At 44.6% G+C, this 217,051-nt stretch overlaps 3 protein-coding genes, 1 non-coding gene and 1 pseudogene across 10 annotated transcripts; 3 read left to right on the plus strand and 2 right to left on the minus strand.

Moving 5' to 3' along the window:
• The first annotated feature begins 2,418 nt into the window (after window positions 1–2,418).
• On the plus strand, window positions 2,419–42,723 carry IMMT (inner membrane mitochondrial protein). Of its 7 annotated transcripts, none has more exons than XM_027621351.2 (15): window positions 2,426–3,200; window positions 17,021–17,094; window positions 17,826–18,015; window positions 22,805–22,916; window positions 24,606–24,743; window positions 25,100–25,195; window positions 27,985–28,121; window positions 30,594–30,697; window positions 32,064–32,199; window positions 32,900–33,029; window positions 34,916–34,930; window positions 36,455–36,678; window positions 39,274–39,405; window positions 40,380–40,509; window positions 41,782–42,723. In XM_027621351.2, the coding sequence occupies exons 1-15, from the start codon at window positions 3,156–3,158 to the stop codon at window positions 42,393–42,395; spliced, it is 2,277 nt and encodes a 758-aa protein (XP_027477152.1). In that variant the 5' UTR covers window positions 2,426–3,155; the 3' UTR covers window positions 42,396–42,723. The 7 variants fall into 7 exon arrangements, with proteins under 7 accessions (XP_027477145.1, XP_027477152.1, XP_027477146.1 ...); XM_027621345.2 differs by having other exon boundaries at window positions 2,880–3,200; window positions 24,639–24,743; XM_027621344.2 differs by lacking the exon at window positions 34,916–34,930 and having other exon boundaries at window positions 2,419–3,200.
• A 649-nt stretch (window positions 42,724–43,372) lies between these two features.
• PTCD3 (pentatricopeptide repeat domain 3) lies at window positions 43,373–78,001 on the minus strand. Its single transcript, XM_027621352.2, has 25 exons — window positions 77,876–78,001; window positions 77,346–77,536; window positions 75,544–75,596; window positions 75,391–75,427; window positions 70,820–70,865; window positions 66,878–66,946; window positions 66,381–66,485; window positions 64,772–64,895; window positions 62,678–62,793; window positions 61,429–61,496; window positions 60,131–60,218; window positions 59,678–59,738; window positions 59,100–59,185; window positions 58,270–58,414; window positions 57,550–57,600; window positions 55,383–55,472; window positions 55,050–55,078; window positions 54,105–54,211; window positions 53,104–53,182; window positions 52,920–53,010; window positions 52,008–52,093; window positions 51,368–51,516; window positions 49,762–49,803; window positions 48,987–49,145; window positions 43,373–48,733 (listed from the first exon to the last, which is right to left on the minus strand). The coding sequence occupies exons 1-25, from the start codon at window positions 77,924–77,926 to the stop codon at window positions 48,655–48,657; spliced, it is 2,202 nt and encodes a 733-aa protein (XP_027477153.1). The 5' UTR covers window positions 77,927–78,001; the 3' UTR covers window positions 43,373–48,654.
• Window positions 50,204–50,341, minus strand: LOC113938838. The gene has a single exon (XR_003525037.1). It is a non-coding gene; the product is annotated as a small nucleolar RNA SNORD94 (small nucleolar RNA).
• Window positions 77,800–152,530, plus strand: POLR1A (RNA polymerase I subunit A). The gene is made up of 34 exons (XM_027621343.2): window positions 77,800–77,959; window positions 80,206–80,410; window positions 81,803–81,952; window positions 84,663–84,770; window positions 85,704–85,789; window positions 85,910–86,013; window positions 92,150–92,236; window positions 93,423–93,528; window positions 93,814–93,976; window positions 96,529–96,699; window positions 96,839–96,961; window positions 99,268–99,498; window positions 104,899–105,153; window positions 109,626–109,817; window positions 123,411–123,560; window positions 124,966–125,149; window positions 127,325–127,407; window positions 127,524–127,682; window positions 129,240–129,338; window positions 130,222–130,374; window positions 131,598–131,680; window positions 134,041–134,206; window positions 135,106–135,327; window positions 136,158–136,372; window positions 138,788–138,955; window positions 139,846–139,981; window positions 140,438–140,595; window positions 145,363–145,489; window positions 146,812–146,919; window positions 147,702–148,001; window positions 148,867–149,067; window positions 150,242–150,359; window positions 150,868–151,032; window positions 151,415–152,530. The coding sequence occupies exons 1-34, from the start codon at window positions 77,883–77,885 to the stop codon at window positions 151,513–151,515; spliced, it is 5,154 nt and encodes a 1,717-aa protein (XP_027477144.1). The 5' UTR covers window positions 77,800–77,882; the 3' UTR covers window positions 151,516–152,530.
• A 1,795-nt stretch (window positions 152,531–154,325) lies between these two features.
• Window positions 154,326–155,446, plus strand: LOC113938407 (annotated as a pseudogene).
• Window positions 155,447–217,051: the final 61,605 nt, after the last annotated feature.

Below are 217,051 nucleotides of genomic sequence, written 5' to 3' on the forward strand. Positions count from 1 at the left end.
GAATCTTAAAGAATGGGGAGGATTTTAACAAGGGCAAGGTCATTCTTGGCGGGAAGAACATGAAGAGCTAAGATGAGAAGAGAGGGAGCCAGGACAGAAAGATACAGGATTTATTTACAGCAGTGGTTCTCAAACCTTTTTTGGTCTTAGAACCTCTTTACACATTTAAAAACTGAGGACTCCAAAAAGCTTTTAATTATATTTCCAATTCCTGCTGTAACAAATTACCCCAAACTTAGTGGCTTAACACAACACAGATTATCTTACAGTTCTATAGGTCATAAGTCTAAAATGGGCTTCACAGGGTTAAAATCAAAATATCCAGGGTTGTGTTCCTTCTGGAGGGTCTAGGGGAGAATCTGTTTCCTTGCCTTTTCTAGCTTCTAGAGGCTGCCTGCGTTCCTTGGTTTGCGCCATCCATCTTTGAAGCCAGTAATCACATCCCTCCGACTTCTGCTTCCATTGTCACATATCCTTTTCTGACTGACTCTCCTGTCCCCGTCTGTTACTCATAAGGACCCTTGTCATGACATTGGGCCTATGCAGATAATCCAGGATAGTCTCCCCATCTCAAGAGTCTTAATCACATCTGCAAAGTTCCTTTATCATGTAAGTTAACATTCATAGGTTCCAGGGATTAGGAAAATGTGTATATGTTTGGGAATAATTATTCTGCCTACCGTACTAATTGATTTTAAAACAATTATTTTTATAAAAGATACTCATGAAAAATAACTATTGCAAGATTTAAAAAATTAGTGAGAAGAGTGTCATTTTATTAACCTTTTTTGCAAATCTCTTTAAGGTATGGTTTAATAGAAAGCTGGATTCTTTTTTTTTTAATTTTTTAAAGATTTTATTTATTTGACAGAGAGAGACACAGTGAGAGAGGGAACACAAGCAGGGGGAGTGGGAGAGGGAGAAGCAGGCTTCCCGCGGAGCAGGGAGCCCGATGCGGGGCTCGATCCCAGGACCCTGGGACCATGACCCAAGCCAAAAGGCAGATGCTTAACGACTGAGCCACCCAGGCACCCCAGAAAGCTGGATTCTTAATCCAGCTGGATTGAATTTGTTTATGCATTCAATCTGTTGTGATATCACTTGTCACCTAGCTTTTGGAAAAACACTACTGTAAGATTATGAGATAATGAGTGAAAACAGCAAATAGTATCTTAATATTATGAAGGTAGTTTTGATTTTATGGATCTTCTGAAAAGGTCTCAGACTCCCCCAGGGATCCCAGTTCACACTCTGAGAACCAACTGAGAATGTTAAATCCTTTAGTTCTTCTGGCTTTTGGGGTATGTAAATGGGTGATGAACTCTGACTACTATCATTGCTTTCTTCATCTCCCACCTAAGGTGGCCAAGTTGAGCCTTAAAAACATTCCCATATGCTGGAAAAGTACTGAGACATTTCATAAATGCTCTTTGAATTGGCAGTGGGAGTCACTGCACATTTTTGAACAGAGGAGTGATTTAAATTTGTGTGTTACTTTAGGGGAGTCCATTTAAAGCAAAAAAAAAGATTCATAATTTGCATGTGGAGGATGAAGATTAAGGATTTGGTTAAACGGGACATTAGGAGGGCGCCTGGGTGGCTCAGATGGTTAAGCGTCTGCCTTCGGCTCAGGTCATGATCCCAGAGTCCTGGGATCGAGTCCCGCATCAGGCTCCCTGCTCCTTGGGAGCCTTCTTCTCCCTCTGCCTCTCTCTCTCTCTCTCTGTCTCTCATGAATAAATAAATAAAATCTTTAAAAAAACAAAACAAAAAAAAACGGGACATTAGGAAACAACAGAAAATAATTTTGGAGTTTTGAGATCTGGAAGCTGGAGAAGTTGGTAATGATGTTCAGGCCCAAGATGTGGCTGGGCCACACATGGTTGGAGCAGACTGAAATTGCTTATTGGTATTGAGAGGCTAATGGCCAAGATGTTAGAAAAGTCATTACACTGGCATCACCCAGGTTAACAGCAGTAGGCAGGGGTGGGGTGGGGAGACTTCAATTTAATTGCTAAGTTACTTTAAAAAATGGGTGACTGCTCTGAAGGCTGTTAGGTGATGGTGATATGACACAGAGGGTAATGTAATTATTAAAGCACATTGAAAAGCACTGAACATATACAAACATAAGTATTTGATTTTAGTTAATTTTCAAATCCATTTCTCCATTTTACAAGTGGGATTAGTATCATACTGTAATACCACCATACTGTAAAAAACTGTAACTCTAGGAACACCATACTGTAATAAATTACCTAGGTAAGACCTGAAAATACTTTGCAAACACAACAGATATACACGTTATGTAGTTTCTTTGATGTTGTGACGGTGATAAAATCATTATTAGTACTAACAGTATTGAATACTGTGTTCAATATTTAACATGCTAAACCTTGGTTACAGACTCAGTGGAATACTTTGAACAGTTCTTCTGCACTGACCTCCTTAACTTCCAACCCATCCCACAGACTGCAGCCAAAATTATCTTTGTAAAATGAAAACGTGGTGGGAAAATCAGTGTGGTTTAATCTAGGAGTGGAATCGGTGGAATCTGAAGAATCTGGGTTTCTATTTCTGCTCTGCCATTTGTTAGATACGTGTACAACACACTCCGCACAAAGGTCTCTCCAGTGTCCGTTCACCCAGTCTCCCGTAATCAGGATGACTCTCTGAAGAAACGCTGTCAAATGAAAAAAACACGCAAACCAAGACACCATTGTTTACGTAACTTTCGCCAAATTGACTGCTTTCTACGAAATATCCAGCTGACATAGGCGGTTGAGATGGTCTCTTGCTTGAATTCTTCGAAGAATAACATCTGCTTTCTGCACTGATCAAAGCCCGAGTTTCACACTCCCCCGCACCCTCCCAGTTCACCTACTAACCCCTTCTTGGGGCTACAGACCGGAACTCCGAGAGCGACCCGGAAGGAGAAATCGCCTTTTCCGCCGAGGAAGAGCCCACCCTCTCCGAGCGGCCTGGGCGGGGTCGAGAAAGGGGGCTGCGCGTGCGCAGCGGCGTTGGTTGCCCTTCCGGTACGACCGGCGCGGAAAAGCTGTACGGACGCGGGCACCCACTCACGGACACTCTTCTATACTAGCACCGCCGCGGCAGCTCCCGCGTATACCGGCGGTGCCGTCCCCCCGGCCGAAATGCTGCGAGCCTGTCAGTTATCGGGTGTGACCGCCGCCGCCCAGGTGAGCGCGGGGGCGCCGGGAGAGAGCGCGTGGTGAGGCTGACTCCGGGCGACCAGCGGAAAATGGGAGAGGCTTTCGCTTTGTCTAGGCCCCGGGAGAGAGGCTTGTTTCAGGGCCGCCTTTAGCGTGAGAATCCTGGGCCGACCTTTGAAGCAGTTAACTGGAGAGTTTGCCCAAGAGATGACTTGAGGGTTATTGCTGAAGTGGGATGGGTGTGGAAAGAAGGTGGCGGGGAGGCGGGCGCAGGACGGTCGGCACGGCTTCGGGCACGTGTCATCCAATCAGCCCCGCGCTGCCCTAGTCAGGGACCAATCGTGGCCGCTGCCGCTCGGGTCGCCGGTTGGGCTCGTGATAGGTTTCGCGCAGCCAGTGGTTGAAGGTCGAGGGGAGAACTACAGTTCCCAGCAGGAAAAGCCTAGCTTTGGCTTGTTGCATCTTTAATAAGGAGGTGTTTGGACTGTTAGAGTCCGCATTTTAGGGGTCAAGGCTGTAATTAATCGGGAGGGACCTTTTTTTTTTTTTTTTGTAGCTGAGAGCGCCTCTGAGCTATTCTCACTCTAAACAAAAATGGGAGATTGTAGTTTATGGAGTAAAAGACTCTGAGGAAGGACAGGAGTCATGACCTTGTGCTCATTTCTGAGATTAGCTTGGGGATCTATCTCTTCAAGTGCTGGGACAACTGTGGCAGACATCCAAGAAGTCTATAGACACCCAGTGACTTTTATTTCTGCACGGTTATCAAACTAATTTTCTAAAATTGGAAATAAAAAATAAAACTATTTCCATTGCCTACAATTTTCAGAATATTGATATGTGGGAAAAATGTATTGTAAAACAGGTGCTGTGACTCAAGTAGTAATTGAACAAAATCCCTAGTCATAGTGAGTGAGAAATCATAAAAGTCAATTCTTTTTCCTTCAAGTTTGCTTGTCTCCCTACTTGTTGCCAGGATAGAAGCAACCGCTTCTATAGGCAAGTAGGGTCTGTATTAGTTCTTTATTGATGCATAAGAAATGTCGCAAATTTAGCAGCTTAAAACAACACCCATTTATTATCTTACACTTTCTGATTATGAATGGTCTGGATTCTTTGCTCGGTGCCACACAAGGTTGCAGTCAAGGTGTTGATGGGGGTATGGTTCTCATCTGAAGCTCAGAGTCCTCTTTCCAAGTTCATTTTGGCAGAATTCAGTCCCTTGCAGCTGAAGGACTGAAGTCCCTGTTTTCTTGCCTGCTCTCACCTAACTCTCTTAGAGGCTGCTTGAAGCGTCTTGCTCAGAGGCATTTCAGTAACATGGGTGTTTGCTTTCTTGTAGGCTACCAGGAGTTTGTCTCTGTGACTTCAGAAGTCTCTCTTAACTTTCCTGTTTCTGACCTGTAGACCATCGTGTAAAGGGCTTTAAGATTGGGCTGGGCCCACCTGGAGAACCTCCCTTTGATTAACTGAAAGTCAACTGATGAGTTACCTGAATTACACCTGCAAAATCCCTTTTGCCTTGCAGCCCTAATCATGGGCTTAATAGGGGGTGGAGATTGTGGGGGCCATTTTAGAATCCCTCCTAATATAGTACCCAAGTGGGACTAGAAGAATGGAGGAAGTAGAGCTGCCTTTCAGGGCAGAACTGTTGGTTTGTCTTTGGGGAGCCCTCATTTTATGGCACACTCTTGTTCTGCCGTCATGTTATGTCATGGTTGCGGCTGATGTGTCTCTTTGTCTTCCTTAAAGTCCAAAATTACTTTTTCCTTGTCTTTATTAAAATACTTTCTACTTACTGGGATCCCAATTAGGAAGTTGAAGAAAACAGATTAAAGCTTAATACTAAAATATGAACCCTTTTGTAACTTGCATCCACATTTTCTTATGGTCTCGAAATTGTGTTCTTGAAAAATTCATTGGTTTATTCTCCTCCTCAGTCATTCTTTAGCATTGGATATTGTTCCTTTGTGAAACACTTTTTGCCATTTTGGCTTTTCTTATGTAGTATCTAGGGGCCCATTTTACCCTTCATCTCTCTTCTTTCTCCTTTGTTGAATCTGCTTCTTCTTCTAGAAGAATATATCCAAATATATCCCCAAGGTCCTCTCTTCCCATCTCTCCCTTTTTATTTTAATTAAGACATTTTTTTTAGAGCAGTTTTAGCTTTGCAGCAAAATTGAGGGGAAGGTACAGAGTTGTCCCATATATCTCCTGCCCCCACACATGCATAGCTTCCCCCATTACCAGTATCCCCCATCAGAGTGGTACATTTATTACAATTGATAAACTTAAATGGGCATATCATAGTCACCCAAAGCCCATAGTTTACATTGGTGTTCACTTTTTGCCTTTCCGAAAGTCATATAGATGGAATCTTACAGTGTGTAGCCTGTCTTTCACTTGGTAATGTGCATTTAACTTTCTTCTGTGTCCCTTCATGGCTTGATAGCTCTTTTTTTTTTTTTTTTTTTTTTTTAAAGCATTTAATAGTATTCCATTGTCTGGATGTACCACAGTTTATCCGTTCACCTACTGAAGGATATCTTGGTTGCTTCCAAGTTTTAGCAATTATGAATAAAGCTGTTCTAAACATTCATGTGCAGGGTTTTGTGTTTACATAAGTTTCTAGCTCTTTTGGGTAAATACCAAGGTGCATGACTGCTGTATTATATGTTTAGTTTTGTAAGAAACTGCCAAAGTGTCTTTCAGAGTGGCTACCATTTTGCATTCCCAGCAGTGATGAATGGGAGTTCTTATTGTTCCACATTCTCATCAGCATTTGATGTTGTATTAGGGACTTTGGCAGTTCTAATAGATGTGTGGTGATACTGGATTGTTGTCCCATCTCTTTACATACTATTACTTGGGATTATATCAGTTCTCAGAACTTTAGTCCCTAAGCAGATGACTCTTTAGCTTCTTTTGGGCTTTGTACTCAAATCTTTTCCTTGTTTGATTTTGTCAACTTTATCCAGAACGTTCTGTCAAAATTCTTTTCACTCCATAAAACTTCATCTTCTTTAATGTTTTCCTGCTTTTATACTATTGCCCTTTTAGAGTCAGTTCTTTATGTAGTAGTTAATTAAATCTTTTTTTTTTAAGATTTTATTTATTTATTTGAGAGAGAGAGAATGAGAGATAGAGAGCACGAGAGGGAAGAGGGTCAGAGGGAGAAGCAGACTCCCCGCCGAGCAGGGAGCCCGATGCGGGACTCGATCCCGGGACTCCAGGATCATGACCTGAGCTGAAGGCAGTCGCTTCACCAACTGAGCCACCCAGGCGCCCAATTAAGTCTTTTATAAAAGCATACAGATCGCATCATGCCCTTCATTGACATCCCATCATGTTGAAGATAAAATACAAACTCTTGACCACACCCACCAGGCTCGTCATGATGTGCGCTTTGCCTGTTTCATTTTTCTAGTCTGCCTCATTCTGTTTCGGTATCTGTAGCACGTACCTCATTGCCTTGTCTTTCTGTTTTATTTTATTTTAATCTCATTGCCTTCTCATTTGCTGTTTCTTTTGCCCTGAAGTCTTCCCACACATCTTTGCTTAGCTCACTTACTTCATTCTAATATTTTCTCAAATAGCACCTTCCCTTCAGAGAGGCCTCCCCTATGTAACATAGACCTTTGACCAGTCTTTTCTTCCTTGCATTACTCTGAACTTACCCTTACCCTACTTTTACTTTGTAGCTCTTACCACTACCTGACATAATGTATATTTATTGTGGGTTTGCCACATTAAAATATAAGCTCCACAAAGGGACTGTGTCCATATTTTTTATTGCTCTCTTTCTAACACTGATCTTAGTAACTGACTCCCAATAGATGCTCAGTAAATGTGATGTGTTTGAATTAAAAAATAGATTATTTTCTCTTAATTTTTCTTAATATGCATAAGTGGATGTGATCTCCCTGATGGCCCCATCGGTTTCATTTTATTTTATTTTATCTTACTTAATTTTTTAGAGGGGGGGGGCAGAAGGAGAGGGAGAGAGAATCTTAAGCAGGCTCCATGCCCAGCAGGAGCCCGATCTCACAGCCCTGAGATCATGACCTGAACTGAAATCACAAGTCAGACGCTTACCCATTGAGCCACTCAGGCACCCCAAACCCCGTAGGTTTTAGAACCTCTGATGGTGTATTAGAGTTCTCCAGAGTAACAGAACCAATAGGATATGTAATAGATAAAAGGATTTGTTGTATGGAGTTGGCTTCCGCAGTTATGGAAGCTAGCAAGTCCAGTACCTGCAGTGGAGCTGGGGGGCTTGATATGCAGAGACCCAGGAGAACCTGTGGTGTGGTTTTAGTTTGAAGGCTGGTGACCTGGAGAGCTGATGTGCAGTTCCAGAATGAAAGCAGTCCTCTGAATTCCGCCTTGTTTGGGGAGGCTCATCTTTTTGTTCTAGTCAGGCCTTCAACTGATTGGATGAGGCTCACCCACATTGTTGAAGGCAATCTGCTTTATTCACAGTTTACTGATTTAAATGTTAATCTCCTCCAGAAACACCCTCCAAGTTGACATAAAATTAACTATCACAAATGGCATCTGCCTTATTCTTTATCTGGACTCATCATCCTTAAATTCCTTACATATGGATTTTCAACAGAAATGTTCTCTTTTGTGTCCTCTTTCTTTCCAGAAATGTGCCTCAGAACTCAAGTTCTTCCTCAGTTTATTTCCCAGACTTAACACCATTTGTCTTCTTAGTCCCAGTACTGCCTGCATCACCAGGTCCAACCTTTTTTGAGTTGGGCATTCGGTTTGGAGGGGTTGAGCTTTCAGCCCGGCCTTCTCCTAAGCTATAGATTTGGTAGTGGTCATCTGCATATGCAGAATCGTAACTGTTTATCACTTAAAATAAGAGAAAGAAGCATTGTTTCTGAGGGTTGACAAAGTCAGTTTGTTTATGGCTAAAGCTAGTTTAGGTTTGAATTCGTGCATGGACATTTTTAGTTGTCATCTTCTGGATTTTTTTTTTTCATTATGATTGTAAAACAGTATGTTATTCAGCAGTAATGCCTGCCAAGAATACATGGTAGAAAGTACGTTAGTATGTCATGCAGCTTGCTCTTTTCCTTTTTTTTTTTAAGATTTTATTTGTCAGAGAGAGAGAGAGCACAAGCAGGGAGAGCGGCAGGCAGAACGAGAAGGAGACTCGCTGATGAGCAAGGAGCTTGATGTGGGACTCAATCCTAGGACCCTAGGATCGTAACCTGAGCTGAAGGCAGACGCTTAACCGACTGACCCACCCAGGCGCCCCTTATTTCATTATTCTTATAAAATATTTTAAGTTACTGTAGAAAAAGTTGTCACATACTAATCTGCATTTCAAATGTAGAACTGGGCATTAACTTCTGGGTGTCTTTTGTTTGTGTGGGAGGAATCCTTATGACAAAACCCACCAAAACATCGGCAGTTATAGCTACTGGCAAAATCTAGAGGGGAAATCTGGAACCTCCAGATGGGGTTCATGTGAGGGGATTATTTATTATAGTTTCTTGTTTCCAGGTTGTAATGCTAGAATTTGATTTCTTTTTGTATGTTTACCTTCGTTTGGAGCTAAGGAATAGATAGATGGTTTGTGCAAGAATTTAATGTGGGAATTGTAGGTTTATCTTTTTTGTTTTTATTTTAATTTATTTATTTTAAAGATTTTATTGAGAGTGAGAGAGCGCAAGCAAAAGCACGAGCGGAGGGAGAGGAAGAGGCATAGGGAGAGGGACAGGCAGATTCCCCGCCCAGTAGGGAGCCTGACATGGGGCTCGATTCCGGGACCCAAGGATCATGACCTGAGCCGAAGGCAGGTGCTTAACTGACTGAGCCACCCAGGCACATCTCTCTCTCTCTCTCTTTTTTTATTTTTTTAAAGATTTTATTTATTTGAGAGAGAGAATGAGATAGAGCACGAGAGGGGGGAGAGTCGGAGAAGCACACTCCCCGCTGAGCAGGGAGCCCAATGCGGGACTCAATCCTAGGACTCCAGGATCATGACCTGAGCTGAAGCCAGTTGCTTAACCAACTGAGCCATGTTTCTGTAGGTTAGAAACAGTAATCCTAACCTTGTAACATTTGTTACAAGGTTATATGTCAAGGCAGATTGCTTTGAAACAGTATGGCTTTTCTTACCTGATAGGTTATTAATAAAAAGGAATTCCAGAACTAAGAAATGTGTTCAAGTAGGATATTTCATTTATATAAATAGATTAGCTTGGTGTTTAAGAAAGAGAGCTCTAGAGGCCGACTTAGATTTAATGGTTTCTTAGATATGACTCCAAAAGAAAGAAAAGATAAATTGAGTTTTATCAAAATTAAAAATTTTTGTTCACCAGAGAACACTGAAGTGAGTGAAAAGAATGGGAGAAAATATTTTCAAACCATATATCTGATAAGGATCTAGTATCCAGAATATGGAAAGAACTCCTACAGCTCAAGGACAAAAAAGACAACCCTAATAAAACATGGGCAAAGGATTTGAATAGACATCTATCCAAAGAAGATATGAAAAGATAGTAAACATCCATTGAATAAACATCCATTGGCATTAGGAAAATGGAAATCAGAACCACAATGAAATAGCCACTTCATACTCACTAGGAAGCCTGTAATAAAAACAGAAAATAAGTGGTGTTAGTGAGGATGTGGAGAAAATGGAGCCCTTATACATTGCTGGTGGGAATGTAAAATGATGCAGAGTCAAACATAGAATTACCATATGACCCTGCAGTTCCACGGCCCCCAAAATTGAAAACAGGTGTTCAGACAGAAACTTGCCGAGAAATATAGCACTATTTACAGTAGCCAAAAGATGGAGACAACCCACATTCCCATCAGGTGATGTCTGGATAAACAAAATATGGTATATCCATAGATGAAATACTCCAGTCAGCCCCCAAAGGAAAGTACATGATACATATATGACACATGCTACAACATGGATGGATCTTGACGCTTAAGCGTCTGCCTTCGGCTCAGGTCATGATCTTGGCATCCTAGGGATGGAGCCCCACATCGGGCTCCCTGCTCAGTGGAGATCCTGCTTCTCCTCTCCCTCTGCCTGCCGCTCCCCCTGCTTGTGCTCTCTTTCTCTGTCTCTGTCAAATAAAACATTAAAAAATTTGTATATATAAAATGGTTGATTTTTATAAGTGAATTTTACTACAGATAGGGGGAAAAAAACTTGACACCAGGTATTTGCAGATGGCCTGAAGTATAGAGACAAAGTTAGATTTGTGTGTGTGTGTGTGTGTGTGTATGTCTATTATATATGTATTTTATATGTATATGTAAAATTAAAATAACAATGATATGTTTTAAATTTGAAGTGGAGTCTGTTGGCCAAAGATGGGATAATTTTTTTTCAAAAGTGTTTAAATTCATGAGTTTATAAAGATACTGTTTTGGTTAGCTGTAGCTACATAAGCCACCTTGAGCTTGGGGTAGAAGAATAATTTATTGCTGCCTCGCTCAGTTTTGGGGTTGGCCTGGGCTCAGCTGGGCAGTTTCTGCTCAGTGTCCCTCATGAGGTTGTAGTCACACAGTGGCTAGGGATAGAGTCACCTCAAAGGCTTCCTCACTTTCGTGTCTGGCAGTTGATAGTGGCTGCAGCTGACACCTCAGTGGGGACTGTTGGCTAGAACCCCTGCATGTGGTGTCTTTGCAGATAGGATGTCTTAGATGCATATGTGGTCCCTGGGGTACGGCTCCATAAGCACTTTTCCTTTCAGTCTAATAACCTGTGAACTAAAGAGACAAGTCATCTGCTCCCCATATACCCATCATACAGTACAGTGTGACAGGCATTCTAGACACTCCCATTCAAAAAGGCAGGAAACAAGACCGCATGTAGCAGTCACTGTTCATGACATGTAAAATCTTGTTGGGTACATGTTGCTCATTTCTTAATTCTTACTGATTGGTAATGATTCTTCATAACTCTTGGTTCTACTCTGGGCTCTTGGTTTCGTCCCTTGAATTATCCTTCCTTTTCAAGAAAATATAGTTAACTTTGGTTTCCTGTGAATTTTATTGGGGTTTTCTCCATTAAATAAAAAAGCCACACCATGAATATCAAGGTAAGCCCTTTACCGTTTTGGACTCCTGTGAGCTGCTATAGAGTAAAACCCTTAAAATGCTTAGTAGCCCTGTTATTTAACAAAAAGACTATGGGAAGTACACCCTTAGGATCCCCAAGGGGCCTTTTCTCTGTGTGAAAAGATTCTGTAAGGAGCAACTGCTTAGAACTTTGAGGTCTTAAAGGATTTTTGCCAACTGGAGAGGCTGAGAATGAGAAAAAGTTTTATTTTTGAGCCTATAAAGTCCTGGCTCCTTAATATTTGCTTTAGATTGTGCTTGAAAACTAGATAGGTCTTTTGGTTTGTTTTGAAGCTCATTTTTACCCTTATATCCTGCTCAAAGAAAGTAGTTGGCACTTTTGAGCATTCTGCTTGGAACTCTGTTTAGCTAAATCCATCAGTTCATTCGGTACAGCTTCTATTTTTCTATTTTGTATGACTTACCACAGGTGACAGTTTTGACAAACTTCTGACACATAGCAAGGATCCCTTTTTTCTCTAGGTTTCCAAAAACACTTTTCTTACTTAAGCCCTTACCAACACTCTGTGGAGGCCATAATGCTTCTGTGAAGTCTCTTCAAGGCCCTTCCAACTTTCACCCTCCACCCCATGTGCTTTATGTTTTATTGCAGCCACCCTCACTTATAGCTACAAGTATCTGTTTGGTTATAGCTATATAGCAGATCACCCCAAACGTAGTGGTATTAAATAACAGCATTATTACTCATTATTGTATAGTAATAACATTCATCATATAGGTAAAACTTACATAAATGAAAATAACAGATTATCTCTTAGGTCTAAGGATTTCTGGGCTCATGCAGTTGCAAGGTTCTGGGAAACCAGGTGGGATGGGAAATGTAACAATTTTTAGAAAATACAATTTGTCACAATTAATAAATGAAAAAATCCACAATTGGTCATTATCAGAGGATGAGTGGATAAAAGGAGAAAAAGCACTGATCCTGCCTTGCCTATAGGAACTGTACTTTGGGTAACCAAACTGTAGAGGAGGGGAAATGTCTCTTTATAAGATACGTCAAATAATAAATGAAAAGTAATAGAATTACCATCTTCTCCAACTTCCGGTAAATTAATGGATCTAGACATTGTACACCAGTGCAACTGATAACATCATAAAAAGAGAGATAACCAGATATCGTGTGCCTTCTGATGAGAGAACACACCACCACCTAAAGTTTTGCCAGAGAGACTAAACCTGAGTTTGAGCAGGTGTCTGGATGTACCCCTGGTTTTCAGGGAATACAGAAGACAGGATCATGTTAAATTGCACCTTAAACAAAATCCAGCCTGTGGAAAATTCTACAGGTCAAGCAACGCAGGTTCTTCAACAAATTAATTATTGGAGGGAAAACGTATAGATTAAAAGAGACTTAGAAAATATCTTTTCTTTTTTTATAGGTAAAACTACAGTGTGGTGTCTATAGGGACTCATACTTGGGTGATAACCCCATAAAAAACTTTTTCGGACTTTTAAAACTACTTAGGATATTAAATGCTACGTAGAATATGAGAGTAGGCTAATGAATAGGATACTTAAAATTTTTTAAAATCAAGAGCCACTGGTTTAGATAAAAGCCCTGTATATTTGAGTCATGATACAATCCTCATTTCTACTTTTTTCTCATACAGAAGTAGGAAACTTTACTGCTATCAGATTTTGGCCATGAAAGATAACCTTTTTCCCCCCACGTTTATCCCTTCTTAAATCAGGGTGCATCTTTTTTTTTTTTTAAAGATTTTATTTATTTGAGAGAGAGCACGAGAGTAAGCATGGGGGGTGGGGTGGGGAAGGGCCTGACTCAGGGCTTGATCCCAGGACCCTGAGATCATGACCTGAGCCAAAGGCAGATGCTTAACTGACTGAGCCACCCTGGTGCCCCCAGAGTGCATCTTATAATTGATGGTGTGTTGTTTAATTGAAAGCATTTTGATAGCTCAGCTTTCAAAAGAAAAACAAAAAAGGAGTAGCCAGAAAAATTCTGAAAAAATAGTACTCAAAGAGAGGACAAGCCCTACCAGATTAAAAGCTAATTCTAAGATGCAGTGGTTAAAATATGGTAGTATTAGTGTAGATAAGTGGAATAAAATAGGAAATCTAAATGCATCAAGGCATTTGGTGTATTTTAAAGGTGACATTTCAAATCATTGGAAAAAATTGTTCAGTCTATAATTTAGGGACAACTGAATAGATATTTGGAAAAGAATAAGGTTGACTCTGTACCTTACACTAATTCCAAGGATTTATATATTTAAAAAAATGAAACTGTGATAGAAGAAACATGGAAGAATTATTTTATAATTCTGAGGGTGGCTTTCTAAGAATATGAGAAACACAGAAGCCATATGATTGACAGTTTTGACTACATAAAAATAATTTTTTGCATGATATAAACTACCATGAACAAATGTAAAAAGCAGATCACAAACTGGATGAAAACATTTGCGATTAGCAGACACGTGGCTAATTTCTCGTCATATATAACGAGAAAAGAATATGAAGAAGATCAGTCTTACTTAAAAGTGGTCAAAACAGAGAAAGACAAATACCATGATTTCACTTGTGTGTGGAATCTAAAAACCAAATGAATAAACAGCAGAGTCAGACCTATAAATACAGAGAATAAACTAAAGGGAGGAAGAGGGGAAAGGGCAAAGTAGGTGAAGGGGAGTGGGAGGTACAGGCTTCCAGTTATGGAATGAGTAAGTCATGGGAATAAAAAGTACAGTATAGGGAACATAGTCACTGATATTGTAATAGCGTTGTATGATGATAGATCGTAGCTACACTTGGGGTGAGTGTAGCATAACATAGAGTTGTTGAATCACCGTGTTATATACGTGAAACTAATATAACATTGTGTGTCACTTATACTCAAAAAAAAAAAGTGAAACTGGGTGTAAGGAAACATTCACTAAACAGTTTTATTAATTACCAGAGAGAGACAGAGCATGCACGCACAAGCAGGGGGAGCAGCAGGCTGAGGGAGAAGCAGGCTCTCCGCTGAGCAGGGAACCTGATGTGGGACTCGATTCCAGGACCCTGGGATCATGACCTGAGTGGAAAGCAGACGCTAACTGACTGAGCCACCCAGGCGTCCCTTTATTTTTTTTTTAGAAAAAAAGTTTATATGAACAGCAATAATAAATAAAAGTAAAGAAATAATAAAAGTGGTCAAAAGATGCATTCTGATCATTCATAGAAAAAGAAATAATGTCATAAATACATGAAAAGACATCAGTCATAATAAAGGAAATTGTGATTAAAACTGTACTGAACGTGTGTGTTCGGCAGGCTGTGAGAAAACATACTCATATTACTAGAAGACATTTTGACTACTTTGGCAGTATTTATCAACATTGCAAATTTTACTTTTAAGAATCGACCCAAAATAATGTATATTTCCCAGGCAGTGTTATTTATTATAACAAAAATTTAGACAGAATCTCACTGTCCATCAAAAGGGGGCTGGTTAAGTACATTAAATAACATCTATGCGGTGGAATAATGAATCTCCATAAAACCCACTGGGAAGAGTTCATTGACTGATACAGAAGGATCACAGATACATCTTGTTGAATGAACTTCACTTCAGAACTGGGTGTATATTATGGTATTTGTGTTAAGGGGGGCGTTTTGGGAATTCTCTCACAAAATATCTCTGGATATACAAGAAACCGATAGCATTGGTTGCTTATGGAGAGGGGATCTGAGTGGCTGGGGGACAGAAGTAGTGAAGGAGACCACTGTATGCAACTAAATCTTTTGAATTTTGATTTTAAAGTTTATGTTTTAATTTTCTGCATACTAAGAACTGTAAACTTACAGTCACATCAGATATATTCTGTCAAGGAGGGAAGAGGGTGAAGGTAAAAGAAACTAGAAGATGGAAAAAGAAACAGGTTAAAAAATAAATACTGTTGTGAAATAAGGTATTCTTGAGTTCTAGTGTTAATTTGGTTTTGTACTTCCCAGATTCAGTTTTCCACTATTCTGTTTGCCGCTTGATGTTCCAGGTAGCTAGTTATCCACTGTGAACAGTGTCTTAATTTTTGACTTGAATACTTCTTTGTACCTATGAAAGTATAGAATCTTAAGTACAACTTTAATCGTTTCCTCATAATTTCTAAGTCAACAAAATGGAGTTGTTGGCATATAAAAGTAGATGCACTTCTGTTTAAAATGTCATATAATCTGCTTTACAGAATGGTAGGAAAACATGCTTTTCTGTTAAATACAGTTGAAAGATGTTGAGAATTCTACACGTAAGATAATTGAAATGCTTTTAAAATACCAACTATAACTTCTTTACATGTTGTAAAACATCTAACTTGTTACTTTTTTCCCCTAACTGTGTTAAGACATTAATGTTTACCTTCAGGCTTAGAGCATAAATTGCAGCTGTAATTCTAGAGTAGTTTTATGTGGCCTATCAAGTTTCTTTGAATTTAAGATATTTCTAAAAGGAAATTTGTGTTTTTCTGATATTCTTTGAATGTAGTTTCATCAAGGAACCCAGAGAACGCATTTTCCCTCTTGCCTTGTTGCAGTTTGATTTTCTATTTGGTATAAGGAAAGGTGATATGGATGCAATAAATTTGAAATTTCAGATTGATTGCTATGAATGACTTTAAGTTTATCAAAACCTTCCCCAATAGTATTTCGATAGGTGTTCATTTATTTTATTTAAGGGATTCACATATTGTTAAGAAACATTTGCATTTATGTGCTTTACTTTGATTAAAATGAATTTTGGAATGTTGGTCTGATAATTTGCTTTTGAGTAAAGATAGACTAGTTACATGGACATAAGTATTTACTTGAGCATTTATAACGTTACAATTTTCTTAAAATTTTTGACTTCTAGGGGCGCCTGGGTGGCTCAGTCAGTTAAGTGTCTGCCTCCAGCTCAGGTCATGATCTCAGGATCCTAGGATGGAGCCCTGCGTTAGGCTCCCTGCTCAGCAGGGGGGGTCTGCTTCTCCCTCTTCCTCTGCCTCCTCCCCTTGCTCATGCTCTGTCTCTGTCTTTTTCAAATAAATGAACAAAATCTTAAAAAAACAAACAAAACTGACTTTTAGTTTAAGGCAAACCAAGATGAACTTTTATTTATTTATTTTTTTTGAAGATTTTATCCCAGGACAATGAGATCATGACCTGAGCTGAAGGCAGCCTCTTAACTGACTTAACCCCCTAGGTGCCCCCCCTAGACGAACTTTTAGATTTAAATGACTGCCGCTAGGAAATGACTGGCCCCATAGTTATCTTACAGATGGGAAATTTGATTTTCTAGATAAATTAAGCTAAGATTGGATCTCTCCTGAGTGGATTCATATCCATTCTACAATGCAGTGTTTTCTGTGGGTGATTTTTCAGATGTCTAAATTAAACTTAGTAAAAATAGGCATTTTATACTATTTTATTTTTTCTTGCTGATTAAAACATATGGCAAATTCCAGTCATAGCCAAGAAACAGTGTACATAACACTTAAAAGTGCTAATTGATCATAATCTAATAATCATTTTTTTAACCTTAAAAATAATCTTATATGAGCCTTGGGATGCTGGAAGCATCACTGTTGTTAAGGGTCAATAAGAATGTTTCATGGTTGATTTCTGAAAATAAAATAATTTTTTGTTTAGCAAAGACATGTAATAAAGATATTACATCAGAGTTACCACCCTAAAAGCTTTCCACATTCCTTCTGCATTGGTTGTGATGTTTTTTCCTTCCTCTCTAGAGTTGTCTCTGTGGGAAATTTGTCCTCCGTCCATTACGGCCATGCCGTAGATACTCTGCTTCAGGCGGTTCTAGGTATGTGGCGTGTCTCCCTGTAAACGGGCTTTTAATCATGTGTAAAGAGATGTGGGTGCGTCTGTTTGCCATGAATATGGAAATAGCTGCTTAAAATCTTTTTTGTTAAGGGGTACAAACACTGGAGCTTTGCTGTGAGAATTTGTAATGATGCTTCTTTTGGTTTTTTTGTCATTGGATGGCATCCGAGGTAGACAGCCTCCCTCCCCCATGTGCTGTCTTCCATTCTGTGGCTAATAGATTTATATCTGGAGCTCAGCATATTATAATTTTAAAAGTATTTGTTTTATCTGATATTTGTATTGTCTGTCTTTTGTAAAGAGTTTATTTTATTTACAGAAATGTTTTATTAAGGGGAGAGGAGCTTTAAAAGTTAGTGATACTTCTTTTTTTGGGTTCAGAGGAAATCTCTTGATTGTGAACATCTTGAATTTTTTTTAACATCTTGAATTTTAACTGTTACAGGGTAGATTACTTCATTCTTCCTACTCTAGATATTACTGTACTTATATAGTTATCCATAAGTAAATGTTACTTTCTATAGCAGACATGTTTTAAAGCAAATCAGGGAAAGGTGATGTGCAGCTATAGTAATAAACTTGGCTGCTGTGATCTGAATCAGCAGTAGAGGGGTAGAGGTTAAAGGTCTTTGAGACACTTACATTGGTCTAAGGGAGTAGGTTTGGGAGAACCAAGAAATATAAATGTGTTTCCTGTTTTCTTTCACTTAGGTTGTCCCCTGGTAAAATTGCTGGAGCTGGCCTTTTGTTTGTTGGTGGAGGTATTGGTGGCACTATCCTGTATGCCAAATGGGATTCCCATTTCCGGGAAAGTGTAGAGAAAACCATACCCTACTCAGACAAACTCTTTGAAATGGTTCTTGGTTCCCCACCTTATCCTGTTCCATTGCCAGAGAAGCCGGTAAGAGTTTTAAACAATATTTCAGTTTATCGTATGGAATACTTGTAAAAGCAGGTTGTTTTCATTCTGAAAATATCTTACGATTCAGTAGAACTTGCCAGATGTGTGTTTGCTAGTTTCCTTTAACATTAATTTGTAGAGTTGGATTTTTATCCCTTCTGAGTTAAGTGTTCTCATTTAGTACCCACTACATAGAAAATAATTGCATGGCACATGAGGGTAAATGGAAGAGGCTGCTTGGGCAGAGGTAACTGGTTGTCCTGTGGATAGAGGGTGGTTGTGACAGCCTACACTGGTGCAGCTATCAAGCTCTGACTTACAACACTAAAAACATAAACATAGAATGGTCATGACAGGGTGCCTGGGTGGCTCAGTGTGTTAAGCAGCTGCCTTCGGTTCAGGTCATGATCCTGGAGTCCCGGGATCGAGTCCTGAGTCGGGCTCCCTGCTCAGCAGGGAGTCTGCTTCTCCTTCTAACCCTCCTCCCTCTCAGGCTCTCTATCATTCTCTCTCTCTCAAATAAATAAATAAAAATCTTTAAAAAAGAATAGAAATAAAAAAAGTAGATATTAAAAAAAAAAAAAAGAATGGTCATGACACAGAACCCAAGGGGTTATAGTAATGTCTCTTTTTAGACCACAAGAGTCACAGAATTTTCAGCTACTTACTGATTGGTTGACAGGAATATCTTCTGGTATTTCTGGAACTTTGTACATATTCAGAGTTTGAACCTCCCCCTGCCCAGGCTTAAAATTTTTAAAAACATCTTAAATAATGGTTCATTCAAACAACCGCTTGAAAAAAAATTTACAAAAGAGATCATGGAGTTTTGCTCATTTGGTCTTGGGTATTTCTTTATGCTGTGAGGCTGGACATGGCTGATCAGTACTTTCTTAGAAATTGGGTGGACTTCTGTTCTCTAGTATCTAGCATAGTCTAGAGGTCAGTCCTATCACAACATTAATAATTGGAAAAGCAGGTGTCCTCTTGCACCTTCCCCTGACCCTGTCATGCTTTTTCAAAATAGTCTTCCACATCATTTATTCTTCCATATGAACTTTATAATGTCTGTGCTGGCCAAGAGAGACAGTTTTGCGGCTTCAGTAGTCAAGGAACAGAATTCTGTGGATTCATTCTAAAATCTTGGGTCTATTTTAACCTTCATGACCCAGGAGAAATAGCTGAGAGCAATTCTAGGAGTAAGGCTGAACAGTTGAGAGTAGTGTTCTTTTCTTGCTTGACATGACTTCAGGTGTCATTCTTTGTAGATTACTTGTGTTTCTCTCTCTCAGGAGTCATGGCCTCTTCTCATTCCACTTTAGCTATCCTTACATATTACATCTATTACATTTCCACTTGGATTACTTGGCAGGTCCATACTGCACCACCTCAAAAGTTACACTCTTCTTGATTTGCTTTTTTGTGTTAAAGGTAGTACTATGATGTCACATAGTTAGGTTAGAATTCTTAGGTTCATCTTCATAGTTGCCTATATTTTGTTAGCTATCATATCTTGTTTAATCTCTGATACTTATGTTTTTTCTTGCATTACAACTGTCATCCCATTTCTGACCTGTATCACTTCATATCCAAACTAGACCTGTTTCCCCCCCCCCTCCCCCGCCCAAGACTTTCCTCCCAGTCTCCACCCCGGAGATGTCTCCTCCTATCATAATCTAGGCCATCCTTATGTCAGTACCAGAGAATCTTCTAAAATAAGTGCTATCACATTTTTATGATATTTCATGTTATCATTTATTAGTAACTTTTATATATTTATCATTTGAAAGACAGAAGACCACAGAATGAAAAACTAGAGAGACTTTAGACATTGTTTCATGTTCTGAATAAGAAGAGTAAAGCCAGGAGTGGTTAAAAGTTAGCCTAGGAGCTAGCCATTTGTAAATAAATAAATAAAACTAGCTTTATTCTGTAGTTTATGGTTTTTGCTGGTTTTTAGGTTGACATTTAACACACTTGGCAGTCTGGCTCTTATTTACCTTTCCAACCTTATCTCTGAATGGTCCTGCACATAAATCCTTAGCTTCATGCCACTTTACCTTACAAATAAATCTTGTGCTTTCCATCATTTATTCAGCAAATGTCAATCAAGTGATTATTATATACCAGACACTGTTTCAAGGGCCGGTGTTAAAGCAGAGAGCTAAACAAAGGTCGCTTCCACTTGCACAACTTTTCCCTTGGGCTTGTACCCAGAGCGGCTTCCTTTCTTTTGCCTACTAATGTTCTCTTCAAGACCTACGTCCTTTACTGCATGCACCAAAGTGTTTTTCTCACCTCTGAATTACAGTAGCAGTTAGTGTTTTATTTTTTTAATTTTTACCATTTATTCATTCTCTACTCTTGCACATTGTTACCAACTTCTTGCTTTTAGAAGCTGTGTATTTTATTTCATGATAATCCTTTTGGTGCCAACATGATTATTTATGCATAGATAATAAATATTGAGAGAAGATAAACTTAAAATCTTTTTGATGGACATGGAATAAGACCTGCCTAAATGGAGACAAATATTATGTTCCTGGATAGGACTTAATATCATAAAAATGTCATTTTTCTCAAACATACACATTTCTCTCAAATTTCCCTTAAATTTGTATATATTTGACAGAAATGACAATTGTACACACACACACACACACACACCCACCCACCCACCCACCCACCCACCCACCCACACCCACCCACCCACCCATATACACATACACCTAATAAGAATTCTAATGGATTTTTTTAGACGTTGAAGAATTGGATAAGATGATTTTAAAATTCACATGAAAGGATAAATAATGTACTAAACTAGCCAAGAACATTTCAAAACAGTTTTGGGTTGGGGAGGGGTCAGAGGACACTTGCTTTTCCAGGTAATTGACTTTGTTATAGTCCTACTTTAATAGAACAATAAGGTTTTGACACAGGATTAGAAATTAGAGGAATAGAACAACTTAGTCTGGAAATAGGTCTTTTTATACACAGACATACATACACACACATTTATTGTGAGAATATGAGTTGCTAGAACTGTATGTGAAAGCGATCTGTTAATAGTTGCTAAAAATATATAACCTCTTTGACCCAGCATTTCTTCTTTTGGCAAACTATCCTACAGATACCACACTACAGTGCTTTTCAGTTACATGGACAAAGATTTTTTTTTTTAAATAAAGATTTTATTTATTTATTTGTCAGAGAGAGTGAGCAGGCGTACAAGCGGGGGAGCGGCAGGCAGAGGGAGAAGCAGGCTCCCAGCTGAGCAAAGAGCCTGATGAGGGACTCGATCCTAAGTCCCTGGGATCAGGACCTGAGCCGACGGCAGATGTTTACGGACTGAGCCATCCAGGCACCCTGGACAAGGATGTTTAACAACAAAAAAAGCAGGAAGCAGCTTGAATGTCCAAAAATAGGAGAGTAATTGACAAAATTCTAGGGTTGCAGATACATTAAGATATGCAATTAAATTAGGATGTTATGCAACTGAAAATAATTTCTTGACTTGGAAGAGAATGTCTGTGATAGATTAATAAATGAAAACAAAACCAAGAACTGAATTACATGATAATTTGTATAATATAACCCTATTTTGGTTTGTTTTAAAAAATGAAAAATTGTATATGTATATATACCTGAACTTATGCTCAAGGGTGGAAGGATAATTTCAGGCTATTGGCAGTGGCTACCAGCAAGTGCTGGAAGGGAAAAGAGTAAAGAGGCAAAATAAAACCATTAATATGTCTTGATATTATTTTGCTTGTTATAGTGAGCATGTATTTCATGATTTAAATGATAAAATTTTACTAAAAGAAAAGCACATATTTCTCATTTCTGGTAGTGACAAAGTTCAGAACTATATTGCATTTGAATAGTCTTTGAGATATCTGAATCCCATTGCCAAGTTCTGGCAAAAAATGGCACATCACAGGTGGTAAATGAAAATATTTCTTTTACTCAGTAATTTTCGCCAGCACATCATATGGTAGTCCTGTTAGTGAACAGGGTCTTAAACCTAAGGCAGATGGTAACTGAGAAAGAGAAAATTGGGCATTACAATAGGATTGTGTTTTCTCGTGTGCAGTTGCATGAATCTGGGAGATTAAAGAAACAAAAAAACCAACATTCAGTTTTACTCAGAGCCTCTGAAAATTGTATCTAACTGAATGTATGCACAAGGCAACAAAATTTGATTTAGAAAGCAGATGGAAATGGTCTGCTCAATGTTGCATATGTAAAAGAAACGGTGTTTAAAGGGAAGCCTCCAGGGGCGCCTGGTGGCTCAGTCATTAAGCGTCTGCCTTCGGCTCAGGTCTTGATCTCAGGATCCTGGGATCAAGCCCTGCATCGGGCTCCCTGCTCAGCAGGGAGCCTGCTTCTCCCTCTCAAACTCCCCCCCCCCACCGCCGTTTCTCCCTCTCCCACTCCCACCTGCTTGTGTTCCCTCTCTCACTGTATCTCTCTCTGTCAAATAAATAAATAAAAATCTTAAAAAGAAAAATAAAGGGAAGGCTCTGCTTCATGTAGTTTATTAGTTGCCCTAAGAGAAGCCTCTGTTACTATGAAAATTGGGCCAGTCATTTGGAATGAAGTTTTTGGGTTGCATTTTTCTAAAATGAAAACTTCTGTTACCTTACTGTGGTTAATAAGATATGTAATATTATGAAGTGTTAACTTAAAGCCTGATATGCTTGGATTTTGAAATAATACACGTTACTGTATGCTGCCTTAAAATAAAAAAAAAAAGTATTTGAAATGTTACATGTTTTTTATTTCCAAGATTCAGTCTGGTCCACTAAAAATCTCTAGTGTATCAGAGGTAATGAAGGAATCTAAACAGCCTGCCTCACAACTCCAAAAACAGAAGGGAGACACTCCAGCTTCAACAACAGGTACCTATACTTAGAATCAATTTTTAAAAATTGTAGGTAAATGAATTGTTTTAATGTATTTGTACCCAGGGTCAAGAGGGGGCCCCTACCCCATGAAGCACTCTTCTGGTCCTTCTCACCAGGGAAGGAGTGTTTACACCTATCATTTGACACTCATTTTAGGAGTTGAGTGGGATATGGAATTGGACTTTATTATGAATAGCTACTGAGTGAGGATAATGGCAAGAATTGTCTTGTCTACAACACCTTTTCTTTATATTTTTCTTCTCTGATTCCTAGCCTTTCTCTCTTCTTAGTGATCTAGCTGTGGTCTGGGGAATTTTTTTCCCCATTCATGATTTGCCAGTAATTCTATCCCAATTTACTGCACTTACCTACTCTAACCTGCTCAGTAAACATTTCAGCTTCTGTGTTTCTCCTTAAGTCACTTCTGTCCTTCTTGACTTTCTTTCATTCAGCAAATATTCACTGATTGTCTACTATGTGCCAAACATTCTTCTAGGCACTGGGGCTATAGCAGTGAAGAAAATAGTAAAAACAAACACAAACTATGCAAATATTTCTTAGTGGGATAAGGGGAGGAAGATTATATATAAATATATGTAAAGTGTATAGGATGTCAGAAGTGATGTGTTGGGGGGGAATATTGCAATTTGAAATGGAGTGGGTAAGGAAAGTCTCACCTGGAAAGTGTCATTTGAGCAAAGACTAGAAAGCAGTGAGGGATTAAGGCATGTATAAAAGGCTGGTGGGAGGAAAGCATCCCAAGCAGAGGGATTAGCTAGTGCTAAGGCTTGGTATATTTAACTAGTAAGGAGCACATGAAGCTGGAGTGGAAGAAGAAGAGTAGAAAATGAGATCGAGAGGAAGCAGGAAGCCTATTGTGGCAGCCTTTGGAGGCCATTATAAGCATTTTGCTTCATATTCTGAGTGGGTTGGGAAGGTGTTAGGAGGGTTCTGAGCCAAGGGAGTGATATCTGACTTTTAATAAGATCAGTTGCTATTGCGGAGAGTAGATAAAGGGACCAAGAGCAGAGCAGGGAGACCAGTTAATAGGCCTTGCAGTAATCCAGCTTCATCTCTTAAATGGGACTTTTAGTTTATTTAAATTTTCTTTTTCTCTATTATGTTGCTCTTTTTTTCTCCCCTGTTTTACCTCTAGAATTATTCAGTTTCTTTTCCAACACTTGTTTATCAGCTCTTGATTTTTTTCAGCCTTCCTTTCTTCTTTTGTGTTTAAAACTGTCATACTGTTCTTGCTCACAACTCTTCTTTCATCTCTACACTGTTCAAAGCAGTTAAAAAATATCTTTTGGTTACTTTGTTTTGTCTACCTTCTTCATTACAGGCCCCTTTTTCCTTTGTTACTACTTTTCCATGTTATGTAAATTTTATGCCTACTTCTCATATGTTAAGATTTAATGCCATTTAGTACTGTTACTAGAAGCCCTGCCTGAGAATGGTGGTGCTTAAAGTGTAAGAGATTCCTTTCTCTTGTGCATTTCCCACCATTGTCCATCTTGTGTGGGTTTGTGTCTGTGGGGGACAGGGCCATAGTCTGTTTGCATGTTTGAGTAGTGACAGTACATGCGTTTGTGTCGTGAAGTGGGTGTTAGTTGTAATAGATTCCTGTGTGCTTCTGTGTTAACCCAGGAAACTATAAATACCATGAGTAACATATATTTATAGGACCTACAGAGGCAGCTCAAATTATTTCTGCAGCAGGTGATGCACCGTCAGTCCCAGCCCCTGCGGTTCAGCATGAGGAATCTATAAAAACTGAGCACCCTGGAATTGGTGAAGGGCAACCCAAGCCTGCAGCTTCAGGTAGTTTATATTTGTGGTTTTATAAATGATTTGTTCATCAGAACTATTTAATGCCTAGGCAACCTCTAGACAGTCTGTAAGTACCCACTTATACTGGTTTTATTTCCAGACTTGCTTAGGGAATTTTTTAAAATTTCAGAGTCTGAGTAAATCTCTGAAAGCAAGAGGTTTAAGAGCTGATCCCTTATTTCTTCATGTTGGAATCATTGACTGATGATGTGGTTTTAGAATCCTAATGACAAAATGCCTTCAGTTGATAGAGCTGGCAGGTACAAACGATGGTGTTTTTGTATCCCTCTGAGCTATTGAAATTCTGTGCTGAAATTTGATTTCCTCTTATTTACTTATGCTGCAAGAGGAAGCATCCTCAACTTCTGTACGGGAGCGACCACCCGAAGAAGTTGCAGCTCGCCTTGCACAACAGGAAAAGCAAGAACAAGTTAAGATTGAGTGTATGTAAACCAGACGACTTCTGAAGCACTTTGGGTCATGTCCATCAGTTGCTGTCTTCTTCAGCCATCGGCACACGTTTCTCATCCATCAGCTAGTTTGGTTTCTTTAGTGGCATTTGTCTGTGTACCACCTTTATTTCATCATTTGTATTCTTTCCATTTAAACTTTTACCTGGGTAACAAAGGCTATTCTTAGTGTACAGTTGGAGAAAATTCCGAATAATACTTGTACTTAATCCATTTGTGTTTATTAGGGTTTGTGCTAAAGATTCTTTGTATTCTGTGGAACAGAAATTGTTTATGTTTTGGCAGCTTCCCTGAGAGTCTTTTAATTGCTCTGGTTTATTACCAGCTTCTGGACTCTCTCTAGTAGCCTCATTATCGGACATTGGTCACAGTGGAATGTTATACACATTGCCGGTTTCCAGCTAACTGAAGCATATTCCTTTTTAAGTTTCGATTTTATGTTAAACTTTTTGACGGTTTTAAAAAATGACACTAGATACCTAAAAATGTATTTTCTGGTCTTAAACAAGGTGCAGGGAGCATCATTTATTGTACTGGGCAGTATAGTGATGTCTCTGGAGGTAGGGGATATATAGCTTTTTCCTGGACTGAGAGCTGTTTGTTTTAAAGTCTTATGGCAGCTGTTTATAGTTGTTTGTTTCTCCCCATGTCTTATTTCTGCTTTTCTGTTTGTCTTGAGTGGTTCTTGTTTCCCTTCTAATGCTTTGGTTCTGCCCTACCCTGAGGAGGCAGGTTTGTTGAAATTATGTAAAGAGTAGAAGGGACAGAAGGAGTATAGGTGCAGGGCTTTAGTTTGGCTCCCTGGATTTTGTTTTTTGTTTTTTTTTTTATGTGTTCTTGTGAGTTTTGGCCATGGTTACAAATAATTGGGAATGTTGAGTATTCGACTTCTAAATAAGTGAAATATTTCTATATTTTTTTCCCACTTCCTAATTTTTCCTGAATTCTCTACTACAGCAAATCAAGATAATTTTTTATTCATATTTTTTTATTTTTCACTTTTCCCCTTTTATTATGTAGACACCTTGAAGTAAGTTGTACATTTAAGATTAGTGATGTCTGCTGTTTCATCATGCTCCCTTTTTTTTTGGTCCACTTCTTATCTTTCATTTTGGGTAAAGTGAAAATTGTAAGGATTTTGTCTGTCACCTCTTAGTTTTCTCCCAAGCTTTACTTTTAAAATGTGTGTGTTTGTAATTCTTGTCAAGAGTCAAAGCACCAGGGGCACCTGGTGGCTCAGTCGGTTAAGCATCTGCCTTTGGCTCAGGTCATGATCCCAGGGTCCTGGGATCAAGTCCCACATTGGACTCCCTGCTCAGCGGGAAGCCTGCTTCTCCCTCTACCCCTCCCCCCTGCTCGTGCTCTCTCTCTCTCTCTCTCTTACTCACTCTCTGCACACAGAATCAACAAGTGGAATTACATCAAACTAAAAAAGCTTTTGTACAGCAAAAGAAACAACTAACAAAACAAAAAGGCATCCTGTGGAATAGGCGAGACTATTTGCAAACCATATGTCTGATAAGGGGTTAATACCCAAAATATATATGGAACTCCTACAACTGAATAGCGGAAACAAAACAAAATAAGAAAGAAAGGGGGGGAAAGGAGGAATCAAAGTACAGTGAGTAGACCTGAAGAAGACTTGGAGCCTGTGGGCCACTGTGAAGTGATTTACTGTTCCCTGTGCTCTCATGTCTTCCCCACCCCGCCAACTCATGCATGTTCCCTCCCTGCCTCCTTTTCTCTTTGTACCCCTCTCTTCATATCCCCTGTGCCTTCAGGTGAACCTCAGTCTGACGCTCGTGGTGTGGTATTTTCTCATCATCAACTTTCTCCTTTTATCTCCGTTGCCCAGGTACTGCAGGTGGTTCAGAGGTTCCATTTGTTCATCTCTAGCTTATGCTTCTTTTGCTCAAAATCACCTTCTGTTTTTGTTTTACCAGCCAAACATATTTCCCTTTTTAAATCATCTGATATGCGATAAATTAGTCTTCTCACTGGCTTTCTTTCTTCAGATGACCATTTTGCCGTTTTAGTATTATGTCTGGAATCATCCCTTGCTTTATTTTTTTTTAAATTAGGTTTCTTTTTGATTCCTGAAGCAGCATATAGAAATATGATCTTAATAGGTTGTAGCCTCTTGCATCTTGAGATATGGCTGTTTCTTGAGTTCTCTTACGGAAAACACTGTCCCTTCCCAAACCACCTTTTCTTTTTTGTTGCCATGTTTCCTTATCTTTTTCTTCCTCTTGTCTGTCTGTTATCTCCTTATATCTTGGTGATATAAGTTGCTCTGAGTATCCCTTCATGCTGAGGAGATACTCTTTTTCCCTGTGGATCTGTACTATCATTTAAACTGAAAAATGCTGGTGGTTATACTGAATTTATAGCCTCTAGTAGCTAAAAGGGGCTGAACAGTGCCTTAAACTTTGTTCCTCCCATTTGAAGTATATGCTAGCCTTCTTTAAGCAATTTTTTGTCTTAAAAAAAAACCCAAAACACTTTCTATTTTAAAAAAAATTCAGTTGTATATAAAGGTAAAAATAGTATAATGAATCCCCATAGGTCTCTCCACCAGATTTAGTAATTACTAACATTTTACCATACTTTCCAATGAAACGGATTCTCTAAATCTGTGTGTTTTTGTTTTTTACATTTTTGAGGAAATGCAAAAGAAGACTCAGTAGGAGAAGAAGGGAAGTTTACATTAAAGTTATTTAAGAGGGAGGGATTTGTTATTTTAACTGTTCTGTGTATTTCAGCTGTAGCCAGGAGCTTAGAAGATGCTCTGAGCCAAACTGCTCACATCACTCAACAGGCCATTATAGCTCAGAATGCTGCGGTGCAGGCTGTCAATGCGCACTCCAACATCTTGAAAGCAGCCATGGACAATTCTGAGGTGAGCCAAAGAATGGATGGACATGTAGTACTTAAGACTGATTTCTTCTAGTATGGGCTTTCTCCCACTAAGTGAAGACTATCTAGAGTAACTTTTTAAAAAATATTTATTTATTTGAGAGAGAGCAAGCGAGAACACAGGCAGGGGGAACGACAAGCAGACTCCCCGCTGAGCAGGGAGCCAGATGCGGGGCTTGATCCCAGGCCCCTGGGATCACGACCTGAGCCAAAGGCAGACGCTTAACCAACTGAGCCACCCAGGCGCCCCTAGAGTAACTTTTTTTAAATAAACAAGGCAGGAAAAATCTTTGCATGTTGTTTTTAATGAGTTTATTACAGTGCTTTATCTCACAACAATACGGTACAAGAATGAGTTCCTATTTGCTTTCATATCTTAATAGTGCTTGAATATTATTTGCTTTTTTTGCTTTAAAATTGCCAACCATTTTTAATTTAATTTTTTAATTTTAAATTTTAATTTTTTTGCCAATCATTTTTTCAAATACACTTTTTACTTTAAGGTACTTTTAGATTGTCACACAGTTATAAGAAATAATACCATTTTCTCTTGATTTTGGCTCAGGTCATGATCTCAGGGTCATGAGATCCAGCATGGAGCCCCACATCTGGCTCTGAGCTGGGCATGGAGCTAGCCTGCTTAAGATTCTCCTTCTCCCTCTGCCCGTGCTCCCCGCCACCCCCCGCCCCACCTCTCACACACTCTCAAAAAAAAAAAAAAATAGAGATCCCATGTACCTCCAAATACCAGCTATTTTATTATTTTTATTTGTTTGTTTGTTGGGTGTGGAACCCAGCATATTCATGACCCTGAGATCAAGACGTAAGCTGAGATCAAGAGTCGGATGCTTAACTGACTGAACCACCCAGGTGCCCCAAAACCAGCTATTTTAAATGCTTGTGTTGATTATTTAACTTATATTGAGCACATAAGAGAATAAAGTAATTACACTGATTTAAAACTGTAATACTGGGACTTAAATTTTTTTTAATAATTACATTCAGTTATTCAGTGTATAAAAATATATCTAGACACCAAGTCGTTTAAAGAGTAAAAATAAATACATAAACTGTGAATCTCAGGGATCAGGATCTTGTGCCATAAGTAAAGTTACTTTGCCACTATAACTGTGTGCTTTTTACAGAATTTAAACACACTTCACATTGTTTTAGTCCTATACACATACATCACAAAAAAGTTAGAGCTCTGATGTAAACAGCTAGAAATTACAACCTTTAAAAAAAAAAACCAACTTAAAATTCTGGTTTATTCAGTGTCCAACAAAAAAATTTAAATTTCAGTCAGAGTTCAGTCAGGAAAGTGGAAACTACACGGAGAATACTTAATATTTTGGTTATACAGGTGTGGGAAGGCTGTAAGTTCTGGAGTATCAGGAATTTGGGTTCAAACCGAAATAGACCGGTATGTTTCAGAAGAGCACTGATTAGAAGCTTTAAATGTCAATGGTATTACTTTGGTGAAACGCTACGTAAGAGGGTATTTCCTCTTCGCAATGAATGCACAGTATGTAATGCATGCGGATTAGATAGTATGAAATCTATTAAAATCAAGATTTTACAACTAAAGGACATCTTACGGTAGTGGTTAACTAGATTAGGGGATATTAGCTGGTGTTATAAAATTATCAGAAACATGAATGAACACGTTTTGAAATGTTAAAAATGGATTCCAACTTGTGTAAAAAAAAAAAAACTGGTGGTGCACAAAGGCTCTTACAATAGATACAGAATTACTTTCTCAAAACAGTGTTTGGAAACCATTGGTCGTGGCTTGATAGTAGGGGAACCTAGTGTCTATTCTACAGAACAGCTTATCCTTGGACCTCTAAAGATTTTCAAAGAGGACTTTTGTGTGTGTGTATATATATATATAATTAACATTTTATAAAATTCAGCTCAAGGAGGGGGTGGATTTGACAATAGTTGATTTTTACCAGTTACAGAGGGTCATTTTTTAGGATAATGTTTTGTAAGGACTGTACAAATGTATAAACTTTCTACTTATTCTTAAACTGATTTTGGTAGACCTGTAATTAAGAGAAGTTTAAATATTGGTGCTTCATTAGCACCAATATTTCAAGAATAGTCAACAAACAATTGATAGTTATTGTTCTTATTAACCTTTTCTGCTTCATAATATCCTTTTGTGAATCTAATAAAAATATCATCTCTCCTTAGAAAATGCTGATATGCGCTAGAACACAGTCTTTTATAGTTTTGATGGTTGGTATTGAGGGGGTTGTTGATGGGGTTCATGGACTTCTTTGGTTCTAACCATGAACCTTAGATGAAGAGACCCTACTCTGAAGAAATGTCGTATATAAGTTTTTACCTTTGAATTTAATGCCCTTGTTTCTAAATTTAGCCACGTTGGTGTATCCTATGACTGTATTGGTGGTTATTCATGTTTGTGTAAGTAAAACCTTTTGTTTAGATTGCAGGTGAGAAGAAGTCGGCTCAGTGGCGCACAGTGGAGGGTGCATTGAAGGAACGCAGAAAGGCAGTCGATGAGGCTGCTGATGCCCTTCTTAAAGCCAAGTAATTACTCATGGACTTTAACAAGTAATTAGGGCCTCCTGGTGGCTTTCTTTGGGTTGGGTTTTTCTTTGTACTGTCAGTATGGAAAGAGGAGGCAGAGAAACCCTTCGCCTTCACCTCTACTTGATCTCTATTGGTGTCAGGACCACAGAGGTTTAAAAAGGAGGGAGGGAATAAAATATAATTAGGCCAAAGTAAATTTGGCAGAAACCTATATAAAGGATCTTGTATAAAAAGCCGTTTTTCTTTTAGGTGATGTATCTCGACAGATTTACTGAGGCTCTGCCATAATTTCAGGATTTTTCAGGGGTGGTTTGGGCAGTTTTATCAGAATTTTGAGAGTATGTTTGAGAGTATGTCTTTTTGTCTTAGCTATCAAAGTACCCAGTACCTCATCTAGTTTTATGCCACCCTGACCTTGATTCCTGGAATTTGGCTAAAACTAGGATCAAGCAAGCCAAGTATCAAATCAGCCTCTGATGATGGAAACCTACATGTGACTAAAGGGTCTCTTCAACCTCTCATTTTGGAATCACTGTCATTCAAAATTTTGGTGTCTTTTTTTTTTTTTTTTAAAGATTTTGTTTATTTGACAGAGAGACACAGCGAGAGAAGGAACACAAGCAGGGAGAGTGGGAGGGGGAGTAGCAGGCTTCCTGCGGACCGGGGACATTCGTGTCATTTTTAATAAAATATATTCATAGAGAAAGAGAAGTCTTCTAATTCAAGCCAGCATATCTTTTAGGAGATTTAAGACATTATGCTCACATCACTAAACCTTGAGTCGGGGCTCTTGAGTTCTGTTTTTTGTGGTGGGTAGGCCACAGTTCATCCAATTTGTGAAACATTCTGAATCATGAGGGCTCCTCGAGACCGAGCTATATTTGCTCAGTGAGCTCCTTGACTTCCTCCCTTGCTTCCGCCTTCTTTAAGCTCTCTCTCAGCTGAAGGGGAATCAGCCTAATCCATACAAAAGATGCCATTTATTGAGTGCACTCAATGGGACAGGCACTGTGCCAGGTACTTCTCTTTAATTACTTCTAATCCCCATACAAGGGTGAGCACCAAAGGAGAGGCTGATCTGGGAGTTGGATCCAGGTTTTCCTAGTTCTGAAGCCTGTGTATTTCCCTCTACACCATGCTCCTTCTCTGGTTCACGCTAGTAAATCTAGCTTCTGACCAAGCTGTTCTCAGTTGTTAGTAAGGAAAGCTTCTCTGCCTGTATTGTGAAAAGACACTGAGTAATTTTTTTCAAATTGTATTTTGTTCATAGACTCTTAACAGTTGTATGCTGTATTTACATCAAGCTCTGCTAAAGTTGATGAGGAAGAATACTAAATCTTTGTTTTGCTTTATTGGTTTCCAGAGAAGAGCTAGAGAAGATGAAGAGTGTAATTGAAAATGCAAAGAAAGAAGAGGTTCCTGGGGCCAAATCTCATATAACTGCCGCAGAGGGGAAACTTCACAACATGATAGTTGATCTGGATAATGTGGTCCAAAAGGTGCGTTTCTTAGGTCTTTTACAGCATTAAAAAAATTTTGTTTTTAAAATATTTATTTGAGAAACAGTGAAAGTGAGAGAAATCACAAATGGAGAGGGAGAAGCAAACTCGCCGTAGAGCAGAGAGCCCGATGCAGGGCTTGATTCCAGGACCCCAAGTTCATGACCTGAGCTGAAGGTAGACGCTAAACCGACTGAGCCACTCAGGCGGCCCGCATTTTGAAATTTATAAATACAATCCTTTAATCAAAGGATTTGAAGAATTCAGGAAAATAATAAGATTCCTTTCTTTCTCCCTTTTCCCCTGCAAAGAATAGAAGTTGTTAATTAATTTTAAAAACTTATCTTGGGCACAAAGTGGATAATCCATTATTGTCAATACTTTTTATAATAGGTAATATTTTTGGTCATGCCTCTTAAATGAAAATTTTAATTTTGTAGCAGATCTTCTGTCTGCACTAACGTAGTCTGTATGGGTAGTTTCCTGTGACCAGAGAAAGAGGGACACGGGCATAGTAAGATGGTAAAGGGCTTGTCTGAATTACAAGGCTTATATTCCTTTTTCTGAGCTTTAGCTTTCTCTCTATATATTATTTATGTATTCCCAGCCAACATATAAATACATGAATATAATTTCTTTTTTTTGGATGGTGATGGTAATTTCTGTTCACTTTAACCACATACCCCCTGTATTTGTTCAGGTCAAAGCAGCTCAGTCTGAGGCTAAGGTTGTATCTCAGTATCATGAACTGGTGGTCCAAGCCCGGGATGACTTTAAACGGGAACTGGACAGTATTACCCCAGAAGTCTTGCCAGGGTGGAAGGGGATGAGTAAGTACTACTGAAGTGTTGGTACTTTACTGTTTTTGTGTTTTAACAGCTGTTCGGCTAAACTTGCTTTAACTCCATTCATCGAATCCAAACACCTCTGGTATGCATATCTCATTTGGTGACAGTACAGTGTTTTCCACATTTTATTTCCGTCATAGCCATGATAGGTGACAGTGCTCCCATGGTTTTAGCTATGGTGGACACAAGTTCCAGCCAGTGTTTGATTCCAGAACCAGTGGTTCTCTTCACGTCTCTGCTACTCAGGAATAAAAAACTTTAAAATTATATAATTTTAACCTTAAATCTATTAGAATATTTTATATATATACATGTAAAATTATTCAAAGCCGTTGGTACTTTAAAAATATTTGTAATGAATTAAGGCACGCCTCAGGACTGCTCTGTGACAACATTATGGTTGAAAACGGCCTTGGTGAGAAGGAAATCATCTGTATGACTGTCTACTTGCAAATATCTCAGAATGCAGGGAACTTTGTTAACTTTGTTTTATACAGTGTAACTGCAGAGAATAGTCACATTTTCCTGAAGTGCTCTGAGAGTACTAACAGTCACATAAATTACCAGTCTTAATAAATTCAAAATACTCTTGAAATGCTGCTGTCTGTTAGAAGCTGAACATCAGGTAGGAACTGAACTGGTGTTCTAGGCCCCTGGGCTTCGGTCAGAATGTATATACTACCTGATCCAACTGGTTAACTCCTAGGTATGTGCTTAAGAAGACACACAGCTGCTCAAGGAGACTCATGAAAATATTCATAGCAGCCCTGTATTTGTAAGAGCAGAAAAATCAGAAACTGCTAAATGTGCCTCCCATGTGGCAGTATAAATGAATGAACCAAAACTACATCTCTTAAACATAAATGTTAAGAGAAAAAGTTGCAGAAGAATACGTAGAGTAGGATACCACTTACATGAAGCTTAAAAATAAGCAAAACAAAACAATGTGTTGTTTTAGGCTGTGTGTGTGTGTGTGTGTGTGTGTGTGTATATATATAAAATCTAAAAAAAAATGAATTGTAAACACTATATTTAGAGGTAGTGGTTACCACTGTAGCAGGGAGGGAGGGGGAGCCTTTAGGGGGAGCCTAGGAGGATGTTGCCAGGATGGGAAAATGAAGTGCAGGTTGTAGATTGTCATTATTACCAGGGGACAGTTCCTTTACTGCTATAGACTAGTATATATAGTCCTATTTATGTGCCTTGTTGAGGCTGACATCTCATTTTCTTCATCTTGCCAATTTTTCCTGCAACACTGGGACAGATTCCTGTTTTTTTGGTCTAATACCAGATTAAGTAGTTGACTTTTAGAGCCATTTGGTGTGAAAAATACCTGTCTTTGAACTTTTTGAATTCAAGGGTCATGCCCATGATGTTAAGCTCATGCTGAGAGGCAGGAGACTGGCTGTGGTTCCCCTTTCCTGTCACTGTGTCCTCAAGGTGGTGCTGCTTGTGATAGAATATTGATTTCTTAAGTATTTGAAATGTTGGAGAGGCCTGGTACTGAGAACAGAGTCCAGACTGGGACTTAGTGAAATACGCTAAGTAAGTTCTAATGGGGGGCAGGGGTTTCTGTGTAAAAACTAAGTTGATTGCTTTATCAAAAATACAGATGAGCTCCTGGAAACCAAAGCTACTTTTAATATGAATGACTCTCTTATTTTGTAAAATGTTAGCATTTACCTTGATTTATATTGCCTATGTCCTTTTACGTTTTAGGAAATAAACTCTGTTGTTTTGCTTATGCTTGTTCTACTACTGGTAGTAGAAAAAGTTTCTTGTTCCCCATTTCTTTTTGGATATTCCTATTTAGATTAATAATTGAAATATGTATGTTCTTTTTTTCAAACTCTTCTTTTTCTTTGTAGGTATTTCTGACCTGGGTGAGTAATTTTGTGTGTTTTAAATTTAAAGACTTTTTTTTTTTTTTAAAGATTTTATTTATCTGAGAGAGAGAATGAGAGAGAGCACGAGAGGGAAGAGGGTCAGAGGGAGAAGCTGAGCAGGGAGCCCGATGCGGGACTCGATCCCGGGACTCCAGGATCATGACCTAAGCCGAAGGCAGTCGCTTAACCAACTGAGCCACCCAGGCACCCTAAAGGCTTTTGTTTTGTGTCTTAAAATACTGAAGTCTTTTTATTTGCCTATGATTCTTATACTAAAGCATCTAAATAATTTATAACAGAATTACATTGCATGTGATAAATCTGATTCGGATGTTTTGGGCATCTAGGTGCTCTCAGGAACAAATGTTTCAGTGACTGGAAACCTGTAGATAGAGATACGTATATATTTTAAGCTTTCATTTTGTAAAATTTCAAACATTGAAAAGTAGGAGGAAACTATAATCTCATTGATCCATAACCCAACGTCAGCAATTGTCAACACATGGCTAGTTTTTGTCACTTATTTCCCCAGTTTATATTGAATCAGATTCCAAATATCATATATCCTTTTCAGTTGTAAATAATTTCCATATGTTTTTTAAAAAAACATAAATCACTCTATCCTTATCACACCTAAAACAATAATTCCTTAATGTCATCATATGTCTATTTAGTGTTAAGTTATCCCCAATCATTTTGTAGAAAGAGGTTTTTAGTTGTTTTATTTCAGTCAGTATCCAGAGGAGCTACACGTCTTGAATTTGGTCAGTAAGTCTCTTAATCCCCACTTTGTTTTTTGCTTCTCAGTTCTTTAATTGTGGAATTGAGTCATTTATCATGTAGTATTTCCCACACTCTGGATTTTGCTGTTAAAGCTATAATTCTTAACCTATAGTAATGTGTCAGAATACTTTTGGAATGTGAGATTTGAAAACAAAACACATGCTTAAGCCTAAATCAGAATCTTCTGGCGTGTGTATTTTAAAAAGTTTGACAAGTGATTCTAATGGACAGCTCTGGTTGCACATCATTGTCCTGGGTAACACCATCTGTTTAAGAAAAGGTATACAAACTCTTACTAGAGAAAAGTCAGAGAATCTGAATTTGAGATTTAACAGAAAAGAATATTAGGATGCCTTTTATGATGAATCACAGTTATGCATGAACGAAAATATAGAAGTGTATATATGTAAACTGTCTTTAGAGGCAAAATTAGAGTGAATTATAAAATCTATTTATATTTAGTTGAGATTGGAAGTAGTAATTGGGGTTCCTGGAAAAGAACTGATTATATACTTGAAGACCTACCTAAATTACTTCACTTGGGATTGAACATGCCTTAGTTGGACACAGGCTGTGAATTTCTCATGGCAGTGGAGAATCTAAATCTGCCTCAGAGGGTTAGCTACCCTTTGCTTTCTTTACAGCTGTTAAAATTACTATCACTTGAAGCAAGTACCTTGTAGATGTATAATTTTCGCTGGTGAAATCATTAACATTTTAATGTAATATTCTGTTTAGCTGACAAGCTGTCTACTGATGATCTGAACTCCCTGATTGCTCATGCACATCGCCGCATTGACCAGCTAAACAGAGAGCTAGCAGAACAGAAAGCCACAGAGAAGCAGCACATTGCACTAGCCTTGGAAAAACAAAAGCTAGAAGAAAAGCGGGCATTTGACTCTGCAGTGGCAAAAGCATTAGAACATCACAGAAGTGAGATACAGGCGGAACAGGACAGAAAGGTAGAGGAAATGAGAAATTTAATGTCAATCAACTTGAATAGCTGCTTCTAGAGATAATACCAACAGTCATTGACTTTAAAATATTAGATGTAAATTGTGCCGACCCACCATTGAATGGAGCTTTGGCCCTTGTTCTAGTCAGAATTTCTAGGGAAGGATTGTTGTAGCAGAGTTTCTTTATGTTGAGCAGATGCAGAAGTGAAAGAAATAATAAGCCCTTGGTATCCAAGATTATCTACTTTATCTTTTCCTGGTAGAGCCTCTGTCCCCTAAAGCAGTGCTGAAAAAAAAATCTCTGTTAGATTCTGAGTGTCTTTTTCTCTGCCAGTGTTTTGGTTAAGAATGGATGAGATCACTCTTTTAGTCTTCTGTCAGGGCACGTCATGTATTAAATAGGTATCTCCGGGATGATTTGGGCACCTGAGTACTTATCCTCCCTTAAGTGAGCACTGCCTCCTCTGTGAAGTTCTTTCTTCCCTAGGCTGTCAGGACACCACACTCTCCTGGCCTTTCTCCCACCTTGCTGGCCACTCATTTACCCCCTTCTTTGCTCAGCCTCCCAAATAGGAGCATGTACTGGCCTTGGTTCTGAAACCTTTTATCCATCTAAACTGTCTCTGAGTGCTCTTATTTAGACCTGTGACTTAGACGGTTAAATCCTGTCCATCACGGGGACATTTATGTTGCTGGCTCTGGCCTCTGCCTTGCCTTCAGGTTCCTCCTGTCCAGCTGCTGGCTTGGTGTTTCTAGCTGGCTTTTCAGTAGTAGTTTGAAACTCAGCTTGTCCAAAACAGATTTCTTGACTGTCCCCAACCTGTCTCCCAGCTGCTCAGCTTGTTTCTCTCTAAATCTTCCATCTACCCAGCGGCGCCTGGGTGGCTCAGTTGGTTAAGCGACTGCCTTCGGCTCAGGTCATGATCCTGGAGTCCCGGGATCGAGTCCCACATCAGGCTCCCTGCTCGGCAGGGAGTCTGCTTCTCCCTCTGACCCTCTTCCCTCTCGTGCTCTCTCTCTCATTCTCTCTCTCTCTCAAATAAATAAATAAAATCTTTAAAAAAAAAAAGAAATCATGCTTAGTTGTTCCTCTGTCAACTTTCACATCCATCCACTAACACATCCAAAGTAAATCCCAAGTTTGTCCATTTTCTCCAAGTCCAGATTATCATCATAACAGGTTCCCTGCTTTCTTTTTTTTTTATCCTTTTATTTTTAAGACTTATTTATTTATAAGGTGGGTATAGAGTGCAAGCTTGGGGAGGGGAAGAGGGAAAGAGAGCACAGAGCCCAAGGTGGGGCTTGACCCCAGGACCCTAAGATCATGACCTGAGCTGAAACCAAGAGTTGGCTGCGCAACCAGCTGTGCCCCCCAGGCGCCCCCAGGTTCCCTGTTTTCATAGCCATCTTTCTGTGTTTATTTACATGGCACTTGGTCCTCCTAAAACCATTCTGATCAGACACTAGGCTGCTGAACACCTTGCGCTGATGGCCCACTGCATTTAATATAAAATCCAAATTCTTAACCAATACCTTTTTAAAAGGCCTCTTGATCTCATTCCTGTTTGCTGTGAGCCAGACTTCCCTTAATTCCCTTATTGCCTGTATTTGCCAGGTGCCCTGGTTTTTTGTTTGGTTTCATACCTTCACTACTTATTCTGCTTTGGGGTGTTTGCTCTGCCTCGTACATTGTTAATGCTTCTTCTCTTTAAACCTTAGTTCTAAGCTTGGATGTCACCTCAGCAAGGCTTTTACTGTTCTTTCAATGCAGAGTCTCTGTAACTTTCTCTCACAGTCTGAGATGTCCGATTTATTTATTTACTGTCTGATCCCTCCATTGAATTGTACATGATACACATCCAAGCATATAGTAGGCACTGCCGGGCACAGGATTGGCACTTCATAAATACCTATGCATTGACTGAATGGGTTTATTCATTACTTCTGTTATTGCTGAGAAAAAGTAAGTTATGATATCCAGGTACTTAGTATTAAATAATTTGTAATGTGACCCATGGCTAATTGTTAGGCAAGATGTGATAGGCTTTTCGTATTTTTGGTTAGATCTGGGCTCTGTTGTGAATCTAAATTCACAGTTTCAGAGCAGTTTTCTTTGTTTAGAAAAAATTGTATAAAGTAACTGCCAGATAATTATTTTATATTTAATAATTCTTTACAGTAGGCATTATTATTCATAGATCACACAGATGGTTGTGGTGAAGCTGTGTTTGATCCCAGGTTGTAGTTCTTTTTTGCCATGAGTTGGGATTTGCTAATTGTCACAGGAGTGTGTGATTCAGGAAACGATAGTGTTCACCTTACATAAGATACAGCCTGGTGATATGGAGAAACCGAATTGGGGGCCAGAGAGACACCATTTGAAATCTGATTTTTGCCACAGCTGTGTGACCTTGTTTTTGAGTCACCTTCCAACGTTCAGCTTTCTGATGGATGTAAGAAAAGTTAGGAACGTGTCTACATGCGTGGCACTTCAGAGCGGCTCAGGACACGGAAGCTGCTATCATCCTTGCTGCTAGTCTTTCTCTTTTTCTAAAAGCAAATGTGGAGAATTGAGAACTAATCATTCCTGTGGTTTCACAGGTAGAGGAAGTCAGAGATGCCATGGAGAATGAAATGAGAACCCAGCTTCGCCGACAGGCTGCTGCCCACACTGATCACTTACGCGATGTCCTTAGGGTACAAGAGCAGGAACTGAAATACGAATTTGAACAGGTGAGGACCTGTGCGAGAGTATCAGAGGCCCTTCGGCCTCCCTTTCCCCTTTAAACGAACAGTCTCTCCTTTCCTTTTCATGTGCTCTGTATGTCATTCCCTCCGAGGGTATGGAAGCGTGGGCACCTAGCCTCGGTGCAGCGGGGCCTTTGTATATTTGTAACACTGCTGCCTTTTACAGAAAGATGTACCTATGTTGTTATTGATCATGTGTGTTTTGTATCTGTGTCCTAATTACTTGGAGCCTTCAAAGCTTTAGGGAGGGTTAGTACAGGGGGTTTCAGAAATGCAGATGATACTTGACCTGTGTAACTCCTGCTTTATCTCCACAAACTCCTATGGATTATGTGGTCCTGCTCAGATTTTTGTATCTGAGGAAACTTCCGAGAGAGATTAAGTTCGGAAATCACAGCAAGTTAGGGTAGCTTTAATCATAATTCGTTTCTATTCAGCAAGCCATTTATATTAACTTATTTTGTCTCACAAGAAGAGAATGAGGTTATCCACGTAAGGAGATCTTCCAGAAAATTGAATTTTATGCCAATATGAAAAGGTATTTTACTTTAAATTTATTTGATGGGTATTTTTCTGAGGAAAACATGAATATATAAGCTCTTGAATCAGGGATATTGAATACAGTTTAATCTATTGTGTTGGGGTGGCAGTACAGTTATTTTCTAAAGTTAGCATTTTCTCCTTTTGTAATAGCTTGCTTTCTTCTCCTCCTGGTCTGCTTTCTCTAATACTAGGTTCTGTCAGTAAATTTGTAGAAAATCACATACATCAGCTATGAGTTTTAGGAAATTTATGAGACCTTACACATAATGGAGGAGTTTCATGACAAATGTTTGGAGATTTTAAAGGCCCTCTTTGCTTGTGAGATGGCAGTTGCTGGAAGACTGTAGTGTCCCAATAAATGCCATGCATTGAAGTAGCACCACTCTTTTCTGGACACTGTTTATGTTTTATTTCAGGACCTGTCTGAGAAACTGGCTGAACAAGAGTTACAGTTCCGTCGGCTCAGTCAAGAGCAAGTTGACAACTTTACTCTGGATATAAACACTGCCTATGCCAGACTGAGAGGAATCGAACAGGCTGTTCAGAGTGAGCGCATGGGCCTCTTATAATTTTATTCAGTCCAACTTTTTTAGGATAATTTTTTGGTAGGACAGTGGGATACATGCATCAGCATTAGGGCATAAAGATGCTGAAGTCATGCTATTAAATTTTATTTCTGAGAAAATTAGCCCAGATTTGATACGTTTGGAACATAGAGCGTTTGTGAGAGGAAATTAAAAAGAATGTAAAATTAAATACTTGAAGGTTTACTCGGTGTGTGTAAAATTAAATACTTGAAGTTTTACTCGGTGTGTGATAGACTGGAGATCACCATTAACAAGGCAGGTAACCCAGTACACTTTGGTTATGTCTCATGTGTCCTGAGAGAAGCAAAAGGCCAGTATGTCCCCATGCTCGCCCTCTGGCTTTTGCCGACCTGTCTCCAGTCCTGGTTTGGAAGTGGTGGTTTGTTGGTTCCGCCCACCAGATGCACAGAGGTTATTCTGAGGCTTCTGTGTGCCACACTGAAGGGGAAATATCCTGACAGTAAGGATGTTGATAAAATGAGGTTTTTTTGGGGGGGTGTTCCAGAGCCTCTTTGTCAGATAAGTATAAAAATAAACTACTCATGAAATTCCAAGATCCAGTATTCCGTTAAGTTTACTTGAAGTGTGCCATTCCTTTGCAGGAAGTTTCTAATGGCATTAACAGAAGTCTTAAATGCCTAATTTAAGTATGTTTCTTTCTCAAATATTCTAAAATAAATACCTCTGAATTAGATACCATGTGTTGTCCTAGATGTGACAGAAAGAGGGTAAAAGAGACTCAGTTGTGCTTGTGCACATACATCTTTCCAGTTTTCTTCATGGTTTTACTAAAAACAAGTCCTCATCGGGGCACCTGGGTGGCTCAGTCAGTGGAGTGTCCGGCTCTTGATTTTAGCTCAGGTCATGATCTCACAGTCATGAGATCGAGCCCTGCGTTGGGCTCCGCACTGGGCGTGGAGCCTGCCCAGGATTCCCTCCCTCTGCCCCTGCCCCTCCCCTGCTCTCTCTCTTTAAAAAAAAAAAAGGGGGTGGGTTGCTCATCCTTAGGTTTGCCATAGTTGCCTCATGAAGAGGCCTGCTTCCTCAGAAAGAACACCCCAGAAATGGTGGTGGATGAGGTTGGAAGAGGCTCTCTCTGGCCCCGTCGTTCACACGTGTGGCTTTAGCCTGTTGAGGGTGCAGGGTGCATCAGATCTCTGGAGGTATGGAGAAGGACATATAGTCAGCTGGAGAGAAAAATGTTTTTCTTTGCCTTTCTTTTTCCTGCTAGGTCATGCAGTGGCTGAAGAGGAGGCGCGAAAAGCCCACCAGCTCTGGCTGTCGGTGGAGGCGCTCAAGTACAGCATGAAGACTGCATCTGCAGAGCTGCCCACTGTTCCACTGGGTAGTGCAGTCGAGGCCATCCGAGTCAGCTGTGCCGATAGTGAATTTGCCCAGGCTCTAACTGCAGCTATCCCTCCAGAGTCCCTGACCCGTGGGGTGTACAGTGAAGAGACCCTTAGAGCTCGTTTCTATGCTGTTCAAAAACTGGCCCGAAGGGTAGCAATGATTGATGAAACCAGAAATAGCTTATACCAATACTTCCTCTCCTACCTGCAGTCCTTGCTCTTATTCCCGCCTCAGCAACTGAAGCCACCCGCGGAGCTCAGCCCTGAGGATATAAACACTTTTAAATTACTGTCCTATGCTTCCTATTGCATTGAGCATGGTGATCTGGAGCTGGCAGCAAAGTTTGTCAATCAGCTGAAAGGGGAGTCCAGACGAGTGGCACAGGACTGGCTGAAGGAAGCCCGAATGACCCTAGAAACTAAACAGATAGTGGAGATCCTGACAGCGTACGCCAGCGCCGTAGGAATAGGAACCACTCAAGTGCAGCAAGAGTAAGGTCTAGGAAGAGTTTTGTAAAGTCATATTTTATGGGAAAGGGAATCAGCAGTGATACATGAAGGGTTTGCAACAGGGTTGCAGAATTGTCTAGAAAGGAGCAGGTTACAAGTACTGTTCTAAATGTTAACACCTGTTGCATTTATATTTCCACTTGCTGTCATGTCAGTGAACTCCAGGAGTATTTTCTTTGCAACTTGTGTAACATTTTCTGTTTTTCAGGTTTTACTGATCAGGCTTGTGAGCCAGTCAAAATAATGTTTGTGATCCCTGTGACTATTGATTTTTCCTTGGAGCAAACTGAATAAAACAAAAAGATGAAAACTGAGTAGCTTATCCCTTTTCAGAAAGTACCATTTCTAGTTTTGTTGTATGCGTAGACAATTTCCTTGAGAAGTGGCAGCAGCAGAGGTAGGAAATCCTGGGTACTGAGTTTCCAGGTCATGAATTGGGTTCCAGAAGTGCAAGGTCTGTTTTTGGCTTTGAAGGTTCTGGTGAACTGATTACTACTGGTCAAACTCAAGAGTGATGTACAAGGCACAACTGCCAAAATATTTATAATGGGAGATACAGCATTTCTAGTGATTAAAGGGCACTAGAAATAATAGTATCTGAAACTTTTAAAATTGCCACCGGAGGAAAAATTTATATTTTATATTGGGACCCAATATATACACACACCTGTGTGCATACTTGAAACAGTTTTTTCAAACCACTGCTAGCCCCTTTCTACTTGTGATGTACTGTTTTCTGGTCTGTTTCATTTAAAAAAAAAGTTTTCTTTACCCACAAATTAATTAAACAGCCCTCAAAACAGGTCACAGCTCTCAGTTCTGAAACACTGGTAATTGACCTTGCTCCTTTCTGGTACTTGGACTGAATCTCTTCATTGAAGTGGGGGTAGTGAGCCTGGAAACTTAATGGCATTGAATAATTTTGTGGTATATTTAAACTGGATTGCCATAAAACCCAGAGAACTTTTTTAGTTCGCGTCTCTGAAGGTTAGGACAATTGCGATATTGGGTAAACATTAACAAATTCCTTCGATTTTTTTTCTTATTCCATGAAAATACCATCAAATTTGTTTTCATAATTTTTAATTTTTTGTTGGGGTGTATGGGTTCACAAAGAGCCTGAGACACTTTTATTTGAGCAAAGTATCTGCAAATCCTGGAGGAGAGAGGAATTCTATTTTATATTTCTGCGGGTGTGTGCCAGACCCTAAATTTGGATTGTTACATTAAGTTTGCATGGCACTTGCCCTTTGATTTGGGGATCTTTTGGTCCTGTTTTGGCCTTGGTTGATATTGCTAATATTCCTTAATGTTCCTCCTGAGTAGATTCTTAAATCAACAAATATATGTGTCTCTGATGGAACACATGCTTTGTGTAATGTCCTTAATTTCTGCAGTTAGAAGTGTGCTATTTTTACCACAAGAAAATGAGACTATTCTAAATTCAGCCTTCCCCTTTGGAATGGTATGGAATTGCAAAATACATTAACTCGCAAAGCTACTTACCTGTTTGTCATGGTAAAGGTGCTTGTAATTTGTTTTACTTATGCAGCATGGGAAATACTACCAATTATAAGGAAATCTAAATTTCTCTAGGAGCTGGAAAATAAGTCTCATCAGATGTGATTATCTGAGCTCATAAGAGGCAAGCAATACTGAATGGTTTGTTTTACCTCAGTAAATCAAAATAATGAAGACCACTAGCCTTCAAGTTTTAGTAGTTCCATTAACAAACCTCCTTACCCCTGTTGCCTATTAGAAAATGGGATGATGTTGGAAGGGGACGCTTGGCCAGGCCTTGATTCTCTCTCCTCAGGCCTAGTAAGACTCCCATCTTCCTGAGATGTCACTCAGCAACGCTTCAAGTGAAAAGGGCCTTTACTTGAGTTGTCAGTTGTCCTTGAAGGCAAGGTGGAACCCAAAGGGGCAAGTTTGGGGGAAGATGGCTGTAACCTTGGACACTTAGAGCCAGGCAGCTTCACTTTACTTCAACTGTAGGTGGTAAGTTACATCTCTGCCACTTCTGACTTGATCGTGTGAAGCAAATCATTGTCTTGCTTTCATTGTCTCAATCTATTTGAGCCTTAAATTGGGTTACCTTACTGCCTCCCTCTTGAGTGCTGTAGGCAGTGTTCCTCAACATTTTAAACTCATGCCTCTAGATATAACATTAAAACTCTGATCTTTGCTTTAATGTTTCAGAAATCAATAATTAAAATGCAGTTTTAGACAGTCTTTTTAAAGGCACAAAGTCTTTCTATTCCTTAGTATTAACTTAAATCCTCTGCTCTTTCTTAACAGGTTCTGGATAAAAGCAGTCTCCAAGTCCCAAATGAGTTGTCCCACCAGTTTTAAAGTAACTTGCTTGAACTCAGTGCAGAAGAACAGATAATTTAACAAAAATGGGAAATAAAAAGGATTCAATATCAGGCAGATCACTCTTCATCAGGTCCGGTGGTAACCATTACCCCAAACCAAAGCTGAACAACTCCCCCTCCCCCCCCCCCCACTGCCCGCGCCTGTTTCCTTCCCCCTGAAGCATTCAGGGACCCTGAGGTCACCAGGAGAGTATAAAGAAGGGGTGAGGGTGGAAGAGCAAGAGGGTAACTGGCCACTCTGCCCTTATCCAAAACATGGGGAGGTCATGTTTCACTGGCTTGTGAGTTCACGCTAGCTGTAGGGACACTGCCTTGGGGTTTCCAGGAGAGGGGGTTTTAGAGGGATTAAGAGGCAAGAGCCAGCAAACGTGCCATTGTCGTAGGAACAAATTCCACTGGTATTGGTGGTAAAGGTTAGGTTTCCCCAGGAATAAATTCTCATAATCTTTATACTCTTGGACATTCTTAGTTTTCAGGAGTCTGAAATCCTGCGGAGCTCTAAATTATTCTTGGGCTTGATCCTCCAGTCCTGGATTCTCTCAGTCCATGACTGTGTGGATTGGATGGACAGCGTTTTGACAGGTTAGGCTCCTTCCTGGGCCAGGCTGGATGTTCCTTCCCTGTCCAGACCCTATGTATCTTACATTTCCATCATTCCATTAGCATGTTGCCTTTTATTAACCAAATCAAATACTTGTCTTTGGTAAATCACCACTCTGCTCTAAAGATCTGATCTAAATGACTCCGTACACTTGCCCTGACCAGCCTTGCTCCAGTGACCGCTGTCTCCAAGCATGTCCTATTTCAGTGTTTTTATTTTTATATAAAGATTTTATTGATTTGACAGAGACACAGCAAGAGAGGGAACATAAGCAGGGGGAGTGGGAGAGGGAGAAGCAAGCTTCGACCCTGGGATCGTGACCCGAGCCGAAGACAGATGCTTAATGACTGAGCCACCCAGGTGCCCCTATTTCAGTGTTTCTAAACTTTACCAGCAGAAAATAATTGATGTCATGACCAGATACACTTATACATGTGTATCTGTGTGCATATGTTAATGTATCACAGCTTTATTGCATGTGATGTATTTTGATTTGCTAATCCATTTCAGTATTCTAATCACCCCCAAAATTTTGTCTTAAATCCTTAAAGACAAACATCAGACAGTACATTTTATTGCTAGAGTCCTCAAATGTTCTTATGTACCTCGAACCTACTAGTACCTAATTTCCACACACTGGTGATCTGAGGCATATTGAACAAGTTTATTCACATGTAGCAGGCCTACTCCCTTGACCCTTCCCATTCCATGGGTCCTGACTCCACAGTTTGTTCCTCTGATGCTCTGGTTTCTCCTGTTCCTTTTTGGTAAGTTACTAAGAAATGGTTAAATTACCCTCATTTCCCAATTTCCAAAAGGCTATTTTTGGATTATTTTAACATGGTTGCTTTATACGCCATTAATGCGCCAAAGCTTTTCAAAACTTGATTCTGGCCTTAATTGGATCAATTCAGAACTCAAATCTTTCTCTTCATACCATTTTCTTTAAAATACTGAACTGATTTTAGGTTGTAAATGTAATATATATTTCCTATATAAATATCTGTGAAATGTTAAGACCTATTAAGAATGGTCTTAAAAATGAGTTCTAGTACATGACCGAGAAGCCACTCATTTTAGTAAATGCCTTTTAAGCCTGCAGTACTTGAGTTATATTAGAGACAGTTGTGAGGAAGAAGACAGCAAATTGAGGGGAGAGCCAGGGACCAAAAGCAAAAACTGATAAAACATCTTTTACTATTAGAGGCTAATATTTCATTAGTCAGTGAATAAACATTTAGCACTGAGAATGGAGGGGCACCTGGCTGGTTCAGTTGGAGCATGTGACTCAATCTCTGGGTTGTTAAAGTTTGAACCCCACATTGGGTGTAGAGGTTAAAAGTAAAATCTTTGGGTGCCTTGGTGGCTCAGTTGGTTAAGCTCCTGCCTTTCCGCTCAGGTTATGATCCTGGAGTCCTGGCATCAAGTCCCGCATCAAGCTCCCTGCTTTGCAGGGAGTCTGCTCCTCCCTCTGACCCTACCTCCTCTTGTGCTTGCTCTTGAGAGAATGGAGACCAATCCTAGAGGGCTAATTTTCTGAAACTTTGAAGCAGTTATTTGCCTAGACTTGGTATTTGCAGTAACTACAGCAGTTAAAACAAATGAACTACATTGAAATCCATTATAAATTTTCATGACATCAGCCCAGATGGGACTTTGTCCTATCAGCTCTGTAGCTGCCAAGCACTAAGGTGAGGGTTCAGTTGGGGCCTGAGAAGGGGAGAAGTATACCACATTTATAAGGACTGCAGTGAGTACTTGGCCAAGAGAGCAAGCATCTGTAGGAAAGACGGGAAGGAGCAGAGTGAACAGAAACTTCCAGGAAGCCAGGTTCTCCCTGGAAGTTGTAAACCAAGATCAAAGGCTAATCAACCTTAACTATCCTTTTGTTCATTTGCTTCGTTATGTCAGGGAATGATGCACATGAATGCTTAATAGCTCATTACTGTCATTTCCCTGCCCCCTTTGTCCTTTAATTAGAAATCTTAAACCGGCAATCTAGGAGAAAACATGAGCCAATACTTAGGTTTTTGAGGATATACGGCTGGGTCCAGGTCTAGAGAGAGAGGATAGAAAGCAGAACTGGAACAGATACATGTAACAGACAAGGGTACAAAATAGTAGCCCATCAGTGGCAGCCCTGGCAGGGTAAGGAGGAAGCTGTTCATCTGGGAGGGACTCATGGGGCCCCTCAGTAGATCCGGGACCAGGAATGAGCAAAGCAGCCTGTGGAAGCCCTGGTGAAGGGCAAGAATGCTCCTGTAAACTGCAGGTTCCTGCTCACTTCCAGTATGGTTTCATAGTGGTAAGAGAAATGCCAGTAGTAGTAGAGGTTCTTGACTAGCAGTCCTCGCTTTATTTTAAAAGATTTTATGTGATTGAGAGAGCACAAGTGAGCACACAGGCAGGAGAAGCAGGCTCCCCGTTGAGCAGGGAACGCGATGCAGGACTCGATCCCAGGATCCCGGGATCATGACCTGAGCTGAAGCAGCCGCTTAACTGAGCTGCCCAGGCGCCCAGCCGCCCTCACTTTAGACCACTTGTAGTAGACCGAGTACAACTAAAGGTGCTGGCACACAGAGGGGGAAGCAAGGGAGATGGGAGCACTTTCGTGCAAGTCCCAGGGCCTGGGTCGGGGGGCAGGGGGGAGACAAAGGCTGTGTGAAAGTAATGGGAATGCGTGTACAAATGCACCTTAACTACAGTGTTTATTTACAGCCTTCATTATCCCATTCGTGCAGCCCAAACACTATGCATCTTAGAAATGATTAAACAACAATGGCAAATTTCTCACCTCTAAAATATCCCTTAAATTGGGCTACTGATCCGGTATCAGTGGAGATGTATGTATTGCAAACCTCCTTTAGCCACCTTCTCGAAGACTGAGGAAGCACCAGCATCACAGCATCAGGCCACGAAGGCCAAGTCCCTGACGGGAGGACAAACCACACTGGACAGCAGTGTGAAGTCCGCTGAACAAACACTGCTCATGCGCAGAGCTTATGCCGAAGCCAGGAGCTGCATCCTCACCATGTGTGTCCACAGAAATGAAAATGGTAGTGCTGCTTCTGTTTAAATGGTCAACCCTGAATGGGTGGCTTAGGAAGTATCAAATTAGGAATTTAAATAGTCCATGCTGTACCTATTGTTCTTTGAAGTTCAAGTCTGAATTATTTTCTTCACAAGATGGTTGAACAGAGATGTCAGTTCTCAAGTTTAAGTACAACAGCTATGCTAGGCCACAGCTGCTCCTGATTCGCCCACTTTTATTTGCCTTCATTGCTGTCGCTGTCACTGCCGCTGTCGCTATCACTGGTCAGTGAGGTTAGGTTTCCCAGGGCTTCCCTGTAAGGAAAATAAACTAGAGGGTTACACTGCATTTTAGGCTTGGGGGAGGGGACTCTGCAGCTGCACTAAGCTCTAATGAAAAGGGAAGTTTCCAAGAGCCAAATCTATAGGCTCTGACATGTATGACAAATGAAATAAACAGCGATCGCATCCTGTTGTTTTGCAAGGAAAAAAGTTCAGGAGGAAGAAAGCTATAAACATTGAATGGGTAGATGGACAAATCGTCTGCTCCATCTGATGCAGGACTCACTTCTGTTCCTGGCTGATTACAAAGTCAGCCATCACTCTCTGGGTGAGGCCTTCGCAAACAGGCAAGCTGAAGGCACTTGCAAGCTTCACTATCTCAATGGCCTGGGCAGGGCTGTTGGATGCTTTTGCACTGTCCATAAACTCATTCAACAACTCATTTCTGTAAAAGAAAGGCAAAATGTCAACATTCCCCAACTAAACCCCTGAGCCCCCTCACAGATTTATAGGCAAAGTAAAACCTAGCATTCTATAAAGTTGAGTCATGAAATCCACAACAGTAGCTTTGGAGGTAAACTTACATGAAGACTTTTAAGATTTTAAAAGATTCATCAGAGAGAGAGGGGCAGCATGAGTGGGGGGAGGGGCAGAGGGAGAAGCTGACTTCCAATGAGAAGCCAGACATGAGGCTCCACCCCGGCACCCCAGGACCATGACCTGAGCCAAAGGCAGACACTTAACCAACTGAGCCACTCGGGCACTGCCACAAAGACTAAAGGGCCAAAGATACAATGAACATTGGTCCATTATGCCTTCATTAAGGATCTGTTGTTCAGTGTATGCCCAGTGTGTTGCAATCAACAAGCACAGATTAAAAACAGTGCTTGCTTCAAGATGCCCTAGATGGTGGAAGCAATTGTCCACTTGCTTGAGCAGAAGAATGCTCAATCACTGTGACTGAGGGTATGTGAAGAAATTCCAATCATCCCATGGTAAGAGTTAAGACCATGCAGCTAATTCCAAGATGTACCCAGGGAGGCTTTTTAACTTCAACTTACCCAGGGATCTTATTATGCTTCTTGAAAAGCCCCAACATTTTCCTGTTCAAGATGAGATATGAGAAAGATTACGAGTATAAACAGCACAGAAGGTGAGCAGATGATCACAGCTGTTCTCCCACTGCAAGTTCCTGAAGACACAGGTCTGTGAGCTGCACTGGCTCCCAGCCCTGTTCACATCTAAAGCACCTTGGGTGCTTCAACTCCCTCCTCCCAAACTACACAAATGTACATTTCAAGTTTCACAGGCAAGTCTGATTCGTTGCCAGTGTTGAGAATTACTGGGGGGCGTATATCCTCTTTTTGAGAATCACTTCGGTCCTCCCAGGGACAGAATGCACCCTGTGGGCAGCAGAAAGAGGGGGATGCAATAGAGTGCGATCTCTTTCCTCTCTTACGATCCCAGAATGGGATCAGTGTCCTAGAATTACACTGTGAAGAGCAGGCTCAGATTTAAGGCATGAGTCTCATGTAAGTGCTCACCAGCAGCCTGCCACATGCAAGACAAAGGTGAAACACAGACATTCAGCTCCCATGATTCAGCTGAGGTCCGTACCCCTGCGCCAATCATCACAGCCTGATTCGTAACAAGTGTGTGTCAACCTGAGTTCTGAGGGAACAAATTCGAGCATCAAAGGTCTGTCACTAGCAGTGTAGCAGGCCATGTGTGTGATTTACACTCCTAAGACCAGTTTAGGCAGCAAAGCCTTCATTCACCAGCTTTTCCTAAAGACAGTGAACAGCCACATTTTGGGCGGACAACCCTATGTTCAAGTTACTTTCTTGTGTTGAAAAAGCCATATACAAGTACCCCACTTACTGAACAAAAGCACCTAACGAGGACTACTCCTACAAAGTATTCTTTTGTTGTCTTCTCTGCTTTTGGAAAAAGGAATGCATGTAAAATGTCCATTCACAAACACTAAGAATTAGTATGTGAAGGAAGTGCTGATGAAAACACCTAACTGATAGGTATATGGTGACACAAACCAAAGATGGTTCTAGTCAAGGCCATTTTTATATTATTTTTATTTTTTAAATGTTATTTATTTGACAGAGACACACACGGAGGGAACACAAGCAGGGGGAGTGGGAGAGGGAGAAGCAGGCTCCCCGCCGAGCAGGGAGCCCGATGTGGGGCTCCATGATCCTGGGATCATGACCTGAGCCTAAGGCAGACGCTTAATGACTGAGCCACCCAGGCACCCCTAGTCAAGGCCATTTTTAAATGTCAGTTTCCAAGTGCACAGCCTGCACTTGAAATACTTGGATAAGCCAAATGCCCAAGGCATTTTCAAAAATAAGATTCTTTGATCATTCTATTTAAGTGGACAGGACAAGTGACTACTTGCCCATGGATACAGAAAACAGGCGAGAAATAGAGAATTAGCCCTTATTAAGCTATGTCCTCTCTTAAATACAATGTATATACTATACTCGTCTTCCAAAAGTTTCCTTTTCAGTTGGTATTTGCAGTCCCAGAGAAAACTCATTTTTCTGATTACACATCTAATAGTCAAATCAGAAAATTCTAGTGACCAGGGAAAATGTTCTCTGAGATCCAAGTACAAATGCTTCTAATTCACACTTGTGGTTTTGTACTCACCAGGCTTCCTGCATTCTCCCAGCCCTTAAAAAGAGGACAGCTATATAGTTCAGGCAGTTGGCTGGCCACTCAGGAGCAATCTGTCTGGCATCCTGGCTCTCGTAAGTGGATTTGATATCTGCAGCACAGTCAGCAAACGCCACCTGAAGCTGAGAGGCCCTGAAGAGTCAGCAGAACTGCCTAGCTGGTTTTAGGAGAATCTAAGTTCAGAAGACTCCACAAAAGTGGTGGCATTTTTGAGCTATGCATTTTACCATTTGAACCCATCACATGTATAGTACACAAGCAATAAAAAAGAACGTACCCCGCCCTGCTCTGGGGTCAATAATTTGAATATTGGCCACATCCTTCAAAAATACATTACGAGTTTTCTTTTTAGATGGGAATTTTTTCAAAAAGCTACTACTGTCAAGACAGTTTTGGACTGGAGGAATGAAAGTGACTTCAGAAATGGGATTCTGCTAATGGCTGGGTATGTTTAGATGCAGAATTTAAATCTAGGTTTAGGAAGAATTGTCCGTAACATCTCCCTAGATGAAACCAAGGAACTTACCCTTACAAGGTCCACAATGTTAGAGAACATACTGGTTAGTGCACACCTAATCCCTGTAACATAACTTGAATCTGGATATAACCCTACCTCTGGTGGGTGCTGATCCCTTGCCATGAGCATCAGAATCTCTTCTTTCAGGTCATTGCGGAAAATGTGACCATATTCTTTACTATCTTGAAACAGAAAAAGAACATAGAGGTGATCACTGTCATGTAAAACCAAAACTCTCCAGCTGACCTCTGTCCACTGTCACAGTTCTTGGTGGGTACAAGTCAGGTGCTGACACTATTCCAGGTCTCCAGGAAACCGGCAGGATAATTCACGGTAAGAATGGATGAAGGAGCGACAGAAGGCAGCAACCTGCTCCCGGTCAAGTGACTACTCTGGAGCAGCTACCAGCTCCATATGGCAAGACACTGTATTACAGCACCTCGTAATTGTCAACCATCTCTGATGTAATAATCACTAGAGCAATCTTGTGAAATAGGTCAGGGTTATGGTCTCAGTGTTCAGACATGGAAACTTGAAGCTGACAGAAAACTCAAGTTGTGATCACCATCACCTAGTAGCAGAGACACAGCATCTTCTGCAGCCAATTTTATACACAGAAATGCACAATCATGCCAATTTCTTAGAAACATACCACTGGTTAACAACTGAGTCACAATGATGCAGCAGGGTACAGATGAATAACAAAGGCTTTGTGAATGGAGACCTGAATTTTGATTTAGGGTGTGCCATGTAATTAGCACTGGTCTTCCCTTTGTCGTGTCACACAACAAATGCACACCTTTTCCTGTCACAAAGGAACTTATTTAGGTCACTTTCAATGCATTTTTACTCATGCAATATTATACGCAATGTGAGCCAGCAACCATAAAGCAGACCTTAACTAATATATTCAATTTAGTGAAAAAAATGGAAATTTCCATCCCTAACATTAATCAAAATGTAGGGCAATGGAGTGAGATGGGCCTGGACATACAAGCTGGAACCAACCTTTCCAAATTTGAGGAATCATTTCTAGCCGGTTGGCCACATCCAATGCTTGGAGAAGGTCTATCAAAGTTTGGGAATGAGGAAAGAATACCTGATTAAGAGAAATACGAATACATTTTTAAAGTATTAGTCAGCAAAGATACCCATAAGCATATCTACAATGAGAGGTTATGACTCATCTTACTGAGGGTATCAGGTCCTTGTACCACTGCAACGTGACATCAATTTGTTCCATTAGACAAAGCAAACTGAAGAACTTGGAACTGTAGTGGAGAGAAAAGGTAGGTTTAGTCTCAGATCCCAACAAGAGAATGATTAAATTACAGCACAGCTACAGGATATGCTACACAGAATTTAAAATCAATTTTGTAAGTTACAAACAATATCAAGTTACATGGGCCAATGCTTGACTCAGGAGGTGCTATGTTCTCTGGACTTCCCAATTAATAATCTTCTATCCTCAGCTGGCCATTCATGACTGCCTCCTCATGCTCTCAGCTCATGGTGAGCCAACAGTTGAGTATCACATCCATTTTAAAAGCATGCAATGTGAAGCAAGAATATGGGCACACAGAAGACAGTCATCACATGCCTATTAACAGGCTGCCTCAAGTTCCTGTTCTTATCTACCTGAAATCAAACTCATTTGAGGAGTCTCTTTGGGCTTTAAAAACAAGAGGCTGGGGCGCCTGGGTGTCTCGGTTAAGCGTCTTCCTTTGGCTTGGGTCATGATCTCAGGGTCCTGGGATTGAGCCACGCATTGGGCTCCCTGCTCACCGGGAAGCCTGCTGCTCTCCCTCCCTCTGCCCCTCCTCCACCCCTCTCTAATAAATAAAATCTTAAAAAAAAATTTAAAAAAAAAAGAGGCTGTGTTGAATTTGTTAGGGACCTACCCTACTATACATTCAAAAATATAAAATAGGGCCTAGAGAAAAAAGATATGTATATTTAAAGCATTACAAAGAAAAATAGTCTAAAAGATACAGAGCAGACATCTCAGTCTGGCAAATCAGTTTACCACTGCTTGAATTTCCAAGTGCTCAATTAACATGTACTGTAAGTTGGGGGCATGGTGCCTACAGAGGTGACACAGGAGGGCTACCAAGAGTCTCCCACTTAACAGAACTAATGGTTGTTTAAAGAAGCTCTAATAATGCAAAAGGATGTTATTTCCAACACACTTACTAATAGAAGTTACGCCGATGATCTGGTCCAATGAATTTCCAGTTGTCTCCAGTGTTTAAAAGGCCATGTACTTGATAAGCAAGTTCTAGATCTCTGAGAAATGAGCACTGAAAATTTGCAAACAGTAAGCATCACTCAGATTTATCAGCCAAACAGTGGCTCATTACATTAAAAAGAGTTACTTGTGGAAATATTCATGCTGATTCAATGTATTAGTGGTTGACAGCAAATGAGTTATAAGATTGAGGGGGGAAAAAAAAGGCAAACCTCAAGTTATGTGAAATTTAAAAGTAAAATGATTTTGATCTAGTGATTGTACCTTTAGAAATCAATCCTATAAAAACACTTGGTCAAAGACAGATGGAGTGCTCATTTCAGCATCACTATATTTGCAAAAAACCCCATGAACTAACTCTAAAACACACTCACAGAAGAGGTAAGTAAATTGTAGTCCCTCCCTATGAAATACTATATTGTGGTCAACAAACAAAATATAACGGAAATGTGTCTGGTTGTGTGTGTTTGAATACCTAGAGGAAAAAACATGCAAGGATACACACTGAACTTTCGGAAAGCAATTATCCTTAGGGAATAGGGTATGCTAATCCATCCTGAAACTGCCTAAAACTTCTGATCAACACAAAATGAAAAACCAAAATTCAAAACAACCATTATCAATTTAAAAAGTCAAAATTAGGTAAACATGAAATACTCTGAAATCTTATCTGAACAAAGGTGTGAAAAAAGAAAATGTGTACAATAAATAAAGGTAGGGATGCTATGTGAATTAATATAAAATTTAAGAGAAAAAAAATTTGGACCAAAGACATAAAAGAGAAAGTGAAAGAATCAGGGAAGACCCCCAACCCCGCATGAGTTACAGATGAATTTAAGTGGATAAAAGGAAAAAAGAAAAACAAAAGTTAAACAAGAAACAGTACTTACAGCTCTCATGGCTGACTGAAAAAACATATCTGAAAATCAAAGTTCACAAAGTCTTGGTTACAATGGATAAAATTTATTTTCAAGTGAGCAGCATTAATAAAAATCCTAAAAATAAAACTTAATAAAACTGTTAATGTGTAAGTTAAGCCTAAAGGAATAAAAACTCTAGGAGAGGAAGCATAGAGCAACGCTCCACACGTATTTTGGCTTCTTCAGAATAATCACCGTTAAGACAACTAAGCTAAATTAAACCCTGTCCTATCATAAGGTCTCCAATAACTGGCAATCAGGAAAGCAGGCTCTTTGTTGCACACAAGCAATTTCTATGCATACCGTCATCTGGGTCCTTTGGGGAAAATTTCTGTCCTGTTAATTCGTTCATAATGTCATAGATTATGAGGGATGATCCTTTTGAAGGGTTTTCTGCAGAACGAAAAAGCAATTAGGCTTTATAAGGAGTCCCATCTGTACCCCCACCAACCACACAGACCGCAGTTCAAGGGGCCACACCTCCCCTCCCCCTGCAGCAGACTGCCTGGCATACAGCCAGCAGAGCGTATGCTCGTTGAAGGAGCAGATGCACACACTACAGAGGGGAACTCTCCATATGATCTTGGACAGTTCCAGCTCTTTGTCTATGTGCTCCCAGCACACTTTCCCTTCCTCTTTTATCTTGTCTCAAGCTTGACTTTCACCGAAGTGGGAGACACACACAACCTCACCAAATCTGCATACTTAGAAAAACAAACTTTTTTTGCTAGTAATCATTTGTGTTACGTACAATCAGGATGAAAAGGCCAAGAAAAAACTGTAGAATTAATGGACTTAGGAAATCCTCTTAAAATCACACGAACTGAGTACTAATAGGTATAAAATGCACCTACACAATTCCCAACACATCACCTTATTCAAGCTGTTCCCTACGTTATCCTCACACAAGTGATAATGTAATATTAATGACAGTACAGATGTATTTCTACAATTTCCTCAAGCATGTTTCCATTTGCTGGCATTTCTAATCATTTTATTAATTACATAATAATTTACATTTTTCTTTCTTTCTTTAGGCTTTCTCCTTTGAGTAAATACCTTTAAGTTGTTACTGCAGGGAGCCAGTTTACCTACGTGTAAGGCAAACGGACACTTCTCCTCTGAGTCTGTCCCCATGTTCCCGAGTGTTACTTAGGAAGCAGGGCGCAACTGAACCGAAGTGATACGTGATGGTAGAGAAAAATGCAACAGACTTTGGGGTCAGAAACACTAGTTTCACTAAAATGTCGTCAAGGTTGAGTAAAATTTTAGAAGATAATTATTGTGGAAACTGTTTACCTGTTTTCAAGATAAAGTCTGTTACCTCTTCCCCCCACCGCCACTCTAATAAATAAAAATCCTCCCCATAGGTGAGGATGTGGATTTTGTAAAATTAGTCCACCAAAATAGAGATAATGAAGTTCTTCTGTTTTATATATATAAAGTCTACCACAAGAGAAAAGGACTGGAGCAGTCATTTCTGAACCCAGGGGTTCTTTCTCAGGTTGGGGCAAATGGCTAAAAACTGACAGACTAGGAGTGCCTACTGCATGCCTTCCAAGCAGAGACAAGACACTGGGCATAGTTCATTTCATCATTACGGCCCTACGGTATTCACTCAGGTAGGGCATCCAGTCCCTTCTGGCACAACTGGTAAATGACAGAGGTGAACTTTCAGCTCTGGTGTGCCTTGCTCTGGAGTCCGTTCAACAGAGCACAGCTCCTACAGGAAGTGGCTCACCTAAAGCAGGTGACAAATGGAGCCAAAAGGTTCTCCTACAAGGCTTCAAAATAAGGTCAAGGTTACTGTCCAACAAGTCCCTGTACAAATGGGAATGATCTCTTGCTGCGTCACTGCATACAGCAGCCGGCGGCCACACATGGGTACCCAGCACTAATTCGATGAACAAATCTTCAATGTCATTTAACTTTCATTAAAGAGGCATGTGTGCCTAATGGCTATTTGCCTGAAAAGCACAGCTCTGGAGGGGGGCAAAAGAACTCCAGACTAACATACCTTCTGACGATTTGTTTTTTTTTTTTAAAGTCCTTTTATTTTTAATTTTTTTAGATTTTTATTTATTTGAGAGCGAGAGAGACAGAGATAGTGAGAAGATAGCCTGAGCTGGGAGGAGAGGAGGAAGCAGGCTTCCCGCCGAGCAGGGAGCCCGATGCGGGGCTCGATCCCAGGACCCCGGGACCATGACCTGAGCCGAAGGCAGACACTTAACCGACTGAGCCACCCAGGCGCCCCACCTTCGGACCATTTGTAATTGTACACCAACCCTGTTAGTACCTTTAATGGCCCTGCCCCTTCCAGCTGGAATAACTTTTTGCTCAGGCTATAGGAATGTTAATTTGCATTCTCTATTCTTAAATCGTATGCAGTGAAAGAGGCCTGTAACAATCACATAAACATAAGAGAATGTGTCAGCTTTCTATATAAATTAATACATAACGTCGTACATACCATGGTGATAAAACAGCTGAATCATATAGTGGTATGTTGCAAGCGAGGGTTCTAAATTACCAGGTTGACAGAAAAAAATAAGAAATAAGTCAAACACAGCTGTCCAAAAATACAGTTTACTGAGGCACACTGAACTAAAAACACACTGACCTTGGTATTTAAGTAAAAGATGATACATTTCTATTCCTCTGAACAAAGACCTATCGTAGCTCATTTTAATTAATGTTAAGTGGAAAGGGATCGTAAACACTCTTAGAAAGCCTTGACATATCATTAGTAAATGTTACAGCTAATGCACTTGTACTGTAATTCTTCATTCAAGAACACTAAAGCATACTGAAGTGAACTGAGGCCCAAACAACCTTTAATTACAGGAAACTATACAACACAGTAGCACATTTAGGTTCAAATAGCTAATTATGCTAGCAAATGTCATGGGATTTAAAACTATTTAATTCTTAAGTGAACAGTTCTCCCAAAAATCCATAGAAAAGTACCTAAAATATTAAAAGAACATTGTAATTTGCTATAAAGAGCATGAAGATAAAGGAGCTCCCACCATTACTAAATACTTGTAATGAAGTGTGCCAAATGGTGGAATCGAAGTTCTCAATAGGTTATATAAACAAAAAGTTTACCATCTCTTTTCTCCCTGTCTGCATCTAAGACTTCTGGCCAGCACTGGCTCAGCCTCCAGGGAGGGACATGACACATACTCACCTATTCCGATGGCTTTCATTTCACGAAAGGTCTGTAAGGCTGGCAATCTTCCAAATACATGAAATCTCCGGAGGCATTTCAGAATGGTATTAAATGTCTGTAGATTTGGTTTCACCTTCTGTGCAGCCATTTGTTTTAGCAGCTCCTAGTTGAGTCAAAAGCGTAAGTCTCATTTATGCCTGGGTAGGTAATTTGTCCAATTAACTAACATTACACACTAAAAAAGAATTTGGCTCTCTGGCTGAGTCTAACATTACTAAATATATCCCTAATTTAAGAATTATCTATTAGCAGGACCAGTGACTTTGCCTTTTAGAGAAGTTACCCCATTCAGTCACCCCACCTCACTTGATCAAGGTGTCCCAACTGTCTTCGCCCCGCCTACTAAAGCAAAAGAACAGACTAGAATAAACTGGAGTGTTTTCCTGTAAAATGAGCAGCAGTATGGTATAAAGACGCATGAACCGTATGGTATAAAAACATAAAAACATTTCTATTCCTAAGTTATTTAAATCCAATGAATATAATTTTTCAAACTTACCTGATAAAAATGTTTCAGTTAATACACATTTTTGTAATTAAAAAACTATGATGAGAAATAAAGCAACTGAGGTCTTTCTGAACTCTGGGTCAGTTAACATTTCTTCTCACATGTCAGACACGGCTACTTAAAACTACAAGGTTGCTGGGAGGATGTAAACACAACCGCTGAGTGCCCAGCGTTGTTGTACCTGCCTTGAAAATGTGCAAAATATGCTCTCTCCACCCCCTTTATTTCTAGGAAAAGGTATTTTAGGCCCAGCACAAGATAAATGAGGGTTCCTCCTTACCAGTATATTATTCCATTTGTCCTCTAATTTCTTATTCACACTCAATGCTGTTGCTTCAATCAATGCGTTGAAGGTGTACACATCAGCTGTAAACAAAAAATCTGGGTTGAAGTTTAACCCCTAAATGCCTCAGTTTAAGGCAAAGAAGTAATACACATGTGGCTCCTAGCTCACTTACCATGTGCCCACAACACTAGACAATCACCCCCTGCTCTGGATCTCTCCTCCTGCTTCTATATATGCCAATGAACACCAATGCTACATGAAAAGGTAAAAACTGAGCTCGTAATTGAGGCAAGATCCAAATATTTTGCGGATTCAAAGATGTTACAGATTTTTTTTTTTTTAAGATTTATTTATTTGTCAGAGAGAGACAGAGATACCACAGCAGGGGGAGCGGCAGGCAGAAGGAGAAGCAGGCTCCCCGCTGAGCAGGGAGCCCGATGTGGGACTGGATCCCAGGACCCAGGATCATGACCTCAGCTGAAGGCAGATGCTCAACCAACTAAGCCACCCAGGCATCCCAGATATTACAGATTCTTAAGGAAAGAAAAGGAATTCTCCACAAACACACTTACCATGGAGTCTGTTGTTTAATAATTCAGTGTACAAGTTTAATGCCTGCACAGGAGCTCGGTGCTAGGACAGAGAAAGCATAAACATTAAGCAACCTCTAACATGTTGACTTAAGAAATACTTGCACATTGACTGTTTTAGGGTTTGAGAATACAGCAGTAAACAAAACAGACAAGGTCCTGGTTCTCATGAAGTTTATAATCCACTGCTGTGGAAATTTTGCCTCCCAGGTGACATGTGGTAATTCCTGGTGATATTTCTAGTTGTCACAACTGAGGGCTGGGGAGGATGTAGTACTGATGTGCAGGGGGTAGAGAACAGGGAGCTTCTAAACACTCTGTGTTGCACTGGAGAGCCCCTACGACAAATTATCTGGCCCAGCTGTCAATAATTCTGAGGGTGAAAAATCCTGATTTAGTGGAAATTAAAGATAAAAATAGAAAAATAAATGTTACCTTCACCATTCCCCGGATCATTGTGCAGTAGGAGTGTGAGTTTTTCTCTGGCATTAGAGCGAAGATTCTCTCAGCATTGTTTTTTGCCCTAGACACAGGAAGAGTAAATTAACCAGGGGAAACACAAAAAACCAATAGTTATCACAATCTTCTGTGAGTTCAAAATGTTCCAAGCACTGTGCCAAGCACTTCATACACACAATTCCTACCATCCAGACAGAGAGAGAGAGAGAGAGAGAGAGAGAGAGAGAGAGAGAGAGAGAGAGACATGGTTATCATTCTGAAAAATGGGAAAAACTGAGGCTCAAAAACCTCAAGTGGTCCGCATCTTGGCGGTTAAATGACAGAACCAGGACTGAAAATTTTTACAAAAAACATATACTCACAATACTAAACAAAAAGCAAAGTGTACAGAGGGTACACAGCGAAGTTTCCCTACCCTCTCTCAACCATATACAACTCCCCAGAGGCCACCATGAACAAGCAGTTTCTCCAGAATCTCTCTCTCGTATTCTAGCGTGTACGTGTCACACTCTGGTGCGTCGTCCTTCCTTCCTTCTTCCCTATCAACCAACCAACCAATCGATCAATCCATGTAACCATGTTATACAGACCATGCTGTATCTTGCTTCTGCCTCTTTACAGAGGTCTTGGAAATCAGAAGCAGGATTTGAGCCAGGATGGTATGCCAAAGTCCATGCTCTTAACCACTATGCGAAATTATTAAAATCTACTAAAGAAATTTAATGTTTGATTCTATTCATCACTTCAAAAGACTTCAGATATTAATGGTAGCTCTCCTCCAGATGTCCACGTGAAATCTCTCTTAACCATTTCTATTCAGTTAACTTAAATTCTGAAATGTTAGTTAAACATTACTCACCTTTTGTCTGGAAACACTGACTATTTCTGCTTGCTGGCCAGTAGCCTTAATTTAGAACAACATTCTAGTGTATGTGTATTCTTACATAAACAAAATTAGCCAATCTTTCACAACAGGAGGTACTTATTGCAGAGTAGCACTGATGAAACTACCTAAGAAACCAACATTATGTGAAGGTGACATGAAGTGAAATGGGGTGGGGGGGGCTATGAAGAATGAATCGTCAACCTTGTACTGCTGGTTGGAAGTAAAGATCTTATGGAACGAGCTCTAAATGCATATGAATACCAAGGTCACATTTGTATTGTATGCTAAAAACAAATTTTATTTTAGAAAACTTCAGGAGCACCTCTTCGGGAACATGCCAAGTGCCGTAAAAAACCATACTACAAGGTTCTAACGATGTGTAACATACCTCCATGTGACTCCAAACTGATGATCAGCCTTCTTAGATTTCTCATCATTTTCCTCTGCGGCCTCCTCCTGAAATGAACCATCAACAGAAATAAAACAAAAAAATGACAATGCAATGCATTTTCCTACTTAGAATACTTAAAATCCCAGAAAGGCAAAGGGAACTTCGGAAAAATAAAATACAGGCCCAACAGAAGGTGAAGAAAAAAACCCAGTAAGTGTTCATTTAAAAAACTGGTAATTTTTTCAGCATAAATCAGCTCACTGAGAGATGAAAAGTAAAGCTAGCACTTAAAACGAGAACTGACGGCCTGGAGATAGATGAAGCCAGTTCCCTGCATAGCCTCGCTCAGAGAGAGGAACTGGAAATCCAAACACAGCCTGGCCTGAGCTGGCTCTATCTAGCTTGATCCACACAGAAATAACGTATATGCCTATACATTTTAAAAGACTTAATTACTCTGTATGTAAATACTCCATATTTAGTGGAGCAAAATTAGACATAAACGGAAAAAAAGCACTTTTCATTTTTCCTCATGCATATGAAAATATTTCATAAAAATGAAATATTATTGTCTGCCTATCTTCTCACTTATCAATATATGGTGCATCTTTCCACAGCCAAATAGACCTACACTACACCATCACATTACCATAATCCAATGACATGCCACTGGACATCCAGTTTTCCACATTTTTGTAACTACGTGTATGAATATTATGAAAATGACATATATAATCTTTGTTCACATGACCTAAAGATGTCCTTGGGATCTTTCTCTAGAAATAAAACTCTTGGGTTGAGAAATTAAGATAGGACTCCCTATCTACAGGCCAGCCCTTGGCACAATACCTGCTCTATACCCCCAGCAGTGTGCTCACTCCTCTCTGTCCATGTTATGTATGCCTTTTTTGGGGGGGCTGGGGCCCTGGAGTCTTTCCCTGTTCCTTACACATCATATGGTCACTGTAAGTAACAACAAAAGAAGAATTTGCCTAAACATTTCTGGTCAAAGCTTTGCCTGCATGTGGTAGGCAAGGTCAAAATATTTTTAAGAAGGAAACCAGAATTAAAATAATTGTTTTAATCTTTCTTCCGCCAAACCACTTTTTATCAAAGCTACTATACCATATCACATCTCAGAACAAATCTCTACTCTCCTAACATATGGCATAAGAACCCGCCTTACGTTGAGATGGTTATTACTATCAAAAGAAATTTTAAAAAAATCACTGCCAAAATCCATTACCAACTCTTCTGATTTTTCACTTTTCTGAAAATGATAATCAGCTGGGGGCTCCTTGTCACCATAGTAACACAACAAATCCAAGAGACTATTACTTGTTTCCAAAGATATAGTGGTTCCTGTGGGTAGGAGAAAAAAAGGGAAAGAAACATTGAAACAGTAAAGAACTGAAGCTCACTGGATTAAAATTCACTTTTTCTACAAACTGTGGCTTTCGTGGCTCGTATTTAGTGTCACGCACCATTCTAAGAATGGATGAGTATGCACTCCACGTCAACTCGGAGGAACGCACACAGGGACAATCCCTATGAACCAGGGGGTCTGACAGGAAGGACTAAAGCACAAGACAATGCTGACCCCGTGCTCACTTATTTTACATACTCACGTCCCTAGAGAAACGATCTCAAGGTTTTAACTATTGTTTCCAAACTGAACACTCTGCAAATTACTGCCACTTAGTTCCCCTGGCCCAGTTCCATTTTTTAACAAATGCAAGCAGAACTATTCCACTTGGATCCAGGCCCTCACTGGAATCCTTGCCTAGAAATACTAGCATAAATGTCTTATTATAGTAGCTTTTAAAAAAGTGATACTCGGCGCCTGGGTGGCTCAGTCGGTTAAGCGACTGCCTTCAGCTCAGGTCATGATCCCGGTGTCCTGGGATCAAGCCCCACATCGGGCTCCCCCCGCTCTGCAGGGAACCTGCTTCTCCCTCTGCCTCTGCCTGCCACTCCCCCTGCTTGTGCTCTCTAATTAATAAAATCTCAAAAAAAAAAAGGTGATACTCAAAAACGTTATGTTCCCGTCTTGACACTAGGGAAAAAAGGAACAGGAAGTATTATTTTTCTAAAGAAAATATACTGATAATAAAAATGCCAATTGGGAAATTTAAAAGCTCATAAAAGAGCACGGCAGAGTGGAGAGAAGAGAGGCTATGGAGGGAAACTGGACTGGATGATCTTACTATCTCAGAACTGTGTATCCCTGGAAACTTACTTAATAACCAGCTTTCTTTATAAAATGATTATAAAACACAGAGCATAATAGAATTAAATTAAGTATGTGAAATGCCAAGCAAATTGTTTGGTACTTATTAGGGGCTTGTTAGTAAAACTTCCTCTAATCCCCCCCACGGCATAGTTGCTTGTTCTGTTACTCCGAGCTGTGGGTCTGACACGCCGTCTCTAGAACCGTTACTGAATGCCTGCATGTGCCTACAGCACAGGGTATGAAACTAAAGACCGGTCTGAGCACTAAGTACTTGAATGCAGTCTTAGCATTTACCATATTCAATGAGCAGAGGCAAAAGCCTCCCTAAATTATAATGTGCATCAGCAATTCATGTGTGTATCCAATGCCAGAGCAGACAACAAACCAAAATTCTCAAATCAAATACAGCTTTCTGTAAAGGTTTCTTGTGTTCGAGAATACACTGATTCAGTCCAGTTCCTATCTCTTCTGTGTTTGATTGCTTGTTATCCTAAGTCACTGAACAGCACTCTGGAGTCCACTAACTTACAATCCCGCTGCCTTTGATATCACTGCAGGTACATTCTTCCCCTGGTAGTGGACAAGCCATGCAGTTTAGATCTATTCCGCTAGAGGGTCATCCAGATCAAAGTCAGAGAGCCAGAGAATGAGAGACAGAAATTCTGAGAAATTAAGGGATTTTTTTCCAAGGCCACAGAGCTAATTAGTGTCAGAGTTAGAATCAGTATCCCAGTTCAGTTCAGTGCTCCTTCCTTTTTAAACATTCCTTTCTTGTCTATGTCTCCAAACATATTTAAAGAGTACAAGAAATCTGAATACAGTATGTACATGCCCAATGTTAAAAATGGAAGCCAAGGAAGAATGGCTCTATAATTTCTCTATCTGCTGCACAATACAGCCCAAGAGCACAGTAAACTAAGTTGCAACTCCATCTCACTGATTTCACTTATACTTTGAAAGGAGAGCTGAAGCAGAACTTGAAATACTATTAAATGTTAAAAGCATGAACACTGCATCAAGCAGAGATCCTTGTAACTTTTGCTCACAACCAGCAGGGTCACGTAACCACAGCCCACTTCCAAGCCCACGCTCCATGAACTGAGTCACCTGCTTGCAAGAGTTGATCAAACATGTCCACAGAAGCTTTGACTTTTTTGAGTTTGATTCTTTCCCTCAAGGCTGCTTCACTTATATCTTCAATCTGAGGTTCAAAGTACTCAGGCATTAAACACTAGGAAAAGAAAATGGCTAGTTACAACAAACAGGTAAAAGGGAGCAGGACTAAACTTTTATCACCAACACACCAAAATCAAACTTCACTGTCCCAATTCATTTTTCAAAACCAGGCACCAAGTGTAAATCTTCGTAGGGACTAGAACTTAAAAAAAAAAAAAAAAAAAAAAAAATCGAAGAACCCCTCTAGGATCCAAAACAAGATCAATTAGCTATCTCCTAGCTCAGGGAGAATTTAAAAGCACCCCAAAATAAATAAATATTTAATTCATATCCAAAGAATCCGGTTTCCAACTAACTTCCCCACCCTCAAGTTGAACTTTTCTCGTCCCCTGCCGAAAACTACCCTTTCTCCTTTCCTTCCAATCTTGTTTCAATGTGTCAAGAGTATACCTGGTTTGCAAAGGCAGAAACCTTTCAGTCCTGAAGCTTCTTTCACTCTAAAAACACTGACCATCACCAAGGTATGCTGATTTTACCTCACTCACTAGTTTATTTCAATACTTATTGAATGCCTTTTTCTGCCAGGCACAAAGCGAGGCATTGGAGGCACAGATCGAAGTCCTTCTCTACCTCCAGGGTTCTCCGCATCTAACAGAGAAAGCAAGGAAGGAAGGAATCATAGCACAGCGGGAATGTAAATGACGAGCTCTGGAAGGTGTGACAGTGCTGTCTGTCAGGGAGGCAGGGACCCATGGAAGGCGTCAAGCGGAAGTGAGCTCATTAGCACAGAAGAGTATAACTGCTAATTAAAAACATCCAAGGGCTCGAGGGCCATCACTGCTGCTGTCCCCACATGGGGCTCTGGCACTGTCACCTGCACAATCACACTGACCTCCTACTTTGTCACTGGGAGCTGCTGCTTGAGGAGGCTGTGCCTGGGTGCATGACTTTCAGGAAAAAAGGAGTCTGGGACACAAGCCTGAGGTTACTATCTCCACTAATAAAACCAGGAGGGCAGAGGTGCCTCTGTTCCGCTGGTCACTGTAACACCGGCACTGAGCACAATCGCTAACACGCAGCGTGCCGCACGACATTCACGCTTCATGACTACAGGACGCGGAGGTAGTTGGAAATACAATTTGGAGTTCAAAGCAAAAGGCAGAAGGGGTGACACACTCTAAAGAGAAACCAGGACACTGGACTATCAAAGTAGACGGATCTGGGCCAAGACCTCCACATTCAAGGGGTGGATAGAAAAGCTACTGAAGAAAACTGAAAAGAACAGTCACAGAGGTAAAGACCTAAGATTCTGGCATCACAGAAGCCGAATAGGGAAGACAGGATGAGGAGCAAATACAGACAGGAGTTGAAAAAAAAAAAAAAAAAAGTTACTAGTGTAAGCAAAGATAACCATACACATCAAAAGACTTCACCCAATACTGAGGACATTCAAGTGGCTACTGAAATATTAGCCATGAAAACGTGATTTAATTTACATATACGTAGTAATACCCGAAAAACCACTATTAGCTCTCCTTACCGGTATATGAGGTTCAGCTATGTCCTTCTGAAAGTACTTGGGATGGGAATTAATAATAAACTTTGCTGCATTCTCCCCAGACTTCTTTGCCAATAAAAATGAACGCTATATAAAGAAAAAGATTTAAACTAAGAGACAAAAATTGTACCCTCAGCAAGCCTCCCCCTCAAAGAATCCAACAATACATAGAAACCCAATTAGAAATTAAATTACACATCATTATATATCCACCTCTGCTACCAAGTGTGACATTTTAGGTCACATCTTATATACAGCTTGGGGTACATAAAACCAGTACACTGAAACCGAGTGGACTGCTCCAGTGTCAAAGAGCCCTACGTATTAAATCCCAAATCCCTTCCACAGCCAATCTCTAAAACTTTGAAACTGTTACCTTTTCAAAGGTTTTTACACCAAAGCTAAATTCTGTATGCGTGGTTGCACCCAAACAAGCAAGATAAAACATAACGCTAGAAAAACTACATAAGAACACTCACAGATTCCACAGAGGATGTTGGTATGAGGTAAGGGTCATCCTGAAATGCGTAAGGGGCAGCTGTGATGTCCTATGAAGACACAGAAATCTCTTTAGATTTTTCACTAAGATCTTGAGTTTTGATGACCAAAAACTCCGTAAAATAAGTTTTAATTACATATGTAACACATACAGAAATTTGTGTGTGTATAGTGAAAGAAACCCCAATACCTCTACCATACTCTCAGCTCTGTCATTACACACCAAGCAAACAATGGCTTAAACCCCCATGACTACTTCTTAAGATTTGAGGGTGCTACCAGGAACTACTGATTTTTTAAACGAAAAGATCCTCTGAATCAACTAGTATGGGCACCAGTGTCCTGCACTCCTTCAAAGCCTGGCCACTACCCACCCAAGAATCCCTCCTCCAAACGGAGGATACTGTTGTGCCCTCTGGGAAGGAGCAAACAGCAGCTTCTCCTGCGTCCTGTTGCCGGAGGTTCTATACATTTCTTCACACTGTTCGAAGAGGAGAACCCTGAACAAAACTCTTCAGTACCACTCACTGAAAACCCGCCCCGCAATTACTTTCTCTATTTCTCTCTTCTACTTTGGAACCGCCTTTCCTGGGCCTTCTGGGACCTTTGTTCCATAGGAAAAACTCACCCTATATCCAGAATTTCTCCTGACTGTCCCCTTCATGCCCTGTCTTACTTACTTGGACTCTCCAAGGGACAGCTTCCCTGCAGCTCTCAAGGGAAGGCTGCTCATACCTAAGGCCTGGAGGTAGGATTTTTTGGGGGGCGGGGGGGGGGTCTCAGCTTCCTGCTGCCACTTTCAAAACCCAGATCCCTTCATACTCATGGGAGGCTCATTTCACCCAGTCATGTCACTCTACTAAATGAGGCAGTCATGTAATGGTAAACCAGAGGTGGCAGTTCTAGGTTAGTTGCCCCGGACTACTCACTCCTTGATTACAAACTAGTGCCTGGCTCTGGTTCTGATCCTCTAAACCACCGACACCTGTTTAGGGCCTCTAGTCTTGGTGACATGCTGGACTTCTTTTAACTTACTAGACTTATTCTTCCTATTTATCTCCCAATTTCCCTCCCTCCACGATTTCCAAGTCCTCCACGGTCTGTGTGAAAAAATTCCACTCTGGCCCTGGAGCTCAGATGCCTCGAACCAAATGGATCCCCAAAGTGAACTTTCCTGAAGCTACTACCTGTCCTGTCTTCTCTCAGTGAATGGTACTGACCGCTCTGCAGTCCAACCTGTAGATCCTTCCATTCAACTGAGCTATCATCAGATCCAACCGACAATTCCTTAACTTCCCCTACCGACTCTACTGTCCCTTATCCCAACTGCCATGGCCATGGTTCAGTGTCTTCCTATTATTTATAGAGCACCTCCTATGTGCCAGGCATTTTTCTAGCTACAAGGGAGACAATAAGATCACCCCCTACCCCAATAAAGCTTACAGTCTAGTGGGGGGGGAACCTCCAGAAAGTAAAAATAAACAATATGTAGTGAATTAAAAACAGATAACTGCTATGCAGAAGAATGAAGTAGAAAAAGGGACAAGTAGCAGATCTACAACCTAAGTGGGATGGTCAGGGAAGGCCTCACTGAAAAAGTGACACTGAGGCAAGGAGCTAAGCAGGTGAGGGAGCAAGTAATGTGAGTATCCAGGCAGAACGAACAGCAAACCCTAGACCCTGAGGCAGTGGTGTGCCTGCTGGGAAACTGAGAATTAGCCAGGAGGCCCTCGAGGCTTGGGTAGGGCCCACGGGAAGACAGCAAGAGACGCTGTCAGAGAGATAATGTGGGGGTGGGGAGGATCATGGGAGGGCCTTAGGAGCCCTCATACGGACTTCAGTTTTTACCCCAATTATGACAAATGAGAGGCCACTTGAGTTCTCAGGAAGGAGTGACGTGATCCAGTATTTTACTGGGATCATTAGGGCTGCCTAACTGTGAGCAGTCTGCGGGGAGCTTGGGCAGTGAAGAGAGAGCTGTGATCAGTCCAGGGCAGTAAGAGATGATGATGATGACTTAGATGACCAAAGCCGTCGTGGTGATGATGACAAGAACTTAAAATCTGATAATGTGTAGAGTTACCAGGCTGGTGACTGCTGTCCTTAGAAAGGTCTGCTTGCAAGGCTTGTCCTTGGCTGGCACCTGGAAACCTGGATTTGGGAGGGTTCCCACCATCCCCAGTACTGATAAGATTGGCTCACTGTGACTAAACTGTTTGTACAAATGTGGCTTACAGTGAACTCCTGCCTTCCTTCTGAAAGTTTGGAATTCTGATATGTGGCCAGACACCAAAAAAACCTCTGGGTCCTGAGTTCCTAATGAGCTTTTGTGGCAGATGTTTCACACGTGCTGTCACAAGTTGGCTAGAGGAATTGAACGTGTCCTGTGTGACTCCACTGGGAAAGGACTCTTGGAAACTTGCACCTGGTTTCTTCTGGATTTCACTCCATGTGCCTTTTCCCTTGGTCGACTTTGCTTTGTATCCTTTTTCTATAATAAATCATAGCTGTAGGACTATATGCTGAGTCCTGGGAGTCCTCCTAGCCAATCACTGAACCAGGGGGTGGTCTTGGGACTCCATGCACATGTATCTTGAAGGAAGAAACAAAGGATTTAATGTGCAGCGTAAAAGAAAGACGAGGCACAGGTAACCCCTAGGGTTTTAACACGAGCAATCAGAATAATGGAGCTGCTGTTGAGGAGACGGCAAAGGTTTGGGTTTGGACATGTTAGTTTTAGGATCTTTACGCTACATTAAAGTTGAAAGGTTTCCCATCTCCACAGGACTGTCTTTTCTAAAATCTGGTTACTATACCACTGCTTAAAACTCTTCAGAGGACCTGAGTGCCCAGCGCAGCATTCATCATCTTGCCTATTTCTCATTTCCCCACCCTTCAAACCCTCCACTCCTACGCGCCAATGACGCGTTCCGTGCCTTTGTGCCTCTACGCACCGTGCCGCCTCTGCTAGGAATGCCCTTTCCCACCACAGTAGCCTTGCCGCTCACCTTCCTAGCAGCAATCCAATTATCAGCTCCTCTGGAAGTCCTTCCCCAGCCTGGGTTCCATACCCTCTTCTCAGTGCTCCTTTCTGCTCCCTCTCTAGGAACTGTGCAAGGGCTGAGTTTATTCTACATCCCGCACAGTGCCTGGTAAGCATCAGAAGGGTGCAATATGTGGTTACTGAATGAGTAAGTGACTAGACCTTGGATTTTAAGGGCCCAAACCTAGACAAATCAGACAACTGCACACGTAATTCTACAACTTCTTTGATTTGAAGGCCATTCTCATTAAAAAACTGGGTGTAGAGATTACTTAAAAGAAAAAAAAAGTTCCATTTCTGAGGCATTTACCAAGGTTTCAGTTTATCTCTCAGACTACAAACTGTTTTTGAATTGTCAACAGAGCAAGTTATTGACAAATATCTCACTAAAATGGTTGCAGTAATAATAAAATAGCCAGCATTTAAGGAGCATTTCTTTTGTGCTAGGCACTGCCCTAAATCCCTTAATTATGTACTAATTCTCACTATAACCTTGAAGTCTGATGCTATAATTAATCCCCACTTTATAGATAAACACACAGAAGCGTCAAGAGATAAAATAACTTTTTGATGCAGATCACAAAGCTAGTTGCTCAGCTATGAAACAAAACACTGGCTCCAAGACCCACATTCTTGCATCATTTACAGCATGGTAGATACAGTACTTCTCAAAGTTGGTCTACAGATCACTTGCATTACACTTCACACCCAAGCCAAAAAAAAAGAATTTGAAGATAAAAGACTTGCGCCTAAGTCAAGGACTTTCAGAGCCAGTTCCTTTAAAAGCTTAGTTTCCCCATTTGTCACATGAATGGACTGGATTAGATCATTTCTAAGAAACTTTCAAGACCCACAACAAAAACCTAAAATTCCTACTTACCCTATTCACTGTGGACGCAAGTGCTTGAAGAACAGCCACTTTATCCCTAAGAACAAGAACCACAAGTTGACCCATGTCAGGGATTTCCATACCCACAAAATGAACAAGTGATTCCACTCTCAGTATGGATTGGCCAAAAAAAAGTTCAGGTCTCAACTAAAGCCAGTTCTTTCTTCTCAAGATCACTAGAAAAACAAGCTAGAAAATGAGAGAACTGTCCTATTCTTTTGCCTAAAGGTGGATAGTACATGTTCCTGCTATACTTTGCCTACCCTCTCCGGCATTGTCCACCATACCATCTCCAAAGGGCCAGCGAGTCCCACTCCTAGCTCATAAAACTATCTACCCTGAATCTTACCTCGTCCTAGCCATTTTCCTACGCATTCTTTTTTTTAAGATTTTATTTTAAGATTTATTCTTAAATATCTCTATTTAAATGGGGCTCAAACTCAGGGGCCCCATTTTCCTATGCATTCTTATTGCACTTTCTGGGCTACTCTTGCTTCTTTTATCTAAAGTGGTGGCTTTTTTTTTTTTTAAGTGGTGGCTCTTAACTCAGCTATATATGAGAATAAATCAGAAGATGCACTCTGGACTCCCTGAATCAAATCCTCCAAGTTCCATGGAGAACTGTCACATTCTTACTGAACTCCTGGATGATTCTGCTGTACTCTCCTCATTCAGAACCTCTCAATTATATACCCTTTATAAAAATTTCAAACCAGCTGTCCACTGTGCTATGGGTGGAGACCCTCACTAACTACTGGAAAAAGAGATTTCACCGAACAGACAAACCAAGATAATTTGTTTACAAATATATTTTTATTCCTGTTACATTTTATGTGTTTCATTTCCAAAAGTGAAGTAAATTTAATAAACCAAAAGCATTTTTCTAAAAAAAAGCTTAACATAATATTTATAACATAAATCATTTCAAACAGACAAAACATACAGGAAATTTTGTATCAAGACTGAATAATTTCCTGATGTGTATAAAATCCACTGGGTTATCTATCCATTTTTAAAAATCACACTTATGTAATTCCATGGAGACAAAGACATCCTCTCATCTCTTAGCATTCCATAAAGTTTACATTAGCACGTATGTCTCATCAAGTCAACATATCCTCCTAACATACTGAACAAAGGACAGAAGAAAATTATGACATTCAGATTACTCACTAGTTCTCTTTTTAAAAAAGGGTTATTTTAAAAAGCAACCTCAATGGATACATTATCCCTAAAAAATAAATTAGAACATTACAGGTTATGGTGTCATCTTGTGAACCCCCCCCCCTTACTCTGGGTTTGGTATTTACTTAATTCTCTACACCCAATGTGGGGCTCAAACTTACAAGCCTGAGATCAAGAGTTGCATGCTCTACTGAGTGAGTCAGCCAGGCACCATAAGTTTGGTTTTTGTATTTCCAGAACTTTTAAAGTACTTTCTCTCTCTCTCTCTCTCACACACACACACACACACACACATACTGTCATTCTATACATTTGCTTATGTAAATTTGTATTATCCATGTTACTACACATAAATCTAATTAATTCCTTTAAATGATAACCACTTCTCATTATCCACTTATTTATCTATGGCCGTTTAGACTGTCTCAACTTATTATTATTCCCAAGTTATAAAAAACATGTCTCTGGGGCGCCTGGGTGGCTCAGTTGGTTAAGCCTTCGGCTCAGGTCATGATCCTGGAGTCCCGGGATCGAGTCCCACATCGGGCTTCCTGCTCAGCAGGGGGTCTGCTTCTCCCTCTGGCCCTCTTCCCTCTCGTGCTTTCTATCTCTTGTTCTCTCTCTCTCTCAAATAAATAAATAAAATCTTTAAAAAAAAAACAAAAAAACATGTCTCTGGATTTATGCAAGTGTTCCCCTAGAATAGCTAATCAATAAGGTATACACATTTTAAATTGATTTGGCAAACTTTCCTCCAAAGTATTAATCCAATTGAGTGCCCTATCAACACATATATCTGAGCATCCATTTCTCCACATCTTCTCGGTGCCAATCTAACAGTTTTTTTGTTTTGTTTTGTTTTTAAATGTGGGGCTTGAACTCATGACCCTGAGATCAAGAGTCAAATGTTTAACCAACTGAGTCACCCAGGTACCCCTCTAATAAGTTTTAGTATCTATTTCTTTTAGGACCCAGTTGCCTATGCATTGATTATAACTGGACTCCCTGTCATCCCTAAAATCACTATACAATTCAAATTAACCTGTTCACAACACTGCCTTTATCACATCACATTCATCTATGAAAACGCACAATGACCCTGTATAATTTGTTAAAGTCTTCTAAGTTACCTGAGTGATCTAGGAAATCACTCTTAAAAAGTGACACATATCTAAAATAAGGCCAACAACAATTTGTAGTCCTTACGGCTTCTTCCAGGTCTAAAAGCCTAAATTCCCGAGCAAAGAAATCATCACTTTCTCTGTAAGGAAACAAATAGTATTTTTTACTTTATAGGTCACAGAGACTCTGTTGTATGTTATGCCAGTATAGCATAAAGGTAGCCACAGACAACATTAGCAAATGAGGCTACACTCCAAAACAATTTTAGTTGACACTGAAATTTAAAATTCATGTAATTTTCACATGGTCATGAAAGTCTTTTCACTTTTTTCAAGTATAAAAAAATGTAAAAACCATTCTTGGTTCCTGGGCTATATAAATAAATGGGCCCCAGTTTACTGACCAATGCTCTATATCAAGCTACCTAATTCCCTTATTCTAACAGAGCATTTTTCACAGGATTGTCTGCTTGGCCTCTTCCTACGAGCAAATATGTCACGGTCATGTCCCACTCTACCTTACTGTTATCTGTTTCTGTAGGTCTCATACTTTAAGGGTTCACAAGAATACCTACAGGGATATGCATTTAAAAAAAAAATTCCCTGGTGATTCTGATTCCAACAAAATAACCTTACTCCTTTAAGGCACAAGTAAATTTCTACATTTTCAATAAAACTCCCCTTGATTAGTGTAATACAATTATTGATTATATCATATCCTGTGTGCCTCCAGCGACGTGTATAAAATTAGTACTTATGTAAGACGTAAAACATAAAATATGCATGTGACTCAACTATATCATAAACCGTCTGAGCACATCCTCCAAATTTTCCCTCTTTTGTATTCCATGTAGTACCTTCCTCAGGCACAGAGGCACAGTGGGTTAGTAAAGTGCTTTGGACATGAATGCCATTCAAGAAAGTGCATCATTTATAGATACAAATCAATTCTCCTGAACTCAATGTATACAGCTGACCCTTGAACAAGGGGTGCCAACCAACTCCCGTGCCTTTACAGAGTCAAAAATCCATGTGTTAACTTCTGACTCTTCCCAAACTTAATAGCCTGTTGACTGAAGGCTTTCTGATAACATGAACAATTAATGCATATTTTGTATGTTAAGTGTGTTACACGCTGTATTCTTATAAACAAAGTAAGCTAGAAAAAAAATTTTTTAAGAAAACCGTAAGGGGCGCCTGGGTGGCTCAGTCGTTAAGCATCTGCCTTCGGCTCAGGTCATGATCCCAGGGTCCTGGGATCGAGCCCCGCATCAGGCTCCCTGCTCGGCCAGAAGCCTGCTTCTCCCTCTCCCACTCCCCCTGCCTGTGTTCCCTCTCTCGCTGTGTCTCTCTCTGTCAAATAAATAAAATCTTAAAAAAATAAAATAAAACCATAAGAATACTGTACTGTATTTACTGAAAAACATAATGGACCCACGCAGTTCAAATCCATGTTATTCAAGGATCAACTGTAATTTATATAAAAAAAAAGTTATACCCCAGAACTTTAAAATAGTGATTTTCTGAGAGCTATGTGGAAGGCTCTATTCAAATGCTCCTTTATTCCTTTGAGCCTGGTGCTGTTGTTATACACGTTTTACTATGGGATAGATAGGTTAAGTAACTTGCCTATGAGTAGTGATTGCTGGTAATTTTATTTCCTTCTTGCATTTAGCCGCCCCCAATAGTTATTACTTCTGTAATTTAATAAAGTCTTTTTTTTTTAAATGAACTTGAGTCTTCAAGGTCTACTTGGAGAATACCTGGCTTTTTGAGGGTCATAAAATGCATTCAAAATCATTACTATAAAAATTCTGTGGAGAAGTTTCAGTTCTCCCATAGTCAACAAATGTTGAATAAGGCAATTTATTCAAAGATCTACCTAGTTAGCTGAAAAAGACTAAACTCTGTCCACACTATATTATTTTACTTTTTTAAAGACTGTAAGGATAACACTTCTGTCTGGTCTCTCAACCTGCTAAGAACTTCCTTAAATGAAAAAAAAAGTTATTCTAATAATGACGATCATTATTACTTAACTATTAACCAAAACTCAGTTCAGAAGATCTATGTAAATCTCATGCCCCGTTCACTCACTACTCTCCACCTTCCTCTTTATGTTCTTTTTCATCTCCCAAGTTTTTCTCCCATCAGCTATTTTGTCTCGAGGAATGCTCTCTATTTTTCTTCATGTCACTGCCTCCTTACCTACAAATGTTTTGCACTCAGTCACTTGAATGAACACTGAATACTCACCAAGTTTTCTTTTTTGGAATGACCACTTCTCCAATCCCTTAATTTGAAAAATAAAACAAAAGTAAATTGGTTTCCCAATACTACTACTACTACTACAAATAAGTGCGATTTGTTAACACAGAAACGGAATTATTTCAGTATATTTTTATATACCTGTTACGTTAGCTCCTTCAACCTTTGGGACGGTTGCACTTCCAGAATAAAATCTGCAAAAAATAAAAGCCCTAAAGTAATACTCATTAATGAGGTTTCCATTTCACCTCCACCTATGTGCATTTTGAACCCAAATTTTCCAATTGTCATGGATCAAAATAACTGAATGATTCATGTCAATGTACACTGAGAAGACATGGCCTGAACAGCAAGTTCAAAACCATTACAAAATAGATACAAGATACAGACACAATATGGTCAACATTTTTTAATCAATCTCATTAAATAAAATCAGGGAAAAAATTTCAATAGCCCTTGAACCACTGAAGTAGCTGATCTGAAATATAACGGACTTTCAACTTTGGTAATCTAAAATACTGAGGTCAAGAGGGACGACTTTATGGGCTCCTGATTTTATATGAATAACACCCTAATGATGATAAGAGTACCCCACTTAAAGCAATTATGATAAATTATTAAGCTAAGATCATCATGGGCTTTCATCCCACTTCATTCAACAATCAGGAACTTGCCAAATATGTACATCCTAATTTAAATTTCAAACTGCTGATATCATTTTTTATCCGAAATATAGAACCACTGACTCATGACTGAGTTTTAAAATGTTCTAGTAACACTAAGAAATACAGTCAAAATATCACACAGTCATGTGCACTATTATCTTGTGTATTCCTTTCCTACATGGCATTGGTACCATTCCTAAAATTGCCAGAATGTGATCAGATAGAAAATTCACTTCCTCTACTGGTATCTGGTCTCAAGCATCATTTGAAAACGATACTTTTCTGCTAAGGATCAATTTCAGAGAGGGATCAACTCTTTCAAATCACACTGTCTCTCCTGACATTATGATATAGTGACCACTGTCGTCCTGTGGGTAAATGCTGAGGGAGAGATGCTGCTGTCAGGCAAAGGAAATGAATAGAAAAATGTCAACAGTGGTGCTACCAGGAAAAGGATTGGGAGGGACAGCAGCATTAAGGCTTCTACAGTACTAGGTGGAGCATCTTCTCCTTTTTTGAGAAGTTGCATGAAGGTATTGCATATAAGACGTATATCTGAAGTTACACAGCTCACTTATTCCTCACCATTTTTTGGATGGTTATTACTAGCTGCAGTCTACAAAAGAGAAAATCTGTCTATTAATCAACTAAAAAAATGGCACAAACATCGAATCCAAAATTGGGGTTTTCCCAACTTTTCATTACAAATTACTGACTATTTCCACACCACCACTGTAATTAGTGGAAAAAAAATACATACTCTCAGGTGTGACAATCACAGCAATCCAAAGGCTGTGCTCAAATCTTTTAGACTTCCTTGTTTTTATGAAAACCTGGATAATTTCTTTGGCCAACCATCCCCACAACACGCAGCACACAGTGGCCCTCATAAACTGCCTTTAATTTGGGAAAATCTTCAGAGATCCCCGTTTGATAAAAATGAATAAGGGCGCATACTTTTCTATTTTTAAAACCTGGGGTTGCTACTAGCCACATTCACTAAAACGCAATCTCCACGAGAGCAGGATCCTAATCTTGCCGACAGTTCTTAATTCTAGGATAAGCCAACCACCCAATAAATAACGCCCTAACACATGAGTCTCAAGCCCCTTTTCCAGGACTCCAGCTCCGCATGTCGGGCTAACCACGCGGCTGCGAAATTGCGCAGGCGCATCCCACTCCATTGTACCTAGCTCCCCAGTTCTCAAGGAAAAGCTGACACAGAGGACGAAGTTGGCCAGGGGGGTCTTTCTCTTGGATTCTCCATGCGTCTCTTACCTGCAGCTGGGAGTCTGTCCACACGGACCTGCCCGCTGACCCCTTAAGGTCAGGCAAAGCTTGCAGCGGAACCGCAACCAAAGATTCGTCGCGACCGCCGCCATCTTTGGCTTCGTGTACCATGCTGGGAAAGCGTGACCTCGACCTTCAGGATCACCAAAAGAGGGGGCGGGGAATAGCTCGGCTATTGGCTGAGATGGAACAAGACAAAAGCGATCAAGAATTAGGTTAAAAAAAGCTCGTGGTTTGAAAGACTTTGTTACGGAAGTTAAGGGCTCAAAACGCCCCGTTTTCCTCGGAGAAATTTTCCGAAACTATTATTTTAGTGACTTATATGTCTTGAGCGAAAGTCATCAAATTACTTCCCCCCCCTTCAGTGGAAGTGGTCTCGTCCACGTAAATCTCAAACCAGCGAGCTTTCCTCGAGCGCAAGCGCATTTTAAATCACATGGTAGCTGCCTGCCTGAGGCTGAGTTAAGTTGCCGGTGGTGATTGGAACTTCTCTTTGGGTGTCAGAACTCGAAACTTACCTGGAGGATGTTGGGCTCAAAGAACATGCCCTGGCGGAGGCTGCAGGGCATTTCCTTCGGGATGTATTCGGCCGAAGAACTCAAGTAAGGAGTTGGTGGGAAGCATGCAGAGTCTGCATGTTGAGGTCGGCGCCGTAAACTACTGTTCCCAAAAGGTCTTGCGCTCAGTTTATCTTCTGAGTCAGTGGTTGTCTGGCGCGTGGCCTTTTGGGACTCGTAGTTCCAGAAACGTCTTGGGTTGGCGTGCACTGCTTAGAACCCAGGGGGGCTAGATTAGAATTTGAGTTGGGGAGGAGGTTCCCAGGTTGCAACTTTAGCTTCCATCAGTTTCTTTGGTAATTAACCAGCGTTTGTGGAGTTGTAACGTCTCTGATGTGGTTAATTAAAAACATAATTAGTCAAAATGGTTATCCTTAAGACTCATTGAAAGCGACGACTTTTCTTTGCTAGGACCCTTTATATTCTTTGCTTAGTTACTAAATCAAGGGGACTCTCTTAAGTCCTCATTTTGATCACCATAGCATTTGGCAGTCTTGACCACACCCTCGGAACTCTCTTTATTTGCAGGACCTTACTGTTTTCGGGTTCTTTTATTTGTGTGAGAAGGAGAGTGACATGGGTACAAGGTTTCTCTTAGTGGGGATGAAAATACTCTGTAAATAGACTGGTGATAATTGTACAACTCTAAATATGCTAAAAACCATTGAGTGTACACTTTAAAAGGATGAATTGTGTAATATGTGGGTTATATCTCAACAGAGCTGTTAAAGAATGTTTAAACCTTTAATGTGAAAAATAACAAAAGCCAAATTATAAACTGGGAAAAGTATTTGCCACCATTAATGTCCTCATGTGTGAGGAGCTCATATAGTACAGCAATGAAAACATTAAGATTTCAATTCAAAATAAGTAAAGGACTAAAACAACTTGAAAAAATATAATAAAAAATTAATGTGAGAGTGGAGTAGCATTTGTCCACCTGAAATTTGGAAAGATTTTTTTTTTTTAACAATTTTTTTTTTTTTTTTTTTTTTTAAGTAGGCTCCATGCCCAACGTGAGGCTCAAACTCACAGCCCTGAGATCAGCAGTCGCCTGCGCTACTGACTGAGCCAGCCACGAGCCCCTGGAAAGATTTTTAAGTGCTAAGATTCAGTGCTACTGAAGACAGGCAATCAATATTAGCCCACCTTTTCTAGAATGGAAAGTAGTAGAATATGTCAGGAGTTTCAAACATTTTGCACCCTTTGTTCAGGGATTCCACTCCACTGAGGAAATAATTACATTTTTAGGACATAGTTAAAGTTTGAAGTATCTTGTGCAAAAATCTTTATGCAGATAAGTTTCATAAGCTTATTTAAGATAGAGTTTAGTTAAATGAATTACTAATTGCCACATAATGAAAGATTTTATAACTCTTAAGGACTATGTTTCTGAAGAATTTTAGTGACATGAAAACACTCATTTAACGCTAAGTGAAAATAGATAAATGCAATGCTAGAAATACCAAATGATCCCAGCTGTGTTTCTAAAAATATTTCCAAAGAGATATGTCTATGAATGTTATCAGTTTTTTTTTCTAGGTTGTGAGATTTGGATAATTGTCTTTATTTCCAAAGTCAAAAAAAACTTAAAAAGCACATTTGGCATGAGTGTACTTTGGTAAAAGTAGTTAGGTGTCCTTTGGGAGCCCCCTTTAAACCAAACATAAAATATTGGGATGAAACTTCTAGTGAAAGAGGTTACACTTCTCAAAGTTTTGCATATTTGTGTTTAACTTCAATTTACTACTTCTGCACGCAGGGATTATTGGGTTATCTTTTCTTTATTGACCTATGTGGGCTTTGGAGTTAAGTGTGGTCCATGTCCTGCCTCTGTCCTCTCCCCATCCTGGCTGTGTTACCTGGATTAAATCACCTAACTGTTCTGACCCTCAGTTTCCTCCTCGGAAAAATGCATATAGTGATGCCCCTTTCAGAGGGTTAAAGTCAGACTAAATGCTGTTTGTAAAGCATGTAGCATGTGTAGGTACTTACCTTATTTGTAGGCAGTCTCCATTGTACTCAGTGCAAGATTTGCACTAAATCTGTCTTTAAATATTTTACCACTCTTACCTGTTAAGCATGTATTTATCCAGCAGCTGTTGTATGCAGGCTCTAAGTGTTGAGCTGCAGTGGTGAGCAAGGCATACACAGATTCTACACTCTGAAGCTGTCAGCATGTCTGAGGAAACAAACATGAAATCATCATTTAACCCCGAAGCACCAAAGAAGAAACATCCGAGAAGTTGGGTAACCTTAGTTTTCCCTTGGTCTTTCTTTTATCTCCTTAGGAAATTAAGCGTTAAGTCCATTACAAACCCTCGTTACCTGGACAGCCTGGGGAACCCGTCGGTGAACGGCCTGTACGATTTAGCTTTGGGCCCTGCGGATTCCAAAGAGGTGTGCTCCACCTGCGTGCAGGACTTCAACAACTGCTCTGGCCACCTGGGCCACATTGAGCTTCCGCTCACGGTGTACAACCCTCTCCTCTTTGATGTATGTTCTGCCCTGGGCTGCTCTGTCTGTGTGGGGTTTGGGGCTGCTGGTGGCATTTGTGAGTGCCACTACAGGTGTCCAAGTAGACATATTCTACTACCTTCCACTCTAGAAAAGGTGGGCTAATATTAATTGCCTGTCTTCACTAGCACTAGCTCTAGCCACAGAGTTAAAGTGCTCTCTACCATGAGATTTAAAACCTTGAGGAGCCAAATCCAATAAATCCAACTTGGCCTATAGCCCTAACTAAATGAATTTCAGTTTGATTCCAGTTGAGAAGAACCACAGCTTGGTTCTGTTCACAAGGGAAAAAGCATTGGAATGCATCCCCTACACCTGAGATTTCAGTGGCTTCGTGTCCTTCAGAAATCTGGGCAAAGCCTCCCTGACAATAGGACTTCTGGAGTAGTCCAAGCCTTCCCTGAGCTCTTCTAATGAATTTGTAGGCTTTTGCTTGGTTGCAAGAAGAGCAAAGCCCAGAAGGCCAGACAGTGAGCTAAGTATGAGGCTCCTGTCTAGAGTCCTACTTGTGTATTTTCAGCTTTTTCTGTCAGTTAACCTAGCCTCCAGGATTTGTTTTAAAACTCTACAGATGACAGTATTTGTGATTTTTTTTTTCTGTTAATCGTATTGAGAAAAGAATTGTCTTAAATACGGTATTTAGTTAAATACCAAATATTTAACTAAACTTAAGTTTGGTATATATTTAAATACTAAATATTTTGAATAATGTTTCATTTATCTATTTAAAGATTTTATTTTTAAGTGATCTTTACACCAAACATGGGCCTGGAACTCACAACCCCCAGATCAAGAGTCCCATGCTCCACTGACTGCGCCAGCCAGGTGCCCCTTAAATATTAAATATTTTAAATGAAATATGTAAATACTAAAACTAGTATCTGGTACTTAGTTAAATAAAATGAAAGTAGCTCCCTACCTCAGACCCAGAGTAAATTTCAACTTTTAAGGGATGAAAATGAAATGATAAGAAATATACAGGAATATTTATCTAGTTCATAGGGTCACAGAGGCCTTTCCAGGTATATCAGGGGAAGTGGAATTTTTTTTTTTTTTAAGATTTTATTTATTTAGAAAAAGTTTGTGCACACACATGAGCCTGGAGAGGGGCAGAGAGAAAGGAAGAGAATCTTGAGCAGGCTCCCCGCCGAGTACAGAGCCCCACGTGGGGCTGGATCCCATGACCCTGAGATCATAACCTGAGCCAAAATCAAGCGTTGGACATTTAACTGACTGAGCCACCCAGGTGCCCCAGAAGTGGAATTCTCGAATAAACTATCTACATAAAAACAAAAATCTTAAATACGTTGAAAATTACCTTGATTATTATGTCTCTTTCTAATTATCCTGCTTTTTCTTCCCTCTCTTCAGAAACTCTACCTGCTGCTCCGGGGCTCCTGTTTAAACTGTCACATGCTGACCTGCCCCCGGGCTGTGATTCACCTCTTAGTCTGCCAGCTGCGAGTTCTGGAAGTGGGTGCCCTACAAGCAGTCTACGAGCTTGAGAGAATTCTGAACAGGGTAGGTGGGTGGTGGCTGTCATGGAAATCAGGCGAGCCAAAGCAGTAGGAACAGACCTGTTTGTGTGTTGTCCCTAGACTTGTCATCCTAATAGTCACCAGAATGTTTGATCTTTACATCTTACAACTACGTACCAATAGCTAGGTGTGAAAACGTGAAGCCATAAGAGAAATTGAAGAAATGTTAGCGAAAACAACATTGAAATACCATTTTACCTATCAGTGAGTTTTTTTTCTGGACCTGGGAGCCAGTGGAGGCTTATGCATTGCTTTGGATAGTTACGTTTCTTTTGTCTGTTTTAATGCAGAAAATTGTTTTTCATGGTATTGACATTTTTTGAAAACTCAAAGCCAGTTGTCTTGTAGGACTTCTCACATTCAGGATTTGTCTGATTATTTCCTCACTAGATTCACATTTTGGTAGGAATACAGCCTGTACCATGTGAGATACATTGTACTGTGTCGTTTCAGGAGGCACATGCTGCCAGGTGGTTTTATTATTGGTAATGCTGAGTTTGATTCCTTGGATAAGATGGGGACCACCAGATCTATCATAGAGACATTTTTCTCTTTGCGATACAAAATTCCTTCAGATTTTCTGGTGCTAGTATTAAGTATCTTATGTAAAATTCATTTTCTGTTTGTAGATCAAAATATTAGTGGTTTTTGTGTATTGATTTTTGTCTGAAACAACCTAGCAAAAGTATCATTAATTCTAATGCTTTACCTATAGATTGTTGTTGATTTTCAACACAATCTTATCATCTGTGAATAATCGCAGTTTTGTTTCTTTCCAACCCTGAAATATGTTTTCTTTTACCTTATTTTGGTGGCTAGGATTTACGTTACCGTGTTGAAGAGGTAGCGGGCATCCTTGTCTTGTTTCTTGTCACAAGGGGAGTCTTTCACCTTTCCTTTTGACTTCCCTTTCCTGAATAATTTAGTCTTAAAGATATTAGGTGGACAGAGCAGATAGGATTCTACACAGAGGTGTAGCCTTAGGTGGGTTGTCAGAGCCCAAGCAAGAGGAGAAAGGCATGCAAGAGGAAAACATCGCTGCGTGTGTGGGCAACCCAGCATGGAATGTCAGAGCTCATAAAGGGTGAGGAAGGTGTTCATTTAGGGATAAGAGCTCAGCATAGGGGTTGAGTGCCCAAGTGAGAAAGTGCCCATGCTGGATGGCCCAGTGAGGGATGTGAGCATCCAAATAGGATGAGAAGGGGTTCCACAAGGAGGGTGGCCTAGAGTGGGGTGTGACCCCAAGTTGAGTGAGAGCGATCCGTGCATGGGAGAGGTGGCAGCAGTGATGGGAGAGGGGTTACATATAGGGAGGGGGATTGATCCAATAAGTACATATTTTAAGGATAAAGCAGGCCAGATTTCACACTATTAGAGAAGGGAGTTACAAATACATGAAAGAGAAAAGATCCAGAATTAATCCTATGGTGTTGGACTGGAATTAGAAGTTTGGTATGCACATGTAAGCATATGTGGTTTCCAGGGAACAGAGCCAGAAAATGAACCCAAAGTCAAATTCGTCAGAGAGAGGAGGATCTTCTTAGTGTAAATCCTATTTGTCTAGGTATTTTTCTGGTCCATTTCATGTAAAGTTTCAGATTTGTTGGCATAAAATTCATGATGCTTACCCTTACTAACTTAAAATTTTTTTTTGTAAAATATACACAGAAGTGTATTAATCCCATAGTCTAACAAATAGTTACAAAGTAACTGTCACCTATATGGTCACCTTCATTGTCAAGATATTGTCCAAGTCCCCAGAAACTCTGTCTCTTTCCCCTGTCCTTGTGTGTTTATTTCTGACTGGTGTTTAGGGTTTTTTTAACCATTGTACTTAGAAAATTCTCGGTAGGACCAATTTGAGGCGTAGGATGATACCGCCTTTCTCCAGAGAGGATTCCTATTTTTTCTGCCACGTACATGGTGGCCTGGGACCATTGTAGGCCTGGTTCAAAGCTGAGGGCTCCCTAGGCTGCCTGGGCATTTGGAATCCAGACTGCAGTTCTGTCAGGCCCAGTCTGGTTCCTAAGGGTGTAACCCTCTCAGTTCCCAGCTTCCTGTGTTTGTGGGATGGATAGGTGTCCTGGTAGAGTTCTGTCTTGAACTAACTCTGGGCTCTGATTTCCGTCTCCTTTATCATCTGAGGTCTTCGAAATGAAAAGTTCAAAAGGGGTGAGTTGGAAAATGCACCCAAAGTTAGGACTGCCATGTTGTGCAGCTCCAGGGAGCATCTTGGAAGTTGCAGTGCTTTCTGCAGGGGCGTGTAACTACACCGTGGGCTGCCCTGGAGCTGTACCATGCTGCAGCCCCGCGTCAGAGCAAACAGGGCCCCTGTGCTGTTTGACCTCCTAGTTTCCTGGCTCCCGTTCAGTTCCGTCTGCCTGTTCCTCACTGTCCTGTCAGCTTTTCGGAGCTTTAAATATTTTTTAGCATTGTATCCTATCTTGGTTCTTTGCAGCTTTAGGTTTGGTCTGAGTAACTTAGCTCACCATTATTGGAAGCAAGATGGTTTTGATTTTTTTTTTTTTTAACAGCAGTGTTGCCTCACTGTTTTGAAAATGCAACACAGCATGAGGTTTCCGTCTCTTCCCTTGAACTAAACCCTCCCTCCCTGGGATTGGCTGGCCCCCATAATGCTGCCAATCATATGCTTGCTTTACTTCGGAAGTATGGTTTTTCTCTTTGTTTTTCAGTTTCTAGAAGAAAATGCTGATCCTACTGCCTTCGAAATTCAGGAAGAGTTAGAACAGTACGCGGCCAAAATTGTACAGAACAATCTGTTGGGATCCCATGGTGCACACGTGAGTTATCCTGTCTCTTTTCTCGTAACATTTGGTTTTTAGCGTAATTATCACAGATCCCTGTACTCTGTCATTTGTGTATACTCTCGACTTCCCAAGGCACACCTGGGTTTGCATCCCAGTTCTGCCTCATAGTGGCCTGTGACATCACAAGTTACCTGCTGTCCCTGAGTTTCTGTGTCCTCTTCTTTAACACGTGCAGGACCGATGAGAGGAGTCAGTGAAGTTAGGTGGTGTAGGTGCCGCGTTCAGCAACATTGTTCGTCTCACTTTGAGAGTGGTGTCTGGGTCCTTTTCTTCTTTCTCTCTCCCAACTACCGTAAACCATTGCTACCTCCTCACCTCCCCACCCCCACAGCACTGGTACTCATCTTTCAAGTACTAATCTTAAAATCTAATTTACCTTCTGCTCAAGTTTCACACCTGAGATTCTGATTTCACTGGTCTGGGGTAGAGTCTGATGGAAGTTACAAAAGCTCCCAGGAAGGTTTCGTTTGCAGCCAGGCTCAGACCCGTTCCTGTAGCTTAACTGTGGATGGGCCTTTCTTAGGACCCTGAGGGCCATCCGAGGGAGGCGGCAGGGAAGGTATACTAGCTGCAACCGAGAGGTTTGTTTTAAATTAACTAGCATTTCTTGAGGACTTATTGTATTCCAAGCCCCCCCAACTGCATTCATGAGCTCTTAGTAACAGCTTGGTGAGGTAGTTATTCTCATTCTCATGTTATGGTTGAGGAAATTTAAGGCTTAAAGAAGTCACTTAGTAATTGGCAGAGTTTGGCTGTGTTGAGAGTTCTGTGGAGAATGTTATTTAAGGAAGAGGGTGGCTTCCTCTGGTTTTTTGTTTTTTTTTTTAAAGGTAAAAACTGTAAAGTGAGTATGTACTCCAGGGTCCTTCAAATGGTACTGCAAGGTTTTTTGCCCTTTCTCAACAGGTGAAAAATGTTTGTGAGAGCAGGAGCAAACTCATTGCTTACTTCTGGAAGGCACATATGACGGCCAAGCGGTGTCCCCACTGCAAGTGAGTATCAGGCTCTTGCCTCCCCCTTTCCCCAGAAGCCTCTGGCCAGTCACTCATGGCTGTTCCTCAATGCCTTGTTGAGGTTTTTCTCTCCTGAGTCACAATTGTTCTCACATGTAGGACCGGGCGGTCAGTTGTCCGAAAGGAGCACAACAGCAAGCTGACAGTCACGTACCCAGCCATGGTTCACAAGAAGGCTGACCAGAAGGACACAGAGCCCCTGGGTAAGCAGGCTGGGCCCTGGGAGGTCCATGGCCAACAGATATGCTTCGAACCTGGGGAATAGCTGGTCGTTATCACATTTCTCACCGGTGTGTTTGTTGTGGGCCAGCAGTGGGGCAGGGTCCAAGCCTGGGATGGTTGGAGGGGACCCTAGTGAGTGCCCAGCCCTGGCCTCTCATCTAGAACGGAGAGGCTGAGCTACATTATGAGGCAGTGCCCTGTGGGTTGAATGAGGTACATCTTGCCTCAGGCGGTCATTTTTCTGGAAGATTCTTGAGGAAGTTAAGAAATCTCCTTGGCAAATACTTAGAACCACTTTATTGTCGAATAAGTGTGGACTTATTTTGAAGTAAAGTGTAAAATGTAGGTGAGTTTTTTGTTTTGTTTTTTAAATTTATTAGAGAGAGAGCGAGTGCACGAGTGGGGGGGGAGGGGTAGAGGGAGAAGCAGACTCCACGCCGAACAGGGAGTCCGACGTGAGTCGAAGGCAGACACTTAACCAACTGAGCCACCCAGGCGCCCTGTAGGTGAGTTTTAAAGAAAAACTGTGAGCATTCAAAGAATGTCAGCACTTCCCACAGGCTGCTCCTGGCTGTCCACTCAGATTCCTGGAGTAGAGTGCCCCTACTCAGCTCTGCTCTGCCAGTGGGGTACTTGGGAAAAAATTTGTGAGACTTAGTACTTCTGTTTTTAAATCTTTCATTTATTTAAAAAATTTTTTATTTGACACACGTTACATTAGTTTCAGGTGTACAACACAGTGCTTTGATAAGTTTATATACTATGCTGTGCTCACCACAAGTGTAGCTCCCATCTGTCACCATACAACACTATCACAGTATCATTGACCATATTCCTTATGCTATGCCTTTTATTCCTGTGACTTACTCCATAACTGGAAGCCTGTATCTCCTTCACCCATTTTGCTCAACCCTCCACCCTTCTCCCCTTTGGCAACCATCAGTTTGTTCTCTGTACTTAATAGTTCTGATTGTACTTTTTGTTTATTCATTTTTTTTTAGGTTCCAGTTATGAATGGCATCATATGGTGTCTTTTTCAATCTGACTTATTTCACTAAGCATAATAATTTCTAGGTCCATCCATGTTATTGCAAGTGGCTCAATCTCATCCTTTTTATGGCTGTATAATGTTGTATTGTATATATATTCACTATATCTTCCTTACCTCTTGGTTTGTTGATGGACATTTAGGTTGCTTTCCTATCTTGGCTATTGTAAATAATGATGTGATAAACATAGGAGTGTGTATATCTTTTAAGTTAGTGTTTTCTTTTCCTTGCCCAAATACCCAGTAGTGGAATTGTAGGGTCATATGGTATTTTTATTTTTAATTTTTTAAGGAACCTCCACGCTATTTACCACAGTGACTATAATAATTTACATTCCCACCGACAGTGTATGAGGGTTTTTTTTTCTCCACATCCTTGCCAACACTTGCTATTTCTTGTCTTTGTGATACTAGTCATTCTGACAGGTGTAAGGGGATATCTCGTTGTGGTTTTGATTTGCATTTCCCTGATGATTTGTGATGTCCAGCGTCTTTTCATGTGTCTGTTGGTCATCTGTTGTCTTCTTTTTTATTTTTGTAGCCATAGGCTTGTTTAAATATGTTTTTTGTTTTTTCTTTTGAAGTGGTGAAGGTTAAATAAGATATTCCATATCAAGTAGAGACCAGTGCCTGCCATGTATAGTAGGTGCTTTGTAGATGTTAACTGTTGATTTTTTGTGATGCAGTCAGTGTGCCAGGATGGAAAAAGCATAACCTGGGAGTGACCCCTCACCCTGCTATTTATTCTGAGTGGCTTACAGAAGGTCCCTGGAATTTCGTTTTCAACTCCATATAGTGGCAATAACAAAACTTCTTGCCCAGAGTTGAGAAGATTTCATGAGTGAAAGTCCATAGCCTATTGTTACTAAACCTTATTCCAGAGCTCGAGAATATGGACTAGGCAGGGAAATAAGTTCTATTCCTAGTGATGCGTAATCTTTTACATTGAGGACCCTGGCAAGGCTTGGAGTTAATAACTATCTCAGTCCGGTTGGGCTGCCATAACAAAAATATCATAGAATGGATGATGTCTAAACAACAGACGTTTATTTTTCATGGTTCTTGAGGCTAGGAAGTCCAAGATTTTGGTGCTGGCAAATCTGATGTCCTTTGAGGGCCTGCTTCCTCACTGACAGCGATCTTCTCCCTGTAGCCCTCACATGGCAGAAAGGGGCAAGGGAGCTCTCTGGGGTCTTTTTATAAGGATCAGGGCACCAGTCCTGATCATGAGAGTTCTGCTCTCATGACCTAATCCCCACCCAAAGGTCCCACCTCCAATACCATCACATGGGGGGGGGTAGGATTTTAACACATGAAACTTGAGGGGACATAGACTCTCAGACCTTTTATTTTATTATTTTTTTTCATAGGTCAGACCTTTTACCTTAGACTAATTTTAGGCTTGCAGAAGAGTTGCAAAGATAGTACAGAGCGTTCTCATGTACTCTTTATTGATTGTCCCCTAATGTACCACCTCATCACCATGGTGTACTTGTCCAAACTAAGAAATTCACTTAGTACGCTACCGTTCAATGAACTACAGACTTTATTTGAATTTCTCCAGTTTTTCCAGCGATACCACACTGTTTAGAAAGCCTGTTTAATTTTGTTTAATGGTTAACGGTTAACCACAAAGGTGGATTTTCCTACACTTACCTACAAATAGCCCCTAAAACAATTTCAAGGTTGGGAATTGCTGCTTTATTTAGCTCTTAGTGCGCCTTAGAAAATGTTCATAGATTGAGAACAAAGATGGTCGGAATTCTAAAAGATAACTGTTTCTTTGGGGCCAATGTCTAGCAGTTAAGTAGCCTTCCACTGCCTTTGCCAAATGCATTCTTCTGAAGTAATCTTTTACTGCGGCTATGAGAGTATGATGGTGCCACCCAAAATTCTGTGCATTAGGAACAAGATGACTGTAGTCTTCAGTGGTTCCAGGATTGGGATTTTAGTATTTAGCAAACATTTACTTGTTGGGAACTCAGCCTCATGCCAATGACCATGCCTATGGCGAGCACAGTACCAAGGTGGAGACCACGTGGCCTCTGCTGTCTGAAGAGGCCGCAGGTGACACAGGTCAGTAACTCTGGGGAGCAGGTGATGTGTTCTCAGCAAGGGTCTGGCTGTGTTCCTAGCCAAAGGGAGCCAAGCAGTGAGGCCTGTGCCTCTGGTTGCTACATACTAGTGATCCTGCGAGGAGCACCATAAGCTTGTGACCTTCTGCAGATGCTCCAGAGTGCCCCTCAAGCCCCACAATGCACATCAGCATTTTAAAATGAGGATCCTTATAGCCAAGATACTCCACTGTGATCCAGCCTTCCCCAAGTTATTTGACCTCCCAACAGACCCCTTTGTCACATAGCAGCTCTAAAAGCCGAATGAAACCCACGTTAGGGATGTCCTGAAACCCCACCCAGGCAGAATCCATTTTTGCAGGTTGTACAAGTGTCTTGTTGAGGAGGGTGCAGCGCATGTGAGGAGGTGGCATCCCACAGGTTTCTTCTGACTAAAATCCTGTGATTGAACAACCCTAGTCTGTCTTCACAGTGAGGAAACTGCAGTGGGGCACTTCATGTACTGGCAGCTACTGGGACAGGAGCTGGGGAGTATTGCCAGATTCAACTGATCTTCCTCAGACCTTCAAACCTGTTATTTTAGTAGGAGAGGAAGTTCAGATCGTCATTTTCAGCAATGCCCACAAATTGTTTAGCTTAATGTTATCTTTGTTTTCCCACTGAATATACATAGCTTTCTGATGCTGTGATTATCCCTGAGGGTCAAAGCCTCTCTTCATTGCATACCCATGCTTCCTTGAGTTGCATTAACTGATTGAAATGTTTTGCTTTTGTAGGAATCAAAATTTTAAATGTGTAGACTCTTTGACCTAGCAATTCCACTTTTATGACTTTTCTAAGAATTAGACATACCCACACCACGGTATTATTTAAATAGTTTAAAATAGGAAATGACTTAAGTGCCTATCAATAGAGACTAGTTAAATTATGGTACATCTCTTAATTATTATCCAAGTTTCATATTTCTCTAGAATCTTGTGAGGATACATCCTCTGCAGATGGTAAACTTATTTGGAGAATTGGAGGTGGAATTTAAAGTTCGATTTTTTAAGTATAGAAAAAGGCAAAAGAGTGGGGTTTGGGATGCCTGGGTGGCTCAATCAGTTAAGCATCTGCCTTCAGCTCAGGTCATGATCCCAGGGTCCTGAGATCCGGCTCTGCATCAGGCTCCCTGCTCTGCAGGGAGTCTGCTTCTCTCTCTCCCTCTGCCTGCCTGCCCTGCTTGTGTGTGCGCACTCTCTCTCTCAAATAAAAAAATAAAAAAGAGTGGAGTTTGTAAGTATAGATTATTGTAGGATGTTTTGAACATGTATATTTGAGCCAGTGACTGTATTATCTGCTGTGTGCTAGACACTGTCAGGTGCTAGGAGCACAGACAAGACAAGAGTTTCTGTGCTGGTAAGTAATAAGGGAATATCGAATAATGCCTAATTTCAGTAAATGTATCCCAGAAGAGATTGATAGTTTTTTTGTTTTTGCTTTGTTTTTTTAAAAAGATTTTATTTATTTATTTGACAGAGAGAGATAGTAAGAGCAGGAACATAAGCAGGGGAAGTGGGAGAGGGAGAAGCAGGCTTCCCGCCGAGCAGGGAGCCCGATGCGGGGCTTGATCCCAGGACCCTGGGATCATGACCTGAGCCGAAGGCAGACACTTAACGACTGAGCCACCCAGGCGCCCAGAGATTGATAGTTTTGAAACTACAGGTTCACATTGCTTTTCTTTGTTAATCATATAAGTGCCTAGAGCCCTGTTTCCTGAGTGGCAACCCCAAGTTTGATTTTCTGATTTACTCTGGGTGTAGCTGATAGTGCCCCAGAGTGCTCTTGCTTAATCTAAGAAACCAAAATCAATGTACTCCTCACACACCTGCCTGATATTTATAAGAAGAAATTGATATACTTTTACCCATAAAAGTGTTCATACTCATTTATCTCTAATTTTGCTTCTGTGAATCTTTCTGATAAAGCCATGTACATAAAGTTTTTTGTTTTTTTTTTAATCATAGTGTAACTTATAACAGTAAGAAAATTAGGATCCACCCTGATGTCCAGTTTTTTTTTTTTAAAGATTTTATTTATTTATTTGACACAGAGAGAGAGAGAGAGAGAAAGAGAGAGTGAGCACAAGCAGGGGGAGTGGCAGGCAGAGGCAGAGGGAGAAGCAGGCTCCCCACAGAGAAGGGGGAGCCCGATGTGGGACTCGATCCCAGGACTCCGGGATCATAACCTGAGCCGAAGGCAGTTGTTTAACCAACTGAGCCACCCAGGCGCCCTGATGTCCAGTTTTAAGAGTATGGTCAGGTCACTAGGAAACATCCTCTCAGTGGGATATCACACAGTCATTAAAAATGTTGTGTGGCAACATACAGAAATGCTCACAAGATGACACTAAACGAGCAAAGCAGTGTACAGAGTAAACCCACACTTAAGATTACAGTTATCTTAGGGGCGCCCGGGTGGTGCAGTCAGTTGAGCATCACACTCTTGGTTTCAGCTCAGGTCGTGATCTCTGGGTCGTGAGATTGAGCCCCGCATTGGCTCTGCACTCAGCAGGGAGTCTACTTGGGATTCTTTCTCTCTCCTTCTCCTTCTCCTCCTCCCCTGTGCACACATGCACTCTCACTCTCCCTAAAAGCAATAAATAAATCTTAAAAAAAATTTTTTTTTAAATAATAATTAAAAAAAAAAAGATTATAGATACCGTATAAACCAAAGGACTGGAAAAAAAGTATGTAGTAGTGGTAATGGAATGATGTATGATTTATTTTTCTTTTGCTCTATTGGTTTTATGCAACAGTTATACTGTTTCCATTACTTTAGAAATTAGGTTAAGGGGGAAAAAAATCCAGAGCTGAGAATAAGCTGTCCTAGAGATTGATTTTTGTGGTCAAATTGCAGGCTTGGCAGGGTGGGGAGAACGCATTGATAAATCCCATTACAGGAGGAGTGCCTATTATTGATTTATTATGCTTTGATTCCCCCTCCCGGCTCTAGGAATTGAGGAAGCTCAGATGGGAAAACGAGGGTACCTAACACCTACCAGTGCCCAAGAACATCTTACTGCCCTTTGGAAGAATGAAGGTGCTGTACCAACCTAAAGAAATCGAAATGAGTCTCCGGGCTCATTTATCCTGCCTTCTTATTTTTATGTTTTCAAAGTTGTGATAATTACAGATCTCTCCTGAATTCAGTTCATAGGTTTGGGGCTGGCTTCAGGGTACATTGTCATCGATGCATTCTAGAGTAGGCAAGGACATGAACTTGACAGCTATTGTAACTAAACCTGGTCATTAAATGACAGCTGTGGGTGGGCCTCGCTTAATACAGTTTGACATCTTTCTAGAAGGAACAGTGTAATTCACCTTACTTTAAATGCCTGTTAATAACTTTTTCAGAGGATTCAAAGGGAATTCCTCCTGTGATTCAAAAAATGAACTCTTTTTTTTTTTTTTTTTTTTTTTTTAGGATTTTTCCACATGTTAATCCCCTACGAAAAGGAAAGTCTTCCATTCCTTTTGCGTGTATACAAAAGCTAGGCACTGTATTCAGGCCCTCATGTTGCCACCCTCAGAGAGTGCTCTTGTTCTGGAACACTGCATGCAGTTGCTGTGTAATGATAGGCACTTAAAAATGAAAATGCTGCTGAAGGGATAAGTGATGTCAGGGAAAAAAAAAGAGCACTCGAGATAGTGTGATCATTTCTGTGGCAGGCCCTAACACTTTTATTCATTCTCTCTGCAGCTTTAAGTTCATTGGAAACTTAAAATACAGCTTTGATCCACAAAAACGATGCCTTCTTGGTAACATCTATATGGAGGGTTTTTTGTTTTGTTTTATTTGTAAGAAGGCTAACTTTTTTTTTTATTGATTTTCTGTATTTCAGATACATTTTTTATAGATGCCAAAGCTGTGTGTGTGTGTGTGCACGTGCACACACGCTCGTGCATGTGTAAGTCTAATAGTCCAGGAGGGTAGTGAGAAACAAGAGGAGGTTTTCATTCCCCATCCTTGTCCATCTCAGCCCTCCAGCTGAGCACTGGGGGGTGCTGCGGCACTCGTCCTTAAACCACCGTCTCACCTGTGTGCAGGTTCTCAACACACAAAGGCTATTTTTTGTGTGTTTTTAGAAAGAAAAAATATGATTTTACTTTACTTATTGTTTTGTATTGTGTTTTTCTTTTTTGTCACCCAGTGGAATTTTTGTGGTCATTCATCCCTTTCCTCACACATAGATGTAAATGATCGTTTTGGCTTATTTCAAATGCAGGATTCTTTCTGAATTACCTTTTTTCGGGACTGGAAAATGTCGACATGGAGTCTAGATTTAATCCCAGTATGTTCTTTTTGGATTTCCTGGTGGTGCCACCCTCAAGGTAATGCCCTTTAATTAGCTTTATTTCGCCGAAAAAGGCTTATTGAGCGATGGAATAATGACCTCTGGGAGAGGCTTGAGGGCCTAGCACACTAAGAAGCAAAGCAGCTTTTCCACACCCAGGTTGCAGGTGGCTGGGAGTGTTCGTCCTGACTGCGGTAGGAATGTTGGCTGGTTTCCGAGTGTGGTGGGTTGTGAGTTGCTTATAGCAGGGTTGGGCAAGAGGTGAAGAATATGACCCTTCCCTCATGCTCAACGGTCCCTGATTCCATGTGTCCCCCTACAGGTATCGCCCTGTCAATCGGCTGGGGGACCAGATGTTTACCAATGGCCAGACGGTGAACTTGCAGGCTGTCATGAAGGACATGGTTCTGATCCGAAAACTTCTGGCATTGATGGCCCAGGAACAGGAGCTGCCATGTGAGGTGGCAGCACCTGCCAAGGATGAGGTCAGGGCTGCCTTGGAGCTGATGTCATCAGCCTGTCTGCTTAGTTCTAAGGCCTGCAGTGCAGATGCAGAACACTGGAGGTGCAGGGAGCTGCTGGTTGGGAATTCTGTACAGTTGTGTGCAGGCCATCATTTGGGGAAACCTAAGTAATGTTGGGGGAAAACATGATACGAGCATAGAAAGATCTAGGTCTTGCCCCAGTGACCTCTGCTGAGTTGCTTTGATTTTGTGGGCCCGTCTCCACTGTAAAATGTGTATGGTTGGTGGTAAGATTTTACATATAGGCTTTCTGGGCCGTCTGCCTTCACCGGCAGTGACTGGCAGCTCTAGAAAGAAGAGTCTGCTTCCTGTGGGCTCTAAGAATGTCCCTTTTGGGTTACAGTACCAGAGCCTGAGTCATCCAGCTTTGTTTTTGGCTCATTGAGACCTCTAGCATTGGGTTCAGGAGGGCACCATTGTCGATTCTAGGAATTTCCCAAAATAGGACTGTCATGTTTTAGGCCTCCGTTTCCTCATCAGTAGATGATAGCGTGGGATTCAGTTTTCCCGTTTCAGCCGACTTTCCGAGCTACTTCAGTGTGCCAGGTCTTCAGTGGGTATAAAGATGAATCAGGCACTCAGAGAAGTTGCTGAAATCACTGAGGTCCTTTCCAGCTTTGAGATGCTTCCTGGATGGAAGCAGGAAGGGCTGTGTCAGTGGATGGGGCTCCCGGGCTCCCTTCCAGCTGCTGGCAGCAGTTCGGCTGGGAGCCAGGCCCATCACTAGGTGGCGCCACGTCTGCCTGGCCACTTGCGCTGTGGGTTACCCGTACTCTGTCCTGCACTGTCTTCGGTTTCGCTGAAGTCTTCTGATCTGTCAGGGTAGTATGCTTTCAGAAACCTTCAGTCTAAGAGAAATATGCCATCTGCAGGCCCTGCTCCAGTTTGGCAGGAAGGCCATAGGATAGCCAGGACCCATGAGCAGGGCTGAGAACTTTTATTTTGATGCTCCTTGAAAATAGAGCAGCCATTTGTTAAAAAAAAAAAGAAAGAAAGAAAGAAAAACTAAGAGTCTGCAGAAATAAACAGTATCCTCTGATTCTTAAGGTCCTTGCTACCTGAAGTCACAGTGCCTTCTTTCTTTGTGATTAACAGGACCCATTCTTATTTCTTTCCCCATATGCTCCCCACATTCCATTCATATGGCAGCCCTCTCACAGGTCTCATTATAAGGGTAATCACATAGTCCTGAGCCAGGTAATGTTAGGCAGTGAGTTAGGTTGACAAGGCCCCTGTTGTCGTATAGGTGACGGTCTCTCCCTATGAGGCTCCCTCCGCGAGAGAGAAAATACATCTGGCCTCCCTATAAGTAAAGAAGACTCCTCTCTTTCTCAGGGTTGAGGACAAACCCGCTTCACTAATGGTTTTCATGGCATTCTTATTTACTAGATCTTCACCCCTCCCCCATACCTCTCCCAACACACTGACAGGTCTCTTCTCTCATCTCACACTGGGGGACATCTGTCTAGCTCCTGTGTCATAGCCAGGCAGATAGATGAGGCTAGTAGGTGGCCAGAGAGTGTCAATAGGTGGTGCTATAAGGCAAGTTAAGAGCCTGTCTCCTACGCAGGTAGGGAGAGAAGAGAAGGAGGCGGAGTCAGGGACAGAAATATTAAAAAGGATTGGTTAAATATTCCAGTGAGGCTTGGATTTCAGCCAGTCCCTTGACATTTCAATTGGGGACCAACATTTTAATTGATAACACAGAAAATAGTATGGCCAATGTTTTTCCCTTTGAGAAATTATTTTACTTGTATTTTCATAAGTGCTTTGGATTTTTTCCAAAACCATAAATAAAGGTAAAATTGCATGTGAGAATCAGTTATTTGGTGGGATAACAGCTTTATGAAGAGTATAATTGGGGGAAGAATTTCTAGGGTAGCATGAAGAATTAGATAGTAAGGGACTCAACAGCTGCTGCTAGCCGACCCTTCCATTACTTTCTGGGCTTACACGTTTCAATGAAATAAGCTACCATGTTGGAGAAGCCCACGAGACACAATTGCAGGTGGCCTCTGGGCGACTTGAGGCCTCCAGTCTAGCAGCCCTAGGGGAATTGCACCCTGCCAACAACCATGTGAGCTTAGAGATGGATTCTTCCCCAGTTGAACCTTCAGATGAGACCCTGGCTCGGGCTGACTCTATTACAGCCTAGGAGAGACTGAAGTAGAGAACCCAGTTGAGCTGTATGTACCCAGATTCTTGATTTATAGAAAGTGTGAGGTAGTAAATGTGTGTTGGTCTTTAAAAAAAAAGAAAAGAAAGAAACTTGAGTTCATTTTACTCTCAGAAAAAGGCTGGTAAACGTATAATGGGGCTGATGTTTTGTTGATACAAACTGAGAAGATTGATTTATTAGCACTTTTGCCACTGATCTGTCGCATTCAAAAGACATAAAAGTAGACTCCAGAGCTCATCATGTGTCGGAGCGAGAGGAAGAAAGAAAAATAAAACCAAACCTGACCTTTTGAGGTTTTTCCATCATGCCTGTTTTCTTGGTTGTGTCTTGCCAGGAAAAAGACTCTTCAGTTGTTCTGGACCGATCCTTTTTGAGTATGCTTCCAGGCCAGTCCCTCACAGACAAACTTTACAACATTTGGATTCGTCTTCAGAGCCATGTCAATATTGTGTTTGATAGTGAGATGGACAAATTAATGATGGAAAAGTACCCTGGCATTAGACAGGTGAGCAGGAAGTTTGATCCCTGTTGCTAGCTGAAGGGATTAAATAATAAGCGTACTTGTATTGAAACAAGAAATAATAAGTATATTTGACTTTTTTTCCCCTAATGATTGCTTTCTGTGGACTTTTTCCTGCATAAAGATCCTGGAGAAGAAGGATGGCTTATTCCGAAAACACATGATGGGCAAGCGAGTGGACTACGCGGCCCGTTCGGTCATCTGCCCAGATATGTACATTAACACCAACGAAATTGGAATTCCCATGGTGTGTGTGGAGGGGCCTCACCGGCTACTGTTGGGTGGCAGATGGGAACGTCCAGGGCTGGGGAGAAGGTGTACAACCGACTGTGGTGGCTTGGGTGGGGACAGCTTATGCTTCTTCCTGAACAAGCTGTTTGGAGGGGGCATGAGGCTGTGTGATGGAGTTGCTTTCACTCCTCGCCAAGTCTCCAAACACCTACCTACAAGGAAGACCCACTTGCTGGGCAAGCAGGGAGCCGACTGCAGGGCGTTCCACATCCCCGCCTGCATGTCTTCCCCCCTGCCTCTCAGAGCCTAGTCTAAACCTTCCTGGTCAAATTGAGCACATGACAGAGATGAGGAAGAGGGAAAAGGGGATTTGCGCCTCATGCACTTGCCTGGCATTAGGAGTCAGGAATGTGTACCCTTAGTTGCCAGACACAGGAAGGGAAGAGAGCACCCCCAGAGAGGGCTGTATGTGTGTCATCCATCCTCCCAGTTCCTCCGGGGTAAGCGGTTTGCCCCATCCACCCATTAGTGTTTCCTCTGGGAGCCGGCCTCCTCTCACTTCCCCACCTGTTCAAGTTGTGGTGCTCATTAGCAGCGCTTTAATCGGCTCCCTCCTTAATGGGCCTTGAGGTCAGTAATATGAAGATGGTTTAATTCCCTTTGTGGAGAGTCTCATTTTCTCATACGCTGCCCCCTCTGCTGCTCTCGGGGGAGTGCTGGTGATGAGCGCAGCTCAAGTGTTCTGATGGCCTCCTGCGTGCCCGCTGCCTCGTCCCTCTGGGGCACACTTGGCTCCCTGGGTAAGGGCACACGTGTCAGAGGACAGGAGTCAGAGAAAGCCTTAGTCCTGTGCCCACTGCCGCCTAGAACCATAGGTCTTTCCATCCAGAAGCTGGGCCAGGTGGCAGAGAAAGGCCTTGTGAAGCCCAGTGGTGACCGTCCTGAGTCGGAGGTCCTGGGAGGAGAGGCCCATTTACTGCTGTTCATTGCTGTTTCTGGACTGAAGGCCTGGGCTGTCCCGGTAGGCTTTGGCCTCACAATGCCTTAAAGCATCCCAGCTTTGGGAGGGACCTTTAATGCTGCCTCCTCTTTCTACCTTCAGGGGTCCTGGGCCTCCCTTTCTTGGATCTAGTTTCATTCCATAATGTCTGGTCCTAAGGAGGGACTCTGAAGTTACTCCTCTGCCTACCTCTAGCTTGTTCCAGGTCTCAGGGCCATGGTGGCTGGGCGGTGTTACTCACAGGATGGATGTGAGGAGCTGACTGTGTGAGAGACTACCTCTTGGTGCCTCATGGCACACACTTCGTGTAGAGCACCGTGGAGAGGTGTTATGGGAGCAGAGGTGCTAAAGTAGGTTTGGGGAGTAAGCTAGAGATTAGCAGTGAACCAGACAGACTAGAGTGTCCCCCGAGAAGCTTACATTCCAGTGGTGGAGACGAATAAACAAATACATAGGAGCATAAACACTCTTGTCAGGCAGTGGTCAGTGCATTGGCAAAAGTAGGGCAGGCGATGGGGAAAGGGAGTGCTGGCTGGGGTGGCAGGTAAGGCCTTCTGCAGTGTCATCCAAGCAGAGACCTGGACAAAGAACCTGGACAAAATCCAACCAGGTTCTTTACGTAAGACTCCTCAGAGACAGTGAAGAGTAGTGAAGTGCATTTGGAAGCATCAGAGGGTTTATGATATTCGGCAGCTTAGAAACTCACTTAACCAGGAAACTCGTTTTTCTTGGAATACCTTGCAGGTCTAGCGTTAAGTGGAACCCTGCATTTTCTTGTGTATCCGGAGACCAAATCGGTTTCATCTCAAGTGCCGCCTTGATCGTAGTGGCAGCCAAAACTGCCAGGTAGAGGCTCCGATGCCATGTCTGGGCTCGGGGCAGGGGCCACGATCACTTGGTGATGTCTGCGAGAGTGGAGAGGGCTGTGGTTGGTACTTGAGGGCAGGTATTTGCCCCCTCTCTCAACCTAGTGTCCCATTCTGTGTTCCCTCTGGGGAGTATGAATTGATTGGTGGGTGAGGAAATGATGAAGTTTTAGAATGAGTTACCAAAATTGTAATGTGTAAACTGCAACACTCCAGTTACTCTCTTCAGACAGAGTGCTAGGAAAGGAAGCCCATTCTCTGTTCCCTTGAGGCCTCAAGTCTAGAAAAATGGCTCTATGGAGAAGACAGGATGTTGCTTACTCCCTGAAGGACCTTTGTGGCAAAGATAGCACCTCCGTGTCTTGGGGAAGAAGTTGCACAGCCTATTGAGTCAGATTTTGAATCCGTATCATCTTTTCTGCCTACCCTGAGTTTTCATATTCATTCCATTTCCAGGTGTTTGCCACAAAACTGACCTACCCTCAGCCAGTCACCCCCTGGAATGTTCAGGAACTGAGGCAAGCAGTCATCAATGGCCCCAATGTGCACCCGGGAGCCTCCATGGTCATCAATGAGGATGGCAGCCGCACAGCGCTGAGTGCCGTCGACCTGACCCAGCGGGAAGCTGTAGCCAAACAGCTCCTGACACCAGCCACGGGGGCACCTAAGCCCCAGGGGACAAAAATTGTGAGTAGTGGGCCGATTTGATCAGGGGCTCCCCTGTGACTGCAAGTCATGAATGCTGACACAGGAATCTATGAGCTGTTCTGCCTCCCCAGGATGAAGATTCCCCCATATGTGGGTGTTCCTTAGGGGCTTCATGGTGCTTGCTTTACCTCCCAGCTGGAGCTGGAGTTCCTAGGATCTTGACCCCATGATTAAAGCTTCACTTGGCTGTTCCATGTCATCCAGCACAGTGTCGGGCACCCATCCAAGTCTTGAGAAATGCTCTCTAGTAATAACTCAGTTGTGGTCCTGGGGCAGGCAAATTTGCGGTCCTTACGCAGGGCGACTCAAAGGGTGGTCCTCACAGCACCATCAGCGGTAGCATCCCTAGAGCTTGTGAGAAATGCAGATTCACTCTCTCCTCCCCATCCCCCACCAAATGGATTAGAATCTCTGGGAATGGGGTCCAGGAATCTGTGTTTTAACAAGCGCTTTAGAGGATTTCTCTACATGCTGGCATTTGAGAGCTGCCCTGAAGGAAGGAAATGTCCCGTGTGATATATCTGTGATAACTGATAACCCATGGATTTCATCCTTTGCCTCGTTTTCTGGCGATTGCAGATGGCTGCCCATGGTACAGTGTTAAGGGATCCTAAGGCGTATCTGGGTTCCACTGGAAAGAGTACATGATTGATTAGCTGGGGGTGTGAAATCAGTGGGTGACCTCATTTGTGTCCTGTTAAAACTAGCCATTTATACTGGGGGGAGCATGACAGGTGACCGTTAGCCAGGCATTAGCGGCGGCTGTTGAGAGGGAATGGGTTTTTGTCTGGGTTTAGTTGGTGGGTGAGTGTGCAGCATCAGGGGCTGCTGAGTGCGTTCCCTCACCACGTCTCCTCTGCATGTTTGTTAGACCTCTCCTTGCGTTCTGACTCAGGCACGCCCAGTGGCCAATCAAGTTCCTCTTTCATAATGAGTTCGAACTCTACAGAGTCTCCCTTAGCCTTGAAGGAACTTCAGAGGAGGAACAGAAAGGGTTAGGGAAGCACTCTGGCCTGGTTATGGTACTGTTGGTTCTTCCCCACAGCGTGCCATCTCACTGCTTCTGTCTCGTGGCTTTGCCAAGGCAGAGCAGCAGCACGCTGCCCGTGTTCTGCTTCAGTGGTGGGAGACGCGGGCAGACAGATCAGGTCACCTGCTTTGTTCTTTTGCAGTGTGTTAAGTAAGGTTTACGATCAGGCTTACGGGATCATTCTGCCTTTCTCAACAGCCTGGTGTCTTGGTAGGAACTTTGTGAGAGATGCAGGAGAACTCAAGGCATAGGTCACATGACTTAGGGTGAAGCAAGACAAACATGAAGGAATCTTCATATTAACTCAGGCCAAACGTACCAAAGAGTCTCCCGGTCAGACAAGTCGAGAGGAGGGGAGCGTGGGGTCAGGCGGCATGGAGGACCTGCTGCTCCCTCCGCTGCCGCACTTTGCCGGCCACCGCAGACAAGGTCCCACTACTCTGGAGTTTATGGTGTGCTGGGGGCAGGGACTGCGTGGCCCACGGCTCAGTGGTGTGGCGGACACCGTAGGGAATTAGCAGTGGAGGCCTGTGGCCATGTGCTTGATGCTGAGGGGAATGTGCGTGGTGGGAGGGCAGGGAGGGTTTGGAGTCACCAGGAGGCAGGTGACAGCCAGCCTCAGGGCTGCAGGGAAGGGAAGGTTATGGCAGGGATGTTTCAGAGAGAGCGAGCCAGGAGAGACTTAGAGGGTCTGGGGGTCAGGGCTGTGGAAGACACAAGAGGTGAGAACGAAGCAGGAGAGTGGGGAGTGCCCTGGAAGGAGACGCGTGCGGCCCCTGTAAAGTGAGGTGATGGTGGGGAATCTAAAGGCCCATCTTCTATGAAGTGTGGGTGTGCGGGACTTAAATTAAGGGCCGTAGAGTTAGGAAATGAGATTTTCAGAGGGTTAAACTCTGAACACAAAGTACAATGGAGAGAAAATGGGGGACTCGTTGGGGCTGAAATGGCGGAGCAGGAGGAAGGCAGGGAGGACCGAGGAAGCTGAGGGAGGAGAGTGGGGGGCTGGGCCACCTCATTTGACGTCTGCATCTGTTTCCCACATGTGGTTGTGGGGCTCTTCCAGGTCAAAACCAGTCCCTGGGTATTGTCAGCTCTCCCAGGGGCCCTTGTTAGATGCTCATGAAGTTAAATGTGAAGTTTGAGAAGGGTGAGGAAACCACTGGAAGACGCATCTGATTCGTCCAAGAGAAGGTCACTTGTGACACAGGAGAGCAGTTTGAACAGTGGGAGGAGCCAGGTCCCGGAGCTCTCGTGAGGCAGCGGAGCCAGGGGCTAAGGGCGTTTGAAAGAAAAGCAGACGGGTACCGGTTTTCTGATGTGACTGGGATGTGAGCATGAGGCCAATGCACGGAGAGTTTCACATGGCCTTGTAGTTACGTCTGTAGGGTTGGAGGTGAGTGGAGGTTCAGGGCTTCGGAGAAGGAAGGTTGGCCTGCTGCCACGTAGCGCTCAGTTCCTGGGAAGTGACTGACGTGAGTTCCAAGCAGCGGCGAGGTTGAATGCGGTTGGCCTGGTCGCTGGTCTCCCAGCTTAAGTTCCAGTCCTGGGCACACTGTCCCTGCTTTCTCCTTCAGCTTCACCTCTCAGCTCACCCCCCACACTCCAGCTGGCCCTCGTTGGGGCCTTGCACGTGTGCACTTGCGTCCCCGCCTGCATCACTTTGCCCTCGCCTCGACTCCCTAGCCAGCTCTCGCTAGTCCTTCAGGTCTCAGCCAAGCCCTCATCCTCTAGGGCAGGGGTCTGTAAACTTTTCCAGCGGAGGGCCAGGCAGTAAATGTTTTAGGCTCTGCTGCAGCTGGTCAAGCCTCCCTCTGTAGTGTCAGAGTCGCCATGGGCAGCGCACAAGTGAACGGGCCTGGCCATGTTCCAGAAGACTGTTTACAAAAGCAGGTGTCCCACTTGTGTGCCGTAGTTTGCTGCTCTCGAAACTTGTGTGAGGTCTGCCCCCCATTGTGTTCCCACCACACCCTCAGCCTTCTCCCCCCGCCCTTGTTCTTGCTGCATTGTGTTGTCACCATGCGTGACAACATTCGCCCTACCTCCAGTTCCTAAATGCCATGAGGGTGCGGGCAGGCTCTTCTGCTCACCATTCTCTCCTCAGCTCCCAGTGTGGAGGTGCTCAGGAAACCCCTGTGGAGTAGATGGGTCCAGGCTGAGGTGCGGGAGGCTCTGAGCTCAGAGGGCCACATTAGACCTGATAATCCAGGGGCAGAGACAGGAAGGGACTTCAGGAAGGAAGAGCGGTTCTTACATCAGGACCTGGGGACTAAGGGTGATTATTTTTATTTTCCAAAATCTTAATAACATTATACACAGTGTTTATATAATCACATGTACATGTACTTCTGATTTATTTGTATTTTTAAAAGACTTTGGTTAATGTGTTGCATGTAGATCGGGACCGGCTCGAGGGCTGGGGGACATGAGCGGGAAGGAGAGAGCCGGGTCCCTGGAAGGACGCATCGCAGGTTAGGTGAGAAGGGAAGGGATGACTGACAGGACCCGTTTCCCCTGGGAGGTGTGAAACCTCTGTCCCTTCCTCTGGGCCTTGTAAATCAGGACGAGGTGGCCAGGACGACTGAGCCTCATTTCCCAGTGCAGCAGCCTGCCAGAAGCCACTCCTTGGCTCTGAGTGTGCCTCTCAAAACTCTGACTCGGGCACCGGGGCATGCTAATTTTCACTGCAGTATTTATTTAGGGACAAGAGAAAGGAAGGGCCTCAGGTTTGGGTTGGCAAGGGGAGCTCCCTGTGCTCCAGGGCTTCTGTTTGGATTGGCTGCTCCCTGTCAGACTGGCCTGTGTGCCTTCCCAGCTGTGGGGTTTGCTTATGCTGGCGGAGGTCTTGAATTTACAAGACTCAAATCCAAGGCCCATCCTGGGGTTTTGGGCCTGGGCCACAGGTCTGGGCAGTTTCTCCCTGGAGAGGCTAAAGAAATAAGACCTTGAAAGTCACCTCAGGCTCTGTGACGTGCCCTGGGCAGACCCTCATGGGAATCTGCAGGAGGTTCAGGTCTCCTTGGAAACATGGATGTGGGAGCAGAGAGGGGAAGGTTTGAACTCCTTGGGGAGCAGAAAGACTGCCTCATTGCTAAGTGCTTTTAGGGCTGCTTTTTAGAATTTCAGAGTTTTGCTCCCTGCTTCCCTGACCTGGAGGAAACCTTCAGCTCAGCTGAAAATTTGTGTGTTGGGGGGGTGGTGCGGGGAAGGATGGGGAGGATCTTTTGTTCACTTCTAGCCTCTTAGTAGCCACCTTTCTGGTTCAGCTTCATAAATATGGGCAACACAAAAAGAGACTAGACTTGGAGTAATTTGTTACGCCCAACCTGTTGTCTGCTGTGATTTGGGGGAACTTGGGTGGGAGGGGTCTGACCCAGTCCCCGTAACTGCTCTGGGCTCCTCAGGGGGCCTGCAGAATGGTTGGGGCAGCAGTGGCCTTCATGTGTTCGCTTTTTAAAATAGCGTTCATGTTCACCATTTAGGAAGCCCAGTAGTTGATTCAAGGGGAGTTGAAGGGCAGCATGAGGCTTAATGAGCCTTCCACTGAAGTTAGCTTTGTGGGAAGTGGTGTTCTGTCTGGAGGACATGACTGGTGGCATATCGATAAGGGGAGAAAGTGTGAATGCTGGCCATCCTCAAGGAGTAAAATTACTTGTGGTTTTTGTTCTGTTCTCTAAGTTTGTCTGTATTTTCTAATTTTTCCCCCCCACAATGAGCATATCACTTGTGCAGTGGTTCTTGCTTTCCTTAAAAATGGTTGAATATCTCTTAAAAAAAAAAAAGTATGGAAGTAATACATGCTCCTTGTCACAGGAACACTACTAAGATGGGTGGAGGTAAAGGTGGTAGGTACTCTGTGCCTTACTTCTTCCCCACGTGCCCTTGCCCTTGTGAAGTCCATGGTCACAGCTTGGTAAGGATCCAAGGAGCCTTTTCCCTCATGTATATAAATACAGCAATCTGTATTTATATACAGATTGTATATAAATATAAATATACAGGTAGTTCTAAAACATGGGATTCACGTTTAGAATAGTGTACTCACATGTGACTGTGGGAGGGGGGATTCCAGAGGTCTGCCAGGCCCTTTCAAGCCAAGGGTTTCACAGTTACGTGCAGATATGCTGTCTTCAGATGTGTTCATTTCTTTCCCTAGACCAATAGCCAGAGGAATCCAAGACTCCAGAAAGGTTATGTCCCTCTGAAGAAAGAGACTACTGGACAGGGGCCTGGAGCCTCCTCTATTGCTTGCATCTCTGAGCCCAGAGCCAGGATCAGGGCTATGCTGGGCTCGTAGCTACTTCTCAGAGATTTCTGTGGTTTGACTCCAGTTTTCTTTGCTCTGCCCCCAGGTGTGCCGGCATGTGAAGAATGGGGACATCCTCCTGCTGAACCGACAGCCCACCCTGCACAGACCCTCTATCCAGGCACACCATGCCCGCATCCTGCCTGAAGAGAAAGTCCTGCGGCTCCACTATGCCAACTGCAAGGCATATAACGCGGACTTTGATGGAGATGAGATGAATGCTCACTTCCCCCAGAGTGAACTTGGCCGGGCCGAGGCCCGTGTCCTGGCCTGCACAGATCAGCAGTACCTTGTTCCCAAGGTAGGTCTGACCTTGAGGCTGTTCCGTGGTCATCACTGGCACAACTTGGCACTTCACGTCTGGGCTCTTGCCGGCTCCTGGGGTCAGCGGGTAGCTCCAAGACAGGGGCCCATGGAATAGAGGGTTCTGGCTTCTTCCAGGTGGGGCTTTCAGCCCTCTAGCTGCTTAGAGGGTAGCAACTAGTAGCTGTGTAATAGGTCTTTCTTCTGGACTTATGTTTGGATTCTACAATTTATTAGCCACCGGCAAGCATAAGCATCCCAACTGTGACGGTCCTTATGACCCCCAGATGACTTTGATCCTTTGAGTTCTGACAAGCGTGAGTTTTAAGAGACAACTTAATCATGAGGGCCCACAATGAGATCCCTCTAGCCTATAAAGGTGTCTCCTCTTTGAATCCCTTCCTTCTCACTCTGAGGTTGGTCCTTAAAAGCAGACCCATGTGGTCATGGCTACCCGGTGGGGTGCATGAGGAAGGATTCAGCTTCCTTTCCCAGCTGATCCATCCTATTAAGTGGCAGGGACCTGAGTCAACGAGTGTTCATGGGAACAAGAGTAGGGATAGAGCCAGCCTGCACAAAAAAAAACCAAGTATGTTCCAGATGCCACTTACCCCTCACTACCCATCCTAAGGCCTGAGGCCTTTAAAATTATCAGCTGTTTGCGTCACAGTGATTCACAATTATATGTCAGTCACTTGGGTTGTGGTGGGATGTGAAAGAACCAGTAGTAATAGTAACATGGAATTATGGCTGCCATTTTCCAAGCATTTCGTCAATGCTAGACCCTGTGCAAAGTACTTGGGAGGCTTCCCCTTTTCACCATTGCGAAGCCCTTGGAGCAGGTGCCGTCAGTGTCCACGGTTACACGTGGAGAAGACAAAGGAGCTCTGTAACTTGCAGCAGGACACCGCTGGGAAGGCGGAGGAAGTTACAGGGAGCCCCCAGCTCCTCAGGGCTCTGCTGCTTTCCACCTCTGTGGCTCTTGCCACCCTTCTGCAGAGCAGATGGGACTTCTGCAGGCAGGCGAGCACAGGAGGCTGCTTGGAGATGTCCGGCATCAGCCAGTGCCCTCCCCGCCTAGGAACTTCTCTTCCCAGCAGTCCCCAGCCACCTAGGGCAGCAGGCCCTGGCCAGGGGCCCGGGGACCCAGCGTCCCGGCCTTGTTCACACCAGATGCGCTGTTGGCGGCTTCACGCTGGACCCAGCTGTTTGAGTTTAACTCTCGTTCCCTTCTCTGCCCACTTCAGCCAGCGCTGGATTAGTGAAGGCGCAAAAAGTAGGAAGGAGGGATTAAGGGCCCACTGAGGTCCCTTGGAAGTTAGAATAATCATTTTACTAACTTGAAAATTGATTTTTTGCCTTTTCATGTCACTAAGAGTTGTGGCTGTCGCTAAGGCGGCAGTAAAGGGCACCATCCACTGAGCGCCCCCCGTACAGCAGGCACTGCTCTAAGCTTTTTGCAGACGTTCTCTCAGGCCTCACAACAACTTATGAGATAAGTGCGTTTTTCCAATGAGGAAACACAAGTGACTTACCAGCCAGCGACGAGGCCAGCACTTGAACCCAGTACCTTTGACTCCCAAGCCCATGTGCTCAGCATCATGGGTCATTAGCCTCACTTACCAGGCAAGGCTGGGGCTGGGTAAGGCCACGTGGCAGGAAGTGGATCCCAAGACTGAACTGGCTCCGTGACTCTAGAGGCAGGGTCACATTTCACCATAGGGCACACTACCAGGGAGCAGCAGATGGTTCACTTGTGGCTGGCAGAGTGACCGCTGGACATGAGGGGAGTTGGAATGGGGAGTTGGGGTGCTCTGAAGTTCTCAGACCAGTGAACTTGAATGTTCTGTACTTCATTTTGATTGAATAAAGTCATACAAGGGCTTCATGCTTACACCGTGTCCTTCAAAGGGCTGCCAGATGTGCCTCAGCATGTGTTCACATGCCCACCAATTTTAGGTCAGGAGACAGGCAGAACCCAGATAAATAAGCTTACATCAATAAATTAAGTTCTTAGGGGGAAGAAACTTCTAGGGGATGACCCGAGGGTTCACTTCACTTTCCACTAGTTTCCTTAAGGTACAGAGCTTTTGATTCTTGATCAGTTTCATTTAGTCCTTAGTGTAAATGCCGAGACATGGAGTCTGTTTTTGCTAATGGTTGTAAAAATGCATCATGTCTTAAACTACTTTGGTGGTAAAGTCCTAAGAGAACAGGAAACTGGCTTTGTTACACTAGGAAAGTCATTTTTTGGGAGAGAGGGGGTAATTTTTCTTGGTGTATTTTTATTTCCTTATTTCCATTTCCCTTCTATTTCTTCTGTTTTCCAGGTTCTGTTCCTTGATTAACCATAGTAGCCTATTAAAGGACATTTAATTTTATTTTTTATGTGTTTAGTAGAGTTGCAGGTTATTTTCTTAACTTAAAATAGGAGGTGAATGATACCAGCTCTTTCTTTCCCAAGAAAACAGTTAAACTTTTCACTGATGTGTTTCTTTGTGGATTTTTTTCTTCTGTTTGTTGTATTATTTGAGGGCCAGTGCCTTGTGGAAAGTTTTTAACAAGGTTTGAGAGTCTTCTGACTCTATCCACTTAGCCAGAAAATTCAAGTCACAGAATACCCTAATTCTCAAAGCATCCTGACCAAAGGCATTAATTGTAATGTCATTTTGCTGTGATAATAGGTGGAATAGGATAGCTAACAATTATCTGGGTTTTTGATTGAGAGATGGTCTTTCTGATCCTAAGCAGGATTTGGGAAATCCAGAATTGTAAGTAGGCCTTTAGTAAATTGCTTTAATCAGCATTCCTCCCTACGATTCATGATTATTGCATTGAAAGCAATTTAGCCATTAAGGTAATTTTCTAGTCATGGAAAAATCTGGATGGAGAGAAAGGAAGGCACTGAATAGATCACATAACTTGTAATTATGTTCTTTAAAGGAAAAAACAAAAGGAAAAATCTATATCTGCCCCCAAAGACTGTGGGATGAGGCAAATGCGTAATACTGGTTTGGTTTCTCCATCCCCCAGGCAAAATAAGACCTTGTCTTTGGAACAAGATGCAGAGTATAATTTTTTATTCTTGTTCTTAACTCAAAGCCTTTGTAAGAGAGGCTGTGTGCACCATCTGACCTTGCCTTATCTATTCAGCCCATCTGTACTAATTGTCTTTGAGTTTATATAGAGCCCATTGCCACAGTATGTCCACTATTTGACAAGCATCCTTTTTATCCTTTGAATTAGTACGTGTGGTTAAATTGCTCGCATTTCTCCATGGCTGCATTTGTGAGTTCCTTTAGCTTAGTTATGAAACCTGGCCATAATATTGGATAGTATTTAACAAGTAATCAAATGATAACAGTCTTTAGATCCAAGGCACAGATTTTTCTCAAGTTCCCATACACACTGAGAAGTTTGCAAACACTGTTTCTTAGAGCATGTCAGTGGGCATAGCTATTTTTACGTTAGTGTGCCTTATGTTGCCATGAACACAGACCTCCAGATAAGTTGCAGGAGACTAAGGCTCAGTCTGTGAAAAGTTTCAAATGAGATGAACACACTGGGACTTACATAAAAGCCCTTGTTTGGGCATCTGGTAGATAACAGCTTCTATTAAAGGCCCCGCCACGAACACGTGCTACATTGTGAAGAGACACTTGTAAGTGAGCATTCTTTTCTTCCATAGTCATGCACAGCAAGGCCCTCTCAACCCTCTCGAGGTTCCTCTGGCTGACCCCCTACCCCTTAGAGAGCTGATGCTTAAGTCAGTATACTCAGGGCCCTGTAATACTGCCCCTGAAAGATCCTTTCTGACCATCCCCCACCTCTAATCTATATGATGACCCATCTGTTATTTTCCTCCAAGATATTTAAAACTATTTGTGATAATGTATTCATCCAATCATTTGTTGACTGTCTAGTTCTTCCTCACCATAAAGGATCATGTCAGTTTGGTCCACTAGAGTAGATTGGAGGGCTAACCCAAATGTCTGGGCATATAGTATTCTCTCAATAAATATTTATTGAGTGGATGACTGATTTAGAGGAAAACAGGCCAGAAATGTGTGAAAAATGCTAGAGCATAAAACCAAAATATAAAAGCCAAGAACACAGCAAACTGTAGCTAGACCAAATTTATGCAAAGATGCCAAAAATACACGGGAGTAACTAGAACCAGATGGGATTACGGAGAGAAGGCTTGGGGAACTGGATGAGTTGGAGCTGTTTTGATCTCAAACAGTGGGCACATGTAAAAGGTGGAGGCTGGTCAGGAAGCCTAGGTCATGTGTTTTGGGAGGCAGTTTTCTCTCCAGATGGGAGGCCCAAGCCTGGGCCTAGTGAGGCTATGGGCAGAACCATCCAGGAGTAGAGGGGAGGGCTGTTACTAGTACATGGCTTCCAAGCAGATGATTAGAAATTAGAATGTGATTTCATATTTGCCTTCTTTCTTACCTCTTCTGGTTGTAGGATGGCCAACCATTGGCAGGGTTGATCCAAGATCATATGGTTTCGGGTGCAAACATGACCATTCGAGGTTGCTTTTTCACTCGGGAGCAATATATGGAGCTGCTATACCGAGGACTCACAGACAAAGTGGGGCGTGTGAAGCTCTTTCCTCCTGCCATCCGGAAGCCCTTGCCACTGTGGACAGGAAAGCAGGTAATTGGGAATTAAAAAAAAAAAGGGAAACAGGCCACTTGTATAAAAGATTTCATTCCCAGGAGAGTCCAGACCAGCTGTAGAGAAATGGCACATCAGATGGTCTGGAACTGAACCCAGGTTCAGGTATGCCTGTGTGATCTATATGACTTTCTCTTTCCTGGGGTCTGGGTGATTTCAGGGGAGTGTCTACTAAGAGTGGACTGCACAGTGTCCTCGATGTCCTCATAATGCAGATGTGGTGGTAAGAAGCAGTGGTATTGGTGGTGGTGGTAGTAATAATATTTTCATTGGGAGAGGCCAAGTACTTTACTGATCTGTTACCTTATTTAATCCTCAACCAACCTCTGATGCAGAGACCGTTATTATCACCATTTAGCAGACGAGGATACTGAGGCCTTATAGAACTTAAATGACATGCCCAAGTCTATAGGAGACAGAGTTGGAATTCAAACCCAGGATTCCTAACTCCTAAGACGTCGTGCTATGCTTCCTGTCAAAGTAATGAAATAATGGTGTATGTGGCGATCAAATAATGAGGTACAGTAGAGTGTGTGTTTCTATTGTTGGCTGGGTCTCCAGGTTTAGCCATAAGGCTTAACTCCTAATCAACTGCGTGATATTGGCTTCATGGGTCTCCTCTATTCATCTAGAATACAAAGGGTTGGGGGTGATGATCTCTAAGATCTCTTCCTGCTCAGCAGTTCTTTAAGCCTGCACACCTGCAACCTGTTTCTTTTATTTATTTTTTTTAATTTTTAAATTTTTTAAATTTATTTGAGAGAGAACAGGGCGAGAGAGAGTGAACATGTGCACAGGCTGGGGGGAGGGACAGAGGGAGAGGGAGACGCAGACTCCCCGCTGAGCAGGGAGCCCAATGTGGGGCTCAATCCCAGCACCCTGGGATCATGACCTGAGCCGAAGGCAGACGCTTAACCGACTGAGCCACCCAGACGCCCCTGACTGGTTTTTAGTTGTTAACCCAACCTTGCATTCTGGGACAACCCTTACTTGTCATGAGGTATTACCCTGTCTATATATTTTTTTAATTCAGTTGCTCAAGTTTTGTTTAGAATTTTTTAATTAATCAGAGAGAGTGAGCACAAGCAGGGGGAATGGCAGGCAGAGGAAGAAGCAGGCTCCCTGCTGAGAAAGGAGCCTGATGTGGGACTTGATCCCAGGACCTTAGGATCATGACCTGAGCCTAAGGCAGCCGCTTAAGTGGTTGAGCCACTCAGGCATCCTGTTTAGAATTTTTTTGCATTTGTGTTTGTAAAGGATACCTCATTTTATTGTGCTTTGCTTTATTGTACTTCACAGATACTGTGTTTTTCACTCCTTGAAGGTTTGTGGCTACCCTGCATTCAAGCAGTTTTGTATGCTTTTTTCATTTTTCATTGCATTTATTGGTGCCATTTTTCCAGCAGCATTTGTTTACTTCATGTCTCTGTGTCACATTTTGGTAATTCTCAGAGAATTTCAAACTATTTCATTATTATATTTGTTATGGTGATCCGTGATTAGTGATTACAACTCAAAGCTCAGATGATGGTTAGCATTTTTAGTAATAAAGTATTTTTTAAAAAGTTCAATTTAGTTAACATATGTAGTGTATTATTAGTTTCAGAGGTAGAATTTAGTGATTCATCAGTTGCGTATAACACCCAGTGCTCATTCCATCAAGTGCCCTCCTTAATGCCCATCACCCAGTTACCCCATCCCCCCACCCACCACCCCTCCAGCAACCCTCAGTTTGTTTCCTAGAGTTAAGAGTCTCTTATGGTTTGTCTCCCTCTCTGTTTTTATCTTATTTTTCCTTCCTTTCCCCTATATTCATCTGTTTTGTTTCTTAAATTCCACATATGAGTGAAGCAGTAAAGTATTTTTAAATTAAGGTATGTACATAGGGGCGCCTGCATGGCTCAGTCGGTTAAGCATCTGCCTTCGGCTTGGGTCATAATCCCAGGGTCCTGGGCTCAAGCCCCACATCAGGCTTCCTGCTCAGTGGGGTGTCTGCTTCTCCCTCTACCCTTCCCCCCTGCTTGTGCTCTCTCTGTCACACTCTCTCAAATAAATAAGTAAAATCTTAAAAAAAAAAAGCATGTACATAATGCTATTGCACACTTAATAAACTACAGTGTAGTGTAAACATAACTTCTGTATGCACTGGGAAATTCATTTGACTCACTTTATCATTATAGTCACTTTATTATGGTGGTCTGGAACTCAACCCACAATATCTCTGAGATATGCCTGCATTGATTTGTAGTTTCCTTCTCTTGTAATATATTTGCCTGGTTTTGTTATCAGGGTAATGCAGGCTTCATAGAATGAGTTGGGAAATACTTCCTCTTCAATATTCTGTAAGTTTGTAGTATTGGTATAATTTTTTTCTTAAATGTTTGGTTGAATTAGCCAATGAATCCATCTGAAAACAACTTTTCTTCATAGGAAGGTTTTTTTTAAACTAAAATTTCTATCTTTCTAATACATATAGGGCTCTTCAGGTTATCTGTTTCTTCTGGAATGAGCCTCAGTACTTTGTTTTTTAAAGCAATTTGTCCCATCTCATAAGTTGTTGAATTTATAGGCATAAAGTTATTCATAATATTCCTTTACTATTTTTTTCTATATCTAGAATCTGTAGGTGGGTCAGCTCTCTCCTTTCTGATACTGGTGATTTGTGTCTTTTTTTTTTTTTTTTTTAAGTAATTTTTATACCCAACGTGGGGCTTGAACTCTTGACCCTGAGATTAAGAGTCACATGCTTCACTGACTAAGCCAACCAGGTACCCTGATTTGTGTCTTTTTTCTTTTTTCCAATCAGTTTGCTTAGAGATTTATTAGTTTTGCTCTCAAAGAACCAGCTTTCATTGACTTTGTCTATTTTTCTGTTTTTTATTTCATTGATTTCACTTTCATCCTAATTTTTCTTTTCTTCTGTTTACTTTCGGTTTGATTTGCCCTTCTTTGTCTTGTCATTTAAGGTTGAAGCTGGAATTGTTGATATGAGACCTTTTTTCCGTTTTTTTATATAGTCATTTCATAAATTTTCCCCTTAAATTCTACTTAAGTCGCATCGCATAAGTTATTATATTGTAGTTTCATTTTCATTCAAATACTTTCTAATTTACCTTTTGATTTCTTTTTGGCCCATGAGTTAATTAGAAGTCCGTTATTTAGTTTCCACATATTTAAATATTTTCCAGATATCTTTGTTTCGGATTTCCAATCTAATTCCATTGTGGCAAGAGAACATATATTGGGTAATTGGAATCCTTTTTAAATTTATTAATGTTTGTGTATGAGATTATGTTGACTATGGTGTATCTTGGTAAATGTTCTGTGTGACCGTTAAGTGGAGTGCTCTAAAAATGTCAGGGTTGGTTAATAAATAGTTCAAGTCTATTCTGTCTGCTGATCACTGTCCTTCGTTGCCTGGTGTCCATTGTCTTGAAAACCATTGTTTCATGTTCATGTCTGCTTTTGTTGTTTTTCGTGGAAGACTCATCAGGTCACTGTTGCTCTATCTTGGCCAGAAGTGGAAGTCAGTTTAACAGAATAGATGGGGAATTTTGCAATTTAAGATTAAAATCCAGAAGTATGGATGGTTTAGTTCAAGGAATGGTAAGCTTTTTCTGTAAAAGCCAGCAGTAAATATTTTAGGCTTTGCAGATCATACAGTCTCTTTTGCAACTACTCAGCTCTGTCATTGTAGCATGGAAGCAGCCATAGACAAAACATAAATGAATGAGCATGACTGTGATCCAATTAACTTTACTTACAAAAACAGGTAGTAGGCCAGATTAGGCCTACAAGCTATAGTTTGCTGACCCCTGACTTAGTTGGCTATATGTATTTGTCTACTTTATTATTTATATTTCTATTATTTTTATTATTTCCATTTGTCTTTATTTTATAAGCCATCTGAAATTATCTTGGAAGTGAATGATTATGTTTTAAGTAATTAAGTGTCCAGAATTTATTAGAATTTTGTTTAAATAGTAGGCTGTGTGTTCAAAATAGAACTAAATAGTGGACAAAGAATATATATCTAGAGCCATAAAAATATGTTGATTCCCTTCAATCTGGGAATCCAGCCAAAGGAAACAATCTGAAATGTAGAAAAAGCTACTTGAAAAAAGTAGTCCGTTACCCCTCATAGTGGTGGAAAATTAGAAAAACCTGGATACTTAACATGGGCGCTGAGGCAATTGCGGAACGTCCATTTGTGAAGATATTTTGTAGCTGTTTAAAATCGTGGTTTTAAAAGACCATAGAGCGAGTGGTCTGGGAAATTTTCTGACCAAATGTTGAAAGCAGAAATAGACTACAGCGTTCTGCGTGCGGTCACTGTCACAACCGTGCTAAGCATGTGTGTGAGAAAAATTGTGGCATGATAAAGATCAGAATGATGGAATAATTTGGTTTATGTTAGGAATAATTTCTTTTTCATTTTATAATGTTTCTGGGCAAGATTTACTACTATTTAATTAAATAAAACTAGAGAATAGGCCCAGGTTTTACTTGTGTCACAGTTGAGATTTTTCAGTGTTTCTTGTGAGGTTGCCACAGGCTGTTATTTCTTTGCAAGTAGGTATAAAAGAGAAGAATGACTGCCCCACCCGAGAATTTGTTGGTGGCTCAGTCTGATTCTGCAGAGAAAAGCCACGTTTAGAATCAGGAAGTAAAGAGCTTAGCTTGGGTAGTCTATTTGTACTGCCCCAGCAAATGAAGTCTTAGGCTCCTTCTTCAGGGCATTTCATGCGGCCTCTTGAGTGCTTTTCTCTGCATTTTAAGAATCTGAGGTCTCAGCATTTGTTGAAAGAGCATATAAAGAAAAAGAATTTGCCTGTCATTTCACATCTCAAGTGTACAGCTCAGTGGATGTTCACAAAGTGAATATACTTTTGTAAAGTGTCACTCAGATCAGGTTAGAATCTCATCAGCACTCCCAGAAGACCCCTGCAAACCCCTATCCATTTTTACCCCTGCCCAAAGGTAGCCCCTAACCTGACTTCTAACACTACACTATAAGTACATTTTGTCTTTTTTCTTTTTAACTTTATATAAATGGAATGGTCAATCATATCTCTATGTAAGTCATTCATGGTATCATATAATAGGCGCTCATTCGTTTTCATTGCTGTATAGTATTCCATTATGTAACTATACCATCATATATTTATCCTTTTACTCTTGAACGACATGTGGCTTGTCTTCATTTGGCTATTACAAATAGGGCTACTATCACCATTCTTTTTTTTTTTAAGATTTTTTATTTATTTGAGAGAGAGAGAATGAGAGACAGAGCATGAGAGGGAGGAGGGTCAGAGGGGGAAGCAGACCCCCTGCCGAGCAGGGAGCCTGACGTGGAACTCGATCCCGAGACTCCAGGATCATGACCTGAGCCGAAGGCAGCTGCTCAACCAACTGAGCCACCCAGGCGCCCTACTATCACCATTCTTGTGTATATCTTTTATTGAACATATATATTCATTTTTATAGGCTAGATACCAAGGAATCAAATTGCTGAATCATAAGATATATGGTTTTTTTTTTTAAGATTTTATTTTTTTATTTGACAGAGGGAGAGACAGTGAGAGAGGGAACACACGCAGGGGGAGAGGGAGAAGCAGGCTTCCCGCAGAGCAGGGAGCCCAATGCGGGGCTCGATCCCAGGACCCCAGGATCATGACCTGAGCCGAAGGCAGACGCTTAATGACTGAGCCACCCAGGTGCCCCTTAACTTGCATTTTCTTAATGACAAGTGAGGTTGAGCACCTCTTCATATGCTTATTGGCCATTAGGGTATCATCATTTGTGAAGTGCTTATTCAAGTCTTTTTCTTGTTTTCTATTCCACACCATTTTCTTACTAATAGGTAAGAGTTTTTTTATATATATATTCTTGTTCGTCCATTGCCAAATTGTTGCCTTTTACCTAGTGCTATTTTCTAATGATCAGAGCTATTTTATTAATATAATTCACCAGTATTTGCCATTCATGGCTAGTCCTATATAACTATGACTGTCCTGAGGGCACAAAGGTATTCCCCTATGTTATTGTCTAGTAGCTTTACTGTTTTACTTACACGCTTAGGTCTGCTTGTCTGCCTGGAGTTGATATTTATGGGTGTGTATGGTAAAAGGTAGGGGATTCCTTTTTCCCCCATATGGCTGTCCAGTTAATATAACATCATTTGTTGAAAAGACCAGCATTTTTCCACTTCTCTTCAGTATCTCCTTTGTCATAAATCAACTAGTCACATACATGTGGGTCTTTTCCTGGACTCTGTTCAGTTCCATTGGTCTGTTTGATTCCGTTGTATCAATACCACACTATCTTAATTATTGTAGCTTTTTATAATACTGATTTCTGATAGTAAAAGTCTCCAGCTTTGTTCTTCAAGACTGTCTTGAATATACTTGGCCCTGGGTATTTCCATATAAATTTTAAAGTCAGCTTGGAAATTTCCACAAAAATAATACCTGCTAGGATTTTTATTAGGATTACATTGTACCTTTAGATAACTTTAGGGAGAATCAGCATAATTACAATATTGAATCTTTCAAGTTATGAACAGATTGTGTCCTTCGATGATGTAAGTCTTGTACATCTTTCATTAAATTCGTTTCTAGGTATTGTTATAGATGGTATTGTTTCTTAAATTTTCTAATTATTTACAATTGGGATGTAGAAATACAGTTAATTTGTGTATATTGTCCCTGAATTCACCTTCCTGAATTCAGTTATTAGATCACTGCCTTTCAAATTCTTTTTAACCGTAGAAGTAACAGAAGTTTATTGTTAAACAAAAATGCAGTAATGTGAAAGGAAAAAGGAAAAATTCCCTCCTTCCCCAACCCCACTCTCCCATGTCCACACATACTCTCAGAAAGTAATTAAGAATGGGATATTATACCTGCTCAGGAGAACCATGAATCATGATTAAATTTGACATTCAATAAAAAAAAATAAAAAAAAAATAAAAAAAAATTTGACATTCAATTTTGAGCTTGTATTTTAAACCTCTGTATCCATGACATCCTCGTACCTGAGGCATCAATTTTCCTGACCAACAGGTACATGGACCTTTTTTGACTGGTTTTTAACATGACTTACTTTGAATGAGCCACCAGGCCTTCCAAAGGGAATTCCATTCTTTCAAGCAGTCTGTATTTTTAATTTGGACCACCCTAACACACTCTGAATATGGCAGGAAGTTCATTTAACTGCCTTCATGTGCTAGGTTAACAGGTAGGACCTTTCTTAAAATTGCTTTGTGATGGGGCTCCTGGGTGGCTAAGTTGTTAAGTGTCTACCTTCGACTCAGGTCATGATCCCAGGGTCCTGGGATCGAGCCCCGCATCAGGCTCCCTCCTCAGCGGGAAGCCTGCTTCTCCCTCTCCCCCTGCTTGTGTTCCCTCTCTTGCTCTCTCTCTCTGTCAGATAAATAAAATCTTTAAAGAAAAATTGCTTTGTGATGTATTTAGTTAACTTAATGACATATTGTAGGGCTCATTCTGTATCCATACGTGTAGATCCACGTCATTCTTTAACCCATTCTGTGTTGTATCCAATGATGTGGATATACCATAGATGATTTAACTGGCTTTCTTTTGGCAGACTTTTACATTGTAAACTGGTGTTTACTACTTTACCTAGTGCTGTAGTGACTACCCACTCATGTTTATATTCATGTACTTTTTTTGGTTTTATTTGAGAGGAGTTCCTAGCAGTGTGATTGCTGAGTCAAAGGGTATATACATTTCAAAACTTTTTTTTAAAGAAATTCTTTTAACTTTTAAAATGTTTTTAAAATTTAATAGAATCATAGTATAAAAAAATTCATTTATAATTCTCCTAGATTCTGCTTCACAGTATCTCGTAGATACCATCCTTCACAGTTTAAGAGATGTTGCAGTTGGTCTTTTCTCCCTAGCATAATAGTTTATGACCAGAAAGTAAATTAAACATTTCTAGAATGTTATTGCAGGAAGGGGCTTAAAATCCTCTTGTCTGACTCCTATGTTTTTCTTATTGAGATATAATTCATATTTAAGATAAATTTATGATTTTTAAAAGGGTATAATTCAATGATTTTTAGTATGTCTGCTGTGATGCACAACAATCACCATAGCTAATTCCAGCACATTGCCATCATCCCTAAAAGAAACCCTGTACCTATTATCATCTGTCCCAATTCCTCCCTCCCTCATTCCCAGGCAATCACTTTCTGTCTCTATGGATTTGCCTATTTTGGACATTTCATGTACATGATATCATACAACATGTAGCCTTTTGTGACTTTGCTTCTTTTACTTAATATAATACTTTCAAAATCTACTCATGTTGTAGCATGAACAGTACTTCATTCCTTTTTGTGGCTGGATGATATTCCATTGTATAGAAATATCTCATTTTGTTTGTTAGTTGATAAATGGATAATTTAGGTTGTTCCCCTCTGTGATTATTATAAATAAAGCTGCTGTGTATATTCATGTACCAGTTTTTGTGTGAATATGTATTTCAGTTCTCTTGGCTAAGAGTGGAATTGCTGCGTCATATGGTAATGCTATTTTTAACTTTTTTTGAGGAACTACCAAACTGTGCTCCAAAACACCTGTACCATTTTACATTCCTACCAGCAATGCATGAGTGTTCTAATTGCTCCACATTCATACCAACGCCTTTCTTCTTTTCCTTCCTTCCTTCCTTCCTTCCTTCCTTCCTCCCTCCCTCCCTCCCTCCCTCCCTCCATCTTAGTGGGTATGAAGTGGTATCTCATTGTGATTTTGATTTGTGTTTACCTAATGACTAATGATAGTGAGCATGTTTTCATTTGCTTACTAGCCATTTGTACTATCTTCTTTGGAGAAGTATTTATTCAGGCCCTTTGTCCATTTGGTAATTGGGCTGTTATCTTTTTATTGTTGAGCTCCAGGAGTTCTTTATATATCCTAGCTATTAGATCTGTAATATGTAAGTATTTTGCAAATATTTTCTCCCATTCCATGGGTTGTCAATTCTTTTTTTTTTAAAGATTTTATTTATTTATTTGACAGAGAGACAGCGAGAGAGGGAACACAAGCAGGGGGAGTGGGAGAAGAAGCAGGCTTCCCACTGAGCAGAGAGCCCGATGTGGGGCTCAATCCCAGGACCCTGGGATCATGACCTGAGCCAAAGGCAGATGCTTTAACGACTGAGCCACCCACACGCCCCTGGGTTGTCAATTCTTTTTTTTTTTTTTTTTAAGATTTTGTTTATTTATTTGAGAGAGAGAATGAGAGAGAAAGCATGAGAGGGGGGAGGGTCAGAGGGAGAAGCAGACGCCCCGTTGAGCAGGGAGCCCAATGTGGGACTGGATCCCGGGGCTCCAGGATCATGACCTGAGCTGAAGGCAGTTGCTTAACCAACTGAGCCACCCAGGCGCCCCAGGGGTTGTCAATTCTTAATAGTGTCCTTTGACACACAGATTTTAATTTTGAGAAATTTATCTACTTTTTCTTTTGTTGCTTGTGCTTTTGGTGTCATATCTAAGAAACTGTTGCCTAAGCCAAGGTCACACAGATTTATAGCTATTTTTCCACCTAAGAGTTACAGGGTTTTAGCCAATACATTTAGGTCTTTGATTCACTTTGAGTTAATTTTTGTATATGGTGTGAGGTAGAAGTTCAGCTTCATTTTTTTGCATGTGGAGATAACAGTTGTCTTGGCACTATTTGTTGAACATTCTTAGCACCCTTGTCAAAAATCAATTAACTATAGATGTATGGGTTTATTTATGGCCTCTTCCATTGATCAGTATGTCTATCTTTATGCCATTATTGTGTCCTAATAACTGTAGCTTTGTATTAAAATCTGGAAGTGTGAGTCTTCTAACTTTGTTCTTCTTTTTCAAGATTGTTTTGGTTATTCAGGGTCTGTTGCATTTCCTTGTGAATTTTAGGATCACCTTGTTCATTTATACAAAATTGGTAGTTGGAAATTCAGTAGGGATTGCTCATAACCTGTAGATCAGTTTGGGGACTGTTGCCATCTTAAACAATATTAAGTCTTCTGATCCATGATGTCTTTCCATTTATTTAGATTTTCTTTAATTTCTTTCAACATTGTGTTAGACTTTTCAGCATATGACTTTTACATTTCTTTGGTTAAATTTATTCCTGAGTATTTAATTTTCTTTTACAAAAAATTCCTTTTGTGAATGAAATTATTTTGTTAATTTCATTTTCAGATTGTCATTGTTAATGTATAGAAATAGTAGATTTTTCTATGTTGACCTTGCATCCTTCAGCTTTGCTTAAAGTCATTTACTACCTCTCAAAATTTTTTTGTGAATTCTTTAGGGTTTTCCATATAAAAGATCATGTCATCTACAAACAGAGGTAGTTTCACTTCTTCTCCAATCTGTATGCCTTTTATTTCTTTTCTTGACCAGTTGCCCTGGCCAGTACTTCTAGTACATTGTTGAATACAAGTGGTGAGAGCAGGCATCTTTTGTCATGTTCCTGATCTTAGGCAAAAAGTGTCTAGTCTTGGACCATTGAGTGTGTGTGTGTTTTTACACACACACATATTTTAAGATTTGATTTATTTAGGGACGCCTGGGTGGCTCAGTCGGTTAAGCATCAGCCTTCAGCTCAGGTCATGATCGCGGGGTCCTGGAATCGAGTCCAGTATCAGACTCCTTGCTCAGTGGGGGGCCTGCTTCTCCCTCTGCCTGCTTCTCCCCTTGCTTGTGTGCTCTCTCTCTCTCTCTGACAAATAAATAAAATCTTAAAAAAAAAAGGTTTGATTTATTTATTGTGAGAGAGGGAGAGTGTGTGAGCAGGGGGGAGGGGCAGAGGCAGAGGGAGAGAGAGAATCTCAAGCAAATTCCCCACTGAGCGTGGAACCTGACCTGGGGCTGGATCCCACAACCCTGAGGTCATGACCTGGGCCGAAATCAAGAGTCAGACCTTTAACCAACTGAGCCACCCAGGCGCCCCAACTATTGAATATATTAGCTATGGGTTTTTCATAGGTGCCTCCCTTTTTTTAGATTAATGCCATTCCCTTCTATTCCTATTCTGCTGAGTGTTTTTATCATGAAAGGGTGTTGTTGGAGTTTGTCAAATGCTTTGCTTTTTCTGCCTTGTTTTTATAGATGAGATGGTAGGTCATGTTTCCTTGTGCTCTGATGGTTGGATACGTGTGCTATTACCTTTTACCTTGCACGTAGATTTCCTGTCCTGACTGTGCCCTGCGGGCAGTCCACGCTGTGGTGATTTAGTTGAGGTGCAGGTTGTGGTCGGCATTGCAGGGAAGCCTCACCCTCCTGCCTTTACTTCCTCATCCTTGCCTGGCAGTGCTAGCCTTCTGGAGAGTGTCATGACCCTACTGGTCATATTCCGTTGAGATAGAGTGTTGTCTGCTTTCTTTAAAGATGCTACTGCCAATTGTCCTCCTGCTTCTGGTGCACATGCCTGAAAAGGCAACTGTCCTCCTAACTGTCCTGACTCCATTGTATGCATATAAAGATGCCACTTTGTGGGGCCTGGTACAGGCGTACAAAGAGCTATTTACTGATGCCAGCTGATGGCTCCCAGCCGCTCTTTAGCCCTCATGCCTGTTACACTGGCCTGTTTGCGCCTTGCCTGCTGCATCTTTGGGAACGCGTGCTTTTGCCCCCTCTGGAGACATGGTTATATCCAGGGGCAGGTGCCCCCGCTTGGCCAAGTTTCTCAGTGGAGCAGCTGCCTGAGAAATTGCCTCTTCTAACCTCCAATTAGCAGCCGCTTGTTGAGTGGATGACCATTGCAATGCATCCAACTGGGGCAAAGGAAGGACTCCCCAGCCTCTCAGTAACCATAATTAATTCCAGTCGAATGAATTTATTTCTGGTGTTAGTTCTGTAAAAGCTAATTGGGTGGGAGCCATCAAGTTGCCAGTCGCATAACCAGTGGGTCCTGTGATGTTCCTCACATGGAGACTTTATCACATGGTGCTCCTCACTCAACTTTAATAACCACTTCTAAAGTCCTGGTCCTTCTTGTCAGTGTCACTCCGGGGGCTTATTCTCTAAGGTGTTTATGTAGCCTCAGTGTCTAGATATTTGGAACAAGTGAGCCTCTTAAAAGTAAAATCAGAGCATATCACTCCTGTGATCAAAACCTCCCGAATAGATTTCCTTCTCACTCAGCCTTAAAAGCCTCCTGCCTGAAATGCATGGTCTGATCTCGGAAGGTTCCCTTCCTCACCACCTTGTTGGTGAGGCCTTCCCTGCCCATCTTACCGAAAATCCTGAATATTCCCTCCCCCTTTCCCCCCAGCTCTACTTGGGGTTCTCCTTCCCGTTTTATTTTCCTCCAAGGACAATCCCCTTTGGGAATGAAGGTTCCACTGAAGGCAGACTGATTCATTCATGACTCTTCCCAGCACCGGCCCCATTGTAAGTGCTCAGTATAGCATTGCTGAAAGAACAGATGGATTTTATCTGTTCTACAAATGAGCAGTGCTAAGCCTAAGAGCACTGTCATTTTGCCCCATGGTACATGACCAGGCAGTGGGAGACCAGACATTGGAACACTCTCTCATCCCTGAAGCTTCTCAGTCAGATTGCTCAGGCTTCCTGTGTGAAGCTCTTCAGAGGGAGAGCTCTCAGTTCTTAGTCTCTGTAGCCTTTCCTTCCTTGGCACCCACCGCACAGTCAAAGCTATGTGGGAGGATGTTGTTGACTGTGTATAATAATTGTCTATTTTGATGTGGCCTGAAGATGAGAGAAGGATGCCTCTGAAGAGTGTTCTTCAACCTTTGCCTCAGTGCTGGAACAGACATCATGTTGGGGCTGACCTCTGGCAGAGGGCAGCATTGTGACCCCCACCAGCTCTCAACCCCACTGTCGTTGCTTTTACTTTTTTACTACGTACTCAAATCTTTCTCCGCTGTGACCCCACAGCAGTTTACTTTTTTCTTCTCCTTCCTTTGGTCTATTCAGGGACTTAATCTTCAGGTCTAGAAGATTGTTCACTTTAAGAATTATTTTAGGAGGTGTGTCTGGGTGGCTCAGTTGGTTAAGCATCTGCCTTTAGCTCAGGTCATGATCGCAGAGTCCTGGGTTTGAGCCCTGAGTGGGACTCCCTGCTTAGCGGGGGGTCTACTTCTCTCTCTCCCTCTGCCCCTCCCTACCGCTCATGTGCACTCTCACTCTCACTCAAAAAGAAAAAAATTATTTTAGGGAATAAGAATGCCAGTGAAGGTGAAGTTCTTTTTTTTTTCTTTTTTTAGTTTATTATGTTATGTTAATCACCATACATTACATCATTAGTTTTTAATGTAGTGTTCCATGATTCACTGTTTGCGGCCAGTGAAGTTCTTAATGGTGTATGTTTGTTTCTGTTCCCAAGCCCCCTCCTAAGCCATGTAAGTGAAAAAAAACTGAGATCAACTTGTCTCACAGAGGTAGAAATGTCTGTTTTTCTTATTCCACCCACAGATCATCAGAGTGGAGTTGTCTGGCTTTTCGGGATGAACGGGGACATGAGGTCCTAAAAGGGAACTCCTCAGCTTTTCTCCCCACAATCAGCATTATCTTTTTTTTCTTTCCAGGTTGTGTCAACACTGCTCATAAACATAATCCCAGAGGACCACATCCCACTGAGCTTATCGGGAAAGGCGAAGATCAACGGCAAAGCCTGGGTGCAGGAGTCCCCTCGGCCTGTTCCTGGCTTTAACCCTGACTCCATGTGCGAGTCCCAGGTGTGGCTGCCTAGCTGTGCGGGTTGGAGACATCTAGTCCCAGGTTTAGACAAATCGATTTAAAACAGAGACAGAGAAAGGGAGAATCAGGTGTCATAGTTCAAAAGAGAGGGTGTCATGCTCAAGGTGGTGTCCCTTTTGGTTTTAGAAAGGGTCAGTTGGTCGCTTAGCATTTGACCCTCCATATAAACCTCACAGCCCACTTGGGGAGCAGAAGACCTCTGGACTCAATTCTGCAAAAATTCAGAGCCTGTGTTTTCCCTTGAGACCCCTGAGTGGCTCAAGCTCACAGATTGCTATGAGGTTCCACACCTTCCGGCTCCATGCCTCAGGAACCAGGCCTCGGGGCAGAGCACTCCTGCAAGTGAGCAAGATGGTGGCCCTGCACTAAAGACTTCCAAGGCCTTGAGTCCCCAACTTATAAGTGTTTTGTCAGAGGGTCTAACAAACATTCCATTTAGAACTGAAGCTGCCACTTTTCTTTCCCTTTAGAGATCATATGCTTAATGTGTGCTACATTATGTGGCTAGCAATCCTTCCTTTAATTAGCTTCTGATGCTTTAACCCAACTCTGGAAAGTACAAATGCCTTAAAAGATGTTAGAAAGGTTGGGGCGCTTGGGTGGCTCAGATGGTTAAGTGCCTGCCTTCGGCTCAGGTCATGATCTCCAGGTCCTGGAATCAAGCCCCACATCGGGCTCCCTGCTCAGCAGGGACCTGCTTCTCCCTCTTCCTCTGCCTCTCCCCACTGCTTGGGCTCTCTCTCTCTCTCTCTCTCTCTCTCTCTCTCTCTCTCTCTCTGTCTCTCTCTGTATCTCTGTCTCAAATGAATAAATTAAAAAATTCTTTAAAAGATGTTAGAAAGATTATGTTGTTCTTACTTCTAGAGTCTAAGGGAGGGAGCACCTAGGCCAAGGTCGTGGTTATGGAGTTTATACTCTAGATGCTCTCATTTCTAGTCACAAGGTCCTTGAAAAGGGTACTTGACCTCAAGTCAGTATGGGTGGGGTTGTGGTGCAGGGGGACATGTAAAAACAGCGAAATGTTTGTGCACGTGTGTGTGGGGGGGTGGGTATAGTCCCTAGAAAAGAATAATTTAAAAATATTGGTCTATGTCCTCATCTCCTTTATTTAGATAAAAATATATTCCATTTATACCCTACATCTTTCTTTTTTTGTTGTTTTTTGTTTCAAGTGTTTATAATTCTAGTTAGTATAGTGTAATATTAGTTTCAGGAGTAGAATTTAGTTTCGTCACTCCCTGCATCTTTCTTTCCATCCAGGACTTAAAGCAGGTTACCATGGAGGGACATACACAATAAGGTTAATAAAACACAGAGAAAGGAGGGGGTGGCTCACACGGGGTGTCACCTCCATTCCAGCATTGGTGGCTGTCTCCTCCACAGGTGATCATCAGAGAAGGGGAGCTGCTCTGTGGGGTGCTGGACAAGGCGCACTACGGGAGCTCCGCCTATGGCCTGGTCCACTGCTGCTATGAGATCTATGGCGGGGAGACCAGCGGCAAGGTTCTCACCTGCCTGGCCCGCCTCTTCACCGCCTACCTGCAGCTCTACAGAGGTTTCACCTTGGGTGAGTACTAGGCGAGTGGTCCTGGGGCCCTCCTCTCTCCTGGCCAGCACGCCCATTGGGATGTCTCCCTGACTCTACTAGCAGCTTCTGAGGGCATGGGCAGGCTCCTTCTATAACTATGTCCTCCCTTGGCTGCCAACAACAAGTCACAGACCTAGTCCTTCTCTTGCTTGCCGCCACCCCCCACAGCCAGCATTTCGTCATGCTCCTCGGTCCCCATTCCATTCTCCACCCCAGCCTCTATGGTTTTCTGTCCCTGAGACTGATTTTTCACCCTTGAACCCACCTCCATTCTCTCCTATAAGTGTGCTTCCAGAATGCCCTGGGCACTCTGCGCTCCACAAATAGGCCTTCCCTATTGTCAGAACTGCCCACACCTCCCCATACAGCAGGGGCATCAGCATGTTGGGGCAGACCATCGGGGTGATCCTAACAGAGGAAGAGGACCTGCCTTTTTTCCTCCCTGGAAATGAGCACACACCATTTTCACAAGTTGGCCTTGAGAAAGACGGCAAGTGTGCTGTTACTTTCTGAGCCCTTCTGTAGTGTTCCTATGAAGAGCAAGTGACCTGCTGCACGTTGAGCATGAGCCACAGCGAGTGTTGGAATTGTCTAGTTCTTAGTACTCCTAGGACTCTGCTTTGCAGACTTTCTCGTGTGCAGACATGGTGGGAATCCCACCGTGGGGTCCCTGGGCCTGCTTTAGCTGGAGCTTGTTCACTTGCCTGCAGTGGGGCCTGTATAGTTACAGGATATATGTGAATTTGTGGAAAAGTAAAAATAAGTACAGACACAAAGGTAATTGAAAGTTACCCAGCATTCGGTCATCAGAGATGACCGTTAGTATTGATTTGATGTGTGTCTTTCTAGACCCGCCAATATAAACACATTAAGAAAAAAGTGAGATCCTACCCTACACGGTTTGGTAATCTTTTTCTCCCCATTACGGAATGTATTTACAAATGTTCCTTTGTAAATGTCCTAATAGAAGCCTACATCCTCAGGTCTGGGGCTACAGATTATTCTAGTTGTGTACTGGTACCACAGTTTATTTAACCAGTTCCTGTAATTAAACATTTAGGCTATTTTCTGGTTTTCACTTTATTGTGAAGAGGACCCTTGAACATACAGTTTATGAAAAGTAGAGGAAGATGCCACACCCAGATCATGATGAGGACCACACCCAACAAACCAAGCCCTGCCTGCAGCTCTGCTTAGCCCATGGTACAACGAGAAATCAGCCCCTGAGTGCAAAGGCCTTCCAGAGACCACGAGACTGAGAAAGGGAGCAGGGCCAAGCTGGACACAGCTCTGGGGAAAGGGCGGGCTAGAGAAGTCGCCTTCACTCCAGCCTTTACAGCCAGGGGTCAGTGAAGGGGCAGCAAGGAGGAATGGAGCCAACCCCATGGAAGCGCCCGCTTTTGTGACGACGGCTTCCTCACAGAGGGACTGTCTCTTTCCCCTCCTGCTCATACATGTTCTTTAGCCTCAAGCCTCCAGGATGTGGCATTGGGAATTCCAGATATTTTAGCTCAGCTTCTAAACAGTGCAGCTATTGATTTTTCTTCCCATGCAGATCTTGGCTGAGGGACTTCTAGAGTCCAGTAGCACTCACACATGTGGACAGGAAATAGTTGATTGAAGGATGAAGTAAAAAGATGTCCTGCCCAAGGTGAGGAATTCCTCAGCCCTTTGGAGCCAGGAGGGCAGGTTTAACTGCAGTGACTTTCGTCCTGGGGCAGAACCTGCAGAGGTGGTCCCTGTCATCCAGACTCAGGTGTGTGCGTACGCACGCATACTCACAGCCAGAGAGCTGGGGCCCTGTGATGTGTGACTTCTGGGAATCAAAACCAGGCTGTTCTTTCCCTCCCCCTCTTCCTTCTCCGTTTTTCATCCGGAACCTCGTCTTCACCCCTAGCCCATTCATCCAGTGTGTGTTCATAGAGCTGCTGGCTAAGAGCATAGGTCTGTGACTTGACCCTGGATTTACTTGCTACGCACATAACATATGGCATGTAGATCAAGACTGAGCCTTCATTTGACCATGTGTAAAATGGGGATCAGGATGCTCGGCCCGTGAGAAGCACTTCAGAGATGGCGACAGTCTCTTACTAGTGAGGTTACAGGGACAGGTCAGGCCCGGTCCCACCCATGCTTGTCTGTCTCACTTCACAGGGGTGGAAGACATTCTGGTTAAGCCAAAGGCGGATGTGAAGAGACACCGGGTCATCGAAGAGTCCGCCCGCTGTGGGCCACGGGTGAGGAGGGCCTGGGAGGCTACCGCCTGCGGCAGAGGGTCGGGTCTCCCACGGGACAAAACCCATACCCTCCTCCCTTGGCTCCTGCCTCCGACGTGTGCCTTTTCTCATCCTAGGCTGTCAGGGCTGCGTTAAACCTGCCAGAAGCCGCTTCATGTGATGAGGTCCGAGGCAAATGGCAGGATGCCCATCTGGGCAAAGACCAGAGGGATTTTAACATGATTGATCTGAAGTTCAAGGAGGAAGTGAACCATTACAGCAATGAGATTAACAAGGTTAGTCCAGCAGTGTGTGCACTTAGCACCACCATTTTGAATGCTGGTTTTTTAAAAAATTACATTTTGCTTCTCACTTGGGGCCCTGTGGAGCAATTTGACTGTTCGACAGCTAACTAGGTGAGATGTGAGGTGGGTTGTGTAGAATTCATCCTATTGAAGAGCCAAGGGCTTCGTTCTCTTGCCCAGTTAATGCTGAGAGGGAATGCCTTGCATTTCTTTTTCTTTTTAAATGTTTGTATTTGGGGATGACTGCATCAAAGGGGAGTGAAGAATTCCTCTGGGGCCACTGTTGAGTGAAGGAGCGAAGTGAAGGACCAAAAACACCACAGCTGCATGCTATATAGCGGAGCCAGGGGTGAAGGTGTGGGCCCAAATCCTGGCTCAGCCATGTACTTGCTGTGTGACTTTGGGCAAGCGATATAATCAGTCTGTGCTTTGGTTTACTCTCCTGGAGGTAGGGATATGAGGAGCACCTACCTCACAGGGTGGCTGAGAGGATTAAGGAGCTATTCTACACCATACTCTTGGCACGGTGGGAGCACTCTGGAAGTTCTCCAGAGTCCCTGTCTACTTTTCCACTAAGCCAGTTCTTGTGCAACTGTGAAAGGAGAGGGAAGTCCCTGGACTGGCTAAGACCACAGCCTGGGCTCTGCACCTTCTTGCCCCAGAGCTGGGGAAGAGGAGAGGGGGAGGCAAGGCCAGTGCTCAACAAGAGTCAGCGTTAGCCTGGTGTCCTCTTCATTGGCTCTCGGCTTCCCTTAGACTGCCAAGACCGCAGACATCTCATTGTCCTTGAGAGATTTTCTTCAGAGGAGCCTTCCCAGCACCTCTCAGAGAACTCGGAGGCTCACCCTCCAGGCTTGACTGAGAATGCTGGGACATCGTCTGAGAAGGATCTCAGGATTGTTTCTTGTCCCTCCAGCTCCTCTCTTCCCCGCCCCCCCACACCTCTCCTGTGTTGGTCTGGATCTCTGTATCCCTAGGCAGAGGCTTAAATAGACTGGGAGCCAGGGTCTCCTCAGGCTCCACCTAAAGGGCTTTGCTCATGTCTGCTGGCCTTGGCGCCAAGGCCAGGCTCCCACGTGGTGCTTGGGCAGCATGTTGGTAAATGTGAGTGTGACACGGACACTGATCCTCACTGCCAGGGGTGCAGGAACCAAGGCCGTGTCTGCTGGGCAGATTCAGAGGGGTACACCTCAGATTTTCTTTTTAACCTGCTCCTTCATGGGATCACAAACTGGATATGCTGGCCCCTCTGGTTCTCCCTTTTTGTTCCCATTTGCCAGTGACAAGAGCCTCAGGCTTCTTGGCAGAGGGTGTCAGAAGAGTGCAGCTTGTGGGGCCGTCATTTGTTAGACTTCTCTCTAGGGGTTCTAGCAAAAAGATCGTTACCAAATGAGACTTCTTACCTCGAGTGGGATTTGGCACTTATCTCTGGATAAATAATCTGAGTTTATTGCTTCCGCATCCTGCGTTTATCTTGTGATTTGGGATTACCTTGGGATTTCAAAAGGGAGTGAAGTCACTGACTTGCTGTGTTTATTTAATCTGCAGGCATGCATGCCATTTGGCCTGCACAGACAGTTCCCAGAAAACAACTTGCAGATGATGGTGCAGTCTGGAGCCAAAGGTTCAACTGTGAACACCATGCAGGTGTGAGCAAAGGCGGGCTGGCTGGTTTGCCAGAAGGGTGGGGTGATGGCAGGAGGCAATTTTCAGATTTCTTTCTGATTTTGAAAGGATACACATTCCATATAAACTGTGGCAAGTACTACAGAATATAAAAGCATATAGAAGTCAGTACAGGGGGTAACCACTGTTAACACATCAATATTAGCAACAAACACAGATATGAATGTGTGCATGTGTGTTACCAGTCTTATCTGAGATCCTGTCATGGACTGCTTTTTACATTTATCATTCTATTATCGGCATCGTCCTAGAGGTTTCTTACCCCTGATTTGAGATCCATTACGTCCTCAGTTGGTTGCTGTGCTGTTGCAGCGTGTTCACAGGTGTTAATATTTCTTCTTAAAGTCCTGAGGACCGTGGCGAGTGTAGAGCAATACAGGAATGGGCTTAAAATAAGGCTGAACACCACAATCAGGAAGCCCCCTTGACTGAAGTGAAGGCTGTCCCCTCGCCCCCATGAATATTAGGTGCTTTTATTCTCTTTTGGCCTTAGAATTTAAGGATCACAATAAATTCCTTTTTCTTGCAGGCCTCAGTTTCTCCATTAGGGCCCTTCAGTCCCTTCCAAGTAGAACGTGATGATTCTGAAACATGGCTTCTTTTACCAACATAGCCCATTTACAACTGACCCCAGACATGTCAGATCCTGATGAGTCAACAAAAGGAAAACACAGTTCTTTTCTTGAATCATGAGCTCCTCTGGTTCATTTGAAAATCCAGGTCGACCTTCAAAAACCAGTTTTCACGCAGCTTTTCTTCCAGAGCAGGACTTCGCTCCTCTGCCAGGACAGAGTTTTAACACACGTGTGGATCTCGAGTTTGCTTTGGGCTTCCTTTCTTCCAGATCTCATGCCTGCTGGGCCAAATCGAATTGGAAGGTCGGAGACCACCCTTGATGGCATCTGGCAAGTCATTGCCCTGCTTTGAGCCTTATGAGTTCACCCCCAGGGCCGGTGGTTTCGTCACTGGCAGATTCCTCACTGGCATCAAGCCTCCTGTATGTATTTTGGGTTTTCTTCGTGTCTGTTCTCATTGCCAGGCTCAATGGTAGAAGGCCCATGACCTTTACCAACAACTTTGAGCAAGGACTATTGAGTTATAAATGTCAAGTCATTTGTTGCTTACTCACTAGACCCTCTGACCCCTGAGGACCATGTTGTGTTCACCATTGTAATGCCCGAGCTTTCACAAGGCCTGGCACACAGTGCTCAGCGTTTGCTGAGAAATGATAAGATGAATAAGACCAATCCCAGCTCCACCTTTTCTTGCCCTATCCCTCTTGAAACCATTTCTCAGCTACTTCGAAGGCAGCTAGAGAAGGGGATGCCCTTCACCAGGGTGCTCTCCGTTGCCAAAAGAAACGTCACAGAGATTGGTTTCACGAACCCCCACCAAGAGCACCTCCCATGGCTCCTCCTTCACAGTGGGGAAATCGAGTAGCTGTGTCAAATGTCTAATTCTTCCTTGGTCAACAACAGACTTCTCCCCTAAGAAAAAGATTTTCTCCTCATATTTGTCAGAAATGGCTTTTTGGATGTTAGTACCTTTTGTTCCTTGGTTTCAAGGCCACCAACCGCTTCGAGGGCACCCCGTCAGTCCCACATGGGCTCTCCAGTGTCACCCATGGCCTCTGGCAAAGGATGGAGGAGAGAGGATCTAGACCAGAACTTTTTAAACTCTGGTTGTGACCCCTAGTGAATCATAAAAGCACTGTAATAGATAGTGACTGGCATTTCTTTGATGTTTTATTACCAAGTAAGGGATGGGATAGTTTCGTAAAGTTCTCGTTTGAGTTTTATGTCTATGTGCATGTGTGCATATACATTTGCTGAGGACTACTGCAAGTGTATTCTTTACAGTGGGTGAGTGAAAACGTTTGGAAAGCACTGTGCCCCCGGTGACGCTGTGGGGGGCAGAATTCAGGGATATGGGCTGAATGGAAGAGTGATGAGGCCCCGGTGCCGTTTCCATTTGGAAAGTGGGGTGCGAGGCGTGGGGTGGAATGCCCGAGTGCCGGGAGAGCCCCTGGCTCCTGTACACAGGCTCCGCTTCCCCCTCTGCTCTCGGGCAAGGGAGGATAGGCAGCCACGGGGGAGGGCGAAGTCCCCGGGCCAGTGGGCTCCATCAGAGCCAGGGGCCGCAGGAGTTCAGACACGGATGCTTCCGGAAGCGCCCCGTCCTCACTGGCGCCTCTGGGGCCTGGCCCCACCTCTCCCACAGGAGTTCTTCTTTCACTGCATGGCCGGGCGAGAGGGTCTAGTGGACACTGCTGTGAAAACCAGCCGCTCCGGCTATCTCCAAAGGTAAAAAGCACCTGCTCTGTCACCCCCGTCATCTTTTACATTGTCATTGACAGTTCACTTATAGTCCCTTTGGATGAAAAAACTTTAAAAACTGCCATGGGCAGCCTGAGACAGAAAATAGTGGATATTCCCCTTTCTATCCGATTGGTAGAGCGTGAGCTTGGAGGTTTATGCAGAGGGCTCCTGCGTTCTGCAGGTGCATCATTCCCACTCCCCTCGCTTCCCCAGGGAAAGTTATGGATCCGGGGAAAGGCCTTGAGCAGTGAGGAGCTCGTCCTCTGCCCTAGGAGGGCTCAGCATCCGGGACAGTGCAGAGAGGGTTCCAGGCCCAGGGGTCCTTCCTGTGAGTGTAATTAGTGTTACTGTCTCTCCAGATGCAGGTGTCACATTGGGGTGTCCCGGCCCACACCTGCTTGTTTTCTGTCCTCTCTGGAGGAAAGGGAATAAGTAGCCACTCTCACTAGCCTGTTGGGGCAGGTGGGGGGGAATTACAATTAAAACTGAATAAGGCCTAACTCCAGAGTGCCCAGCGGGACAGGATGGCCGGTCCCTGTGCCCCAGCCTCCCCTCTCTTGGAGGGCAGTGTGGGGAAGCTCGCCTTGGGGAGTTTGGGCCAGCGTTTTTCATAAACCCAGAGAACCTGTGCTGGGAGAAGTGGTGGTAGGAAATGGAGGCAATGGCAACAAGAAATTCCCATGGCTCTTGGGCGTGGTGTGAAGTCCTGTTCTTTGGGAACTCGGGTGACTACTGCACAGGGAGGCAGAGCTGCTCTATCCTGCCCTCAGAGGTTTCCCTGTCTGCTCCAGCCCTGTCCTCTCTCCTGCTTCTGTGTTCCAGAGTCCCCAAAGCTGCATCCCGTGCTTTGGTCCCCTACCCCCTGACTCCCAAAGCTGCGGCCCACAGGGTTGGGCTAGGAAAGGGAAGGGCGGGTTTGGGGTGGACAGCCCTGGGTGGCTGGTCGGTGGGGAGCCGGTACAGCTCGGTGAGTTCCTCTCTTGGGAGCATGGATCACATGGCCATTTTCTTCCATGAGCAGGGGTTACCACCCCACCTCCCATTTCTTAAACACCACTCAACAATACATGTGTAACGTTGAAAAAGCTAAAAAACAAATGACCAAATAAGTCTGGTGTTGGGGGATCCCTGTGTGGGGTGGGAGTCCCTGAGGCCAGTTAAATGCAGTGCGGAAGGAGGAGGAGGTATGGGATCCTGCTTGGAAGAGTGGCAGCCACTGGGGTAAAGGGCACAAGCCTCCGCAGGATCCACCTGCCGGTGGGGGGTTGGGGTGGGGAGGTCACGTGCAGGGCTTCGGGCAGGGTGGATTGAAGGGGGCCAGCCTGGCTGTGGTGGAGTTCCAGCCAGATGTCGGAAGGTTGCTCCCCAAGGGTGGTGATGGAAAGGAAGAAGCAGCTGGGGCGAAGACAGAGCCACTGGCTGAAACGCAGGAAGATGAGGCAGGGAGGTGGCAGATAGACCTGGCTGAGCTTGCCTGAGTGGCAGCACCGGGGCACGGTGGACAGAGAGGAGAGAGAAAACGTGGGTGGTGGGAGGTGTCAGCAGCAGGATATTCAAGTAGCCACATCCAGTGGACCTCTTGACAAGGCCTGCTGGTCAGGAGAGGCCTGGACATGCAGCCTTGCAGGGCCATAGCTGGTGCTGAGAGCTGAAGCTCCATGGGCAAGGAGCAGAGCAGAGGGCACAACCAGCACTCCAGCATTTTCAGCACAAACCTTGCCAGACCCTGGGCTGGGTGCCAAAAGACGGTGGTGACTAACACTGAGGTGTGCTAACCTTGGAGCTTGGGGGAGCAGTGGTTACTAGAAAACCTCCTGTTAAGGTGGCAGGAAGAGACTGAGGCAGAATGGCCAGAGGTAGGCTAAGGAGCCAGCACTGGGTAGCAGGGAGAGAGGTTGAGGGAGACAGCTGACCACTGGGAACACTGGAAAAGGGGCACCAGGTTAGGGTTAGCACATCAACATTTAGTTCCCAATGTGCCCTTCGTTTCCCTGGCAAATCTCTGGACTAACCACGGTGGGGAAGCATTGGGTGGGTAGACAGCCCTCCTGCCTTACCTACCTTGTGGACCTAAAGATTCCATCCTTGGGGAGCTTGTTGATGTGGGACAGTGAAAGGCAGCAGCCCCAGCTGCTGAGGCTGGACACAAGAGCCAGGGCCGAGGAGTGGCGGCGGGGCTCTCAGTCACATGGCTGGCAGCCTCCTCCTCCCAAAGAACTAGGAGGAAGTGCAGCCCCTGGTCCGGAGCTGCTGTAGCTCAGAGCCTGGGGCATGGGAGCCTTGCTCGGCTGCCTGCACAGCAGCAGTCCCCCTTTCCACCGTCCACTGCCCTGGTCTCCGTACAGGTGCATCATCAAGCACTTGGAGGGACTGGTCGTCCAGTATGACCTGACTGTCCGCGACAGTGATGGCAGCGTGGTACAGTTCCTGTACGGGGAGGACGGCCTGGACATCCCCAAGACGCAGTTCCTGCAGCCCAAGCAGTTCCCCTTCCTTGCCAGCAACTACGAGGTAGCAGGCCCGGCCCGGCGCCTGGGGCTGGTGGGGCCCCGAGCTGCGCGGTGGGCCTCGCGCCCTGAGCTTTGCCGTATGGTGAGAGTGAGTGCTGCACAGCAGAGTGGGGAAGGGTTATAAAGCCCTGTTCGATGCTTTGAAGCACTTGACGTTTTCACACCCACTCTGGGGGCACTCATCACATGAGATGGCAGAGAGCATGCGTGCCCCTGGAACAACAGCTACCATCTGGGGTGCTGCGTGCTGGGCCCTAAGCTGCAGTGCACTGTGGATACCGCCTGCTTTTATCCTCACCACAGCCTGGAGGAGTAGGTGCTCTTCTGTCCGTCCTACAGTGGAGGCAACGAGTAGTGGAGCGTACGCGCCTAGCTGGTGTGTGGCAGAGCCTGGGTTTGCACGCAGGCCTCGCTGACACATAGGCTGGTGGTTTTCATACCATACCTTACTGCCTCAGAAATGCCCGTCACCCCATTGTGCAGTCTGATACCAAAGCCGTCGTGACCTGCTGTGGCCAGGCAGCGGATGGCAGAGTTGAAGGTTGCACTCCGGCAGTGGCTCCTTCCCATCCTGGTGCCTGTCCCAAAGCTTTGGCCATCACTTCCTCTCCTCCTTTCTCTCTAGAAACTGCCCCCCCCCCCTCGACCCCAGGTTCTGGAGGGGCTCTGAATGTGCTGGTCTCCTGCCTGTTTTCCCTGCAGCTCCTAAAACCACCAGCTCCCAAGTCCAGGATACAGAGCGAGGGCCCTGGTTAACAGTGGGTGCTCAGCCCTGCTGAGAGGCGTTGTGAGGGCCCCACACAGACCATCTTGGTCCTGTGAAGTTGTGTGACGTGGCTCTTGGGCCATGCCCTCCTCTCTTTGATCTTGTGTGTGTGGTTTGTGTGTTTGTTTGTTTAGGTGATAATGAAATCGAAGCATCTGCATGAAGTTTTATCCAGAGCAGATCCCCAAAAAGCTCTCCGTCACTTCAGAGCCATCAAAAAATGGCAAAGCAAGCATTCCCACGGCCTGCTGAGAAAAGGCGCCTTCTTGAATTATTCACAGAGAATTCAGGCAGCTGTGAAGGCCTTGAACCTTGAGGGTGGGAACCAGAATGGCCGCAGCCTTGGGACTCACCAGGTGACTTGGGGGGTGGCTGTGTCCTCAGTGTGTGGAGCATATAGGCCTCAGTCAGGGATTGAGGAAACAGGTTAGTTTCCTAATAGTGGGTGTCCTGGTATAAGCTGGCTTTATTCACTGTTAGGAAACAAATGGAAACAAATTCCTCAAATAGGAACTCTACAAGGGTGTGGGCAGGGTTTGGGGAATCTGGGGCTGGTAACTTGGGTCTTCCCCACCCCAGGTGGGCAGGAACAGAGAGCACCAGGAGGGGAGAGAGTGGCTGTGTGCAGTAGGGAGGCATGGCCTACTCTGAGGCTTCTTAGGGAGGGAGGGGGATAAATGCCCAGCTTCACTCTCCTCCCATCTTCCCTTCTGTTGCTGGGGCCTCCCATTCGGCAAACCCAGCTGGCAGCCAGGAGGCGGGGGTGGGGGGCACTTTGAAGCAGTTGCTGTGGGATAGTTTTGGGGCATCAAGTGTGTGAAAGCCTGGATGAGGGACAGACAGGTCCTGGTTTTGCCTTTCACCCTAACGTTATTAATGATAGTTCCTCATTCTTCTCGGAAGGAATTCCAGTTTGGATGGTAACTTTCCATGGTCACCCTGCCTGTGTTTGAATGGGCCAGGATGAAAAGCTCGCAGAGGTCAGGCAGTGCGTGCTGGGATGGCTTCTGTTGACCCCTGTCCTAAATGTTGAGATGGGTTTCTCGGTGCAGGCTGGTTGTGTCTCCTTCCCCTGCTCCTGTTTGGAGCCAGTGCCTTTGATCTTCCTTACCCTCCCGGATGTCCCAGGAAGACAAGCCCATTCCTGGTTTCCTCCCATGTGGCTGAGGCCTGTACTTCCTTTCAGATCTTGAAGATGTGGGGTGAGTTAGATGAGCAGAGTCGAAGGAAATACCAGAAGAAGGCAGCTCCTTGTCCTGACCCTAGTCTGGCTGTTTGGCGCCCAGACATCTACTTTGCATCGGTGTCAGAAACATTTGAAAAAAAGATGGATGACTACAGTCTCGAGTGGGCATCTCAAGCAGAGAAGAGTTACGAGAAATCAGAGCTTTCCCTTGACAGGTAATGACATTGACTTGTTACAGGGCATGTGCAGAGGGAGAATCTGCTTCCTTACCCACTCGAGAAGGGAGGGCAGCCTCCTGGGTTTGAGTCTTCAGCAAGAGAGAGGGAAGTGAAACAGAAAGGGCACCTTGCAGGCCCAGAGGGCTCCAGGACAGGCAAGTGCAGGGAGGCAGGAGTGGACACCCGGCCTGGCCCAAGACAGAGGAAAATGCTCTGCTGGATGGGAGCTTGCCGAAATGACCTCTCTCGAGCTTGGTGTGGTGGTCATGGCTAATTGAGAGGCAGGGAATCTGCTCACCATTCAGCAGCTTCTAACTCTGACCCAAGGCAAATCATTCATGGCCCTGTGACATCATGCATGGCTCAGCCTTTCATGAGGGGTTGGATGTGATGGCTCCAGTGTTCCTCTGAGCTTTGGAGGCCAAAGTCTTAAGCAAGAAAGACCACATGCAGTCCTCAACTTGGACTTGTTCACCAATAAATAAATAAGTATGGAAATCGTGTGGTCTAGGTGGGTGGCAAGCCAGGCATATACCAGCACTGAGTCACATTGGATTAAAACATCACAAGTGCCCCCAAGGAAGGCCTGCTGTGGGGTTTGTATGGAGCAGTTCCCTAGTCAGGGGAGCCTTTCCACTCAGCTCACTAAGTCTAGCCTGCAGAGCTGGAAGACCTCCAGGGTATGGGTATGGGTATGGGCCCTGGCCTGGCCTGGCTGCTCGTCCTACACCTGGTGAGACTCACAGGGTCCAGGAGGGGGACTGCAGGTGGAAGATGGGAATCAGGGCAAATGAGTGAAGGCAAACGCATGAGGGGAGGAACTAGAGGGGAGGAAGAGGGCTCTCTCTTTGCCCCTTAATGTGGTTTCTCTAGTCAGGCCTAAGAGAGGCCCAGATAGAATAAATCATGCTGGGTTCTCACAGATGCCGGCAGGGCTTTCCCTGTAAGAGCAAGATCCTAATGCCCCTGCCCCCTTCACCTGCCTCCATGCAGCTCAGGGCACTGGCCATTTGCCTTCAGAAGGACGGGGGGTGCTGCATCAGGAGCAGGGAGAGGTTAGCCCTGGGGAGCATCACTTGGGTTCACAGAGCCAAGGAGGGAGGCGATTCCGCCTCGGTTGCTCTCACAGGGGACCTGTTAACAAGCAGCAAGCTCAGGGTGAAACTCCAAAGTTCTGGAGGTATTCCTCTGTCAAGTACCCAAACCTGGTAAGTACCCAGACTTCACTGGTTTGAAGTAATTGGGAGAGATGACACAGCAGGTTAGAGAAAAGTCGTCTTTTTTTTTTTTTTTTTAAATTTAGTTAATTTATTTATTTAGAGAGTGAGAGCTCACATGTGAGTGGGGGAAGAGGCAGAGGGAGGGGAAGAGAGTCTTAAGCAGACTCCTCTCTTGAGTGTAGAGCCCAACACAGGGCTCGATCTCACGACCCTGAGATCACTACCTGAGCTGAAATCAAGGGTTCAGATCCTCAAATGACTGAGCCACCCAGGTGCCCCCAAGAAAAGTCTGACTTGTAAAAAGCACTTCCTTAGGGGACACCTGGGTGGCTCAGTTGGTTAAGCCTCTGCCTTCGGTTCAGGTCATGATCTCAGGATCCTGGGATCAAGCCCCATGTCAGGCTCCCTGCTCAGTGGGGAACCTGCTTCTCCGTCTTCTGCCCTCCCCCCGCCATGTTCTCTCTCACTTTCTCAAATAAATAAATAAAATCTTTAAAAAAAATAAAAAAATAAAGACACTTACTTAGAAATGTAGTATTACCACTTTCTCTACATTCACACATGCATGCATTTAGTCTTCATGGGTTGAGCCCCTTCCTTGTTCCATGTGCTGGGGTAATGCAGTGTTCCTGTGGCTGTTCTGGAAGAGCCAGCTTTCATAGGAAGAATGGTTAATAAATCACAAAGCTGCATAGCATGCACGTTTCCCATGTGGCCTGCAGCCGTTTGCACCAATTAAGAAGACAAACGGCCCCCTTTCCTCCCTGACCCCATATCCCCATAATTGCTTGGTGAACCTCTTCCTAGTTTGTAGAGTGGGAGGTGGGGAAAAAAAGAATTAACAGAGGAAAACGCGAATAGCAGGCTCGGAAATCCTCACTGCTCAGGGGGCTCACCGTGACTGGTGCCGAGTGGGTGTGTGACGTCCTCAGGGCAAACATGAGTAGCCCGAGCATGGACATCTAGAGCTTCAGTCACCCACCTGGGATCTGTACTGCGTCATTTAGGTCATCCCAGGGTCAGTAGAGGGATTTTAAGGATTAGAAGGATCATTTGCCTAGGAAAAACAAGTCCAGAAAGAGGGAGAGCTAATAGTGCCATGGACCCTGGTTTTGGGTGGTGTTGCAGCTCCTAACAGGTGGTGTCCGAGCTCCTAACCTGTGCCCCATCCCAACCTGCCACCCCATTTCAGGTTGAGGACCCTGCTGCAGCTGAAGTGGCAGCGCTCACTGTGTGACCCGGGTGAGGCCGTGGGCCTGCTGGCCGCCCAGAGCATTGGGGAGCCCTCCACGCAGATGACCCTGAACACCTTCCACTTTGCTGGCAGAGGCGAGATGAACGTCACCCTGGGCATCCCAAGGTATGGGGCTGCAGGGGTGCATAGGGTGGGGTCTGTCCTAAGCCCACTCCTGGGGAGGAAGTCATTTAATGAGAGAGAGAGAGAGAGAGGGTGGAGGGGAGGGAAGTGGGCATCTCGTCAAAAATGGGGATTAGGGTTGGACTTTCTGGAGCCCAGCTGGTTTCTCTGGCTGGATCCATGCCCAGGCCTCTTAGAATCTCTGTGTATCCCTCTGCCAACTCCTGTATCAGCTACCTGGGATGTTTGTGAAGTTACACTCCTGGGGTCAGGACTCAGGAACGGAGGCTATTAGCAAGCCCCATGCACCTGGTTGCCTAACTCCGGGAGGACCATTCACCTAGACTGTGACCTACAGTGGCCCTTCCGGTAAGCGTGTTCTCCTACAGCAGGAGGATGGCCACTGGGAAAGAGGAAAGAGTGGGAGACCCACTTGCGTTCAATACCTGGCCCTGCCACTTTCTAGCAGAGAGATTTGGGTTCCTCAGCTTCCCTACCCTCCATCTGTGGAAGGGAAGAGGCCAGGGCCCACCATGCAGGTAGGCTGTGTCGGCTGACAGAGCTCACGGGCAAGGCCAGGAGCATCATGGTGCCTATACGTTACCCATCCCCGCATCTCTCATTCCATAAGCTGTTAGTAAGCATCCAGTGTGGGCATGGCACCGGTGATAGGAAACAAGAATAATACTAGCCTGTCCTAAAAACTGACAGGAGCGTCACTTGCTGTCGCTCACAGGGCCAGAAGTGGGACTTTCTGATCCAGCATATTTCCTTGCAAGATCCCCAGGCTTCTCAGACCCCTGAAGAGCTCTAAAATCTTGATAAGAAAGGCCTCACACAAGTAGGGAATCTGCGTACTTCTTGTGATTAGACGTGCCCTTATTCTGTGACAGATTGAGGGAGATTCTCATGGTGGCGAGTGCCAACATCAAGACGCCCATGATGAGCGTGCCCGTGTTCAACACCAAGAAAGCACTGAAGAGAGTGAAAAGCCTGAAGAAGCAACTCACCAGAGTATGCTTAGGGGAGGTAATTGTCTCTTGGACCTGGCTGTGCCCTGGGTGGTGGCGTTTTCCTGCATCTTCATCTGTGAAGAACAGAATTTGCTGACTGTTCAGACTCCCACGAATGAGGGAGAAGCTTTCTCTGCCAGGTGCCAAGCAGGGAGGAACCAGTAAGCTTTAAAAGTAATCATCAGTTCTGCAGCATTATCGAGTGCCTTGAAAATGCTTCCTGCGGTAGCTTACCAGCCCTGCTGGAGTCTGCTGCCTATAGCCTTGGGCCGTCTCTGGAGGTGACCTACCGGCTCTGGGCCCCTGTCCCCTGAGGATTCACACTGGCAGAGCTCAGTTGGGTTTCTCTGGGGACTTGGCCTGTGGCCCCTGCTTTTACCCCTTAAACCCTTGGATTTCCCAAAACCCACTTGTCATGCACAGTCCCCTGGGACTCAGGCAAGCTGGGTTCTCTCTGTCCATCTGGTTCAAGGTGTTGGAGAAAATTGATGTCCAGGAGTCGTTCTGTATCGGAGACAAACAGGACAAGTTTCAGGTGTACCAGTTGAGGTTTCAGTTCCTGCCACATGCGTATTACCAGCAGGAGAAGTGCCTGAGACCTGAGGACATCCTGCACTTTGTGGAAACAAGGTGAGGACTCCAGCTACATTTATCGTTCGATTCTGTCGTGGGCCTTGAGTGCTCCAGGCCATAGGCCTCCTGGAGATTGGACGCATTTGTCTAAATGCATCCTTCAAGGGCAATGTTGGGGAAAACAGCAGGCCCTACAGCCCAGTTTGGAAACCTCTCTCCTGATCCAGCTTGTGGGTGTGACTGCATTCACCACACACCACTTCCTGTGACTTTTCTTCTCTCTGGTTGACGAGTCAGTCTTGTCTTCTCGGGTTTGGAGGCTTTCAGATGTGGAAATATGTGTACTGGAAAGAGGATGGAGCCCTGTCACCGTGGTGCTATGGTGAGGGCAGACCAGCTCGTGGGGGTGATTTTTGAGAAGATGTTCCAGGCCACATTCTGTGGTTCCCAATACATTTATATTCTGTTTAATAACAGGCAGTATGCCGATGGCATGCTGCTTTTAAGCCCCAGGTCTATAGCTGGGGTTCCCGGCAGCTGCTTACAGGTAGGGAGAAAGAAAATCCTTCTTCTCTCAAGTGCAAGTTACTGCTGGGCATCTGAAAAGCACAGGCCACCATGCTGAGTACATAGGAGTAGGGTGGTGGGTGTGCCGGGGCTGAGGTAAGCCAGGAAGAGCCAGTGAAGCACTTCAGACTCACCCACTGACCCTTGATCACGCCGTGCAGACTCAGATGGCTGCAGGGCCCCGCAGGGGACAGGCCAGTGAAGCAGGCCAGGAGGCCCCCAGCAGGCTGGAGAGTGCAGAACCTGCCTTGGGGGAACAGGAATGTGGGTCAGGGTGGTCAGATCTTCTGATTTTAAAAAACCCAAAAGCCTCTCCCTCCCCACCCCCATTTTTTTTTTTTTTTTTGGTCTTTGGTTATTTGGTTGCTTGCTTTTGCTTTTATAAATAAGTCTTCTAATTTTTAAATACCAGCAACTAATTCATCCATTTTCAGAAACTTGGTAAGGCCCAAATAGATCCCATCTGTCAGTAGGATTCGGTCACAGACCACCAACCACTGCCTGTAACCTAGACCAGCTCTCAGGCCCTCCCGGAGCCTCCCTGAAATGGAGAACCAATGGGGTAAAGTAGAGGCAGAGCCAACTGCATTCAGTCATCCCACCAACCTTCACTGAGTGATGCACATTCATAGATGAGTCACGGACGCAGCATGGCCAGGAGAGGGCAACTGCTCTGCCATTGGCCCTCTTCTTCCCTCTAACCTAAAGATGTGAGCTGGCTTCAGGCCAGCCCTCCAAACATGTGGCGTTCAGGATGGTGGGTATTATGGCAGGTGAGCTTGGAGGGGAACCCATCCCCTTGGAAGGGGGCCGCTGCCAGGCAGATCCTGTCCCAGTTTACGTGAGCCTGGGTGAAGTTGTTGCTGGCTAGGCCTTGGGGAACACGTGCATTGCCATCGGCCCGGGGGGAGAAGGTTCCTTTTACCAGGCAGACCCAGTGCTCTCGTGATGCTGGGCCATGTCACAGGAGACGTGTCTCCAGCCTGCCGGCTCATTAATTAACTTGGAGGAACATAACTCCCAAGAGCACCACATGTTTTGTGCTGGCCAGGCAGCCCTTTTCTGAGAAATGGGAATTAGGATCACATGGCTTCTTGAGAATTATCAAGAGCAGGCGGAGTTGGATGGTCTGCCCTGTTTCTGTTCACCTAGGACTTCAGCCTGCCACGCCGGTAGGGCAGTGTGAGGCCGGTACCAGGCTGTGCTTAGAATTCTTTCTTTCTTTCTTTTTAAGATTTTACTTATTTATTTGACAGACACAGCAAGAGAGGGAACACAAGCAGGGGGAGTGGGGGAGGGAGAAGCAGGCTCTCTGCTGAGCAGGGAGGCCGATGTGGGGCTCAATCCCGGGACCCTGAGATCATGACCTGAGCCGAAGGCAGCCACTTAATGACTGAGCCACCCTGGGCGCCCCTAGAATTCTTTCTACTTATATTATCTCAGGAAATTGAAAAATCCATCACTTTGAAAAATTTTTTTTCTTAATGAGGGACAGCCCTGGCTTCTTCCCAGAAGTGAAGTACTTTTTCAGCTCCTAGTTTGTATTTGCTGGTGCACTTGAAAAGCTGTGATAAACAAAGCCATGTGCAGTAGCTCTTAGCTACTCCGCGACTCTAGTGGACTGGGCCAAAGACAAGAGAAGGAGCAGTGTGTGAACCGGGGTGTGGTTTGGACTGTCCTTGACAGGCCCGGGCAGCAGAACGGCCACATTAAGGCCTCTTAACAGACCACAGGGGAATGTCAGTGTGCTCCCAAGAGTGACAACCCCCTCCTTCCTCCCTTCCCTCCCCCCACCTCCTCCACTTCCTTTCCTCTCTCTACTCCCCTTCCCTCCCTCCCTCCCTTCCCTTTTCTTCTCCCAGCTATAGACCATGAGACTATTTTGACAATAGATTGGAGAAGGGGAAAAAAAGAAACTCAGAGGCACGTCTCTAGATGGAGATGTATAAGCCTTGAAGGTTAACTCTAAGTATTTGTACCGACGTCTGTCACTTTGGATGTTAGTCTGTCATCTGGAAGGTGGGCCGGGGGTGGTGAAGTAGAAAGACCCCCGAGCTAGGAGTTGTGTGGTAAGTTCCGGCCTCCTGTCCCCAGCCATGAAACGACCAAGCTGCCAGTGCGCGGTTATGGCTTCTGTGACGCCGACTTTGCAAGCCGCAGGTGCTGGAGCTGTTGCCAGGCACTCTTGGAAACAGCCAGGGGTCATATTCTCTGTTGGCGATCATTTCTGTAGAATGGGAGGTGTCCCTGCAGCCTGTCCCTCTTGTACCCTTTGGTTTCCAACGTCTGACAAACAACAAAACCTGCACAGAGCCGCCATCATGGGCCTTCAGCTCCCTTGCTCTTGGCAGAATCACATAAAGGCAAACTGTGTGCGCCCGCAGGAGGATTCTGGCACACTGGTAACGTGTCTGCCGCTTACCGGTCAGGGTTCATTCTGCTTCCTCACCTTCTCTCATGTTCTCCAGCAGTTTTGTTCACTGAAAGAGGCAGGCTGGGCAAAAGGGAGTCCCAGCGAGGGGCGGATTAGGGAAGGTCTCCTTGGGGCCTTCCATCTGCACTCAGATCCAAACTTGGGGGTTGGGTGCAGCTCCAACAGGTAGAGAAGGGGCTGGGGAAATTGCTGGAAGAGGATGCACCAGGGCTGGGGGGAGCAGATGGGCATTTGCGGGGAGGGCCAGTTGTGGAGTGCTGGGTCAGGGGAGCCTTGGGGGGTGACACAGCCGGCCGCAAAGCTACCGGCCTAGAGATTCTGAGGAGTCAGAGCAGCAGCCCCCAAGCAGTGGGAGGAAGCGAACAGCTCCTGTTGAGGGGAGGGAGGCAGCAGGCCTGGGGCTTGCACGTCCCTGTCTGTCCCGTTTCCTCTCCTCACTGTGCAATAGGCTCAGGTCGGGGTGGGAATGTCCCACCGTACAGATGATATCAAGGCCTTCCTCCCCGGTCTCTGGCTGAATGCAGACTTGAACCAGAGCCTGGCCTTCCAGAAACCTCTCTTTCACCCCCTCTTCTCAAGTGAAGCCTGGCCTTCCCTCATCTGGCCCTTGACCCCATCCCCAGCACTCGGTGACCAGGCTTTTCCCTGGATTGGTGGGTGAGGAGACTTTTCTGCCAAAGGCAGAAACCTCAGCAAAACCATGCACAACTTTTAAAAAGTTAAAGTATATATGTATAACGAGGAGGAAGAACAGTTGTCTTTTGCTATTAATAAACCAAACAGTAAATATTTGACCTGCCTACTTAAATTTAAGACAGCACTCCTGTATTTTCTGTATTTTCATCCTTGCTTTGCTCCCAGGGCACCTGATACACACATTATAGGCACTGAGACAGTACAAGATGGCTGGCTGGCTGGCTAAGGGACCTGATACTTAATATAATTAAAAGCAATCCATTTTGGCATGCTGTTCTGGCCTGAAGAAGAAGACAGGCAAGAGATTATGTGAAAAAAAGAAGCGGGGGGTGGGGTGAGGCCTTAAGGGAGCTTAAAAATAGAAAAGTCAGAAGGAAGAGGCAAGGGGCCATGAAAGGCCCCCTAGGCTCTGCAGTAAGTTGGTTCTTTTAAATTGGTTTGGTTCCAACCCATCAACATGATTTATGGCCACAAAGTAAGTCATCATTGCCTTCAAAACTCTGAAGAACTCTTGCACATCTTAGTTCTTCCATCAAATTGTCAGGGCTCCCACCCCAAAGAGAACGGAGATGTCAGGCCCAAGCTGTGCCACTTTCTGGAGATGCTGCGGGGACAGGCCGGGAACAGTCCTAGCCCTGGCCTGGACCCCCACCTCCTGCTGTAGGGTCGGTCCTCTGTCCCCATCAGACACTGGCCACAGCCTCACTAGCACCTTCCACCTACGGACCGCCCACTCCGCCAGGCTTTGTGACCGTTCTCGGACAGGGGGTCATGCCTAAGCCTTCAGACAAGACCGCACGGCACATACTCGTACGCACATTTTACAGATGAGGGACTTCACGCTCAGGTGACTGTCATGCTGAAAGGTACACACCTACGGAGTGGCGGGACATGTGTTCCGACCAGGCCTGCTGGGCTGTGGAGCAGTGTGCTCTCCGACGTGCTCTCTGCCCTTCAGCAACAGCGGTGGGGCACAAGTGGGCCGAGAGCAGACGTTGGATCGCTGTCTCGTGTGTAAATCCCTGACACGGCCTTAGGTGGCTACAAGACCCTCAGATAGAACTTTCTACTTCCCGCAAGGAGGGGAGGGTACGGAACGGGCCCGCACGGCTTTCTTCTTGTTTTAGGTTCTTTAAGATTCTGATGGAATCCCTCAGAAAGAAGAATAATAAAGCCTCAGCTTTCAGAAGTGTTAACACTCGGAGAGCTACCCAGCGGGATCTAGACAACTCTGGGGAGTTGGAGAGGAATCGGGTGAGTGAGTCCCCCAGGGCCCCCTCTGGGATCAGCACAGGGGAGGGTCCCAGGGCTGGAAGCCCATAGGGTAGCTGCTGCCTTCGTCTTCTCTCGTGGGAAGGCTCTGGGATTGTTCTCAGCACTCCTCAAGCTCCTTCCTGGTTTTGGCCGTTCTTTCCATGTACCTTATCATTTATCTGCCATGCTGACAGAGCCACGGCGGGGGCTGGTCTGATTGGCCTTAGGGGAGGCCCCAGGGTCATCCACCTGTGTGTCCCCAAGGACCGCTCCATAAGTGATTTTTATCCTGAGGATAGGCTCAAAGTATTGGTACCCACTGGACTTTCGAATTCTTTTCCTGGTTTCATGTGCTCTACCTTTCTTTGACTTTCCTGGATCAGGTGTACTGGTAGGGAGTACTGGCAGGGAAGTTGGGCTGCAGGAATAAAAAAGGACGGAGCCAGGGAAAAGCTTGGAGGCAAAACAGTCCGGGAATGATGATACCTCATCTGCCAGGAGACCCGGGGCAGTGTGGGGCAGGTCCCTCAGCATCATCTGAGCCAGCAGCAGCTTCAGCTACGTGGCAGTAGCTGTGCCAATGCAGCCAGCCTTACGGGGGGGGGGGGGGGGGAGGGAGGGGCTCAGTGAAGACTGAGTACTGCCCCCACCTTACTCTGTGATCTCAGCTATGTCTGCTCCTGTCTCTGGGCCTTTCTCCTCACCTCGACAGTGAGGGCCTGGCTGAGACCAAAGAGAATGCTCGGTCTCTGGCCCGGGAGGTCTCCCAGTTGGCTAACTCGAGCACAGATGGGCATGGACGGTCTTTGGAAGGCTGCTCAGTCTGTCCTTAAGGCACTCAGAAGAAGACTATAAGAAATTAGGAACCAAGATCAGAAGGTGTAAATGTCTGGTTTTTTAAAATACTCAGTAGTCCACCAAGCCAATCCTCTGTCTTCATCTCTACCTGCAAAAAAAATATTTGGAATAATATTTTATGCCACTTTTTTTTTAATGACTTAGCCTTCTCAGGTTTTTGACATTTCTTTTAAAATGCAGGATTTTGCAAGTGATACATGTGAAAACGCAGCTTGAAGAGAAGGAGGCAGGGGGTGCAGGGCTGGCCCAGAGCAGGGACTGGATGGATGGGTGGGTTGGCTAGGAGGAACGGTGGGTGGGGGGGTGGCATGTGGAGGTAAAAAGAACGGATGGCTGGATGGGCAGGCAGGTGGGTGGCTGGGTGGATGAGTGAGCAAACAAGAGGAATGGATGGGTAGATGGGTGGATTCACCAAACACTGGGTGTTGGAGCCCGTCTTTTTCCTCCTTGTCCCCAAACCCCAGGGAGAACAGGAGGGCGACGAGGAAGAGGGGCCCATTGTGGACGCTGAGGCCGAGGAGGGGGACGCTGATGCTTCTGATGCCAAACGCAAAGAGAAACAAGAAGAGGAGGTGAGGGGACTGGCTGGGGTGAGGGGCGGTGTCACATCCCTCCTGTCACACCTGCAGGATAGTCGCTTGCCATGTATGGCCACACTCTTATTACCATGCTGGCATCCATTAGGAACCTTGAAGCAAATCTGGCCTGCCCGGCACATGTGTCGGTGGAGAAGATAAAGTTTGCAGGGCAGGAATCAGACAGGGGCCATCCCCGGGCTGCCCTTTGGCTCTGAAGTGAAGCAGTTTCAGGGACCCAGAGGCTTTTTGCAAGGAGGTGAAGTCAGGCTGCCTCTTGTTTTTACAATGAAAATACACTAAAACCAGTCTCAGGGGGGTCCCTGGGTGGCTCAGTCGGTTAAGCTTCTGACTCTTGGTTTTGGCTCGGCAGGGAGTCTGCTTGAGATTCTCTCTCCCCCTCGGCCCCTCCCCCTGCCTGTGCTTGCTTGCGTGCGCGCGCTCGCTCTCTCAAATAAATAAATCGTTAAAAAACAAAACAGAAACAAAAACCAGCCTCAGGACTGCCACTAGGACAGAGGGCAGTTGAGAGGGGCTGAAGAAACTGACAGGCAAGAGAGAGCTCGAGGAGGGTGGAGGCGTTGGGAGTTGGGACTGAGGGGCTGGCATTGGCAGGGGAGGGGCCGCCAGGACAGAGGGCAGGCAGCCCAGGCCGGGTGGAGGAGGGGCCTGGGTGCGGCCGGTCAGATACGGCCTCCGCAGGCGCGCTCGTTCCGCAGGCAAAGTCCGGACAGGTAGGGGGGCCCAGGTGACACAGACGGGACCCCATCCCCTGCCAGGTCGATTATGAGAGCGAGGAGGAGGAGGTGGAGGCGGATAACGACGATGAGGACATGCAGGAGGAAGAGCTCACCCCTGCGAACGGTGCTCACGAGGCCCAGGAGCAGGATGGAGAGGTGGGCGCAGGCCGCGAGGAGGACTCGCCCCCTGCCGCCCCCCTCACCCAGCCCCGGAAGTCCACCCGCAGCAGAGAGCCCCAGGGAGCCGAGGCCGTGGAGCGCCGGGTGCAGGCGGTGCGCGAGTCGCACCCGTTCATAGAGGACTACCAGTATGACTCCGAGGAGAGCCTGTGGTGCCAGGTCGGTACCGCTCGCGACCCCCGCAGAGGCCCGGCGAGGGGCCTGCTGCCGAGCTCCTCCCCATGCCGCCGGCTGGCATGCGGGGTCTGTGGCAGTGGGTTGTGTTCTCTTCACCATCCCAGATCCCTTAAAGGATCTGGGGACAGCTGTGAACCCTCTTGCCCCACCTCACTGCCCTCCGCATTTGACTCAAACCCCTAGTGGACCAGTTCTTTCTGATTCTTCAAGAACAGTGCGTATGCATGAGTCTGATCGGCTGGGCCCCGTGGGTACTTTTAAACATCTCACCTCACTCATCCTCGGTACTACCGAGTTACCGTACCTCAGAGTTGGAGGTACGGAGGCCGGCAGGAGTGCACTAGTTCTTCACACCCACGGCCTCCAGTCACCAACCACCAACTTCGCGGGTCCTGTAAAGGCTGGCTGGTTAGGATGCCTACACAGCTACGCTTAGACTGATGTTTTTGTCCTTTGCCTTGATCCAGTCCAGTGGTTCCCAAATGGCAACATAGATAAGAGTTGTTGAGCAGGTTACCCACAGGAAACGACAGTTGTGACACGTTGTGGTGATCGAAAGGCTATCAGGGGCACTGTTGAGCAGATAGGATTTTCAGCAGCATCTGTGAAGGTGTCACCTTCGTCTGGGTGACTGGAGATGGCTGCTCTGTGTGGTCCGTTATGCCACCAAGTGTTTGCGTGTGCAGACCCAGCCTACCCCAGCACAGGGCCACCTGCCCCCAGCGAAGGTGTTTGCTAAGCAAGCTTTGAAGGTGTCACCTGGGGAGCCAGTTGCGGGGGAGCTCTGCTTCCTTCTCAGGGCTGGGGCTAGCCCCCTCCCCTGGCACAAACCTCCTTCCTCCTGCAGGTGACAGTGAAGCTCCCTCTGATGAAGATTAACTTTGACATGAGCTCCCTGGTAGTGTCGCTGGCCCAGAGTGCTGTTGTCTACGCGACCAAGGGCATCACAAGGTGCCTCCTCAATGAAACCACCACCAAGAAGAATGAGAAGGAGCTTGTCTTAAACACTGAAGGAATCAACCTGCCGGAGCTGTTCAAATACACTGAGGTACATGTCCCCTCTCCAGATTGCCCGCTGGCCGAGAACGAGGCCCCACGCTGTCTCGGGGCCTGGCCACCAGGTGGTGAGGTCCCTGGGCCCTCTCCTTGGGATCTGCCATGCACGTTAGCCTAGTTAAGACTTGGCGGTACAGAAACCTGCTTAATGTTCTCTAACCCAGGGTTTCTCAAACTCACTTGGCTCTAAATTTTTTTCCTTGAAGTTAAGACCTCCGCAAAGTCGATTTGTAAGAAATAGTTGCTGAATTCCTGGCTTGGGAGCTGCTCATTTCATCTGGTAAAGGGGGCCCTGGGAGCAGAGGTGGCCCAGACCAGCGTCGCAGTTTGCTCTGTCCCACCTGCTCCTCCTGCTTCATTCTCCCGCTTCGTTGTGTCTCCCAGGACCTTTTGAGATGCTCTCAATCCCTGGGCACAAGGGTTTCCCCCAGAGAATACCGAGGTGCTGGGACCCCTGTAGCCCACCGTCCTGGGTCTGCACCCAGCTTACAAAGCTCTCCCTTTCTGGAACACTGCTCCTCCCGCAACAGCTGCCTTGCAGAAGCCCCTGCTGCCCAGATGCCTCCTTGAGAACAGAGCAGGGTGGGCTTGTGCCTCCTGAGAGGCAGCCCCCAGGAGGGTGAACTCTGTCATTCTTGTGGCATTTGTTTAAACAAGGCCGGGGTCTCCACCGTGTCCTGTGGGGATGACGTAGTGCACAGCCACCTTGGGGCCTCCAGAATAGCCGAACTGGATCCTCAGGCCCCTGACAAGGCCCGGCTTGCCCCCCACCCCCACCCCCGGAGCTGCCCCACCACTGCCCCTTGCACCCTGGAGAGGGATTTAAGTGTCTGCTGGAGAACTTCCCTCGCCTACCGAAGGACGTTTCAATCCTAGGAAACACGTCGATATGTTAAATAAGGAAATATCTTTCTTCTTGTTGACCTGAAGTGGGTACCAAGTTATCTCTGGGCTCTGGTGGTGACAGTGAGACAGACCTTGGGGCCTGGCCACCCACAGCTCTGCCTGGACTGTCCCCCTTTGCTAATCCTGGGCCACCCCTGGACCACGTCGTCGGCAGCTGTGCTTGACTACCAGACGAGGCGCGAGCTCGGCCGGGGTGGGTCATGCCAACAGAAGGGAGCAGAAGGCCAGGCCCTCCCACTCAGGCCCTCCTTCTTGCCTAGGTTCTGGACTTGCGCCGCCTCTATTCCAATGACATTCACGCCATGGCCAGCACCTACGGCATCGAGGCCGCACTGCGGGTGATCGAGAAGGAGATCAGGGACGTGTTTGCTGTGTACGGTAAGAGGGGCCATGGAGAGCGCTCAAAAGATGCCAGCGTGGCAGGCCAGCTCTGTAGGGATATGGGTGCAGTGAGCGTGTGGCCTGTGGGAGATTCTGACAGTGACCTGGAAGGATAGGTTTCAGTCCTGTCACTGAGGACCTCTCCTCCCCGCCGACCTGTTTCTCATCTGGCCTCTGAGGAAGCTCCTGCCTGATGACGTGGCCCCCAGCCTGCCTTCAAGTTTTGGGCTCCCAAGTGAAATAGTGCTGCAAGTCTGGAGTCTGTTTCCTAGGCTAGTGGATAGAAGCGGAGAGTGAGTGGGTTGTACTGATAGTGGGCAGGGATGAGGGGGACTGCCCCGCCGAGGTTGGGTGCTAAGTAGCTGACCGAATAGGTGACTGAGCTGGAAGCGGAGCCTGGGGGTCTGACATCTGAGCCTTTGAGCTGGCTTGTGTCAGGTGACACTGTCCCAACTGTCCCCTTGTCATTGCATAATCCCTCCTGGTGTTGCTGCCGATGTGACAGGCATTGCGGTCGATCCCCGCCATCTCTCCCTGGTCGCCGACTATATGTGCTTCGAGGGCGTGTACAAGCCGTTGAATCGCTTTGGGATCCGATCAAACTCCTCCCCTCTGCAACAGATGACATTTGAAACCAGCTTCCAGTTTCTGAAGCAGGCCACCATGCTGGGTCAGTGCATGGGCGGGTGCCCTTGGCCTTCCCTCTCCCAAGTCTGCTCTGGGCAAACAGGCTGGTCTCTTGGGCACCTTTCCACATGCCTTCCACATGAGTGAGATCTTGGAATCTCACTGAGGAGGCAGCTGGGGAGGGTGGGCGGTAGATGGGAAAGCTATCTCTGCCCTTTTGAAGGAACGGGGGAAGGACCTTCCTTCCTCTTTCTGCAAGCAGAGCTACCTCACAGAACCACATCGGCCTCCCAGACTCAGGGCCTCCTGCTGGCCTCTGAGATGCCCCATCTGCCCAGCCTCTGTTGAGCCCCCTCCGTCCCCTTACCTCACCCCAACTTCTCCCTCAACCACCTAACCACCTCAACTGCTCTTGTGTCTCCCAGGATCGCACGATGAGCTGAGGTCCCCTTCCGCCTGCCTCGTGGTCGGGAAAGTCGTCAGGGGCGGGACAGGCCTGTTCGAGCTCAAGCAGCCCCTGAGATAGCGGCTACCGCCTACCATCTGCCAGGCCTGGAGGACAGCCAGGAGGACCTGGGGGTGGGCCTGGCCTGCCCGTCCCATGAGAGGCCCGGGAGAACGGAGGCCAAGGTGGCCATGCGGGGCATGGCAGTGATGCCGGGGGGCCGTGAAAGCAGCTGGCCTCAGGGCTGGACCAGCTTCAACTCGAAAGTGGCAGCGTTCCTTGGCCTTCCCCATCTCGGGTTATGAGCAGTGTTCACTGAGTGCCCTGAGTCCCTCTCACGTGGCCAGCCCTTCCCCTGTGCGGCACCTCTGAGGCAGGGAGATGAGCTCTTGTTTCTGTGAGCAGCCAGTGACTGCAGGCAGGATTCCTGGGGGGGGCTCTCGCCATTCCAAGGGGCAGAGTTCGCTCAGGGCCAAGCCCACGCCTCTACCCACCCAGCTTCTGTACCCGGGGCAGGGCCCCGGCAGCTCGGCCCCACACGTAGAACCCCGAGTCACCAGCCAGGCTGTTGGAACAGGTTGCCTGGCTTATCTTACCCAGCTCTGCTCTCGGCATTGAGGCCCGCAACCCTCTCTGCGGGCCCTGCTTCCCCTGGGCCGCCCAGCCTCCCTTGACCTCTGGCACCACAGCAGGGGACCCTGGCATGAATAGAAAATCAGAGGACTTGTACAAAGGTTTTGTAAAACCAGAGGCTGTTTCTATTTTTGTCTAATGTTATTCCAGCTCAGGCTGACTAATAAACATCACTGGAACTAGCTATTGGGAGGGGGGGGGAAATTAAAAAGACTTCGGTTTTTGTTTTTTCCCTTGGTTTGTGGTTTCTGCATTTCTGATCCGAGAGTCCAGGACTGTGATTTCTCAGCACAGTCACGTCTTGGGTCCCTTCTGTTCCTGTCAGAGGACGTAGGGGAGAGCGCAGCCCCTGCTGCATCCCCTTTCCTGAGCCAGCTTCTGCCCCCGTGGCCAGGAGAGAGAAGCCAACGGGAAGGACCCGTGTGTGTCGGGCGGAAAGGGAGGCCTTGCTCGGGGAGAGTGACCACGCTGCTCCCTCCAGACACGTGACAGGTCCACCCTATGCTGGGCCCACGGTGGGGAGAGCGGCAGCCACAGCGTCCTGGGGCTTGGGTACAGAGGAATAAGCACAGCCTCTGAGGGGCACAGGAAGCAGGGGCACGGTGGAATCCTGTGCCACAGGTTAAGGCATGTGTTCTTGGGGTAGTGGGCCAGTTTACAACTCAATAATTTCCACTCCTACCAGAACTGGGGTGGGGGGGGCTCCTCGGGATATCACAAGGTAACCCACTGGACAAAGGAGCGTGCTTGCATGGCCCCCGTGGCTCGGCCCCACTCAGGCACCGAAGGTACGAAGGGAAAGGAGCAGGCCCAGAATACAGAAAGGGGATGCACACAGCACACTGAAGTTAGACCTGTGTTGGGAGGCGAGGTGATGCCTGCCCTTCCTGCCCGATCCATCCGTGCATTTCCTGGGCACCTCCGTTTCCCATGTGTTTCTCTCCCAGGATACACCTGCTTTGTAAGCAGATATTCCAGAGCTTGCTCATCGTGGTGGGCCAGGAATCCCCAGGCTGCCCATCTGGTATCACACACTCACCTCACTGGTTCTGTCAGAGCGTCCTTGGGGGGCCTCCTGGGCTGTTTAAGATGGCATGTTCTCTAGAATACGCTGTGTACTGTAAATGCTCTGGGGGCACTTGTGATTTTTGGGAAGGCACCAGAAGTAGGTCCAAGCCAAATCTGATGAAGAGGATAGATCAAGGTGCATAATCATGTTTTAATCAAAGTAGAATGGAGAGTGATGGGCGGGGTTCACAAATTTCACGGAAGCAGCGAGTTCTTTCAGAACCCTGAGGTGCCGGAGCCAGCCACTGTTCATGGATGTCCTCCCCGCCTCACCCCTTCGTGTGTCAATATCCTACCTACTTGCTTGCTTATAACTTCGCTTCTTTTTAGTCTTTCTTTTTCAGGTTCTCACAAAAAACTACCCGCATTCCCCCAAGAACCCCTTGTGAGTCTTTGACATTTTCTATCTGAACCAGGAAGAAAACTGAGGGGTGGGTGAAGCGCTTTGTCCTGTTCCCAGCTTGGGTCTTAACTTTCCTTTCTCTCCACTGTCCTTGTCCCCAAATAGATGCACAAAACGTAAGTAGGTTCCTCCTGGGCCTCCCTGGCCCTGTCAGGGCTCTTCCAGTTCACAACTCTGATAAACCCCTTCTGGGAACGGTTGGCCCTTCTTGTGTGCCCCTCTCAGTTCTCTAGGCTGTTGGTTTTGTTTTAATTTTGGTGAAGGAACATAAAATGGACCCTCGTGACTATTTTTAAGTCTGTAATTCAGTGGCATTAATAGTTGCATTATTATGTAATCAGCACCATCATCTGTCCACAGAGCCCTTCACCTTGCAAAGCTGAATCTCTGTCGCCATCAAACACTGACCCCCCAGTTCCTCTGGTGACCACTTGCCCCTCGCAGCCACCCCATTCTTCCTGCTGTCTCTGCATTTGACTCCTGCCTCCGATAAGTGGAATGATTATTTGCTCTTTTGTGATTGGCTTTTTTTACTTGATGTAATGTTGATGTTCATCAGTGTTGTGGCATGTGTCAGAATCTCCCTCCTGTTTAAGGCTGAATAATATCTCACTGTGTGTCTGTTTTGTTCATCCATCCAACCGTCGTCGATGGACACTTGGGTTGCTTCTACCTTTTGGCTCTTGTGAATGCTGCTGTGAACACGGATGTACAAATCTCTTCAAGACCCTGCTTCCAGTTCTTTGGGGTTTGGACCTGGAAGGGGAATTGTTGGATCATTGGCAGTTGGCAGTTCTGTTTTTCATGTTTTGAGAAGCTGCCATGCTCTTTTCCACAGCATCTATGCCATTTTACACTCCCACCAACAGCACACAAGGCTTCTGATTTCTCCACCCCCTCGCCGATGCTTGTTCTTTCCTCTTTTGTTCTATATGGCAGCCATCGTGATTTGACCTAGGGAGTGTCAGATGTTGGGGTGCTTAGGTGGTCTGCACCTGTGTAGACTTAGGAACCACTTAAGAAGTGTCTCTCTGGCTTCTTCTCCGAGAGAACACCAAATGGCAGATGATGCCGGTGCTGCGGGAGGGCCCGGAGGGCCGGGGGGGCCCTGGAATGGGAGGCTGCAGAGGCTTCGGCAGCGGCATCTGGGACCGCGGTCGCGGTTGTGGTCGGGGCTGGGGTCAAGGCCGCGGAGCTCGTGGAGGCAAGGCCGAGGACAAGGAGTGGATCCCCGTCACCAAGCTGGGCTGCCTGGTCAAGGACATGAAGATCAAGTCCCTGGAGGAGATCTATCTTCTCCCTGCCCATCGAGGAATCTAGATCATTGATTTCTTCCTGGGAGCATCCCTCAGGACGAGGTTCTGAAGATCATGTCTGTACAAAAGCAGACCCGTGCTGGCCATCAGACCAGGTTCAAGGCGTTTGTTGCCATCGGAGATTACAACAGACACATGGGCCTGGGTTTCAAGTGCTCCAAGGAGGTCGCCACTGCCATCCATGGGGCCATCGTCCTGGCCAAGCTTTCCATCGTCCCCGTGCGGCGAGGCTACTGGGGGAACAAGATTGGCAAGCTCCACACTGTCCCATCCCAGGTGACTGGCTGCTGTGGCGCCTCATCCCCGCCCCCAGAGGCACTGGTATGGTCTCAGCCCCTGTGCCCAAGAAGCTACTGATGATGGTATTGACGACTGCCACACCTTGGCCAGGGGCCGCACTGCCACCCCGGGGAACTTTGCCAGGGCTACTTTTGATGCCATCCCCAAGACCTACAGCTATCTCACCCCTGACTTCTGGAAGGAGACGGTGTTCACCAAGTCTCCCTATCAGGAATTCACTGACCATCTTGTGAACACCCACAACAGAGTCTCCGTGGAGAGGACCCAGGCTCCAGCTGTGGCTGCCATGTAGTTTTATACAAGAAAAGTAAAGTGAACTAAAGCTTGTTAAAAAAAAAAGTCTGTTGCTTGCCAATCTTAAACCTTTGAGTTGACAATTGAAGTGGGGGCTGTAGGAGTCTAGAAAATGCTCCTGAAAGAGGAAAGACTGGTTCTTAAAGACTGGTGGCGTGACAGTCGTCCTGCAGATTTCTGAGTGGGGGCAGCCCTGGGCTACAGGGTGGGATGGGCAGTCGGCGCCTGTGCTTGAGGGTGTGCAGCTCAGGTGATGGGATTGCTGAGCCCCCAAAGGTCTCCCAGCCCCACTGCCATTTTCTCTCTCCTGCCCCATTTACACGGGGCTCTTCAGTTGCAACCACCAAAGTAGCTACAGTCAAACATGTCTTAATTCCTACACCACCAAACTCCCCTTTTTGGCCAAAGTCCTCTTAGAACGGAGGTTCTCAATTCTGCGCGTTGGGTCCACCTGGGAAGCTTTTTAAAAAACTGATTCTAGGGGACGCTCCCTGAGATTCTGATCTAATGAGCCCGGGGTGTGGCCTGCACATTGGAAGAGCTCCAGGAGAGTCTAATGTGTGGCAGATTGAGAACAGGCAACTTAGAATAAGCCCTAAATTGTGCAAGTCACAGTTGCTTTCTTGTCTGTGGGATGACTTCGCAAGGAGTGAGTCATTGGGACCCAGTTTCCCCACTGAGATTTTAAGATCTGATCTCTGCCCTCAAAAAGTGGAAGTGTGTATGTGCATGTGTGATAAAGCTGTTATGGGGCCACAATAGAGGTCTGCAACGATAGAGTGGAGATCAAAAGACACCCCAATCTGCTCTGCCTGGGGTTCAGCAAAGAAAGGTGTGATGCTTCTAGGCACAGAAAGGTGGACCACAGCTGCCGCCTGGCCCCACACATGGGGGAGGCTGCTTGTTCAACGTGGAAGCTCCTGCCTACAGCTGGCCTGTAGGGGCGGGCGGCGGGGGGACACCTGACCAGTGAGTATTTCCTACAAGAAACTCTTGAGAAGTTGCCGTGTCCAAAGTGAAGCCCTTCCATGAGGTCTGCCCCTCCAGCTCTAAGCTGCATGTCCTCCCCACTCCATGAGCAGCAGTCAGGGAGCTCCATTCGGCCCAGAACTCATTACAGCTCGGGTTGTTCTCAGGCCCAGGGAAGGGTCAGAACCCGGTTACAAGGAACAGGGCTGAGCTCAGCTCACCTTGGCTGTTCAGGTGGCGCCCTTTGAGTGACTCTAGGAACCAAGGGCTTTGGGCTCAGGGGCCCGGAAGGCACGTGCCCACCTAAATATCCTGACTGTGCCCCTCCTCCCCCAGCCTGCACCCACTTGACCTTGATGCCCGCTGCACTAGGCACGCAGAGATGGAGGAAGCACATCGGCCCTGCCCTCATAGAGCTCACAGCCTAGTGCCCCAACAGACAAGCCAGCTGGAAACAGCCTCATCGTGACCTGGCCAAAGGTTGAGGAACCCACCAGGTGACATGCACCCGCACACACTACCCCACGAGTCCGGGTAGGACCGTGGCCCACCCAGCTGGCCAGAGCAGGGCTTTGGGGAGATGGCAGAGCGGGGAGGAAAGGGAAGGGCATGAAATTGAGAATCAGGAGTCCAGTCATCACTACCTGTCCTCATGTGCCCACTCCCACCCCGGCTGCTCCACCTTTCCCCCCTGAACATAGGAGAGGCCACTGTGTGGATGAAGCCCAGTGCTGCTTGCCCTAGGTCTTTCCTTGCAAGTTGCAGTCAGCCTTACTCAGGAGGTTGGCTGGCCCTGCCAGAGGCTGCTTTCTGGACTGGCCGCCCAGCCCTGTTGTTACTCACAGGTGACAGGATCAGACACCACAGGCCTCAGCTGGACCACAGTAGAAACTCTCCCTCACCCATGATTCTTGCCTAGAAACATGAGGTTCTACAGACCTTCAACCAGGCAAACCTCAAGACGGTGGCTGAGCAGTGTGGCTGCACCTCGGGTGAGGAGCTAAGCTCTGAAATCAGACTCCTCCTCACATCGTGGGTCCTAAACTGACAGCGTGACCCTAAGAGGTTACTTGGCATCCCTGCACCTCAGTTTCCTTATCTGTAAAAACAGTGATTAAAATTAAGTGTTCATATAAAATCATATACAGCTATAAATGTTTACCTATATCCCAAGCAGCTCTCCGCTGGGGGTGGTTTTGCCCCTTGGACATTTGACAATGCCTGGAGACATGTTTGGTTGTCAAGACTGGAGCGCGGGGTGGCGGGGGGGGGGGGGGGGGGGGGCGTGGCGTTCTGAGTGGGTGGAGGCTGGGATGCTATTACACAGCCTGCAACACGCAAGACAGCCCCCTGCAGTGGAGAATTATCTGGGCCCAAATATCAGTGATAGCGAAGTTGAGAAACCCTGCCACAAACGCATGTATGGAGGGGTTAATGTTTTTTATTTTACAAAAGGGAATCATTTACATTTTAGTCATCCTGATAGGTAAACAGTGGCATCTCATTGCTACTTTAATTTGCAATTCTCTATCAACAGTTCTTGGTTATTCTGATTTGCACTTCTAAGAATTATCTATTTGTATCCTTTGCCCATTTTTCTATTGGTTTGTTTCTATTGACCTTCACTGTCAATTCTAAAGAACTCGTATTATAGATATAGATAACCTTTTGTAATCTGTATTAAATACTTTGCCCCGCAAATTAAATGAATGAGATAATACAGGCCAAGAGTTTAGTGCAGAACCCACACCACGGTTAAGGCGGTTAGCTGTGGGCCACGTGGCGCCAAACTCACCCCTAGATTTTAGTTGGGGCAGCTGAGCCATCGTCTAAGGTCCATGGATTGAAAGGGGGGCTCACAAGAATACTACCACGCCTGTGACAGTCTCCACAGTGCCAGAGGGACCGCGGTAACAGCAGAAAGTCACCGAAAGTCAAGTCTGGAGCAGAGCACACAGAGCCCTGGGCTCCTGCTCGGACCACCCTCAGCTGGAGCTCAGCGAACATGGGCAACGGGCAACTCCCTTAGGTGCATTAATTCGCCAGCCCCCCCTGATGACCCCGTGAGAATGCTGTTGGCTCCTTTCATGGTAACTTGTCCACGGACACAGCCAACAAGGAACAAGGATTTGAAGCCAGGTGACTGGCCCCAGAGTCTGGGCTCCCAGTCTCCTCACTGTGCACCCACCCCCTTGGACCCTGAGGAAGGAGTTTTCATATCAGGCGCTGCCTACATGGAGTATGGCAGGTACATGTGAGGGCACCAGAGGCCACGCCAGGCCAAGGGACGCTTCTCGAGTATGCGTCCCGGATGTCCCGATGGAACTGCTGGGGGGAGGCGATCCTAGCCGGGGAGCTGGCAGCTCACAAGAGCCGAAACTGGAACAAATAAATGAGCAGCCACCTTAAAGAAATAAGAACCCCACCCGAAGGCCCAAATAAACATAGAGGTAAATCTTGAAGAGTTTGAGATGTGGTGAGGGCCTGACCGATGGCCCCTCACCACATGGACTCTCAGAACTGCCAGGCTGACTCTTCACTGCAGAGGAGACCGGTACCAGTTACAAGGACCTCTGTGATAATTATCTCACATGATTCCCTCAATCCTGCCGTGTGCGTCCCATTGGCCCCATTTTGTGGTTGAAGAAATAGATCTAGAGAATGTGAGAGCAGTGTACCAGAGCCAGATCAGATCCTGAAGCAGACGCCCGGGGCCGGTGTCCCTCTCGGAGCTGCGCCTTTGCATGGTGCATCCCCTGGTACTTCCATCTGGTTCTGATGGCTGAGGGGGGCACGTCTTCAATTCCATTCATCAGGTACCTTAGCAATCTTCTTGAAAATAGCAACAGGGGCCCTGAGGAATGAGACCCAGGTCAGGGAGGGGAGAGAAGGTCCACAGAGGTCTGGTGGGCGAGCCCAGGGGAGGGTGGACTGCAGGGTTCACCATGGGTCGCGGGTGGGACAAAGGATGGTGGAGCATTCAAAAGCAAAATTTGACAGCTTGACCATCCAAGGGCCGAGGGCTGGTTGCTCCCAGTGCCCACAGGACTTCTGCCCCTTCTCACTGTGCTTCCCGGCCTACTTCCCAGCCCTGCCTCTGAAGGCCTGGTCTGGATGAGCGCCTTGGGGACGGGCTCGTGGGCCTGACACACACTCTACCAGCTGCCCGTCCCACCGACCAGCTCCTCACCCGGCGTCCTGCTGCCTGGGGACCACCCAACCCCAGGGGAAGGCTGTCCCGGCTTTGCACAGTGCCCTGCGCTCTTACAGAGCCTGGAAGGCCACCCTGGCCCCTGGCCTGGAACGTGGTATTTTCCCTCCGCCAGCGATCTAACTCTGACTCCTCCACATCCGGTCACACCACAGGCCTGGGGCCCTCGGCAGCCAACAGCCACCTGGTCAGCCCAGCCCAGATCCTGCGCTCTAGTATTAAATGTGGGACCAGGAAGGAAGGAAACCAGAAAGGGAGGGAGAGAGGGAGGGATGGAGGACTCGTGTGTCCATGGTCCTCAAAATGAGCAGCTTTTTCTCCTCCATTTTCTAGAGCAGTGGGTCTCAAAGCGAGGTCCCAGACTCAGCGTGCCCAAGAACGGGGAGAGATAAAGATTCTCGGGCCCCACCCTAGACTTCCTGAACCCGAAACTTGCAGGTGGGCCCGCCTCTGTGTCTCCACGAGCGCCCTGGGGCTTCTCCGTCCTGCTCCAGTTTGAGAACCACTGCCCTAGAACCGTCACCAGGGAGTGTTTTTACCTCTGCTGTCCTCCTTTTAGTTATCTCAGCCCTAGGGCTCTTCTGGCCTTATTGAAATGGCCCCAGAGGCCCCTCCGCCTTCCCAGACATCACCCCTGCAGTGCCCCTGTTTGACCCAGCAAGAGGGGAGCCTGGAGGGCAGCCTGGGTGGAGGTGGCGGGCCCACAGCCGGCAGCCACAACTCCACGTCCCTCACATCCGTGTGTTCACTGGAACCTCCCCACAATCTGTGAGGTAGGCAGGCGAATAGCACCGCCTCGGTTTGATAGATGAGGGAAAGGGAGACTCAGAAGGGTTAATGGCTGTTCTCCCTCTGGAGCTTCCAGATTCCTTGGGGGCAAGATCTCTGTGCCTGCAAGACAGTTAAATAACAGGGCAGAGAGCCTTCCTGCGCCTGGGTGGGGTGGGGTGGGGTGGGGCTCCCCTTCCCCCTACAGCAGGCCCTAACTAGGACACCTTGTGGGGGTGCAGTGAGGGGGCTGGGGTTGCCTGGTGGGGCTTGGCATCTTCCTACATGCTTGTGTGCAGCATTTTTCTCTGGACCCCAACAAAGCCCGTCAGTACCTCCGACCCATATAAAGTCCTTTATGTTAAAAATTCCTCTGGATCCAGCTGTCCCACTTCTGGATACATACACAAAAGAATTCAAAGCAGGGACTGGAAGAGGTATTTGCACACCCATGGGCATAGCATTTGTCACGATACCCAAATATCCATCAGTGGGTGAATGGATAAAAATGGGGTACATACATACAATGAATTATTATTCAGCCACACAAGGGAATAATGTTTCAATACTACTACCACATGGATGAACATTGATGCATTGCACTGAGATAAACTGGACACACAAGAACAAGTTCCTAGAGTCGTCAGACTTCTAGAAACAGAAAGTAGAATGATGGCTTCCCAGCCCCTGGAAGGGAGGGAGAATGCAGAGTTAGTGTCCAATGGGGACAGTTTCAGTTTTGCAAGATGAAAAAGTTCTGGAGATGGATGGTGGCAATGGTTGCTTGACAATGTGAATGTGCTTAATGCCACTGAACTGTAGACTTACAAAAATGATAAGTTTTATGTTATGTATATTTTACCATAATAAAAATTGCAGTCTGTCCATGATCCCTTCTCTTCGAAAAACAAAACCCATCCTCTAGATGTTGGGACCATTTCCAGGGAAACGGCGGCATACAGACCATCCTGCAAATACCCTACACGGCCACATGCCTCCACATGTCTACTGTGGCCTGGGAGAGAAAGCCCCGGACATTGGGGCTGCTTTCCTGGGCTTCCTACTTTCTGGCCCTGTGACCTTCAGCAAGCAGCTCAGCTGATGTCAGACCCTCAGTCTCCTTGTTTATAAAAAGGACTAAAAATATCTCAGGTTCTTGTGAGGGCCAAGTAGGAAACAATCTGAAAGCTTCTGGTCCATAACAGGTGTTCAATCAGTGGTAGTTACTTAATGGCATTTCCTCTGCCTGGAAAGTTCTCCCCACCTTCTCTATAAATGTTTCCTCCCTCAGAGCCTAATCAGGTCAAATCCCACCTCTTTGGTGAAGCCTGTGGTAATCTGCAGTATTATTCTCCCATACAGCTTCTCTTCCCCACCTGACGTTGACGTTGGTCATGGCCGTCCAACTTGAATGCCTGTAAGAGCCAGTTGGTGCTTTGTCACGACATCTTTCCCTCTGGCCTGATCACCAGCACAGCAAAGCCCCAGCGACACACAGTGGACATATAGCATGAGTAAGAAACAAGCCTTTGTCATTTAATCTTCAGAGATTTTGAGGTTGCTTGTTTCCTCGGTGTACCTCAGTTCTGGGCCACTCAAAATGTGGTTTTCCTTCTGCAGCCTCAGCGTCTCTGGGACACTTGCTAGAGATGCACATTCAGGCCCCACCCCTGACCTACAAAACCAGATCCTCCATTTTCTTTTGAGGGGACCCATGGAAAGTCGTTTCTCTGCCACAAAGGTGCTCAGTGGCCATCATTTTCTCCTCACCCCTCCAAGGCTTCTGCAGAACACTCTACTAGTCATCCTTCATGACTCCTCAAGAGCCATTCTCCCCTTCTTCCTTACTGAAAATCCAAGTTTTGTAGGAGACTGCAATGTGTTCAGGTTAAAATATTCCGGTTCCCAGAATTCCTTGCAGCTGAGGGTAGTCACATGACCCAGCCCTGTCTCTGGCTCAGAGGAAGTCCCTGGGCTGCAGGGAAACTTGTCAAAGGTGAAAGGCCCAAGTGGCAAGTGAATCTAGCTTGGGGCCTTGCTCTTCCTCTTGCTTCCTGCCTGTTACTTGGACGTGGTGGTGAATTATGACAAAACCCCAGTGATTCACACTTCCCTATATTCACACCCTCGGGTAGTCCCCAGCCACATTGAATCTGGGCTGGCCGGTGCCTAGCTCTGACCAATAGAATGTTGGTTGAAATGGGGTTCAGCGACTTCGGCTTTGCTTGGAGCCTGAGGTCTGTCCAGGCTGAGAAGTTGCCCTCCCTCCAGGAGATCACATTCCTGTCAAAGCGAGGACCATCCATCCAACCCACCTTCTAGGCCCAGAAATGGAGGAGTCACCTCACCTCTTCCTCCTATCTGCAGCCAGGCCATTCCCCTTGAATGGCCCACATCCACCCTAGGATTGATCTATGGGGAACCCTCGTACTGATCTCCCACCTCTCCACTCTGCCCACCCCATACAAGGCTGAACGTACGTAGCTGTCAGATCGATCTTCCTAAATGCAGATCTGAAGGTCACTCCCCAGTGCTGTTAGGGTAAGTCCCAAGGCCCTGACTTGGCCTACACCTCCATACATGATACCCTTTAATCCCACTTCTGTCCACTCCCCTCTCTAAATACCATAGGCCCTGGGCCTAGCATACGGCTCCCTGTTTCTGATGCAAGCTATGCCTGTTAACGCCTCCATGCCTTTGCCCCAGGGCTGACAGACTTCATCCTTCATGCTGACTCCAAGTCGTAGTCTGCTCGGGCGGCCATTACACAACTACAGACTGGATGGGTTTTTTTTGTTTTTTTTTTTTAAGATTTTATTTATTTATTTGAGAGAGAGAGAGAGCACGAGCGGGGGGAGAGGGAGAAGCAGGCTCCCCACGAGCAGGGAGCCCAACACAGCTCCATCCCAGGACCCTGGGATCACGACCTGAGCCGAAGGCAGATGCTTAACCCACTGAGCCGCCCAGGTGCCCCCAGACTGGATGCTTTAAAGATCAGTTTATTTCAAGTTCTGAAGGCTGGAAGTCCAAGATCAAGATGCTGGCAAGGTAGGTTTCATTCTGAGACTTCTTTTCCTGGCTTGGGGGTGGGTGCCACCTTACCATGTGCTTACATGGTATGTGTGCCCAGAGAGAGAGAAGGCGAGCTCTCTGGGATTAAGGACCCTAATCCTATGTGATCAGGGTCCCAACCTTATGACTGCACCCATCTTCAAATACAGCCACATTTGGAGGTTGGGGCTTTAACATATGAATTTGAGGGGACAGGGGCAGGAGGGTGGTGCGGGGAGGTGGACACCAACATTTGGTCCATTACATTCAACTAGGAGTGGCTGCCTGGAGAACTTGTTGATAAGAATTCTCAGATCCTTCCCGGACTCCGTGATAAAAAGCGCTATGCATGGGGTGCCTGGGTGGCTCAGTCGTGAAGCGTCTGCCTTCGGCTCAGGTCATGATCTCAGGGTCCTGGGATCGAGCCCCTCATCGGGCTCCCTACTCGGCGGGAAGCCGGCTTCTCCCTCTCCCACTCCCCCTGCTTGTGTTCCCTCTCTCGCTACGTCTCTCTCTGTCAAATAAATAAAATCTTTAAAAAAAAATAAAAATAAAAAAAGGGCTATGCTTGATTAGTCGGCCTTGGACTTAGAAAGGAGAGATTGAGGTGGCTCACATACCAGATATTTTCTTCCCCCTGTTTTATGCGCTCGTCTTTGCCCGCGCCTCTCTTGGCCCCAGGACAATCCCTGACACATACTAGCCTCTTGACACATTTTCAGTGAATGAGTCAACAAGTGAGTAATGGTATCTCAAAGCCCATTTCAGATGGATGCCTTCCCTGGAGCTTCCCAGAGGGCTGGTGGCTGGAAATCTTGAAGGCGTTCGCCCATCTCTCCCCTTACCCTGGCCTGGAAATGCGGCATTTGTCTGAGCGACTCTACACAGATGCCTGGACTCCGGTCTGTCAGGATCACAGGTGGCTCTTCAGACACTGTCCCCTTGAGCCCACTGAGACGTCTGCCCTTCCCACTGCCTTGCCACCCCTGCACCCTCCCCGCCTCACCCCATTGCTGCCACCCCTGCCCTCTGGCTGTTGTCAGTTTGAGAAGCAAATTGGTTCCGTGGCCTCCAGGCCTGGTAGCAAGGGAGAGCCTGGCCTGCCTTCCGATGGGAGGTGGGGAGCCGGGGCGGCGGGGGTGGGGGGGTGGGGCTCACGTTAACTGGTGCTGTGAGCAGGAAGGTTGAGAGCGGGCATGGGTGTGTGTGTGATGGGGAAAGAGGTGCTGCCGTTAAAGAGGAAATGTACTAGAGTCTCAAATGCTCCTGTTAAAGCGCAGCTCATGGGGCGCCTGGGTGGCTCAGTCGTCAAGCGTCTGCCTTTGGCTCAGGTCATGATCCCTGGGTCCTGGGGTGGAGCCCTGCATCGGGCTCCCTGCTCCGCGGGAAGCCTGCTTCTCCCTCTCTCGCTCCCCCTGCTTGTGTTCCCTCTCTCGCTATGTCTCTGTCAATTAAATAAATAAATAAAATCTTTAAAAAAAAAAAAAAAAGAGCAGCTCACGAAAATGTGAACTTCCTGCAGCTGGTTCCCTTGGGGTCCTGTCTCCTTCCGCATGGACACAGTCTCATGTGGTGCCTGCTGGGAGAGGAGGAGCAGAGCCCAGCTCCACTCAGGACCCAGCATTCAACCAGGCCTCGCCCCCACGGAGTTTCCCAAGGTTGGATAGAGAGCCTGTGGTCCTTGCCCACGACCCCGGCAGGCCTTCCCAGGAGAACCACCGGGAGGGCACCAGCCTTTCCATTTCCTCACCGTCCTCCTGGAGGCCCCGCCAGTCCAGCCAAGAAGGCCGTCGAGCCGTGGGAGGGAGTCACAGAGAGGTGAGGGCATCCCCGGCACCGTCTGGGCTCTGTGGAAAGTGACCTCCCCGCAGAGGGCCCGGTGCCCTCCGAAGTACCCTGGGGCCGTGGCCAGTCTACACTCAAACTCACCCAGTGACCAGCCCTAGTTCCATGAGAAGAATCCTAGGGGGCTCACTCTCTACGAGGTGCCTGCTCCCCAACACTATTGTTGGATGTTTATTGCTCGGTAACATCAAATCTTTTCACTTCATTTCTGCCTGTTAGGTGCGGTCTACAGTGGGCTCCCCGCATGGTCTCTCCCGCTGACCTGATTCATATTGTAGTCCCCACTGTCTGCCCTCCTTTGGCCACACTAACTTTCCTGGGCCTAGAGTACCAACCTCCTCCTGACCTCTAGGGCTGGCCGGTGCGGTTTCCTTCTCCCCAGCTGTTCACCTGGTTATAATCTGCTCATTCTTCAGGTCTTAGCATAAAATGCTCTCTTCCAGGGAAAGCCTTCCAGAACTTTGACAGTGAGCTGTGGAACAGCCTAGATGAGAGAGACCAGAGCCAGGCATCTGTCAGAGCCTAAGACCTCATGGTCAAAGCCCAAAGGGAGATGTGCATAAGCCAAACTGGAAAAGGAAAGGAAAAGACAGATTCTGGTGACCAATCCAATGAATTTGGGAGTGAAAAATGCGGAGAAGTTGACAATTCAAAAATACCCTCTGTTCACAACCTCTATGATGCTCAGTTTTAGGCATCTGTGTCCTAGGAAAGAGAGAGGCCGTAACTGAATTGGTAGCAGATTTCTAACTCTTTTATGTGGGTCATATTCTCCCAGGAAAATGGAGAGTTTCTTACAAAAGGTGTTATTTCTTCTCATTGCACATGTATTACTTTTTGCTTCTAGCAGAATTCTGGCTATCTTAGTTCTGGACATCTTATTTATAATGTTTATATCTCAAAGAGCTTCTAGCTCTTCATCTGCTTTCTGCTGGAGCCAGAGTGGGAGGTGGGGCAAGGAGACAAAGCTTCTTTCCCCTCGGTCTTATTGTATCACGAGTCCCAGCAGGAGAGAGATGGCAATTCAGTGTTTCCCTGACTAGTCTGTGACTGGAAAGAATATAATGAATGGACAATTGATAAAGACGTGGGGAGGATGGAAGTCAACCAGCAGGGGATGGTGCGGCACCTCCAGGATCTAACCCTGAAGAGCCATCAGCTCAGTGAGCTTGAAGACATAAGGAGAGGAAGTGATTCGAGAACCCAGCGGGGACTGTAGCTGAAAGGAGGGCTGCTGTGGCCTCATACAGGAACCTGCCACACCACTGCCCACCCGTCTCCCACAGGCCCTAGAACAATGCATGCCCTGTGGCTCTTTCCTCCTGCCCTCCTGTTTCCTGCTGGTGTCCACTGTGGGCTCAGGTGTGACCAGCACCAGAAGGCAAAGAAGCTCCATGGACGCAGTTTATCCACCTCAGCCTCCAGGGACGGGGCAAGGTAGACAAGGAAAAGGAGCAGATCTGGAGGGACAAACACTCTAGTACAGACACACAGAACAAAGCAACACACTAGAATCCGGCTATGATTTACTGAGCACCAACTGTGGACCTAGCATGAGGACATGATGTCAAGCTAAGGCGGGGCTTTGAGTAGAGGGGAAAGTGAAAGTGGGTCCTCAGGGACAGGAGACTGGCGCCCAGACCCAGAGGGAAGCAGGCACCCCAGGCAGGCAGAGCAGGAGGAGAGAGACTGCAAATCCCCCTTCGGGTTCCTGGTTCCAGTTCTCTGGAGAGGCCTGGTGGCCTGTTTTTGTGAAACTCCCTTGATTCTACACAATTTTCCCTTTACATAAGACAGCTTGAAGAAATTTCCTTTTTTTCTTTTTAAGATTTTATTTATTCATTTATCAGAGAGAGAGCACAAGCAGGGGGAGTGGCAGAGGGAGAGGGAGAAGCCGACTCCCCGCTGAGCAGGGAGCCCAACGCGGGGCTCGATCCCAGGACCCTGGGACCATGACCCGAGCCGAAGGCAGACGCTTAACAGCTGAGCCACCCAGGTGCCCCGGAAGTTTCAATTTCTTACAACCAAAGAACTTTGGGTATACTTCATTTGAAACAAAAGCACCTTGAGCACCCGTCATTTCATCCACATAACAACCCCCATTTTAAAGCTGAGACTGCTGAAGGTCCCAGTAAGATTAGATCATCTTCACTGAGGGAGCTGGGACTCACACTTGGGTTGGCCTGACTGCACACTTTGGAATTTTCTAGGAGTCTACCAGCTGGCAGAGCTGGCCGAAAGCAATTTCCAAAACCAGAAGGGCACTCCGCCCTTGACCAAGGCACCCCTGTGGGGAAGCTGGCCTGTCTCAGCTAAAGCATGTTGGGGTTCTGCTGAGGAGCTGGCAGGCATGACCATCCAGAGCCCAAATGTTTGACAGGGTCAAGAAAGGGACCAACCCTGGACTTGCTGAACTACAGCCAAGTTTTTTGTTTGTTTGTTTCAAGAACTCCTAGGAAAGCAATGCATTTGCAAATGCTGGACTTCCTTAAATAAATTCCAAGGACAGGGTTGACTGCACATGGGAGTAGCCCCCGCCTCCCCATCACAGCCACATCCCCAAGTATCCAGTACCCCAGCCCCAGAGGTGGACTGAGTTGTTAGAGGAGGAGTGCCTGCTCACCTCGGGCCCCTCCAGGAGCCCAGGGTGGGGCTCTCAGGCTCCCCCATCTCATCCCATCCGCAGGCTCACACACACCCCGTCAGCTTCCCCATCTCAGAGCCGGAAGGTGAGGTGAGGTAATGTCTCCACTAACCCACAGTGGCCAGGAGATGAAAAGAATCTCAGAAATGCTGTGTTTAATTTAAAGCAGACCCAGCCCGCCTTAGCCAGGCTGCAATTTCACTCAGAATAACCAGTTTGTTTTTCTTGGACATTCCAGGAACTAACTGGTCACCCCCTGCTAAGTCCCAACAGGAATGTTAGGGGGGCCCCTTGCTGGGGGCACATGCTGCCTGCAGTTCTGCCCTTTTGCTGCCTCTGGGTCTCTCTTGGGGCAGGGGGGGCTCCTGCTTCAGAGGGGACTGCTCTCCCTTTGCCCCCTATGGCTCCTTTATCCCCTGCACCTAATGTGGTACCCAGAATTCCAGGGGTAAGAGGTTGTCATATAGATAATAATAGCAACATGCTCTATCGTCTATCACCGCGATCTGTTTATCAAGTGCTTTCTATGTGCTCTGCTAAACACTTCCAAGTTACTATCTCGTCAAGTCCTTACAACATTCCGTTAAGATGTATAGAAATTTCTATTGCTCTCTTTTTATAGATGGTGAAGCTGAGGCTAGGGGAGTTTACATAACTTGTCCCAAGTCACCCAGCTGGGATTGGAGCACCCCGCCACCCCAAGCTCTGGGTCCAAAGCCCAGGCTCCTCTCAGCTGCCCATCCAGACCAGCCCCTCCCTTCTGGGAGCCTAAGGAGCTTCAGGTATTTTGCTTGAAGGCGGGTGCCCTTTTTGGCCATACTGGTGTCTCTGCAGGGAGTTCTCTGGGGACACTGGGGTGACTGCTGGTGGGAGGCCAGGCTGTAATCATAGGCCCTTTCCTTCTAGTTGTTGACACCCCCACTTTGCTTCGGATTGTGTTGGGGACTTCCAGTCCCTGTGAATTTTGCTGCCCCGGGGGATCTGTTGGACTCCTGACCTGTGACTATCAAGTCTGGGCTCAAAAAAGGGCAAAGCAGCCCCTGTGGTGCAGAGGCAGGCTCCCGGGCTCTGGGCCGGGCCTGTGACCTCGGCAGCCCTTCCCTGCCCCAGCCTCAGCTCCTGCTCACTGCAATGGTAAATGGAGGAGGCGAGGGGCATCCGGCTCCGATTCATCTGCCCCTTCTGTCCCTCTCATGCTCTGATGTTGCTTGGCATCAGATTTGTGCAGCTAGCCCTTGGCTCCGGGAGACTGTGTGAGAGAGGTGGCAGGAGGAGGGTTACTGGAGAGCAGCTTGGCTTCCAGGGAAGCTTCCAAGACTTGGAAGAGGAAAAAAGAATGGGTGGGGCCTAAAGCAGAACCAGGGACTGGGTGGCCCAGATGGGTTTCTTCTCGGGCCCTAAGGCCAGTTCCAGAGCCATTTCTGGCCTGCTCTCTGCCCGGTGGCCTCCGCTCTGCTCCAGGGGCCTAAGGGAGCTAAGAAATGAGCTCTCCGGCCTCCCTGCCGGGCTGCCTTTGAGATCACCCACCTGGACTGGGGTGGACAGCATGGGTGGTGGATCCTGAGGCAGGTGAGACTCCCATTGGTTCCCCAGGCTGGGCCAGCAAGAGGGAGGCTGGTGTAGCTAGCCGGTGGGGAGCTGGGAGCTGCAGGCCTGGGAGGGGCTGATAAGTGGCCTCTCCGGGAGGCCCTGGCTCAGGGGACAATGGGCTTAGTGTGGGTGGCCTGGGCTGTGGCTTTCCCTCTCTGCTCCCAACAGAAGTTTCCGTGGCACCCAAACCCTGACTTGGCCACAAGTCAGTGGAGACAGTACGTGGGAGTCCTTGAGTCCCAGCCTCTCCCCTGGGCTGCAAATACCCCACAAATACCCCCTAGTGCTGTGCTGTGGGACCTCCTCAGCCCACTCACCCCCCTCGTCCACTCCAGGAGAGGGGAAGGCTTGGGGCTTTACTGCGTGGACACTAAGTGGTCCCCACTTAGGCCTGCATTCTTCAGTCGTTCATCTAGGGGCAGGGGACAAACAGGTGACACAAATCCCTTTTGTGCATTTTCCCAGACCTAAGCCAATAAATGAACTCTCTGCTCCACTGATGCATCTGTAGGAATGATAAGTTCTGGGGCTCAGTTTGGAGAAATAGGAGAGGTACCTGATGAGATACCAAGTGGTGAGGACATGTAACTCTTTACAGAAGCACTGTAGCAAGTTAACCTAGTTAACCCTTAACCCAAGGCAGCTAATGGCAAATGTTACCCTCAGTGTATACGAACAGAATGCTTTTAACCTGGGGGTTCTCAAAAGGCTTCGTAGAAGGGCTGCTATAGGAGCTGGGCCTCAGCAGCCACGGTCGGTCCCGACAAAGGCGCAGAGGTGGGTCTCTGAAGGTCTAGGGAGTCGTGGGGCTTGGGCTGCTGGTACCATGTGATGGGGGACAAGGTTCTGAGAGATCACAGGACCCTGGATTAGGCTTACAGATCTAGACTCTGTTTGGTGGTGGTGACCTCTGGAGGTTTTATTTTGGGCAGGGGTGGGGGAAGTGGGGTGGGGGGGAGGGCACTCTTTAATTAAAATGGGGCTTCAGAAAGCCCACCCTGCTGAAGTGCTCCAGACAGCAACAATGGTCTCACACAATTTTCATGAAATGGCTAATTGTGAAAGCAGCTGTTTATCTTATTTTCCTTGGTCAAATGTCAACCCAGTATGAACCCGTGGCCTGCTGCATCACCACCACGGCACTGGAGAATGCTCTGGGGGACGTGTGGAGGGTGCATTGGAAAGAGCAGCTAAGGGATGGTGGACGTGGGGGCTGTGGAGGGAGATGGAGGGGGGTGGGAAAGACACAGGAGGCGGAGTGGCCCTGGCAAAGGCCCATTTTACAGATGAAGAAACTAAGGCTCAGCTAGAAAATACTAGATCTGGCCTCACCTCTCTGCAAAACTTATCTTTTTTTCCTTTGGAGACACTGAGTGTCAGGTAAGCAATTCTCCAGGAGGCCAGAAGTCTGGGAATGTGGGGTGTGAAGATAACAGGACTAGGGCCAGGAGGGAAGGACCTGTGCCGGACACACCTGATTCCATGCATCATGCTTTTTTCCTACCCTGGGGCAGGTTGGTCACCCAGGAAACAGACTCTGAGGTGGAGATTAGGGAGCAGAAAGTTTATCGTGGTGGGCCCTGGGGCTAACATCCATGGGGCTGGGGGCGACGGGAGAAGGGGGAGTGGGCAGGGGGAGAAATCAGGCAGCAGGGCAGCCTCCACAAAGGCTTCGGCCAACCCACGAGGAGCTCTGGAATTGCGTTGGCCTCGGAGTTGTCCACAGGTGGGACACGAAGGCTGCAGCTGGGGGAAATAGCCCTTGCCGTCCTGGAGGAGGGTCTGGGTGGCACCACACACAGTCCGCGTGGGACCGATGTCTCCACCAAGTGCCACTTCTCTCTGAGTTTTAGAGGCCACATTCCTGACAGGGAGAATGTGACTGACCTAATTCATTTTTCTGAGCCAGGCTACACAGGTCAAAGGCCACCGACAAGCCCAGGGATTGACTGTGTTTGGGTGAGCCACGCAAGATTGTCAAAGCTAGGATTTCTCTTTCCTTCTTTCTTTCTTTCTTTCTTTCTTTCTTTCTTTCTTTCTTTCTTTCTTTCTTTCTTTCTTCTTTAGTTTCTTTCTTTGTTTCTTTCTTTCTTTTCTTTCTTTGTTTGCTTTGTTTCTTTCTTTCCTTTCTTTCTTTCTTTCTTTCTTTCTTTCTTTCTTTCTTTCTTTCTTTCTTTCCTTTCTTTCTTTCTTTCTTCCTTTCTTTCTTTCTTTCCTTTCTTTCTTTTCTTTCTTTCTTTTCTTTCTTTCTTTTCTTTCTTTCTTTCTTTCTTTTCTTTCTTTATTTCCTTTTTTTCTTTCTTTCTTTTCTTTATTTCTTTTCTTTCTTTCTTTCTTTCTTTCTTTCTTTCTTTCTTTCTTCCTTTCTTTTCTTTCTTTCTTTCTTTCTTTCTTTCTTTCTTTCCTTTCTTTCTTTCTTTCCTTTCTTTCTTTCTTTCTTTCTTTCCTTTTTTTCTTTCTTTCTTTTCTTTCTTTCTTTCTTTCTTTCTTTCCTTTCTTTCTTTCTTTCTTTCTTTTCTTTCTTTCCTTTCTTTCTTTCTTTCTTTTCTTTCTTTCTTTCTTTCTTTATTTACTTTCTTTCTTTCTTTCTTTCTTTTATTTCTTTCTTTCTTTCTTTCTTTCTTTCTTTCTTTCTTTCTTTCTTTCTTTCTTTCTTTCTTTCTTTTTCTTTCTTCCTTCCTTCCTTTCTCTCTCTCTCTCTCTCTCCCTCTCCCCCTCCTCCTCCTCCTCCTCTTCTTCTTCTTCTTCGATGAGCGTATGTAACTTTTGTACCCAGGGGAAAAAAAAATCACATTTAAACTGTAAAAAATTATGACGTTTCCTTGTCCACTTATGCAACTGTGTGTTGTGAGGGAAGAAGGTGAGAGATGATGGTTGCATGATGCAGGACTGTGGGACCAGCAATAATAGACGTGTCTGGCCATATGCAAATCCATCATTGCTAACACCCAAAAGAGATATTCTCACTCTCAGCAAGAGGGATAAATCTCACAGATGCAATATTGAGAAAGACACTACACACAAGAGAGTACATTCTGTATGATTCCATCTGTATGAAGTCCAAAACCAAGCAAAACTAATCTATGGTGACTGAAATCAGAATGGTGGTTATTTACCACCTTGGAGGAGGAATTTACCTGGGAGGAAGCAGACGGAACCTTCTAGGGTGATGGAAATATTTCATGCACTGATCTGAGTGGTGCTAACCTGGGGGTTATATATGTAAAAGATCATTAGGCCATACTCTTAAGATGTGTGCTCTTTATTATATAGGTTACACTTCTGTTATTTTTTTTTTTAAGGAAGAGAAAACAAGCACTTTTCTCCTGAAGTTACTTGCATTTCAGTGGGGATCTAGGCCATTAAAAGCATTGACTGTAAGGATAGAGTTTTAGTTTTTCTAGAGGGCCAAGGGAGCCTTGAAGACACCTTTTAGGCCATGGGTTTCCATTTTTGTTAGCTCTGTAAATTCTGCCTCTGATTCTCCTAGTTCCCAGACCACTAATATCCTGCCCTCATGCTAGGGACTATTTTTAGGAATTGTTCAAGAAGAACTTCCTTTTGACTCAGCACGACTCCTATCGCATGCTTGCAGAAGGGGATCCTGGCTGAGCACAGGGCTCCTTGGGGTCCTGTGCAGCCCTGGGTCTTCTTATTTCTGAAGACTCTGGCCCAGGAGTACATCAAAATGTTAAGCACAGCCCTCCGTATCACATATATATGTATACACGCACACACACACACTCGCATATATGTGTGTATATGTATTTTTATTGCAAAAAATATATTTTTAAAATTTTATGTTTTAAGTAAACTCTACACTCAATGTGGAGCTTGAACATACAACCCCGAGATCAAGAGTCGCGTGCTCTCCTGACTGAGCCAGCCGGGAGCCCCTATGGCAAAATATTATAAATGGTTTTAATAATTTTGCTTTTAATCAAGACTTTTTTTTTAAGATTTTATTTATTTATTTGACAGAGAAAGAGAGATAGTGAGAGCAGAAAACAAGCAGGGGGAGTGGGAGAGGGAGAAGCAGGCTTCCAGCTGAGCAGGGAGCCCAATGTGGGGCTCGATCCGAGGACCCCGGGATCCTGACCTGAGCTGAAGGCAGACGCCCAACCACGGAGCCACCCAGGCGCCCCTCAAGTCTTTTTTTTTTTCTTTAAATAACCTGTACACCCAATGTGGGGCTTAAACTCTCAACGCCAAGATCAAGAGTTGCATGGTTTACCAACTGAGCCAGCCAGGTGCCCCTTCAATAATTTTGCTTTTAAAAAATAATAAGGATACGAGGAACACACATTATTTGTTGACAGTCTTCACACATTCCTCAAGAATTCTTGCAAATGGGCAAACATTACTTTGAATTCATTTTTCAAATGTCGTGAAATGATTATAAATAGTAAATTTACCAATTAATGAAGTTGACATAATGGTTTACTTTGTAGGCATTTAATTAAACATGCAGTCATTTTGACTATGTGGTTTTTCTCTGCATATTTTTCAGTAAAAGAATTTCTTCCCTAGAGCTCAGACTTTTCCTGTGAGGATAGTGTCCAGGTGATAAACTAGGTCTGCCTGGGAAATCACCTTTTGGGCCAAGTGGGTGGTATTGGCCAGCAAGGTGGGGATCCCCAATAGCTCTGCTGTGCGGGACAGGTTGTGGGTTACGGGTGACAAGCATGGGATGGTCTCTGAGAAGAGTCAGCCATTTCCCAAGCGTTGGTGAATGTCATCCCTCCTGGCTTGTGGTGGTGGAGAGAAAGTCGAGTTCAGCAGATCCTTGGAATCATAGTGCTCTATTGAGTCTGACCACAAATATGTGTTTAGTCATATGTGAGTCCTCTCACATGGTCGATCTTGATGAACTAACATGAAAAGATGTCCAAGGCAGAGTCAAGGGAAAGGAAATTTTATACAGCACAAAAAGTAATAGCCTCTTGCTGTGTGTATGTGTGTTTGTGTACACAAGCATGGACAAAATCTGGAAGAATGTACCAAGGACTGGAAACACTGCTTATTTTTGGAAAGCATAACTATAGGGGAACTCTCACTTTCTAAGTCACCCATCTGTGTAATGTTTGAATTTTCACAATGAGCACGTACACCCATCCTCGATTTATGTGATGGATAAGTCCTGAAATGTGTCGGTTCATTCAAAACGCTTACCTCAAACCTGGAAAATAAAGTTTCTCATAAATAAATAAAGAAAACACTGGTGATATGTTCCCGTAGATTGAAAGTATCATGCCAGGAACATCCTTTTTTGGTCATTCATTAAATATCGACAGTAAACAACCCATATAAATGTATATTAATGATTATTCAAGAAACAAAAGGCCACCTGACAAACACTGGTGAAGGTGGAGGTGGTGGTTTTGGCCTATAACCATCAACTCCGTCTTTCTCCAAAACAGAGGATCATAGGGGAAGAGAGGAAAAAATAAAACAAGACAAAATCAGAGAGGGAGACAAACCATAAAGAGACTCTTAATCATAGGAAATAAACAGGGTTGCTGGAGGGGAAGTGGGTGGGGGGATGGGGTACCTGGGTGATGGGCATTAAGGAGGGCATGTAATATAACGAGCACTGGGTGTTATACAAGACTGTTGAGGGTGCCTGGGTGGCTCAGTCATTAAGCGTCTGCCTTCGGCTCAGGTCATGATCCCAGGGTCCTGGGATCGAGTCCCGCATCGGGCTCCCTGCTCGGTGGGAAGCCTGCTTCTCCCTCTCCCACTCCCCCTGCTTGTGTTCCCTCTCACTGTCTCTGTCAAATAAATAAATAAAATCTTAAAAAAAAAAAAGACTGATGAATCACTGACCTCTACCTCTGGAACTAACAATATATTGTATGTTAATTAATTGAATTTAAATTTTAAAAAATCTGTGTTTCTCCTTTTCCTCCATTTTAGTGAAACTTGCTTCCAAAATGTTTGTCGTGGGTAACATTTCAGTCTTTGTCTTTTTAAAAATTTTGTGGCTCTGTTGTTCAATAAGGTGAAATTTGATGGAAAGGTGACACTGGAGACCATTTCTCTTAAGTACTGGTAACTTTTTGATGAAAAACTTCTGGCTGCTTGTTCATCCAGGACCTCCCAAGCGTATCAACTAGTTTCTCTTCGTCATGATATCCCTACAGGGTAAGCCCTTGGGGAAATACAGGTCACAAAGTGTCCTCTCAGACCACTGGCAGGACCCAGCCTCCAGACTAACTGGGAGCCTAGATGGGATGAGAGGGCACTTTGCATCCTGCTATGAGTGTCCATGGTGAGTTTCAGAACTCTGGGATCAAGGAGAGACCCTGAAAACGGGGGGCAGGCAGTGCATTCCAAAACAAGCTCTGTATTTTAAAGGAATTGATTTATTTAGCAGTTCTTTTCTAAAATGCGTAGAAATGAACCCCAAGTAAGTTGATAAATCAGAAAAAAGTCCTACAAATGGAATTTTCAAAAGAGAGGCTCAGGCTCTGGTGTCCAAGTTGTCATTGGTTGACTGGCTGGTTCATTCATTCAGCATTGGCTGCCCCTAACAGGGGGGTTCGGGGAGGCTGAGGAGCAAGTAGAGGGTTATCTATGACTGTATGATATATGACAAGCTATATATGACTCTAAAGAACCAAGAGTCTAGTGTGGAGTTTCTCAAACTCTGAGGACTGTTCTTCTCATTTTTTGCCATCTCTGAGTATCACATGTACTCTCATTTACTTAATATTTTTCTTTAGAGCAACTGATTTTTTCCCTTCAATAAATTTGTTTCTAAGAGAGTTTATGTATCTATTATGGACTGAATGTTTGTGTCCCTCCAAAATTCTTATGTTGCTGTTATGAGGAGGTGGGGCCTTTGGGGGGTGATTAGGTCATGAAGGAAGACCCCCTCATGAATGGGACCAGTGCTCCCATAAAAGGGACCCCAGAGAGTTCTCCTTCTCTCTTCTCACCCCAAGAGGCTACGGTGAGAAGTGGGCAGTGGGCAGCCAGGAGGAGGTCTCCTACCAGAGCCTGACCGTGCTGGGAACCTGATCTCAGACTTCTAACCCCCAGAACTGTGAGAAATAAATTTATGTTGTTGATAAGCCAGCCAGTTGATGATGTTTTGTTATAGCAGCTCAAACTGACACAGTATCGCTGTGAAATTATGGATTGTGATAGTCATGATTTTTTCTAATACACGTTATAATAAATATAAACTATTAAACTATTAAAATGCTTTAAATGCCCGTCCGCCTGTCACCTCAAGGCATCTTCTGTAGCAGCCAGTGGTGTGAGTAGCACTTGGGGAAACAACAACTTTGTAGAGGGAATTTGACATGCATATTATGCATTAATAATCTAAATAACCTAAAGCAGGGCTGGACCTACGGGTGTGAGACCAGTGCAGTCCCATAGGCCCTGTGGTCAGAAAGCCCCTGCGTTTGGGACTTCATGTTCTGGGTGCACTGTCTTGAAGTTTTTAATTGCTTTTTTAATTGAGGTATAATCGACATATAACATGATATTAGTTTCAGGTCTATAACATAATGATGCAATATTTGTATATATTGAGAGATGATCAGGACAGTAAGTCCGGTTAATATCTGTCGCCACACAGAGTTACACAATGAAGATCGTCTCCCTTAGCAGCTTTCAAATACACAATACAGTATTATTAATCATCACCACCCTTTATATTACATCTCCATGGCTTGTTTATTTTATAACTGGAAGTTTGTACCTTTGACCCATTCCCCCCACCTCTGGCAAATGCCAACCTGTCCTCTGTTATCTATGAACTCAGTTTTGTGGTGGTGGTGTTTTTAGATTCCACATGTAAGTGAGATCATACAGTATTTGTCTTTCTCTGTCTTATTTCACTTAGCATAATCCCTCAAGGTCCACCCATGTTCTCACAAATGGCAGGGACCCCTTCTTTTTTTTAAGCTGGATAATAGTCCATCGTATATATATGCCACATTTTCTTTATCCGTTCATCCATTGATTGATACTTAGCTTCTTTCCGTATTTTGGCTATTGTAAATAATGCTGCAATGGACATGGGGGTGCATGAGGTTTTTAATAAATTTATCTCTGACTTGGCATTGTGTAAGTTAGGTCCAATAGGGTAATGAGACATGTGCTGGTGGCTGGTGGCCTCGGCCCAAGCGCCATCCTACCTTCTGCCATCTCAGGGTGTGGCCTCCGCTGCCGGTCTCCCTACCCCTAGTGTCCTAGTCTCCCCCAGTTTCCCCTTCCTTCCCTTGTCCAGCAGCCACTGCCACTCCCTGCCCGGGCTGGAGGGGCCTGGGCACGGGGGCCCTGCTGTGTCTCGGGACATGGCATGATGGCAGTTGTCTCTGCACTGGGCTGGCTGCACGGTGCCCTCAGCAGCGGCAAACCTCTTGCCTCCCCGCCCCCGCGCCCCCACCCCCCCTCCCTGATGCAGGTACCTAGAGCAGCCCAGTGTGCAGGTTGCAATCCCCCGGGGGATCGCCCACCCACGGGAGCGGGGGACGCCCGGCTCAGCATGCCAATCCAGCAGCTTCCAGTGGGAGGGGAACCCCACAGCCGATGCTGCGTGAGCACCGAGTTGCGGAGGCCAAGGGTGGCCTAGTGCCGGTGAGGGTCTGCCTTCGCATCCCCTTGCCTGAGGAAGCGCAACAAAATAGGAAACCAAAAAACACCATGGCAAGGACAAGAGAGAGGTTTGGGAAGAAAGGAAAAAGCTTTATATTTTAGTACGTTTAATGGCAGCTTTTCTTCTTTTTTGAACAAGGGACATTGTATTTTCATTTTGTCTTGGGCGCACAAATTATGTAGCTGACCCAGACCCAAAGCAGCCCCTGGGAAGTGTCACTGGGGCCAGGCAGGTACAGTTTCTAGAAGGCACCGGAAGATGTCACCTGGTAGCCCAGTGTTCCCTGTGGCCACTGCGTGGGGCCTGGGAGTCAGATGGAATTTAGATCTGCAGGCCTGGGGGCAGGCACACCTGGAGGAAAGGAGCAGAGGTGGGAGCTCAGGGTCTGCCCTGGGAACTGCAAAGTCATGGAGCCCAGGTGGGGGACCAGGAACCATGGGAGATGGCCCAGGAAGTGAGCAAGTTCAGGGCAACTGACGCAGGAGACTGGACTTGATCTGTGGCCCACAGGAAGACCCTGACAGTTTCTGCCTCAGGAAGCAACAGGGATGAGAGATGATGGTGGTGCTGTGGGAGAGGCCCAGGAAGGGGCAAGATCATACAAGTGACAAGTAACACTTCCCTTCATGAACCTTGAGAGGCCAGGGACTGAACGGCTGCCAGATGTAATTCTAGGAGGAAAGAGCGAGACTACAGGCAGGGCGGGCTGTGGGGAGAGGCCTGAGCAGGAAAGAGGCCAGACACGAGTTATCCAGGCCAAGAAAGAAGGATCCATGGCAGTCGTCTCCAAACTATTTGGATCATATACCCGTGAAGATATTTTTGAGCACACACCCTAATATTTGTACCTTTACTTATGCATAAATCATGTACTTGCACAATTCTATTGTAGCTGTTATAAAACAAAAGCAAAAACAAAACTTTTAAAAGGATAACTAAAGATGAGGATAAAAGAAAGTTCTAACAACTTCTTCCTGCCCTGTGGTGGACTGCCGTCTTGTGCGTGCTAGTTGTTACGCCTAGACAGGGGCCGAGCTTCTAGGCAGTTTGTGCTTTATGTGTGTGTGGAGGCAGCCATGTGGCAAGCCATGCAGATGAGTTGGTGGGTGAGTGTCAGGGAAGTGTCTGGAAGGGGAGCCTCAGGGGATCCTCACAACCTCCCCTGGGCAGGAGCTCTTACTTCTCGGTTATTAGGAGGTTGCTGGGAAGTCCTGTAACTCACCCGAAGTCACAGCTTGTGCCAGGATATGGACCCAGGTTCGGATGACTCCAGAACCTGTGTCTGTCCCATTGGGCCCTGTGGCCTCCCCTAGTTAACTTTGGGTCTGACCTGTTTTTCTGGAAGAGCAAGTTGTTGAGATTGAACTCCATTGTCAAAGCAGGGCCGGTCATCTCGGATGGGGCGCTGGAGCAGACTCTGACAACATCCTGTTCACAAGTGCCAAGGGTGTCCACCTGCAGGCTGTAACCTCCACCTCGGGGCACTGGAAGCTGAGGGGCACTGGAGAACAGATTCTAACCCCCTTCCCCTCAGGTGGAACAACTCTGAAGTGTGTTCCCAACACTCTCCCAGAGGTGCCCCACCTGAGCCTTGGGTGCTCTTAGAGATGACCTACTTATTAAGATACTCTGTTTTGGCTTTCTTCCCTTCCCTTCTATTCTTTCTCTGTCTTACTCCCCACTCCTGGGATCACTTCTTGACTGAACCACCTGCCCACAGATCCTTGTCTCTGGGGAACCCAGTCCAAGCCGGTCCACCGGGGAGAGAAGCCATGTAACTCTGTGGCTCGCACGTCCCACTCCCTCTGCCTAGGCCTTGGCACACATTGCCACACAATCATGGCATTCTTTTCTATAAACTGAGAGTTCTCCACAGGAGACCTCAGGTGACTGTTAACAACTAGTTAATGTTGACAAGTGAGTTGAAATCTATTTGACTTGAGTTCCAGAAAGTTTACTCAGGTTGCTTTATGAAGAATGGATGGCAAGAATGAGGGCAGAGGCAGAGAGACCAGTGAGGAGGCTACTGGAATAATCCAGATGAGATGACAGTGGCTCAGACCATATTAGCACAATGGTAAGAAGCACAGGGTTCTGGATGTATTTTGAATGTAAGCCAACATGATCTACCAACTGATTGCATGCCAGGCATGAGAGGAAGAAGGGAATCAAGGGTGACTGCCAGGTCGTTGGGCCCAAGCAATTGAAGTTGTCCTCTTCTGAGATGAAGATCAGGAGGAACACAGTGGAGGGATAGGAAGTGTTAAGTTTAGCATGCCCATTAGAGCTCAAAGTAGAGAGTTCAGGTTGAAAATTAGAGATAGAAATTTGGAGGTTAGGGTCAAGATCTAGGCCGAAGAGCTAACTTTGGAAGTCGCTCAGTTCTTGAGACTGGGTGAGGTCGGTAAAGTGACAGGGGAAGGGTCCAAAGCCTGAACCTTGGGGAACTCCCAGTGATCAGGGTCAGAGGAATGTGAGAAGGAGTGTCTAGTGAGGTGGGAGAAGATCCAAGGAGAGTGCATATCCAAACCGCCAGCAGTGTGTCAGGAAGGTGGAGTGATCCACTCCACCAAAGATGCTGCTGATGGGTTTAATAAGATGGGTAAGGATGGAAATGAGGCAATGAAGGGCTTAAATATTAGTGAAAACACGGTTGTATCAGAGATGGCATATCTCAATCAGAAGAAGAATTATTGGAGTCTGTGTGAGAGAAGGAGTGAGCTGGAGAAACAGGGTGTAGTGGCTGGAACGTGGGACACGAGAAACTGACACGACGGAAGGCTCTCTAGTCAGTGGTAATGATGGGTTCTAGGGTATGTCTGTAGAAGTGAGTGGTTGAGGTGGAGGTGACAAGGTCACTGGTTTCCACGTGTAGGTCATAGAACTGGAGGCTGAGTGCTATAGACTAAATGTTTATGTCCTCCCTATACCCACCCTCAATTCATATGTTGAATCCGACTCCCTGATGTGATGGCATTCAGAAGACGGGACTTTGGGGGGTGACTAGATGATGTTGGGGCCCCCATGAATGGGATTAGTGCCCTTATAAAAGAGACCCCAGAAAGACCCTTGCCCCTTCTGCCCTATGAGGACACAGGGAGAAAGCAGTGTGAATGAATCAGGAAGTAGGTCTTTACTAGACACCCGGTCTGCCTTGATCTTGGACTTCTCAGCCTCTAGAACTGTGAGAAATACATTTCTGTTATTTATAAGCTGCCCAGTCTCTGGCAATCTGTTATAGCAGCCTGAGTGGACTAAGACACTGGGACTTGGGGAGGATCTGTGTGGATATTGAAATCACCGAGAAATAAAGCTGGAGATAAAACAGTGCTGGAGAGTGAGAATGAATCCAAGTCCTTAAGGAATGAAAGGAGGTGCCCTGGGGTCAGCAGGTGCCCTCAACAAGGAGGGCACCGGTGGATAGCTTGATGAGATTCCAAGGGAGAGTCAGCCAGCCCACTGGTTTTTTACGAGGGAAGCAGGGAGAATGGTTTGGAAGCAGCAATGAAGAGCGAGTGTGATAGTGACCCTCCCCAGGGCCTGAGTCTGAGCTGGAAAGGGGGCAGCCCCGCTTCAGAGGCTCCTGGGGAAATAACCCCTCTCATTCAGTTCCCACATCATTGCCACTTCACCTAAGAAGTTCGAGATACAGTACTTTCTGAACCCACATGTGATGCTGACCTTGGAAATTTTACCCCAAACCACAATTATCTATCCCCACATAATACTGGGACAATTTTTCTCCTCCGTTTACCCAGTAGGTATATATTTGTTATCTCCAGAGCTTGTATTTTAAAATGACCTTTAAAACATGCAATTCTTTTCGTTGTGAGGTCATATCCCTAGGGAAACTTACTAAATCTGTGTTTAAATTTCTTTGCCTATTTTTTCCACCAGTGTATTTGGGTGACCTTTACAAACATACAAATTAGTACTGATTGAGGTCAATTAAGGCTAAGGCATCTTCCGCAGACAGTTGTCATTACTTAGAAAGAGGAAGAATGGGAGGGAGGGAAGGAGGAAGGGACGGAGGGAGAAAGAAAAAGAGAGAGAGAAAGAAAGGGAAGAACACAGGAAGGGGAGGGGATGAAGGAAGGACATGAGTAAGCATGTAAACAAGAAGGCTAAGAACTCCAATGTGAGAATACTTAGAATTAATCTTTTATGAGGGATAATTTTCAGGAACCCACCTCCTCATCATTGCCTTATATTCCACCATTTCTGGTGCGCATCTTTATAGCCCCAGGGTCTGGAACAGTGCCAATAAACATTTGTGGGATGAATGGCCGTTTTTTTCAGAGACCCAACAAAGATGCCCACACAGCTCTTAAGACCTTGGGCCTCTGGTCCTAAGAGACATCAGCCCCCACACCCAGCCCCGGCCCTGCCTCTGCTCCCCCACAGAGCTTTTGGCTTTTATTAAATGCAACTCTACTATTACTATGTCACATAACTTAATCTCGTGCCAGGCGCACCCTGGCACAGGACCCTGCTGGGCAGAGGGCCAGATTTGGAGCAAGGTTCTCCTTGCCAGGGAGCAAGTTTGGTTAAGAGATGAGATAGTCACTGCCAGATGCACAAACTCCAGAACGGTTTTCCAGTTGCAGGTTGGACTCCGGGTAGTTTCTGTCTCTGGTGGTGGAGGTTGGAGGTCATCTGAACTGGCAATGAGAAGAAGCAGGAGCTGTAACGGGAAAGTGTAAATAAAACAGAGATGAGGGGAGCTGGTTCTGGCCAGGAGAATGAGAAAATTCCCTGTGTTGTCACTCTTCTACTCCCCTAACCCCATCTGCCTCCAGCAAGCCATTGTGTGGACTAGACTTGGCTTTGAGAGCTCTACCAGTGTGCATTCGATAATATGTGATGAGTTTTTAAACCACAGCATATTGAGGTGGTTGTTGTTGAGCAAACGCACGGTTCGTTGTGTAGCTTCCTGTGTGGTCAGGGAGTTTTAGTTGGTTCCTCCAAACACGGTCTCCGCCATGGCGGCCCACGGCTGTGATTGAGGATCAGGCCTCACAAACCATCCCCTGGGCTGTTGAGTCTAGGATAGAATCCTCATTAAATGACTCAATCCTTGTGAGCTCCAGCGAGATGAAAAGGGAAAACTCTCAGAGCAAGACTCTGCAAGCACCTTTGAAGAGGTCTTAAGTGAAACATCAGTCAATGATAGTGTGGAGAGCAAGTGTTAGCATAAAAAATATTAGCATAAATGCTAGCCTAAAAAAGACACAGCAGAAATGCCAACATCCAATGCTACAGGTGCTCTGCCCTGAATCTGATCACTCAAGGTCTAATCAAATCCGAAGGGACTCTCCACCAACCCCCTCTTATCAGTTCCTTAGCACAACACTTTTCTACTTTGTAGAGCTTGCTGGAACAGATCCTTGGCCCCGCCTCTAGAGATTCTGTTTCAGTAGTTTGTGGAGGGGTGGAGAGCAAAATCATCACTTCGGACAAGCCCCCAGATGATGCATATGATGGGGCTCAGGACACGTTACCCCAAAACATGTTCCCTTGGCACAACTGAACACCTTAAGCTGAAGGAGTTTGAGGAAAAAAACAGATGGATGGCTGAATGGTCATTTTGCTGAGAACTGCCAAGAGGATTATCAGAAAACAATATTTGTGTTTGATCCTGATCCGAAGACTTGTGGTTGGACATGCATATCGGTTTCCTTCTTTGTAAAATATGGAAAAGACCCCTCCCCTGGGGATTGTGGTGAGGATTACAGTCAAAGCTAGTAAGTGGGGCACCGGAGCCAAGGTCTGGCTTCTCAGACTCACAGAACAGTGCACGTCCTAGGAACGACCGTGACACGGTTCCCGTGGAATGAGCTCTTCCTGGGTCCAGGCATCGTGCTAACTGCTCCAGAGACAATGCTCCATTTAAACCTCATGCCACCCCCAGGAGGGAGATATTATCACCCCTGAGGAAAGCCAAGCTAAGAGATGAAGTAACTTGCCCAAGTTTGCAGAGCCAGGGGGTTGAACCCAGGTCCCCTCATAATAAGGCTGCTACTACCTCATAAATTGTGGGATTCCTCTCCTCCCACAATCAGTGTCTCTCAGGAAACCATCAGATTGGCTGCCACCCAAATTGGGCTGGAAAGCAAGGAGACCTGGGGTGGAGTACTGGCTCTGCTATCACACCACAATGCCCTGTCTGGACCTGTTTCCTTATCTGTAAAGTGATGTCTAAGGCCCCTCCAGTGCTAAAGTATCTGGACTCTACTACTTTTCCATTTTCCAAGTGGGATTCCAGAAGTTTCTCACACTGCCAGGGTTCCGGCCATAAACCAGGTCCCAGGAGACTAGACTCCTGTAATTCTCTCGGGCTTAGAAAGAAAGGGACTCTATGGAATATCAATAGGGACAGCAGGACCTTAAAAATAGGAAGGACCAGGTGCGCTGCTGGCTCAAATTAGGTGAGTACACCAGTCCTGCCACGTCTTCTCCCTGGCTTTTATTTCTTTATACATGAGATAATTAAGGCTGGGACCAGATGTGTCCCACATGCAACTACTTTGTATCAACACAAATACCTTAAAGGCAGAACAGGTATTTAAATTTTCTCAAGAACAGTCACAACCTAGACTCTACCATTAATACTTTATTCTACTGGCTTTATCACATATCTATCCACGGAGTCATTCATTTATCTGTCTTATTTTTTATATATTACAAAGTAGATTACAGACATCTGTATACTTCCTCCTAAATATTCAAGCATGCATATCATTAACTAAAGTTGAAATATTTGATACATTTTCTTTGATGTAAAATTTACATCCAATGAAAGGCACAAATTTTGAACATATAATAGCTGATTTTTGACAAATGCATTAAATGCATTAAATTGTGTAAAGTAACCCTCCATCAAGATACAGAACACCTCATAAAGTTCTCTCCTGCTCCTTCTCATCATAGATTTCTCCACCCCCCGCCCCACCAAAGGGTAGTTTTGCCCAGAAAAGGCTTTTAGACTAGCTTTATTGAGGTAAAATTCATATACAATACAACGGCAATTCAAAGTATACACTTGGTTGATTCTGACACATGTATACAGTTGTGTAACCACCACCACAATCATAATATAAATATTTTCATCACCCCAAAAGTTCCTTCATGCCTCTTTGAAGCCAATCACCGTTCCCTTACCTTTGGCCCCTGGAAAGCACAGATCTACTTTCTATCACTACAGTTTTGTCTTCTCTAGAATGTCACATAAATATTATCATACAGTATGTAGCCTTTTGCATTTAGTTTCTTTCACTTAGCATCGCGCTTTCAGATGTGTGTGTTTCAACAGTTCATTTTTTTCTTATTGCTGAGTAGCATTCCATTGTGTCGATGTATGACAATTTGCTTATCTGGGTTGTTTCTGATTTCTAGAAGTGAAATCCCAGATGCAACAGAGGGGTGGTATGGAGTAAGATTTGGAGATTCAAAGGAAGCACTAATATCTATATTAATCCTCATCTTGTTTGGGGGCAGAAATATATCTAGACCAGAAATCAGCAAATTTATTCAGTAAAGAGCCAATTGCAGATATTTTAGGCTTTGCCATCATAGCTCTAGATGATGTGTAGGCAAAAAAAATGTGGCTATGTTCCAATAAAGCTTCCCTTATGGATGCTGAAATTTGAATTATGGAAGTTTCATGTGTCATGAAATACTATTCTTCTTTTGATTTTTTTCAACTAATTAAAAGCATAAAAATTATTCTTACCTGCAGGATGTACAAAGGTGGATGGTGGATTGGATTTGGCACACAGGCCACAGTTTGCTAACTTTTGATCTAGATGAATTCAAAATGCTTTAAAAAAATTATGTTTAACTATGTCTTAAAAATTTAATGGTAACCACCAAAAGAATAGACATAGAATGTATAATTTCCAACCCACAATAAGAAAAGCATGGAAGAAAGAGAGCTGAAGATAGAAAAAAAGGAAGAAAGTATGATAGAGAACATACAAACAACGTGACAAGGACAAATCTGGTTGTATAAGTCATCAGAGTACCAATGAATAGGCTAAATTAGCCAACTACATGACCTAGATATTCAGCTTAGGCTAATAAAAAGAAAAAAATTAAGTTATATCTTATTTCCAAAAGGTATATCTAAAAGAAAATTATGCGCAAAGTTTGAAAATAAAGGTAGAAAAAAACAAAACAGATGAACACAGGGGGAAAAAGAGAGAGAGAGAAGCAAACCATAAATAAAACAGACTCTTAACTCTCGAGAACAAACTGAAGTTTAGGAGGATGAGGTGGGCAGGGGATGGGCTAGATGGGTGATGGGGATTAAGCAGTGCACTTGTGATGAGCACTGGGTGTTACACGTAAGTGATGAGTCACTAAATTCTGCTCCTGAAACCAATACCACACTGTATGTTAACTAACTGGAATTTAAATAAAAACTTGAAGAAAAAAAATAAAGGCAGAAGGAAATAGATACCACACAGATAGGTATCATATGTTACATAATAACTATAAAACCAGAAACAACAATTTAAACAACATCACACCCATTAGGATAGTTACTATAAACAAAACGCAAAAAATAGAAAACAACAAGTGTTGGCAAGGATGTGAAGAAACTGGACCGCTTGTGCTAGTGGGAACGTAAAATGGGGCAGCCACTATGGAGAACAAGATGGTGGTTCCCCAAAAAATTAAAAATAGGATTACCACATGATCCAGCAATTCCACTTCTAGGTACATACCCCAAAGAACTGAAAACAAGGACTCGAGATGTTTGTACACCCATGTTCATAGCAGTATTCACAGTAGCTGATGGGAAAGCCAGCTCAAGTGTCCCTCAGCAGATGATTAGATAAACAACAAAAGGTAGTCTGTACATACAGTAGAATATGGCTCACTCTTGAAAGGGAAGGAAATTCTGTCACGTGCAGCAACACAGATGAAACTTGAGGACATTATGTATGCAAAATAAACCAGTCACAAAGGGATGACTACTGTATGATTCCACTTACAGGAGGATTCTAGAATAATCAGATTCATAGAGACAGAAAGCCTAATGGCGAATGGCCGCTGCCTGGGGCTGGGAGGAGAGAGGAAGAGGGAGTTGTTACTTAATATATACAGAGTTTCAGTTCTCAAGATGAAAAGAGTTCTGTGGCGGGCGCCTGGGTGGCTCAGTCGGTTGGGCGACTGCCTTCGGCTCAGGTCATGATCCTGGAGTCCCGGGATCGAGTCCCACATCGGACTCCCTGCTCAGCGGGAAGTCTGCTTCTCCCTGTGACCCTCCCCCTTTTCATGCTCTCTCTCTCTCTATCTCATTCTCTCTCTTAAATAAATAAATAAAATCTTTTAAAAAAAAAGAGTTCTGTGGCTAGATGGTGGTGATGGTTGCACAACAAATGTGATGTACTTAATACCACTGCACTGTACACTTAAAAATGGTGAAAGTGGCAAATTTTAAGTTATGCGTCATTTACTACAATTTTAAAAAATAAAATAGGGACGCCTGGGTGGTTCAGTCGGTTAAACATCTTCCTTTGGCTCAGGTCATGATCCCAATGTCCTGGGATTGAGCCCCACCTTGGGCTCCCTGCTCAGCAGGGAGCCTGCTTCTCCTTCTCCTTCTGCCCCTCCCTCTGCTCATGTTCTCACTCTCGCTCTCTCAAATAAACAAATAAAATAAACAAATAAAATAAAATAAAAAGCATCCCAGCAAACATGGATTAGTTCATATTGATAAAAGTCCACTAAAAAGATAGTCATATGCTTCAATGCATGTCACCATAGAGTTCCGAAATGTATCTAATATATAGAAATAAAACATTGTACCCAACAAAGAGAGTACTTATTTTTTCCAGACACCCATGGCCCTTTTACAAACTAGCCATGTATTTGACCACAAAGAGAATCCCAATAAATTCCAGAAAGCATACAAATCTTATTTGGTCACTATGCAATAAAATTAGAAATTCAAAAGTAAAACAAAACACAAAAAGTAGCAAAATAAAAATCTTTTCACTGGAAATTTTAAAGCCTCTTTTAAAGTAACTCTTGTGTTGAAAAGGAAATTATAAACTAGAAATAAGCCAAAATGAGACTGTGTTTCCAGGGACGCATGGGACCTGATCCAAGTGGAGTCAGGGGAAATTTATTAGAAATAAGAAGGACTCAGAATAAATGAAGGAAGCATTAAAATCAAGAAGCTGGAATGAAAGATCAGCAAAAATAAACCCAAAGAAATTAAGTGGATGGAATATAAAAATTAACAGAATTTAATGAGGTGGAACACTCACATCGAAAATAAACTTAATAAACAAAATCTTGATCTTTGAAAAGATCATATTGCTATAGACAAATCTAACTAAATTTCATAAATAAGATATAAGAATAAAAATTTAAAGAATAATTAACTTTTGAAATGAAAAAGGAAACAAACTATTGAGATTTTAAAGCATTCTAAAAATTACTAAAAAGAAATTAATGTTAATAAAAAATTTTTAAATCTAGGTCAAAATGCAGAATTTCCTAGGAAGATGCAAATTACCAAAATTTGTCTAAGAGGAGACAGAAAACCTGAATAGGCCAATAAACACAGAAGAGGTCAGAACTATTGTCAAAGTTCTTTCCCTTTAACAAAAAACCAAAACCAGGCTCAGATGGCTTCATTGGTGAATTACATCTGATTTTCAAGGACCTGACTGTCTCTGTGGTACATAAATTCTTTCAGAGTGTAGGAAACATAAGTCTACAAGTCTAGATGCCAAGCTGGAAAGATGGCATATGTGTCTAATGGGGGCTCTGGGAAGCCAGCTAGAGTTAGAAGCCCAGTTTTTTGGGCAAAAACACTTGTGCAAGGGAAAGAGTGGCAGCCGGGTTAGGCAGGGGAAGCTGTCAGACCAGGATGCAGATCTGACCAAGTCTTTGCCCACCCAGTGAGAAGCCCCAGAGCAGAGACTGACCATTAGAGGAGTCCCGCACTGAGCAGAAATAGCTAGGCATGCACCTTCCTCAGTCTTGCTTACTCAGTACTTGGAAACAACTGAGAAAAGTGTGACCTTGGCTCACCACAGCACATTATAAAAAAAGGAAAGAAACCAACAAAGAAGGAAGGGAAACTATGGACTAATTGCACTAAAAAGTTAAAGGCCCAACATTCTAAGTAAACTATCAGCAAATTGAATCCAATGGTCTTTTCAAAAGATTATACATAGAAGACTGCAAAGATGGTTTTAAGGAGAGAATCTATTAATTTGCTACATTAATAGATTAAAAGGCAGAAAAGATTATTCCCCTCACAATAAATGCCTTGATAAATGGATCTGATAAAATGTGTGCCTATTTCTAAATAAGAACATAAAATTCTTGGCAAGCTGGCAGTAGAAGGGAACTTTCTTACCTTGATAAAGCCTAGCTACCAAAAACCATTAGCAAACATCCTATTCAATGGTGAAAAATCAGACATTCTAGAAATACCAGGAATGAAACAAAGTTGCCCATGATCACTATTACTAGTGACCAGTCTACTGGTGAGCCTAACCAATTCAATTAGGAAGAAAAAAAAGGAATTAAAAAATTGCCACTTATTGTTTTAAAATTAATTGTGATGATGGTTGAACAACTGTGAATATGCCAAAAAAACCCATCAAATTTTGCCCTTTAAATGGGTAAGTTGTATAGTATGTGAATTATATCTCCAAACACTGTTAAAATTGTTACTTTGTCCATTACGAGACTTACTACTTAAAAGATATTGTCAACTTAGAAAATCAAATAGAACACACTTAAAAACTCATAAACGTGAGAGGGTTTAGAAAAGTGGCCAAATACAAAATCAACTTACAAAAATCATGTTCTAATAAACAAACAATAGCCAATTTCTTTTTTTTTTAAGATTTTATTTATCCACTTGAGAGAGAGAGAATGAGAGAGAGCACGAGAGGGAAGAGGGTCAGAGGGAGAAGCAGACTCCCTGCTGAGCAGGGAGCCCGATGCGGGACTCGATCCGGGGACTCTAGGATCATGACCTGAGCCGAAAGCAGTCGCTCAACCAACTGAGCCACCCAGGCACCCTAGCCAATTTCACAACATCGAAAAAGAAGGGGGGTGGAATCCCATTTACTCCACGTAGAAAGACTAAACAGCCAAGGCTAGACCTAATAAGAAATGTGGAGGACTTAAATTTTAAAGACAGGACTTGACTGATGAACAAAAGTTGAGGTAAAAAGCATAGCAGCCAAATTATTCCTGCACCCCATCTTCCCTCTGGGAATGGCTGGAGTGGAAATTCCCTTTAGAAGAGCCTGTGGACATCATAGGGACCAGGAAGAATGTGACTAATGAAGTATATAAAATGCCCAGGACAAAGTCTGGCAAAGAGTGAGCACTCAAAAAATGTTAATTATTTTTCCAGATTCCACATATAGCCAGAACTCAGGGGCACAGAAATGGAAACTTGAACTTGATCCTGCAATGTCGGTGGGTTGATTGGGATGGTGGAAATGCTCTGAAAGGAGTATGACCCTTCCTTGAAATAAATGTGCCACTTAGAGACTGGATATATGAGCTCACGGGGAGATAAGTCATAGTTCAGAGATGGAATCAGTGTGTGCGTTTGAGGGTGGATTTCTGAAACCTGAGGTTCTTGGGCATTTATCTATCTATTCAGGGTAACACTGACCCAACCTACATGGCACCACTGGGAACTGTACAGAAAACAGGTGGATCATAGAAGGGTTTTCATTCATTCATCTTTTATTCATTCATTCAAAAAATAATTATTGGGTTCCAAACTATTCTTAGCACCTGCAAGGAGCTAGGGGGAAAAGGGAACTGTATAAGGTAAAGACTCTTTCCAGTCTAGTAGAGCAAGAGCAGGATACAAGGAGACCTATAAAGTTGGATGAAGGACCAGGCAAGAGATTTAGAAGCAAGGCCACGGGTAGGTAAACTATAGGGACAGGCATGTGGGAACATGACGCAAAAAAGAGGCCCAAGATTGGGAACAGATTTCAACAGCTGTTCTCACTTCTCAGACGGGCAAATATTTAAAGATTGACACCACCAGCTATTGCTGGGGTGTGCAGAACCGACTCTCCCATCTTGCTGGGATGGTGTAAATTTGGGCCAACTTTTCTGGAGGGCAACCTCACAAGAACTTAAAACATACACACATATCACTCAGCAATTTCAAACCAGGCATTTATCCCATGGGAATAATTGGACAAATGAAAGCAGATGTCAGTACCCATACAGCATATTCATTGTACCATTGCCTGAAGAGGAAAAAATTGTAATCCTTGGATCAGTCAGAAGCTCATCCTTGAACCAGCCATGATGGTCACAGGGATCGGTTCCCTTGATTGACCAAATCTCAGTCACACATCTCTCCTCTTTTGCCAGGGGATGGAGGAGAACCATGCTGGACAGTCGAGGATTAGATTAGGGGAGGAAGTTTCCCAAAAGGTGGGGGGGAAGGAAGAACACTGTTACCAGAAAACTGGGGATGAGAAAACCTGTTGAATAAACAAAATCTATAGCTACTTCCGTACACTGGAGGAGGAAGAGCTGGTGCAGCGGGAGGCATGTTTCAGGCAGAGGGAATAGACCCTGCTTCACAGAGCCTCAGAGAGCCTTCATAGTCTGTGATGAAACTCCTTGTCCTGAGAGGATGTATAGGGACGTTGGGGAAGGTCAGCCCTTAAAAAGGAGACCCAGACTGGTGAATGCAGCCATATGAATAATTGAATAACTTGAAAGGTGTGGCTGAGGCTATGGGGTGGCTGTGAGAGAAACACAAACAAGACAAGTGAGAATGCTTTGAGTGGGTTACGAGAGTTTTGGACCCCGGATGGGTTAGGTCATGTCCACACACGTCAGCGTGTGGCTAGAACTGCGGGTTCCACCTGCTGCCTGGTGACATGGGACACACAACTTAGCCACTTGAAAACTCAATTTCCTCATCTCTGACTCTGAGAGAGGAAACCTATCTTACGGGCTGGCTGGGAGGATTTCACAAGATCGTGTAGGTGAAAACCCCCGACACCGTGCCAGGGATCAGGAGTTGAATCTAAGCAAGGAGACGGGCATGCCAGAAGTAGCTCCCAAATTTAGACAGAAGGGGGAAAAATGCAAACAGAAGACCTTCATTATGGTGGCCTCAGGAAGTCTGAAAGCCAGAGCTTTGTTCTAGGGCAAAAGGAGCCGTGGAATTTAACCTGGAGGCAGTAATGAGAGTTATCATTGTACTTGACCTGAAACTACGTTGAAAAACCAGAACTTGCCCCTCTGCAAGTTCTTAACTGTACAAACAGAACAGCTGTTTACTTTTAGGTTTTCAGTCTTCATGCACACTTTTGCTGGCACCCTGCAGAACAGGAGCTAATTAAACTCCCCAAGGCAAGGACAGGGTCTCCCCCACACCGCTTCCCCTCCCCCCGCCCCGTATTCCACTCCGCCCTGTGCCAAGAGCACCACAGGCTTTGCGTACCCTCCCTCAAGACCAAGGATGGACAAAGCTTACAATGGCTGCCGTGAATCTCCTCACCTCTAACTCCAGCCCAGGGAGCCTTCTGCCAACAGGGCAGTGAGCCTGTGTTGCCCCACCCCTCCTGACCCCCATGTGGTGCCTGTGTGGAAAGAGCACTGAGTCTGGAGCACAAAGGCTGCTCTGTTGGTGTGGTATTGGGCAAGCCCCTGGCCTCTCCAGGCCCCTTTCCTCACTCTTAAAAGGGAGGCGGTAATACCTCGGATAGCAGTGGGGACTGAGAGAAACCTTGCGACGACAGAGCCCCCCGGGCAGCCAGGCCCTGTGTAGGTGCTCGACGTTAGGAACTGCTGCCTCCCACAGGGCTTTACGGAGAGTCAGCGTGGCGCTCTGTGACCTGAGGTGGGAAGACGATGGCCCGCATGGCTCAGGCTACCAGGCACAAAAGTGAAGACAAGAAGCAGCAATCATTTCTTAGAGCTCTTCTTGGCATTTTCCATCTGGGCTCCGAGGTGAAGCGCTGGCCCCGGACACCAGGATTTCCCTGCCCGTGTCCAGATGGACAACTGATACGTCGGCCGGGAAACCTCAGAGGTGTTCTGTGGAACAGGAGGGAAGCACCTCAGGAGAGTGTGCCCGTGGGAGAGTAGAAGGGAGTAGAACAAGGAAGGAGTTTGCTTTCCCTGCCTTGGCTCTCATCACACGCCCTGGGGCTCACCCCTCACATTGGAGCCCAGCCACCACCACCACAAGCCCCCCACTGCCCGGCAGAGGGCTCCCCCTAGAAGTGGAGCAGACACTCTACCAAAAAAGAGGCTAGTGCTCTGTGGCAAACAGTTCCATTCCCATGGCATTCGCGAAACGTTTCCTCTGTGCTTGGCTCTGTGCTGGGCGCTTTGGAAAGAAACAAAAGACATGAGAGAAAGGACCCACCACCGCAAGGTGCTCGTGATAAACAGCTGTATTTGTACAGCCAGCCTTGGAGAGGGACTTCCCTAGGTCTACCAAGTAACATGGTGTCCCTAGGCTCGCCTTCACTGATGCCCAGTGTCCAGAGGGATGACCTGAGTGACACGGGGGTGGGGTTCACTGGAGTGTGCACAGACACTGGCCAAGGTGGCGGGGGGACCCTGGAGGTTGGCTCAGGTTACCCGGCTGGAGAGAAGACACCAGATCTGGGCAGTGCAGACTCAGCGGCAGGAAGGCTGGGTCAGGGACATAGGCTAGCCAGCAAAGGGTGACAGAGACTCCTTCAGGGACGTGATGGGTCAGGCCCAGCGGACAGGGAGGCTCCAACGCCAGGCGCCAGGCTGGGGGTGTGCTTAGGATGAGGGGGGGCTGGCTGCTCACTTCTGACTCCCGAGGATGAAGCCTCCTCCTCTCCCTTCTTTTCCTTCCTTTCTTTGATTTGGCAACTTTTTACTAGATTGTTTTCCCAACAGCAGGATTTCTTGGAAACGTTACCACACCAACGTGTACGGTGAGTCTGAAAACTTCTCGCTCTTTGGTATTACTTGGGTGTCACAAAGCATTTCTGCTGAGGGAAAGGAGCGGGTGCATGCCCAGGCTCTTGTTGATCTTGTGATAGTTAATTCTACCAGAGGGGCCAGTGAAACTTCGAGAGGACCCGTGCTGGCTGCAATGTAGGAAACTCCCTGCTCTTGTCAGTAGCACGGCAGCCATCTCTCAGGTGGACTGCTGGCACTGAAGAGTTACGTATTTCTTTCAGCTCTCTTGAGTTGGGCTCCAAAGCTCAGGGTCAGATGATCTGATCCTTCTCTCACTTATGCCAGCCTCAGGCCTCATGAAGCCTCGAGGCTCTTTCCAGAGCATTACATCCCTCACAGAGTAAAGGGAGGCAGATGGAACCAGTCGGGAGCTTGTGCCTAGCCGCCTAGGATGGAACCTTCCTTCTCCTCACCACAGCCTGGCACGCTCAGCCTATGAGTTCCAAAGAACTCGTGCCCAAGCATGTTGGGATCTGAATACAATCTTTCTAGACAATAGATGCCTAGCCTGCCTCCCTTATCCTACTGACCAACCCCCCCCCCGCCACCCATGCTGGCCGGAACTATTTAAAACACCAGTCTGAGCCATCCCTGCAGTTGAAAAGCCTCTCTGATCTCAGCCATCACATCCCTAGCCCCAAACACCCTCGGTTCCAATAAACTGCTCGGAATGGTTCTAATTCCCCTACCACCACGTACCCCCAGCTCCTGACGATGACACCTCTCCTGGAAAATCATTACTCATTCTCCTAGATCCGGGGCACCTTTTCCCCTGTTTTGTTTCCTGAAGCCCACTGCCCCAGCCTCTATAATAGTACTCACTGCCCACGCTGGGGTTACGGTGCCCCTGCTGTTGACTCAGCTATCCCCCTGCCACCCGCTAAGGCAGCCTGAAGGCAGGGGCTGAGCTTAGCATCAAAGTAGGTGCTCACTACATATCCATTGCTGAAAGTAAGACAGAGGTGAGAAGCTCTAACTAGAGAAGAATGATTATAGTGCATTGATTACCTACCACACGACAGTGTTCAAAGCTCAGTTAAAATCACAGCAACCCTCTGAGAAAAGTATTATTACAATCTTCACTTTACAGTTATGGAAACGAAAGCACAGAATGGTTAAGTAACACAAAATCTACTAAATAATAAAGCCAGGATTTGAAGCCAATCTCTGCTCTCAGCCACAATATATATGCTTTTCCAACTAAGTAGGAATGAGATCAAGAACTAAATTTAAAAGCTTTGAGGCTTCAGCATCAAATAGGCCAGGGCATAAACTTTGGCTCTGACCTTGACCTTACTGAACCAAGCTGATCATCAATTTCCCCAAATGTAAAATGGGCACCATAATAGTTTGTTGCCTTATCAACAGTTTGGTTGAATTTAAAATTATATAGATCTGCTATAATCTACAGCAGGAATGCCGCCGTGCTGTGGCCTTGTGAGGTTTTTAGAACTGCTGCCACCAACCCTAATCTTAACCCTTGAGAAATAACGTTCACAGAGAATTACCTGGAGAATAGGCAGGATATCTCCTCCTTCAGAGTTGAGTGAGTCAGACTAATAAAGGCTATGCTCCTGGACTCCTTTTTGTGAATACTGACTTTCCCTCAAAGTATTCCACTTGCTTTCATTATCACTCCCCTTGGGTGCTTGGCCCTCGGCCATGTATTTGAGATGCCTGGGTTTATTGTGGGCATGTTGTAGTGGATGCCTTGAACCTGACTCAGTTTCCCTTATGTGAGGATCATAGGGACCCTTGTCTAATGCAGGGATTGTCTTCATCACAAGCACAGTGCTAAAACGAGGGGACGTATTTTGGTCTTAATTGCTGGTAGCAGAATTCTTCTTAGGTAGGCAACAGTCTTTGTTTGGGAAAATATTTTGATAAGCTGAAAGCATGGGGGTAAGACGCCCAAGAACTGGATGGTTTTATAGGTCAAGCAACTCAGGGTAAGGCACACGATTGAGCCAAAGAGGGGGATTTGACTTCTGAGAAGGAGGAGAGGAGCCAGGGGAGGAGTAAGAAGGGGGTCTGTGAGGTGGCCAATGAGGTGAAGGCCAGGGGCACAGGCGTTTGCTGCTTGCTGGGGCGGCCATAACAGAGCACCGCAGACTGGGGGGCTTACACAACATGAATGTATTTTCCTTCGGTTCTGGAGGCTGGAAGTCCAAAATCAAGGTGTGGGCAGGGTTGGTTTCTTCTAAAGCCACTCTGGTTGGCTTGCAGGTGGCCGCCTTCTCCCTGTGTCTCCCCACAGTCTTTCCTCTGTGCATGTCCGTGTCTTAATCCCCCCTTCTCATAAAGACATCAGTCATGTTGGATTAGGGCCAACCTAATCACCTTACTTGAACTTCACCTTTAAAAAGCCTATTTCCAAATACAGTCACATTCTGAGGCGCTAGGGCGTTAGGACTTCAACACATAAGTTTTGGGGGGAGCACAGTTCCACCCATCTGAGGAGCCACAGGATATTTGAAGACTGCCTTCCATCCGATCCTGTTTTCCTGTAAAAATCTTCACTAACTACTTCGTGTAAGTGGAGTCTTTTGCAGACGTCAAAAGAAAGGTGAGCCTCGCATCTGGAAGCCAGATGGTATAGAACAGATCCCCCTTGTGAGATCAAGAACCTTGAGAAAGTAAGCCTCCAGGGAAACTGGAAGAAACTTGGGTCATGCTTGGGACCTCCCCTGGGTTTGGAGATCTCAGCTGGCATCTGGTTTGCATCACTGATCATGTTTCCCTCTTGGCTTTGATCGCCGGGAAACCTGGAGGCAGATTGGAGTTGCCTTATAATACTCGTGCAGAGTTACTTCCCATGCTGTATCCCACCATTTGGCCTTTATTTTCTCTTGCCCCTCCATTGTGGACCTTTCTTGTCTTTGACATCCATTCCTTTGAAGCATTTCACCCCACTCCATAGAGTCCCTACAGATCTGTCATTCATAGTACCCAGCCCCATCTTTTACCCCCATCACAGTGATGTGGGTATGTGACTCAAGCTGGCCAAAATGCCCCACCCACATGACTACAGGCCTGGCTATGTAACTCAAGATGGGCCTCAGTTTGATATGGGGAGAGAGATCCTCTTAGTTATTTGCTAAGTTCAAAGGGTCATGAATCTGAGGTTTCCAGAGGCTATCTTTCCTATCATATGGACACAACCTCATTTAGTATAAGGCCACGCAGAGGTAAGCAGAGCTGAAAAGGGAGAAGAGACAGAGCCTTGAGAGTATATTTGAGCTTCAAGATCTAGCTAGACCTATAGCTGGATCCACCCCTAGATCTACCCATAATTGGAGTCAAATTCTCTTTTCCCACCAGGCACTGGGATGCAGACTGGAGGTAGGTATCAGATTAGCTGTTTCCCACTTCAAGTCTAGAAGGGAGCCTTCAATTTGAACACAAGGCCAAAGGGCTGGGAAACAGAAAGAAACTTGGGTCATGCTTGGGACTTCGCCTGGTCATGTTCATGGCCTTTGACCCATGGCATGATTATCTCTGAGTCAGAAACCTTAAGGGAAAGTCCAGTTCAAAGACCATGACCAGGAATAGACTTCTGGAGTTTGTTACTAGTTAACAGAGTTTGTAAACTCAAATAGAACATCTTCTCACTAGGATTCGGGGGATATTATACATCCAGAAAATCTCAAGCTTGGTGGACAGTGGTGTGTGACTGCATAAATCCCGTAGCAGCCCGAGGCCCAAAAATTATTCTGAAAGGAAGTGGCCATTAAATGGGGAGGCTTCCCTACACCTTACTCAGAAGTGGCCATGGAAATCCCAAAGCAAGGGGTTTCTTTGCAATTAGTAGGAAGGGGGTGGTTGGGTTGTCTGACCCAGAAGACTGCCTGGGTCTGTCTTTGTTCCTACCTTGCAGAACATAGAATGTACCAGAGCTGCTTTGTATGATTTTTCCTTCTCCTCATTGCTGAATGGGAAACTTATGGCAGTATTTCTGCTGTCCCTTTGTCATTGGGTCTTGGGTATGCCGGGGGTGGTGGTGATGGGGGTTAGACTTATCTTTTGGCACTAGGGTGCCAAATCCATGAAAGGCTGCTTTGGAACCTCATGAAAGGGGAAAATGCATCATCAGAAATCCTCAACTTTGGACTGAGTGTGGCAACTAGCATGATTTTGGTTTTATAGTTTTTGTTTATAGAGTCATTTTATCATGCTACTTAGAAGTCTTTATAAAATTATATTTATGGGAAGAAGGGTGATTTTGTTTGTCAAGCTTCTTTCCCAGGAAGAACCTCTTTTCTGGTCCCACGTGGTCTCAGAGGGTCTAGGGGTCAAAATACTTCCACCCCTATTTCCATTTTCACAGAGGTGGAACCTAGCCCAGGATGGCCAATCAGAAGATTCCATCTGTCTATCCATAGTGACTGGTTCAGTTATGGACCTGTCACAAGCAAGGCCAAACATGATTGACATATGAGCATGAGTTAAGAGAGGTCCTCTTAACACAGACAATGCTGAAGAAGTAAAAGCAGCTTTAAATTCAGCATTGGGCCCTCTTTTCTTAAAGGTTCTTCAGTCATTCTACCAACAGAGATTTTTCATTAGCTGTTTTACCTCATGGAAGTTTGGAGGCTCAGATCATTAGTTTTCCTTTGACCATGGCATGAGTTGTTTAGATTATATGTTTTAATTTCCAAATGTATATATTTTTTGTTGTTAGTGATTACTTCACTGTTTGAGAACATGATCTCTATGAATCTGTATGTGATCTGTATGTCCAGTTTTTTGAACTTGGCTTAGACTTGCTTTTCATATCAATATGTGGCCGATTTTTGTAAAACATATCATGGATTCTTGAAAAGAATCTTTTCCTAAATTGATTAATGCAGAGTTCTGTGTAAGTCAAACATTATTTTTGTTGATCGAGTCATCAGTAGTCTTACAGATTTTATTTTTATTTTTATTTTTTATCTACTTGGTCTGTAAATTACAGAAAGATGCGTTAAAATCTCCTATTATGATGGTGGATATGTCAATTTCTCCTTGTCATTCTAATTTTTGCTCTCTATTTGTTAAAAACACCAGTTTCTTGAGAGCAGTTTTAGGTTTGCAGCTAAATTTTATTCTTTCAGATTTTCTACATAGACAATCATGTTATCTGTGAACAAAGACAGTTGTAGTTCTTCCTTCTCAACCAGTATACCCTTTATTTCCTTTTCTTGTCTTATTGTACCAATTAGGATTTCCAGTACAATGTCGAAAAGGAGTAGTGAAAAGGGACATACTTCCTTGTTCTTGATTCTAGTGGGAAACCTTCTAGTTTCTCACCATTAAGTATGACATTAGCTGGAGGTACCTTGGAGGTCTTTTTTTTTTTTTTTTAAATCAAATTGCGGACATTTTCCTCTATTCCTAGTTTACTGAGAGTTTTTATCATGAGAGGATGTTGGATTTTGTCAAACACTTTTTCTACATCTGTTGACATGCTCATGTAATTTTTCTTCTTTAGCTTGTGATGGATTACATTAACTGATTTTCAAATGTTGAACCAGTCTTTCACACCTGAGATAAATCCCACTTGGTTGTTATATATATTTTTTCCTACATTGTTAAATTCAATTTGCTAATATTTTGTTGAGGATTTTTATATCTGTGTTTATGAGAGATATTGGTCTGTGGCCTTCTTTTCTTATAATGTCTTTGTCTGGTTTTAGTATTGGGGTGATACTGGCCTCATAGAATAAGTTAAGGAAGAATTCCCTTTGCTTCTATAATCTGAAAGAGATTGTATAGAACTGATATTTCTTCCTTAAATGTCTGGTGGAATTCACCAATGAACTCATCTGGGCCTAGTATTTTCTGTTAATTATCCTATTAATTATTGATTTAATTTACTGGCTTTAGGCCTATTCAGACTGTCGATTTTTATACCACACTATACTATAACACCCGTGTAGGTGTTGACCGATTGCGTCTTTCAAGGAAAGACATTTTATCTAGGTTACCAAATTTGTGGGCATAAAGTTTTTCACAGTATTCCTTTATTATCCTTTTAATGTCTGAAGGATCTGTAGTGATGTCAACTCTTTCATTTCTAATGTTAGTAACTTGCATCTTCTCTGCTTTTCTCCTTTGTTAACCCGGTTAAAGGCTTATCAATTTTAGTGGTCTTTTCAAACAACCAGTTTTTGGTTTCGTTGATTTTCTCCATTGATCTCTTGTTCTCAATTTATTGATTTTTTTTTCTCTTTTCTTCTGCTTATTTGGATGTAATTTGCTCTTTTTTTTCCTTGTTTCCTAAGGTGGAAGCTTCGATCATTGATTTTAGATCTTTCTTCTTTTCTAATATATGCTTTCAGTGCTATAAATTTCCCTCAGCTTTTGCTGCATCCCACAAATTTTGAAAAATTGTGTCTTCATTTTCATTTAGTTCAAAATAATTTTACATTTCTCCTGAGATTTCTTTTTTGACCCATGTGGTTTTTTTATTTTATTTTATTTATTTATTTGAGAGAGAGAGTGAGAGAGAGCAGGAGAGTGGAGGAGAGGGAGAAGCAGGCTCCCCACTGAGCAAGGAGCCTGACGCAGGACTCAATCCCAGGACCCTTAGATCATGACCTGAGCCAAAGGCAGACGCTTAACCAACTGAGCCACCCAGGTGCCCAACCCATGTGTTATTTAGAAGTGTGTTGTTTAGTCTCCATGTCTTTGAGGGATTTTCCAGTTATCTTTCTGTTATTGATTTCTAGTTTAATTCCATTATGGTCTGAAAGCAGACTTTATATAATTTCTATTCTTTTACATTTCTTATTTAGTTATTTAGTTATTTATTTGAGAGAGAGAGTGAGCAAGTGAGTGAGAGAGAGCAAGAGCGGGGCTCAGGTGGGAAGAGGCAGAGGGAGAAGCAGACTCCCCACTGAGCAAGAAGCCCAATGCAGGGCTCAATTCCAGGACCCCAGGATCATGACCTGAGCCGAAGCCAGACGTTTAACTGACTGAGCCACCCAGGTGCCCCTGTTCTTTTAAATTTCTTAAGTTGTGTTTTATGGCCCAGAATGTGGTCTCTCTTAGTGAATGTTCCATATGAACTTTAAAGGAATGTGTGTTGGATGAAGTAGTCTATAAATGTCAGTTATATCCAGTTGATTGATGGTGTCATTGAATTCAACTATGTCCTTATTGACTTTCTGCCCACTGGTCCATTTCTGATAGATGGATGTTGAAGTTTCCAACTATGATAGTGGATTCATCTATCTCTCCTTGCAGTTCTATCACTCATTGCCCCACATATTTTGACATTCTGTTGTTAGGTGTATGACCATTAAGGATTGTTGTTATGTCTTTTTGGGGACTTAACTACTTTGTCATTATGTAATGTCCATATATCTCTGATAACTCTCCTTGCTCTGAAATTAATAGAGCTACTCCTGCTTGCTTTTGATTAGTGTTCGTGTGGTATATTTTTCTTCATCCATTCACTTGTAATTTATGTGTCTTTATAGTTAAAGTGGGTTTCTTGTAGATAACATTTGTTGGGTCTTCTTTTTTGGTACACTCTGATGTTTTCTGTCTTTTAATTGGTGCACTTAGACCATTGACATCCAAAGTGATTATTGATATAGTCAGATCAATATTTACCATATTTCCTACTGTTTTCTCTTTGTTGCCCTTGTTCTTTGTTCCTATTTTTGTCTTCCACTTTTTTCCTGCCTTTTGTAATTTTAATTACACATTTTATATGATTCTGTTTTCTCTTCTTTCTTAAAATATCAGCTATGCTCTTTGTTTTTTTTTTTTTACTTTTTTTAGTAGTTTCCCTGGAGATTGTAATATATATTTACAACTAATCCAAGCCCACTTTCAAATAACACTATACTTCACACACAATGTAAGAACCTTATAATAATAAATTAATACTAAGTCTTCCTTCCCATCCTTTGTATCTTTGCTGTCATTCGTTTCATATATATATACATACATAATTAAATGTATGGTTGCTATTATTATTTTGAACTGTTATCTGTTAGATCAGTTAAGAATAAAAAAGTGAAAGTTTTTATTTTACCTTCACTTATTGCTTTTTCAATATTCTTTTTGTAGATCCAAGTTTCTGACTTATATTATTTTTCTTTTCTCTAAAGAAATTCTTTTAACATTTCTTGCAAGATAAATCTATTGGCAAAAAAAACCCTCAATTTTGTTTGCCTGAGAAAGTCTATTTTTCCTTCATTTTTTTTAAAGATTTTTTAAATTTATTTTTTAACAGAGAGAGAGACAGCGAGAGAGTGAACACAAGCAGGGAGTGTGGGAGAGGGAGAAGCAGGCTTCCCACTGAGCAGGGAGCCCGACGTGGGACTCGATCCCAGGACCCTGGGATCATGACCTGAGCCGAAGGCAGATGCTTAACGACTGAGCCACCCAGGCGCCCTTTCCTTCATTTTTGAAGGATAATTTTGCAGGGTACAGAATTCTAGGTTGGTGGTTTTCTTGCCTCTCAACCCTTTAAATATCGTTGACACTTGAACAACATGGGCTTGAAACAGAAAAGGCAAGGAATGGATTCCCCCCTTTCCCAGATCCTCAAGAAGGAGGGTGATTCACCAATACCTTAATTTCAGACTTGTAGCCTCCAGAACTGTAAGAAAATAAATTTTGTTGTTTTAAGTCATGGAAGTTGTGGGAATTTGTTGTAGACTTCCCAGGGAACTAATATAAGAACATTTTCATTTATTGGCCATTTGGATATTCTCTTTTATGAAATGCCTATTCAAGTATATTGCCTGTTTGTCTATTGTGTTGTCTGCAATTTTGTTTATTAATTTGTAGTGGTTCTTTTCATATATTCCAGATACAAGTTGAACTGATCTGAGTTCTCTGGGAAGTGGAGACTGAGGTAGAGTTAGAGGTGTGAAAGGCTTAATGTGGAGTAACACCTATGAAAGAAAAGGAAAAAGAAAGAAAAGGAAAGGAAGAGGGATTGGGTAGGGAAGCCATTAGACCACAGTGCAGACCTGAAGGTATCTGACAGCCCAACAGGGAGGTCTGGAGCAAAGGCTACCCATTAGAGGAGTCTCACCGGGAGTGGGGGTGGAAATATCTAGGCTCCTGTACCACTACCTTGCTTATCATTGGCTGGGGAACACTCTGCAGGAAACATGCTTGGTCATTATTGCCTTTCTTAATCATTGGTCAAGGACCACTGGCATGGTCCATGGATTGAAAGTTGGTATGGACCTAAAGGAGCTCACAGTAGGAGGTTGTGAGTTAACCACATTCTTCACAGCTCAGCAGTGGGTACTTTCCTTAAGGAGGCTCTGAAGGATGTATCTACTGTGTGAGTCCTATATTGTAAATATCTTCTTCTAGTTCATGCTGGCCGTTCACCATTTTAATGGTGCCTTTTTATGAACAGAAGGTTTTGATCTTAATGTAGTCCAGTTTATCATTTTCCCCTTTATGATTAGTTATTTTTGTTTCAGGGTAAGAAATATTTGCCTACCCCTTGTTCTATTCTAAAAGATTTTTATGGTGCCTGGCTTGTTCAGTTGGTTAAAAGTCTGACTCTTAAATTCAGCTCAGGTCATGATCTCAGGGTTGTGAGATCGAGTCCCGCATTGAGCTCTGTACTGGGTGTGGAACCTGCTTAAGATTCTCTCTCTCCCTTTGCCCCTCCCCACCAAAATAATAAATAAATGATTTTTAAAAATTGTTTCCATCTAGACCTACAGTCCACCAAGAATTGATTTGTGAATGTTGTGAGGTAGAGGTCAAGATTTATTTTGTCCCTTTGGCTATTCAATTGCCCTAGAAAAGAATATCTTTTCCTTTCCCCACTGTTTGCAGGTCTCACCTTTGTCATCAATTAGGTGGACATACATGCATTGATTTACATTTCCTTGATGGCTAATGATGTTGAGTATCTTTTCATGTGCTTATTGGCCATTGTATATCTTCTTTGGAGAAATGTATATTCAGATTTATTTGCTCATTTAAGAATTTTGGGTTACTTGTCATATTATTATTGAACTGTAGGAGCTCTTTATATATCCTAGATACAACGCTTTATCAAATATATTAGTTGCAAAAATTTTCTCTAATTATATCATTGGCTTTTTACTTTCTTGATTATGTTCTTTGAGGCACACAAATTTGAAATTTTGAGGTATAATTTTTATATTTTTTCTCTCTTTTTTTTAGAGATTTTATTTATTTTTTGACAGACAGAGACAGCGAGAGAGGGAACACAAGCAGGGGGAGTGGGAGGAGAAGCAGGCTTCCCGCCGAGCAGGGAGCCCAATGTGGGGCTTGATCCCAGGACCCTGGGATCATGACCTGAGCCAAAGGCAGGTGCTTAATGACTGAGCCACTCAGGCGCCCCATATTTTTTTCTCTTGTTGCTTGTGTTTTTAATGTCATATCTAATTCAAGGTCATAAAGATTTACACCTGTGTTTTCTTCTCAGAGCCTTATAGTTTTAGCTCTGATATGTAGGTCTTTGATACATTTTGAGTTACTCTGTATATGGTATATATGGTCCATCTTGATTCTTCTCCAGGCAGATATCCAGTTGTCCCAACCCAATTATCTGAAAAGATTATTGTTTCCCCATTGAGTTCCTTCAGCACCCTTGTTGAAAATCTATTGACATTAACTGTGAGAATTTATTTCTGGTCTTTTAATTCTATTCCATTGATCTATATGTCTGTCCTTGTGCCAATACCACACTGTCTTGACTACTGTATCTTTGTAGTAAGTTTTAAAATTGAGAAGTGTGAGGGGCTCCTGGGTGGCTCAGTTGTTGGGCATCTGCCTTTGGCTCAGGTCATGGTCCCAGGGTCCTGGGATCGAACCCCGCATCGGGCTCCCTGCTCCACCGGAAGCCTGCTTCTCCCTCTCCCACTCCCCCTGCTTGTGTTCCCTCTCTCGCTGTGTCTCTCTCTGTCAAATAAATAAATAAAATCTTTAGAAAATAAAATAAAATAAAATTGAGAAGTGCGAGACCTCCAACATTGTTCTTTTTCAAGATTATTTTGGCTATCCTGGGTACAGTTGATTTTGGTATATTATCTTTGCATCCCTCATCCTTGATAAATTCATTTAATTCTGATGGTTTGTTCAAAGATTCCTTTGGATTTTCTACATACATAAATATATCTACAAATAATGGCACTTTCATTGTTTCCTTTCTGCTTGGTCAATTTTGATAGATTCTAACTTCTCTGTAACACTGCCTAGTTTTTCTTTTTACTTCTTTAAACATAGTAAGCATATTCGTTTTATATAACACAGCTAATCATTCTGTATCTGTTGTGTTGGGGGGGTCTAATTCTGCAGTTTGTTGTTTCTTCTGACTCTAATTGATGGTGACTTTATCTCTAAAATATGTTTTGATTTGTTTGTTTTGTCTCATATTTCTTGAAGCTTTATCTTTGGGGATGTTTTGAGGTGTGGGGTTGGTTTTTGTTCTTCTCAGGAGGATTTATATTTCTTCTGTCAGTTGCCTACAGGATACTACCAAACTGGTGCAAAATTTACATTGAATTTTTAGCTTTGAGTTTGGAGTTACATAAGAAGTATAAATTTCAGCCCCTAAAATACGTGTAAACAGGCTTATGATTAAGAATTAGCAAAGGAGGGGCACCTGGGTGGCGCAGTTGTTTAAGTGTCCAACTCCTGGTTTTGGCTCAGGTCGTGATTTCAGGGTTGTGAGATCAAACCCTGTGTCAGGCTCCCCACTCAGTGCAGACTCTGCTTGAGAGTCTCTCTCCCTCTCCCTCTGTCCCTCCTGCTCATGCTCTCTCTCTCATAAATAGATAGATAGATAGATAGATAGATAGATAAATATTTTTAAAAAGAATTAGCAAAGGAGATTTTTTTTTTCTATTTCATTTAGAGCCAAATCTTAGACAGTACTTTGAGGGCTGGAGCATTTTTTCTTAGTTCACCTATTGAGAGTGTTACTTCTCAGAGTAAAAGAGAGAATTGCTTTTCAGAGCTTGAGGAAAGTGTCGCTAACCTTACCTCCCATCCCACATAAGACCCGGAGTTTGGCTCATGTTCCCAGTACACAAGACCTATCAAAACCCAACTCTAGTCCCCCAAGGATTGGCAGATATCTTCAGGGTAAATCCTGACTTCAGCATTTGCTTCTCTGTATTCGGGTTTTCTCATCAGGGCCTCTGAAGATTTCTCTTACTTTCCACTACTTTAACCCTACATTTAAAAAGATGTTTTAAGAAATATTATATCCAGCATTTCTGAGTATTCTACATTGGCAGGGCTTCTCCAGCATCTCTGCTGGGAATAATCACTTCTGGATGGCTGCCTACTGACAAATTCAGCTCCAAGCTGACCTGAAATATCCAAACCTATCAGGTGACCAGAGCTGAACAAACAGGCCTATTTCATAACAGATTTCTTCCTTTATAAGATAGTTGTGGTTGACCATAAAATTTGTTCCCCTCTGTTACAATTCATACAGAGGATTTGATAGTGATCAGTTGCTCTCAACTGTAGGTGATTTTGTACCTTCCTGCTCCCCAGGGGACATCTGGCAATATCTGAAGACATTTTTAGTTGTCATAATTGAGAAGGGGGTGCAAATTGCATGTGGTGGGTGGAGGCCAGGGATGCCACTAAATGTCCTACAATGCAAAGGACAGCCCCCCCCCACAACAAAGAATTATCCAGCCCAAAATATCAAAAGTGCCAAGGTAGAAACTCTGGACAATAATTGCTATTTCTTTTTTTTTTTGAAAAAAAAAAAAGATTTATTTATTTATTAGAGAGAGAGAAAGAGTGGGGGGAGGGGCAGAGGGAGAGGGAGAGAATCTCAAGCAGACTCCCCACTGAGCGTGGGGCCCACCGGGGGGCCACATCTCACAACCTTGAGATCATGGCCTGAGCCGAAACCAAGAGTTAGCCGCTTAACTGACTGAGCCACCCAGGTGCCCCAGAATTATTATTTCTTTTAAAAATCTTTCTACAGGAGTCTCAAGTGTGACTGCTACCTGTTTCTTCTAACGCTTTTGGTGTAGGTACAATATTTGAAAATGTTTACTTGTAAAAAATTAATGTAAGAGAATGAACATTGCTACCATTTACCGAACACCTTTTCCGCATCAGGCCCAGTGCTAAACTGGGCCTGAAAATTCCTTTCCTCATTTTCTCCAGAACTCTAGCGCTTCAGATCAAAGGTGGATGTGAAGCTTTCAGAGCAAATGATAGGTACGCTGCAAATAAAGTATGCAATACAAAGCAGAAACAATTTAGATAGAGAGTCTAGGCATGACAATACGGAACATTTCAAAGTTGGATTTTAGTCTGATCAGCATACCCCAGTGTGATTGATAATGGCCACAATAACATTTACTCTGACTTTCAGAAAAGCTGGACCTGCAAACACAAGCTTGTTGTTCACCTTCCAGCATTGTGATTCAGGCTGCAGACAAGGAGCACTCCTAGGATCACTCCTGGGCCTCCGTTACCTGTCGCAGCCCTCTGGTGCCTTCCCCGCAGGGCTCCACTTTCAGGGAAGAGGGAATAGGATAAAACAACTTGCAAACTTGCTCAGCAGTGTCAAGCCCACTTGACTAGTTCGAGAGAGAAAAAAAAAGATAATAAAAATCCTCACAAATACAGGTCCATTTGACTTGAGGAGTCTCCCAGTACTGTTCAGGGTTCGGGGCAGTAGATAGGAATGCGACAAGCAGCTGTAAAGCAGGAATGGAATAGGGGTTTTATCTGGATCAGTAACGACAGAGTGGAATGCCAACAATGATTCTGACGCAGTGTCTTAAGCCAATGGGAGAGGGTACAGTTACCACTAATTGCTCCATGCCGTGTTTGCCATGTCCGCTCTCATGTCTTGCTTTCCTTTGAGAGAGGCATGATTAATCAGGAAAAGTTATCAGCTGTCTCAATAATGTCATTTAGATGGGGCTAGGAGAGGGGTCATCTTACCACTGAGCAGCATGTACTGTAGGAAGGGTAAAAATCTAGCTGAGTGTTGGCCCGTGTCATCCATACTTCCCTGTTGTCCCAGAACCATTTGCTACTTTCTCATCTTTCCTGTTCTTCCTCTGCTCAGCGTGGTAGACCAGCTCCTGATTCTCTCTTCAAGAGCCCTCTTTCGCTTTTCCAAACTCTTTGATGTGCATGCCTCAGAGCCTTGGATGTTGCCCTTTGGAAGTCACTCTGGCAGTGAGCTCCCAGTCTTGTGCTTGGGACCGAGAGTACATGACACAGTTAGTGTCCCTAATTCTACCTTGGGACAAATCAAATGATGGTACTTCCAATTGTTTTTTATCAGCTGGAGAAGTTTATGTTGTATATTTTCAAGATTTCAGGCAAAAAAAAAATCTAGATAAGAGATGACATGATAGGTGATTTAGGAAAGGACACTCTGGGGGGCACAGTCTCCCCTGATCTTGCTGTGGCTTGAGACAGTCCTTAGGCCAGTTTCCTCCTTCTGGCTGTCAGATAAAATACAATATGCCTAGTAGGGGTTTAATTTCAGATAAACTAGGAATAATTTTTTAAAAGCACAATCATGGCCCATATAAGTAAATCCTATTTCTGAGTGCAGCCAACATTGGCTCCCCAAGCCAGCTCTGTGAACAACCCGCAGGCAGGCAGGGCTCAGCAGGTGTCAGCTTGCACCTCTCCTTTGCACCGCCCCCCCCAGATCAGCTCCCCACCTGGCCGGGATGTGCGTGTCAGCAAGCCACCTGGTCCTGTGCCCCAGCTCCACTGCAGGGGATGCTGCGAGAAGGAGCGCTGCCTCCCAGGCTTTGTGCTGAAAGCCTCTTCAAGGCTCCTGGGCCAGAATTTCCTCAAGTCTGGACCGGTCTGAAAGTGCTGCTTGGCAGCCAGAGAGTGCCCAGTAGCCACCACGTACACGGGCCTGGACATTACCCCAAAGGCGTTGCCAAACAAGATCTGACCTAGGACATCAGAATGGGCAGGACCTGGGGGCTGTTGGGCCCTGAACAGGATCACCCACAGTGGCCCTGGAGTCTAGAGGGAAGGAGAGGGATCCTCCCTCCTCTCCTAGCCCACTGACCACTCAGAAGGAACACTGAGATGGGGTCAGGGCAGGGCCAGGCTAACTGTTCTTATTCTGCAAGTCTCCTGTGTTGACTGAGCCCCAGTGGGCCCTTCTCCCAGGGACAGTCCCTAACCCTGCCCACCCTTCTCATGGGGACCCTCCTTCTGCCATGGGGCTTCCTTGTCTGCCACCGTGGCTGCTGACTCGACTTCACTTTACTATGTGCACCCTTTACCTATGCACCTAGTGCATAGACCTTGGCTTCTAATACCATCTTCCAATGAAAGGAAGCAGGGCTCCTTGGAGGAGAGATTGATTCTAGGATTGGAGCGGGGAAGATGCAAGATGAAGCTGGAGTACCCAGAGTATGCCAGAAGGTAAAGAAGTGCTTTAAAAAGAAAGCCACACACGCATAATACAGACCCACCTTGATGGGAATATGTCTCAGAGGCTCTGGAGCCAACTCAAAGAGCTCCCAATGGCCCAAACCAGAACAAATTATTTTGAGCAACAGAAGAATTAAAGTAACATGGGATTATAACTCAAAGGAGGCAATGACTATCAATGACTATCAATGATAAAACTAAACAATTGAGTAAATAAATAAATGGAAGACAAGAGAGAAATCCCCCATGCAGAAGAACCCTACAGTTAATGTAGACAGTTTATCCTCAAGGAGGTGGAGCATTCAGTAAAAACTGAAGGAATCTGAATAAAGCATGGATTTTGGTTAACATAATGCATCAGTATTGGTTCATGAATCGTGACAAGTGTACCGCGCTAATGTCAAATGTTAATACTAGGGGGAAACTGGGGGTGGGATGTATGGGAACACCGTACTATCTTTTCTAGTTTCTGTAAAACTATTCTAAAATTAAGTTTATTTTTAAAAAAGACAAAAGACCTAGCTTTATCAAATTTCTGATTATGAAAACAGATAATAATGTAGATTCAAGCAATGCAGAAAATATAGACAAAAGTAGCAATCACTTGAATTCTCCGCTTTCCCTTAACATATTAGTAATTCCTTCCAGACCGTGCCTCGTGTCCACAGATCGAATGCGAACAATTTTATATAAATCAGTTCCTATGTGAATGGCTATTTTTACCATGTGTAATCCACCCCCCACCCCCACCCCCCGCCTACAACAACTGATTGGAGCAGAGGGAAGAACGAATCCAAGCTGAGCCAATTCGACTCTCTCACGCATTTACAGTAAGAGACACAGAAACCACTGCAGTTTTGTGGGCCACTAGACTTGTAAGACCCTGGAGAGGTGAAGCTGGTTTTGGTAACATGGTAACCCGAAGCAATGGGTTATTTTGAAGCAGGAGATATCAAAAGCCAGCAGGAAAAGCTAAGAGAAACAAAGATGAAGAAAGACAGGAGGGAAGAATTGGAAGAAGGGAGTGGAAGAAGGCCTGCCTTCCTCCATCAGGTCCCGGGAGCCCTGGCTTTCACAGGTGTGTTCCCAGAGGTTGCCTTATATCCTCAGGATAAATTCTCCTTTTACTAACCCATCCTTGACGAAGACTATGAAATAATGGCTCAAGGCCAACTCCTTTTGCCTATTTTGCACTGTTCCCAAGCAACCTTCTGATGACTAACCACATTCCCTTGACAGCACAGTATAGGGACACATACCCATAAGTGTGTATTTACCCATTACAAATGCGTGATTAGCAAGTAGTTATTGAGGAAAAACTACGAGCCTGGCACTAGGCGGGGAGCCTGGTATACACCCAAAAAACAGAAGATGGAATTCACCACCCCAAGGGGCTTAAGATGGGAGATAAAACTAACATATGAAAGAATCCCACACCCATGTATCAGTCCAGCAGGGTACGAACTGTGCCAACACTATTGTTCTTTGAGAAGACTGCTGAGATCGGAGAGTGACATGTCCCAGACATAGGTGGGGGAGTGCTGGAAGCTGAGATGGGGTCAGGGCAGGGCCAGGCTAACTGTCCGGGACACCCTTAAAGAGAAGACGTGGGTTGTAGTTGTCACACATCCAGCCCCATACACCCATGTCTCAGCAACTCGGGAACATCCCGGGTGGCTGATGAGCCCTGAGGGCCAGTGTGCGTGTGTGTGCATGGTGGTGAGTGCATGCCCAGAAAGCGGGGACTGCTGTCCTATTGGGCTTGGCACAGGGGTGTGGCTGCAGGGGGAAAGGGTCAGGCTTACCAGGCCATGTAGGATGGAAGGGTGAGAAAAGCTGGTCTCTTCCAGGCCCCAGGCTTTCCAGGCGAGAAGCCTCCGTTTCATTTTCTGTAAAAAGGAGGACATTCTGCCTCCTACACAGGGTAAGTTTTAAGACTTCAACAAAGCAAATGTGTGAACATGACATTGCAATTTTCATTTATTTTTCAGTTTTTAAAGATTTATTTTTATTTTTTTAAGTAAGCCCTACATCCAACACGGGGCTCGAACTTACAATCCCGAGTTCAAGGGTAGCACGCTCCACCGACAGAGCCAGCCAGGCATCCCCTACATTGCAATTTTTAAAATGCTATTTGAGAGAGAACTGTGGTTATCCCAGTGATTAAGATGCCAGATTTCATTTTTATTTGATATTGAGCCTTTCTTTTAAGGGTAACAGCTGGTTGACCCACTGTAATTATAGCCTGCTCCCTATTCTGGAACCGCTCCTGACTTGCTGGAGGGGTTTAGGAGCTCTGCCAGGGTTGATGTGAATGAACACATCACATGGCAAGTAGTTCTCAGCTACCTGCAATATCTGTCTCCCTCCACCTTCAGAGGTAAGTGCTACGATGATTCTACTGAGGTAGAGAAGGCCATATGACTTTTCCAAGGTCACACAACTAGGAGTGGTAGAGCCAAGATTCATTCCAGGCGGCCTTACCCCAGAGCCCGTGCTCTTGCCTTACTCACTCTGCTGCCTTTGGAAACCTGTCAGCTGAGGGGCTTCCCTCCCCTTCTCCCTTCTGCTCTAAGCATCCAATAGGAGACATTCCTTTTCACTCTTTGAATGAACCAGTTTCTCCTTTGCCTCTGGGTCTTGGCACACGCTGTTCCTTTTTCTAAGATACCTTCTTCCCCATCCTTCTTTACTTGAACACCTTATTGTTAAGAGTCTCAGCTTAGAACACAGGCCCCTTGGGCAAGCACTTCATGAATCCTCTGAGTCTGAATCAGTGTCCCCACTCTACACTCTTGCTGCACTTCCTCTGTGGTGGGATGGGCCACTCTATCGGAATTGCCTTCTGACTTCTCTGTCTGCCCGTGAGCACTGTGTTAGCAGGGAGCTCTGTGCGCTAGGTGGTAATCTTATTCACTGCCCTATCCTGAGGGTCAGCATGGCGCCTGGCACATAGGGGCTCCGTACATCCTTGGTGGAGAACGAATTTATGAATGGCTGCTCGGTACCACGTGGGTGTGTGGATGTGCTTCCCTTGCATTGTGTGTGTGTGTGTGTGTGTGTGTGTGTGTGTGTGTGTTTTCCAGTATAGCTCTGTGTTTAAAAAGCTTGTCTAGTTGAAAAAGTGGGGAAAAGGCATGGCCTGGTTCAGTCCCAGGCCACATCAAACAAAGCCAGACCTGCAGCACAAGGGAGATGTTTGCCTTTCCTGGCAGGGACAGCAGTGTGGGGATTAGAAAGGATTTGGGTCAAGGCAGAGTCCTAACAGACGTCCTGTTCTAGAAGTCCCGAGGCCCTGGAGAGATTAGAGGAGAAGCTACAAAAGCCTTGTCCAAGGTCACAGCACTGTTTCTCTCTGGTTGAATGTCAGCAGGTTCCTATGTGGATGTACTTACTGGCCGGGGCAGGTTATTGGAAGAGCAAAATCTCACTGCAGGCATGCCGGCCCCTAGTCCAGAGCTCCTACCACCCCCGCGACCAGAATTCTCCAACTCTGAGGAATCTTCAGAAAGTCATGTTTCCCCTTGGGCTGGAGAGGTGCTCTATCTGACCCATACGTCACAGGCTCTTCAGGCCCGAGGTCAGAGGGCTTGGACAAGCCCTGCTCCTTAGCAAGGGAGCATCATGGGACCTTGACATAAAAGCCACCTGTCATGACGTTTAGAGTTTACTGAGCAGAACCTGAGATCCGCTTGCAAAATTATTTTAAGAACCTAATTGGACGGGCCTCATACTCTATTTTCAGAAATTGTTCTTCATAAATGATTAAGTGATGATACAAAGTGAAAATGTGGCCAGTTGGCTGTTGACCCCATGTTGCCAACCACCTTTCCAGCTCTAAGGTCACCAATGTCCCCATTAATGTCTAGAACATGGATCTCCTAAGTTTTCTCATAGAAGACTTGAGGAAATAGCCTGATTTTTTAAAAAATATTTTTTATTGAGGTATAATTTACATACAAGAAATGCTTAAATCTAACAATGGAGTTTGATGAGTTTTAACAACTAGATATATACACAATAGAACTACCACACCAATGAAGATATAAAACATTTCTATCACCTAGAAAGTTCCTTATTGCCCTGTTCCAATCCATTCCACCTGTTCTGACTTCTATCATCATTGGTTGGTTTTCTCTTTTCCAGAGTGTCTGGGAGGACTTAATGTTTGTGTCCTTCAAAATTCGTATGTTAAAACTTTAACCCCTGGTGTCAGAGTATTAGGATGTGGGGACTTCAGGAAGTGAAGCCCTCATGAGTGGGATTAGTGCTCTTATAAAATGAATCCCAGAGAGATGCACACCCCTGTGTCCTGTGTGTCTGTGCCTTTCTGAGGGCCTGGGCTATGAAGGTGCAAGAAGATGACTGTCTCCGAATCAGGATACAGGCTCTCACCAGACACGGAATCTGCTGGCGCTTGGATCTTGGGCTTCCCAGCCTCCAGAACTGTGAGAAATAAATTTCTGTTGTTGTAAGTCACCCAGTCTATATTCTGCTAGAGCAGCCTGGACCGACTAAAACAGTGTTATAATACTGGAATTATGCAGTAGATAGTCTTCTGTGTCTGGTTTCCTTCACGCGGCATAATATCTGTGAGATTCATCTGTGTTGTCACATATTTTGGCTGTCCTTCCTTTTTACTGCAGAGGAGTTTTCCATTGTATGTATATTCCACAGTCTGTTTATCCACTCAGCTGTTGATAGACATTTGGGTTCTCCCAGTTTTTGTCTATTAAGAATAAAGCGGCTGGGGCGCCTGGGTGGCTCAGTCCATTAAGCATCCGACACTTGGTTTCAGCTCAGGTCATGATCTCAGGGTCATGGGATCGAGCCTGGTGTCGGGCAGTCTGCTTGAGATTCTCTCTCCTGCTCCCTCTGCCCCACCCCTCCTCAAATAAATAAATAAATAAATAAATCTTTGTTGTTGCTGTTGTTGTTGTTGTTTTTAAAGAATAAAGCTGCTATGAACACTGATGTACAAATCTTTGTCGGGGGCGGGTAGAAGTTTCATTTGCTGAAGTAAAAATGCCCCGGAGTAGAATTCCTGGGTTATAAGGTAGGTGAATCTTTAACTTTATAAGGCACTTGCGGCTTGTTTTCTGTCACCTTCCTGAAAGGAGGGATGTTTAGAAATCAGCCTGCAAAGACCACAATGAAACAATCTCCATGGGGAGAAAAGGTGGTGACAGAGAGACAACAGCTCTTAGTGAAGAAAGCCATTTTAACCAGCTCCTCACTCAACCAGCTTCGGCATAGTTTTCATTATTGGTACTAACTCTGGGCTGTACCCAAGGAAATGCTTATTCACATTACTAATGGAAGAAAACTAAGCAGACTGGCAATACTGGAGTGCCCAGAAGGTTCTTTACACCAAAATGTTGACCAAACCTTTCAGGATTTTGCTTTAACCTCAATCAATTGCAATTTTGCAGGGACATTTATTGAGAATGTCAACTATGGAAAGGTCATCCTTTGAAAATCCAATCTGAGTTCTGAATTTTCACTGTTGGAGCCTCCGTCTTACCCCAGGAAAGATAAACAGACTTTTCTGTGAATTGAGGGCCTGGCTATGTGGGTTTTTGCTCTCTGCCAGTTGTATCATTGGGCCCTATTGTGCAGGAAAGCAGCATGAGAAAGTTGTCTTTGAGAGACTGAACAGGAGAAAGGGGTCTGAAGTCGGCTGGACCCCTGGAAATGGAAGCAAAGGGGTCTGACCGCAGCCTGTTGCACCTGAAGGAGACCTGAGCCTCTTGAAAGGCCTGCTTCTCCTGGCAGAAGCTCAGAGGAAGTGGCTACAGGGTAGCTGGTGAGCCAGGAACTAGGAACTGTGGTCTAGAAAGCTTATGTGAGAGGCTGGGCTAGCACAGTCCCCCACCTGAAAGTGGGGCCCTCAGGAGCAGGAAGCTAGAGCAGAAGCTGGTCGTCGTAAGAAAAGCAGCATCAGGGCGCCCTGGGTGGCTCAGTCATTAAGTGTCTGCCTTCGGCTCAGGTCATGATCCCAGGGTCCTGGAATCGAGCCCTGCATCGGGCTCCCTGCTCAGCAGGAAGCCTGCTTCTCCCTCTCCCACTCCCCCTGTTTGTGTTCCCTCTTTGGCTGTGTCTCTGTCAAATAAATAAAATCTTTAAAAAAAAAGAGAGAAAAAGAAAGAAAGAAAAAGAAAGAAAGAAAGAAAGAAAGAAAGAAAGAAAGAAGAAAGAAAGAAAGAAAGAAAGAAAGAAAGAAAGAAAGAAAGAAAGAAAGAAAGAAAGAAAGAGAAAGAAAGAAAGAAAAAAAAGCAGCATCAGTGGGCTCCTAGGAAGTCCTGGGAGACCAAAACCCACCCATCCTGCATGTCTAGGCATTTCTTGTCCTCTGTCATAGGACATGTCATTGTTCACCAGTCTTCAGATCCTTCTGGCAGTAGAATTTTATAGTCACACCCTTTGCCATGTGACTTTGCAGCACTTCCCATTAGCACGAGCATCCTACCTCTTGCCACTGATGTCGGCATAGCCGTGTGACTGGCTTTGTGGTCAGTGGAGTGTGGGCAGGAATGACCCAAGAGGCCCCAAGAGGCATCATGTATCTCTGCTCAGCTTCCTCAGCTCCTGCTATTTGACATGAAAAGAACACACCCTTGTAGTGCTGGTCCGAGGAAAATACGGAGCCAGGTAGATGTGAATTTTATAGTATGTGAACTATATCTCAATAAACTGTTAAAAAAAATCAACCGCCTGTTAACTGTTTATACCACAGTGAGGCAAGTACTAGTGCTGTCCCCTTCATCACCATACAGGAAGCAAAGGCTCAGAGAGCTTAGGTGGCCCTCCCAGTTCATTCACCTCATCAATGTTCGACACAAGACAGGGACTTATGTCCTGACACCAGCACCCATGGGGTCCACATCATCTTTCCAGTGTGTTTGCACCCCCCCCACCCCGCACCACACACACACACCTTAAGGCCACGGGGAAACTGGACTCAAGGACTATTTAGACAACATTCAGTCATGGGTCATGGCTGTCTTCAACTCTTCTTTCTAGCCCCTTCTCTCCAAGCACCCTCCTCCCTCCACTCACCCTCCCTCATCTGCTGACGATGCTAGCTGCTCAGGGTCCCTCCCTGCTCTGTTTTATAAGCTTTCTTGCCAAGAACATAAAAAGATATTTGACTCATGCAAACCAACATTTAACACAATTGCAAGTGGTTTTTCCCACGTTGCCAGGTGCCCTGACTCTCAAAAGCTCCTGCCCCCTCCCCCCAACTTAGGGTGACTGGAGACATGGAGCATCTTCCTTTAGGGCTCCGTCATCGGGGGGGTGCTTTCAATGGACAGAAACACACATCTATGGGATGTCTCCCATGAACCGGCGATTTTGATGAGTGCTTAAATGCCCTCTTCTTTAAGCTTCCCAGCAACCCATAGAATATGTGTGTGGATGGGCACATTTCATAGAGAAGGAGACTGAAGCTCAGAGAGGTAAGGGAACCTAGCCAAGTTCTGGCAGATAGGGAGCGACCACACCAGGGTTCCGTCCCAGGTGTCCTAATTCCAAG

This window comes from Zalophus californianus, chromosome 8 (genome assembly GCF_009762305.2).
Source record: "Zalophus californianus isolate mZalCal1 chromosome 8, mZalCal1.pri.v2, whole genome shotgun sequence".
NCBI lineage: Eukaryota > Metazoa > Chordata > Mammalia > Carnivora > Otariidae > Zalophus > Zalophus californianus.

Coding starts and splice junctions, on each gene's coding strand:
- IMMT (XM_027621351.2), top strand. CDS start 3,156: ATGCTGCGAGCCTGTCAGTTATCGGGTGTGACCGCCGCCGCCCAG. Junction 17,095..17,825: donor TCTGCTTCAGGCGGTTCTAG/GTATGTGGCGTG, acceptor TCTTTCACTTAG/GTTGTCCCCTGGTAAAATTG. Junction 18,016..22,804: donor TTCCATTGCCAGAGAAGCCG/GTAAGAGTTTTA, acceptor TTTATTTCCAAG/ATTCAGTCTGGTCCACTAAA.
- POLR1A (XM_027621343.2), top strand. CDS start 77,883: ATGTTGGGCTCAAAGAACATGCCCTGGCGGAGGCTGCAGGGCATTTCC. Junction 140,596..145,362: donor CTGCACTTTGTGGAAACAAG/GTGAGGACTCCA, acceptor TTCTTGTTTTAG/GTTCTTTAAGATTCTGATGG. Junction 146,920..147,701: donor AAGAGAAACAAGAAGAGGAG/GTGAGGGGACTG, acceptor ATCCCCTGCCAG/GTCGATTATGAGAGCGAGGA.
- PTCD3 (XM_027621352.2), bottom strand. CDS start 77,926: ATGCCCTGCAGCCTCCGCCAGGGCATGTTCTTTGAGCCCAACATCCTC. Junction 75,597..77,345: donor GGACAGACTCCCAGCTGCAG/GTAAGAGACGCA, acceptor TATTTTTTGCAG/ATTTTATTCTGGAAGTGCAA. Junction 66,947..70,819: donor TTGCGTCCACAGTGAATAGG/GTAAGTAGGAAT, acceptor GTGTCTTCATAG/GACATCACAGCTGCCCCTTA.